Genomic DNA, 271,026 nt, shown 5'->3' with positions numbered 1-271,026 from the left:
ATGTTGTAATCACTCACACTTTTCATTACAGTCCATTCACATGCTTCCTTCACAAGCCGTTAGCCGCTTTGGGTGTGTGTTGCTACAAAACAAGCAAGTTTAACTGTCAGGAAGAAAAGAGCATACAGAGTTTATAGGCTGGCTTTGCATCCCCGGTGAAGAGAAAGTCTAATAACACAGAATTAGAAACCATGTTATGTAACAAAAATAATATAAACTGTTTGGCTGGTAATGTTTGTATACAATATATTCCAACAGTCAGTGCTTTGTAACAGTCAGTATGTTTTCCGCTCTGGGATAATTGTTAGGACAGAGGATGTTGCACTTTCCAGTAGCATAAGCTCTATTTTTTGTCTTATTAACTTTAAGAGGGAGAAAAAAGAGAGACTAGTGTGAGAGCAGTTCTTTATATTTGCTAGAACTTAAATCATAACAGAAACATTCATGTCTCGTAGATGTGCCATAACAGTAAATGTAACTAGACAGAGTTACTAAAAATGGACTCTCTCATTCAGAGATCATGATTCCCAGCCGCATGTGGCCGGGAGACCAAGAGTGTAAAACTGTCTGATTTCTGTGTGGGCGGGGCATACTCTCTCTCTCCCCTGTCAGTCAAAGTGTCTCTATCCATTTGTGGGTGTCAGTGAGCTCCAGGTGATTCTCTGAAAAGCAGATAGAAAAGATGTGATGGGTTGGCTTCACACGTCTCAGAGGACATACGTTAGCCTTCACCCTCCTTGGATGGTTGATGCTACATGATAGGAAGGATCTGGCAGGTGGGTGGGAATTGGCCTTGATCAAAATTACTCTTTAGTGAGTAAAGAAATAAATAGTAAAAAAATAATTATTGGTAAATGAATACCTCAATGAGGTATACGAATAATAAAACACTTATTCTGTATGTGCAATAGTCAAAATATATGTAAATAGTCACACCATTTATGCAAATAACAGACAAAGGTGATTCAGACTAATACGACCTGCAAACTATAATGGACATCATTAGGCTATACAGCTAACCATATTTTTGTTGCAATTCATTCAGAAAGTCGTGCATTGTCTCTAAGAAGTCTCTCAATAATAATTAAGCCCTTTCATAATATTCACATACTGTATATCATATCAATTTAGCAAGCAGCTATAACTTCATCTAAACTAGTAGCCAGAATTGACAGTCAGTAACAGTTAGATAGTTAAAAGTAGAGCTGCTATGCACACAAAAGAAACAAAGGTATCACTTTCACATCAATATAATATAAATCAATATAAAATGAATGTTTGAATTAATACAACTGAAAATGTGTTTCCTTTTAGACATGGTACATTAAAGTAGGTGCTCACTGATCCCAGTATTTGTTGTGGGTGTATGATGTGGCCAGAGTGGGTGTGTGAATCCTGGCCTGAATATTTGCCCCAGTCCAGCCGTGAATTGGTGTGAAATTACAAACACTGCAGTCAGTGACAGGAAATGCAAATAAACATTTGTATTGTCCGATCCTAGAGCCAGTCAGAGAGACAGCTGGACTAACAGATGTCTGTCCTCCTCCAGCCACTCCCTATCACTTTAGAACAGTTTGAGTTTTCATTTCTGCTTTTTGACTCTCAGCTGTTCTGCTTGATTGGGTTTAAATTTTGCAATAGTACTTTTTGCTTGTAACGCAGTAATCGATTACACTTTGGCATTTTTCTACTCTTCTGTGGTCCATATTTATCAAATTGTGATTTTTACAAATTGTGATCCTTTTACAGCCATCCACAAGTCATTCCATAGGTTTTCAATAGGATTTGAACCTTCTTCTTCTTCTTCTTCTTCTTCTTCTTCTTCTTCTTCTTCTTCTTCCTCTTCTTAGCTCCCATAACATTATGCTTACCACCACCACACGTTTGTTCTTTGTGTGATAAGCTCACTTATTTTTGCACCAAACATATCTTTTAGTGTTATACCCAAAAAAGGTCTACCTTGGCCTCCTCAGATCACACATTTTCTACATGATTTGAGGTTCTTGTATGTACAGTATGTTTAGCAAAACATTGGCAAGTCCAGTTGTTTTTTTCATGAGAAATTCTTTCTGTCTAGTTATGCTAGACACATAGATAATATTAGGATATTATTTTCACACACAGGCAGTGGTGGAGTGGCTAATCAGGAGAAGCGGGAGAATTCCTGGAGGGCTGAGGATTGGCCAGGTTTCAGGTTATAAATTAGAACTACTTGTTGCAGCTGTGCTCTGAACCACATACTCTTATAAACATTCACACACACACACACACACACACACACACACTGATCACCTAACAATCATGCCCCTGCTTCCCCATGGAGGCAATGAGACAACAAGAGCATCCCTATGAGATCCCTAATAAGTCGACTGATTCCAGGCTGGTCACATGACTAATGGGTTTACAGTAAGACCTGTGAGATCTCTTAGACAATAATCAATATGGAGAATAATTAAAGGGGAAGAGGAAAAGGCTGGATTAAAAAGGAAAGAAGAACTGCTTTAGAGAACCATGTCAGTAAATGTGTCAAACTGACTTATTTTGACTATTATTATTATTATTATTATTATTATTTTATGTAAGAAGAATTTAGACAAGAAAATACAACAAATACAAAAAGTATACATTTATTTCAACACTGTGTTATGAATAAATTCTATTATTATGAAAAAAAATCTATAATTTTGATAACAGCGAAACTCCATCCTTTTACTGAAGTGTTTTATCATTTTAGTTAAAAACTATTACAGAAATTTAATCAACTATTTGATCTTTTCTAGAAATCTGTCTCTCATAAACACAGCTTTTGAAAACATCTCTATGTAAATATAGATAAAATTCCAAACAGTAATAGCATTGATTTTACCTTATACATATACATCTCTGAATTATAAAAGCGCTTTAATATAAAAGCTTCATTACACTTCAAGGCTTCTACATAGAACCATTTCTTTGGAAAATGGTTTTCTGAGTACAGAACCTAGGCTGAGTACAGAACCTAGGCTGAGTACAGACCCTAGGCTGAGTACAGACCCTAGGCTGAGTACAGAACCTAGGCTGAGTAAAGAACCTAGGCTGAGTATAGAACCTAGGCTGAGTAAAGAACCTAGGCTGAGTAAAGAACCTAGGCTGAGTACAGAACCTAGGCTGAGTAAAGAACCTAGGCTGAGTATAGAACCTAGGCTGAGTACAGAACCTAGGCTGAGTATAGAACCTAGGCTGAGTAAAGAACCTAGGCTGAGTACAGAACCTAGGCTGAGTAAAGAACCTAGGCTGAGTATAGAACCTAGGCTGAGTAAAGAACCTAGGCTGAGTACAGAACCTAGGCTGAGTAAAGAACCTAGGCTGAGTACAGAACCTAGGCTGAGTATAGAACCTAGGCTGAGTAAAGAACCTAGGCTGAGTATAGAACCTAGGCTGAGTAAAGAACCTAGGCTGAGTAAAGAACCTAGGCTGAGTATAGAACCTAGGCTGAGTAAAGAACCTAGGCTGAGTATAGAACCTAGGCTGAGTATAGAACCTAGGCTGAGTAAAGAACCTAGGCTGAGTACAGAACCTAGGCTGAGTAAAGAACCTAGGCTGAGTATAGAACCTAGGCTGAGTAAAGAACCTAGGCTGAGTATAGAACCTAGGCTGAGTATAGAACCTAGGCTGAGTAAAGAACCTAGGCTGAGTACAGAACCTAGGCTGAGTAAAGAACCTAGGCTGAGTACAGAACCTAGGCTGAGTATAGAACCTAGGCTGAGTAAAGAACCTAGGCTGAGTATAGAACCTAGGCTGAGTAAAGAACCTAGGCTGAGTAAAGAACCTAGGCTGAGTATAGAACCTAGGCTGAGTAAAGAACCTAGGCTGAGTACAGAACCTAGGCTGAGTAAAGAACCTAGGCTGAGTATAGAACCTAGGCTGAGTACAGAACCTAGGCTGAGTATAGAACCTAGGCTGAGTAAAGAACCTAGGCTGAGTACAGAACCTAGGCTGAGTATAGAACCTAGGCTGAGTAAAGAACCTAGGCTGAGTACAGAACCTAGGCTGAGTATAGAACCTAGGCTGAGTACAGAACCTAGGCTGAGTATAGAACCTAGGCTGAGTATAGAACCTAGGCTAAGTACAGAACCTAGGCTGAGTATAGAACCTAGGCTGAGTAAAGAACCTAGGCTGAGTAAAGAACCTAGGCTGAGTATAGAACCTAGGCTGAGTATAGAACCTAGGCTGAGTACAGAACCTAGGCTGAGTACAGAACCTAGGAAGGAACCTCTTTTTTAAGAGAGTGTGATAATCATCAGTGCAAATCATAAACCTGCAGATTATCTCCAGAGAAAAGGTCACATTAGAATACTTTGCATACTTTAAATAATGAGAAGCTTACAACTTGACAAGCAACAATTTCCCAGTAGCCCTCATCTTCCAGCTACTTTCAGTTTTGTGTTAGGTCATTTTAGCGTCAAGACATTTTCAAAGCATTGCTGGGCTATTTATGAATGACCGGCTTGTTGGTTTCAATTTGGTATGTGGCTATCTCAGTGGAAAGGTATTTGATATGTTTCTCTGAGACCTTGAGAAGCTCTATTCATATCTGCCTTACCAGTGGTTTACTGTGGATGTTTATCAGCAGAATAGTAAATGTCAAATCTGTTCAGCTGAAAGGAAACAGCATAGAAATTAATTAAGACTTCCTGTTTGAGGCCTTTTATGTAATTACTAATATAAATGTGATAATATGTTCATGTGAAATTAGCTTTTATAGTTATTATAGGCGTGCTATTTTCTGTTTGCATGTTTGTATATATTTATGTTATAATGTGTTGAATTTGATGCCTGCTGCAATATATATAAAAATTAATAGTTAGAAGAGTTTAAACTGTGGATATTGTGTGTCATTGTGGACATCCCAAGTGAGAGTGTGGGCTGAACAGATGACATTCCCAGGATGAGAAATAGTCCTACTCCAGCCCTGCATGCAGAGAGTAATCACTGTTTCCCTGGTCAAGTTTTCCTCTTTTCCTGTTATAAATTTTAAAGGGACATCCTGTTCTTGGTGAATTCACTGAGGTGCCACATTTGCTTCATTTGTTGATGACCCTCACAGTGTTCCATGCTACGTCTAATGTTTTGGAAATTCTTTCGAACCCCTCTGCTGATCGATACTGTTTTACAATAAGATCCTGTTCATGCTTTGTGAGCTCTTCAGCTTCAGCAGCAAGAAGATATCAAGAAAATCCTACAGCAACTGCTGATCTTTAGTTACTCAGAATCACTTCACTGATGACGTGTATGATGATAAATACTTCTGAATGTGAGCATGGTCACGTGACCCATTATGAAATTCATTATGGTCTGAATGCTTATAGTATGCAGCCAAGAACCAGGCTCCAATACTATAAACATTCACACCACATCATCACACCTTATCATTCTTTTCTTTTCTTTTCTTTTCTTTTCTTTTCTTTTCTTTTCTTTTCTTTTCTTTTCTTTTCTTTTCTTTTCTTTTCTTTTCTTTGCATAAAATATTGAATGTTGTTTGCTGCTATGTCAATAAAGGTGGGAAAAAATCTGACATGCTTGATCTTGTTTTTTTTTTTATGTCTTGTTATTTCCACAAAATATTGAATGCTTGCCATTTTAACAGGGGTGTGTAGACTTTTTTTTATTTACACGATATATTATAATTATATGAGCCATTACACATAAACACAAAGTGACATAATATTTTAAAAGTAATGACTGAATATGAAAATTATAATTTACATAATGCACATATTGTCAAATGCATGGGAGAGAAAAGAGAGTTTGTGTTTTGATTGTTTTAAAGAGAATTTTTAACAGCATTGTTTCTACAAAATGCTCATTTTTGAAGTTCAGCAATGTAAAGTAAGGTTAACTGACTTAAAATGACTGACTAAAATCCACTTAAAAAAATACAATAAAATATCTAATTATTATTTTGTAAATTATTATAAAATATTTTAGATAATAAAATATATCATAATTTAATTTATTATAATTTATATATATTATACTTGTTGTAATTATACTAATTTATTCATCTCAGAAACTGTTTCATCCTGGTGAGAATCTGAGATGGAACCAGACTGCACACAAGGCACCCTGGACATAAGGCACAATTACAAATTAGGATGCACACACACACACACACACACACACACACACACACACACACACACACACACTCAGTCACACCTTGGAGTTATTTAGGACAGCCAATCAATGATGTGAGGAAACCAGAGAACTCAGAAAAAAACTCATGAAGACAACATGATCTAAATGTCTCCATGCAGACATTAACCTGAGCTAATAATATATCAGGTTACAACTAACAACCTGGACCCTGGACCTGGAGCTGAGAGTCAACAATCATTTTAACCGGCTCTTGGCGAAGACTGAATAAAGTCCGCTACCTGGCGTGTTTTACTCAGACTACAGGCTTTGTTTCGGTGTTAACACAAAGAACTTCTTGTTGGTCTTTGGCACTTAATGATCAAGAATGTGAGCCTTTGGTATATAAGCCACACCTATACATGACTGAGCAATGATGTACAGAGAGAGAACCTGAAGAACCAGACAGATGAGAGAGAGAGAGAGAGAGAGAGAGTCAAAGTCTTTACAGTTATTACAGAACAACAAGCCAGTACAAGAGCTGTTCAACTCCCTATTGACATTGGAGTTTTCTGAAATATGTTTCACAATAATCGAATGTAAAATCACTGAAAAAGGAGAATTGATTCAGTGTGTATGTGACTTGCTTTGAGAATGAGCTTGCTGTGCCACTGTATAAAATGTGTTATTTTTCTATCCATTTCCTTTTTTTTAAAATAATGGATAATGATGACATTATAATAATGGTTGATTTCACCTGGATGAGCTCCAACTAGCAGGATAACATGTGATGGATACAATCGATCCCTCTATCCATCCCTCCATCCATCTATTTTCTGTAGCACTTATCCTACCCAGGGTCGCAGGGAACATGGAGTCTATCCCACGAGACTCATGGCACAAGGACATCTTGGAAGGGGAATACACTCACACACACTCACACTCAATGGACAATTTAGAGATCCCAATCAGCCTACAACACGTTTTTCTATCTAGAGGAAAAACCCTGAAACCCTGGGAGAAAATGCAAACTCCACACACTCACAGGCGGAAGGTGCGAATCAAACCTGGAGAGATGAGGCAGACCTGCTACCGACAAAGCCCAGAATAGTTTCAATAATTTTTCTGTAAATTGGTTTGAAAAAAAACATGATGAAAACAATTTTCTTCTTCCTCTTTCTAATCTAGAGTCAACAGATCTCATGTCTGCTGTTGTGTGATTCCTGTGCATACACACACCCCATTTTTCACCTACATTCAGACCAAATAGGGATGTTAACTGTCTTCTGCTCATATACTTACCAAAAAAGAAACCAGGACAGAAACAGATACTTACAGGAAGACAAGGAAGAGAGTTTGCAGGAGGAGCAGAAACCATAAGCGTGTGAGCTGGAGGATCCAAGTGAAGCTCAAAACACTGCATCAGCTCAATCTGGGGAGGAGAACTGTCTATTCTTTCTTTTCTTTTACCACAAGCTGGGTGTCAGCGTTACCAAACCCAAAACCTCAGCATTATATTTAGGGATTTATTACACGCTCTTATTTAAAGCAACTTATCTACGTAAATACATCAATATATAGAATGATGTTCAAAAATAACAAAGAAAAAATAACAATTATTGGCAAGTACACAAACATGCAAGCAATAGATTTTCCCTGGATATTATCTTAAGATGATAGTCTGTAGTCCTGGTATCATATACAGCTTTGTGCTTTGTATTTTAATAGACAAGGGATGCTAAGATAAGAAATATGATGTCACTTCATGATGCAGAAAAACTAGTTCATGCTTTTGTTAGCTCTAGGTTGGATTACTGTAAAGCCTTACTGTCTGGATGTTCCAGTAGGAGCATGAACAAGCTCCAGTTAGTCCAGAATGCAGCAGCTAGAGTCCTAACTAGAACCAGAAGATATGAACACATCACTCCTATCTTATCCACACTGCATTGGCTCCCAGTCAAATTTCGCAGTACTTGAGCGATCTTTTAGTCTTTTATGATCCGCCACGCCTACTCCGATCAAAGGGTGCAGGTTATTTGGTAGTACCTCAAGTAGCACAGGCTACAGCAGGGGGCAGAGCTTTCTCTTTCAAAGCCCCACAGTTATGGAACAGCCTTCCAATTAGTGTTGGGGATTCAGACACAGTCTCAGTGTTTAAGTCTAGGCTGAAGACACATTTGTTTAGTCAAGCTTTTAATGTATAATTTTCTTAGGTAAAGGAGCAGATCTGGAAGGTTCATGGGCATAGAGTGTTTGGTGACTGGGATATTTGGATTCTGTCATCTTACCACCCTCGCAAGTCACTCAGTTTTGCTGACTGTGAAGTGATTGGATGCTTTATGTCCCGGGAAGCCTTCATGTCTGTCACCTTCTGGCTCTCCCTTTTAGTTATGTCATAGCTAGTCTTGCTGAAATCCCTGCCTGCACTTTACACATAATCTGCATTGTCTTAAACATCACATGATCTGAATCATACTTAATATCTTTCTCTTTCTCTCTCTGTCTTTCTCTGCCAAGCTAACACCCCACTCCTGAGCTCCCACTGTTTGCCAGTTTCCAGAGTGACCACTGCCTCTACCCCTGGTCAGAGTCTCGTCGCTTGGTGGTGCTGTGGATGGATCTGTGTGGACCAGGAGACAGCCATGGACAGAGCCACTTGGGGACTTTCACACCATCACAGATCTGCCATTACATCTGTCAGCTTGTGACAGCAAAGAATTAGTGTCTATAATGACCTTAGAATCTACACTGACCTAATAGTTCCCCAGTGGCCCTTGGTTGCTGTTGTAGAAAGGACATTATTTATTTACATTTACATTATTTACTGTCCACTGTCACCCAAATGAGGATGGGTTTCTTCCTCATATCATCTCAGGCAGTTTTTCCTTGCCACCGTTGCCACAGGCTTCTCATTAGTGGATAAAATAAAATAGGGATAAAATGTTTCAAGATTTTATTTTATTTTATTTTATTTTATTTTATTTTATTTTATTTTATTTATTTATTTATTTATTTATTTATTTATTTATTTATTTATTTATCTCTTCTTTCTCTGTTTCTCTTCTTTTGTAAAGCTGCTTTGAGACAATGTCCATTGTAAAAGGAGTTATACAAATAAATTGAATTGAATTGAATTTAACTGAACTGAATTGAACTGAAATTAACCCTTTCACCAGCTGGTCAGTAGGTGTCAATATGTTGCAGTAAACATTAAATCATTTCACACCAAATTCAAATACCAAAGCAAACACAATGGTCATTTTACACAATTCACATTCAGCCATGACATGCAGGTCAAAAAACACAAATGGTTTTGTGTGTCATATATGTACGTCATTTCACACTGACATTTGGTAAACATTCACATTAAATATGCTGTTGTGTCAAACTCTGTGTTCAGTATCTCTGGATGGTCTCCTGACATGCACCCGTTGACAGTGTGGAGTCCGGTTGCAGTGCTGGACCGACACCGGAGGTGTTCTGGGTATACACTCACTGATTTCAGTGTGTCACTTATTCAAAGTTCAGCTGAAAAGCAAATGAGCAACTCTGACAACAGGTATGTGACCTCACTACAACACTATATACTGCATAGTACTGATCTCAGACTGTACTGTAGAATCACTGCCATTAGTACTACATTACAGTAGTACAGTACATTATTTCAAATAGTGTATTTTCCTTATTAAACCACTGACTCCAGTAAGACTGGGCTGGTAATTATATTACAGTAATTGTATTTCATTATTAATGAAATTGAATGCTTGTACTCTTTCACTTCCACATTTCAATGCAGATATTGTTTACTCCTTGCATTTTTATTTAGAGACATTTGATGCCTCCCCTTCTTTACACTATACATCAGTAGACGGGGCCCAGTCTAGCATCCCATCAGGTTATTCTTTGATTTAGGATGCCTGCACAATAATTTTCATGTCCCTTACACACAATTCAGAGTTATTTAAGCAGAGCCAGAGCAGTAACATAACCAACCACTGTATAGATCAGTGGGGTCCTTAACAGATGTTCACCGACCCCTAGAGGGTATGAGGCAGTACTGAGGATGTTTATATGAGCCAAAATTTTATTAACCATTTCCATACTGGAAATAATTAGGTGTACATATACAGAATGAGGGTTATAGCAGATCAGTTTTATAAACTGTTACATGGGCCTTCCTGCTCTGGTCCTCGGATTGAAAAACACTTTTATTTCCAACTAGTTTGAAAAATATAAAGAGGTTTGGGGTGATTTCTTTCAGCCCATGAAGTATGTGATGTACATGCGTGTGAATGAGTGAATCCCTGTTTGAGAAATTTCATGGCAGCAGTAACAGTTAAAACAGATTTTAGACCCTCAAGAGAAGCCTAGTTAACATTCTCAGACATTCATCTGACCAGGCATGTGGACGCAAAAACCAGGTGTCTGTGTGTACTGTGTACTGGCTAGCAAATGCAACATTATACAGACTTGTGACTAATATATTCCAAATCCCACAGGCAACAGTTCACAGGATTCTGCACAGGACCGCATATAGAGAGTTACTTTTAGAATACAAGTGGGCGTAATTATCCACTTTACCTGCTCAGAAAGTGTACGCTGTCAACAGTTTCTCTTCAATTCATCTTAATTTGAATCTACTAGGCCATGTTAAGATTGCTGAATCTGGCTACTGAATAACGGCGCTTTAGAAGCATCCACGTATTCCTCATTCACACAGATACAACACAACGGTTAGAAATGTTTTTCCTCATTGTATAGTTTTGTATAAATTGTATACTTTTTTGTATTACACTTTTTATTATACTCATTTTATTTTACTGTACAGTGAATTATTCTCATTTTATTCTCCATACAGACTACTCTATTTTAATATATATTTATTGTTTTATTTTATGTCCATCATATGTTTTCAATACTTTATGTAATGAAAAATAGATTTAAAAAAACAGATAAATAGATTATTACATTATGAACGTATTTTCTCTATTTTTTCTATTGTTCTTTATTGCACTGTGGAATGAGTAACTAAAGTAATTTGACTACATTACAGCACATGTATGAAACAAATAAAGAACCTTGAAAAAAAGAACCTTGAGTAATTGCCGTTCCACAGCCAGAGGACATTTCCATCCTTGGCCACGGTTTTGCTGAACTTGCAACATTTTTCCAAATGTTGTTGGCAGCAGTGATAGGTGCCAGATGGAAGTCTTGCATGTTTTAGACAATTATCAACCTTCCAATCAATCAACAAATTAATGTATAGCAGAATGATAACCAGCGAAGTCAAATGTTCAGATTTACAGTACAACTCACTGCTCTATTATTACAACAAAACTAAAATTCTTTTACCACTACTCATCTTTGATTTGTTGTTCCTAGAAGCACAAATGATAAGATGTGTCATTCATCTCAGAAATGTTTCTAAGATAAGAAATATAATGTCACTACATGATGAAGAAAAACCAGTTCATGCTTTTGTTTCCTCTAGGTTGGATTATTGTAATGCCTTACTGTCTGGATGTTCCAGTAGGAGCATAAAGAAGCTCCAGTGAGTCCAGAAGTCCTAACAAGTAGCAGAGGATATGAACACATCATTCCTCTCTTATCCACACTGCATTGGCTTCCAGTCAAATTTCACAAACACTACTCCTGACTTATAAAGTACTGAATGGTCTTGTGCCACAGGACCACGCCTACTTCTATCAAAAGGTGCAGGCTATTTGTTGCCACCTCAGGTAATGAATCTACAGAATCATTTTCTTACAAAGCCCTGCAATTATGGAACGGCCTCCCAATTATTGTTTAGGACTCAGACACAGTCTCAGTGTTTAAGTCTAGGGAGACACATTTGTTTAGTCCAGAGGTGGACGAAGTACACAGCTTCCTTACTTGAGTGAAAGTACAAATACTACTGGTCAAACATTACTCCATTACAAGTAAAAGTTGTAAAGACAGATTTTTACTTAAGTAAAAGTACAGAAGTACTTGTTTTTAAAAGTACTTAAGTATCAAAAGTAAATGTCAACGCATTGTTTTGTTATTGTTGCATTGTTGTATGCAATACTTACAGTACCTTTTGTAGCAACCTAGTGAATATACTGACCAGTTTGTAGTATCTGTGGAATTAAGAGCTTTTAGAATGTTACAAAACCTATAGAAATTAAACAACTGAATTGACAAAAAAAACAGGTATAATCATTTTCACTTTTAATGTAACACTCCTACCAACCCCAACAAAAAAGTACAGGTACATCTCAAAAAATTAGAATATCATGAAAAAGGTCAATATTTTTTATCACTCAGTTCAGAAAGTGAAACCCATATATTATATAGATTCATCACACATAGAGTGAAATATTTCAAGCCTTTATTTCTTGAAATTGTGATGATTATGGCTTACAGATAAGGAAAACCCAAAATTCTGTGTCTCAGAGAATTAGAATATTGTGAAAAAGTTCAATACTGGAAAGTCATGGTGTCGCACCCTAATCAGCTAATTACCTCAAAACACCTGCAAAGGTTTCCTGAGCTTTTAAATGGTCTCTCAGTCTGGGTCAGTAGGCTACACAATCATGGGGAAGACTGCTGACTGCTGCTTTTTTTATTGAAAAAAAAAATCTAACCTGCTTTAAAACCCAGCTACACAACTGTAGCTATACAACCAGCCAACAGCAACACTGCTTTAACAAAGAGTTATATATATTTCCACAATTCATTTACATCGTTTTAATATGCATTTACACCATTGTCCAGGCTCCTCCCTCCTGTGTGCAATGCGTTGTGGGCAATATTACCCATTAGAGTGTGCATTGTTCTGCACTTTGAATTTCTAGCGGAAGTAGTAGACCATCCAGGAATTTTTGGAATACTCTTTTCAGTTTACTACGATTTGGGGCATACTAATTCTATTTTTGAATACTATTTAGGACACACAGTATGAGAATTTGGACACAGCGTACGTTTTTGTGTGTTAACTAACATCATTACCAATGCGTTGGTGGTGTATAATATACAAAGCATATCTTCGTCCATTTTGTCAGAAATTGATCAATTGAGCAACTGAGTTAAAAAACTTATGGAAAACCGCTGAACTTTACAACACGTGACGCTAAAGAGTGAAAAAAATCATCCTATGATTAATGTAACTACTTTCTACTCAATGACCCTGACAGAAATGTAGTGGAGTAAAAAGTAGAGTATTTGTCTTTCAAATGTAGTGAAGTTAAAGTAAAAAGTATCCAGAAAAAATAATACTCAAGTAAAGTACAGATACTCAAAAAGTGTACTTAAGTACAGTACTCAAGTAAATGTACTTCTTTACTGTCCACCTCTGGTTTAGTCAAGCTGTTCATGAATAGCTTTTCTCAGGTAAAGGAGCAGATCTGGAGGGTTCATGGGCATAGAGTGTTTTGGTAAACTGGGATGTTTGGATGTGGACAGGTGAAGTGATTGGAGATATATGGAACTGCTGCGGATAGAACCACTTGGAGACCATGGCAGTGGCTTTGAACTGTTTGAACTTGGTCTTGCACTCGAATTCTCCATCACTGAACATTTGATGTTGGAAGGAAGGAATTTATACAGCAGCTCATTTTTAGTTGCTTAAAAGTTGCTGTTTGCACATTTTCACTGACTACATACAGCTGTAGATAGGAAATGATTTAATGATTTAATGATTTAATTCCTTTTTGAGTCTGGTTCCTCTCAAGGTTTCTTCCTCACATCGTTTCAGGGAGTTTTTCTTGCCAGTGTTGCTCATTAGGGATAAATATTAATAACATTTAAAATTTGGTCAATTTTATTTTGAATTTTTCTGTAAAGCTGCTTTGAGACAATGTCCATTGTTAAAATCACTATACAAATAGAATTGAAATGACTTGAATTTATTTTAAACACTCATTAATAATATGTACTGTAATTTTATTACCCTTGTCAAAAAATAATAACGGACTTTCAGTTTGTCCTGTAGAATCTTATCTGATTTTTGTTCCAGGAATTAATGAACATTAATCATTTGATGGTTTCTTAAGGCTACAAATGATATTCATTGAGTGTCCTGGATGAGTTTCTTATTAGAATCCTGTAACAAACATTTTTTCAGTCTTATTCACCAGTAACTTCACCATCTTTTCTGCTCCTCTCACTGCTTCCTCCATGAGGAATTGTAGAATTGGGTCATCACTCACTGTGCCCCTGTCCTCACTAGATGGCCATGGCTGCACATTTCCTGTCACAGAAGTGTTCTCTGTTGTACAGGAGCCAATTAAGGTGGCTGGTGTTGTTAGAAGAAGAACCTGCCTTTATTTTTGTCACATATACATTACAGCACAGTGAAATTTTTTCTTTGCATGTCCCAGCTTGAATGTCCCCGGATGTTGGGGTCAGAGCCCCTGGAGCAGAGAGGGTTAAGGGCCTTGATCAGGGTCCAACAATGGCAGCTTGGCAATGCTGGGGCTTAAACCCTGTCCTTCTGATCAACCACCTAAAGCCTTAACCACATGAGTTACCACTGCATGGTTATGAGGGTAGGGAGAAGCACTTCCATGTGGCAGCAGAGTCTCTGCCTCCCTCTGTGGTCTCGCCAAACAGAAGCGCTTTCAACTCAGTTTTATATCTCATATAAATTTGTTAGTCACACATGTTTCTGTCATGACACTTCAAACAGGATTGTAAGGCTATCTAGCGGAGTCCTTAAATGGCCGTCTCCCTGATCAGTGCTCTGACTACTGAACTAGGGAGCTGATTGAGATGCAGCCACAGAATTCCAGATAGGAACGAATATGTTTTCAGTCAAAATTATCTCCAGTTTTAAAAATAAGTTACTTTTCATATCACAAAATGACGTCAACTTAATTTCACCTTTTACACTTTAATGCATCAGTCCATTTAAAAGAAGCATTTTTTTTTATACTTTCACTCCAGTACATTTTTTTTACCATTTGTATGATTTTGAAACTTTAGGCATTGGGCAGACCCCCTTATCTAGAGCAACATACGTTTATCCCATTTACACAGCTGAGCAGTTGAGGGTTAAGGGCGTTGCTCAGGGGCTCCGCAGTGGCAGCTCTCCAGTCTGAACTCGCAACCTTCCAAGCAGAGGGACAACAACTTAACATTAAGGATCGCTGAGAGTCAGACCGCTGCTGTCGGTGTAACCATCTTTCGCATCATAGCCTCTTTGAGTCTCTGCAACCTTAGCATTATTTAGTGGAACTTGGTGTTTGAATTAAAACTGTGATGCACACTGTCCATGTGCAGTTGAGAACGAAGGAGCTTTTATGCACAGGTTCATCCCATGAATTATCAATATTTGAGTAGATTTTCAAACCATGTATAAAAACCTAGCATTCTATGTAGATTCTTTTAGAAATGTTTCATAATTCCACAATCTGGAATTCTGGGTTGTTTTATGCACAAGGATCAGCCTTATTTATTTATTTACTTATTTTTGGTTATTTGCATACTTTTGAGTGATTTGTTGTGTAAATCACTCACTCACATATCTTAATATCAGTGGAAGTAATGCACATGCATATGCTTCAGGTATATAGGTAGAGTCTTCAGTATATGAAGAGTATGGTGTTTGTAATAATATTTTTCTAGTCCATTTTCTCAGACTTTTTTTTTCTTCTTATTTTATTGATTAAGACATTATCCCGTCCAGCTTCTCTGACTCCCACCTAGTCTTGGAAATGATAGCATCTGACGGAGAAAAGTATAACTTTAAGTAGGCTGATTTAGAAGTAAAGAAAAAAAAAGGCGTGTGCTGAGAAACCCCCAATAATTTGCATGCAGTGATATGTAGTGATTATCGCTACCGCTAGATGGCGTAACTGACACAAGTGTAAAAGACAACAGATAAGAAGAGGAGGAGATTTTTTTTTTTTTTTGTCCATGCGGCAATATAAACTGCTTAAGATTGAACGTGCAAAAGGGAAATGCCCAAAACTGTAGTACAGTGTGTTTTAGTGTTCACCCATAAAACCCACTCAGCTTACAGAGTTCATGTTACAGCTGCTTGCTCTATAGTGCGGTTCTTTCCTGTCCCATTTATGTCGATTTTATTTGCTACTTTTTATTGTCAGAGATAGCATCTTTACATATTTATAAAGGAAGTGCTATGTAGGCTGCAGAACAAGTGCAGCAGTTGTTTGATGGTAATGTTTGCTTCTCCACAGACTCGAGCCTGAGGACTGTTATGAAGAACTGAGACAGCCTCTGAGGTGCTTCTGGGCCTCAGCTTATGGTTTATCCATCATTTAGTAAAAGCTGTGTGTAAACATACAGTATTCCAAACCAAACCGAAAAAAAAAAAAATACCTGCAACATTTTCAGTAATGCTGAGCTTCTCAGGTGAATATGTTGATGAATACCAATCACACTGGACAGCTGATACGCATTTAGTGTTGCAGAGAGATAGACTTTATACAGAACTGAAAACGGCAGAAAAAGTGAAAGCTCGTCTAGCTGTGGCGTGTGATAAACCTACGAGTAATGCAGCTCAGCCTCTGCAGCACATCAGCTACCAGAGGCACATACTAACACTACATACCTTTATAATGTGTTTTTTGTCCTTATTGTATGGAGTTTGTTATTCCTCTTCATGTAGGGATTTGTTTTGGACCGCATTCATATGAAACAACTGAATCTCACATTTTCATTACATATTTTGGTTGAAATAAATAAGCTTTCTTCAAACTCAAGCACAATAAGCTGTATATAAAATTGCATTAACCTTCAAGTCCATTTGATCTGAAGCTGTTGAGGTTCACATTAGTGTGTGTCCTTACAGGTACATTTACACAAAGTCAGAAGCTCTTACAAAATAAAAGCTTTCCCCCCCAGACTAACTGCATTTTAATGAAAACTACTGAGAAAACTGTGAACAATTTACAAATAAATATCCAACTTGATAATTGAAGCTCTATGAGAAAACAGATCTGTGTACATTGCAAAAGACAAGAAATTACACATTTTCTCCAGGAACAGGGTGGAAAAGATTAGGCAGTGTATTTCTATATGAAATATTTCCAGTGCTGAAAAGTGCTGTTTTTATTTATAAGCTGAGGCAGAAGACAGAAATCTTTAGTTCTCTGAAAACGTACTGTATGTGACTCCACACTACCAAGAGAACTAGCACTTAGTATGTAATGATGTCTGTGCTCCTGGAAGACATTCGCTTGGCAGAGGATTGACAGGCTAGGAGTTCTGTGACACATGGGTTTCCACGCTTCCGTGAGGCTATTCGTAGCACGCAGACTGAGCTGTCAGAGTTGAAAGAGATTGTGCTTAAGCAGCAGGCTCAGCTAGACCTGATTAGAAATTCCCTCTAATGCATCCCTTTTCAGACTAACTGCATTTTCATGAATACCACATTTCTTGTAAATGGTCCTTTATTTTTTATTTACAAATGAATTAGTTCATAGCCAGCTTGTTAAACATGGATCTCTAACCATTTTATTGAATTCCTCACAGTTTAGAGCAACCTGTAGTAAATACCCACAACTAATTAGGGCCCAAATGATTTTGACGGCCTGTGATACATGCTTTATAAAGGGACTTCCCTTCCATGACATTTTAATGGTTTTTCTATGACATGTCATTTGAAAGCCCATTTCCTTTAATTAATTGACCAAGGGGGCCAGTGAGGATGGTGTAGTAGGCATGGGAACACAAAATGGATTGACTCTAATCATTAATATGTGAAGGTGAAGGTCTCATTCATGGCTCTCAAACTTGCAGTCTCTCACTGCAGCTGCAGATTTAACCTGAATCCAGGGTTCATTTTTCTATTTTTTGGATGATTTCTCTGAGTCTACACAAACAGCTACAGTCAACCACTGTAGGACTGTAGATATAAGCCCTCATGAATGATAACTGGCCCCGCTGTCTTTTATAGCTGGCTGAATACATTTCTTTCACTAATCTATAATTCATATTTCAGAGGTTGTTCTGCAAGGGCCAATGAATCAGGTCAAGGTTATCACCATGGAGACAAGGACTCCAGTAGCACCTCGTGTGCCAAGCTTGTGCTGAACAACTAAGCATCTGCTCATTGTACTGCAAGCCTGCTTGTTGCTTAGAGTTGCATTAGAGATGCATTCGGGATCCCCTGACCAACCTGCTGGCCTTATGCTAATGAACCTTTAATTAAAAATTAGCTTGTGAGCTACAGTATGTCACTGTGTAGTTGCCAATTTGTTCCCCCACTGCTTTGCACACAGTATCTCTGTGAATAAATAAGTAATTAAAGAAAGTTATAAATAATCAGCTATCTTAAAAAAATTTATTTTATTAATACTTCCATGGTAAATCCGGATCAAGTTAGCAAGAAGATTACTCCGTTATTTCAACCTTATAAAGTATACACTTATCAATCACAGAGAACATGGAAAGAATGTTTAATTTAGATTTTTATTTAGTTGTATTCTACATCTAAATCTGGCTCTTTATTTGGATATACCAGTCAACCTAAATCATTTATTTTTTTTCAAAATTTGTTGTGACTTGTGAATGATGAATTTGTAAAATTTCCCCAGTTTCACAATCTACAGTAGCTTTTAACTCATTATTAACATGTTTTTGAATATTAATAAAAAAAAAATTGCTAACAATAGCATTTCCAGCCTTACTCCAGTATAAAGTCCTACACAAATGGAACCCCACCCTCCACCCCTGCCAGTTTTTCATTTATTTCATTTCAATTTCATTTATTTAAGGACCCAATAAAAAGACTGGTTCACTTTTCCTATATGTAACCTTGTAGCTTTGGGTCCAAGTGTGTTATTGTCATTATTACCATGATTGGACAGCATCAGTTTATGTACTGAGGTCATAACAGATAGAATATAATGTTGATCTCTTCCAACAGTCGAGCCTTCTGTGAAGCAGCTCTCAGACAAGACATTAAAAAAAGTATAATTAATAGAACAGAAGTTTATTTTCTGCTGGTGCAACCCTTATTAATAAATAAATAAGTAAGTAAGTAAGTAAGTAAGTAAGTAAATAAATAAATAAATAAATAAATACTTATTTATAAGTCCAATAAGAAACTTGTACAGGACGTTAATGAGAATTTCTATCATATTCACCATTTTTATATGATTCCTATAGGAGTCTTATAGGATGAGAAATGAATATCCTGTAGCAGCACTTCTGTCTCTTTTAATAATGGGATTCATTCTGCTTCCTGTTCAGCTCTCTATGGGAATTCAATGTAATATTTTTTAAGAGTCTTGCAGTTTGATTGAACTCACCTCAACATAGACATTATACAGAGAATTCATGTAGCACACTGAAAATCCTGCAGTAACATCATACCCAACACAGGGGGCAGCAGAGAGAGTAGTGCTGTTGTTCTGGGTGTTGTTCAGAAAACAAAGAAAGAGCCAGCAAAACCTACCTATGTAATTATATATACTATATTCCAAATAGCACTAAACTATTCTTAACACTTTTGTCAAAATATAGTTTGTTATTTTGAATACAGCATTAGCATTAAAATACTCTGACCTTAAAACACTTAGAAAATACTCTAATTGTCTAAGATATAAATAAAGATAACTTTCCAACAAAAAAGACAGAAAAAAATATCTAAGAATCAGATATGATGCTACAGAACAAAGTGAACAGCCAATAGGATTTTTTGACAAGGGTACTTTGTAGAAGAAACCACAGACTTTATTAGAATAGATTTAAGGGTGTGCGTAAGAGTCTCTCCTTCACCAGTTGGTACTGTAATATTAAATAGTTTCATAATCATAAATACCACCAGCAGGTACTTTGTAATAAGAGACATTTGGGCAAAATTTTCGACTTTTTGTCAGGAGATTTAATGGCTGGTGACATAAAATCATTCACTGATCAGAGGGATCCCTATTGGTGTCAGCATTGTTTGAATACATCAATGTCAAGTCAAGCATTAAGAAGCAGAGGGAAGAAAGGCTGCTTCTCTTGGACATTTTAGGTGAAATCTAGACATCTATTGCCTGATGCAAGATAAATCATATATTAGGCTGGCAAAATAAAGATGCATATCATCCATCTTATAGGGAAACGGTAGTGACAAATCAATAAAAGCACCAGACACACCTCATATGCTTTGTGGGATCTGAATTATTCAGAAGGCAAAGTCCCCAGCCTCTACTTCAATACAATGCCTTATTACAATAATGAAATTATTTTTAATTGTTTGGATGCTGTACTTATGAGCTTTCAAGCAGCAGGCAGCAATAAGCAGCTTTGGTCTAATAACCACATTGCCATGCAACTCACAATCACAGATCCAGTGCATGTGTGCTGGTTAATGTCACTGCAGCTTGTCCTTGTGATTGAGGTCACAGGGCTGAAGTGAATCCACACAGACCAATTATAATGTGCAAAATCTGGATTTATGTCAGGTCGTGAGAATGCCTGGACATAGCTTTACATCACTGCAAACTAATGGAAGTTATTTCTTTCACTCCATTCCTGTATATAAATATAAAATAAGAGAATCATTTGTGTTATATTTAGTTGAAGAAGGTTTAATGATTAAGCCCCCAAGGATGTGTATTCATAAACATAAACAAAGATAAGTGTAAAAACATTCATTGATAAGGAAAAAGCTTTTGTAACATATTAAAAAAATGACTCAATGCTGTTGAGATCAGGGTTTTGTAGGGGACAAACCATCACTTCAAGGACTCCTTGCTCTTCAACAACGCCTCCCTGATGGTATTGCATGATGGATAAGTATCTGCCTGTTTTTCTCAGCACTGAGGACACCATTAATCCTGACCAATTCTCCAACTCCATTTGCAGAAATGCAGCCCCAAACTTGCAGGCAACCTCCACCATGCTTCACTCTTGTCTGCAGACACTGTATCACTGTCCAGCCCTTTGGTAAACAACCTGCCTCCTGCTACAGCCAAATATTTCAAATTTGGACTCATCAGTCTAGAGCACCTGCTGCCATTTTTCTGCACCTATGTTATCATGCACAGTTGAGTTGCTTAGCCTTGTTTCCACTTTGGAGGTCTTTTTGGCTGCAATTCTTCCAATGAAGACCGATTTTGACCAGACGTCTCCCGACAGTATACAGGTGTTTCTGGGTCCTACTGATTTCCTCCAGTTCTTTGCTCATGGCACTACTGGGCATCTTCTGATGTCGAAGGGAAGTATGCATGATGTGTCTTTAATCTGCTGCATTGAGTTTCCTTGGCTGACCACTGCATTTACGCTGCCTGGTTCTTTGTGCTTCTTCAAAATAGCTTGAACAGCACATCTTGAAACCCCAGTCTGCATTGTAATCTTTGCCTGGGAGAGACTTGCTGATGCAGGAGAACTACCTTGTGTCTTGCTGCTGTGCTCAGGCTCGCCATGGTATATGACCTGTGACATGAAACTTCCACAACCCCACCTTAGTAGCAGAGCTTGGCTGTTCCTCACCCAGGTATAAGCTCCTACACAGCTGTTTCTGTTTCGGTTAATGACTGTGTTTTAATCATACACCTGACTCTGATCCTACAGAATCCCTGACTTTGTGCAAGTGTAAGAATTGATGCTGGTGTGAAGCCAAAGGGTAGTTACACCAAATATTGATTTGATTTAGATTCTTCTTCTGTTTGCTCACTTTGCATTTTGTAAATTGATAAAAAATAAACAATTAATATATAACAATTAATGAACAATTGAATAAATGCTGTAAAGTAAGAATGCTTTTAAATGTTTACTAAATATATCTATAAATATGAATGTTCAGTGTAAATGCTGCATCCTGCAATTAAGAAGACTGTCACTGGTTGGTTGATTTCACACAAGAAATTGTAGACAGGGTGACAATGAAGGAGCTTAAGTTCTCTTTCACCTTAAACATCCCTGTCAGTACAGATGATTAGATAACATGCAGGTGGAAAGTTCATGGACCAACAACTAATCATCCATGGAAACGTACACACTCAGACTAATGGTAAAGAAGGTAAGAGGAGTCACTCAAAAAGAGTAGCAGGACCTGAAATGAACAAGAATGACAGTTACACAGAGAACAATAAGCAATGAGCTACAGCACAACTATCTTCGTTCCCACACCGCACACACCTCCCTTCTGCTGAAAAACAAGCACAGGGATGTGTGCTCACAAGCACAAGACAAATCAGAACTCTCTTGGAACATAAGATGAAACCAAAATAGACCTTTTTGGCAGTAATTCAGCTTGTCATGTTTGGAGAAAGCAGGATTGCACATATGATTCCAAGAATATCACACCCACAGTGAAGCACGGGGGTGGGAGCATCATGATATGGAGCTGCTTCTCTGCAAACACTACTTGGGGTATCAAAGGAAAGGAAACATGAATACAACAATGTACCAGGACATATTAGAGGAGAATTTACTCTCATCTGCCAAGAAACTGAATCTGAGGAGAACAAGGCAATGACCCCAAATATATAGCCAAAATAACTCAAGAATGGTTTCTAAAAAAAGAAGGTGTTATTGCATGGCCTTGTCAATCTCCTGACTTTTATTTATGGAGGCTTATAAAGTTTCAAGTCCATCAGAGGCTCCATTTCTGGATGGAATTGAAGATGTTTTGACAAGCGGATTGAACCACAATCATAATGGTTGGGCTTTAATTCAGTAAAAGGCTTCATATAGCCCTTTAGATCTAATTTTAAAAAAACATGGTAAAACTTATATGAAGGTCGAATAGGCAAGAAGTCTGTTATGAGAGTTCAATAACATATAATAGAAATTATGTTATGAGTTCTCCTGTAATTATATTATGAATTGATAAAATATCATTGGAAACTGGCATCCCGGTCGATTGAATATATTTCCAGGAAAATGGGTTTTCTCAAATGTTTGCCCAGACTAATTTCATGTACATCATTCTAGCTCTGCCAGTGCCCTTGTGCTGTCTTTCTGTCTAGTTTATACTTCTTCACTGAAGCGTATTTGAGTTGCAGTACAGAGTTGGGGCTTATGTGTAAGTGTGCAGAGCAGACGCTTATATACATTTCTCTCAGTAGCTAACAGCATCTTTAGTTTTGTGCATCAGCTAGACTTTAGGTGAATGCTAACTGGTTGAGGTGATGTGGAGGAGTGATGAATACCTGCAAACACTGTAGTGATATATGACCTTCCTGCTGCAGGTATAATCACATACTTCGGAGTAGTATTGCCCCAAATACAGCTCGAGTTCAAACAATCCGTCACTCTTCTCTCTCTTCATCTGTCAGAGATCAATTCCATTCAATAAGCTTCACTAGAATGACAGTTACAGCAGTAATATTACCAGAGCTCTATTAGACGTTTATCAGTGTTGGCGTGACTGAGAATGCATACCATGAACTTTATTAAAGTAGATTAATAAACAGTATATCAACAATGTATTGTATTCTGTGCTCTGTTCGGATGGGACCATGAGCTCTTTGCTGAGTGTGACTTTGCAGTTTTCAGTTTGTTTCATTTCTGAATTCTGAATCAAAATTCATCCACACCATTCACAGCAATGACTGTACTCAGGTATTATATGAATATTATGCATATTGTCCAGTAGGACAGAATGTGCTGGACATGGACCAGTTTCAATACCAGTGACCAATTTCCTTCAAAACTATTTTCTAATATAAAATCACAGTGAATCTTGCGTAGTGGAATATATTGCTGAGGCAGTGGTGTAATGAATCAGTTAAAGCATTTGTCAGTGTCTGAGGTTAAAGTATTTTCATTTATTTTGTTTGGAATATAATAGACTCAGAGTTAATAAAAATGGTTATATATAAAAAGACAAACAGTCATTATTATGAACATGAACACACACACACACACTCACACACAGGCAAAACATGAAAAGAACAAAAATGTTGAATACAGTATATCTTTGTAGTTTATCTTTTAGGTGAATACAGTAGATTTATAACGATCGTTTATGCATTCATCTTCTTTTCTCATCTGAACCTGAAAATGTGCAGGGATGAACTGTCTCACACACAGACATACACTCACACGTACACACCAGCACTCGGCCCAAGCATTTATGTATCCTTTAATGATGGTGCCTCAGTTTTTCACACTTTATTTTTGTCTATTACGTGCATTCTTCCAGCTCATTTAACACTTTCCCCTACTTGCTTCATCTGTCGATGTCCAATTCACTAAGCACTGCTATGACAACCGCACATTCTCCCTTGTTTACCCAGCAACAGCCCATTCCCCTGGTGAACATGACTCACTTCCATAGTCTATCAAGGACTAAAATGTCTCCTACATTATAGAAGAGTGGCCATGTTCACAGAGCTGTTGGTAATATATTTGTTACAGGTGGGGAAAGTGTGATCGGGATACCTCGGTTACTGTATCAGCAATATGAACGAACTGAAACTCACAGACAAACTCAGGGACATTTTCAATTACAGGGATATGCTGCAAGTTATTAGGAGTGATGTTGAATCAGATCGAGTAGTTTCCAACCTTGAGTTTAAATTGAGCAGGGCATTAGAGACTGGAGTATTGTTGATGATGAAGGACATGCTATGTGACTGCTTGACTCTTCTGCTACAGCCAGTGTCCTTCCTTCTAATTAAGCTTTCAGTAAGTGTCTGTGGACTGTGGACATAGAATTCCACTGTGTACAATTAGATTGTGTTATTAATATCTTTTCAGATTTTGCTTGAAATTGTTGGGATGACAATATATCAAATTTAATAATGAGTTGAAGCTTCATTATTTAATATTTAAAGCTCTGCAGCATGGAGAGACACTTTGTCCAATGAGCTTGTGTGATGAGTTTCTGGAGCGTTCTGTTCGGGAACTGAGATATCAATTCCTTCTTGTGTCTTCTGTCCTCTGGACAGGCTGGCATTGTGGATACACTGCTGATATCCTTCCCATCGGAGCTGTGTATGAGATTGTAAGGACCGATGTGCGCTAACACCTTCCACCCAGGCCACACATCACACAGCGCCTATTGTTCCTGGCCTGGCATGTGACCCTGACAGTGATGCAAATGAGACGCCTTAGTTTGACCTTTCAGAGAACTGGCTATATGAATCAATGTAAAATAAAAATAGTGAGGGCATTGTCCTCAGGATCTGGAAATGCCTGATTGAGGTAAACAGCTTTGATGATGTCCTTGCGATGTTATATGATGCATCAAATTTGTTTGCTCATAAAATCAAGAGCTTCCTTGTTATGTCTGTGCTACAAGATTTGTGACTTTTTGCTGGACAGAGAGCTTTTGAAAGAAACGGGAGGCGTGTGAGTGTGTGCGTGTGAGTGAGAGAGTGAGAGAGAGAGAGAGAGATGAGGTGAGGTGAGATCTTCATTCAGTTGGAGAAAGAAAGAAAGAGAGAAAGAAAGAAAGAAAGAAGATAGAGAACATTTTGTTCTGTAATGTAAAATAAACGATTCTGATACACAGATGGCCAGAACAATGACAAATGTGTCAAATGGACTTGGCTCATGCATTGTACTCTTTCTTCTCTCCCAATATCAATCCATCTTTTAAACATCCTCAACATGGCAGGATAGGTGACAGAAAATCAACAGTTCTATTCAATATAAGAAATATGTGTTTTAGACGAGACCTTCGAAAAGACTTTCATGAAAAATCAAAGATTTCATTTTTCTTGTTGTTGTTTTTGTCTCTAGAAAAATACAGATAACCAAATGCTTTTAATAAGATTTACAAACAAAAGAGATTCTGTTTGAAGAGAAAATGTTCCTGGTTAATCTAGTGGATTGTCAAAGGTTTATCTCTGTGTGGAAAGGATAAAATGATATGACAATCAGAAATGAAGGAAAATCATTAAAAAATCTGTCCAGCATTAAAACACTGACAACATCCTTGGAGGTTGGGGTCAGAGTGCAGGGTCAGCCATGATGTTGGGGGCCTTGCTCAAGGGCCCAACGGTGGCAGCGTGATGGTCATGTTGCATGCAGTGACTGATGGGAGACGCAATCCTGTGCCGATTCTGTATAAACATGACAATTTATTTGAAGGAGCTACTGAAACTCAGGGTGACATAATGTAAAGGTCAAACAGATGTTGACCTTGAATTTCAGAAAGCTCCCATCTAATTGCTTCACACTGCTTGAATACAGGCTGAATTTTATAAACACTTCTCTGAGTGATTTGTTTTTTCATATTGTCTGAAAATAACTGTGTTAATAGTGGAATACCCCTGTTGTTGCCCCTTTAAAAGAAAAGCAAATTAGGGTGCTTATAGAACTGCAGATCAGTGACACATTTATGTGTCTGCCAAATGCCATAAATATGAAAATAATTAATAAGTATTATATAAAAAAAAGTCTTTCTAGGCAGAAACAATATATGGATCAGACTCACTGTATGCCCGGATAGATACTATAGTCAATACAGTATATATGGATTGTATTTATAGATATACAGAAATTGTCTATTGATAAAGTTAATAATATACAGTCCATTCTTATATAATTTTATGAAACCACCCTCAAGGTAATGAAAGGCCTTTTGTCCTTTTGGAATCTATAGGAGAATTAGATAGAGATACCTACTCACTACACAGCTATACAATCCAGCAACAGAGGCTTTGTTGTGCAGACAGAGCTGCAGGAACAGTCAGTGGGAGGGATACAGGACGATGTTGCATGGCCTGCATATTCAGATGTCTTTCTATCAGGCAGGAAGAGGATGTTACTTGGAAATTTATATGATGAATACATCTTCAGCTCTGGTGAACTGGACTGTGTGTGAGAGATTTACTGCAGGACAGTGTCAGGGAAGGAAAACTTTCATTTCAAGAAGATTTTCTGTGGAAGACATGAAGCATAAGTTGTGTCTGAACTCAGAGTATTAGATGTGTAGATGAACAGAGCACAAAGATTGTAGTATGTGTGGCTATCTGGAAAATCTGATTTCTAATATATGCAGTTCTGAAAACTACAGATTTTCTGTAGATTCTTTTCTTTATGCAATGACTTCAACTGGGAGTAAAGTTCCATTTTAAAGTCTTATTATTATCCCCAAAAAAGTAAAATCACAAATCAGTCTCATTACTTGAGGTAAAAGTCAATCACAGTATTTATACCTGGGCTTCAGAAGCATCCATTCTAACACTGACGGTGAACTAATTGCTGATTAATTTAGTACATTTTCTTGGCTAAATGCCTTGTTATTAATTTCTATTAATTAATGTATTTAATTTGTCTGGACAGAGTGTTCAGACAGTTCTCTGTTTTGATGATGTCAGTGTGATGGCTCAGGTCCATTGCAGACATTTTGACAGCCAGAATCTGATAACAAAATGAAGTGACTTATAATCAGTTTGCTGTGGTATGCAGCGATCCAACAACTTGATCAAACTGAAGGGAAAATGTACTCAGCTAGCAAGGTTTTAGACATCTTTAGACTGACTGCATCTGTTAAACAGCCTTTTCACCCAATATCTTTGCAGGTAGACAGGACAGACGAGACATAAATATGATATATGTGTCTACTTAAATTAGAGATGTCACAAACATGAGCTGGTCCAGTCGAAGAGCAGGTGGACAACATGGTGAGTTACGCTGTTTGTGCTGAGCCTGTTTCATTAGCCAGTTTGGAGAGCTTGGTGTTCATTGCTGAGGATCAATAAGACAGACACTGAGCCTTGCTCCAAGAGCTATTGTTCTGCAGCCACTCAATCCAGACCAATTAAGCAGGACTCATAAAACTCATGAGGCATGAAAGGTGATGGTGCTTGAAAGACAGGCTCCATTTTGAGAAAGAAAACACATGTTTTTTATGTAGTAATAAGGTGTTCGGAGAGGTGAGAGGCAGACGCTTGCTGCCACAATGTACATCCAGGTAAGAATTCAGGGTAAAAGAGACATTAGAGACATTGCTAGAGGCATTATTAATAAATTAATATTATTAATACATTAAGCTATTATTAAACCATATACTTGTTGGTATAGCAACAAGGTAGGGTTTTATGTGCTCTTAGTGAAGAGACATGGATTTAACATTTCAGCCAGGAAAATTCTAATAGCCAAAATGGACTAATAGTTTTTAATGTAAATATTTGGCCAATATTATGCTAATAAAGGTAATTTTAAAGTCAATAGTCTGTCATTCTACATGCAGATTTCAAGCCGTTCCTATGTGATTAAACATCAATAGCCATTTTTTTTTCCAGCATGTGTATGGATCCACTATGTGCTTTGCTCCAAGCACAAAAATACTCCCAGTCTCAGATAGCTCATGTTCACTTACATTCTACATTCCCTGTAATGAAACGAGCAGAATAGAGAGTAGACAAGAAGGTGTCTGGATTTAGATGAGGCTGTACAGATAAAAAATAGAAAGGGGAAAAAAATTAAGCGTTGCTTTTAGATCACATCACAGAACCCATATATTACTACTGCCAAGACCAGGAGACAATGGCATTATCTACAGTTCAAAAGACCTCAAATGAAATTAAGTCATGAGAGCCGGAAAGAGTGTGGAGTTTTATGGAGACGCTCTTCAATGAAGACTAAATTTAGAACCTTTCCCAGTCCAAGATCTCATAAGCCATGATGGCTTGATGTTCACAACGTTGTCTTGGAAACTGCCGTTCTTCAAAAAGGTAGCTTCCTTTTTAGATGGAAATCTGAGTTTATTTTCCACAGTTTTTATGCTCTGAGGCCCATGAGCAAGTTGTCTAGCAGCAGGAAATGTCATGCATACTCCACCCTAATCCTGAAGCCAGAACAATTCAATGCAGTGACATTTGATGGGATATGAGACAGTCAATGGCATTTCTGGGTAAAATAACAAGTTAAGCCACTGCCAGGTTTGTTCTTCATCAGAAAATGTCTTCATGCTCTAGAAAGCAACGGTACATTAAAAGGTAAGATATGAATAAAAAAGCAAACACATATGCGTAAGCAACAATTTCCTTGATAGCCATTTAACTAATGGGTTCCACAGCATTTCTGCAAATTGTGCTTGGCTATTATGTTAAAATGAGATTTTTTCAACCGTGCACACAATTTAGCACCCACTATTTCGTCTAATAGATAAAAGTAATAACCAATAACCTTTTGGTCTGTCTCAGTTGTGGATAGAGATTAAAATGTGCTCTTTTTTTTCTCACACAATTTTTGCTCAAAATTCAGTATTTTGTATGCACAAAGTGTTTGTTTTTTTTGGCACCTCCAGGTCTCTATGCTTGGCTGATGAGCTGTAAAACACCTCTGAAGTATGCTTGAAGTTAGTGTTGATATTTTGACACAGGAACAAAGTGGACATGCATTGCTGAGTCGGTCTTCAGGGAGACAGCTTAAGAGTTATAAATAAACCCTCAAGTCTGAGCACCACTTTGAAACAAAACAGTACATCAGGATTCACCGCTGTTATTCATGTACAAGGAAGAAGCTGCATGACACTGGTTCACATGGTGCCAGTGTATGGAAATCAGCACTGTAGAAAAATTCCTTACAGTGTTTTATTTCTTACTCTCTGGAGAATAGGGTGATGTCACAGACGGCAATGCTCGTTTAGCACTCTGTGTCCCTGTATATCCACATCGTTCCCCAACGGCATTTGCTTTTCTATAGTTTTAACTGTCATAGTGGCTTCAGTAATGGTTCTACAGCTGTTCTGCCAAAAGGGAAGTGACATACAGACAGAGACCCTAAATTCTCAAGCGTGAGCCTTTCTCCAATGTCAAATCAAACCCCGTCGATATGCCAGTGTTTTGGAGAGACTTAACACGGCAAGTGATGCATGTGAGCACTGCAGGGAAGGCTGGCTTGTACAGTGGAGGTTATTATTGAATGGCTTGAGATCAATAAGGAGTGTGGTGCATGGACCAGCCTGCTCGGTAAACTCTGCACACAGACAATGTGTTTTTCTCTCTAATGAAAAGAAGAAGAAAGTCTGGCTGGTGCAGCTCTGGGTAGTCTGACTCTGAATAGTGCTGTGCCATTACCAAGGCAACAGTGTTTGGAGTTGTCACGGTGATGGGGGAAGGGCAAAAGACACAGCGACTGATGTGTAATTACTAAGAATGAGTGCTTCAGATAGCCTAATGTAATTAGATGCGCTAAAGAACATGGGAGGTGCTGTTTGGGCTGGAAGAGGGGTCGACTTCGTAATTGGTGCAGTTACATTACATTAAAAATGACAATATTTGCCTCATGAATAGAAATCGGAGTTCTATACCAGAAGAAAAGGGACATAATAAGAGCTAAATATAATTCCCCAGACTAGCACCTACCCATAAAATGTTGAAAATAGTCCACCAAGCGAAGTTTAACTGAAATGTACGCCTGATGATGTTGTTGCTAATCATCAAACAGTGTGATATGATTACTGTAAAAGGAGACAGGAAATAGGGGTTCAGCATCTTTTAAGATTTCTTTAACTGCAATTGTAGATATAAGTGCTAAAAAATAGTAATATATAGATAAGCAAATTAAGAAAAAGTCAAAATTATACTTTACAAATGGAGTCATTTCCGAGTTTTCATGCCAGAGATAGTGTTCCTCTTACACCATTAGCGATTTGCTGTGAACTATTACAGCTCCATTTTTAATTGAATGACACATCATGCTTTTTAACAATTCATAGTCACAGTTAATGTCACAGAACATCCGCGAGACTCGAGTCTTCAGAGGACTTCAGAGACTTAAGAATAGAGGAGTTTCTGGTTTCTGGGAAAAGCTGATGTGACAAGCTGTGTTTTTTTTTCTTTTTTTTGCCTCATTAACATCAAGAGAGAGCAAAAAAAGAAGACAGGCTAGTGAGGGAACGACTGTAGAACTATGTGATGGCTGAGAAAGACTATAATGTAGGTGATAACAGGATGTAATTTTGTGTTGGGAAACTTACCGTAACTGTTACAAAGTGCTGACACTCCATCAATAAATGTTAAAGAAACGTCTCCCAACAGAAAACTCCCACTTTTCTGTGTTATATAACAACACATTTTAGTACATTTATTATTAAGCTTAGATGAAGTAGAGTTTATGAGGTCTCTGTAAATGAGAAAAATAAGATATTAGGGCATTACTAGAAAATTAATGAACATCTTTGGATTTGAGAATTCAGCTGCACTTTGGTATTACACAATCAGCACATGATCTCTGTAATTCTAGTAATTTCTTCCTGATACTGTACATACAAAATATATTGGGTTTGATTTATAAACCAGGCTCAGGTACGTAAAAACTGCACACACCTGAGGACCTCAGATTGTGAACTTGTGAGCAGGAGCCAGAATAATTGGCTCCGACGCCACCCACTAGCCATAACAAATCCTGCTGCTCATTATCCATGTTTAATTAAAGCAAGAGAGTAGCAGGTGTTTCCTCAGCAGCCACTGTATATCCTAGTACTCCAGCCTGCATCCATAGAGAGGATGTGCAAGAGTGAAGATGGCTGCATTCGAATGTGACAGATGAAATGGATACGGTTGTATCCTTCAAAAAGGCATGGGAAGCTGGCAGATTAAACCGTTGAGCAGCTTCAAGACGGTAACATGACGAGCATATACAGTATGTATACATGTGATTTTATCTAATCATACAGTAGATAATGTACCGTAGTCTTCCAGAGCTATGGATTATGTGATTAAAAATAAGAAATGCCACATTTTGATTGAATTGATCACTGGAGCTGTGCACCTCTCCAATAAACACAATATCTGCCAAAAAAAATAGACACAATAGTACAATAGTACAGCTATGAACAGGCAGCAGTGCAAATTGTCACATTTGTGGTGAACATAAATTAAGTTAGAGCTCTGTTGAGCTATTTTGGTTATTTATAGATATTAGAACCGTCAGCAGGGCTGGACTGGGACAATAATTCAAGCCAGAAATCTAGGTCCAAATATAGAGGCCCAAGCCACATTATATACACTGAACAGAAATCTCAAGGTAACACCTTTGGTCCCATTTTGCCATTTTGTTAAAAAACATTTTCTGGCACAGATCACTGTGGACTCTCAGCACATTTATTGAGCTGAATGATCAGCACGATTCATGTAGACAGGTGTTCCTTATTTTTGGAAAAATAAAAGCCTGCTCTGAAAATGTGCAGTTTTTGTTGAGTAGCACAATGCCCCAGATGTCACATATGAAGCTCAGTGAATGAAATGTCCACCTCAAATGCTGTGATTCTGGCAACCAACCGGCTGAAAAATGGCAGCCCAGGACTCCCATATAAGCCAATTTACCTGCAGGATTGTCTCACACAGACAGCTGATGAAACCGAATAATATCTACACAACCTTAGGAAAGGTCATCTGATGTCTTTATTAGCTGCATTGATCTAAATGTAGTTTGGCATCTTAAAAGACGTCAGAGGGCAAAACATTTATCGCAGATTTAAACTCTGATTTCTGTACTGAGCAGACGGCAGGCAGTGTGTATGATGCTGTGTGGGTGAACGTTCTACTGAATGTCATTATTGGAAACAGTGTTAGCATGGTGGTTATTATATGTAGCGGTTGGCATACATCATCAACCGCACAATAAGATCCTGACCACTTCATCTATAACTAGTACACATTTCGGTACAGTACACATTTCAGTAGAACAGTGCATGGCCATGTTATAGGGGTCTATACAAACTCCCAGGCAGCTCAAACTCCCTGTTCATTCATGGCCTGCATCCAGCAGCTTTGTTCTGCATTGGCTTGTAGAACAGTGTGTTTCAACTGCTGCCAATATTTCACAGGAAATCAGCATCTTGGTTAACTCTATGTGAATATGTGTTGCGCTGCTATAGACAAATATGTTAATGCTGTTGTTAAAAAGTTAGCAAAAGTTAATGTTGAAATTCTTGATCCAGACTGACTTGTTTTGGGGTAGCTATGGCCAACAGAGCTATATTTGATTTTATGCTGCAAGAATGCTTAAATAAATAAAGCTAATAAATCTTAATTTACTTACACACACACACACACACATACATATTTAACCCCATGATATGAAGCACTATTACTTTATAAAGCAAGATAAATTGAGAGTTTTGGGTCTTGATCATGGCTCATGTATATGTTGTTGCCTTCTTCACACTTGTGGAAAGCATGTGTCAACATTATTGTATAATATAATGCTCAGTAATTCTGAGGATTCGGCAGGTTTGGTAAAAGGGCTTTTGTTTTCCCTCACCACTCCACTGTTGCAGTTCTTAGCCATGTGCATCTATCCATTACTCATGTTTTGGTAGAGAACGTCACGGTAGAGTAACCTCATGATTAGTTGTTGGAGCAGAAATGAGGGGAAGTGGGTTGAATGGATGTGGCTGAGCTGTACTCTAGCAATGGGACTTCCAGCTCTTTTTGTGACACTTTCAGAAAAAAGACAGTAGACCGAACTGTCAAACATTGTTGCGGTCTTGTTTTTCACTTCCTTTTTTTCCTGCATAAAGAAGTTAGACAATAAAAACAATAAAATAAAAACATAAAGCATCATCCTCTACACCAACTAAACTCCTCATGCCTCAAAGTAATAATTGTTCTACTAACAGCAATATGACTACTGCTGGCATTCTAGCTGCCATAAACAAACTCATAGACGATTGTGCTAAGCATCTAAAAAAGAACAATGTAACTGGGCAGAATGTTACACGACTTGTTGAAATCAACAGACAGATATTAAGTATTGAAAAGAAAAAGAAAGTTTTATTTATCCTAATCATTTATCCTTTATCCATGGCCTTCTCTAATTCATTTTACTAGATACTGTACATTATCAGGAAGCATCAGTGCATCAGGTCTCACCAGTCGTGCAAAGAACAGGTCTCAATGTTGACAGTAAATAACAGCATTGCCTCTTCCAAGAACGAAATAAACACCAGCATCTACAGATATTAGAGAATCAGTTCTTGACATTCACCAGACTCATTCACGAATGGAACATCACAACTGTGTTTTTGATTACTTGATATTACACTGCAGCCTCATCAAACAGATCAAATCTCCCACTGGTCAGCCTGTCAGCCATTATTCAGACATGATGATTGAGCAAACATAACAACCGGACCAGATGATTTGTTCTTAAGAAGAACAAAGAAGTGATGAAGGTAGTAACACTGGGAAATATTCTCCCTGCACTGCAGCTAAGCATTGAAGAAATCAGTAGGTAATGCTAACTGACTGTGCTAACAAGATCAGACTGAAGAGCACTCTCCACCTTCACTGGCAAAGTGAGTTTGAATGAATTAAGACAAGCACTGGCTGAGCTCTTCATTATCAAAGGGCAAGAAGAGGAGAAAAGCTCACATGTTCTGCATGTGAATTGGGTGCTTATTGTTCTTCAATCGCCATGGAAGATGTTAAAGGACGAATAATTTGTTTGCAATTTTCTTTTTTCACTGCTAATATATTCTACAAAGTTTCTAAATCCCTGCATCCGGCAGTATTTTAAAATGAATAGTCTAGAGGAATGATATAACTGGACAATTGGCATCATTAATATCTAAACTTTATGGTTAAAAATAAAAAAAATAATAAATAAATAAATCACCTGCTCTTTTCCCAGTCTTCCACTGCTCTGTTTGGATCTATGATGGCTTCAGATTTCTGTTCTTGGATGACAGGAGTGGATCCTGATGTGGTCTTCAGCTGTTGTAACTCATCCACCTCAACACTTGATGTATTGTGCATGCTGAGATGCTTTTCTGCTCACCATGGTTGTAAAGAATGATTAGATTAAGTTACTATACTCTTCCTGTCAGTCTGATCATTCTCTTCTTCTGATTTGATCCCTTTCATCAAATGCAGATCCTCTGCATACAATATTTTTTTTTCCACACGGTTCTGTATAAACTCTAGAGAATCCTGTGTGTGAAATTCTCTGGAGATTTCTGAAATACTCAAACTAGTGCATCTGGTACCAACAACTATGCCACAGTTAAAATGACAGATATCAGACTTTTTCTTCATTCTGATGCTTGATGTGAAAATTAAAAGCTGCACACATGAATGGCTCATTAGATCATCTTCAATGCTGTGTATTTAGCTCCTGTGCCATAAATTGTTTTAGAGACTCACTTTAGTTAGGTTAACAGACCATTGTTGCAGACTCTGGAGGCTTTATTTTCGTAAATAAATGATATTTATGTAAGACATTGTGGGTTGATGGTTGAATTGCTTGAATTTGGCACCGTAATTGGATTAAGGTCAAATGGAAAACCGGAGCCGTAATCACTAGCCAGAGCCGGAACAAGCACACATCACAGCTACAATAGCCCAATTGGGGGGAAAAGGCAAATCAAATTGACAATAAAGAGAGGGTAAAGAAAGAGAGAGAGAGAGAGAGAGAGAGAGAGAGAGTGAATCGTGGGTATTCATGTGACAGTAGGTGTTTTAGATTCCAATCAGGAATCCAACAAGTACAAGTCAAGCAATCGACATCCAACAAAAACAAAGATATTTCTCAAGGCCATTTTTAAGTGAAGATCATGCCATAACCGAGCCTCTGTCTCAAGCTTCAAAGGTCTTGTTCAGATGACGAGTAATACACAAGACGCATGGGGGAACAAAAAGAAGCAGCTTTTCTGAGTAGAGGAAGTAAGCTTGTCCATGCTCTGAGATAAAACAGACTCTCCCTGGATCTATTCAGTCTGACAGCTAATACTATTATACAGATAAACATATGTGCAGCAGTGACAGATCTGTAGGATCTGTGTTTTGTAAAGGCAAAAAAGCATCGTTATTATCTTTGTAAGTTTTTTTTTTTTATCTTTTGTCATTCAATAGCATGTTTTTTGGGGGTGGAGGATGTAGCATTTCAAGCAGCACTAGACAGACCACTTGTAATATATATTTTGCTGACAAGCTATGTACTGAATAAAAAATGAGGCCATATTTGCATTTTAATATACCATTTTCCTGCAAAGAATTCTGAACGATAAACAATTTCCCAGCAAACACTTGAGTTTATTAAAGAGAATTTTTGGTTATATAAAAATGGACTTAGAAACCATTAAGCACACTGAGCATAGTGTCGATATCTACTTTTCTTTTCTGCTATCACACACACACACACACAGGGATTTTCTTCAGGTGTTCAAGTGTACTGCTTCACGCAATTCAAGACAGAGTTACACAATCACCTTCATTAAAAGAAAGATCAAGGCATGGAACATATTGCCATATACAGATATCATAGGAATGTTACTAGCAATAAGATGCAGAGACATAGAAAGAAAGCTTAAGCGGTTGGCAGTGCAAAAAATAGGCAAAGAGTCGCTAGGTTTTAAAAACATATACTAATACAAATAATAATAATAATACAAAAAAGTAATTAAGTTTTGTACATTACTTCATAAGACAGTATTTACAGAAGTGAGAAAGTATGTGCTTCCACACTACACTGTGTAGTAGAATTGTTGGCACTGACACATACATGGCACCGGTGGCTCAGGAGTGGGACCCTGTCGCAGTGTAGTTGGACATCTCCCTACGGATGGTGCTAAATGGAGACAGCTCCAGCTCGGTGGTACATTCATGCTCGTTATCGTCACTGCCCACCGCTGAGGACGCCGCCGCACCACACATATTTGTGCAACAGCAACAGCACTCTAGGAAAGCATGACCAAACGGTGGGCACAGGCAAAGCAGCAAGACGGGTGTGATCGCAGTGCGCAAGAAGAGTAAGAGCTGACCGAGTGTGCGCAGTACACCCACAATTTCCAGGTGCCCTATGTAGGCCGCCACCATGTTTGCGACGTTGTCGGGCACTGCACAGGCAGCATACACCACCGCCAGTGCCACGACAACGCAGTTCATGCGGCTCTCCAGGCGCATCTGCTTTTTGTTGGCGCGTGGGCATCCACGCTCGGCCTGGCGCATGCGGCGTGCTGTGGCTAACGAGCTGCCGATGGTAAACAGAGCAGGCAGGCAGAAATAGCACCCGAAGCACCACCAGAGCCTAGCACTCTCATACGCCAGGCCCAGAGTGTAAAGAGTCTCAGGCATTGAAGTGGAGATGCGTTCCAGACACCGCTCCACGTCCTCTGTGTCGGATTCCTTCACCAGCTGCCGGATCAGAAGTTCGGGGAGTGCCAAGAGTAACGCGCCAACCCAGATCACAGCAAGCTTAGCAGCAGCAGATGCACATGTCTCAATTGTTTCATAGTACATCTGTACGTTGGTGGCGGCACGGAATCGATCAATGCACAGGGCACAAATGGTGAAGGTGGTCACGCCCAGTGAGGCAATCTGAAAAACACATACAACAACACACATTAAGTCTTTAAGACATTACCAATTAACTGATCAAGTCTATATTTATTTTCAGCATGAGTATATGCATGAATCTGAAAATTTTACACAACCCCATGGAAATTAAAGGTTTTTGTAAAGTAAAAATATAAAAGATGAAAAGTCAACAAAAATGTTTTAGAAAAAATAGCAATATCCTTGTTGCATATATGCACACAGCCTTTTAGAATGAGGCATGGTATGAGCGGGACTCATGTACAAAAGTATTTCACATAAACCTGTTATCAGTTAAGTGATTCTGATTAACCCCAGATTAATCTCAGATGTTTTTTTCCTTCTAACTGCTGAAGCCATCAATTGCAGAAGAGCTTACAAATCATGTACAGGACCTTGATCTCAATCAGCAGAAGGGTACAAAAAAATTCTAAAAAACAAGTAGCATCGAACACCTTGAATCAACTAATGAGGAAAAATGCACCACAGCAACAGGACGTCCCTCCAAAACTGACAAGAGGACAAGAAGAAAATGATCAGGGAGACCTACATCAACATTAAAGCAGTTGCAGAAAAATCTGCAGGAAAGTACTGATTATTCTTTGCATGTGACAACAATCTCTCAAGGCCACCTAAAATCAACCCCAAACAATGCATCAAAATGTGTTCTGGTCTTTTCGGACTTTAATCTAAAAGATATGTTTGGTGCAAAAACAAGAAAACTCATCACCCAAAGAACACCATAACCACAGTGAAGCATGGTGCTGGCAGCATCATGCTCTGAGGTTATGAGACTGGAGCTCTAGTAAAGATGCCGAGGCAGATAACCAAAGATGAAAAAAAAAATACGGAATGAGAATGATGAAAATCACCTTCTAGCATGATAATGGCACAAAGCATAAATCCAAGTCAAGAAAGGAACGGGTTCAGGAGATGATCAATAAGTAATATTCCAGTCAGAAATTCCTATAAAAAAGAACCTATGGAAAAGCTTCTCATTGGAGAGATCCCATTAACATTGACATCTGGAGCATTTTTGCAAGGAGTGGATTAAAATGACTACATCAGGATGTGATAATTTACCCCAAACACTGAGTGCTGTATTTCTACCAAAAGATGCATTAACAAAGTATTAGTTAAGGGGTATGTACATTTATGCAACACAGTAAGCGTTTACCTAAAAGATAACTATTTTTTTTTTTTTTTTTACTTTTTTTAGTCTTAATTTCTTTGCTTGTTACGCTATATAGCCAAAGATATGTGCACCCCTGACCATCACACTCATATGTGCTTCTTGCCCAAACTATAACTACAAAGTAGGAAGTACACAATTGTATAGGAAGCTCAAAGAGACCCAAACCCTGTTCCAGCATGACAATGTCCCTGTGCACAAATCAGACATGATGTGTTAAAGTTGGAGAGGAAGAACCGGAGTGTCCAGCACAGAGCCCTGACTCTGACTCAACCCCAGTGAACACTTTTAGGATGAACTGGAACACCGACTGAACCCCAGACCTCCTCACTTTTACAACATCAGTGTCTGACCTCATTAATACTCCAAAATCTAGCAGGAAGCCTTCCCAGAAGAGTGGAGGTTATTGTAACAGTGAAGTAGGGACTCAATCTGGAATGTGATGTTTAAACAGTACAAAAAGGTCAGGTGACCACATGCTTTTTGGCAATATAGCGTAGAAAGGATTAAAAAGGTTAAAAAACGTGTGACACGAGTTACCTTGGTTTCAATTTTTACATCACAAAAACATGCTATTTTAACAAGGGCATGTAGACATTTTTATATCCACTGTATATGTGCAATATGGCCAATTTCCTTTTACATGCTGCATGCAGTTCTGATACATACATGTTGTTACAGCATGACACATATGTTGCCTAAAATTCCTGTGTACATATGATGAATGAAAGGTTGAAACGCCGTCCTTCAACAAAGGCCAGGATTCAGCATTTGCATTTGAGCATGCTGGCATTTTCAAAAGAACGATTACAAAACCTTATGCAGCATTGTAAATGTTAAAAATGTGTTCTCTGCTGAGGCACCAGCCTTATCTTCAGGCTAAATTATGTTTGACAGACAGGTGAACCTAGTTCAACAGCTGGGAACAATTCCCATGTGGTATTCATGTGTTGACAGGTTTGTGAAACATCAAAAAAAACCGTGTTCTTGTCACACCCTGCTTTACACAAGTGTTAAAAGGAACACATGTACTGCGTAATTTCACCTATATATACCATATTTTACCAGAAGTAAACACTCAATTCCAGCTCATAAGATGGATCTATTCCAACTATGACGCATAAAAAGCCTTGCTACATACCACCCTAGCCGGTATTTCATGTGTGTGTGTGTGTGTGTGTGTTTTGGGGGGCGGGCAGGACTAACAGACACATTAACATTAACACTGAGAAAATCTTTTAGAAAATCTGCATGCTGTTTTTTTCTGCATCGTGACCAAAAGCATAAAATGTCCAGAAGCCATTATGAATCATAACATCCATTATGATCCAGTAATGGCAAGGTATTAATTAATCTTTTTTGACTGGTGATCCATTAGCACTCATTCAATAAGTGCAATCTTTATCAGTGAAAAGAGGCCAGCTGCTGTTTGACTGAGCAACACTACTACTGCATTTACAATATTAAGTATTTATGTATGGCGGTCTATTAACTGCATGAATCAGTCCCTGGGCCCCACTTTTCTGCCATATGATGTAGTTCATTTAACTGCAGCAAGTGAACCATATCTGCTTTGCATTATTTCTTTTTATATGTGAGCTGCTTAAAACTGCCCTGTGACCCTGTTCAAACGTGGTATTAACATCTGTCTCGAGTGATCCCATCACAAGAGGACAGGAGAATCACACAGCCGTTTGCACCTGCCATTTTCAATGCGTCTCCAGTGACCACACGTGACTGTGATTTTATACATTTGCACTGCAAGAAGGATATCAGACACGTTTATTGCCAGCCTTCCAGTGCATTTGTTTTTCGGAAAGAAATGCACCATGAATCATGCCTGTAAGGACTGCATCAAAAGTTTCAATCATTTGTCTGATAACAAACATAGAAATAAACTGGACATGACACGAAACGAGTAAAACGTTAGTCTCTGCTGTTATAGCATTGGTATTATTAATTAGCCTAGCCATGGAGAACTCCAGTGGTTAGAATGACTTCCAAACAGTTTTGTGATCATTACATATTTCTAGTTAGGACAATGATGCAGTCAATCCGGTGGTTTCTTGGGATGAACTGAGACCCCTGGACTTGTACACATGCAATGGGTTCACCCAGGACACGTTAATACCAAGTGTGAACAGTGCCTGTGCCGAGGTGATTTTTGTGATTTCTATGTGCATTTGGTGTTTTTATAATTTTCTCTTTTCTCTGACACCCCCCCCAGACAAAGTTATTTTTTCCTTTACTTTTGTGCAATATAAAACCAAATCTGAACTGTTAATATGCAAACCAAAACCATCAATCACTCATTCAGACACAAGTGGGAAAACAACCTTAGTTTGCTCCTTCTCAGTCGCAATCAATGACACTGTGCCAACTGTGCATGGTACACTGGGCCATTCAGGTTTCCCAGCAGCAGATGATATACCACTCAGTGCTACTGGCTTCCATTATGGTCCATTAAACTCCTGATTAAGAGCTTTTAGCCCAATGACAGCAGCAGTTATTAATCTGCCTTTAGTGGCTTTCATACGGGGTTCTTGTGGGAATGGAGGGGGCAGTTTGGTGTAGGTGTGTGGCAATAACTCTTCTCTACTGATGAATGGGATTACATTGCGGGAGTGCAGGACAGTATGGGGAGTGGGCTATAGACAAAAGCCTTAATGGGTACAGTGTTTTATGTGAAACAGTCAAACACATAAATTCTCCTGAATTAGTGGCTCCAATGTAGGAAGCCAATACTGAGTATGATGCATAGACCAATGGGAGTAAATCTTAAACTACAAACATTCTACAAATGTGACAAACTGCAATCATTAGATACCACTCTCAACATGTTTACATTTATATACAGTCAATTAAACTCTAATGTCACCTAAAGGAATTCAGACATTATGATGGCCAAAAGGATAAAGTTATGGATGGATTGAATCAGTGACTTGGGGACAAAATGGATATTTCTGCCTGTTCAACTATTCGAGTATAGATAACACTACTTAGAAAAAAATGGTGTGTGTGTGTTAGGATATATACATTTCTTGAGCTATAATAAAAATAGCAGGATTATGTGAAATCAACATTTCATTACCAACTGAATCTTGCAAGTACAGACATAAAAGTGCTTTGGTCAGCTAGTAGGAGTGAAGTGAACATCCTTGCTTCGTATCTGGAATGTCAACATGCCTGGGCTTGATGTGTGCAACCTCTAAAACAAGGGTGTCAACCTCAGAACCTGCCTGGCTCACATCAGCATTTCTGTCAGTTCCTCCAGGGCCACAAACTAAGGCTAATTTTTAAGCACATTATTGTTTACTTCATTGATGAACACTAATAATTGATAACAATTTGCTGAAAGTGAATGAAAATGACTTCTGTACTGTTGTAGAGAATAAGACTGTCTCTTGTATTAAATACTGGATTATGCTGAAACAAATGTACAATTTATACATACAGTACAAATATTCGCGACAAACTGTATGCAATTTTTTTTGTAAAAAATTGATAATTCAACCCAACCTCACGTATCTATTTTCCAAACAACAGAAATAAATAACAGGAAGAAAAGTGTAGGCAAATCTGTGAGACAGATCTTTTGTTTTTGGGTAAAATCAACTTTAAAAAAAAACAACAAAAACAAAAAAACATTTGTAGGTCTCTACACTGGGTGATAGATTACTAAATCACACTAAAGATCAGCCCATAACAGACGCATCTGTGTTTAACAGTGTTTCAGCACTGTGACATGTCTGCACGTGTGCAGTGGTACATACAACACGTGTATTCCACATACTGTCAGGTTCATAATTATATCGACATTGACAAAGTAATTATTTCCCCAGTGAAGAAAACCACCTTCACAGCAGTTGGCCAGACAAATACACCCTCCAGGAGATAGGTGTATCTGTGTCAAAGTCAACATTCAAGAGAAAGCTTCAACAGAATACATGCAGAGGGTTTACCGTATGATGTAAATCAGTACCAAGCCTCAAAATAGGAGGACCAGATCAGAGTTTACCAACAACCTCTAACAAAGCCTGACAGATGAGACAAAGAACAAATTGCAGAGTGATGGGAAGAGAAGAGCATGGAGAAGTGAAGGAACTGCTCACAATGACGCCTACTACCTCATCTTATAACGTGGGTGTGTATTACTGCCAATGAAGCTGGTTCCCTTGCATCTATTGATTATGTGACTGCAGACAAAAAAGGGCTGAATTTTATACAGCTATATTATGTGCTTAATTTCAGCCAGATGCTTCAAGATTCAAGAAGCTTTTATTGTCATTTCAACCACATATAGTGAAATGAAACAACGTTTCTCCAGGACCTGGTGCTACATAAACATACAACAACAAGTTCAACACAAAACAACAAACACCACCACAGAGCTAGGACAGGAGTTTGTCTTAGCCACGTAAAGTGCACAGTGTGCAGCTAGGTGCAAACAGAGCATAGACAAGACAGTGCAAAAAAGACAATAAATACAATAAAGACAACACAAAAGAACACAGGACACTTAGCGCAGAAAAGAAATAAAAGAACGTGTACTGGAATGTAAGTGAAATAAAATAGATAAAGTGAAATGATGTAAAAAATAAAAAAAAAGTATTGTGCAAAAATATTGTGCAAAAACTCATTAGATAGGGCTTAATGTGGCAGATGGACAATGACGTTTAGAATTGGATGGCACACTTTGAAAGCCAAGACTTTTTAAAGCAAAGAAGCAGAATGTTCTCAGTGTCACCATCACTTTTCAGAGAAATGTAACTCATACTCAAAAAGTCTCGGGAACTCACTAGATGATGTCAGTCTCATATTAAATTATTCATCGTGATCACTGGGATATCAAATTACAATTCAGGGCAGAAGGATGGTTAGATAGAATAGGTTCATCAGAATAGAAAATATTGTATAAATTATTATTATTAAAAGTATAATTTGTTCTTTAATAATTTAATTCTAATACAAAAAAGTCACCTTTGCAAATGGCACCACAAACTAAGCTTTTGCACATTTATAATACAAATACTTTCTATCAAAATCAGTGACAGTGAGTACACCTGAAAAGTGCATAGTCAGGAGGGAAACAGCTACTCAAATATATTGCTGAGAAACAGTGGTGATCAGTGATTGGTCATTTGAAACAGTCGTGATCAGTGATTGGTTGTTGAGCGCAATGGTTATCAATAATGTGATTATTAACGTTTGCTCTAAAAGTGGCTAGATTTGTCACTAGATTATTTTTTAAATTAAAGCCACTAAAGTCTATAAGTTGGCAACAATGTTCTCCAGTGGCCAATAATTAAAGGCGTTTTCAGTAATGGCCTTGCAGAGCATCACTGGGGAAGAAACCAAGAGTCTGGGGATGACTATGGGCTCCAGACTTCAGGCAGCATTTATTGCAAAGGATTTCCAATTTAATGATTACTCTAGTTTGTCCAATTATTTTTGGTCCCTAATAAGGAGATTGTACAGTGCTATAAGTCCTACATCATTCACCCAATTTGGATATGAAGACTTTAACGCAATGCTGAAAGTTAAAGGCTACAATTCAATTCAGTAGTTCATTTTAACTCCTATATTAGACAGCTAAAATATTAAAGGAATTGTGAATGTTCAAATATTTTAAGGATATTTATGTCCATTAGCAGTTTCAGCATCACTTCTGCAAGCTTTCACTGGCTGAATTAAACAAGGCACTAGGCTGAAGAGTTTACTGACAAAGCACCTTAACTCATGTGTCTTAGTGGGAAATTTCTCATAATGAATGCTTATGCACATAGTTCCACATAGTTCTTGTAGAATTCTCAGTTTAAACAAACTTAATTTTCACTGGCATAAAATGTATTTGTGCAGGAGAAAAATTGCTTACTACAGCTTAAGCTGTCTTCACGAGGGAAATTTTTTTTTGTGCTGACATGAGTGTAGAGCCAGGCAATATGATATACTGATATCTTGATCAATTACATCACAGCACATTTTTCAGAAATGTTGTCAGTAATGTGATAATGATTAATAACAGTGGAAGTAGCTGTTTTATGTTTATGTTTTGTACTGTTAACGTTTATACTGTACAATTTTAAAATTTTGTTCACACACACACACACACACTCTGGATATATTAACTTCCCGATGAATATTCCCTGTTTTGCTCTACTGCAACAAGTACATCAGAATCGGGTTTTATGTTCAGGTTGGGAATAAAGTATTTGGATGTCCTCAGAATTAATTGAAAGTAAAAAAAAAAAGTCTAAAAACTGTGTAAGTATTCACCATCTCAGTGGGAATTGTCCTTTTGCAGCAATTAAAGAGCTGTCTCGGATGGATCTCCATGATCTTTGCACATTCTGATTTTGGCATTTTCTTCCATTTTGCAATGTAGATTTTTTGAGGTTGGTGGTCAGCAATTTTCAGGTCATGCTACACAGATTTTCCATTGGATTAGCCCATTCCAAAACATAAATCTTTTTCCTCCCTAAGTCATTCATTTGTAGTTTTTGCCTTTATTCTTGGGCTCACTGTTCTGTTGGAATAGAGAATTCTCTCTAAATGCAGATGACTGGCAGTTTGGACTGGATTCTCTTTAGCAATCTGCTCAACTTTGGCTTCAACCATGTTGCTTGTAATGGCAAGCAGTTTTCCAGCTCTTCCTGCTGAAAGCAACGTGTGCTCGATCACAGGAATGGTGTTACCTGGATATTGGGCTGTATTTGGGTTGTGCCAAACATAATGCTTTGGCTTTCGATCAAATGGCTCAACGTCAGTCTGATTAGACTACAAGATATTTTTCAAAAAGCTGTAACATGGTCTTTCTCTGAGGAGGCTTTCACCTGGACTCTCCCCCATAAAGGCCAGATCTGTGAAGGAGCTGATGATATTATTGAAGTCTGCCCAGCTTCTCCAATTTCAGCTCTGTAACTACTTCAGTGTTGTAGCTGGATGCCTGAACACTTCTCTTGACAATTGCCCTTCCTGCCCGAGCATTCATTCTGACCTTGGTCTTGGAAGGGCCTGAGTTGCACCATATATCACAGTATTCCAATGAAAGCTCAAAGCCTTTTTTCGTCTTAAACGTCAGCTCAAATCTCCATGGGTCAATTTCTTACTGGTTATGATGGCAGGATCTGATCCGCCATTTTAGCTGAGGGAGCTCCTAAATACAGAGATATTTACTGTGCATGCAAATAATTGGGCAGGAAAATGAACACAGGTATACTCTGATGTTTAAACATGTTTAGTATTAGCTTTTGAAAAGTAAAGACTATGAAAAATATATATATTTATATAATTCCAAGGACGTCTAAATAATTTATTTAATATTGATTTAATATTACATAGAGAATTACTTCGAAATGAGCAAAAAATGCCATTCTGATGTACATAAATATGAGTTTGAAGAAAAACAGTAACTGTGGTGAATACTTGCTGGAGGCACTATATATTGTTCACACATGTAGATACAGTACATACACATCTTACAGTGACTGATTTTGAAGATATTAAAATGTTTCACAGATTTTTAAAATGCAACATAATTTTGCAGCCAATTTTGCCAGTGGTCTATGAAGATACACAGTACATTGTGAAATGTCTTCTAATATGATGGTAAGGAATTTACATTTATTCATGTGGCAGATGTTTTTTATCTAAAAAACAAAACTAAGTGTCAACTGTATGGATTGAATTTTTTTTTTTGCTTTAGTGCTTAGTCCAACATTTAGGCTACAGACAGGTCAGCCCTCTAAACACACTTCTGGTCTCAGATAAATGACCATGTGCTGGTTCTCATTATACTTTGTTAGATGGCATTGAATTAGGCATCCACTGACAGAACATACTATTTATTTCAACCATCAACTCAAAGCTGAAGGCAAACATATACACACATCTCAGACTCTCAGGTTCTAACACACACTATCAAATCCAAACAGACAGACATGCCTACACAAAGCAACACACTTACACACACTATCCAATGCAGATTGTATTAAGAGGGATATGAACAGATTTATTCATAAATTGTTCAAATGAGCATTTACACAAGAAATTTGGTATTTGTGAAAATTGTATTGTATGTTTTGTACACTTTTTTGGGTCAGAATTTTTGGAAATTTGGTGAAAATGTTTTGTTCAGTTTGGCTTACACAAAAAAATGTAGACAAAACATTACTAAAAACTGAAAAATGAGCCATGTCGTATTAAGCTTCATAATAATCTCTTAATTCTTCGTAGTCCTCAATTACATATAACATTTACAGAAACTTTTTATTTTTGCTCTGCCTTGCATAAATATTCACCTACACTGTCCTGTTACATTTTGTAATGTTACAAATTTGGAAATAAAACTGCAATCATATGTCATGTATCACACAAAATACTGCATGACCCCGAAGTGGTGGAGGAAAAAAATCAATTAGTTAATTACTAATAAAATTTTTAAGCTATGATAAAGCTCAGTGTTCAGCTCTATGATGCTACCACTTCTCTTCAACCAGAAAACACCATCCCTGGCCTGAAGCATGGTGGTGGTAGCACAGTAAACAGTGTTTCACATGATAACACAGTAAAAGATAAGGGCAAGATGGAAGGAGCAAAATGTTGTACAAATAGAAGATAAGCTGCTCCAGTCTGCAAGATACAACGGCCACAGATGTTTATGTTTTAAAATGAGGAAAGTTAATTAGGGTACACTGACCCTTTGCTGAAACTAGACTTTACTGGTTGTATGCCAAGGGCATAACAGATCCATGCAACCCAGATTTTGTAGTGTCTGTGTGTAGGTCTGCATGAGAAGATGTGCAGATTCTAGACCTGGATGCTCGTTTTCCTGTGAATCAGTCTGCAACTGTAGTGCTTTAACTGTTATACTATCTAATAAACACATTCACGCTTAGAAAAAACAATACTGTTAAAGAGAATATATTTACAGTGAACGAAGGGTTGACACAAAAATATTATATACACACATAATGAACCTTTTGTGTTTTTCCACCTCAGTCCTGGATGCACTCATTTTGCACTGCACATTTTAATGATTTTCTTGTTCTCATGTATGCATATTAACATGATACAGGCTAATTAACAAATTAATAAGGATCAGAATCATGATCAAGAAAATATGTAAATTGTGCAACAACGACATAAATATAAAAGATAATAGAACTATAGTTTGACCAGCTTAATTACCTCAATGTAGGGGATAACTTTACAGGTGAAGTGGCCCAGTAGATAGGTTTTAGTCAGCTCGTGGAACACCACAAGGGGCATGCAGAGCAACAACACGGCCAGATCCCAGACAGCCAGGTTAGCTAAAAGGGCGTTGGAGATGCTCCTCATGTAATAGTTATGGCACACAATGCACATGACTGCAACATTTCCAATGATCCCTATCACAAAAATGAGTACAGAGAAACATGTGATGGCGTAGGCTGTGTACGTTTCGCTCGTAACCGGATAGAATGGGTTAGGGAAATACTCATTTTCCTCGTCTTCAGGGTATGGTGGGGTCATAGGTGTTGCATCCCATGGGTTATCTGGGGCCATGCGCCTGGTGTAAAACTCCACATGTTTGGTTATGTCAAAAGGGAAATCTGTGGCGGCGAGGGCCAAGGGCTTGGGCATCGGTTCCCACCATGTTAAAGGTGAAGTGAGAGCATTCGCAGACATCTTCGTACTTCCAGTTCCTCTCTTCTTTACTTCCCATGTCAGTTTCTTGTGCCGTTCCTTTGCACCTCTTCTGTGCCTGTGGTTTCTCTCATGTTCATTGAACTTTTTCCATATCTTGTAGTGATTGTGGACCGCCTTTTCTCCATGGGTGGTCCTGTCCATCCTGTGTGACAGAAAGTAACATCCCGACTTTTTAAATTTGCATCTTCGACTGAAATGTGTATCATTACCGCTGTTCAGTAATAACGGCATCCTGGCATCCTGGGAGGGCGTCCACTGAGGTGGACCTGTGGCTTGTCTCCTCGCATACCGCATGGCGCTGGATGCCTTGGTGTGGACATCGTCCCCGTCCGCCAGAGCCACAAGGGTCGCAAGGAAAAAAATATTTTTTATAAAGCAAACCTGCATCGTCAGTGTCACTTTCTGGTGCTGATGATATTTAAATCAACACATCACATCGTGCAGCTGCACTGGAAAAGCGATCGGTCCGCTCAACATTGTTTATTATTATTATTATTACTATTATTATTATTATTATTATTAAATAAGCTGATTTTATTCACCAATCAACAACCTGTCAAAATTTCCACGCACGGGCTTCGCCTTCATCTAAACAGATGCACTATGCAGCATGGACGATAAAATAGATCAGTCCATGCACCTGAGCACCTTGTTCAGAATAAAATTCCTTCTCCATACACATATTTTTTCCTGTAATCGGAAGGTGCTCACACAATGAAGGTCCACGCCAGAGGAAAGCGACAAGTAGTCTATGTTTGCATCCCTCCTGTGTCTCGGGCGCGCCCACCTGAATCCTTGTAGAATGGGGAAAAATCAGTGAGTTCACAGCGACTCCGTTTCTTTCTGCACAAAAAAAAACAAAACAAAACAAAACAAAATGGACACTAGGACACCCGCGAGAGGGTGTAGTGCTCTCTGATCAGTCCGACTGTATAAACACAAAGATGAACCCCGCCGATAAAATCTGAGCTCCACACTTCCGCGGTTAACTAACCCCGAACCGCCATAGCACAGCCACCAGCAGCAGACCACGCCCCCGCGTCACCGCCGCTGCCAGGCAACCACGCCCACTCCGTGTCATTATGTTCTTCAGCGTTATAAAGTTAACAGTTATCATACGGTCCCATACTGATCCGTTATTACCGTCATTATATCGGATCTATCCAAAATCTCAAAACAACTGCAATGTTACTACTACCTGTAACTACACTACACCACATCTGGACTATAGAAAATAATACATACTGTAATATACCTGCACTATAATATAACTACACCACACCTCACCATCACATCCATGTGTGTTTGTTGAATATGGATGAGGTCAGGGCTCTGTGAAGTCCACTCGAGTTCTTCCACTCCAATCTGGTAAACTTTATGGACGGTATTCAAGAGGCTCGCTTTGTGTACATTGGCGTTGTCAAAAGTTTAACAAGATAATTTTCTACACATACCAGGATGAAGGTGAGAGATATGCAGAGATGTGTTAAAATTAAAAAAAAAAAAAGAGTAAATTTCTTTACATTGGTCACATCATATTTTAGAGAACATGATTGCAAAGGCAACTATTTTGTCCTTCACTCAACTTGCAAAGCACATTTTCTGTCTTTGGGTCTGTGTGTATGTGTGTGTGTGTGTGTGTGTCCAAATATTAATGTAACCCACAGGTCTGTATTAGTATTTTTAGTAATGTATCATGATCTTTTACTAAACTAAATTGTCTGTCTAAAATGCTCTACAATACTGTAAAAGCTCGAAAAAAGAAAGAAAGAAAAGAAAATAACAATCAATTACATTTAAATTACCAGTAAAACAGGCTAATGGCCCTCCTATAAATTTTGTAGTTGTGGGCCATAGGTGGGCCATAACAGCTGTAAGTATCAGTTAGTGTGTGATTCTTTTCTGAATATTCTATTAGGCTTATAAATGAGGTATTTCTTACAATACTCTAGGCCTACTAACACTGTCTGGAATAGAGATATAGATTAGCTCCTTCATAAGATTGCTTTTTTGAGCCTTTTGTTTTTGAGTGGACTGAGGCTGTTTATGAAGTGTGCCTCTAGCAATATTACAAGTGTGCATATGCTAGATTAGATAGACAAGACATAGTCTTGTCATCCTTTGGTTGGCAAGCTCAGTATAACTAAAAATGAACAAAAACTACTTAAAATCTTTAGGTGCCCATCCTTTTACTTCTTTTACAATCTTCTGGAAACAGGGAGCTGGCAAGAATCTGTCAGTGTGAAATGGTTGAAGTCTTATCACTAATTCAGCAGTCAGTGATCCTATAATGGGAAATCTGAATATCAGACATATAGCAGGGTCCCTGAAATCAACCCTGATGTATTTTTCCATAAGAATGAATGAATGAATAAATGAATGAATAAATGAATGAATGAATGAATGAATTATGGAATGGGGCATGTTGATGCACAAATCAAATTAAGCTTGTAAGGCCATAAAGATTGTAGTATAGTGTTTAGCTCTACTGTGCTGTATATATAATTTTGTATTTCAGTGATTTTCAGTGTTAAATACAGTTATTCAAATATTTCAGTGTATAACAAATATCTTCTATCAAAAGAACATGATTTTTATGCACTGAAGTCCATCTGTTGTCCATTTTGAAAGTGACAGGGATTGCTAGAGCTCCTGCTATTCACCAGCACCACCTGGCTGTGAAAAGTAGTGTCACAGTATTAGACCTGTATTCTAATTCATAAACGATGTGGGAAGATTCAGAGGACACATGGTGTGTAGACGGACAGACCAAAAGGTGGACATACATATAAATTAGATAAGTGAACATCCTAATAATAGAAAATGGGGCCTTTATAACTGCAACTCTCTCTCTCTCTCTCTCTCTCTCTCTCTCTCTCTCACACACACACACACAGTGCTCCTGTCAGTTAATTACAATATAAATACTCCAGTTAAAAAGGATGGTAAAGGCTTCGAATTTTTTTGTACTTACCTCGTGTCAACATTAACATTCAACTGTATATTTTGTAAATCATTTATTCATTACAGAATTGACTGGCTGAATGAATTATCTGATTCATTCGGGTTTAGTTCTCATCTGTTGTGTGTGAAAATCCCAACAGATCAGCAGATCAGCAATTTCTGAAATATTCAAGCCAACATCTATATCTGGCATCAAACACCATGCCACAGATAATATCACAAAGATTACATTCTGGTGTTTGATGAACATTAACTGAAGCTCTTGACCTGTATCTGCATGACTGTATGCACTGTGCTGTTGCCACATGATTGGCTGATCAGATACCTGCATGAATGTGCAGGTGTACAGGTGTTTCTAATAAAGTGGACAGTGCGTGTATACTATACATATGTAATGATATTACAACATATTACAACATTAAACAAATACTAAACTCAGAAACCATCAAAACTATATTTAGGTAGATAGGGTCCACTAATTTGACTGGACAAGCTGTGTTCCAAGAGTGCAGGTTTGTAGTATAACAGCACTGGTCCATTAATTATAATTTAATTAATTAAAAAAGGACAAACTAAATGTGACTTGTAGTGAATCTCCTAGGGGTTTCCTTGGATAATCTTCTCACATAAACTCCTCAGATGCCAGTACAATCAGGTGTGAATTCCACCAATGTCTTGAAATGGTACCTGTGCATTTTATTTCTCTCTTCCACTGACTGGGATAAGCTCGGATTTATGTGGTTTTTCATCTGCTGGTCCATATTCTCCCTCAGGTTTTTTATGGGATGGAAGTCTGGGAAATTTTATCAGAGGTTCAGAGGTTGTTATACCCTCAGTGTAGAATTGCATGCCACCTGATTCACTGTGCATGATGAACACACACTTCATACATCCTGGAGACTGTTTAATGTATTAAAACTAAATTAATGATGTGTTTTTAAATTTGTTTTCTATTCCTCACCATTGAACTCTATTGATCACAAATACAGAGATGTTCATTTCACAGTGAATCCAAAAGAAAAACATGTGCACAAACAATTTACCAATCACTTCACTGCTCTTATCCAATCACAGCTTTTTTTTGTTTAATTTATTGACACTACTGTCTCTTTGTGCTCTTATTCTACATTTATTTTAAGTGCAGACTTTAAGAACAAGCTGCGGTGAATTGAACAGGAATGACACAAGACCTATTTGTTGCAGTGATGATCATTTTAATGATTAATTTGCCTTAATGAGAGGTGACAAGAAAGTGTGGTGTTTATCAGAAAAAGAGAGAAGACAGAAGCAGCAGGTCATCACAAGGACATTAGGTATCCTTTTACAATTGTTACTTTCCTGTCCTTTGTGTCTTCACATGAATTTTAAAATAACATGAAAGAATTTCCCACTCATGCCTAGAAATGTACAAACTAACAATATTATTCTTTTATTTTATTCAACTTTTATCTAAAAAGGCCATTTCTAACCTCAGTAGAGAGCAGCTTCTTTCCTGTCTGTTCTATATTATTATTCAGACAAATTCAGGTCTCTCAGGTGTGAGGGGTTTGATCTCAGAGCTGAAATCTTCTGAGCCAGGTTTATGACCCTCTGGAGCACTTTCCTCTGAGCCACTGTGCAGCTGATGAACCATACGCCAATGCAGTAGGTTAGGATGCTCTCTATAGAGCACCGGTAGAAGGACACCAGTAGTCTCTGAGTGACGTTGGCAGCCATGACGGGTAGTTCTACTACAAATTTTTTTTAACAGGATCAGCAGAGAGCATGACCACAAAGTGCTGATTCTATATTTTCCCACTTGCTATGTTGCCAAAGTGTCTTGTTATATTTTTAAAATTCATGTCTACACCACCACTGTCAATCATGATGTAATTTGGATCCATTTTCAGTGCATCCTTAGGATCAGAACGTTTGGAGTGTTTGATGTGTGCATCTCTTTCTTTATGTTCACTTTACAGCAACAGACCGAGGTGCTGTGAGAGATGAAGAAGAGCCATGAGGCTGAACTCAGTGAAATCTGCCTCAAACACAGTAAGGAGCTTCAGGCAGAGAAAGAGACCTGCAGCAACCTTAACAATAAAAAGAAGCTCATGAAGGAGCAGGTGTGTGATGAAATGATCATGATGAAAGAAAAAAGTATTGTAATTATAACAGCTGGAAGTAAAGGAAATTGAGCTGTGTACTGAGAGGCAGATTGTATGTTTTACCCCAATATGCTTTGTTTATGATTGTTAATAATTACTTAGACAAGCGCACTTACTGCACATTTGGCCCATTGAGGTTTATTGCCTCAAAGAGACTGTTGAAAAGTAATACATGCAACTTAAGGACTTAGAAACTAGGAGCCGAGTCCTAAAGAGAAGAAAATATAAGAAAAATGTTTATTAATTCTAAATTACCTATATTTATTACCTAAATTACCTATATGAAAACATTTAAAATATTTTTATTATTCACATCAATAGTGAATTTATCCACTGTTGCTATTGTTCCTCAGCTCAGAAATACTGACTGTGATGGAAAGAATGCAGTCCAATATCCTGCAGCTGCAGAGGTTGGAGGTCCTTTAGATGAAAAGCCTGACTTTTGAGCCCAGACCTCCACAAACACCTGACCCCAAAATCCAGAAGGTATGGTGCAGCAACTTTTACTTTCATTTTTTTTCTTCATGAGCAACACCTCAAGCACCTGTCATGTCTGTCACTTACTCAGGTCCTCCATCAGGGGGTGTGTTTACTCCACTAGCTTCTGTGCTCATGATTGCTCAAAAGCAGAAAAATGGCATGAATGTACAGCAGCAGGATCTGAGGAACGTAATATTTTAAATATTAGCTGAATAACAACTTGAGATGGTCTGCGTAATGAATTTACAAAAAAAGAAAATGGACCTCTGATGATAATTTTTGTTGAAACCTGCTGGTTGCTGATGTATTTAAAATCGATTAATTCCTGACGTACAAAATGTGCAATATCATTGATGCTAATGTATTTGGGAATTTGCCATTTGTTAGTGTTCAAAACGGTACTAATTAGGAACCCATTTTTAGTGTCTTCAGTTAAATCAGAGGAAGAAGCAGCTCTGTTAAAAAAGGAGCCTGTTTTATAATTATTAAGTAATTCTTTCCAAACGATTCAAAAGACTTCTAATTTATGCTCACACAATGTTATTTGTTAGTCTTTCCCCTCAGTCACTTATTAGCACTCTTAGCTGTCATACATTCACCAATAGAATGATCCCCAGGCAGGTGAAGTGTTTCTGAGCTCAATAACTCAAAAGTAACCAAAACCTAATGCAATAAATTAATAGAATTTGAGACTGTATTCTCAAAGCTTGATCTGCTAACAGTGTGAATACACTTTGATATGGTTTAGCATTTGTGTGTAGAGTGCCGTGCCAGCAGCAGACCTCAGCCAGGAGATGGACAAGAACCACCAAGGTATGATACAGGAAAAATGGACTAAGATTGATGCGTGTGTCAAGAGTACGTAACAAAACAGTGATGAATCTTTTATCACACTTATTTGCATATTTTAGCATTGGTAGATTTGGGGGAAATGCCTCATGCACAATGCTTTTATTTGTTAATTATCTGAAGCAAGGCACAGCATTTTTTATTTCTGCAGCCGCAGGCTCGAAGGATTCACAGCAGAAATCTGGAGTATTCCTCATGATACTGCCCTATATGGTGTGCACAAGAAGACAGAGGCTAAAGTCACCTGTCAAACATATGACTTAAGGTCAATCTCAACGACAGAGTTTCTCAGGAAGTGTGAAACTTCCTCCTATAAAAACTCAGAACACCAGATGATGGCCAGGTGACATGAGAGCTGAGACATGAAAGCCTTGGAAGATTTTGTGCCTTTAGTAGAAGTCTCAGCATTAATGGTTATTCATGTGATGAAACTGTAAAAATAAAAATTGTAATTGTAAATTGTTAATGGTGTCAATGTTTCACTGAGTGCCTAAATGAAAAGACCCTTAACACACCTCCAAGATGACCACTGCCTTGCTAAAGAAGCTGAGGGTAAAGGTGATGGATTGGCCAAGCATGTCTCCAGACCTAAACCCTATTGAGCATCTGTGGGGCATCCTCAAATGGAAGGTGGGGGAGCGCAAGGTCTCTAACATCCACCAGCTCTGTGATGTCATCATGGAGGAGTGGAAGAGGACTCCAGTGGCAACCTGTGAAGCTCTGGTGAACTCCATGCCAAAGAGGGTTAAGGCAGAGCTGGAAAATAATGGTGGCCACACAAAATATTGACACTTTGGGCCCAATTTGGACATTTCCACTTGGGTGTGTACTCACTTTTGTTGCCAACAGTTTAGACATTAATGGCTGTCTGTTGAGTTATTTTGAGGGGACAGCAAATTTACACTGTTATACAGGCTGGACACTCACTACTGTACATTGTAGAGTGTCATTTCTTCAGTGTTGTCACGTGAAAAGATATAATAAAATATTTACAAAAATGTGAGGGGTGTACTCACTTTTGTGAGATACTGTATATTGTGGACTTTAGAGGGTGCAGGAGGATATCCACACACCCTTATACATCAAGAAGGCCATTGTAGAATGAGTCAGGAGCATCAAGTTCCTTGATGTACACCTCTCTGATACTTGTCCTTATCCGTGGACACCACATCAGTACTCAAAGTGGCTCATCAGTGACTCTACTTCCTGTGAAGGCTCTGCCACAAAAATCCTCACCAACTTCTACATGTGCAATATTGAGAGCATGCTAACCGGGTCCGTGACTGTCTGGTATGGCAGCTGTTCAGCACTAGATTTAAAGGCCCTCCAGAGTGTCATGAGAGCAGCTGAACTAATCATTAGAAATAAACTTCCAGCCTTAGAGGACATCTAACGTATACGATGTCTGAAGAAGGCTAGCAAAATCACAGTTGACCCCAGTCACCCAGCACACTGTCTGTTCAACCAACCAGTCAGTACCGGAATATCCAATCCAGACCCAGCACTCTGAAGAACAGTTTCTACCTGCAGGCTATCAGAATCCTCAGTGTACTGTAATACAGCCTTCATGCAGACCACAATTGCAATATGACTCTATACATAACATGTTGCTAACATACTGAGACGACACAGTAATCAGTGCTATTTTGCACCTTACTTGCTGGTACTGCACAATTAGCAGTACTATTTGCACCTACATGCACACAGTCTGCTAACTAGGACTGCAAGACTGATACGTGATAGTATAGCACCATACTTGTATGTATATTGTACACAATTTCCATTTAAAATGAGTATCTACCTAATTATGTTAATATATAAATTGATTTGCACACATATTCTATACTGTATACACATATTACTATTCTTAAGTCTTTTATTGTAGCTGTTTTAGGATATTTCAATTGTGCTGTAGTTTGCCTGAACCTCACCTAAGCATTTTATTGTACAAAGTGTCACTGACATCTCTATACATGACAAATAAAGTTGAAATTTGAAACCTGAACTCGAAGAACAAACTCCCAAATGGGGTTGTGTTTAATGATAGTTGCAGGTGAAAGAGGAGGAGGTGAGTGTGAGAGGAGGTGAGACTGTGTAGGGTCAGTGTGGGAGGGTGGCATTGGTCAAGAAGTGTTTGCAACCGTGATGTACATTGATTATAATCAAATTCTCTAAAAGAGGATCCCAACACCAGTCATAATGTGCTACCAAAGACATCTGTCATAAAATATATCTTAATACTGAATGTGTCACTTTCCATTCTTCATAAACTGCTCTTATTCCAGTTATATTATGGTAGAGATTTAATGTTTCTTAAAAATGAAAAGATTTGGATTGATCCTTTGTAAGAACATAGCATTTATTTTGTGTACCTATTAAAATGTCCCCATTCCAGTAAGCTTATCAAATAAGGTCACAGTAACAGTCACAGTTTACTTTAAAGAACCACAGATTAGAGATTTTACAAATATAAAAAATACCATGTTTATCTAGATCCTGTACATTATATTTTATAAAATATTTTGTATATTATAAATATTTTTAATGGATTTGTTACAGAAAACATTGCATTAACCTGCAATTACCCTGGTAAGATACAAGTACAAAGGGGTCTGCTCTTAGAATTACACAAAGGAAAAAGAACTGTGGCAGATCATGCTTTAGAGTAACTAGAGTTACGCTAAAGCAACTCAGAGTAACTCAGAGATCAGACTCATCAGATCAGCAATTTCTGAAATATTTGAAACGGCCCAGCTGGCACCAACAATCATGCCACAGTTACAGTCACAGAGATCACACTTTTTCTTCATTCTGATTTGATGAACATTAACTGAAGCTTTTGACCTGTATCTACATGACATTGTGCTGTTGCCACATGATTCACACAGGATCAGATAACTCCATGAATGTGCAGGTGTACAGGTGTTTCTAATAAAGTGGACAGTGAGTGTATACTATACATATGTAACAACATTAAAATATATTACGACATTCAACAAATACTAAACTCAGAAAAATGACATAAACCATCAAAACTATATTTAGGTAGACATGGTCCACTAATTTGACTGGACAAGCAGTGTTCTAAGAGTGCAGGTATGTAGTATAACAGCACTGGTCCATTAAATATAAAAGGACAAAGTGATTTGAAATGTGACTTGTAGTGAGTCTCTTAGGGGCTTCCTCAGATGAACTCCTCAGATAAACTCCTCAGATAAACTCCTCAGATAAACTCCTCAGATAAGCTCCTCAGATGAACTCCTCAGATAAGCTCCTCAGATAAACTCCTCAGATAAACTCCTCAGATAAACTCCTCAGATAAACTCCTCAGATGAACTCCTCAGATAAACTCCTCAGATAAGCTCCTCAGATGAACTCCTCAGATAAACTCCTCAGATAAACTCCTCAGATGAACTCCTCAGATAAACTCCTCAGATAAGCTCCTCAGATAAACTCCTCAGATAAACTCCTCAGATAAACTCCTCAGATAAGCTCCTCAACTCCTAAACTCCTCAGATAAACTCCTCAGATAAGCTCCTCAGATGAACTCCTCAGATAAGCTCCTCAGATAAACTCCTCAGATGCCAACACAAGAGAATTCCACCAATGTCTTGAAACTGTTCTGATTCATTTTATTTATTTCTTCCACTGACTAGGATAAGCTTGGGTTCATGTGGCTGTTCCAAATAATTCTGTTTTTATGGAATTAGAATATGGAATTCTGGGGAATTTTATCCAGGGATCAGAAGTCCTTATACAGTGAGTGTAGAATTGTGTGTGGTCTGATTCAGTGTGCACAATGAACACACTTCTCACACCTCTTATTCTATTTAATGCATTATAGCTTAATGAGTGATGTGTTTATAAACATGTTCTGTTCTCCATCATGGAAATGCAGGAACACTGGAGTCTTCATCACAAATATACAGATGTTCACATGTTCACTACACACATAAAAGAAAAATATGTGAATTAATAACCACAAACTGGACTGTGGTACTTCATAATGAATTACTACGGAATGTAATCATCTCTGATCCAAGAGAAACAGATCCTATTCGCTATTAATCATTCAACATTTCAGTCTTACAAAGATCCACAAGTTCTAACAGGAAAATGAGCAAATATTTACTCATCACACCTCTGCTCTCATCTAACCAGAGGCTTTGGAGCTTTTTTTTTTTTTTTTTTTAAAAAAAGAATACTTATTCTACATGTAAGTGCAGACTTACTTACCAAAGATCTGTTTATCTTTCATCAAAGCAGAGAGCAGTTTCTTTCCTGAGTCTCCTATTTTATTATTAGACAGATCCAGGTCTCTCAGGTGTGAGGGGTTTGATCTCAGAGTTGAAGTCAGAGCAACACAGCCTTCACCTGAGACACCACAATCACACAACCTGCAGAGAGACACAATGACAGTCTTCGCTCTCTTGGTCTTCGGCAGAGACCACATACTATGACTTGTTTTTTAGTAGCTTTTACCCTTCACACAGCTTCACACAGTGTTCACATGAACATATCTTTCTGGAAAAGATCAGACTGTCCATAATCAGACCTAAAACGCGGTAGAACTCTGGAGTTTTTTTCCAAACACAGGATGTACACTACCAATCAAAAGTTTGGACACACCTTTTAATCCAGTGTTTTTTGTTTAGGGATTTATTTTCTACATTCTAGAACAATACTGGAGATTTCAAAACTATGAAATAACACACATGGACTTAAGTAATCCTCCATATGTACAACAAAAAACAGTCGGTTGTTATTTTAAGACACGAAGGTCAGGTGTTCTGGAACAGTTCTTGCAAGAACAGTATCGTCAAGTGCATTTGCAAAACCCATCAAGCACCATGATGAAACTGGCTCACATGAAGACCATCCCAGTAAAGCAGGACCAAAACTTACCTCTGCTGCAGAGGGGAAGTTCATTTAGAGTCACCAGCCTCAGAAATCACCAATTAACAGCACCTCAGATTAGAGGCGTTATGAAGGCTTTACAGAGCATCAGTAGCAGACATATCTCAATATCAACTGTTCAAAGGACATTATTGTGGATTTTGGCCGCCTTCAGCATTGTTTTACAATGTAGAAAGAAATAAACATCAGGAAAGACCACGGGATTAGAAGATGTGTCCAAACTTTTGACTGGTAGTGTAGGTGTCAATGGTTTATTCAGGAATAACTGTGACTGTGTGTTTTGTTTATAAGGAATGTGTCTATTATCATGACTTGGACAAAGTTTAGAGCATGTTTTATTATTAATGTTGATTAATAATTCTTATACAATAATTCTTAATATAATAATTCATATAATAATAATTCTTGATATGATCTTACCACAGTTTCTCCAGTTTACAGTGAGGATTTTCCAGTACAGCAGAGAGACTCTTCACTCCTGAGTCTCCAAGTTTATTAAAGGACAGATTCAGGTCTCTCAGGTGTGAGGGGTTTGATTTCAGAGCTGAAGTCAGAGCAGCACAGCCTTCATCTGAGACACCACAATCCCACAACCTGCAAAGAGACACAGTGACACAGTCTTCATCAATGGATTTTTATTTATATCTTGGTTTAAGACTTACTTTAAAGCTGATGTGTTTGTAAGATGATTTTATTCATTAGAATTACATAAAGATTTCAGGATCAACTTCTACATAATACATAATGTGATTAAAGATGATGATGATACTGAATGTTATATTTATATATTCTTTCATCTGTTGTGTGTGATATTTATATTATTCTAGAATAAAGCAATGTAATGTAAAGTACAGAGTATTCATTCTGAAAAGAATTAACATTCACATTCTTCCATACCGAGATTACTCGCTAATAATTTTTGTTTAATTAAAAAAAAAAACTGAATTATAAAACTGATGAAAAGTTAAAATATCTACAAATTGAGTTCATCAGGTTATGGAGGTTTAGGATGTGAAATTCACAGCAGTTGTCATCTCCTATTTACAGCATTTGTCAGACACCCTTATCCAAAGCAACTTATATTTACCTCATTTACACAACTGAGCAATTGAGGGTTGCTTAACAGCCCAGTATTGACGGCTTGGTGGTCCTGCTATTCAAACTCACAACCTTCTGACCAGTAGCCCAACAACCACTGAACTGACAGATTACAGATTAAGGTGTCAGAAACAATATTCTTACTCAGGACATGATGAATCTAAAACTTCTGATTCAGTCTTATTATTAGAAAAAGAGTCTTATTGAAGAGCAGGTCATGTGACTCTCAGAGTGATGATCTTACCACAATGTCTCCAGTTTACAGTGAGGATTCTCCAGAACAGCAGACAGACACTTCACTCCCGAGTCTCCTATATTATTATGGGACAGATTCAGTTCTCTCAGGTGTTGGGGGTTCGATTTCAGAGCTGAAGTCAGAGCAGCACAGCCTTCATCTGAGACACCACACTTACACAACCTGTAGAGAGATACAAATTCACTCATCTTTTTTTTATTGGTTTACTTGTGAAGATGCTGAGTATGTCATGTCTGCCCTGTTTTGTCAATGGGCATCATGTGGAATGGTGGGTTTGGATTTAAGGGGCAAATAACATAGTTTTTTTGTGTTAATAGTGTTGTTATCAGTTATTTAAAAATGCCTTTATATCCAAGGCAGTATATCATCTCTTTTCAGGTTTTTGACATAGAGTTAGACAGAGAAAGAAAGAGAGAGTGCAAGGGCCCTGGCCATGTGATCTTTCATGGCACACATGTACCATTAACCAAACACGAATTATAGTCATTATAAAGAGGTTTTTAGAAAGAGGCAATGGGCCCATTTGATGATGAACCTAAAACATCTGCTGTAGTCTCACTATTATAGAATGTGTCTTACCGAGGAGCAGGTTATGTGACTCTCAGACATATGATCTTACCTCAGTGTCTCCAGTTTACAGTGAGGATTTTCCAGTACAACAGAGAGACACTTTGCTCCTGAGTCTCCTAGATTATTCCAGGACAGATTCAGGTCTCTCAGGTGTGAGGGGTTTGATCTCAGAGCTGAAGTCAGAGCAGCACAGCCTTCATCTGAGATACCACAATCACGCAAACTGCAGAGAGACACAATGACACACTCATCATCAACAGATTTTTTTTTTGCCTAGAATTTAAACTGTATTAAATCACATTTTGAGAATGAGTGGAGGAGGATGTGTTTGGAAAATTACTTTTTTATTCAGTGTGAATTTAAGATCACTTGTTCATTGTAATTAATAATGTAACTGAAGATGATCATTCTGAGCAAATATAACACTTTCTCATGCATTATATTAGACTAGTTACTGCTGAAGACTAACAGAGTACAGCAGGCTGACTGTACAATTACTAAATAAACAGTGTGTAATGGATGTAGGCAAAAGGCAAAGTCAAAAAACAGGCAGAAGAGATGTTGGGTCTAAGATGTCATTTGAGTTGACCCAAGATTGCTCTTCGGGTATCCCTCCCAATCTACGAGGTATTGCAGGGAGTTACTGAGCATACCAGGTAAGCTGGTGACTCAGACTTCTATGGGTGGTGGTGGCGTGGAATCTTTTTTTGAGGAGCCATTGGTGTGAGCCGGTTTGAGGAGGGAGGTGTGGAAGGACAAAGAGATGCAGTAGCTGGTGGGTAACTCCAAGCAGTATGTGACATGGTTAATTTGTTGGATGGTTTGAGAAGGGCCAATCTATCGGGGGCTCAGTTTGCAGCATGGGAGCTTAAGCCACAGATTCCTAGTGGACAGCCAGACCATGTCTTGAGTGATACAGAGGGTGTGGGCGTCTCCTATGTTTGGCTTGGAGATGCTGTTGACAAACCACCCTTTGGGGGCCACACATGAGGGCTTTTTCAAACCCCCTGTGAAACTAGTCAGGGTGGCGCTGGATGGGAAGGTTGTGAAGCTCAGCTTGAGTTCAGAGAAGGCCATTTATGCTGCCTCAGACCAATGTCATTTGTTGGGCTTCCCTTGTGGCCACTCTATCATGGCACATACTTTGTTGGGCTACATTTCCATGCCCTGGCCACTGATGATGTACCCCAGGAAGGTTATGGTGTGTCGATCAAATTTGCCCTTCTCCCCTTTCAGGTGAGGATCTCACCTGTTGGTCCCCATTCTGTCTCAACAAGTGCTTCCAAAGCCACATTATGCACTATTGTCTCACCACCACCATGGAAAGCCCAGAGCCACTTAAAAACGCCACCATTGTGTATTTTGGGCTGAACACTGCTACTTCCAGAGAAATGATCTTACCTCAGTTTCTCCAGATTACAGTGAAGAATCTCCAGTACAGCAGAGAGACTCTTTACCCCAGAGTCTCCTAAATTATTATAGGCCACTTTCAGTTCTCTAAGGTGTGAAGGGTTTGATCTCAGAGCATAAGTCAGAGCAGCACAGCCTTTATCTGATACACTGCAATGACACAACCTGCAGAGAGAGACAACGACTCATCAACAGATTTCATCAACAGATTTTTTGACATCAAGAGATTAATTTCTTCTTTTGACCAATCATAATATATAATAAACTCTGACCAAAACATCATGGATGTTCAGTGGTGAGGCCAGATTTGGCCAGTGTGTGGGTCTGGGCAAAAAAAACCCTCACAACATGAACAATTGGAGATAATTGTTTTGCTGTAATTTACTGGTGCTTTTGATATTAAAGCATGATAGAATTTAAATGAAATGAAATAAAATCACACCTAAAATCAACAATTTCATTTACACAAAAAATAATGCAAAAGCAGGTTTTAACTGAAAAAGGAACAAGACATCCATATGGGTGGGCCCAAGCTGTTTTTATTTAGAATTATTGATATTAAGTATACAAAAACATGAGTTGTGCAAAGGTATAGCTGGCTATACCATCACTTATTGACTAATGATGGCATGTTGAACAACACTGTATACAGCTGCTTCTCTAAGTGAGTTATCGTGGCTCTCAGAGAGATGATCTTACATCAGTTTCTCCAGTTTACAGTGAGGATTCTCCAGTACAGCAGAAAGACTCTTCACTCCTGAGTCTCCTAGTTTATTCCCAGTCAGATCCAGAGTTTTCACAGTCAGATGCATTTCTGTCAGATTGGAGGTTTCTGAGTTGAGCGCTGAGACCAGAGCTGACCAACTTTTCACTCCAAGCGAATCACACCTGATACTGAAGGATATAAAATAATACAAATTGAACACTAGTGTATATTATCAACAGTCCAAATATTTCACTGTGCCTTCTTGTTTTAATAAATGCTAAAAGTTTAAGCATCACTTAAACAAAATGCTTGGTGTAAAACTGAAATGCAGTCCTATCCATACCAATGAGTACAAGTAACTCAAACTGTACAGCGGCAGAGGAAGTAAGCAGCAGGTTATAATCATATCTGAGTGGCTAAATAATTTTCAGAGTCATTTAGTTCCTTTTACCTCAGACTTTACCTGAGGTGGATGTTGCATTGCTGCCATGTTATTGTAGTAATTTTTTTGTCATGCACTGTTCTTTTAGATACTTTACTGAATGAAAAATGCATAAATCCATAAAATAATTAGGCTCATAGGCTAACTATTTCATTATAATATACAGTGAGGTCCAAAAGTCTGAATGCACTAGTAAAAATGTTTTTATTTTCATTTTAATAATTTAATTTAATACAACAAATTTCATTAAAAATTTTTACTATGTGAAAGGTCATTCGGCTGATAATGAACAATCAAGATAATGAACATTCATGTTCTTTGTTTTAAATGTTTCAAAATTCTAAAGGCTTCTATTTTATTTACTTTAAATATACATTTTGCAAGACCAATTCTTTTGTTTTTGCTGTATAATGAAGACATTTTGGTATGAAATCAAAAGAGGAATATGAGATGTAGAAATTCAGCATTAATTTCCTATTTTTTCTATAGATAAATTCTATAATTATTTTTTCTGCTACTATCATCATCAGTTAATATTAGTGAGCCTGTTCCAGATTCAGGCATGCAAGCCCAAACCATGACACTACCTCCACTGTGCTTAATCACTGAGCTTGTATGTTTTGGCCATATAATCAGTTTTTAGGCCCTGGGAATTCCTGATGTTGATTCAGTGATCATCGGGGCAATGATCCAAGAGTGAGGGGCAGACTGTGGTGGGCAGTGCAGTGGTGTGGAGTATTTTACAACCCCTTTGTGTACGCATATTGGGGTTTTTCCCCAATATGCGTGGGGTGATTGAAGAACTCATCAACACTGTGTCATTTGTTTGCTGACTATAGTGAGTTGTAGCCTGAGGACTGCACTGTTCCAATATCACTCACTGACATAAAGGTATGTTTTACTTGGCTAATAGGTTAATGCTAATAGGAATGGTTTGCATTGCCTTTTCTGATCCAAATATTTTTCTTTGGCAACAGTTTCTACCATGACTTCTACCATGCCACATCATGTGGCTTCCTATTCCAGCATGGTTTGTAGCTTTTTTTGCTCTTTGAAGACCTTGTTGCCAACCTTGTAATACTGTGTACATGTACAAATCATCTCCACACCTTCATTTTAGGAAACATAACTTCAAGTTCTTCCTCTACAAATGAAATCCAATGGCTTTCATATGTTCAACACATCCCACTCTTTTATATTCTCTAATGTACCCTGTATCACCTTAAGGACAAAACATCCCAAAGAACATACATTTGAGTTTCTATCTTTCTAACACTGCATCAGTAGAACAGTTATATTCAGCTTTACTTACATTACTTTTCTGGAGGCTGCGATCACAGGCATCATCTTCAGAAAAACAGCTTCTGTTATCTTCTCTGTACTGGTATACTTGCTCAGGTCAAACTCTTCCAGCTCCTGTGCTGAGGTCAGTAACACAAACACCAGAGCAGACCAGAAGAAGAGAGTTCACTTTGTTTTCCAGATTTCAGGTAGTGCTGGATTTCCTCCACTAGAGAATTATCACCCAGTTCATTCAGACAGTGGAACAGATTGATGGATTTCTCTATAGGAAGATCTTTACTAATCTTCTTCTTAATGTACTGAACTGTTTCCTCTGTGCTTGTGGAGCTACTTCCTGTCTGTGTTACTAAAACATGTAAAATTTTCTGATTGGACTCCAGTGAGAAACCCAGAAGAAAGCATAGAAAAAGATCCAGTTGTCCAGTCTTACACTCTAAAGCCTGATCTACAGCACTCTTGTGCAGATCTGAGATTGTATTTTTTTTTATCTCTTGTTCAGAGACCTGATTCTGTTTAAGAATGTTTCTATTTTCCATCATGAAGGTCAGGTTCCTGAATGCTCAGATGAACAAAGCAGTACACTTTACTCTGTTGAAGCCCAAACTCCTCTCTGAAGATCTGTGTACACACACCTGAGTACACTGCTGCTTCTCTCACATCAATGCCACACTCTCTCAGGTCTTCCTCATAGAAGATCAGGTTCCCTTTCTTCAGCTGCTGAAAAGCCAGTTGTCCCAGTTTAAGAAGCATTTTCTTATTAACGTCCTTCTCCGTTGAGTATTTTTCTCTTATTACGTTTGTCTGAATGATGAGGAAGTGTGTGTACATTTGAGTCAGAGTCTTGGGGATCTCTCCACTCTCTGCTTCACCCAACATTCTCTCTAGAACAGTGGCTGAAATCCAGCAGAAGACTGGGATGTGGCACATGATGTAGAGGCTTCTTAATGACTTCAGGTGTGTGATGATGTTATTGGCCAGGCTCTGATCACTGATCCTCTTCCTGAAGTACTCCTCCTTCTGTGGGTCATTGAACCCTCGTACCTCTGTGACTCGATGCACACACTCAGAGGGGATTTGATCAGCTGCTGCTGGTCGGGAGGTGATCCAGATGAGAGCAGAGGGAAGCAGATTCCCTTTAATCAGGTTTATCAGCAGCACCGGCACTGATGCTGATTCAGTTACATCACACACTCTCACTGTGTTCTGGAAATCTAGAGGAAAACGACACTCATCCAATCCGTCAAAAATGAACAGAACCTTTACCAAACTGGACATTTCAGTTGCTGTTGTTTCCTTAAAAAAGAAATGAAGGAGCTTCATTAGACTCAGTTTTTGGTCCTTCATCAGATTCAGCTCTCTGAAAGGAAGTGGAAATATGAGGTGGATGTCCTGATTTTCTTTCCCTTCAGCCCAGTCCAGAATGAACTTCTGCACAGAGACTGTTTTTCCGATGCCAGCGACTCCCTTCGTCAGAACAGTTCTGATGGGTTCATCTTGTTCAGATAAAGGATTAAAGATGTCATTGCATTTGATTGGTGTTTCCTCTGTTGTTGTTCTCCTGGATGCTGCCTCGATCTGCCTCACCTCATGTTCATTATTGACATCTCCACTGTCTCCCTCTGTGATGTAGAGCTCTGTGTAGATCTCACTCAGGAGGGTTTGGTTCCCTGGGTTTATTATCACTCCATGCAAACACTGAAACTTCTTCATCAGATTTAATTTGAACTTTTTCTGGAATTCATTTACAGCCACAGATTCTGGGTCATTCCTGTGATATGGTGAAGGTAGGAAGAAGTGGTGAGATATTGGGGTCTCTATTATTATTGACTGGTTATACAGTTATTCTACTGTATGTTTTCTATGATCACTCTGTAGTTAATACAGCAGATAATACCAGCCTGTCAGTGTCACAGTCATGTTGTTGGTTTTCATCTTACCCTGTATCTGTGGTGACATTCTTTTCTAGTAGAACTTCTGCCTTCTGTATAACACTGTGAATAAAAGTAGCTATAAAGTAGTTAATATAGTTGAAAATGGTTGATAAAGATGTTAACTTTCATCACTTAAACACCATAGTCTACCATTTAGCTTTAATTTTGCTTTAGGGCACAGTGCTAAATACCACATGACCAATAAGGAACATTGTAGTACTGGAGAAAATATCTGGCCTTGTTTAATTATGTTTTATTTCTGTATGTCTATTTGGGATTTTTTTTTTAATTGCCAAAAGGCATAAAATCCCCATAGACAGGATAATACTACAACTGATGTTTGCTAATCCGCATGTTGGCATGTGTTTGGGAAGTGGGAGAAAACCGGAGATCCTGGAGATCCTGGAGGAAACCTGCATGAAACTGCATACCGGCAGCCACAGGGGACCCTGCTTTGAGGCAGGAACTTAGATTTGATCAAAATATTGATTACAGTATTCAGTACACATTACTGTCACATTTCACAGATTTGTCTGTCTTATGTTAAGGAGAATGAGGATCTTTACTATTACTAATGATTAAAGTATTAAGTGTACACTAAAAAGCCAGTTCCATTATTTGTGATAAACAGTCTTTGCCTGTGTCCATATGTTAACTTTATGTAAACTTTCTATGTTGAATTATCACTTCAAACTTTCTGTAAACACAGCCATCTTCTGTTGGTTAGCAAATGCGTCTGGTTTGATAATACAACATTTAAGACAGCAAGTTCTGTTTCTGCATTTAAAACTCACTAAAGTCCTACTTTATATATTTTTCCCATGATATCACAACAATATTACAATAGCACTGTGTCATTTTAGAGACTCAAAAAGGGGTTTGGATTAATGAATCACAATAGGGATTAAAGGCTGAATAACATAATAATGTTCCTTGGCATCCTTGGTATTGTCCGGTGTTCATGGCAGAACAGGAAACTGACATTAAAATAGTAATTACCTGAAAACAAAGACGGTAAGCAATACAGTTTTTTCAAACAGAATACTATTATAAGTAATACTCTACCACACCATACCATACTATACCATTATAAGTAATACATTAAATTCTTTTTTTTAAGTTTATGGTAGAATTTCCCTTTAACTGTGACTTTGTCGATGACATTAACAATGAGGAGATGTTACCTGTGCAGAGATGAAGTCTCTCCATCTTTAAAGAGAAAAGGAACATTCATAGACCTATCGCTCTTCATGGAGATACAGCCGGGTGCTGGTGATTCTGATCGCTTTCCCTCCAGTTTACTGCACAACATTATAGAGAATTGTTTAGTGATTTATATGCACTCTTGAGTTTTTAACCCTTATTTCATGAGAGCTAAATATTACGTACACCAAACACAATCGTGCATATTATATTATATTATATTATATTATATTATATTATATTATATTATATTATATTATATTATATTATATATTATATTATATATTACATTATATTATATTATATTATATTATATTTATTACTGCCTAAATATTTTAGATACAAACAAATAATGACTATTACCTATTTACCTATTTATTTATTTTCTTTTGAGTGCTAAATATAATGTGAACAATAAGGAATATTGCATTCTAGGTATAAATACAATAACATCAAATTTTAGCTATTTCAGTTACTTCCTGTATGGATGTTAGAGATGTGATTGAACACATGACCCTGAATGAACAGGTAATGTCTTCTAAACAGATACAAATATAGATACAGTTTTTAAGAATCTTGCCAGAAAGCTTCCCAGGTGTAAAATCCCTATCCCTATAACTATAGCCTAAAACCCCTAAAGTCCCTAAAACTATAGCCAGTATAATACAACAGCCTTGGATTTGACACCAGTCCATCACACATAGGGGCAATTTATATTCGCCAGTCCACCTACTCGTATGTTACTGGGTGTGGGAGGAAGACAGAGAAACCTTGAGGAAACCTACCTGAACAAGGGGAGAACATGTGAAACTCCGCACAGACAGCAACTGAGGAGTGCTGTGAGGCTGCAACTTTTATTCAATAATATAATATGCATACAGTACAGATATATTTTTTTTATCTTTCTGTATGGATTCCAGTGTTTTCAGTTATACTCCAGTTTTCTCTGCATGAATGAGATTGATCCTGATTTTCATTATTATTAATGATTATAGAATTAAATATATGCTACAATGCCAAATACATGATTCATGATAGTCTTTGCCTGTGTCCACAAGTTGTGCCTCCAATTCTATTTTATATTTTATAATAATGAACGTCATTCTACAGGGAAATACCAGCAAGCGTTGGCGATCTCTTCACAAGGAGTTTAAGACATAATAATTTGTCCTTGATATTTAATTGTAAAATCAATATTATTCAGAATTTATCAGATTATTATCACATTGGTTTTAAACATCTTTAAAAAGGTCTTACAGCAATAACACTGTAGCTCTTTAGAGAGATTTCCCTGTCTGAATACTGGGGAAACCCCCTCCTGATTATGTGTCTTAGAACTGGACACAAAATTTTGAAAGACAACACCATTTATAAGTTTATGGTAGAATTTCCCTTTAACTGTGACTTTGTCGATGACATTAACAATGAGGAGATGTTACCTGTGCAGAGATGAAGTCTCTCCATCTTTAAAGAGAAAAGGAACATTCATAGACCTATCGCTCTTCATGGAGATACAGCTGGGTGCTGGTGATTCTGATCGCTTTCCCTGGTCTTTACTGCACAACATTATAGACAGAACATTAGTGATTTACATAAACTGATTTTACTTGTTAAATTAATGAGGACTTCACAATAATCGGAATCTAACATTTTTAAGTGGTGATAGTTTTTCATTAATAGTAAAAACTTATTTGTAGGTTTTTTTTTAACTTACTCAAAAAATAATATAAAATATTAGATGACTGAAATACTAAGACATGGAAGGTTACCAGTTTTTTGAAGGCAGGGACACATTGTCTGTGTCTGGATCAGGAGTCTCCATCTTTCAATATTAGTAAAGTATGCACAAACACACAGTCTCGTCCCGTCTGCTGGAATGGATTACACTTCTAAAAAAAAACACAAAAACAAACATGCACTTAAACTTTCACATCTTTAGCCTAGAAGAAACTGTGGCAAAATGTGGCAAAAATCCTGTGTTTACATTATTGAGCATCAGCCTGTACACTACGACTGACCGCTGAATTTCTCATCACTAAATCATTCATTTGTTTATTTTGTTAGTTAATATGACAAAATGCAACTTCTTTGCAGTGATACAATTTACTCTACTTTGCAGTGATATAAAAAGAAGAAAGTAGCAGTTCTGCCATAAGACCAAGGATCCAGAATAACCGCATCATCAGGTAACTAGTTTGGTAAAAATATGGTATGTGAGGATGTAAAATCTCTTTTTGGACACCTTTTGAACGATAATGTGTGTTTACACTGTTAGAGTACATTTTATACAACTTCCCTGCATAAACATAATATTATGTGGCAATAGCTAGATCAGGTAGCTGTTAGCTGTCAGTTTTGTCTTTCATGAGTAGACTAGGAATGCTCACTCATATATTAGTTTCATGTTAATCTGTATGACAGATGATAAAGGCATAACTGTTTAAGTACTGAATTGGTATTGACTATTCCCTGATCAAATCTAAGTGTGTTTAAGTAAGGTTAGAGTAGCCATGTGGAAAATGTCAGTGTACAACTATTACTAGCATATTAGCAGAACAAATATGTTCATCCAGGCCAAGAGAAAGGAGCAGATCATTTAGAATGTTAGAGTAAACTGGAACAATTAGTGTATTCTAGATGCTATAAAATGGTCATTAAAAATGTATTTAAAATGTATCAGAGCTTGTATTTACAATTTATATTTATGTTTATATCATTTGCAAAAGCCTGTAGAAGTAAACAAAACCAAACTTATTAAAATGAAATGTTAAATACAGTCAACAAGCTTTTCGTATTTAAGCAATCTGCATATGCATCTTAAATATTTTGTACAGAATCTATGTGTTTTAAAGATACTCACTGCATTCTGTGCAGCTTACCAATATTCACTCTAATTTAGTTATAATTATATGAAATGTGTAGTCAGCAAAATCCAAAAGAAACTGATTATGTTAGAGCAATACAAGAAATTAAACTCAGATGAATAAAGGTAAATAAAGGACTGACACAATGCTTCACCAGGGGCGTCGCTAGGGCTATTCATTCGTGTTGTCTTTAATCTAGCCCCGAATTTTCCACAGAAGTGTAGAGGAATTAATAAAATGTTGATCGTTTTATTAGAGCACTGTTGCCGTTTACTGTACACGATTTTGACTGACATCTCCACACACACACACACACACACACACACACACACACACACACACACGCTCGCGCCAAAATACCGCGAGAGTGTGTGCTCGAATATGCTCTAGAACCACTCTCGCGATACTTTAATGTCCTACACCTGTCGGTCTGCACAGCGCCGCTTTCACACCACGTGACTTAAATACCATACAGCCCTTAAACGGGACAGCAATAAAAATGTCAGAAAACACAACAATCTTATTATTCAGATAAAAGTCTAACTTCTAATATTTAATTTATTCTTGCTTACCCCCTCTCCTCAATTAGCTGAGAATAAGTCATTGCCACAGAGAAGGACAATGAAGTACAATGACGATTTTATGGTTTGTTTTTGTGTAAATGAGCATTACATTGCTTTAAAATAGTTTCAAACAGCAAGATTTTATATTATTAAGTCTTTACAAGAAGACCTTTCTTTTGTGGGGTCAGGTAAACTCTAACAATATAACCGATTAAACTCAATATTTTATTTGAACTAATTCATGTTTTAGACTTGTATAACTTCTAGACTTTAACTTGTAGAAATGTGAGTGAATTTTTTCCTTTAGTCACCACTGTATACTCTGATGTATGAAAAGGCATTAATGTATTAAAGGTCGATTCCATTTAAAGCTTTTTAAGCTCCAGAGAAAAACTTTGATATTGCCCGCTTAGTTCTACACTTTCAGAAATGCATTTCCTTAATCATCAAAATTATTACATATCACATGGCCACAATAAAAACATTTGTCTCTGTAAACATTTGTCTATTTCTCATACATGAGGCTGATAAATACTACTGATAAATAATTGTAAAGTGTAAGTGACTCATGCTTTTGTAAATTGATCAGCTTTCTTTTTGTCAAATATGATTTTAAATATATGCAGGCCACGAGACACATTTTGTTTGTGTATTTTACTATTTTATTTTAAAATTTTGGTACGAAATCAACTCAATTCAATTACCTACAGTGCAACAGTAGCAGTAATTTATTCTCTCAGTAATGCACTAAATGTAGTAAATGTAATGAACAGTACACCAATTATTTAATTATATGTATTAAGTATATGTATTAGCTTTATGTTTGTTTAAAACCTGAGAGATAAAGTAATTGATTGAAAAAAGAACATAATTAAAGAAATGGTTCACCAGTTTTTAAAAGAAAAATATATAATTTGTAAATGGTCAAGACTATTCTTCCAAAGTAAGTTCTGTAGAATACACCAGTATTTATTTATTTATTTATTTATTTATTTATTTATTTATTTATTTATATTAAAGACTGTATTAGCAACTAATACTGAAATTTTATTATTTTATTTGGAAAATATTTAATAGCTTATTAATAGTTGAAAATATTGCTCCAAACCTCCTTCTCCAGAGTGTAATGCACCTCTGACGTTGGCAAGTTAGCAAATGTTACTTGAAATTTATTCATTTTATTTATTTTCAATTAAACCTTTTGAAGGTTTTAATGTATTGATCCAAAATAGTTTGTAATATTTGTTTGTATTTGTAATAATATGTTTTATTTGATATGTTTTATGAGTGTATATTAATATTATTATTTTTTATGTTTTTTTGTATTGTTTTTAAATGTATTTTCTAAGGTCTGTTGTACAAGTTTCCTTTTTTAAATTAAAAATAGTTTAATAGTTTAAAAGATACTCCAGATACGTGATGAAGGGTGGGCCAAGTGATATTCAGGAGGGGCTGGGGGGTGGGGTGGGGGGGTGGGGGCTATATATATATGAAAAACAGTACGAGGTTCTGATTTTAGAACCGGCTGGTGAGGATTTGCCTTGTTTACATCATTTGGGACAGAATTACTGCATTTTTGAGTGTGTGTAATTGTGTTTTTGACACCATCGGAAGCTGCCGATGCACTTGAATCATCTATTTCTCCGTCCTCATTGCCACAAATGGATGAAGTGGTAGCTGTGTTCTGGTTTTCTTTTGTCCTTTCAGAACAAGAATCTATACATTTTGTGTTTTGTTAGGCTACTAGTGCAGCAATAAAGGTCACATACAGTTCTAACAAAGTTCCTTGGCTGTTATTGTTGTTATTGCTTCGTACAAATATATGGAGCTCAACTGAATATTGCACCAATTTTGTGATTGGGTGTTATGTGGAGTGGGACCAGGGTGGGCCAAGCTTCTGATTGGGTGGGGCCAGGCCCCCCTGCCCCCCTGTGGAGCCAGGCCTGTGTATATGGTACATGCTGTAGGTCTTCTGTATACAATGAGTAGAGTAGTGGAGGTGAAGCAGACACATTTGCATCTTTCCTCTAAATACACATATGTATACATATACGTTATTAAACTGAAAAATATGTTAATTGGTTTGACAAGCAAAATTCCCTTGTTCCTTTGGTTATGTTAACTTGAGTTCTTTAGTGTAAATTATAATTTATTAATAAATATTAAAAATAATATACATTGCCAGCATAAAACTTTGGAGAGGTGTCTAGAGGTGCTAGTCTGGCCCAAGATGGACCAGCTGCAAATCACTTAATTTTATGGTGCTATAGGTTCCTGTGTGGTGAGACTCTGGACCAGTAAATTCTGGAACAAGTTTATTTGAAGGAAGAATACAACAATCTCATTCTGAAGGTAAGACTATTTGTTAGACTGTAAGACTATTATTATTAGTAGTAAATTACTACTATTATTTGTTTGTAAGCTTATTACTTAGATAACAGGTGTTGTTGTTGTAATTCAGTCATTATACACTATTTAAGGGTCCAAATATGTTGAATTAATGAGCTCACAAAACTGAAAATGAAAGAAAAAATAACAATTTTTTTTTATTTATTCATAATGGCTCTTTTCATTCTATACACAGAACGTATGACATGGTTAGGGTGTGCAAGGCATTTACCACATGAAAAAAGATTCCTGACATGCCTAAAAAAAGATTAGATAAGGAAGCATGTAAAAAGACAGGCATAACAGGTTTTAACACAAAGACTAATATTACGCAAAACCCATGTCTAACAACAAATAGTGAACTAAACCTACATGATGGTCGGCCAGTCGAATGACCTTCAGAAGGTTTTTTTTTCCCAGTTAAGTCTCCACAAAAAGGTGCACAAAATTGCTGAGTTAAACATAACACAATTTGGATCATTTCTGTAATCCAGTGCTGGGTACAATGTGAACTGATCCAGTCTGGGTTGTGGGAACTCTTTTAAATAACAAAAGCACCATTCCTTTCAAAATATACCAAGGGTAACAATATATTTTGGACATATGGTGTACAATATATTGTGTTTGGAATTATTTACTATATACTATATTCATTTTAAATAAAATATGTAATGCAACACTATTTATGTTTAATCACATTAACACTTAAACCATCAAAACTATATAACAGTTAGCTCTGGTTTAATAATTTGACAAGATGTGTAACTAAATAATTAAATAACCAAAGGACAAAGTGTTTAAAGTCAGTGTTTTGTCTGGGCTTCATCAGATAAACTCAGGTGTCCTGTCAGTTGGGATTTCCACAAATGTCTTCAAAGAGTTCCGGTCCATTTTACACAAACATGTTCACTATAACCTGAATATAAAAGAAAGAACGTGAATTAATAACCACACACTTGTGCCACTTTATTATCAACAGCATGTAATTGTCTCTGCTCCAAGAGAAACATTATCATCTCCTGTGATCAATGATTAATCATTCAACATTTTTTCATTCTTGGCAACATCTATGTAACAAAATACGAACCTCCATAAAGTCTAACAGGAAAATGAGCAGATATTTACACATCACTGCTCTTATCCAATCACAGGATAATATGGGGTTAGCTCTTGTACTACATTTATATTTGCTCTTGAGCTACATTTATAGAGTCCATACTAAGACTTCAGGAACAAGCTAAGTTAAATCTTACAGAATACACAATGTCCATTTATATTCATTCTCATGCACTCATTTGTGAAAGGTAACTGCTAGAAAAAATCTGATATAGATAAATAAAATACATGGATTTATGACAAGATTTTTTAAAGCTGGTTTTATTTCCTAACCTGGTAATCTGATATTTATTGGAACTACAGAAAAATATATAACCTAATGATGAGATTTAATGAGGTTAAATTATTAGTCTTTTATTTTTTTTTTCATAATTTAGCTAAAAGTTCATTACTCACTTTAGACTCTGTAGTTTGTTATGTTAAATCATCTTTAAGAGCAGAGAGCAGCTTCTTTACTGAGTCTCTTATTTTATTATCAGACAGATCCAGTTCTCTAAGATCTAAGATGTGAGGGGTTTGATCCCAAAGCTGAAGTCAGAGCAGCACAGCCTTCATCTGATACACCACACTTACACAACCTGCAGAAAGACACAATGACACACTCCTCAATGGTTGTAGACAGTTTGTTTTATTGGACTGGACTGAGTAACATACTGTAAACTAGGTCTTTAGAAACGTTTTAGTAACTTTTCCTTGCTTTCATCTCTAAAAAATCTCTTTTATAAGTATTTATGAATCTTTCTTGAGAAGATCAGACTGTCTGTAATCAGGCCTAAAACAGGTTCAGACTCAAGTTTTTGGAACGGTTGTTAACTCAATGGTTCATGTACCTTTTTAAAACACAGAGTGTTAACATGAAAATAGTTTATTCAGTATTTACAAGAACAATTGTGCCTGTGTTTTAGTTATACATAATATGTTTGTCTATTGTTATGACTTGGTTAAAGAATAGACCATGGTTTATTATTAATGTTTTAAAATACTATATTACCCCAGTTTCTCCAGATTACAGAGAGGATTCTCCAGTACAGCAGAGAGACTCTTCACTCCTGAGTCTCCTAGTTTATTCCAGGACAGATCCAGGTCTCTCAGGTGTGAGGGGTTTGATCTCAGACCTGAAGTCAGAGCAGCACAGCCTTCATCTGATACACCACAATCCCACAACCTGTAGACACAATGACAGTCTTCAACAACACATTTTTATTTTGGTCTAAGACTTGTTTAAAGATTATGTCTTTGTAAAATTATAAGCACAAACACACACACACACTCATTTATATATATATATATATATATATATATATATATATATATATATATATATATATATATATATAAAATATTTATTGCTGTGCAAAAGTAAGACTGCTTTCAATATGTATATATATATATATTTTAGTTGTTTATTTCAATACATGTTTCAAGATGAGCTGTTCAAACTATTTTGAAGAAGCACAAAGAGACAGGCAACGTTGAGTTGCAGATGAAAGACACATCATGCTTACTTCCCGTCTACATCAGAAGATGTCCAGCAGTGCCATTAGCAAAGAACCCATTTACAAACATCTACTGTCAGAAGAAGTCTAGCCAGAAGTGGTCTTCAGGGAAGAAGAGAGTCAACTATGAATGAAAACATAGGATCTGTGGTGCCAGAAAAATAGCAGCAGGTGCTCTGGACAGATGAGGCAAAATTTGAAATATGCGAAAAATGTTTGCCAAAGGGCTGGAGATTGATACAATAATGAGTGTCTGTAGGCATGATGAAGGTGGAGGTTGCTTGCAAGTTTGAGGCTGCATTTCTGCAAATGGAGTTGGAGATTTAGTCAGGATTAATGTTGTCCTCAGTGCTGAGAAATGTAGGCAGATACTTAACTATCATGGGATGGTCCCCCATCTGACTGGCCCCAAATTTATTCTGCAGTAGGACAATGACCCCAAACATAAAGACAATGACATTAAGAACTATTTTTAGTGTATAGAAGAACAAGGAGTCCTGGAAGTGATGGTTTGGCCCCCACAGAGCCCTGATTGCAACAACATCGAGTCTGTCTGGGATAACATGAAGATACAGAGCATTTTTTCATATTTGTGAAGATGATGTATTTGTCATGTCTGCTCACTCTTGATAAGGGACATTATGTGAAGTGGTGGGTTGGGGTTTAATTGGCAACACAATAATGATTTGTGAGCATTTTTGTGTTAATTTTATCATGATAAAATTTGATCTGTTATTGTTATTGATCTGTTAATTTGATCTGTTATTTAAAATGCATTACTTTGAAAGCAGTGCATCACCTTTGTTCAGGATTCAGTAGATGCAGACATGTGACTGAGAAAAGAGAGATGGTCTTACCACAGTGTCTCCAGGTTACAGTGAGGATTCTCCAGTACAGCAGAGAGACTCTTCACTCTTGAGTCTCCTAGTTTATTAAGAGACATATTCAGGTCTCTCAGATGTGATGGGTTTGAGCTCATTGCTGAAGTGAGAGCAGCACAGCCTTCATCTGAGATATTACAGTCACACATTCTGTAGAGAGACACAATGACATGCTCATCAGCACTTTAGTTTTTAAAATCTTGATTTACATAATGTGTTTATAAATGAATTTATTATTGATCAAATGGGGTGTTATATTTACCTTCTCTCAAATGGTGTGTGTGAACAGAGAACAACATACTGACCATGAACTTTAATCAGAGAGAAAGTAAGAGTCAAAGAGTGAGTCATAAATTTAACAAATAATTATGACAAAAATAGAATCAAGGACAAAAATAAATATACACACATCATTATAAGAGGTATACAAACTGTAAATTATTATTTATGACTTCACAAATAACCCTTTTAAAATGGCAAATAAATTTTAGTGTCTTATAGCATAGGTTCTCGAAGGAAGTCTTCGTCAGTGAGAGGTTACTAAGGGCAATATTGTAGAGGCGTGTAAATTAGTGAAAGCCATGTCCTATGCTGTAGTATGATCTGGCCCCAAATCCTGATGTGTTATGGCAAAGTAGCCTACAGCAGGTTATGGTCGCTGAACTGCTGGTTGTCCAGATGGTGTTCTGAAAACAAAGTGGGCTTCAGATATAACTGGAGCTCTTTTAAAGACAAAGCTGGCCAGTGAGGATGGGACGGTGTCCATTTTACTCGGGAAGGTGCTGCTCTCATTTCTTGCAGCATAGCAAGATAATAAGGCCGAGCATAGCAAGGCCGAGATAATCTGTGACATTCCAGAGCCAGGGCCAGGGAGCAGACAAGCAGGCTAAACTGGCTGTCTGTTTGCTGCAATAAGTCATCACCCAGGGTTCACAGCATAGAGACTGTTTCTGTTCCACCAAAAAAACCAAAAATGTATAAACGATCAGAAAATTTGTTTAAGTAACCTGATTAGTATAAAATTAGAACATAGTGAATGCACAGCCAGCACCTTTGACCTGAAGCTCAGACTATTAAATAAATCTGTTGCATCTAAAGCACTTATTGTTAATGAAATTATTACTGATCAGCAGTTTAGTGTTCTATGCTTAATAAAAACATGGATTAAACCAAATAAGTATGTAACATTAAATGAAGCTTGTCTGCCCAGTTATAGTCATATACATCGGCCATGTTTAACATGCAGGGACGGAGGTGTCAGAGTTATTTATGATGATAATTTAGTCATCACACAAAAACCTAGACACAAATTCAACACATTTAAAGTTCAGCTGCAAAGAAGTCTATCTAGTAGATTCCACTAATTGTTTTTTTTTTTGCAGATTTAATTTTAAACCTAGTTGTTTCTCTGGACAAAACATAAATTGTCTGAGATCATAATTTTAATTTTGAAGTCAGAAGACTCTCTGAGAACCACAATTTTGTCTATCCTAGATTCAGTAGGGGTTAATCAGGACGTACTAGGACCCACTCTGAATGGAGGTCACACTCCTGAACTCATTCTAACATTTGGATTGAATATGGAATTGTTCACTTTACCAAGTCATATTGTTAAACATACATTTGTGTCTGTTAGTGCAGTGATATTCATCAATGGACTCACAGAATTATCATCCATGACTGGATGACCCCACAGAACTTAAAGTTTTGCCACACTCTAGATATTGAGTCTTCAAAGCTTCCACATCGCCATCTCATTTTCATAAGTGCTAAAAGTACAATCACATTTACTGCCAATATCTAAAATGTAATCATCGATACATGTTTTGTAAACATCCCCAGGTCACTTCGGGCCCATGAGGGTCAACATGTGCATTAATAGATATAAAAAAGCACACTATATTATCATATGGTAAAATATTTTTGATATTAGAGTCACAAGGACTCCTGTGCAGCAACAGAAACCACAAATTATAAAACTAAATTAAATAACAAGTGTAAAGAATGCCAGAAGATCTCCATGAAGTGACCAGGAAGCTGGACTGTAGTAGAAGAGGCAAACATTTAGTAATTAGTTTTACTCCAATTTATCAAAATTTTTGCTGATGTAATTAAAATTGATAAAGTTAATGGTTAACTGCAGCTAACTAGTTAGTATCCAGTGCAAGGCTGTTGCCTGCACTATGGGATTTTCTTGTATTAAAAAATAATCATATTCATCCCTTCATCCAGTGTTGAGTTAATAAAGAAATGTGATTTGACCCATATTCTTGCATGGATTATTCCATATACACATTTGACAGTGGTAAGAAAAACATAACAGAGAATAAACCTAAACCAGTTTCACAAGAAATAGCAGGTACAGAATGTACACGTGCTGAGTGAGCTTGCACGTCAGTGTCATTGTTGTCATGGATATGAAGACTCAGTCATGAAGTTCTTAAAAAATGCAAATTTCTTGTGAAACACAAAAGGCTGTGGAGGTACAGGAGTGAGACTGGATACAGTCATGTCCCTGACAATGAATAGATATAAAGTAATTAGATACAAAAGTGCTTTGAAGTCTCTATCAATGAATACATTAACACTGGTTCTGTTGGTCACAGACTTCGGGTGTCATCATCCTAAAACTGCTTTAATCATAACTACCTAATTATTTTAAAGTTTTCTCTTCATATGAAATCAACTGGCTTCCACATGTTTAATTCCTTATTCATTTGTTCATGCATTCTTTATTCCCTATTTAATCCCTGTATCTGTTTGCTCAACTCTGTGTCACTTTAAGGTCAAAACATATTTGGACATATTATTAGCTGTTTTAGCGGTTAACAGTGTCACAGTAGAACAGTTAAATACAGCTTTACTTACATTGCTTTTCTGGAGGCTGCGATCACAGGCATCATCTTCAGAAGAACAGCTTCTGTTATCTTATCTGTACTGAAATATTTACTCAGGTCAAATTCTTCCAGCTCCTGTGCTGAGGTCAGTAACACAAACACCAGAGCAGACCACTGTGAAGAAGAGAGTTCACTTTGTTTTCCAGATTTCAGGTAGTGCTGGATTTCCTCCACTAGAGAATTATCACCCAGTTCATTCAGACAGTGGAACAGATCTTCTTTTTAATGTACCGAACTGTACGCTTTAAGCTCTGGAATCTGTGTCCTCTCTGTGTTATTAAGGCCTGTAAGAGCTTCTGATTGGACTCCAGTGAGAGACCCAAAAGAAAGCGAAGGAAAAGATCCAGTTGTCCAGTCTGATTTTCTAAAACCTGATCTACAGCACTCTTGTGTAGATTTGAGATTGTATTTTCTTTTATCTCTTGTTCAGAGACCTGATTCTGTTTAAGAACATTCCTCTTTTCCATCATGAAGGTCAGGTACACATACAGAGCTGCGAGGTGCTCCTGAATGCTCAGATGAACAAAGCAGTACACTTTACTCTGTTGAAGCCCAAACTCCTCTCTGAAGATCTGTGTACACACACCTGAGTACACTGCTGCTTCTCTCACATCAATGCCACACTCTCTCAGGTCTTCCTCATAGAAGATCAGTTTCCCTTTCTTCAGCTGCTGAGAAGCCAGTTGTCCCAGTTTAAGAAGCATTTCTTCATCACTCTCCTGCTTCTTTGAGTGTTTTTCTCTTATGATGTTTGTCTGAATGATGCGATGCAGATGAGAGCAGAGGGAAGCAGATTCCCTTTAATCAGGTTTATCAGCAGCACCGGCACTGATGCTGATTCAGTTACATCACACACTCTCACTGTGTTCTGGAAATCTAGAGGAAAACGACACTCGTCCAATCCGTCAAAAATGAACAGAACCTTTTCCAAACCGGACATTTCTGTTTCTTTTGTTTCTTTAAAACAGAACTGAAGGAGCTCCATCAGACTCAGTTTCTGGTCCTTCATCAGATTCAGCTCTCTGAAAGGAAGTGGAAATATGAGGTGGATGTCCTGATTTTCTTCCCCTTCAGCCCAGTCCAGAATGAACTTCTGCACAGAGACTGTTTTTCCGATGCCAGCGACTCCCTTTGTCAGAACAGTTCTGATGGGTTCATCTTGTTCAGATAAAGGCTTAAAGATGTCGTTGCATGTGATTGGTGTTTCCTCTGTTGTTGTTCTCCTGGATGCTGCCTCGATCTGCCTCACCTCATGTTCATTATTGACTTCTCCACTGTCTCCCTCTGTGATGTAGAGCTCTGTGTAGATCTCACTCAGGAGGGTTTGGTTCCCCGGGTTTGTTATCACTCCATGCAAACACTGAAACTTTGTTATGAGATTTAATTTAAACTTTTTCTGGAGTTCATTCTCAGAAGCAGACTCTGGGGTGTGCCTGTAATATGATAAACATAGGAAGATGTGGTCAGACATGGGGTCAATTTATTATATTTTATTTTATTTTTTCTGACTGGTTACCGCAGATAGTTCACTATATGTTTGCTTTGTTCTACTCTATGTTTTCTACAAACTAATCACTATGTAGTTAATAATAGCTGAGACTGGTTTATAACACTATTGTATCCATACCATCGTTTTGACTGTGCACTGTGTATTTCATCTTACCAACATGACTGTCTTACCCTGGATATGTGATTCCGTCTCCTGCCATTTGGCGAGCACTGTGAACAAAAATTGTATCTGATAAATACAATATATTTTTATCACTTAAACACTGCAGTCTACCTTTTAGCCTTAATTCTATATGAGTGCATTTACATTCAGAGATCACAGTGTTAAATATATTGTGACCAATAAGGCACATTTTGGAGCTAGAAAAGAATTCTAGGTATTCTTTCTTGTTCCTTATGTGGAAAGTTTCAAATACATCATCTTAATTTTTTCTGTTTTAGGTTGAGGAAAAATATTAAATGTATGCTATAATGCCAGGAAAAGGCATTGTTGTGGCCAAATGTTACATATATATATTTTTATTTTAGTAACACATTTACAAGCACATCATTCTTTATGGACACACAACAAACTAATAGTGATCTCTTTGTCTGTAGATACCCCATAATTTGTCCTTGAATATTTAGACTATTTTTATATTCAGAAAGTAATAGTAAAAGTGGAAGAAGTATCACTGCAACCAGTATAGTATAAATATAAATATCATACATATTTAATGTTAATGACTATGTAGCATATTCTTTAAACAGACAATTATTTTAAACATATCTGCTCATGATAATGATATGGCCTCTGTCAGTCAGTGGCTAAATGCAATTAAACTCTGCTCTAGCCAGCAATAAGCATACACACAGCAACCCAACCCAACCAATGTGGGCACTTAAATGACACTTACAAACATATGACTTTCACTGCACTCCAAAACTAACTTGACTAACAAAACTAACTAAGACTTTAAGCAAAAAAAAAAAGAACTTGGACACTTAATAGTGGATTCCGTAAAGATCTCCATGTGAAGGTAAGCACAGGTTTGTGAATGGAGACAAGGACTTTGCCAACGAGTGTTCTGTCTGTCAGTGAGTGGCGGCAGCCATGAGAGAGCTGAGCAGCACAGAGCCAAGTGTGTGTATGTGTAGTGAGAAAAAAATAACTGAAAAGCAAAAGTGGTAACTGTGAAAAGTGAATTTTCAGAAAAAGGATAGATTACAAGAGATTAGATGGCATACAAATACCGAAAGAGATGATTCAAAGAGTCGACTCATTCCCAAATGACACATCACCTGTAATGAATCCTCCTTCCTGTTTCAACTGCAGCCTCGGCTGCATTTAGTGGAGCGGAGGGAAAAGTTAAAACATGTTTTCAAGGTAGAAACAAGGACTGACAAAGACATAATAAGGAATTGACAAAGGTGAGTAATTTATTTATATAAATTATCTTTTATAAGACGAATGTGGATATATTCTAAAATAAACTTGAAAAAGTAAACTCAGCTGTAAGGAATCAGCGTCATATGAGGTACAGGTGCAACCTTACCTGTAATGTAGGCTTTGTCGGGTATTTACTATACAATGCCTTTCTCGAGTTCCTTGAGAGAATTGGAGAATTTAAAACATGAATTAAATATTCAAGATGTTTGATGAATATAGTTTTATCAGTATGGAACAAACACAGTGTTTTTTTTAAATATATTTCGTTATATTTCACTCAGTTGTCTGTGTGCCTATAGGCTGTAAGCAGCTGATGTAGAAATGCTAGTAGGGAAAAAACTAATGCTGTCAAAAATTCAGACTATAAATGAAACCAAGTAGTTTCCAAATCAAGGCGTGAAAAAATCAGAGAAAATTCCCAAACTGACATATCACCTGTAAAAAGTCCTCCTTCCTAAAAAGAAGGTGTTTCTCCCACAGCCCCAACTTTTTTTTAAAGAAAACAATAAATGGTGATGATCATGTCCCACAAAAGTAGTGCTGATTAAAGGTGAGTTATTTTCTTATTATAAATAACCTAAAGTTGTCTTGTTTAGACTCGTCTAAAACAGTTGTAGGAAATCTGCAGTGCGTGAAGAACAGATACAAGCTTACCTGAAAAACAAGTTTTAAATTCCTCTTAGATTGTTTAAGAAATCCTTAAACAGTCTAAGAGGAGTTTAAAACTTGTTTGTGGAAGCCCCTCTACCAGATAAATATTTACTGGTAAACAAAGTAAGGAAAATTGCAGTAAAATGTTTACTCTAATAGTTTGGAATTTTTTACCTTCAGAAAAGATATTTGAAGATATTTGAATTGTTCCCTTGTGGTACATCTTTTTTAGATGTTTCCTTTATTGCAGAATCTTTAGAAAGATTTGGTTAGATTTACAATTGAACACACTTTTTCTTTGTTTCAAAATGTTTCATTTGGTCTTATTAAGGCCTACATGAACAAATTAAACTAAAATTACGTTAACATTTAACACTTTTTTAGTACAACAAACATTTTTAGTATATTTTCTATTTTTCATCAAATGTGTTATATTGGAAGAAAATTATTATACTGTAAATATTGTTTGAATTTTACTCATCATGTGCTGCTATAACCTTGCTTTTAAAATAATACTAAAAATAATTATTGCATTGTAAGCTTGAGCTTTAATGTTTTAATAAAATTATTACATTGTGAACATGTTATTATGTTAGTAATATACATATTACACTATGTACAGTTCTTACATCAGAAAAGCTACTGTAGTACAAATTGCTGAAAACGTTAATGCTGACTGTGATGGAAAGATGTCATTCTTGAGAAGTGTGTCTGACAAGTGCTGCAAATGTTCAATGTAAATGCATACACTCTTAACTGATCTTTCTTCTTTTAATTACCTTCTTTAAATAGCTATTTTATCATGTCATCTTGAATACACTACAGGTGAATGCAGGTTCCTCTAATGTACAAAATATTTTGCTCCTTTCTTTTATCTTTAAACACTGTTATTTGTTAGTCTAACCTCGATTGACCAAAGTGGACAGTCATAAGGCAATAGTAAATACAATTCAGTAATATAATAGATAGGCCTTTAATATCTGCCAAACAGATTATTGTGCTACTAATGAATTGAATAAGCATCACTAGTCTACTCTACGCTACTTTCCATTACCAGTTTACAGATGATTAGTCAGCTACTTAATCTAGTCACACATACTAAAATGTTTATAGTAAAGGAGGCACTTTTAATCTGTCTACTAAAAATGTTATCCACGAATCACAATTACAATCTTTTTCATCTTTTATTTTATAAACTACACACAACATTATCATCCAAAAAGCATCCGAAAACAGACTTGACATTCTCCCGCCATCCTGGGGACAACATGATGCCATTGGTCTGGAAACTTTGTCTTATGGCAGTATATTGTCTTACTGTCAAGGTTTGGAAGTCGCAATGAATCATGTGCAGGATTAAAAACCTTCCTTGTTTGATTTAAGCAAAAATGACACAAAGTAACAAAGGAGATAAAAAATAAACAGTAAATGAACACCTGAAAACATGAATGAAAGCAAAACTCAAGGAACCAAACACAACAGAAAATAATAGCTCTACAAGGATAGACACAAAAGGACAGGTATAAATAAGGCAACACATTACAGATAATTAAGAACAGGTGACTTTGCACATGATATGATCACTTGATGCTCAACAAGGATCAGCAATCCACCCATCAGCACCCCCTCTGTTGGTCTGGCAGTGAATTGTCCCCGTAGTTCCTTACACTTATGTTATACTAATAAGTACACAGTAAACTGACCCTATATGAAATGTTAAATTGACCAGTAAAAAATTGTTTTGACATCGTGAGTTGATGAGTGTGTGTGTGTGTGTGTGCATAGTTTACTAATATTTAAAGATGAAGCCTCTGGATGTGAACACAGATAATGAGTCCCCACCTGCAAAAACATGGTAAAGTACAATGCAGTTGTATTCTAATCAGTGATTATTTATAACTGGTTTATTTATTGATATGGAAGAAATAATTTAACTAAAAATTTGTTTGTTTTTTTACTATCAGTTTCTATTCTGTTGTAAGTGTTTATTAAATTAAACAGTTCATTAAAAGCTGGAATAAGTGTTTATGAATCATTAAAGGACTGTTTATAATCTTTTGCAGTAAACTCCATGGAAAGAGATCAAAATCACCAGCACCTAGCTGTAGCTCCTTTAACTGTAATAGGTCTGTGGATGCTGTTTTGGATTTTAAAGCTGGAGTCTCCCCACTTAAACAAAGGTAATGTACCTTCACTGTTAATGCTTCTCCTAAAGTCACAGTTAAAGGGAAATTTAACAAGATAAACAGAAGAGCAAACTAAATCAAGACTAAATCACCATAAGTGATCTTTAATATCCAGTGTCCAAATACATTTATCTTATTTAATGTCTGTGGGATCTTTAAAATAAATGCCACTGGGTTTGACATGTTGTTAGGAAAAATATGAAATTTAAATTTCTTATTTATTTATAAGTGTGCCTTAAGTGTCCAAATACTTTCTGAGCTGCGGTACATATAGTTATTTGCAGGCCACCATTTAGCAACATTTTGTCACTGACAGGATACCAAACCATAAAAATTTTCTAGAGCTACATCAATATTCAGTTAGGAAATCTATTAATTAGGAACTTTCCCCCTAACACCCACCTCCAGACTTTTTAAAGCGTCTCCTCACTGTTCATGTCACCGCTAAAGTTACAATTAAAGGGAAATTTAACTAAATAAACAAAAAAGCAAACTAAATACTGAACCCCCTTATCTTTAATGACACTATTTTTGGGGGGAAATGGTGAAGATTGCTTGTGGGATCTTAAAAATAAATCCCTCTTCATTTAACAAGTTGTTTTGCAATGTAGTAAAAATAATGCATTTGTAAATGTGGTTTAAGTATCCAAAAAGTTAATGTGAGCCACTGGATGTATTATTTTTTGCAGAATAGACCACTACTTAGCATCAAATAGCCACTGACAGGATATGAAGCCATAAGAACCTTCTAGAGTTACACCAGTGTTCAATCAGGAAATCTCACTACAGAGCTTGCTGCATGATCACTTTAAGATGTGACCAGGGATGTAAATATTCAGCACTCATTTTAAAATCAGTAAGAAGGACAAATTAAGAGTATGCTCTTTAAGAATAAAAGTTATTGTTATCATTTATGGTTAAAGTGCAATTCCTATTCTGTTTCTATTCTGTTGTACTTGTTTATTAAATTAAGAAGTTCATTAAAAGCTGAAATGAATGTTTATGAATCATTATAGGACTGTTTATAATCTTTTGCAGCTGTAGCTCCACACAGTCTGAGGGTGTTCCATGTGATTTTGAAGATGAAGACTCCTCACTTCCACAGGGGTGATGTAATTTTAAAATCAATAAGAAGGACAAATTAAGGGCATGTTCTTTTTTTAATTAAACTATAGGAAAAATCTTACTTTTATTGTTTATGGTAATATTGCAACAAAAAAAAACTACTTAAAAATACTTAAACATTTTATCTCTATTTGTACATGTTTAGAACACATTACTTGTTCATTCAGAGTGATGTATTCAATCATATCCCTAACAGCCAGACAGGAGTGAAAGAGAAAGGATATATAAGAACATCATCACAGATACAGGATAAGATCAAAACCAACATGACACAGTGGTATTATAAATCCCTCTGCTGTTATTAACTAGAGCGTGTGGGAGATAATTTTTATTCATGAGGATATATGTATGAGGTGTGTGTTTGATGTTGTGTGAAATAATCAGGGGACAGCAGGAGTGAGTTCTCAGGTAAGGTTTATTCGTTAGGTCGTTTGAGCTTGAGAACAATATAGGGTTTAACATGGCATGTTGCTCTGTCACGGGCCTTGCACACAGGCTGCAAGGGCTTTGGAGAACAAATAGTTGTATCAATGATGTCAGTCTGGCAGGCTTTCTCTGCGGTACCAGGCTTTCCAAACTTGGACCAATCAATGGCAGAGACGCACCCTAGATTGTTATGGTCAATCTTCGCTCCACTGGTACCTGGAGCGGCAGTGATCTCATCATGAAGTAAACGCAGCGCGTGCTGGATGGCAATGGTGGTACCAGGCGAAATATCTAGAGTACATACGTAGAAGACAGCGGATAAATCAGAAAAGCCGTGAAGTGTAGAGTGTAATGTAGAAAAATAAAAGAAAGGGTGTTGGCCCCTGAAGGACTAAGAACTTACCCATGCTGTCTCCTGAAGAAGAATGAGGTGTTGGAGAGAGTGTGGCCGAAGACAATCCCACTGGTGGGGGCGGAAACGCCCAATTTTTTAATATAATGATTTAGGGAAGTTTAATTATAATGGTATTCGAAAAGTTGTAAATTCAGAGATAATGGTGTAAAAAAGGAATTTAAAAGGTCCAAAAAAAAAGAAAAATGGGTGGGATTGTCTCGGCAAAGAACCAGTGACGTGTTGCATTGGAAAGATAAGGGAAATGTATATAAAGGCTGTAGTTGGAGTTCCCCGAACAGAGGTTGTTGGGACGTTCATGCGTGAGCATCTCAATTCTTGTGTCAGCGCTGATTACAAAATAAAATCTCTTATCTGCATTCATCTACTCTGCTTGATTGGCTTATTTAGTTTTGAGGCCTTACTAACTATGAGTCTCACTCAGACTGAGCTGTCGGGTCGGTGTGGAGCTGGAGTCAGATTTTAGTAGTGAGTACAGTAGAATTTTGTTCCACAAGAGTCATTACACTGCAGAAAACATACAGCAGACTAAGGCAAACACATATAGTGAGAACATTATAAAGAACTCTCTGTGGTCATAAAAGTGATCTTTAATATTGTACATGGAGCTCATGTCTCACCACATGTTTCTGCTTCACCATATCACAGGCACGACCCAGAATCTACTGTTGTAAATGAATTCCAGAAAAAGTTCAAATTAAATCTATTGAAGAAGTTTCAGTGTTTGCATGGAGTGATAATAAACCCGGGGAACCAAACCCTCCTGAATGAGATCTACACAGAGCTCTACATCACAGAGGGAGACAGTGGAGAAGTCAATAATGAACATGAGGTGAGGCAGATCGAGGCAGCATCCAGGAGAACAACAACAGAGGAAACACCAATCAAATGCAATGACATCTTTAAACCTTTATCTGAACAAGATGAACCCATCAGAACTGTTCTGACAAAGGGAGTCGCTGGCATCGGAAAAACAGTCTCTGTGCAGAAGTTCATTCTGGACTGGGCTGAAGGGAAAGAAAATCAGGACATCTACCTCATATTTCCACTTCCTTTCAGAGAGCTGAATTTGATGAAGGACCAGAAACTGAGTCTGATGGAGCTCCTTCAGTTCTGTTTTAAAGAAACAAAAGAAACTGAAATGTCCAGTTTGGAAAAGGTTCTGTTCATTTTTGACGGATTGGATGAGTGTCGTTTTCCTCTAGATTTCCAGAACACAGTGAGAGTGTGTGATGTAACTGAATCAGCATCAGTGCCGGTGCTGCTGATAAACCTGATTAAAGGGAATCTGCTTCCCTCTGCTCTCATCTGGATCACCTCCCGACCAGCAGCAGCTGATCAAATCCCCTCTGAGTGTGTGCATCGAGTCACAGAGGTACGAGGGTTCAATGACCCACAGAAGGAGGAGTACTTCAGGAAGAGGATCAGTGATCAGAGCCTGGCCAATAACATCATCACACACCTGAAGTCATTAAGAAGCCTCTACATCATGTGCCACATCCCAGTCTTCTGCTGGATTTCAGCCACTGTTCTAGAGAGAATGTTGGGTGAAGCAGAGAGTGGAGAGATCCCCAAGACTCTGACTCAAATGTACACACACTTCCTCATCATTCAGACAAACATCATAAGAGAAAAATACTCAAAGAAGCTGGATAGTTATGAAGAAATGCTTCTTAAACTGGGACAACTGGCTTTTCAGCAGCTGAAGAAAGGGAACCTGATCTTCTATGAGGAAGACCTGAGAGAGTGTGGCATTGATGTGACAGAAGCAGCAGTGTACTCAGGTGTGTGTACACAGATCTTCAGAGAGGAGTCTGGGCTTCACCAGAGTAAAGTGTACTGCTTTGTTCATCTGAGCATTCAGGAGCACCTCGCAGCTCTGTATGTGAACCTGACCTTCATGATGGAAAAGAGGAATGTTCTGAAACAGAATCAGGTCTCTGAACAAGAGACAAAAGAAAATACAATCTCAGATCTACACAAGAGTGCTGTAGATCAGGTTTTAGAGTGTAAGACTGGACAACTGGATCTTTTCCTACGCTTTCTTCTCGGTCTCTCACTGGAGTCCAATCAGAAACTCTTACAGGATTTAGTAATACAGACAACAAGTGGTTCCCAGAGCATAGAAGAAACAGTTCAGTACATAAAGATGAAGATCAGTGAAGATCTTCCTACAGAGAAATCCATCAATCTGTTCTGCTGTCTGAATGAACTTGGTGATAATTCTGTGGAGGAAATCCAGCACTACCTGAAATCTGGAAAACAAGGTGAACTCTCCTATTCACAGTGGTCTGCTCTGGTGTTTGTGTTACTGACATCAGCACAGGAGCTGGAAGAGTTTGACCTGAGTAAATATTTCAGTACAGATAAGATAACAGAAGCTGTTCTTCTGAAGGTAATGCCTGTGATTGCAGCCTCCAGAAAAGCAATGTAAGTAAAGCTGAATATAACTGTTCTACTGATGCAGTGTTAGACAGAGAGAAACTGAAAATAATGAAACAGGGTGGAGATAAAGCAAACAGATAAAATTAAAAGAATAAAAATTGCATGAAAAAATGAATAAGACTGAAGGTCAAGTATTTTAACATAAGCAGGTGGAAGCCAGTGATTTGAGTAGAAATACCTTTAGAAGTTAGTATGATTTAGAGTCATAAACAAGAAGGTCCTTGAAGTTATTAGTTATGATATATATTAGTGCATGTTCACACTTCTGATTCTACCAGTGGTAAAATCATCATCATCCCATAGGAATGTTTTCATTATTATTATTATTATTATTATTATTATTATTATTATTATTATTATTATTTTATTAACTTTCCTGTTGTTATGGCTTGGTAAAGGTTTTATTTGTGAGTTGGAAATGGCCTTTCATAGGAAACTGACTTCAAACAGCGTCATACTTATGAGAGTCAACATTTTTAATTATATTATATAAGAAGAATACTATCTATACTATAGAATCTATTATTTGCTAATTATTTCTATAACTTTTTTGTTACACTGACATATGTTATATACACACGGGGAGATGAAACATATAGATTGTAAGGGGAAGAACATGCCCAGAATTCTACTAACTGGCCCAGAAAACAAATAAGGGGCTCTGGCACAACACACACAAAACACTCTGTCCTTTCTCCTTTTATATAAACATTTTAGATCAGATTCAGTAATTCACAGGCTTTTCAGATTTTTGGATTTTCAGATTTTTGGATCTGAAGCAACCTTTACAGCATTTAAAGGGAAATTCTGGCTTTAAATTAGAATTTAATATATTTATATTTTTCATGGTACGTAGTTGAAGAACCTCAGAAAGCAGGTAGATTTTCCACAGACTATGCTTTGGGGGAAGAAAAACTGAAAATGGGCCATCAGTAGCTCGTGGCTACTGGTGTGTGTGTGTGTGTATGTGTGTTTGTGTGTGTTGTAAGCTCTGCCTGCTAGCTATCTCTCTCTTGCTCTCTCTTGTAAAAGTAGTCACTGAAAGCACAAAAAAACACACATAAGTTGCCTATAGGTAACAAAGCACAGGTAGGAATGATCATGTACAACCTGCCTCCTCTCCGTCCACAGCAGACACTCAACCATGCCCCCACAGCCACAGTAGCATTTTTTTTACAGTGCTGTATCTCTTACTATGTTGGCAGAATTCATAATTTTGTAATTTTCCCTTTTTCACCCAATTGCTACAATACCCAGCATGTACCCATCATGCACCAATACACAATTCAACCTTTGGCAATTGCTTGCTAGCTTCTGGCTTGGCAGCGCATCAGCTTTTATTGTAGCAAATTCACTGTGGGTTTAAAACTAAAGAAAAGCTCAGATAAAAGTAGCTAGAACTAGTTACTATCCACTAATAAATGTCTGTCTTCACCTGTGTAACTTATAGCCAGATAGGGTGGTAAAGTCACAAACACAAAGGTAAATCATCATGTAACATTCCTAGCTAACATTGTGGCATCTATAAAAATTAACAGTGGAAACCTTGAAGACTTGATTTGATAGTTCACACTAGTGTTAGTTCATTATGTATTATTTTATTTCCTTCAGTATCAGGTGTGAGTTACTTGGAGTGAGAAGCTGGTCAGCTCTGGCCTCAGTGCTCAGCTCAGAAACCTCCAATCTTAGAGAACTGCATCTGACTGTGAAAACACTGGATCTGACTAGGACTGATATAGAAGAATCGGGAGTGAAGTGTCTCTCTGCTGTACTGCAGAATCCTCACTGTAAACTGGAGACATTGAGGTAAGACTGTAGCTTTTTCTGTTAATTTATTTAATAAATATTTGATGATTTGCCCACCCTGTTTTACCCAGGCCCACTCACTGTTCAATTTCTGGCATCAAATGTAATGTAATTTTTAATGTTTAAAAATACCTTGTGGTTGTTCAAGAGAGGGCAAACAATCCGACAGGACAGACACATCGTCTTCACAACTACTAAACTAAGATAAAATCTGTAATAAGGACTGTGTCATTGTGTCTCTCTACAGGTTGTGTAATTGTGGTGTCTCAGTTGAAGGCTGTGCTGCTCTGACTTCAGCTCTGAGATCAAACCCCTCACACCTCAGAGGACTGAATCTGTCCTATAATCTACTAGGAGACTCAGGAGTGAAGAGTCTCTCTGCTGTACTGGAGATTCCTCACTGTAAACTGGAGATTCTGAGGTAAGATCATTCTGAGAGTCACATGACCTACACAGTACGACACATTCTCTAATAACGAGACTGAAGTTTTATTTTCTCTAAAGAAGAGTCTTTGGGTTAGATGTATGTATGTAAGAAGCTGAAGCACAAAACCTGACTTGATCCGAATTTTTCTTAAACACTGTATCTAATCACACAAACTGCACCTGGGACACAAACTAAATGCAGGGTTTAATAAAAAAAACAAAAAATGAGTTTACAATTTTCAAGCCTCCAGTCCATGTCCAAATAAATCAGTCCACAACAGCGAGTCAAAATTAGCTCAATCCCTCATAAAACCTGGGGTCCTGCCAGTTGCTCCCAGCAACACCCATGTTAATTTACATCTGGCTGTGCTGATCATGTAAAACTTCAAATCTCAAAAACTTTATTAAATTAAGCAGAATATGTAACCAGAAATACTTTAAATATTGAGTAATGTGGTTTATTTGAGGTATGAATGTTAAGAATTCATAAAATGTAAATTCTACTTATTAGTAGTGCTTGAGTAAAATTGCTTCACTATTGTTATCTCATACAGTATATTATGTTTTTTGGGGGGGGTTTTTGGACTCATAAGACTTCCTATAGTTTTCCTGTAATGGACAAAATCTTCCCCGTATTTACATTGACAGATTACTGAAGAACTGTCAAAACTTAGACACATTTGTGTGTGCAAGGCCTGAAGCCTCTCTTTCACTCTCACTCTGTCAATATAACTGTAACAGCTATTACTTCATCTATCTCTCTATCAATCTACAAAAAGCACAAAAACTCTAAATCTATATTTCTTCCTATCAAGCTACCAGTATCACTTACTTCTTCTGTCTTTCTATTAATAGCACTCTCTTACTGTATGTCTGCTTGTGTCAAAAGTTTGTTCTGACAAACTTGACCTTTCTAGTTTTTAACTACGTTGTTAAATAGAATAATCATGCGATATCAAGAAGTGATGTCATTTATCTTAAACCAAGATAAAACTCTTTAGATAAGGAGTGTGTGATTGTGTTTCTCTACAGGTTGTGTAAGTCTGGTGTCTCAGATGAAGGCTGTGCTGCTCTGACTTCAGCTCTGAGATCAAACCCCTCACACCTGAGAGAACTGGATCTGTCTTTTAATAATGTAGGAGAATCAGGGGTGAAGAGTCTCTCTGCTGTTCTGGAGAATCCTCACTGTAAACTGGAAAAACTGTGGTAAGATCATCTCTCTAAGAGTCAGTTTACTTCTTCACATTCTCTAATTGAAGTATATTTGAGAGTCAGTCTTACTTATTTGATTCTGCAAAATATTTTGTATAATGCACTAGATAGATGCACTAGGCTATGGAGAAACACGTTTATTCCCCTTGTGTAGTGCACTATAAGTATATTAGAGAACTAGATTCAGTCTCTCCGTCTCTCTCTCTGGATGAGCTGAGATTATAGTGTGTTGAGTGTGAGGCTGATGTGTCTTGTACAAGTGGTTCATACTTTTCTATATTTCTATTTATTGTGTTTTATATGTTTATTTCTTTCTGTTTTAAATTATTATTATTTTGTTTTTATGAAAGTTAATTGTGAATGTCTGAAATGTACAATGAAGTACAATGAAGGGTGCCTGTTCCAAGTATTGTTTTGGGAGAAGGGCTGCCCCAGGTAGCAGAAGTTCCCTGTCGAGGGAACTTGACGCTGCGTCACGGCTGACATTATGGGAACGCTTCTATGTGAAAGTTGTGTCTGAAGCTCTGTGTGAAATCACAACAATTTATCAGTATATATAATGGGAATTTATTTAAATTATTTAGGAATTTTGGGAAATTTATATAAACTGTATATACAAACATAAATATAAACATTTTGTTTGGTCCTAAGCCGACATGCAAGCAAACTAATGCAGAAATGAGATTTTTGCCTTTGATTTAATTGTATGTAGAACTTTAATCAATTCTTTCATTGAACAACACAAAAACATAAATGTTGAATGTAAAAAAAAAAACATATTTCCCTATGTTTGCTGTTAAACGTAAGCACACCCCACCCTTTCCCTTCCCATTAAAAACTTTAATCTTCAGGTTCAAATGCAGAACTGTGGATTCGATTTTCTTGTGATAGTCAGAGCCCCCCTTAAGTGACTGAGGGGAATTGTGTGTGTGTGTGTGTGTGTAGGATGGTCTTTTTTGGACAGTTTTTTTAAATGATCTCAATTAAATGTTTGCTCAGTCTATTAAAAAATGATTGTTTTTTACAATAGTAAAATTTTGTTTTTAAATATATATATATATATATATATATATATATATATATATATATATATATATATATATATATATATATATATATATATATTTATGTAATTTACGTGACTACTCACCAAGATGGACATTTTTTGAAACTATTTGGTGTGCAGAATTCAAGAAATGATCAGTGCATGTTATGGAGGAATACACAGTGCATGTGGAGGTGTGGCCTCAATAGCCCTGCAGTGCTGTGCGCATGTGATGGAGGAATATAGGGCTAGGGTTCTCAGGGATGCCCCTTTAGGGCCATTTCCACTGCTGCATACCCCGCAACCTCTGGTGCTTCTGGATTCATCCATGACCACCCATGCTTCTGCTCCTTATACACTATATTGCCAAAAGTATTCGCTCACCTGCCTTGACTCGCATATGAACTTAAGTGACATCCCATTCCTAATCCATAGGGTTCAATATGACGTCGGTCCACCCTTTGCAGCTATAACAGCTTCAACTCTTCTGGGAAGGCTGTCCACAAGGTTTAGGAGTGTGTTTATGGGAATTTTTGACCATTCTTCCAGAAGCGCATTTGTGAGGTCACACACTGATGTTGGACGAGAAGGCCTGGCTCTCAGTCTCCGCTCTAATTCATCCCAAAGGTGTTCTATCGGGTTGAGGTCAGGACTCTGTGCAGGCCAGTCAAGTTCCTCCACACCAGACTCTGTCATCCATGTCTTTATGGACCTTGCTTTGGTCACTGGTGCACAGTCATGTTGGAAGAGGAAGGGGCCAGCTCCAAACTGTTCCCACAAAGTTGGGAGCATGGAATTGTCCAAAATGTCTTGGTATGCTGAAGCATTCAGAGTTCCTTTCACTGGAACTAAGGGGCCAAGCCCAGCTCCTGAAAAACAACCCCACACCATAATTCCCCCTCCACCAAACTTTACACTTGGCACAATGCAGTCAGACAAGTACCGTTCTCCTGGCAACCGCCAAACCCAGACTCGTCCATCAGATTGCCAGATGGAGAAGCGCGATTCGTCACTCCAGAGAACGCGTCTCCACTGCTCTAGAGTCCAGTGGCGGCGTGCTTTACACCACTGCATCCGACGCTTTGCATTGCACTTGGTGATGTATGGCTTGGATGCAGCTGCTCGGCCATGGAAACCCATTCCATGAAGCTCTCTGCGCACTGTTCTTGAGCTAATCTGAAGGCCACATGAAGTTTGGAGGTCTGTAGTGATTGACTCTGCAGAAAGTTGGCGACCTATTCGCACTATGCACCTCAGCATCCGCTGACCCCGCTCCATCAGTTTACGTGGCCTACCACTCCGTGGCTGAGTTGCTGTCATTCCCAAACACTTCCACATTCTTATAATACAGCTGACAGTTGACTGTGGAATATTTAGGAGCGAGGAAATTTCACGACTGGATTTGTTGCACAGGTGGCATCTTATCACAGTTCCACGCTGGAATTCACTGAGCTCCTGAGAGCGACCCATTCTTTCACAAATGTTTGTAAAAACAGTCTGCATGCCTAGGTGCTTAATTTGATACACCTGTGGCCATGGAAGTGATTGGAACACCTGATTCTGATTATTTCGATGGGTGAGCGAATACTTTTGGCAATATAGTGTATGTTGCCACCTCCTGGGTTAGCCCCTGCCAACTTGCTGTTTCAGGGCACTATTCGAGGAAAATGCTACAGAATCCAGTTTCCCTTCCGTTCTCCTTCTTTCATGGTGTGCTGCCCTCTGACACAGGCCGAAACTCGTTCGTCCATGAGGAACCCCGCTCGCATCTGAGAAAGGGGCTGTAGATTGCATTTCCCTCCCAGGTCAAGCTGGCATGCCTTGTTTCCCAAAAAGGACAGGCTACACCCAATTTTAGACCTGTGTGCTCTAATTTTATGCTGAGACTCAAGCATGTTATGTTAAGACTCAAGGTCATTGTGTTGCAGATCAGGTCTGAAGACTGATTTGCAATGATAATCCTGAATGGTGCATAACTTCACATATGCATCTCACCAAAGCACAGGAGACTCCCCTGCTTCGCTTTTGGGGTGAAGTGTACCAGTGCCAGTTTCTCCTTTTAGGTCTAGTCTGCTCTGGTATTATTGCACCCTGGGGCATCCATGTACTCAATTATCCAGATGACTGGCTCATGTTGGCTCAGTCGAGGGAAGTAGCAGCCAATCAATGAGATGCAATTCTTCCCCACATGAGGTCCCTAGGCCTCAACCCAGTGAAGTGCATGCTTTCTGTCTCTATGAGAACCACCTTCTGTGGGATAGTTTGGGATTTAGCCATGGTGCAGGCACATCTGTCTTTCACTTTGGGAAATTCCATCCTTTCTGCCATAAAGGTCTGACATTATAATCTGACTAGGTCAGTGCCTCTCTGCCTCTCAGGCTTAGAGGGTACTTGGCTCATGACTGTAGCAGCCAAAGCCCTGGCCATGGCATTTAGGAGGGCTCCTGTCTCTCATGGCACACACATTGCATGAAGATGGGGGCTATGTTTTTAGTGCTGAAACACTTTCTCCTGAAACTCAGGGGCTACCTTCGGAGGTCCCCTTCATTAAACACCTCTGGTGTAATTGGCCTTGTCAGGATTGAGTTCACTGCCCTGTTAGTACAGTGCTAGAGTTCCTGCAGACATGCCTGCACGTATCGCTATCCACACCTCAGGCATCCATTCGCACTTCCTTCAGACAAGGAGAAGCTGAAGTAAAAACCCGTTTTTTTTTTACATGAGCCGATAAATTGGTGTGATTTCACACAGAGCTTCAGACACAACCTCTACATAGAAGCGTTCCCATAGCCTCAGCCATGACGCAGCATCTTTTTTCCATCTCAGGGAACCAGGTTACATACATAATTTTATTTCTTGTCACAGGATCACAAACAGAATAGATTCAGCTGTTAGTGTGGAAGATTGAAGCTTCCCATTAGGAGAAGTGACCAGGCATAACAAATTTTTGTCTGCATCTCATATGAATTGTGTTTGTGAAGGCAGTTGGTTTAGCAAATCAGCTGGTGGTAGTAGTGATTTCCCTTAATCCTCTGTCTATGCTGTCAAAAGGAATTACCTTGACTAATATACTTTTCATTTTTCATTTTTCACTTTTCATACCATACTCGATATGGTAAGCTGTTCTCACTGATAAAGATTATTCCAACTGGGAGTAAGTCTCCTTGGGGTAGGGGGCTGCAGCAGAAGAGAGAGTAGTGTTTGTTTTTGGTGTTGATCAGAAAACAAATAAGAAATCCCTCTATACTGTATGTAGTTTCTCAATTAATAAAATTGTAGTTGCTTTATAATAGAGCCCAAAGCACCTACATTGTGCTCATGAGCATCAGAACTGGACCATGGAGCAATGGAAGAAGGTGGCCTGGTCTGATGACTCATTTCTTTTACATTTTGTGGAGGGCAGGTACATGGGGAAGTGATGGCAACAGGATGCACCTATGGCAACAGGGAAAAAGGCAAGCAAACAGAGTATCAGATACCACAGCACACCTTCAGATGTCTTGTGGAATCCATGCCTCCATTGGTCAGAGCTGTTTTGATATCACAAGGAGGACCCACACAATATTAGGTGATTTTAATGTTAATGCAGATCAGGGTAAGTGAGACAGGTGGCACACGTTAAAGGTGGCCAGTGCCATTTCCAAGTTTGACTGCTACAGCAATCCAGCCATGCTAGGTTCATGATAGACAAGATGATTAAATGCTTTTGAATTGTTTGCAGAAAAAAAAGAGTTTGGGTCCTGACTGACAATAAGACAATCAGACTCTACAAAAAAAGATGGAGAGGCATTGCAACAACCGGCATTACAATGGCATATATAGGTTGAAATGTCTGGTGATCAGAGTCACCAGACTTTGGCCTTGAAGGCCAAAGGTGGAGGAAATGAAAGCCTGAGAGCCTGAAACATAGCCAGTTAAAGTAGCCATTTCATACCACAATTTACAGGTATCTGAGAACCTCTGCACAGATTGACAAAAAGGAAATAAAAATGTGCTAAGCAAAAGAAAGCTTTCAAAGGTCAGCTGGGTGAAGCTACAGCTCTTGGCTATTTTGACAAAGAGGAAACAGCAAAACAATCGAGGAATGCCAAAATGCCCTTACTACAAAGGAATTGGACCAAATCTCAGCAATAGATGTAGAATTACAGAGACTTCAAACATTAAAGCAGGTGATTTCGAAAACTGCCATGGATATAAACACATTGCTGGATTAGAGAAGAGAAATACACAAGTACGTTATGGTTTGCAGATCCAACTATTTACAACAGGCAAAAGAAACTCAATTTTCAATAGAAGGTAAGGTAAAGAGGGAATTTACCAGATATCACCAGTTATTGGATCCCCTGCAGCTTGCTTGCCAAGCAGTGGATGTCAGTGGATGTTGCAGATAACATGGAGCTGCACTACATCCTTCAAAACCTTGACTACCTAGGGACATGGGTCGGATGCACGGATTTTGCTTGTTGACTTCGGTTTGGCTTTTAACACAATAATCCTGATAATCCTCCCCTCCAAACTCCTACAGCTAACAGTATCCCCTGCCACCCGTCAGTGGATCTGCAGTTTTCTGACAGGCAGGAAACAACAAGTGAGGCTGGACAGTGTTACCTCCACTATATGGACAGTCAGCACTGGCTCCCCATGGATGTGTCCTCTTCCAACTGCTATTCTTCTTTTATACTAATGACTACACCTCCAAGGACCAAGCTGTTAAACTTCTGAAGTTTGAAGTACAGTCAGTGGACCCAGGATGGTGATGAGTCTGCATATCGGCTGGAGGTGCTGGTACTATGGTGCTGTCAGAACAATCTGGAGCTGAACATGCTCGAAACTGTGGAAATGACAGTGGACTTTAGAAGACACCCCTCAACACTACTTCCACTCACAATATCCAACAGCTCACTGTCATATATCCTTCAAGTTTCTGGAAACAACAGTTTCCCAAGATCTGAAATGGGAGTCAAACAAGGCCCAGCAGAGGATGTACTTTCTGCACCAATTAAGGAAGCTTGGTCTGCCACAGGAGCTATTGGTACAGTTCTACACTGAATTTGTCCTGTGCACATCCACCACCATCTGGTTGTTATAGCAGGAAAAATCTTTGGTGCTCCCCTGCCCACTCTTCATGACTTACAGTGAGGGAAAAAATGATTTGATCCCCTGCTGATTTTGTACGTTTGGCCACTGACAAAGAAATGATTAGTCTGTAATTTTAATGGTAGGTTTATCTGAACAGTGAGAGACAGAGTAACAACAAAAAAATCCAGAAAAACACATTTCAAAAAAGTTCTACATTGATTTGCATTTTATTGAGTGAAATAAGTATTTGACCCCTTTACAAAACATGACTTAGTACTTGGTGGCAAACCCTTGTTGGCAATCACAGACGTCAGACATTTCTTGTAGTTGGCCACCAGGTTTGCACACATCTCACATCTCAAGGAATTTGGGCCCACTCCTCTTTGCAGATCCTCTCCAAGTCATTAAGGTTTTGTGGCTGACCCTTCAGCTCCCTCCACAGATTTTCTATGGGATTAAGGTCTGGAGACTGGCTAGGCCACTACAGGACCTTAATGTGCTTCTTTTTGAACCACTCCTTTGTTGCCTTGGCCATGTGTTTTGGGTCATTGTCAGGCTGGAATATCCATCCACAACACATTTTCAATGCCCTGGCTGAGGGAAGGAGGTTCTCATCCAAGATTTAACGGTACATGGCTACCTCCATCGTCCCTCTGATGCGGTGCAGTTTTCCTGTCACTTGGGGATGGTGTACTTGGGGTCATAGGCAGCATTCCTCCTCCTCCAAACACGACAAGTTGAGTTGATGCCAAAGAGCTGGATTTTGGTCTCATTTGACCACAACACTTTCACCCAGTTCTCCTCTGAATCATTCAGATGTTCACTGGCAAACTTCAGATGAGCCTGTACATGTGCTTTCTTTAGCAGGGGGACCTTGCGGGCGCTACTGGATTTCAGTCTTTCACGGCGTAGTGTGTCACCAATTGTTTTCTTGGTGACTATGGTCCCAGCTGCCTTGAGATCATTGACAAAATCCTTCAGTGTAATTCTGAGCTGATTCCTCACCATTCTCATGATCATTGAAACTCCACAAGGTGAGATCTTGCATGGAGCCCCAGACCGAGGAAGATTGACAGTCCTTTTGTGTTTCTTCCATTTGGGAATAATTGCACCAACTGTTGTCACCTTCTCACCAAGCTGCTTGGAGATGGTCTTGTAGCTCATTCCAGCCTTGTGTAGGTCTACAATCTTGTCCCTGACATCCATGGACAGCTCTTTGGTCTTGGCCATGATGGAGAGTTTGGAATCTGATTGATTGCTTCCTTCTGTGGACGGTGTCTTTCATACAGTTAACGAGCTGAGATTAAGAGCACTCCTTAAGAGAGAGTGTTCTTAGTACTGTAATCTCAGCTCCTTACCTGTATAAAAGACACCTGGGAGCCAGAAATCTTTCTGACTGATAGGGGATCAAATACTTATCTCACTCATTAAAATGCAAATCAATGTAGAACTTTTCTGAAAAGCGTTTTTCTGGATTTTTTTTGTTGTTATTCTGTCTCTCACTGTTCAAATACACCTACCATTAAAATTACAGACTGATCATTTCTTTGTCAGTGGGCAAACGTACAAAATCACCAGGGGATCAAATAATTTTTTTCCCTCACTGTATACTCCATAAGAACCAGGAAATGGTAAGAAAAAATCACTACAGTCCCCTCACACCCTAGACAACCTTTTTCAACTCCTCTTGTATGGCACCTGCCTAATATTTTGTTGATCCTCCTTTTGCTGCCAAAACAGCCCTGAACCACCGAGGCATGGACTCCACTGGATCCCTAAAGATGTGCTGTGGTATCTGGCACCATGATGTTAGCAGCAGATCCTTTAAGTCCTGTAAATTGCGAGGTGGAGCCTCCATGGATCAGACTTGTTTGTTCAGCACATCCCACAGATGCTCAATTGGATTAAGATCTGTGGAATTTGGAGGGCAAGTCAACACCTAGAACCCGCTGTTGTGCTCATTAAACCATTCCAGAACCATTTTTGCTTTGTGGCACAACACAATATCCTGCTGAAAGAGATCAGAGCCATCAGAAAATACCGTTTCACATGGTCTGCAACAATGATTAGGTAGGTGGTGCATGTCAAAGTAACATACACATTGATAGCAGGACCCAAGGTTTCCCAGCAGAACATTGCCCAAAGCATGACACTGCTTCTGCTGGCTTGCCTTCTTCCCATAGTGCATTCTGCTGCCATGTGTTCCCCAGATAAGCAACGCACACAGGCACACACCCGGCCATCCACGTGATTTAAAAAAAAAAACGTGATTCATCAGACCAGGCCACCATCTCCATTTCTCCATGGCCCATTTCTGATGCTCATGTGCCTATTGTTGGCATTTTCGATGGTGCACAGGAGTCAGCATGGTGCACCCTAGACTGGTCTGCAGCTATGCAGCCCCATACACAACAAACTGTGATGCACTGTGTATACTGTCACCTTTCTATCAGAACCAGCATTAACTTCTTCAGCAATTTAGGCAACAGTAGTTCGTCTGTTGGAATCGGACAACACAGGCCAGCCTCCGCTCCCCACGCACATGAATGAGCCTTGGCCGCCCATGACCTTGTCGCCGGTTCACCACTGTTCCTTCCTTGGACCACTTTTGATAGATACTAACCACTGCAGACTGGGAACACCCCACAAGAGTTGCAGTTTTAGATATGTGTGGCAGGGCGGGGGCGCCGCACCACTAAACGTAATACAGTGCAATTTCTTTCCTTAGCTAATTAGTATCTGACTATGCCACCTGAGACCCAGGACTCAATTTGTCTATCTAGTTACCAATTTCAGTTAGTACCACTCACATTCTCCACCGAGGGTGAGGCACGAATGGACACTCAAGTGATAAAATCACAAGCATAGCTAAAATAGCAAACATATAAAAAGAGATGGTTCATGAGGGAAAAAGATACAGTCCATAAGCAGTCTACAAGCAGTCCGTGTATGATATCTTGTTGGCCAGCAGCAATTGTCCTGGTTCAGTTCCACTGCGACAGGTGCTCCAATCACCTAACCACTAGGGAAGGATAAGACAAATCACTGCCAGTATCTCTAGCCCACTTCACATGTAAAAAGCTATTACTACTATTCCCTTGTGCATATAATATCCCGCAATCCACCCCAAGCCAGTGCCACAGCACACAAACAGAATAAATAAGGAAGTACAGGGTCTACAGGCTAGGATGTTGGTACTGAACTTCTGTCACAGTCTCTACTTATAAGCTTAAGCAATGTTAAACAAACACAGGTCTTCATCCATCATCTGCTTGAAATGGATCAAACACTAGAAACGGTACTCACAATATGACTGGGCAGCCCCATGGTACCCAGTTCTGCTGAAATCCTGTGTTGTACACGTGACAACCTACAGTCACCGTCGTGCTTGCTGCACCTCGACTCACTTGCACTTCCAGTCACTTGTCTGCTCAGCTCCGCTGTTTTTGTCCATTATTGCCACCACCGTGACACTCTCACTCAGCCGCCTGGAACTCTCATGCGGATATCCTCTCCTCCATACGCTCCTCAAGCCGTCCGTGTTCCCGGCACCAAGGGAGTTCCATTACCCATGGCAACACCGGTGCCTGCACACTACAGCGCAACCAGAAGATAAACTTCTGTTGGCGCCCATGTGCCTGAACATCGAACTGAAGAATGCTCGGTCCAACTCTTCATTGTGCGCTTCTTAAAAGGGCAGCAGTCTCCACCCCGTCCCCACCAGCACATCACCATCACAATTTGGCCCTTGTCAAATTCACTCAAATCCATTTGCTTGCTCATTTTTCCTGCTTCTAATGCATCAACTTTGAAAACAAAATGTTCCCTTGCTGCCTAATATATCCCACCCACTAACAGGTGCCATGAGGAGAAGATAATCAGTGTTTTTCTCTTCACCTGTCAGTGGTCAAAATTTTATGGCTGATCAGTGTATAAATACTGTACTGTAACAGTCACTCATCACTTCATCCCTATATGTTACACACACTACTGATGCTTGCACTACTCACACATTTTGTACTGTATATTGTGTATTGTACAAACAGTCATCATATATGATATACACTACTGTTATTTGTTACTTTGCTAACCTTTCTTATACTCTAAATATTGTTGTCTTTTTTCTAAATAGCATTGTCTGTAAATTCAATGTATAGTGTTATTTTATGTCTGTACTTCTGAGGGTCACCAACATCTGTTGATGTAGACTGTGTCATTGTTTATCTTTGCAGGTTGTGGGATTGTGGTGTATCAGATGAAGGCTGTGCTGCTCTGACTTCAGCTCTGAGATCAAACCCCTCACACCTGAGAGACCTGAATCTGTCTGGGAATAAACTAGGAGACTCAGGAGTGAAGAGTCTCTCTGCTGTACTGGAGAATCCTCACTGTAAACTGGAGACACTGGGGTAAGATCATCTCTCTGAGAGTCACATAACCTGCTCTTTAGTAAGACACATTCTCTAATAGTGAGACTGAAGCAGATGTTTTAGGTTCATCATTTCCTGAGGAGAAAGATTGTTTCTTTTCACTGCAAACTTATGATTTGTCACAGAGCATATGGGTAAGATGTACATAGGTGAGAAGCTGCAGTGCAAAATGTGACTTAATGCAACTGCCATGTGTCTGAAATGACTGTAAAATTTATTTATTTAATTTATTAGTTTAATTAATTTATTACATTGAAACTAATCAGACAAGTTAAATGCTCCGTATAAGGTGCAGTGAAATGGAAATAATCTAAAAATAAATACATGAAAGTTGGAAACTGAAATGGGAAGTTAATGCCATAGCATTGAAAAATAGAAAGGTTACATAAAGCAAATTAGACTTTGAAAATGAAAAAAGTGGCAAAATATATTAAGAGATTAAAAAAGAAAAAGGGAGTAAAAAGAGCTTTTTTGCTGATTTCTTTTTAGTGTACATAAAGCTGAAATTCTTTATTCTGTCAGAGCACATTTGTTTAGTACATATCCATCTAATGGCTATGAACAGGGTTGCCAGATCTGTGTTAAAGAAGCAGCTCAATGAACAATCAGTATTAAAACTATGCAGTTTTCCTTAAAATTTCTCTCAATTATATTAAAATATGGCCTCAGATTATTACATACATCCTCACTGAATCTTCACTGTAAACTGGAGAAACTGGAGTAAGATAATCTTTCCCAGAGTCACATGACCTGCTCCTTAGTAAGACACCTTCTCTAATAGTGAGACTGAAGCAGATGTTTTAGGTTCATCCTGTCCTGAGGAGAAAGATTGTTTCTTTTCACTGCAAACTGATAATTTGTCACAGAGCCTACGGGTAAGAGTCAGTATTAAAACTATGCAATTTTCCTCAGTAGTTCTCTCAATGATATAATAAGTTCTTTTAAGAGATTTGGTCATAAAGAGTGAATAAACACACTCACTCAAATACAATCATATAGGTAACCAAACACACTTCCAATTATTTTTCACTTTTTTGTGAGATCCTTCTCACACAACAAGCTGGGCATATCTGTCTTTGTCATTCTTCTAAATAAGTTTTAATTACTTTATAAACCCCTAGACCCTGATTAACCCAATTTTTTTATAGTTTTATAATTTGGATGTTATTTAATAATAAATTATTAGCAAGTAATTGGATTTAGAAGAGATTTAGGATTATTGCATTATAATTTACATCTTATATTTGATGATAGTGTTTGTTCTTCACCATGATTCAAACTTTTACTTCCTTTGTTCTGGAATATTATAAATATATGCACAACAGTTAAAAACTAAATATAACAGATTCAAACTAAATAACTAAAGCCATGTTGGTTGTGGAGAGTAGCATTTTTTTTTTTAATAATAACTGTTCAGAAGCAGATGAGATCTATTGTGATTCATGTAGTATTAAATCTGAGCGTAAGATGAACCTATTCAAATTTAGTTCAAATACTTGAACTCAACTCCTTGAACTTCAAATGAAAAAGGTAGCTTAACCTGTGAAGTTCACTTCTAAATGAAGTGATTCAATGCAAGTTGTTCACAATCATTCTTGGGGTGTAACATGGATATGCATTTCCTTCCATATTAATGGTATGAAATGAATATCATGGTAAATATTGATATCAAACAATATTAAAAAAAAAAAAAAAATCTGATAATATTTTTGGTCATATCTACCAGCACATAATATCATAATAATGACAAAAAAGTATGTGAACCAATTACTGTAGCTACCAGCTTCTATCTAATTTCTAACTAGTCCAAACTAGTTTCAGGTATGATTATGGTATGTCTGATGTCAATAAAAGTCTGTTTTAATCTGTTAAAGACAGAAAGAGAGAGAGAGAGAGAGAGAGAGAGAGAGAGAGATTTTGCAATGATGTATTGGGGAAAGGTTTAATAAAACATTTCTAAAGACCCAGCGTGTGTGAATAAGTCTAAATTATCATTTTAATTATATTAAACAGGTAAGTGGAATAAATAGGTGATATAAAATCCTAAAATAATTCTGAAAAATAAAATCACCAAATAAACACATAATCCTTAATGTAAGTCTCAAACCAAGATAAAAAAAAAAAAATGTTGCTGAAGAATGAATGGTTGTGTCTCTCTACAGGATGCGTAAGTGTGGTATCTCAGATGAAGGCTGTGTTGCTCTGACTTCAGCTCTGAGATCAAACCCCTCACACCTGAGAGAACTGGATCTGTCTAGTAATAATCTAGGAGACTCAGGAGTGAAGAGTCTCTCTGCTGTACTGGAGAATCCTCACTGTACACTGGAGAAACTTGTGTAAGATAATATCTTTAAACGTTAATAATAAATACATTCTTATCTGTATTTTTTTGAGCAATAAAATATTCACAATAAATAGTACACACTTTGCTCACACATTTTACATGATGCACAGCAATGCTTCATCCACAGTGGATGTAATGATGCTACAGCAATTACGTCATGTACGAACCCGTAAAGGAGACAAGCGTTCTAGAACCAGGAAAAGAAAGAAATTTCAGAAACTTACAAATGATTGCCCATGAGGAGAGTCAGATGCCCACTGAAGATAATGAATTTGTAGTGAAAAGAAGTCACAAAAATGTAGTAATATGAAAGTGGTTTGGATTTCAAAACTTTAAGCAGCACAGTGTTTATTGTACAATGTGTAGGCGACACACTGAAACGCAAATGAAGATGGGAGACAAAACAACATTTTTTTAACCACTTGATAATGTATCAAGTTGAGTATACAGAAGGTCTGTTGTCCAAGACTGCTAGCACTAGCATCCATACTTATAAACAATCCTCCTCTGGTAGTCTGACAGTGAATCCTCTGCAGTAGTCACTCATATCTGCCTTAGGTGAGAAGCAAAGACATAAAATTTTATACTGAAAGACATTCTTCCAATTAGAACAGTGAAATAACCAGGTATGAATTCCTTGGATGAAAACATTTTTCAAAAACAGCTTAAAAAGATCTTAGAAATTTTGCCATGACATGGTCTAAGCCTCACTTCTGAGCCTTACATGAGCCTCATTATCCACTACATTAATGAGGACTGGAATTTCATTTAAAAAATGCCTGCAAACAGAATATTTTCCAGAAGCCACACAGGTGAGACAATAGCACAAAAGCTTACAGAATCACTGGCGTCTGTTGGAACATCTATAGAGAAAACTTTTTGAGTTAGCCGTCTGGCAAAATGCTACATACCTGCTACAAAGCCTCCCTCTGAACGCATGTTTAGCACAGGTGGTAACATTGTAACCCATCATAGTTTAGCGTTAAAGCCTGAGACAGTGGACAGACTTGTCTTTCTGTCCCTTAACCTCTAATGCCATGGTCAAAAATGTGCAATGCAAAGTTCAAAAATAACAATTTTCTTTATTTTTAAGAAAGATATCAGAAAACTAGAAATACATTTTTTTAAATCAAAAGTAATACCAGTACTAATTAATCCATGTGTTTTGCACTAGCAAATTTAAATTTAGTAATCTGAATTAAACAAAGTAAGGTATTTGACAGAAGTTGCAAAGAAAAAACATTTTGTTATTTTATATATCTTATTTTCTGTCTTTTTGCATCTCTACTGGTGTCTGACAGAGACTGATAGGAAAAGACTACAAAATCTTTTCTTAACTTTAGAAATCATTTTTCTTATTTATAGTTAAACAGAATGATATTCAGTTTTATTTATCGCCACAAAAAAAATCTTATAATATTTTTTGGCCATATCTACCAGCCCTCAGTTACAATAATAGACAAAAACTGCATGAGCTAACAGCTTCTCTAAAAACTAACTTTTCTCTGATTAGAGCCCAAACTTTGTTTGAGGTATGAGGTATAGTAAGTCTGTTGTCAAGAAAAATCAGTTTTTGAACTATTTAATACAACATTTCAAAAGACCTAGTATGTAACAATAATATTTACAACCAGTGAAGAGTGTGTCACTGTGTCTCTCTGCAGGTTGTGTGATTGTGGAGTCACAGATGAAGGTTGTGCTGCTCTGACTTCAGCTCTGAGATCAAACCCCTTACATCTTAGAGAACTGAATCTGTTTAATAATAAAATAGGAGACTCTGGGAAGAATCTGCTCTCTGCTCTTACCGATGATGAACATTACAGACTACAGACTCTGAGGTGAGTAATATAAAAAAATAAAAGATTTAATATCATTATCATTAGTTTGTACTTCTCTCTTTAGTTCCAATAATTATCAGGTTAGGAAATAAAAGCAGTTTTAATTTAATTTAATTTATGTCACAGAGCCACAAATATTTTATTTAAGTAGCCACTTTACCCACTCTGACACTACTTCCAGCACCCTATCACCACACCATGTCTTTTGTCGTTCCTGTAAAATTCACCTCAGCTTGTTTATAAAGTCTGCACTTTAATATAAATGTAGAACATGAGCTAAATAACACTGAAGTGTTTATTATTTTAAAAAAAGCACCAAAGCCTGTGATTAGATGAGAGCAGAGATATGATGGATTCATAGCTTATATTTATATAATATAGTTGTAATACAGATGTTAGAAAGAATGAATAAATGTTAAATGATTAATTATAAATAATAATAATAATTATTATTATTATTGTTATAAATAATAATAATGTTTTATGACAACTGCATAAAGTATCACAGTCCAGTTTGTGGATATTAATTTACACTTTTCTTTTATATTCAGTATGTGGTGAACACGTGCATGTGATGAAGACTCTGGCGTTCCTGCATTTCCATGTTGGGGAATAGAGAACATATAAACATCACTCATTTAGTTATAACGCATTATCCAGACTCCGAGAAGTGAGAAGTATGGGTTTATTGTGCACTGTGAATCAGGACAGCTACGGTTTCAAGACACTGGTGGTACTCTCACCTGAAAGGATTGGCATCTGAGGAGTTCATCTGAGGAAGGCTATAGGAGATTCACCACAAGTCACATTAAACACTTTGTCTTTTGGTTAATTAATGCACCAGTGCTGTTATACTACAGATCTGTATCTGTTGAAACACCGTTGTCCAGACAAATGAATCGATTCGACCTAAATGTTGTATTCTGTTGTGCATCAATCTGTCATTTTATACGCTTCCTCCTCTTATCTTTTTTTGAACGTCAGTAGCAGAATCTTTTTTATGCTTTAGACAGGTTTTGACTGATTGAGAGTGTGCCTCAATAAAATGCCTTGCACACCCTAACAGTTTCTCCTTTTACATTTAGTCAATATAATTTCACTAACTATACACTCTGTGGTCACAAGAGGCATTTTCTTTCTCGTTTGTTTAAATGTAGAAGTATCATAAGATCCTGGAGCAACTTAAACACAGCAAAGCATTACTCCTAGTTTATAACTTAATTAACCAGTTCAGTTAATGTAACAATAAAAAATGAGTCTAATATTAATTTCAATGACATTTCAGACTGTGGTTGATAAGCTAACTAATGATACTGTTTGTAAATATTATGCAGACTGGCCGCTCCACTATTTAAACATCGAAAAAAGAACAGCTCCTACTGAAGAGACTTATGGAAAGAAATTGTGCTATTTTAGTGTCTTCTAAATGGGCAAACTTGACAAATCACAGAACTATCTATCCCATTGAGAAAAAAAATTACTAGAGCTACTAGCTTTATGCAGTGTGAATGAAAGAGCATTTCCACATGTAGAATACAAAGAGAACTTAACGGATTGGAACTAAACAGCTGTGTAGTCTCAAGAAATCCACTTTTCAGCATAAAGATTGGACTATGGAGCAATGGAAAAAGGTCCTGTGGTCTGATAAATCTGTAAAGAAGGATTGGCTGAATCCATTTGCGGTGTCGATAGCAACTTTAATAAATCCACCCAGATAATCCCACAAAACAGCAAGACAGCAAGCAAGTCAACCGAACAGGCATAAAGTCCAAAAAAACAAAAAACACGCTCAGCATGGCTAAGGAATCCAACAAGGGCTAAGACAAGAGCAATAAATCCAAAAACAGAGCAAAAGATCTGGCGAAACAATGGCAAAACAAACAGTTTCGTATGTAGTAGAACTAACAATACTTCACACTGATTCATGGCATGCGTGCTGTTTAAATGTCCGTACATGCAGAAGTGAAAACCGGAAATGAACCTTCGTAAAACGGAAGTTCAAAAAATCAGGTGAGCTGTGAGTAATGTAACAGAATCCACCCTGCTAGGACCACCACCTTCTATGGGAGCAGCCTCATGGTCAGGGTGCCGGGCATTCTGGGTGAAACTCAGCATGGTGAAACTCAGTGATGAGTGCTGGGTCCAGAATGTCACCCGAGTTGACCCTCTGGGCCGTAATCCTCCCAGTCCACTAGGTATCGGAGACGTCCTCTCCACCTCCGGGAATCGAGAGTCGAGTGTACCAATTAGGCTGGGGACCCATCTACTTTGATGGGTGGTGGTGGTGCCATTGTACTATCCTTAGCAGGGGCCCTGGCTTGGGCTGGTTTGAGGAGGGAGACATGGAATGTGGTTGAAATATGATAGCTGGCTGGCAGTTAGAGGCAGTAAGTCACAGGGTTAACTTGATGCAAGACCTGGAAGGGACCAGTATATCTTGGGCTTAGTTTTCGACAAGGTAGTCTCAGGGAGAGATTCTCTGTGGAGAGCTATACCCACTGTCTGGGTTGATACAGATACAGTGGGTGTGGACACCTCCTGTGGTCGGGCTGGATGTGCTGGCTGCGTACTACCCTCTGAAGGCGCACAGGCGCGCTCTCCCAGACTTTTTCACTATGCTGGAACCAGTCATCAACGGCAGAGACAAAGGTGGATGATATCCACACATGCACTGGAACGGAGTTAGGCCTGACTATTTGCGGGTGAGACAGTCTTGGGCATACTCGCCCCATGAAAGAAACTCACTCCAACATTGCGGCTCACGTTAATGCCCAGGCTCAAGCAGAATGCTCTCCAAATGCGCAATGTGAACTACACTTCCGGTCTGATACTATGTTCTCTGGAATTCTGTAGTTGTGAAACACAGTGGGGCAGCACGGTGGCTTAGTGGTTAGCACTGTTGCCTCACAGCAAGAAGGTCCTGGGTTTGAATCCTGGGGCCTTTCTGTGTGGAGTTTGTATGTTCTCCCTATGCCTGTGTGGGTTTACTCCGGGTACTCCGGTTTCCTCCCACAGTCCAAAGACATGTTGATTGGTAATTCTAAATGGTTGTTCATCTATGTGTGGTGACCTGTCCAGGGTGTACCCCTGCCTTTCACCCTATGTGCGCTGGGATAGGCTCCTGCAGACCCCCGTGACCCTAGGAATAAGCGGGCATAGACAATGAATGAATGTGTTCATTCACACAACACAGTGTTGTGGTGGTTTCCATGGCTGTAGAATTGTTGTAAACAACCTGGTTGATAATCAACCCACTAACCGTCTGAGGGAACATCTGAGGGTCTAAGCTCTCTCCTGCCACCATGACCCTGTACACAGGGTGGTGGATCGGGAATCCATCCTGCCTTCCTCCGTAATCATCACACCAATTCGCTGGGACCTCATGGATGAAATCATGAGGGCCAAACATGATGATGCGCTGCCCCTGAGTGTCCCCCCATGCTATATTGTATTGTAAACAACAATAATGGGTTAAAGGCGGGCATAGGAGGGCCTTTGTGGTCTGGGTTACACAAGTGTAACTGCTGGACTCAGCCCAGTTGTCAAGGTAAAAGGTTTGTTTAAATGTTGGCTAGGCTGTATATGCCAGCTGAACAGGCCAATGGCATTGACATCCTTACAAACTTTTCTGCTGTTTGCTGTGCCTTCTTTTGTTTTTGTTCTGTTTTTTTTGTGTGTGTGTTGCTGTGGCGATTGAGTTTTGTTTTTTATTCTGTTTACTTTATTTTCAATGTTGGGGCTTATCTCTTATTTGTGCCAGTCCTCATTTGTGTGTTTTGTTTAGTTCACTTGTGTCCATTTTCTGTTGTGTAAGAATAAAGTTGTTGATTTGTAACTATTTTTGGGGGTGATATACCTTAGGTGGCGCAGTCTCAAATAACTGAACAGAAGCATTTTTGTAACAATTATTGGGCAGAACTTTCTCTAGAATGACGGAAGGCTGTTAAACTCTTACAGAAAACTTGCTCATTTTTTGCTCACTTATTGTTTCTAAAGTTTTACATCAGGGGTGTACTTTTTGGCCACGCTGGGTTTTAAAATTTGACAGATGGGCCAGGCCAGTAGAATATGAAAGGATGAACTAATATAAATTATATGTGAAACCCATTACCTAAAAAGTAAAGAAAACTTTTATTTACTTTCAGTGGGAACAGTGTTGTTCATCACCCTTTTTGCCACTATATCGAAGTTTGTCGTCTTTTTTTTTTTTGGTCCATTCATTGTTAATGTAATGCTTAATGCAATAGCTGCATGTAAAGATGTTTGTAAAGATGACAAACAGCCTTAGCAAAGGTCAGTACAGAAAAAGGCAAAATGAATGGTCTTTATGACAATTTTGTAAATACTTGATGGGCCAGATTAAATAGCCTAACAGGCTGTATATAGCCCACAGACCCTAGTTTGCCCGCCACTGTTTTATGTTACTTGTTTATATCTTCCAAACAGGTGTTTGAATGTAAAATAAATGCATAGAAAAATCTGCATTTTGCATTTTTTATACCACCTTGTTCATAGAAATTAGTGAGGACCACACAATTATTATTTAGGCACTGATGAACAAAAAATTATAATTGAAATAAATAGTACTTTCTTTTCCCCAATGACTGTATATGTCTTTTATTTATTCAATCTATTTTATTGCTACAATTATTCAAAATTATACAATTATGTTTTTAAATATAAATATATAATAGAAATGTATTACATATTACTACAATAGTTGATGAAACAGATAATTACATGAATGCAAAAGTAAATAACTAAATGAATAAAAATCACAGACACCATCAAAAAGATCTATTTAATATAACAGCACTACTACATTACACTGTGTGCATCACTCTTCTGTGTTCACTACATAAAATTACAATTCTAGCAATGTTACTGTCACAGATATCTGGGACATTTCCCGGCCAGAGCACCAGAGGGCAATCCTGCACACTTTTGAGTACACTTTTCATTGGCTGTGTATTTCAAGATTCAAGATTCAAGAAGCTTTATTGTCATTTCAACCACATATATCTGATGCAGTACAGAGTGAAATGAAACAGCGTTTCTCCAGGACCTGGTGCTACAGAAACATACAACATCAAGATCAAACACAAGAACACCACAGAGCTAGGACCGAAAGTTCATCCAAGCCACATAAAGTGAAAAGTGTGCAGCTAGGTGCAAACAAAGCAACAATAATAAATACAAAAAAGACAACACAAAAATACAGGACACTAGGCACCGAAAAAAAAGAACATGCATGAAATGTAAATGAAGTGTAATAAAATGAGATGATGAACTGACAACATGTGCAAAAATACAATATAGCAATATTTCAATTTCCAGTTCAGTTGTGCACTTGTTCTGTGCTTATTAAGTCATTTCTGGGTCTTTTATTTACCTGTTTAAGCCCCTATTTATGTGTTTGTGTGTGTTTGTCAAGTCTAGCTCCAGTTTTGTGTGTATTCCTCCTGAAGATCCACTTTTTAAGTGTATATCTGTTCCTAGTGCCCTAGTGTTTATTTTGACTATCTTAGGCACATTTTTGGTTTGTTCACTGTAAATATAAACTAATTTTGCAGCTGCATCCACCTTTATCCCTTACACATTTATACAATTAAAGTACATTAAGAGCCTTACTACATGTACAATGGGCTGTCAGTCAGGATGTGTGTTACCATGACAACATGCAATGCTCTTTCCTGCTATGACTACTGTTGGAAATATTTATAATAAACTAAATATTTATTACTCAATAATGATAATTTCTTGATTATAGAACTATTGTACATATTAATATCACAATGGCAAATATCAAACATGACTGTGATTACATGCTGCATCAAGCTTACAGTAGAATCACAACAATGACAATAAGAACAGCACTCTTTCTCGCATGATATTGCCAAAAACACACAATTATTACACAACTTCTGAGTCTGTTTTATGTGCTATAACTAAATAGAGGTGTTTGTAAACTTTTTCTCCATCACGGAAATGCAGAAACAAATGCAGACGTCTTCAGAAATATAGAGTTTGTCACACACTGAGTGTAAAACAAATATGTGAATTAATAACCACAAACAGGACTGTTACTTCACTTTCAAGAGAATATAGGTAAACATTATCATCTCCTGTTTATAAGTTGTCAATCCATGTAGCTTCTTTAAAATAATCAACACTAATATATTGTTTAGCTCTTGTTCTACAATTATAGTTAAGTAAAAACTTGGGTAAAAAAGGTGGGGTGCTAGATAAAGTGTCAGAGTGAGTAAAGTGGCTAATTATAAAATAAAACATATATATATAAAGTAAAATATTTGTAACAATATGCCATAAAAGACCATTTTAAAAGGTCATTTTAATTTGCTCTTATGGGATTTGAAAAGAAAGTGTGCTGCTTATCAGAAACAAATAAAGCAGAGATCATCTTCAGACAAAACCAGCAGTGTGACGTAACACTTTGTAGACTCTGTCTAACTTTCTTCTGTTTTTAGATAAATTTTAAATCAACACAAAACAGCATTAATGCCAATTATTAGGGAAAAAACAGATTAAATAGAATAGTTATTGTTTATTATTATTTCTTCACCTGGTATTTTGATATTTACTAGAACTAAAGAGAAATGTACAAACTAAAGATAATGAGGTTAAATGATTATTTAACTTTTTAGTCTTTTCAACATTTATCTTAAAAGACTATTACTCACCTCAGAGTCTGTAGTTTGTAATGCTGATCATTCCTAAGAGCAGTGAGTAGCGTCTTTCCTGAGTGTCCTATTTTATTATTGAACAGATTCAGGTCTCTCAGGTGTGAGGGGTTTGATGTCAGAGCTGAAGTCAGAGCAACACAGCCTTCATCTGAGACACCACATTTATATAACCTGTAGAGAGACACAACGAGATATAATTCACTCTGTGTGTGTGTTGGAAAGACATGATATTTCGGGCGATACAATGATATATGATTATTATATGTTTTTTCACTGATTTTCAAATAATCTCAAGTAAGAGTAAAGTAATGGAAAGTTCATAAAATCTTTGCACAACAGTACCTTACACTCTTGCAAATAAAAAAATAAAAAGGAAGGGCCCCTCAGTGTCTCACAGTTAGACTTTTATACACATATACACACTAAAATGTAACAAAAAAAACAACATCAACCCACACACACCTCTATATAAGGTAACAAAAACATTAATTGGATACTTACTTCTATTTTCTCAGCTAAGCATATTTTTTCTTTCTTCATTTTTGCTGACCTTTAATTGACCTTGATTAACTGCACCTTCTGTTAATTGCAAAACAGTTCTATACTCTACTTACTCACTACATCAGTACATTTAAATTACTACGTTATACCAACAGCATGATAAACGTAAATGTAAATTACTAGAATAAAACTCCTATTTGTGAAAGACTCAAAATCAATGTAGATCTCTGTCAAATCATCAGTATGCTGAAAACAAACAGTCTTCCTCTCCAGGACATTAAAGATTAACCTAAAACTTATGCTTTAGTTTATGCTATTAGAGGATGTATCTTATTGAGGAGCAGGAAGTTCTTACCACAGTTTCTCCAGTTTACAGTGAGGATTCCCCAGTATAGCAGAGAGACACTTCACTCCTGAGTCTCCTAGTTCATTTTCAGACAGGTCCAGGTCTCTCAGGTGTGAGGGGTTTGATCTCAGAGCTGAAGTCAGAACAGCACAGCCTTCATCTGATACACCACACTTACACAAACTGCAGAGAGACAAAATGACACACTCATCATCAACAGATTTTGAAAAAAACTTAGTAAAACTTAGTAAAATTGTTTTTTATTCATATCACCTGTTTATTCTAATTAACAATGTAATTAAAATTGATCATACAGAGTATTTTATTTTGTTTGTCTTATCTGTTGTGTGTGATATTAAACTAACAGCAGTTTAATCAGATAGAGGGAGACTTTGACTTTTAAGGTGCCTTTAATGCATTAAATATATAACTTATATACATATTTAATAACAAATACCCCAAACACACATACACACACAAAGGACAGAAATCAAAACCACTTCCATCTTCAGTTTTGTTTTAGTCTGTATGAAAGTACAAAGGAAAATAATAAAAAAGATCCACAATTATTTAAAGTTTTAGAGTCTTTCCTACACTCCATTTTTTTAAAATATGTATCTTCTGCATGGTGAAAGCACCTTTAGATTCACTGAGATGATTTTACAAACTTGGCATTATCTGGAAAATAGCTTGCTAGTGAAACTTTCCCTTTACCTTAGGTTTTGTCTGTTTGCATGTTTTTTTTTGTTTCTTATGTTCTGTAAAGCTGCTTTGTGACAATGTTCATTGTTAAAAGAGCAATAATCAATAAAATTGAATTAATTCTAAGAAGCAGTCTATCTGTGCTGTGGTGTCCTTAATCTGTTTGTGCAGTACTTCTGAGCAGTCAGAACTTGTCTCATCATCCTGGCTGATCTCTCCCATTATTGGTGTGATCTGTTCCCCACCTGTATTTGGGCGAGTATTTGCTATAACATGATCCAAGTCCTTTCCCCAAAGGTTGTCTGGTGATCACAAGTGCTTAGATATGAGTCACTTTCATTCCATCTCTCTCCTGCTTCACATTTGCAGGTATCTGTGAAATATGATCTGGCTGTGCCCAACCAGCCCATGAAGCCTAATTTTTTTTTTTTTTATCTTGGTTGACTTTAGTGGATGAAGCCATACATAATGAATATCTTAACATTGTCTGCATTTGCAGAAATGGCTACCTTTGGTCCTTGTGAAACACACATCAAAGATATAAATGTGGTTCTCTTGCTAAGCAGCACTGCTAACCAGACAGCTTTGCCTGAAATTTCTTGAAATTGGCTCACCCCCAACAACATATACAACATATAGTTGTACCTAGTTTTAAAATGTCTCTTCAATGTCAAAATCTTTCACTACATCAAACAGGTACTTGTGTTTAACTCTGTCAAATGTTTTTCTTGATCAAAAGAGATTAAGACAGTAGTCTTATTGGATATTTTACAAACATCAACACCTAAACAAAGAAGCAAATTATCCATTATTAATCTGTATGGACTGCAGCATGTTTGGCCTTTGTTCACTACTAGATGGAGGTTGTGCTACAGCCTATGATCTAGGCATTCAGATAAGATTTTGTAGTCTATTGTCAACAGGTTTAAAAATTTTTTTTTTTTAGAAGAGACAGACCTCCCCTCCCTTTTTGAGGCAGAAAAACAGCACTTCATGCTACTGGAGACTGATAGAAATCCCTCTCTGCTGCATTCATACAACACCTCATAGAAATCACATCCAGTACAGTTCTGAAAAATGCAGCTCCAGAACCATAAAAGGTCTGATTGTTATCCAGCGACAGCTGGTGTCTGGCCTGTGCAGATCTGAGTCAATGTAGTAGTGAGTTTTTCTAGTGTAATGTCAAGACTATAATGCAGCTTGCAATTCAGCATCCATTTGAGTCTATATGGAAGTTCAGACGTACAGTGTACAATGCATCAGGGTACAGGGAAGAGTGAAAATCCACTGCATGCTTACGTGTTTCTGTGATGTCAGTAGTCACTGTCCAACAGAGAAGTGAAGGCAGGCCATTTGCTTGTGTTTTCCTGGTGAGTATTCTAGATTAAAGTAAAATAGCACTTGGAACATCCACATAAAGAACTGTTAAATAAGATCTCACCAATGTTTGCTATGCTTCACTTATTCTGCCATCAGAGACCTTGACCCACGTGTACTGCCTGACACAAGGATTTGTTCCCTAAATGAGTAAAGGCTACCCCTGATAGCCCATTGAACTTCATCATGAATATCACTATTTGTTTTTTGAAGAAAGTTTCTTTTGATAATCTCAGACACTGTTATATTCATGTCTATCCCTTCCACTGTTGATATCAATTGAGCCTACTCTCAGCACTTCCATATTAAAACAGAAGAGGGAAACCAAAGAAGACCATCACCCAATGCTTCATGGCAAATCTGCCCAAACTGTTAAAGTCCCCCCCACCCCCCATGAACACCTCCAGGTGTTCTAAGGCGAGAGCGTCCTGGGGGCTTGGAACAAAGTTGTGGCTGTTTCAATGGCTGTGGGAAGACATTTTAAAGAGACCAGTCTGCAGGCCTTGGAATCAGTCGATCGCCACTAAGATAGCATTGTAGCCTCCTGAATCCGGAAAGTCTGTGACCAAATCAACTGCCAACTGTGACCAGGGACACTGAGGAATGGAAAGGAGTTCCAGGAGCTCCATTGGAAGCTGGCAACTCGTCCTGGACTGGGCGCAGATGGCACAGACCTCAACATATTCCTCAACATATTCTAGTGCTTGGATGGAGGACAGGCTGGGGGTGGAGGTTTGGTCTGTTGGGTTTGTTTGATTTCCTCCATGAGGTTAAATTTGATGGGTGCAAGCACGATCAAGGGTGGTAAAATGAGTTCAGGGTGTGACAATGAACTCATGGGTTTGTGACGGTGAGACAGAGCATCTGCTTTGCCATTCTTTGTTCCTGGCTGATACGTCACAAAAAACTGAAACTGTATAAAAAATAATGCCCATCAGGCTTGTCTAGGATTCAGGCATATAGCGTTGTGTAGATAATCAAGGTTTTGATTGTACGTCAGTACTAGGAATGGGTGCTGTGCTCCCTCAAGCCAGTGTTGCCATTCCTCCAGTGCATCCTTGGACAAGAGTTTCTGACTGCCTACATCATAGTTGGCTTCTGCCAAAGTCAGCTTATGGAAGAAGTAGGAACATGGGTACAATTTTCCAGGGTCCCCATGGTGCTGTGACAAAACAGCTCCTATTTCATAACTATAAGAGTCAAACGTGGCGATAAATGGATTGGGTCAGAGAGTTTGAGAATGGGGGCCATGGTAAAGCTCTTTTTTAGATGTTCAAGGGCAGCTCTGGCTTGATCAATCCAGTGCAGTCACTTTTGCTTCCCCCACAGAAGAGAAGTTAGTGGGTTGGCTATGATGTTGTTGTTCCAGATAAACCACCAGTAGAAGTTCGTGAACCCCAGGAAATGCTGCAACTCCTTAATTGTAGTGGGTTTTAGCCACTCCGTCACGGCTTGAACCATACTAGTGTCTATCTCTACTTCCCTCTGTAAAATAACATATCCCAGGAATGTGATAGTGTCCTTATAAAATTTCTCAGCTTTTATGTAAAGTTGGTGGGGTAAAAGTCAAGTGAGCATGGTACGAACATGATGCATGTGGTCGTCTTCGGTGGTGATTATATATTTATAAATCAAGTCCTTGAATATTTCATTGATGAAAGCTTGGAAAACAGCAGGAGCATTGGTCAGTTCGTATGGCATAACCTGGTATTTGTAGTGCCCCCTCGTGGTGTGGAAGGCTGTCTTCCATTCATCCCCATCTTTGATTCGCACCAGGTTATAAGCACTGTGTAAATCCACTTTGGAGAAGACTCGTACATCCCTTAGTTGTTTCAAAGGCTGCCGGGACTAAAGGTAGAGGGTAGGGAAAATGCACCATGAATGCATTCAGACCCTGATAATCGATACAGGGCCAGAGACCACCATCCATCTTTTCAATGAAGAAAAGCGGCTGCAGGAGAGGTTGAGGGTCTAATGTATCCCATAGATAGGGGCTCCTCAATGTAGTCCTCCATGGTCTTACTCTCAGGAAGGGAGAGGGGGTAAACCCTGCTTTTAGGCTTATGTTGAGGTTCCTGAGCTTACGGGACTTTCAATGGAAGTGGCGAGGAAGGGGCGTGGATTCGTTCTCGCTCTCTCCAGGACATGTGTGAGTTGTGGAGCTGCAACCAGGGGAAGCCTAGGATGATGGGGTTGACATATAATGGGAGAAGAGTCAACATATAATGAGAGCTCCTTGGTGTGAAATAGTCCCACTTGGAGTGTGATGGGGATGGTCTGCCAGCCTCTTCTTCCTGGGGTTCAAGTACTCCTCTTGAAACCAGAGCTCAGTATGTGGAAGGACCCCTGGTCATTGTTGGCGGAGGAGATTATCCAGTCGGATAGCTGTGGTGATATACTGAGACAAGGTGTTGTTAGTGTCTCAGCACACCATCTCGGCCTGCTGTGCTGGATGAAGTCCCTCACAGAAGACCGCCAGGAGAGCTGCCTCATTCCATCCACTCTGTGCAGCCAGGGTGCAGAATTTCATGGCGTAATCCGCTGCTGATTGAGGGCCTTAGCATAGCTCAACGAGTAGTAGCGAAACATCTCAGCCCCTCACCAAATGTTCAAAGACCTCCTTGATGAGCCCAGAGAAATAAGCGAAGGTGGCTTTTCCTGCAGGTTGCAGACTACGGATACCCAGTCTAAGGCCCTCCCTGTCAGAAGGGCCACTTCATAGCTTCCTCGCGGTACATGTCCAGCTGATGTGTGAAGAAGTTGTCACATTGGCTTAGAAATCCTTGACAGCAATCTGCGGCGCCATCAAACTTTTCTGGGAGGGTCATTCACACTAACTCACTGTGTGGGGGTGACTGGGTTGGCTGTGCTTGCTGGAGTTGCTCGCTGACAGTCTGCAGGGCCACAAGTTGCTTCTGATACACCCTGATAATTGCTCCTTGGTGAGCCACAACAGCCTGAAGGTGAGAATTCTCTGCTGGATGCATTCCTGGCAAAGTATTCTGTAAGGAAACGCCAATAAGCAGGTTTATTACAAATCCAAATCTGCATGTGAAAGTCAGAAATGGGAATCCGCGGAAAACAGTCAAAACCAGAAATCAAAGAACATTAGCAAACAAATCCGAAATAGCAAAACCAAACTCGTAATTACCGGATAACAAAGCAGAAATACATAATAATCCAATAATCCACAGTCATACACAATAATCCTAACAATAGCAGGAAACTCACATGGCTTGGTAAGTCTCACGAGAAACAATACTTTGCATCATATATAGCCTGCACACTGCTTAAATCTTAAAAATCCGAAAGTGTTCCTTCCTTGGCAGTGCTAGAATTCGGGCAACGGCTCCCAGGGGCATTCTGATGGGAGTGTCGCCAAATGGGATGTTACAAATATATGGTAAAAATGACAATAAACTCTTCTTGGCTTGAAGAGTTCTTTTCTCTTAAAAGAAGACAATTGTTTTATTTGAGTTTTACAGATCAGCCAGATTATTTTAAGAGTGATTGCCTACTTAAGAAAGATTTCTTTCTCCTTTAAGTGAGATAGCACCTTTAAGAGGTTCAGCATATTTACATATTTTGAGAATAAAACCGCTTTGACCTCCCACCCACACAGCCGTCCAACTTAAAAAAAACAAACCCTTTAGTCTTATTCCACTTCCTAGAGCATAAGTCCACAATAATGTCAATAGGAGTGTCATTCATATGGACAGATTTAAACTTTATAATCTTTCCTGCAGCTGCTATCCATTTTCTGAGTCTAAATTTTCAACTTGGTGAGAGCACTTTCAGATTTAACTTTTAACTGATGATTTAAAAAGCTTTTCTTTGTTTGGAAAATAACTTGAAAGTGAGGCATTACTTTTACATTTAGTCAGTTCTAGAAAAGTCTAAAAAGCTTGGCTTGTATGAGCTGATCTCTCCATTCTCCATGGGTATGCAGTTTTCTTCAACTGTACTGCACTCTGAATCTTCAATGTGCCATCAAAATATTCTCTGCTTACCTGCTGTTTTTTGTTTTATCTTTATACTAATAGCCTCCACTCACATAGTGCTCTTGAATTTTGTGGAGTATCTTGGTCTCTGTGTGCTCATGGCTCAGCATTGAGAGTTCTACTGCTTATGCTGCTTTACTAAGTCACTGACAGTTTCATTGCAGTGATTGAGGCTGGGGTCACTGGTAGCACTAATGATAACACCTGTAGCAGCATCAGGCCAAGCATCAGCAATACTAACCCTGTTTCTGCTGTCAGCAATGTCAGTTCCTGTTTGGTCAATGTTGCCAGTGGTATTGACATAGGCATTAGTTTGGTTAACATTGTTGTTGTTTTCAACACTGACTTTTTTCAGGTCTGGCTCCACTGTGTCACTGCAAAACATTCACTTAGGGCTACAGCTCTCTGATCTGATCTCTCGCTCCCACTGATTGGTGACCGACAGCAGGGGACAGCAGCACTCCAGACTTCCAGTTCTCTTTAACAAGTTGTATCAGCTCTCACTGTATTTGCACTTGAAGCTCACCTCCAATGTCTCATCTCAATTGTTTAGAAACAGAAAAACCTGTCTATTAAATAATAAGACATGTTTCACCATCGGGAACACTGTGTTTAAATTTTTGGTGTTCGATTTGAATTTTCGAGTCAATTTGACTGCAGTGTACGAAAATATTTTCAGTGTACGACTCGACTGTCAGGAACGCCAGGTCTTGTTTCATACAGGATTGCAACGTATATCGAATAACGAATTTTCATTTAAGGGGGGCTCAGTGCCCAATGAGGGTATAATAGTAAAATAAATAAATAAATAAATAAATAATTAAACTGTATTAAACTGTATTGCATAGATGTGTATAACATTTGAGTACTGAACAAGCAAAATATGAGTCTTCCTGATCACACACACATACACACACTTGTCCTCTGATCCTCGCTCTGCGACGCCGCAGTCTGCAGTTTGAAGAGTGCGCTGAAAGACGGGGAAGAGCCGAAGTCTGCCACCGTTTTCATATAAAATTTTAAAGGGACTGAGTCGATCACGAATTTGTGTACAGTTTATGGAGAATCGCAGAATTTTTAGGGGGGCTGAGTAGAAATGTTAAAGCCCCCCTAAAAATGCCACACGCTTTCCATATGGCGTCCCCTGGCATAGACAAGAGATGAAGCAGTCTATGCGGGTCATCTGTTCTGAAATCATCATCAGTGAGTGCTTGTGTTATAACCCCACGTTATCTTTTGTGGTATAATTTCAGTAGTCATGTCTCCGAAAAAGGGGAAATCAGGCATCACTGTTTTCAAGAGGAAAGTTGTGAGATCAACCATTGAGTTGAAACTAATTAGAAAATTAATTCATTTTACATTATTTCCTATGGGGAAAAATAATTCTGTTTTCGACCAAATCGGTATATGACCAGACTTTTGGAACGAGTTAAGGTCAAACACCAAGGTACCACTGTATTTGCACCCCAGTGGGATCACTGACTTTTAAGTAACTGGTACAAGTTTGAAATGACAACTTATGCCACAGGGACAGATAGATGGGAAATTTATACCCCGACTCCTTTAGTCATATTCCACTTTCAGTTACACAATAAACTGAAAGTGGAATATGGCACAGTTAGCAATTTATTGTTTACGCTTTAGATAAACAACATTAATTCTGAGTATTGAATTAACTTCTTATTTTAGTTTTATCATTCTATTTTTACATTTTCTATTTTTTTCTGTACATGTATTGCTGTTGTCACATCAAATCACATTGAGCACTACAGCTCCTCACATACGTATATCTGACACAAAACTGTGTTATCATTTATCAGTGTCCAGTGAAAAGAAACTTCTTAGGACACTGATGATGAACCTAAAACCTTCTGCTTTAGTCTTGCTACTAGATAATGAGGAGTAGGTCATGTGGCTCTCACAGAGATGATCATACCCTGCTATCTCCAGTTTACAGCGAGGATTCTCCAGTATAGCAGAGAAACACTTCACTCCTGAGTCTCCTAATTTGTTCTCAGACAGTATCAGTTCTCTTAGATGTGAGGGGTTTGATTTCAAAGCTGAAGTCAGAGCAGCACAGCCTTCATCTGAGACGCCACAATCACGCAACCTATAGAGACGCAATGACAGTCTTTGTAGTGCATTATAAAACAATATACACTCACTATCAATTTTATAAGAACCTGTACATTCATTCAGTTTTCTAATCAGAAGCTGCTTATCTGCAATTTTTACACACAAGTACACAAATTTTACAATTTACACAGTATTGGCCTACCTAATTAAGTGGACAGTGAGTGTATATCTGAATAATGGTGAAAAACAAACATAACCTTTAAATTAACATTCATTTTAAGTAGAAACATTCATATCTTTCCTAAATCAAAATGGTCACTGATAATTTATAGTTAAATAAAATTATCTTGAATAGCATTTTTCTTTATTTATTTTTCTAATCTGTGTTTGAGCAAGTGAAAGTCACACTAATTTGGAAGTATGACTAGTTGTATATTCTGCTCAATATAATAAAGTTTGTTAGATTACATGTTATTTTGTCCTCCTCTCAAAAAGCCCAGTTGGGAGCAGTTGCAAGGCGTTTTGATTGTACAGAGGAATTGAGCTAATTTTGACACACCATTGTGGATTAATTTATTTTGATGTGGACTAGAGTTTCTGCATTTTTAATCAAATTATTTAATCAAATCACTAAAACATACAGGCATCCCCATGTACTGTCATCACTTCTCATACACACACCTACTGATCACCTATTGAATACTATATGAATGCATATGAGTCAGAGGGTTTACACATACACACTCTTTACTGAAGACCCATCAAGTCACATTTTGCACTGCAGCTTCTCAGATATGTACATCTGACCAAACAAATCTGTGATAAATCAGTGTTGTATGAAATTACAGAACTTTTTACAGACTTCTATTCATGTGTCCTGCTCACCCTGGTCCAAACTTAACAATCGTATCCCCCTAAGTAATTTAATTATCATAGTTAAAACCAAAATGGCGGCAAGGTGAAGCTCAGCATCCAGATTATGAGATTTACTAGTCATTTCTCTACTAGTTGCAAGTTGAATTGTCTCAGAATACATTTACATTTACATGTACATTTCCGGCATTTGGCAGACGCTCTTATCCAGAGCGACATCCAAAAGTGCTTTAAGTCACTATCATTGAAAACATTAACACTGGTTCAATAGGTTACAGACTTAGGATACCATTAGCCTAAATTTTTTTTAAACCATATAACAATACATAAACAGGGAAAGATAAGAGCTAATTTAAGTGCCTCAGGAAAAGGTAGGTCTTAAGATGTTGTTTGAAGACAGTCAGAGACTCTGCTGTACGGACATCTAGGGAAAGTTCATTCCACCACCTCGGTGCCAGAACAGAGAAGAGTCTAGATGAATACCTACCTTTTACCCTGAGAGATGGTGGGACCAGTCGGGCAGTGCTGGTGGATCAGAGAGAGCAAGGTGCAGTGTGAGGAGTAATAAGGTCTTTGAGGTAAGATGGTGCTGGTTCATTCTTGGCTTTGTAGGCAAGCATCAGTGTTTTGAATCTGATACGTACAGCTACCGGAAGCCAGTGGAGATAGCGCAGCAGTGGGGTGGTGTGGGAGAACTTAGGCAGGGTGAATACAAGCCATGCAGCTGCATTTTGGATCATTTGCAGTGGACGAATTGCATTCAGAGGAAGACCTGCCAATAAAGAGTTGCAGTAGTTCAGTCTTGAAATAACCAGAGACTGAACAAGCACTTCAGTAGCCTGTGTGGATAGAAATGATGATAGAAAGGTGATCCTTCTGATGTTGTACAGAAGAAAACGACATGAGCGTGCCACATTGGCAACATGGGAGGAAAAGGACAGTTGATTGTCCATGGTTACCCCAAGGTTGCGAGCTGTGGCTGAAGGGGAGATCATTGAGTTGTTCAGAGACAATGCAAGATCGTTGTCTGGGGATGAATCACCTGGGATGACCAGCAGTTCAGTTTTGCTGGGATTAAGTTTCAGCTGATGAGCTGTCATCCAAGATGAAATGTCTGCCAGACACGCTAAGATTCGGGCAGAAGCTGTGGTATCTGAGGGAGGGAAGGAGAAGATAAGTTGGGTGTCATCAGCATAGCAGTAGTATGAAAAGCTGTGTGAGGATATAACTTTGCCAAGAGTGTGAGTGTAGAGGGAGAAAAGGAGAGGACCAAGTACTGAGCCTTGTGGGACACCAGTAGAGAGTCTGCATGGGGCAGATGTCATTCCCTTCCATGTTACCTGATATGAGCGACCATCCAGGTAGGAAGCAAACCATTCCCATGCTGTTCCACAAATTCCAAGACTCCTGAGGGTGGACAAGAGAGTCTTGTGGTTAACCTTGTCAAATTCTGCAGTAAGGTCAAGGAGGATGACAGCTTGGCTGATCTAGCAGTATGTAGTTTCTCAGCGACTGCCAAAAGGGCAGTCTCTGTGGAATGTGCTGCTTTGAAGCCAGACTGGTTGGAATCATGGAGGTTATTCTGCAAGAGACAGTCAGACAGCTGATTATAAACAATTCGTTCGAGAATTTTTGAAAGAAAGGAGAGGAGTGATACCGGTCTGTAATTATTTATGTCAGAGGGATCCAAAGCAGGTTTCTTTAGTATGGGGATAACCCTTGCTTGCTTAAAGGCAGTTGGTACCTGTCCTGATGTAATGGATCCATTGATGACTGTGGTGATGAAGGGCAGGGGGTCAGGTGAGATGGTCTGCAGAATAGTGGAAGGGATTGGAGGAGTGGATGATTTGCAAAACCTCTTCTGCTGCTATGGTTGAGAGATGCTTCAGTGAATGAGTAACTGAGTCCTGGCTGTGTAATGTAGATGAAGTAGGGGCGGACGTGAAGGTCTGGCAAATGTTCTCAATCTTCTCTGTGTAAAAAGTGGCAAAATCTTCAGCCATCAGGGAGGATGGAGCAGGTGGAGTTGGAGGGTTGAGTAGTGCAGAGAAGATGTTGTGGAGCTTTCGGGGATCTTGTGCAGAAGCCTCAAGCTTTTCCTTGTAAAAAGAAGTCTTGGCAGAAGTCACATCCGAAGAGAATCTGGACAGAAGCATTCGATAAGAGGTGAGATCTGCGTCCAGTTGAGATTTCTTCCACTTCCTCTCTGCTGTTCGTGGTTCTCTCCAATTGTTGCGAAGCACATCTGACAGCCAAGGAGCAGGACAAGAAGTCTTCCTGCATTTAGTAGATAAAGGGCAGAGATGGTCCATGGTTGATGAAAGAGAGGAGATAATAGTGTCTGTAGCTGAGTCAGGAGGAAAAGGAGTTATAGTCAGGAAGAGATGAAAGATTGTAGGAAGCTACAGAGGGAGGAGAGATAGAGTGAAGGTTCCAGCAGATGAGAGAGGGATGTTGGGAGTTACATTTGGGTAGTACAGGGAGAATGATAGTGAAGGATACCAAGTGATGATCTGAGATATGAAGTGGGGTAGCAGTCATGTCTGTAGCTGGGGAAGGGCAGGTGAAGACCAAGTCCAAGACATTTCCTCCCTTGTGTGTTGGAGGGCAGCTGTCAAATGACAAGGAGAACAAATTCAGAAGAGTCAGAAGGCCAGAAGACTGAAGCTTGTCAGATGGGAGGTTGAAATCTGCAAGGACCGTCAGAGGGGTGCTGTCAGAAGGGAAGATGCTGAGGAGTATGTCCATTTCTTCCATGAAGTCTCCAAGAGGACCAGGAGGATGGTAGATGACAATGATGGAGAGGTTGATTAGAGATGTAACTGAAACTGCATGGAATCCAAAAGAAGAAATGGTGAGATGAGACAAGGGGAGAGGTGTGAAACACCATCTCCGGGACAACAGCAGACCTGTGCCACCACCCCTGCCTGATTCTCGTGTGAGTGAGAGAAAGCATAGGCAGAGGATAGAGCAGTCGGTGTAGCAGTGTTTTGTGGTGATATCCAGGTCTCGGTTAGTGCCAGAAAATCAAAGGAATAGTGGGAAGCTAAAGCTGAGATGAAATCAGCCTTCCTTACAGCAGACTGGCAGTTCCAGAGCCCACCTACCACCGCTGTTTGAGACTGAGACAACAGGGGAGGGTAGATGAGATTGCTGGAAACACGACCTTTGCTTCGTGGGTAATAATGCCTGTGTCTGTAAGAGGTAAGAACAGAGATGGGTTTGAGGCACATGTCTGGTTTGGTCAAAGTGAGGTTAAGTGTAAGTTAAAAATGTAACAGGACAAGAAAGTTGTTAGTAGACACTTACTATAAACAGGTCTTGACCGGGCTAGATGCAAACCACTACAGACACTCGTGTGTGTAGTGGAGAGCCTTCAATAGCCTTACATAGATCTCATACTGCTGACAAGCATTATTGTACATTGGTCACAGCTGCACAATAGTACTTTAACTAACTGTCAACACCCTCAGAAAATCACTGTGGACCACTGCTCTGGCTTACTGGCTTGTCATGATTTTTATGGAAACATGGCATAAAAAACAATATTACAAGCAATGCCATTGAACTAGAGAGCTGCAGTGTTTTCCAGACAGGTAGAATGGCAGTGCACAATGGTAAGCACAAGTGTGGAGGTCTGTTCATTTAGGTTAACAAATAATGGTGCACAGACTTGGCTACAACTGAAAGTCATTGCTTGACTCATCTAGAGTATTTGATGACTAAATGCAAGCCCTTTTATTCACCATCAGCATGCAACAGTCTGCATACCTCAGTGGAGCATTTTTTGTTGCTTGGGACTTGCTTCACCAGAGGGGACAACACACTGGGACATGTATATACACTGCTGAGGAGTACAAGGCCATTCCCCTCCCCCACTTGGGTCAGTCTGATCACCTCTCTTTGTTCTTGCTATAAAAAATACACACCACTCATGAAATGTGTGAAACCAACAATAAGGTATAAGACAGTAAAGGTATTGCCAAAGGGGCATTTCCTCACTACAGCAACAGTTTCAAGACACTGACTGGAGAATGTTTGCCTCAGAGGCCACCTCAGGCCCACACACAGACATCAACATTTACATATCCTCTGTTCTGGACCATATCAACACGTGTATTGACAACATAACTACTGTCAAACACTTTATCAGAAGCCATGGATGCCACCTCCCGCTGAAAGCAATAGATGCTGCTTTTAAATCCAGTGATACAAAAGGACAATAGCAGAGCCAAGGTTAACCAGAAAAGGGGCATTAAGAAAGCCAAGCATGCACATAAACTTCACATTGAGGAGTACTTCCACAGCAACACCAACATCAGGCTCACGTGGAAAGGCATCCAGACTATCACTGACCATGAACCTACAATTGTCTTTTCTAACTGGCCATGCCTTCCTCCCAGACGAGTTCAACCACTTTTTGTCTGCTTCGACAAAGGTGTCAAACATCACATCACAAATGTTGACTCCCTTACAGCTGATCATCCAATATCACTCTCCACAACAGAGGCACATGCAAGTCACCTGGTCCTGATGGCATACCCAGGTGTGTGCTCAGGGCATGTGCTGGCCAACTGGCTTAAGTGTTCACTGACATTTTCAACATGTCACTGGCCCAGGCCACTGTTCCCACATGACTGAAGACTATGTTATACCAATGGCCAAGCATTCATCTGCAGAGTGTCTGAACGATTTCCACCCTGTTGCACTCACCCCCATTGTTATAAAGTGCTTTGAAAAACTGGTTCTAAGTCACCTCATAGCAAACGTTCCACGTACACTGGACCCACACCAGTTTGCCTACCATCTGAACAGTTCAATGGAAGATTTCCACTGCTCTTCATCTAGTTCTCACCTACCTGGATAATAGCAATACATACATTAGGATGTTGTTCATTGACCTCAGCTCTGCATTTAACACAGTCATCTCCACTAAACTAATCACAACTCAGCAACCTCACATGTCCTATGTCATACAACAGTTTCAGAGCAACATTAAAAAACTGATCAAAGACCATATTTTCATGCCTAGTGGTTTATCACCTAGGAGCAACACTGAATGACTAGAATATGGCAACAGTGGGGGCAACAGATCCATCACAGACAAGAGTTTCAGATATTCATTAACATAGAGAGTGTAACCCTGTAACATTTAAAGCTTGAATTCATGGTTAAAGCAGTATTTAATGTTTGTTCTTTAAATGTTCAGAGTTCAATTTAATTGTAATCTACTGAACCTATGTGCTTTGAGACTGTGATACTGCATTAAAGACTTTTCCATCATCACACTGTTGATGAACCTAAAACTCCTTTAGACACAATATAAAAAATATGTCTTGCTGAGGAGTAGGTCATGGGATGATCTTACCTCAGTGTCTGCAGTTTACAGAGAGGATTCTCCAGTACAGCAGAAAGATATATCACCCCTGAGTCTCCTAGTTTATTCTCAGACAGAATCAGGTCTTTCAGATATCGGGGGTTTGACCTCAGAGCTGAAGTCAGGACAGCACAGCCTTCAGCTGAGACACCACACTTACATAACCTGTAGAGAGACACAGTGATACACTCCTCATCAACAGGTTTTTAAATCTTTTTTAAGATTGGTTTAATTATTCAGACAGACATGTAAACAACATATTACCTGTTTCTTCTACTTATCAGCATAATTAAAAAATGATTACACTAAGTGTTTCATTTATCTCTCATCTGTTGTGTGTGTTACGTAAATAGTTTAATACCAGCAGCAGATGCTGAACAGAGAACAACAGACTGACCCTGAACTTTAAAGACAGCCTTATGAACCTACCTCAAACTGTTTTGCACCGGTCCACTAATGTACAATGAATGTAGAGTTAATGTTTCTATTTCTGCATTGTATGTAGCATTGGCAATTTAATGTTTGCACTGGTTCACTTTTTATACAATATTTTACTGCACGATTACACAGTTAATACTTTCTCTGTATTTTCTACAGTTATTCTTGCTTAAAGGTCTTAAATGTTTCTTTAGATTTTTATGTTCATATTTTTATTGTTGTGCACCAATACACCAAGGCAAATTCCTTGTAAATGTAAAACCCACAGCACTTTGCAAAAAAGCTGATTCTGATTAGAGAGAAAGAGACTTTGACTTTCAGGATGTCTTTAATGCATCAGTTTTCTATATCAGGACCCCACAACCTACACTCAAAGCCCAAAACCCCTTTAGTCATGAACCTATTTCAATCCATAAATCCATATGACCGTCTATAGTCTGGTTTAAAGTAAAGTCTTGGATGTCCACTTTTTAAATAATCTGTGCAGTAAGATCACTTTCAAGTTTATTCTTTGCAGCACATTGTACTGAGTAAACAAATTTTATACTGTCCACGTAGTAGAGTGAGTGTGATCTTTTTACTTTTGTCAGTTCAAGGACATATTGGTTTACCAGGATACAGCATAAAAATCATTTTAAGCATTGTTTTCAAAGTGCAATTACATGCAAAACACCAGGTGTGTTCATGTGAGCTCATCATAAGTAGGAGAGACAACTCTGTGTTTGTTGATATAGAGGATGTTTTGTAAATAGTTACGTATTAAAAGTATTAGTTTCTCTATGCCTTGAGACTTTTTGGACACCCTGTAAAAAGGGGGCTAATCTGTTATGTGGTGTACAGGTTCTTAAACTATTAGCATGATGTTTCTGAACCATCAGAAAGTCTTGGCTCACCTGATCCGAGCTCTCCATACAGTACTCCATTGGTGTGAGTTGTTTTCCACATATTGCAACTGTAGTGCACAGTGGGATTCTCCAGCATTCATTCACTGATTTGTTGATGGGTTTGTATGACAGATCAACAATGTTACATTTTTGTCCCTGTCCTAAGCTCAACTATGTTGGCCTTCACCTCGTTAATGTTTATCAGTCATTAAGTGAACTCTGTGAGTGCTCCTTCAGTGTTTAAAGGGTCAGAGACCTACACAGTACAGACACTAAGGCTAGTGTCTCTGCTTGTACTAATGCCTGCAACAGCATCATGTTTAAGCACTTATACTATTGTCTGAGTCAATGATGTTAATTACAGTATCAACATTAGCATGGGTACAGTATTTGCATCAGTATTACTGAATTCAGTATTACTGAATTCATTCAGCAAGTGAACATTTTGTCCTAAAAGTTGATGTGTTAGAAAATAGTGCCAAATAGTGATGGCTAGATGATTGGATCATAGAACAACGTTTTCTTTTACATCACATGGATGGCCGGGTGCATGTGTGTCGCTTACCTGGGGAACACATGGCACCAGGATGCACTATGGGAAGAAGGAAAGCTGGCAGAGGTAGCGTCATGCTTTGGGCAATGTTCTGCTCCTAAACCTTGGGTCCTGCATCCATGTGGATGTTATTTTGACGCGTACCACCTACCTAAGCATTGTTGCAGACCATGTACACCCTTTCATAGAAATGATATTCCCTGATGGCTGTGGCCTCTTTTAGCAGGATAATGCACAATGCCACAAAGCAAAAATGGTTTGATGAGCACAACGACGAGTTTGAGGTGTTGACATGGCCTCCAAATTCCCCAGATCTCAATCCAACTGAGCATCTGTGGGATGTGTTAGACAAACAAGTCTGATCCATGGAATCATCATGGTACCAGATGATTCTGGGATCTAGTGGAGTCCATGCCTCATTGGGTCAGGGCTGTTTTGGCAGAAAAAGTGGGACCAACAAAATATTAGGCAGGTGATCATAATGTTATGCCTGATCAGTGTATTCTGTGTTCTGAGTTAGGATTACACAAATTTCATAATCTTAACCTGCAGTGTTTCTGTCAGGGTAATTCTGTTAATGAATTATTGGCACATGAATTGTGTAATAAATAACTGAAAGGAGCTTATTAGTTAGGGCTAGAGTTTTACAAAATATTTGCATTAACGATCTATTGATACCTAATAGCCCAATGCTAATGCTAAAATAGCTTAATGTTTCATATTTTCAGCTAGACCAAATGATCCTTAGCATTTTACTGTTGTTGATCTCTGTAGTGCCTTTTGCAGTGTCTCTGTCAGCAAGCAGATGCTGCCAAACTTTGCCTTGACAGTCAAACAATGTCAATCCTCCTGGACACACCTACCACAAGGGTTCATTGGTTTACTGGCTGTTCTTGTCTGTGGTGCATTCCTCTTTGTCATCACTCTTTGTGCCAGAAGGCTGTTCTCTACTGAAATATGCAGATGACATGGCTCTAGAAGAGGCTCCTTTGTCCTCATCACCTGGCCAAGCGTGGTTTTAAAGACCTTGCCCTCAAAACTCTAATTCTGTCAGCCTCTGGTGCAGCATCTGGGGTTTCTCATAACCCAAGGACAGCACAAACTCTCATTTGATGGTCTGAGAGTCATAAGAAATGTCCATCCACCAAAAACAGAGAAGGCATGCTTAGTTTTCTGGGACTGATTAATTACTGTCACCAAAATATACCTGACTGTTCACACAATAACAAAATATTGTCCCAGTGCTGTCTCAAAGACATGCTGGGTACTGTGGAGTGCACTAAGGAAATTATAAACTCTTTCTGTTATCTAAAACAATCCTTGAGCTCTGCTCCAGCTCTAGGTTTATGTGACTACAACGCACCATTTCATCTCTATATCAACAAGCTGCATGGCCGCGGGAGTCTTGGCCCAAGCGCATGGTTATGGTGATCATTTCTGTCAAATTTCTCAACCATGTGCTCCAAGATATGCCCGTTTGTTTGCATTAAGTTGCAGCCTCTGCTCTACTGCTCTTAGATGCTGAAAGAGTTGTCCTTTCACACTCCCTCACACAAGCACCACATACAGTAGCTTACAATGATGCACACCTCACCATTCTTATTAACATTCAGACACAACACAAAAGATGGCAGATTACTTTATTTACACTAATGCTATATTTAGTTGTGCAAATTCCTCCTACAGCTGCCAAGACCTTTTCATCTTAGGCCGTTTACAAGTGAATTTCTACACATGCACAACATACAGGAACAGCCAGAAGGCTGTTGTCTATGTGGATTGTTATCGGCTCCATCAGGCATCAGAAGTGGAGGAGACACAGGAAGCAAAAGTGAGGAGGCCGCTCTGGAATACTTGCTATGCTAAGGAAGCAACCACACAAACCATCACTTCCCAACATCCTCACAAACACTAGATCCATGAACAACAAAATGGATCTGAAATGAAACTACAAATAACTGTAACTAAACTTATTAAAGATTGTTGCATCCTGCTAATAACAAATACGTGACTACATTAACTCATTCCAAATGTAGCGATCTAGCTAGCATCTAGCCATAGCTGCTTATTTTAAATATTTGTATATTTGTACCTGTCATAACTAAAACAACTTCTGCTATTATTATTTACTGTCCCTAACCCTGTTTCCTCACTGTCTAACACTGTCAAACACTGTCCTTTTTGCACATAGTCATTGTTATGTGTCTTGTCATCTTGTGCACTTATGTTGTATGTTTAGTTTTTAAATAATTGCACCTTAAGTATAGTTTAGCTCTATGTTTGTCCGAGACACCTGTACTTTGTTTTTGTTCTGTGTAGCAGGAGGAGTGTTATTTCATTTCACCATGTACTGCATCAGCTATATATGATTGAAATGACAATAAAGCTTCTTTGACTTGACTCGACTTTTAACCATGTAGATCTAAAAGCAGTCCTTCCAAAGCTTGAACAGCACATGAAATGTGCCACAAGAGGAAAAAAATACCCCAGACAAAGCCTACTCAAACTTCAAGAATGGATTAAGAACAATACCATGATCACATCTAGGCTAGTCAGGCCACGTTTTCATACTCTTATTTCCAGCATATATCCCCCTACAGAGGAAAGTTCAACCCACCATAATGACTTAAGATATGGCTCGAATGAGCTTCATCACAGCTGCAGGACTGTTTTGAGAGAACTAACTGGGACATTATTGTAGATGAAGATCTGGAAGAGTACACATCAACAGTAAAAAACAAATAAAAAACTGTGTTGACACTGGCACTTTAGACAAACAAATCAGGGCATACCCCAACCCACAGTCATTCCTCTGCTAAAAAAAATGTCACTAGCGGCCTCAGTTTCTCTACCAAGCAAATAGTTGCCACTATAGATGCAACTGTCACTGCACTTCACACCACATGAACCCACTTTGAACACTCTTCATAGGATGCACTTTGTAGACTTCAACTCTGCCTTCGACACCATTATCCCAGGTAGGTTGGACACCAAACCTGCTAACCAAGGCCTTTCCCAACACAGCTGTAAATGGATCAATAATTTTCTAACAATTTGCCACTAGACTGTAAGACATGGTCACCATTTTTTCTCTATGCTTACACTCAGCACTGGCACCTTGCAGTGCAACATGTTGAGCCCCATTATTGAGAATGAAAGAATGAAACTCCTCAGATCCAACTTGGCGAAGATGGCTGGTGGGAACAAGAGTAGGGGATAAAGATATTTAATAGTAATGGAGTTCATCCCCAGGTAATCTATACATGGCTTCAGTCCTCCATCCTTTTTCCCCACAAAGAAGAATCTGGCTGCTGCTAGAGAGGTGGCGGGACAGATAAATCCTGCAGTCAGGGCCTCCTCTATGTAGTCTTCCATGGCCTGGGTCTCAGGGATGGAAAGGGGGTAGATCTGGTTCCAGAGAGGAGAGGTGTTGGGTAGAAGCTCTATGGCACAGTCCCATGGTTGATGAGGTGGTAACAGGGTAAACACCTCCTTGAGGTCCTGGTACTTGGCTAGAATCTGAATGGGTTTTAGGGTGGTCAGTGGTGGTGTGGCATGACAGGATTCCCCTAGCAGTGGTTTAGGCAGTGTGTGGACAAGTGGATCAATTCCTTGCATTGCCAGATTGATAGATCATTGGAGTTGAGCCATGGACACCCAAGTATGATGAGGTTGTATGGAGAGGAAATTATGAAGAACATTAACTCTAGATGAAACTTGTTCCATGCATGATGGAAAGGATTTGATGTGTGATAAGTCTGTCGCTGATGGGATGATTATTAATTATTAAAGGTGCGGCACAAGGTGTGGTGAGCAGACGCAGTTCTTGGTGCATCAGGTTCACCACAGATCCAGAAAATCAGTAAAGTAAATCAGATATCAATTTTGTCAAGAGGAAAGTTGTGAGATCAACCATTGAGTTGAAACAGATTAATTTGTTTTACATTATTTCCTATGGGGAAAAATAATTCGGTTTTTGACCAAATCGGTATTTGACCAGACTTTTGGAACGAAGGTCACACACCGAGGTACCACTGTACTCTGCATGCCTTAAATTAACCCTTGGGGATAAATAAAGTTTTTTAAATTGAATTGAATTAAATTGAATAGACTGTGAGGACATGAAGTGATGGTCCCTATAGCCATAAGTGAGATTTGCTTCTTGGGGAAAGAGGCAAAATTATTCCCAGTTGGGTTGGCAAGTGACTGTGAAAATTGGCAAGAGCGTGGAGGCCTCATCACGGCAGGCTAGTCCTGCCTGAAGTTTTGCACACAGTCTTTCACGAAATACCACTTTTAATGCTACCTCGTTCCATCTGTGAAGCCAGCAGCCTAATCAATACCATAGCTGTAGGAGCTGTACAGAAACATCTCAGCCTCCAAAAGGATATTCATATACCTCCCATAACAAGAGAAATGTGAGAAGGATTGTCATTCTTTTGTCATTGTCCCACATGGCTGCTGCCCAGTCCAAAGCCCTTCCAGTGAGTAAGGATATTGAAAAGGTGCATTTGGTGGCTTTGATGCAGTAAATCTCTGAAATCAGTTGTTCTTTGTAGGCTGCAAGAAGATACTCTTGTTGTGAAGCCAAGGACTGGAGTTTTGAAAATTCTGTGGGATTCATTCGTGGCAACGTATTCTGATGATTACAAAGCAAAAGCAGAATCCACATGCAGAAGTTAAATAAGAAAATCCATAGGCACACAAGAAACAGGGTTGGCAAACAGGCACAGGTCAATAATCCAAAGAGACGGTGCATGGCAAACAAATCCAAAAACACAATCCAAGAAACAGAGAGAATGAGATACAAGTTAGGTCATAAACAGTAACTAGGAAAACTGGGAGCACGGCTTGGTACATAGGATAAACACTGTAATACACAATGTGTATAGTGTTAGCATAGCTTTAATAGGCTTAACCAAGAAGTGCTAGTATTCTGGTGATGGCCTGGTGGTGGAACCTATAGGTGCCCTAGTTATCAACATTTGCATAGCAGTTCATTTGCTATATTACTCATGCTGTAGGGGAAGACAGAGCGAAGACTGGAACCATGACCCCTTTCACTCATATTCCACTCCTTCTTCCCCCTATTCCTTTCAAGAATACCAGCATTGCTTTAATTATAGAGAAGGCAGAGCAGATGTTCTCACACTGCTGTCACTCAACAACACATCCTTAATCCTCATCCCAACACAGAGTAAAAGGAATAGAGGCAGACCAAGGGTCAGTAACACCTGGTGTTGTAGCCTGTAGGCTTTTAAGAAAACAAAATAGTGAACAATATGCCAAAATAGAGACTACTGGCAATGATTATAACAGCAGTTCTTGTCAAGGTGGTGCATTCAGGGTGTGGTTCAAAAGATATATGATGCTGCATCATGGCTGACACTATAAGAACAGTGCTTTGTGGTGATGGCAGCATGGCAGTAGCATGCAGCAGTCACTCCAGATCCAAAATGGTGCTATTGTCCTCTTATAGCCCAATTTCTACGGCACAAGGACACGAGATACAGCTGTGTTCATGTATACAACCATCAGACGCTATTAAAGTATGAAAATCATGCACCAGCCAACATGCATGATAATCTACGGAAAAAGCTTTGTGATCTTGGCTTGCTGCGGGGACCAGGCCCCAAGTCCTCAAGTCGACAGAAGCAGTGTGCACAGCAAAAGGGCGGGTGTCTGTGCTAGCCTAAAAACAAACCCTAGCCAACCGGTGCTCCCCTCCATACTTCTATCCAATGTCTCCTTCCTGGACAATAAACTGGACTACATCTGACTTGAGCAAACTACCTAGCATGAGTACAGAGACTGCTACATTTTTGTTTTTAAGGAGACAAGGCTCAGTGATAGATTTCCAGATGCCACCATTCAGCTAGATGGGCTAACTGGGTTTTGTGCTGACAGAAATGCAGTTCTGTGCTGTAAGACTCGCAGGGGTGGCTTGTGTGTCTACATCAAAGCGGAATGGTGCAAGAACTACTGTTTATTGCTAGTGGAGTTTGTCATTGATAGATGCAGACCATTTTATTTACCATGGGAATTCACCACCATATTCACTGTTGTAGTGTACATTCCCCCGATCGCTAATGCTAAGGAGGCTCTGTGTGATCTCTAGGGAGCTATTAGTGAGCTGCAGAATGCTCACCCCAACAAACTTTTTATTATTAGATTTCAACCATGCAAATCTCAAGTCTGTTCTCCCTAAATTCCATCAGCATGTAGACTTTGCAACCAGAGCAGTGAACATTGCCTGTGCGTACCGGGCAGAGCCCTGCCCTCACCTTGGCTACTCAGACTACATCTCTGTTATGTTGAATCCAGCATACAGACCCACTCATCAGATGCTCTAAAAAGGTTCTGAAACAGGTGAAAACCTGGCCAGCAGGAGCCATCTATGCTCTTCAGGACTGTTTTGAATGCACTGACTGTGACATGTTCAGGGGGCTGCAACCGACGGTGAAACCCTTGTAGGAATACTCATCATCAGTAACCAGCTACATCGGCTTGTGCAATGATGATGTGACTGTCTCCAAGTCCATCACCACACGACCCAATCAGAAGCCATGGATGACCACAAAGCTGTGTGTGCAGCTGAAATCCAGGAAGTCTTCCTTCAGAGCTGGAGACAAGGATGCCCTAAGAACAGCACAGTCCAAACTGTCTCAAGCCATCAGGGAGAAAAAGCATGTACATGCCCAGAGAATCCACAGTCACTTCTACTTCCTGCCTGTGACAGTGATGCCTCCCTTCCAGATGTGCTGAACAGCTTTTACGCTCAGTTCGAGCCACAGAATGATGTGACAGCGAAGAAGACCATCCCTCCTCCAGAGGACCAGGTGCTCTGTCTCACCATGGCTGACGTGAGGAAAAGGTACTGAAGCATTTGGGCCCATACAACTAGACTGTTGAACAGCTTCTTCCCTCAGGCAATCAGCTCAACAGAGAACTGAACTGAGTTGGACACACACAACTGATATTGTTTACATGCACACATCACTTGGATCACTTGGACACATCACATGAATATTTTGAACTACACTTTGACTATTGTTTTTTTCTGCTATCACTCACTGTCCCTAACCCTAACCCATGTGTCTTGTTTGTCTGCACTGTCTTGTCATCCACTGCACTTAGGTTGTATGTTTAGTTTTAAAAATTCTTGAACCTTGAAAGTTATAGTTTAGTTCTATGTCTGTCTGCGTCACCCTCTGTTTTGTTTTGTTCAATGTAGCTGAAGGTCAGGAGGTCTGGTCCAGGAGGAACGTTGTTTCATTTCACTGTGTACTGCATTATGTATATATATTTGAAATGACAATAAAGCTTTTTTGACTTTGACTTTCATATATTTCATAGCCATAAATTTCATAGATCAGGTCAGACTACTGGTTTGCAACGTTAATGCTGAAGGATGCCAATCTTCACATATTCAAGGGTCTCCTTTTTGGGCCTAGTCTACAGAGTGCATGGAGGCTGCTATGTCATCATTGCACCCCTGGGCATTCATGTACTTAATTATCCAGACAACTAGCCCATCTTGGCTCAGTCGAGGGACATGGCAGATGGGCATTGAGATGCTGTTCTTAACCTACATGAGGTCCATAGCCCTCAGGCTCAACCCATAGAAGTGTATGCTTTCTTCCTCTCAGAGAACCTGACTACTGCTCAGGTGGATCCCAGCCTTTCCACTGTAAAGGACATCTGGCTAGGCCAATGTGTCTCTGCTACCCAGGTGCAGAGGGTGCTTGGCACATGGCTATAGCAACCTTTGTATCCTTCTTAAGCGTGGCATTTAGGAGGGCTCCTGTATAGGAAGGCTCCTGTATTCCAGTCAGGTGGAACCTCCTCTCTCAGGTGCAGGGGGTGATTCTCAACCCCCTTTGTAGCCTGAGTTTTGAAACCTCTGGGCCTGGCCCCTGAGGCGAACCAGCTCCTAGACTCCAGGCTCCCAATCGAGGTTGTGGAGACAACAACAGTGGTGGGTATACCACAACAAAAAATGTCAATGTCTCAATAGTTGACCTTGACCAACAATTACAGCTTGACAACAACGTTTCATGCTGTTCACGAGTCGACTTATTGTCTGCTGAGGCATGGCATTCCACTCATCCTGAAGGGCGGCCTTTAGGTTATTGAGGTTCTGGGGTGCAGGGTTACGAGCCTCTACATGGCAACTCAGCTGATCCCATAGGTTTTCTATGGGATTCAGGTCTGGAGAAAGTGCAGGCCACTCCATTTGAGGTATCCCAGCCTCCAGTAGCTGTTCCCTAATGATGCGACCTCGATGAGCTGGAGCATTGTCGTCCATGAAGATGAAATTAGGCCTGTGTTGTCCATGCAGGGGCACAATGACTGGATTAATGATGCAATGGTGAGGAAATCACCATTGCATGCTTCTACTTAAATGCCCCAATTTCATGATATAATATCACTGTAGCGTGAACTTTTTACATTTTCCATAAATTTCACACTACTCACAAAAAGTTAAGGATATTTGGTTTTTGGGTGAAATTTATGGAAAATGTAAAAAGTTCACCTGTAAAGGTTATAGTGCATTTTAGGTGCATCCTGAAATTTCACCCGAAAGGTAAAAGTCGAATATCCTTCATTTTTTGTGAGATACTTTATATATATATTAGGGCTGTCAACATAAACACATTAACGCATGCGATTAATACAAAATCCTTATCACGTTAAAATAATTTAATGCAAATAATTTACAGAAACAGACAAAGGTGGGTCATTAACGTAATTTGCATCATGCAGATGATATTGATGGTCGGGAGTTTATCATCGCTGAGTTCACACTGCATGACTTTTCAGTCGCCGAATAGTTTTGCCAAATCAAGGCACAGCAGAGTTTGTACGCGACAATCGTAGTGTGAATGACCAAACTCGATCTGAGCCGATGAGTCGTGCAGTGTGAAAGTAGTTCTGACTGAAAAATACATTAGCCGATGACCTACAGCCAATGAGAGAGCAAGATACAGGGCAGCGGTCAGTTCGGGGAGGAGTAATAGACCACAATATCAGCAAGCATGGCTTCAGTTGGAGCACAATATTATAGTTTAATAGAGTTTATAGGTTTTTATTAGAAAAAATGTCTTAAATATAGTTACATCAGAATAAATAAGCAGCAGCACAAAGCAAAATTATTAATTTGTTCAATTCTGCAGAACTCACAATCCTTTTTCTCTGCACAGACCACTTGGATCGTGAACTTTTTGTGGGGTTCCATTTCCAGTCTCGTGCGAGAACTCTGATCTCTGAACTCTGAAGTGTGATCTCGCATTATTTCCTTATTATTTCATTATTATAGCAGTGACTGAATGCTACCACAGAGAGTAAGCATCTGTGTGTGCATACACTGTAATGAGGATCATTTAAAAGCGAAGCACATCACAGGTTTTACTAGCAAACTGAGGAGTAGCAAACCAAACCGACATGTTAAACAAAATAAAAAGTGTATGTTTAATTTCACTATAAGTGTATGATTAATTGCAATTTAAAAATTTAATCAATTGATAGCCCTAATATACATACATATATATATATATATATATATATATATATATATATATATATATATATATATATACAGTATATATACATACAGCATACCTCTGTGCAACAAAGGTGACTATATATATATACATACATATTTATATATATATATATATACACACATATTATATATGTGGAATTTTAAAAATGTAGCACGATCAAGTATTTAGTCACAGAAAATACAGAATAAACACTTTCAATTTTAAGACTAAGAAAAATTTCACCAAAACAAATGTTGCCTGGGCTTGGAATTTTTATAAGCTCTTTATGGCTTTACCACAGTTTCTCCAGTTTACAATGAAGATTTCCCAGTAGAGCAGAGAGACACTTCACTCCTGAGTCTCCGAGTTTATTCTCAGACAGCGTCAGTTCTTTCAGGTGTGAGGGGTTTGATCTCAGAGCTGAAGTCAGAGCAGCACAGCCTTTATCTGAGATACCACAATCACGCAACCTGTAGAGAAACAATAACACACTCTTCATCAACAGATTTTTATCTTGGTTTACTTGTTGTGAAGTTAATGAATTTGTCTTGTGGACTGTCTGCACTTCCTTGACCAGTCACAAAGTATAATTAACACTGACCAAACATACACTCACGATCTTACCACAGTTTCTCTAGTTTACAGTGAGGATTCTCCAATCCAGCAGAGACACTCTTCACTCCTGAGTCTCCTAGATTAATCTCAGACAGATCCAGAGTTTTCACAGTCAGATGCATTTCTCTCAGACTGGAGGTTTCTGAGTTGAGCGCTGAGACCAGAGCTGACCAACATCTCACTCCAAGTGAATCACACCTGATACTAAAGGAATGAAAATAATACATAATGAACTAACACTAGTGCAAATGATCAAACAAGTCCTCAAAGCTTTTACTGTACCTACGCATTTTCATAAATGCTAAAAGTACAAACACCAATTGACAATATGCTTAAATAGACATGCAAACATACATGTCTGTGACAGAATATATAGAACACACACACATATTGAGCAATAGATTCCTGTGTAAGACAAAACAGATGTTTGGCTTCAACTTAATAGAACTTTATTCTTAAATTTACAACCCTAGCCTGCCGTGATCCCACCTCCCCATGATGACATCATTTTTGGCAACCAGATGTAACGAAGAAGAATATATAAAGACATATAAAGATATATGTATAGATATATATACAAGAAGACTTATAAAGACATAATTCCCTTGAATCTATGCACCTAACTGTAGACTGCATCGAATTAAACAAAATCAAAGAACCATGTAGCATATTATCCAGAAATTGAGAAAGTAAGTCATCTAAAATGTATACAAAAGGAGAAATGAGAAAAGTTATAAAAGTTTCGATTTTGAATCATCTAAACAGCCAAGACATTTGATTTGTTCTGTAATTGACTAACTAACTACTGAAAAGATAACCAGCTCAGTATTGTTGTTATTTAATTTAGCTAGCTAATGTTAGCTAGTTGGCTATCAATGTGCTTGATTTTGTGTGTGCAGCCAGGGCTCATTATTTGTTCCCTGTCCCAGTAATTTGCATAATGGGTGTGTCCTTAAGCTAATACTCTGTGAGTTAGGATTAGGGTCTGTATGTCCTCCAATCTGACCCTGTGTGTGTGTGTGTGTGTGTGTGTGTGTGTGCGCGTGCATGTGTGTGTGTGTGAGAAATATATCAAAGAGCAATCCCAAGAAAATGAAGAACACAATTTGGAAAAAAAAAATTAAAAGACTACTAAAAATATGCCAGGGCAGAAGAAAAACTAAAGAAAAATTTGCATAGAATAAAATTGCAAAAATTAAAAATGTAAATGTTGCCTCTAAAGAGTATTAGGCTTTTTAAAATCTTTATTTATTCTTAAATCTTCTTAAATCTTTGTAATATGTAAATTATCAATTTCACAGGATTTTCTTTTACATTCTGGCAGCATCAGAGATCTGCATATGTGCTAAAGTCTCCAGCATAAAACTATGTGAGTTACAAGTTAAATTATTAGTCAGAGTGTTTTAGTTTCTCTCTGTCTAACACTGTATCAGTAGAACAGTTATATTCAGCTTTACTTACATTGCTTTTCTGGAGGCTGCGATCACAGGCATCATCTTCAGAAAAACAGCTTCTGTTATCTTCTCTGTACTGAAATATTTACTCAGGTCAAACTCTTCCAGCTCCTGTGCTGAGGTCAGTAACACAAACACCAGAGCAGACCACTGTGAAGAAGAGAGTTCACTTTGTTTTCCAGATTTCAGGTAGTGCTGGATTTCCTCCACTAGAGAATTATCACCCACTTCATTCAGACAGTGGAACAGATTGATGGATTTCTCTGTAGGAAGATCTTCACTGATCTTCTTCTTAATGTACTGAACTGTTTCCTCTGTGCTTTGGGAGCTACTTCCTGTCTGTGTTACTAAGGCATGTAAGAGTTTCTGATTTGACTTAAGTGACAGACCAAGAAGAAAGCGAAGGAAAAGATCCAGATGTCCATACAGACTTTCTAAAGCAAGATCTACAGCACTCTTGTGTAAATTTGAGATCAACCGTTCAGGGACCTGATTTTGATTAAGAACATTTTTCTTCTTAATTCTGAATGTCAAGTGCCCATACAGAGCTGCAAGGAGCTCCTGAATGCTCAGATGAACAAAGCAGTACACTTTACTCTGGTGAAGCCCAGACTCCTCTCTGAAGATCTGTGTACACACACCTGAGTACACTGCTGCTTCTGTCACATCAATGCCACACTCTCTCAGGTCTTCCTCATAGAAGATCAGGTTCCCGTTCTTCAGCTGCTGAAAAGCCAGTTGTCCCAGTTTAAGAAGCATTTTATTAATACTCTTCTGCTTCTTTGAGTATTTTTGTCTTATGACGTTTGTCTGAATGATGAGGAAGTGTGTGTACATTTGAGTCAGAGTCTTGGGGATCTCTCCACTCTCTGCTTCACCCAACATTCTCTCTAGAACAGTGGCTGAAATCCAGCAGAAGACCGGGATGTGGCACATGATGTAGAGGCTTCTTAATGACTTCAGGTGTGTGATGATGTTATTGGCCAGGTTCTGATCACTGATCCTCTTCCTGAAGAACTCCTCCTTCTGTGGGTCATTGAACCCTCGTACCTCTGTGACTCGATGCACACACTCAGAGGGGATTTGATCAGCTGCTGCTGGTCGGGAGGTGATCCAGATGAGAGCAGAGGGAAGCAGATTCCCTTTAATCAGGTTTATCAGCAGCACCGGCACTGATGCTGATTCAGTTACATCACACACTCTCACTGTGTTCTGGAAATCTAGAGGAAAACGACACTCATCCAATCCGTCAAAAATGAACAGAACCTTTTTTGAACTCAACATTTCTGTTCCTATTGTGTCTTTAAAACAGAACTGAAGGAGCTCCATTAGACTCAGTTTCTGGTCCTTCATCAAATTCAGTTCTCTAAAAGGAAGTGGAAATATGAGGTGGATGTCCTGATTTTCTTTCCCTTCAGCCCAGTCCAGAATGAACTTCTGCACAGAGACTGTTTTTCCGATGCCAGCGACTCCCTTCGTCAGAACAGTTCTGATGGGTTCATCTTGTTCAGATAAAGGATTAAAGATGTCATTGCATTTGATTGGTGTTTCCTCTGTTGTTGTTCTCCTGGATGCTGCCTCGATCTGTCTCACCTCATGTTCATTATTGACATCTCCACTGTCTCCCTCTGTGATGTAGAGCTCTGTGTAGATCTCACTCAGGAATGTTGGGTTCCCCGGGTTTGTTATCACTCCATGCAAACACTGAAACTTCTTCATCAGATTTAATTTGAATGTTTTTTGGAATTCATTTACAGCCACAGATTCTGGGTCATTCCTGTGATGTGGTGAAGCAAGATAATGTGGTAAGACATGGGGTCCATTTATTACATTTAAGATAATTTTTTTGAATGGTTACAGCAGATATTACAGACTTTGTGATGTTCTCGCTACATGTTTGTCTTATTCAAATGTATGTTATATTGTAATCACTCTCTCTTTTTTTAAAAAACAATAACAGCAGGGTCTATAATAACAGAAAGGTTTATAATACCAGCATGTCAGTGTCACAGTCATGTTGGTTTTGATCTTACCCTGTATCTGTGTTCTTTTCTTTTATGTCTCCTGCTATACTATAGCCAGAATAATACTACAGCCTGAATTTGACACCAGTCCATTTCACATATGTGTAATTTATATTTGCCAAAATCGAACTAAATACTAAAACTGCTTGTAAATACTAAAACTGCTGCTAATTACTGTGTAGCATGCCCTTTAAAGGAACACTAAAATTTAAATATTGAGTGTTTTTATCATCTGTGCTCACATCTTAGTAATCACACAACAGGGTACTAACTGAACACTGGTGTAACTTTGCTTCAGAAGATTTGTATTGTTTGGTATTCTGTCAGAGGCTAAATGATGCAAAGCAGGGGTCTAGTCTGAAATAACTATACATACAGTGGCCCCAAAAGTATTTACACACTTAAGCCACACAAATGCATGAACTTATCTATATTATAAAACATGTCAAACCAACTGGCATGTATTTTAAAGATCCCACTAGTAACCTTTACCAAAAATTTCCCCAAAAATAGACATTAAATAAGACAAACATAACAGAGGCTTCATTAAAGATCACTTGTGGTGTTCTTGTATTTAGTTTGCCACCTTGTTTATCTTGTAAAAATTCCCTTTAAGTGTGACTTAAGCTTGGATATTAACAATGAAGAGACATTACCTGTGTAGAAGTGACGAGGCTTCATCTTTAAACGCCAGAGGATGCTCCATGGACTCATTACTCTTCATGGAGATACCGCTAGGTGCTGGTGATTCTGATCTCTTTCCCTGGAGTTTGCTGAAAAAACATTACAAACAGTCCTTTACTGACTGTTATAATAATTTAGGATTTGTGACATAATGTAAAAATCATTTATTAGTGCAATAATGACCACTGTATGAAAAATTGATTACATTATGAACACATTGTAGCAACTTAAAATGCAATCACAGTTCATAACATAATAACAGCACATGATGAATAAAAGTTAAATAATGTTTACAAAATAATAATTTTACTTCAATATAATACATACAATATAGAAAATTGCATTTGTTTGTATTTGAAAGTGCTAAATGTCACATGCCTAATGGGGTATTAATAAGACTAAAGAAAACATTTTCTAAACACACAGAAAAAGTGGGGTCAATATTATTATTAATTACAATTCTAGCCTAGTCTTTCTAAAGTGTCTATAATTAATTAAACATCTAAACAGATGTAACACAAAAAAACAATATCAATAAACATCAATTCAAATTAATGTTTTAATTTTGATGTAAAATTTGAATAGCAATTTCATTCACTTTACCATTAAATATTGTCCAGTGGCCTCCCAATCAACCTCCTTCATCAGTCTAATCCATTAAATATACAATTAAGATTGCAGACTATATCATTTTAAAATACAAATAGTTTTATTGCCATTAGTTATATCCAGGGGTACATTTGTATGCTGAAGTGTCAAGTAAAAAAAAGGTGTTCAGCATATTTTCCTTCAGCGCCCTAAAATGCGGTTGACTATGACATCACTTCCAAATACATTACCTGTGATGAAGTGATGAGTCTCCATCTTTAAACTCTAAAGGAGGCTCCATAGACTGATCACTCTTCATGGAGACACAGCTAGGTGCAGGTGATTCTGATCTCTTTCCCTGGAGTTCACTGCAATACATTATAAACAGTCCTTTAGTGATTCATATTCAAACTTCTTAATTGAACTAAGATTTCATTGAACAGAATGACAATGAACAGAAACAAATTGAAGAGTAAACCCTTTGGTTAAATTATTCCTTTCATATGTACTCAATAAATAATTTAGGTATGAATAATTATTGATTAGAATACAATGGCATGGAGATTACCACGATTTTGCAGGTGGGGACTCATTATCTGTGTCTGAATCCGCAGTCTCCATCTTTGAAAATTAATAAAGCATGAACAAACACAAAGCTTATTCCTGAAAACACACACACACACACACACAGACAGACAGCATGACAATGTAAAGTCTGGTTTTGGATGATAATGTGTGTTTAAATCTATGGTCTGTAAAATATATAAAGTAAAAGGTGAATAAAAGTTACATTGTGATACTTAGATTATGTCAAAGTCAAAGAAGCTTTATTGTCACTTCAGCCATATATAGCTGATGCAGTACATGGTGAAATGAAACAACGTTCCTCCTGGACCAAAGGTGCTACTCATAACAAAAACAAAGTACAGGTGACGCAGACAGACAGAACTAAAAATAGAGATAATGCGAAGCTATGCTTAAGGTGCAATCTTTAGAAACTAGACATCCAACTCTGTGCAAAAGGATAGTGTTGCCAGTGAATGCAAATATTAAAGTTTACATTTTGAATAGACTGATTTTTCTATTATAAAAGCCTGCCTTGTTTACTATAACCATTTTAGTATGTGTGAAGTGTCACAGTAGCTTGATAGCTGTAGCTGACTAACCATCTGTTAACTAGTAATGAAAAGCAGTGTTTCAGCTAAAAGCTAAAGCTAAATAAAAGGAGTAAACTATTTTGTACATTAGAGGAAACTGCATTCATCTGTTGTGTATTCAAGACAATAAAATAGCAATGTAATTAAAAAAAAAAAGATCAGTTAAGAGTGTGTTCATTTACATTTTATATTTCCACAGCATTTGGCAGACACACTTAATAATATTAAAATAATAATCATTTTCTCAAAAAAAAAAGAAAAAAAAAAGCTCAAGCTCATAATGAAATAGGATACTGTATGAAAAATTGATTACATTATGAACAAATTGTAGCAACTTAAAATGCAATCACAGTTCATTAGGTAATAGCAGTACATGATGCATAAAAATGCATAAAATATAACAATTTTCTATTGATAGAACAAATTTGATGAAAAAAAATATATATACTAAAAATGCACATTTGTATTTGAATGTGACATAAGTCACAGTTAATGGCCAAGAAAGAAAATGTACTGAGTAGATGATTGTGCCAATAAGCACATACTGTCTTAATAGCTTTCTTGTTATATGAATGAAGAATAGTTTCGATGTACATTTTAATCAAAGTCTATAATACTTTTAAGGTTTAAACGGATGCACCACAAAAAGAACAATGTATACAGTATATTAAAAAAATAGTAGTATTTGAGTGAAATTTTAATTGCAATCGCCTTCCCTTTTTTTTTTACCAATAAATGATTGTCTGGTTGAGTCCAGATGGCCTTCCAAACGAAATCCTTCAACAGCCTAATCCAGTAAACCATACAATTTGGATTGGAGACTATATCTGTATACTATACATTGTAATATTTCTATAGATGTCTATAGAGCAGAAGAGACTTCTATAGAGACTTCTATAGAGTATCTCACAAAAGTGAGTACACCCCTCACATTTTTGTAAATATTTTATTATATCTTTTCATGTGACAACACTGAAGAAATGACACTCTGCTCCAATGTAAAGTAGTGAGTGTACAGCCTGTAAAAGAGTGTCAATATTTTGTGTGGTCACCATTATTTACTAGCACTGCCTTAACCCACTTGGGCATGGAGTTCACCAGAGCTTTAAAGGTTGCCACTGGAGTCCTCTTCCACTCCTCCATGATGACATCACAGAGCTGGTGGATGTTAGAGACCTTGTGCTCCCACACCTTAGGGTTTAGGTCTGGAGACATGCTTGGCCAGTCCATCACCAAGGCAGTGGTCGTCTTGGAGGTGTGTTTGGGGTCATTATCATGTTGGAATACTGCCCTGCGGCCCAGTCTCTGAACGGAGGGGATCATGCTCTGCTTCAGTATGTCACAGTACATGTTGGCATTCATGGTTCCCTCAGTGAACTGTAGCTCCCCAGTGCCGGCAGCACTCATGCAGGCCGAGACCATGACACTCCCACCACCATGCTTGACTGTAGGTAAGACACACTTGTCTTTGTACTCCTCACCTGGTTGCCACCACACACGCTTGACACCATCTGAACCAAATAAGTTTATCTTGGTCTCATCGGACCACAGGACATGGATCCAGTAATCCATGTCCTTAGTCTGTTATCTTCAGCAAACTGTATGCGGGCATTCTTGTGCATCATCTTTAGTAGAGGCTTCCTTCTGGGACGACAGCCATGCAGACCAATTTGATGCAGCGTGTGGCGTATAGTCTGAGCACTGACCGGCTGACCCCCCACCCCTTCAACCTCTGCAGCAATGCTGGCAGCACTCATATGTCTATTTCCCAAAGACAACCTCCGGATATGACGCTGAGCACGTGCACTCAACTTCTTTGGTGGACCATGGCGAGGCCTGTTCTGAGTGGAACCTGTCCTGTAAAACCGCTGTATGGTCTTGCCCACCGTGCTGCAGCTCAGTTTCAGGGTCTTGGCAATCTTCTTATAGCCTAGGCCATCTTTATGTAGAGCAACAATTCTTTTTTTCAGATCCTCAGAGAGTTCTTTGCCATGAGGTGCCATGTTGAACTTCCACTGACCAGTATGAGAGAGTGTGAGAGCGATAACACCAAATTTAACACACATGCTCCTCATGCACACCTGACCCCTTGTAACACATGACACCGGGGAGGGTAAATGGCTAATTGGGCCCAATTTGGACATTTCCACTTAGGGGTGTAGTCACTTTTGTTGCCAACAGTTTAGACATTAATGGCTGTGTGTTGAGTTATTTTGAGGGGACAGCAAATTTACACTGTTATACAGGCTGGACACTCACTACTCACTACTGGCAACCTGTGAAGCTCTGGGGAACTCCATGCCCAAGAGGGTTAAGGCAGTGCTGGAAAATAATGGTGGCCACACAAAATATTTACACTGTTATACAGGCTGGACACTCACTACTGTACATTGGAGCAGAGTGTCATTTCTTCTGTGTTGTCACATGAAAAGGTATAATAAAATATTTACAAAAATGTGAGGGGTGTATTCACTTTTGTGAGATACTGTATATAGAAGAAAGAAATAAAGAAAAAATTATTCACATTAATTAAACCGTAAGGAAAACACAGTTGTCCAACTGAGGTATCAAGAAAATCAGAAATAAAATTTCAGCATATTGATCAGAGATGGAAAAAAGAGTGAAATAGCAAACGAGATAATTACTAATTACAAGCATCACAGGTTCAGTTTCTGCTGCCTCTGATTTCACTCTGAACATCAGCTGTTTACATCCTGCAGACACACATCGCATCGCAACTGAGCGAAATGTAACAATATATATTTTAAAAACACATTATGTTTGTTCCACACTGATAAAACTATATTTATCATACATCCTGAATGTTTAAATCATGTATTAAATTAGAAAGGAACGTGAGAAAGTCATGTATAGTAAATACCCGATAAAACCTGTATTGCAGGTAAGCTTGCATCTGTATTTCATATGACGCAGATTTCCTACATCTGATTTTTACACGAGTTTATTTAGAATATATCCGCATTCTTTCTTATAAAACGTCATTAGAAATCACTCACCTTTGTCAGCAGTCCTTGTTGTGTGATATTAATATTACCGTTTCTACCTAAAAAATATGCTTTAACCTTTGAAACACTTTCACTTTAGGAAGGAGGATTCATTACAGGTGATGTGTCATTCAGGCATGAGTCGACTCTTTGAATCGTCTCTTTTGTTATTCCCGCTAATCTCTTGTAATCTATTCTTTTGCTGAAAATTTGCCATGTACCCGCATGAATAACAATGTTTGTGTCTCGGTGGAATAACAACGCTCGTCAATGTCAAAATGGATGAGATGGTTGAGATGGCTAATCAAATCAAAGAAGGCGGGCTTTACTGTATACTGAAGCTGCACGAGGTGAAGTGGAAGACAAGCAGTAAGGGTTAACCTGCATTTCAAGCTCTCATTAAGTTCCAACCTGTCCATTAAAAAAAATAAAGGCCATATTTACTGCCCAACACTGCATGTGGAGTGTTTGTATTATAAACAGGAATCTGTACAGCACAGAGATCTCCTTCACAGTAGTCCTCACACCTTCAGTAGAGCTAAAGGTAAATATAGTGAGGCATCCTGTTTTTCTCTTCATAGTTCATAGTTTCTCTTCCAGTATGTACGATACACAGGGAAAAGGATATGGATTCTTGTCTGTTTGTTGGTAAACAGTGCCAAAGATGGCACTGATCAGAGGATTGATGTATTTGATAGAGCTGAATTCACTTGTAAATTCAGTGTAAAGCATTTCTTCAGTGTACTACGTTGTGTCTGGACAGATATGTTAGTTATGTTACTTTAATTTACTTTTAATTAATAAAAGAAAACATTTCATGATCTCACTGCCTTAAGAGAATAAATTTTTGTCTTAAAAATGTACACCAGGCAGTGTGTACACAGTGTGGATATGCAGGTTAGTAGCTATACTGCATAGTGCGCTTTGAGGATTGGGCAGAAGTAGTATTTGTTGCTGCTTTTTTGTTGCAGGATTAAGTTTGTTGTCTTTCCTTGACAAATAATTACAAGGAAACATGACAGAAGACTCCTGTCATAAGAATAATGAATGAAGAAAAATGAGCCTGTAAATAGTCCCAAACAGCAAGATATTATTATTTGTATTATATTATTAAGTCTTTACATGAAGACATTTCTCTTGTGTTGTCAGAACTCTGAAAAAATGGATGAATCAACTCAGGATTTTATTAAGACATTTTATTAATATTTACTCATTTAAATTGCAGACTTCTAAAAAACTGGTAGAAATGTGTTTGTTTTTTTTTAACTTTAGTTATCACTGTATATTCTGATGCATTTTCTTATCTTTCTAAGATTAAATGTTTAAACTGTTGCTAGGTGCTTTCACTGTGGCTTACTGGTGGTGCTGATATAAAGGACACCATCTGGTAACTTAAGGCAATAAAAATTATTTGGCAAGTAGGCAATTGTTGAGGGCTGAATCTTCAAGAACCTATAGCACATGAGTGTCAAAATTGGTGTAAGTTCAGTTGTATAAATATTGCATTTGTTTGGTTTCATGACACAGGTTCCTGTATTGTGTTAGTTAAAGTTGGAATTAAAATGAGATTTGGAATTTTAATGTAAAATATTAGACCCAAAAATGCATCATTACGCTTGGAAGTGATGCGTTAATGAGTGGCCTTTCAGACTGTTCACGATCAGACACCTCACGAGGCTCTGCCATGTTGCACTTAAGTTTGCAATTACTCTTGTTCTAAAGTTAAAGGACTTTAAAATGGACTTACTGGAGATCTTTAGAGATTCAAGGACCTCTGTGTAACAAGTGGCCAATGCGGTATTTGTTTGCAGTGTAAACAAAGTGTCCATAATAGTGCTAAACGCCTTTTGCATTTTATGTATTTTGTACTGTTTTTTTTTTTTTTAATTTATTTATTTATATGTATTTCTCACGGCATGAACCAAACGCCTGTGTTATAAAAGTTAAAAAAACCAAAAAAAAACAATTAATTTAATTTGGCATAAAATTACACACACACACACACACACACACACTTTCTATTAAAAAAAAAAAAACATCGCCCTCTCCTAGGCCAGCAGTAACATCATACCTTTTAAAATCACAAACCAGTAGGGCGACTTTAAACAACTTCCGACGATGTTATTATAGTTTGTGAAATTGTATTGACTAAATGTAAAAGGAGAAACTGTTAGGGTGTGCGAGGCATTTTATTGAGGCACACTCTCAATCAGTCAAAACCTGTCTACACCATGAAAAAGATTCTGCTACTGACGTTCAAAATCAGATGAAAGGGGCAAGCATGTAAAATGATTGATGCACAACAGAAAGATGGTGTTTTTTCTCATATACATTAGCATTTAGTTGTTTTAACTCTGGGCAGCACGGTGGCTTAGTGGTTAGCACTGTTTCCTTGGTCCTGGGTTCGAACAGGCAGGGGCCTTTCTGTGTGAAGTCTATGTTCTCCCCGTGCCTGCGTGGGTTTACTCCGGGTACTCCGGTTTCCTCCCACAGTCCAAAAACATGTACATTAGGTTGATTGGTAATTCTAAATTGCCCATAGAAGTGAGTCCGTGAGTGTGTGTGGTTGTCTGTCTATATTTGTGGCCCTGTGATGGACTGGCAACCAGTCCAGGGTGTACCCCTGCCTTTCACCCAGTGTGAGCTGGAATAGGCCCCAGCAGATCCCTGTTACCCTAATTAGGAATAAAGCGGGTATAAACGATGGATGGATGGATGTTTTAACTCTGTGAGGTTATGAGGTTTATTTTTGAATTACAAAAAGGGCTTTTCTCTTTAAAAATGTCTTCTATGACAATATATTATATTGTTAGACATAAACATATATTTGAAGAACTGTTAGACAATATTAATTTTAACAGAAATAATAGCATGGTATCTGATTTCTTCAAAATATATTTGATACCTGTAACTATGTATGTGTAAATATATTAAAACTAAACAAATATTAATTACATAAACACAATAAAATCACACCCACCGACAAAACTACATTACTACATAACATTTAGATCTAAATGATTAAACTGTTTGTGTTTCAAGAGATACAGATATTTAGTATAACAGCACTGGTGCATTAATTAACCAAAAGACAAAGTGTTTAATGTGACTTGTGGTGAATCTCCTATGGGCTTCCTCAGATAAATTCCTCAGATAAACTCCTCAGATGAGAGTACCACCAGTGTCTTGAAACCGTAGCTGTCCTGATTCACAGTGCACAATAAACCCATACTTCTCACTTCTCGGAGTCTGGATAATGCGTTATAACTAAATGAGTGATGTTTATATGTTCTCTATTCCCCAACATGGAAATGCAGGAACGCCAGAGTCTTCATCACATGCACGTGTTCACCACATACTGAATATAAAAGAAAAGTGTAAATTAATATCCACAAACTGGACTGTGATACTTTATGCAGTTGTCATAAAACATTATTATTATTTATAACAATAATAATAATTATTATTATTATTATTTATAATTAATCATTTAACATTTATTCATTCTTTCTAACATCTGTATTACAACTATATTATATAAATATAAGCTATGAATCCATCATATCTCTGCTCTCATCTAATCACAGGCTTTGGTGCTTTTTTTAAAATAATAAACACTTCAGTGTTATTCAGCTCATGTTCTACATTTATATTAAAGTGCAGACTTTATAAACAAGCTGAGGTGAATTTTACAGGAACGACAAAAGACATGGTGTGGTGATAGGGTGCTGGAAGTAGTGTCAGAGTGAGTAAAGTGGCTACTTAAATAAAATATTTGTGGCTCTGTGACATAAATGGAATAACTGGCTAATTACTGGAACTAAAGAGAGAAGTATAAGCTAATGATAATGATGTTAAATCTTTTTTTTATATTTTTGTATATTTTTTTTATATTTATCTAAAAAGGTCATTACTCACCTCAGAGTCTGTAGTCTGTAATGTTCATCATCGGTAAGAGCAGAGAGCAGATTCTTCCCAGAGTCTCCTATTTTATTATTAGACAGATCCAGGTCTCTCAGGTGTGAGGGGTTTGATCTCAGAGCTGAAGTCAGAGCAGCACAGCCTTCATCTGTGACTCCACAATCACACAACCTGCAGAGAGACACAATGACACACTCTTCATTACCAGATGTTGGTGACCCTCAGAAGTACAGACATAAAATAACACTATACATTGAATTAAGTGTGATAGTGCAAAGTATTACAAATAACAGTAGTGTACATCACATATGACTGTTTGTACAATACAAAATATACAGTATAAAATGTGAGTAGTGCAAGCATCAGTAGTGTGTAACATATGGGCATAAAGTGATAAGTGACTGTATTTGCAGTACAGTATTTAGTGATGTGAAGTGGAGTGTAACAAATTTGTAAAAAGCATGGTGATGCTTTTAAATGGCAAGTTGCATGCAATTAAGGTCAGATGTTTATGAGGCAAGAAACTGTTCCTATGCTTGGCAGTTTCGGTGTACAGTGTTCTGTTGTGCCTGCCGGATGAGAGGAGTTGAAAAAGGTTGTGTCCAGGGTGTGAGTGGTTTTTCTTCCTGTTTCCTGGTTCTTGTGGAGTATAAGTCATGGAGAGTGGGCAGGGAAGCTCCAAAGATTTTTTCTGCTGTAACTACCAGATGGTGATGGATGTGCACAGGACAAATTCAATGACTGCAGTGTAGAACTGTACCAGTAGCTCCTGTGGCAGACCAAACTTCCTTAATTGGTGCAGAAAGTACATCCTCTGCTGGGCCTTTTGAGGATGAAGGTTATGTTTGACTCCTATTTCAGGTCTTGGGAAATGGTTGTTCCCAGGAACTTGAAGGTCTCTGCATATGATACTGAACTGTTGGATTTTGTTAGGGGGAGTAGTGTTGAGGGGTGTCTTCTAGTCCACTGTCCTTTCCACAGTTTAGAGCATGTTCATCTCCAGATTGTTCTGACTGTGCCATAGTACATAATACATTGTGGTATGAAATGGCTACTATAGCTGGCTATGTTTCAGGCTCTCAGGCAAGGAATAAACATACAAAACACAATAAACAGAAGTATAAAAAAGTATGAAACACTTGTATAAGACACACAAGCCTCACACTAAACACACTATAATCTCTGGAGACACTGAATCCAGTTCTCTACTATACTTATAGTACACTACAAAGGGGGAATAAATGTGTTTCTCCATAGCCTTTCTATTGCATTATATAACAATATACTGTATTTTGCAGAATCAAATAAGTAACTAAGATTGACTCTTAAATATACCTCAATTAAAGAATGTGAACAGGTTAACCGACTCGTAGAGAGATGATCTTACCACAGTGTCTCCAGTTTACAGTGAGGATTCTCCAGTACAGCAGAGAGAGACTTCACTCCTGAGTCTCCTACATTATTAAAAGACAGATCCAGTTCTCTCAGGTGTGAGGGGTTTGATCTCAGAGCTGAAGTCAGAGCAGCACAGCCTTCATCTGAGACACCACAATCCCACAACCTGTAGAGAGACACAATCATTCATTCTTCTTTAACAGATTTTAACAGATTATCTTGGTTTAAGATGAATGACATCACGTTTTAATATCACATGTTTATTCTAATTAACAATATAGTTAAAAACTAGAAAGGTCAAGTTTGTTAAAACATAATTTTGATGTTGGCTTGAGAAATTCAGTCTGAAAATTTGCTTTATAAGCTTGAAGATAGCTTAAAGTTAAAAAACAGAAAGAAAGGGTGACAACTACAAGTTCAAAGATAGATGACCCAAAGACTCTTCTTTAGAGAAAAGAAAACTTATGCATCAGTCTTGCTATTAGAGAATGTGCCATACTGTGGAGCAGGTCATGTGTCTCTTAGAGAGATGAGCTTACCACAGTGTCTCCAGTTTACAGTGAGGAATCTCCAGTACAGCAGAGAGACTCTTCACTCCTGAGTCTCCTAGTATATAATAGGACAGATTCAGTCCTCTGAGGTGTGAGGGGTTTGATCTCAGAGCTGAAGTCAGAGCAGCACAGCCTTCAACTGAGACACCGCAATTACACAACCTGTAGAGAGACACAATGATACAGACCTTATTAACAGATATTATCTTAGTTTAGTAGTTGTGAAGACGATGTGTCTGTCAGGTTGGATTGTTTGCCCTCTCTTGAACAACCACAAGGTATTATTAACATGAACCAAACATTACTGTATTTCATTTGCGATGCCAGAAATTGAACAGTGGGTGGGCCTGGGTAAAACAGGGTGGGCAAATGTTCCAAAAGAAAACATTTTATTATTTGGTTTGGTGATTTTAAAATCATTTAATTCAAGTGAGGATTTAAACTGTAAAAATAGTAAAAATTATTTATTAAATAAATTAACACAAAAAACTACAGCGAAAGCTTTCAGATTTTGACTGAGAAAGGAAACTAGACTCTGATTCCTGTAAATAAAGATGTGTAAAGACACAGGCATCATTTGTTTTTATTACAGTTAAAAATATTCCCCCATGCACTCCTCAACCAACTCCAGTTTTGTTTTTCAATTTTCACATTAGTCCAAACTCCACTCTGACTGTAGCTTCTTAAAGTGGCAGTGACTGGAATTGTGAATAATGAAACATTACAGTATAACAGTGGGAAACAGGAGAACAGTGGGTGGGCCATAACAAATTCCAAATAGTTGGACCCAGGGCCCTCAGTAGCTTCACCACTGCTGTTATTTGGAATCATTCATATTACATGTAGTATAGCTACAAATGTTTTGCTGGCTTTAAAAGCAATGATGACAGGTTTTGTAGAACTTTTCTCTAGTTTGCTATTTTTTTTTTAAATGCATGAGCGATTCTGGAAAGGAATCATTAAAACTTGATGGATAATTTATTTGTTCTACATGCTTACTGTTACAGAAAATTTCGGGTAAATGAAAAACCGGTATACTGCTGCTTTTAGTGAATTATTGTGATTCTCAAAGAGATGATCTTACCTCAATGTCTCCAGTTTACAGTGAGGATTCTGCAGTACAGCAGAGAGACACTTCACTCCCGATTCTTCTATATCAGTCCTAGTCAGATCCAGTGTTTTCACAGTCAGATGCAGTTCTCTAAGATTGGAGGTTTCTGAGCTGAGCACTGAGGCCAGAGCTGACCAGCTACTCACTCCAAGTAACTCACACCTGATACTGAAGGAAATAAAATAATACATAATGAACTAACACTAGTGTGAACTATCAAATCAAGTCTTCAAGGTTTCCACTGTTAATTTTTATAGATGCCACAATGTTAGCTAGGAATGTTACATGATGATTTACCTTTGTGTTTGTGACTTTATCACCCTATCTGGCTATAAGTTACACAGGTGAAGACAGACATTTGTTAGTGTATAGTACAGTAACTAGTTCTCCTAGCACAAGTCACCTACTGTTTTCTACTAAATAAAGACAGAATCTTCTTCAGTGGAAGACTCAGCGACTCAGCTTTGAAGTCGGTTTTATATTACCCTGGTTTGATTTTCTGGCTTCACACTCAAATATCCATCATTTTTCAATATTGTGGTGACCGTTTTAGTGTTTAGAGTGTTAACATGGCTAACACATGCTAACATGGACAGTAAGAGATACAGCACTGTATACAGCAAGAGGGAGTTAGCTAGCAGGCAGGGCTTGCAACATACACACGTGCACACACACACACACACACACACACACACACACACACACCAGTAGCCACAAGCTACTGATGGCTCCTTTACAACAACCCTGAAAATGAAAAAGATTCAAATTCATAACTTATAAACTTTAAAGTTCAAATTAAATCACCATCACCCGGTTCCACCAGCTTCCACATGTTAAAATATAAAACCTATTAATTTTTCCACCGAATTTTCTCTCTTCCAGTTTCTCTCTTTCTAACACTGCATCAGTAGAACAGTTATATTCAGCTTTACTTACATTGCTTTTCTGGAGGCTGCGATCACAGGCATCATCTTCAGAAAAACAGCTTCTGTTATCTTCTCTGTACTGGTATACTTGCTCAGGTCAAACTCTTCCAGCTCCTGTGCTGAGGTCAGTAACACAAACACCAGAGCAGACCACTGTGAAGAAGAGAGTTCACTTTGTTTTCCAGATTTCAGGTAGTGCTGGATTTCCTCCACTAGAGAATTATCACCCAGTTCATTCAGACAGTGGAACAGATTGATGGATTTCTCTGTAGGAAGATCTTCACTGATCTTCATCTTTATGTACTGAACTGTTTCCTCTGTGCTTGTGGAGCTACATCCTGTCTGTGTTACTAAAACATGTAAAATTTTCTGATTGGACTCCAGTGAGAAACCCAGAAGAAAGCGTAGAAAAAGATCCAGTTGTCCAGTCTGATTTTCTAAAACCTGATCTACAGCACTCTTGTGTAGATCTGAGATTGTATTTTCTTTTATCTCTTGTTCAGAGACCTGATTCTGTTTAAGAACGTTTCTATTTTCCATCATGAAGGTCAGGTTCACATACAGAGCTGCAAGGAGCTCCTGAATGCTCAGATGAACAAAGCAGTACACTTTACTCTGGTGAAGCCCAAACTCCTCTCTGAAGATCTGTGTACACACACCTGAGTACACTGCTGCTTCTCTCACATCAATGCCACACTCTCTCAGGTCTTCCTCATAGAAGATCAGGTTCCCTTTCTTCAGCTGCTGAAAAGCCAGTTGTCCCAGTTTAAGAAGCATTTCTTCATAACTATCCAGCTTCTTTGAGTATTTTTCTCTTATGATGTTTGTCTGAATGATGAGGAAGTGTGTGTACATTTGAGTCAGAGTCTTGGGGATCTCTCCACTCTCTGCTTCACCCAACATTCTCTCTAGAACAGTGGCTGAAATCCAGCAGAAGACTGGGATGTGGCACATGATGTAGAGGCTTCTTAATGACTTCAGGTGTGTGATGATGTTATTGGCCAGGCTCTGATCACTGATCCTCTTCCTGAAGAACTCCTCCTTCTGTGGGTCATTGAACCCTCGTACCTCTGTGACTCGATGCACACACTCAGAGGGGATTTGATCAGCTGCTGCTGGTCGGGAGGTGATCCAGATGAGAGCAGAGGGAAGCAGATTCCCTTTAATCAGGTTTATCAGCAGCACCAGCACTGATGCTGATTCAGTTACATCACACACTCTCACTGTGTTCTGGAAATCTAGAGGAAAACGACACTCATCCAATCCGTCAAAAATGAACAGAACCTTTTCCAAACTGGACATTTCAGTTTCTTTTGTTTCTTTAAAACAGAAATGAAGGAGCTCCATTAGACTCAGTTTCTGGTCCTTCATCAAATTCAGCTCTCTGAAAGGAAGTGGAAATATGAGGTGGATCTCCTGATTTTCTTTCCCTTCAGCCCAGTCCAGAATGAACTTCTGCACAGAGACTGTTTTTCCGATGCCAGCGACTCCCTTTGTCAGAACAGTTCTGATGGGTTCATCTTGTTCAGATAAAGGATTAAAGATGTTGTTGCATTTGATTGGTGTTTCCTCTGTTGTTGTTCTCCTGGATGCTGCCTCGATCTGCCTCACCTCATGTTCATTATTGACTTCTCCACTGTCTCCCTCTGTGATGTAGAGCTCTGTGTAGATCTCACTCAGGAGGGTTTGGTTTCCAGTGTTTATCACTCCATGCAAACACTGAAACTTCTTCATCAGATTTAATTTGAACTTTTTCTGGAATTCATTTACAACAGTAGATTCTGGTTCGTGCCTGTGATATGGTGAAGTAAGACAATGTGGTAAGACATAGGTACATATATAATACTACCAGTCAAAAGTTTGGACACACCTTCTAATCCCGTGGTCTTTCCTGATGTTTATTTCTTTCTACGTTGTAAAACAATGCTGAAGGCGGCCGAAATCCACAATAATGTCCTTTGAACAGTTGATATTGAGATATGTCTGCTACTGATGCTCTGTAAAGCCTTCATAATGCCTCTAATCTGAGGTGCTGTTAATTGGTGATTTCTGAGGCTGGTAACTCTAAATGAACTTCTCCTCTGCAGCAGAGGTCAGTTTTGGTCTTGCTTTACTGGGATGGTCTTCATGTGAGCCAGTTTCATCATGGTGCTTGATGGGTTTTGCAAATGCACTTGACAATACTGTTCTTGCAAGAACTATTCCAGAACACCTGACCTTCGTGTCTTAAAATAACAACTGACTGTTTTTTGTTGTCGTTACATATCGATTACTTAAGTCCATGTGTGTTATTTCATAGTTTTGAAATCTCCAGGATTGTTCTAGAATGTAGAAAATAAATCCCTAAACAAAAAACATTGAATTAGAAGGTGTGTCCAAACTTTTGACTGGTAGTGTATTTAAGATGACTTTTTATTACTTTATGATTCTTACTATTTGTTTGCCTCAATCTATGTATGTTAATAACAGCAGAGGGGTTTATAATACCACTGTGTCAGTGTCACATCATGTTGGTTTTGATCTTACCCTGTATCTGTGATGATGTTCTTTTCTATTCTTTCTCCTTCCTTCTGTAGAACACTAATGAAACTGATGAAAATGATCAAATACAAGTTTTATTTAAACACTAAAGTGTAAAATTTTGGACTTAATTTTACACAGTACTCAATACATCATGACAAAAAAAAAAAAACATTAGGAAACTGGAGGAAAAAAACTCTTGTCCTAATGCAATTTTAGTTATTCTATGATTTTTCCTGTATAGCTGATATGATTGAATACATCACAGGCCTACATACAGATAACATTTTTATGTCATGTTTTTAAGTAGTGTTTTTTTTTTTTAGCAAAATAATTATAAACAATAAACTATTACAATACCTTTAAAAAAAGACCATACCCTTAATTTGTCCTTCTCATTGATTTTAAAATCAGTGCTGAATATTTACATATATTTCTGTATTAATTGAAATTATTGTATTATACCTAAAACTTTTAAAGCATAATATAAACATTGCAATTATTACTTTTACTAATTTGCTAAAGATAAGACATAAATGTATTGTATAAGGTATGGTGTCATTAAAGATCAAGTGTTTTAGTATTTAGTTTGCGCTCCTGTATATTTAGTTACTTCCCTTTGACTTTTCTTTAGTTTGCTCTCCTGTATATTTAATAATTTCCTGTTAACTGTGACTTTACTGGTGACATGAACAGTGAGGAGATGTTACCTGTGTGGAAGTGAGGAGTCATCAGCTTTAAAATCCAAAGGAATAATCAGAGACTGATCACTCTTCATGGAGATACATCTAGGTGCTGGTGATTCTGATCTCTTTACTTGGAGTTTACTGAAAAAACATTATAGACATTTAGTGATGTATATACATTCTTTTCAGTTCTTTGCAGATGTAACATCCACCTTTGGGATGAACTAGAACACTGACTGCACCCCAGACCTTCTCACCCAACATCAGTGCCTGATCTTACTAATGCTCCTGTAGGAGAATTATCAGAAATCCCCACAGCCATGCTCCAACATCTAGTGCAAAGCCTCCCCAGCACAGGGGAGCATATTATAACAGCAAAGTGGGAATAAATCTGGAAAGGGATTGTTTTTGGCTCACATACCTTGAGTTTGGCACATGTGGTCCAATTAATGTGTAGTGACGTGATAAAACAAAGTCTTTAAAAATGATTGAGGTGGGTGTTAGGGGACAATTTCCTAATTAATAGATTTCCTAACTGAATATTGGTGTAATGCTAGAATATTTTTATGGTTTAGCATCCTGTCAGTGGCAAAATGATGCTAAGTGGTGGTCTGCAATAATTATACATACCGCAGCTCAAAAAGTATTTGGACACTTAATAGTGGATTCATTAACGATGGTGATTTAGTTTTCAGTTTGGCATTCTGTTTATCTTGTAAAATTTCCCTTTAAATGTGACTTCAGCAGTGACATTAACAGTGAGGAGACGTTACATGTATTTAGGTTAAGAGTCTCCAGCTTTTAAATTAAAAAGTAGCATCCACAGACTTCCTGGAGCTACAGCTAGGTGCTGGTGATCTCTTTCCATGGAGTTTACTTCAAAAGATTATAAACAGTCCTTTATTGATTCATAAACACTCATTTCAGTTTTAAATTAATTTAATAAACTCACAACAGAATAGAAACAGAATAGAAATTAATAGAAAAGAAAAACCATTTGGTTAAATTATTCCTTTCATATGTAGTCCATAAATAATCCAGTTATGAATAATCATTGATTAGAATTCATTGGGCTTAATAGTACTTTACCGTGTTTTTCCAGGTGTGTCCAGATCCAGAGTCTCCATCTTTGAATATTAGTAAAGCATGAACAAACACACAGAGTCCTAAAGAGGCGTGCACACACACACACACACACACACACTAAATTTGACTCATCAACTTACTGGTCATCAACTTACTGGTCAAATAAACATTTCATACAGGGTTATTTATTTACTGTGGGACAAATTTGTTTTTGGATTATAATGTTACGTGTGTTATATAAAGTAAAAGGGAAATAAAGGTTAGAGTACGATACTCAGATTGCATTTTGAAAAGAGTGAATTTAATGTTACAAGAGCCTGCCTCCTTTACTATAACCATTTTAGTATGTGGAGTTAGTTTAGGAGTGACACAGTGGCTAGATTAAGTAGTTGACTAACCATCTGTTAACTGGTAATGGAAAGCAGTGTTTCAGCTTTTCTACCAGATTTGTTTTCATGAGTAGCCTAGTTATGCTTATTTAAATCATTCGTAGCACATTAATCTGTTAGACAGATATTAAAGGCATAACTGTTATATTAGTAAATTGTATCAACTATTGCCTTGTATGGTCAACTGAGGTTAAACTAAAAAAATAACAGTGTATTTAAAGCTAAAAGAAAGAAGCAAGATATCTTGTGCATCAGAGGAACCTGCGTTCACTCGTAGTGTATTCAAGACATAATAACAGTCATTTAAACAATGTCATTAAAATAAGTAGTATCAGTTAAGAGTGTGTGCATTTACATTTTATATTTGCAGCATTTAGCAGACACACTTCTCAAGAATGACTTTCATCTGTTCATCACAGTCAGCATTAACTGTACTACAAAAACTGCACATAATGTAACGACATTATTAACATAAAATGTTCACAGTGTAATAATTTTTTAAAACAAGTTTAAAATATAATCTGAATGAAAAAATAGTCGAGATATACATGCACTTTTGTTTTTTAATTAATAAATATTGTTTTTACTATTTTACATGTACATGTTAAATGTTAAATGAATAATAGAATTTAAGTTTAATAAGACCTAAGACAACATTTTCTAAAGACAAAGAAAAAGTGGGGTCAATTTTTTTTTATTATAACTCTAGCCAAATCTTTCTAAAGTATTTTCTATTAAAAACTAAACAGCTAAACAGATGTATACCTTTTTTCTTTTTCTTTTTTTTTTTAATTTACAAACACGATAATTGCTAATGCTCTTTCAATATGGCAGGGTCAAAACTTTTTAGACAATTTGGGCGGGCAATGTACATTCATGTTGACAAAAATGCAAACAGTAATGGAAAATTCGCATTTTCATTTGAATTATGACACAATTGTGTGTCTGAAAATAGAAAATGCAATTGTACACATAATATTCTGCCTCCAGGCTGCAGCTGAGAAAAATGTGACAAAATATCTTTTATATACACATTATATTTGTTGCATACTGATAAAACTATATTCATATATACTTGTAAAAATAACATTCTCATGTTTAATTTATGAGAAAATGAGAAGAGGAATCGAAGTCCTGTTTTACAGGTAAGGTTGTAACTGTTCTTCCTACAGCTGTTGAGTCTGTAGCTGCATGAGACTTGCATGAGTCTTATTTTCAATATATCCACATTTATCTTATATAAAGTAAAATCTAAAAGAATGAAATCACTCACCTTTACTCAACACTTAAAGGTTGTTTTCCTACTGCACCATAAAATGTAGTCAAGGCTGAGAGAGAAATGCTTTCTTTTTAGCCTTTGTGTTTGTGTGTGTGTGTGTGTGTGTGTGTTAAATTAAAACCAAGCAGAAATATTTTGGGGAAAACAACTGGTGTTATGGGTTTTTGTTCTGTGGGTTCTTTGACTTTATCTTAAAACATGCCCAGATTCGTTGATGGAAAAGGAGTCTTCTAAAAATTAAGCAGTTAAATAATGGCCCATCTTTAAACAAGTAACACTGTCATTTTATTTGTAACAAAGAAAAGCAGAACAAGCAACCTAAAACTGAAAACACTGGGTTGCTCCTATCATGCTTCTCCATAAAATATGACTAATAATTTCTTAGTAATATATGAAACCGGTTGCCATGAGCTCACGTGTGCTGCGATTGGCTAGACATGGGTATTATTAGTGCCTGGCTCCTTTGCTTTTTCTGAGTAACTCATTTTCTCTGAACTTTTCACACCCGGAGTTGGAAACTGCTTCATTTCTTTTTTTAACCTGATTTCTTGACAGGTTGAATTTACACTTTTTTCCGTACAAGCATTACAGATTCAGATTCAGTTTCTCCTGCCTCTGATTTCACTCCGTACAACAGCTGTTAGACACACCATGAGTTCTGCTTCCACATCGCAATGTAATGAAATATAATTTAAAAACACGTTGTTTGTTCCACACTGATAAAACTAGATTCATCAAACATCCTGAATGTTTAACTCATGTATTAAATACCAGATAAATCCAGTAAATACCAGATAAAGCCAGCATTACAGATAAGTTTGTACCTGTATTTCACATAACACAGATTTATTAAAGTTGATTTTACACAAGTTTATTTGGAATATATCCGCTTCTTACTCAATGTCTAAATGTTTGAAATGACCAATCAAATCAAAAGAGGCAGACTATATGGATCACAGAAGCTGCACAAAGCTACAGTCAAAATGTGTGAGGAGAGATGTAATTCATTTAGCTAAATATCTGACAATTGTTTTATGACAAACGTTAAACGACCAACAGTAATATACATGAATGCAAATATTTACGCTATTCATGTAATGTATTGCGTTATTATTTATGTTATGAGACAAATTCAAATCAAATCAAATCAAATTCAAATTTTATTCATCACATATGAAATCATACACAGTAGGACATGTAGTGAAATGCTTTTTATGACTGTCCTACATTTGAAGAAGAAAAGAGTAAAAATTAAAGTGTGTGGATATGAAAAATAAAGGGATATAGTTAAAAATATAAAGAGAAAAGTAGGGAAAATTAAATGTAGAAATTTAAGAAAAAATAATTGTCAAAAACCAATAGTTATCAGATATGCATATGCAAATATATGTGTGTGTATATATATATATATATATATATACACAGTGAGGGAAAAAATTATTTGATATTATTTTTATCTGCTGATTTTGTACGTTTGCCCACTGACAAAGAAATGATCAGTCTGTAATTTTAATGGTAGGTGTATTTGAACAGTGAGAGACAGAATAACAACAAAAAAATCCAGAAAAATTTCAGAAAAGTTCTACATTGATTTGCATTTTAATGAGTGAAATAAGTATTTGATCCCCTATCAATCAGAAAGATTTCTGGCTCCCAGGTGTCTTTTATACAGGTAAGGAGCTGAGATTACAGTAGGACTCTCGGGGAGTGCTCTTAATCTCAGCTCGTTAACTGTATGAAACCCACCTGTCCACAGAAGGAGTCAATCAATCAGATTCCAAACTCTCCATCATGGCCAAGACCAAAGAGCTGTCCATGGATGTCAGGGACAAGACTGTAGACCTACACAAGGCTGGAATGAGCTACAAGACCATCGCCAAGCAGCTTGGTGAGAAGGTGACAACAGTTGCGATTATTCCCAAATGGAAGAAACACAAAAGGACTGTCAATCTTCCTCGGTCTGGGGCTCCATGCAAGATCTCACCTCATGGAGTTTCAATGATCATGAGAACGGTGAGGAATCAGCCCAGAATTACACTGGAGGATTTTGTCAATGATCTCAAGACAGCTGGGACCACAGTCACCAAGAAAACAACTGGTAACACACTACGCTGTGAAAGACTGAAATCCGGTAGCGCCCGCAAGGTCCCCCTGCTAAAGAAAGCACATGTACAGGCTCATCTGAAGTTTGCCAGTGAACATCTGAATGATTCAGAGGAGCCATGTACCATTAAATCTTGGATGAGAACCTCCTTCCCTCAGCCAGGGCATTGAAAATGGGTCGTGGATGGATATTCCAGCCTGACAATGACCCAAAACACATGGCCAAGGCAACAAAGGAGTGGTTCAAAAAGAAGCACATTAAGGTCCTGTAGTGGCCTAGCCAGTCTCCAGACCTTAATCCCATAGAAAATCTGTGGAGGGAGCTGAAGGGTCAGCCACAAAACCTTAAAGACTTGGAGAGGATCTGCAAAGAGGAGTGGGCCCAAATTCCTTGAGATGTGAGATGTGTGCAAACCTGGTGGCCAACTACAAGAAATGTCTGACGTCTGTGATTGCCAACAAGGGTTTGGCACCAAGTACTAAGTCATGTTTTGCAAAGGGGTCAAATACTTATTTCACTCAGTAAAATAGTATAAATATAAATATAAACAGTAAATATAATATAAAATATAAAATATAAAATATAAAATATAAAATATAAAATTAAAAATAAAATAAAATAAAATAAAATAAAATAAAATAAAATATAATATAATATAATATAATATAATATAATATAATATAATATAATATATAATATAATATATAAATAAATAATATATAGAAAGATACAATATATACATATATGTAGATGTAGATGGACAAATTTAAATGGTATGACAATAAATAAATACAGTATGTACAGTACAGTGTGCATATGTAAGATACATATATAGGCAAATATAAATGTCCAGTTGAACAGGAATATCAGGGAGTAAAGTGACGGTGCAGAGCGCACACAAAGATGTACAGAAAGATGTACAGTGAGTGTGGTTGTCGTGTGTGCAGAGTAGTGCAGAGTATGCAAAGTAGTGCAATTATTGCATGTGCGACAATCAGCTGAGGTAGAATGTCATGTTGTGTGGGGGTAAGTCCAGAAAGTCCAGGTAACAAGAAACATTAATGGAACTGTTTTCAGCATATTAAACTTTATAGGATGTTTTAGAAACTCTTTGCAAATTGCATAATATTCATGCAAGAATACAGGAGATTGTGCTCACATGCAAGTAGTGCCCAGTATCTCACAGAAATTCTTGTTGATCTTTCAATGTTTCTGTTGGCCTCTTGATAAATTTTCTCCTCGACTTCTCATCAACTTTGGAGGGTCATCCAGAACTTTGCAGTGTCTCTCTGGTGCCACATTTTCTCTACTTATTGATGATGGTTTAGACATTGTTCCATGGTACATTCAATGTCTTTGATATTCTTTTGCATGCCTCTCTTGATTGGTACCTTTCAACAATTAAATCTCTCTTAAATCTCTGTCTCTTTGGCAACTCTGTGGCCCATGGCTCTCAGTAAAATGCAACCCCAGACATTCAAGCAAATACTACAATAACAGCCGACTTTTATCTGGTTTTAATCAAAATAATTTTAACTGATGTATGCCATTTACCTACAGACCTAATTTTGAATGTAACTCTGAAGACAGTTAAAGCCCCCATTATGAAAGGGTGTGCAGACATATGCAATCAGGGTGTTGTAGTTATTTTTTATTATTTTAAATGATCCCAATTATTAGATACTTTGTTTTTTTCTCTGGATTTTTGTTTGTTGGGGGATAACATTAAAGATGTAACAAGTCTGACATTTATGCTGTTGTTATTTCTTTCTCTCTATCTTAAAAACCTGCAATATCATAACGGTGTGTAGACTTTTTATGTATGTCTGCAGACCGTATGTCTGAAAAAGCATGAGCCCCACTGAAAAAAGGAATATGCGCTCACTCAGATATAATAATCAAAAATTTGAGAATATAAAGTTTCAAATCAAAACACTCACATTGCTTCTACTAAATTTAATTTCTACTAAATTTAACTAGTAAGTGATTTAGGCTGGGTTATTCTGAATCCAACCTGAAAAGACCATTTGGCTAAAGACTGGTGTGAATCTTGGAAAAAACTTCACTCCACCAGGCTGATTTCTAGACCGAATCTAGTTAGTTAATAGAAACAAAGAAGAAAAAGGGCATCTTATCCAACTTGTTTACTCCACATCTCAGAGAAAACCCCAAACATTTACTCAAGTGTGTGTTCTACACCTTCTATACCTTTTTTGAGTTTTATCAGGAATAAACAGTACATCTGCAGATAAATTAAGTAAGGTAAGTTTATTTCTTATTACATTTTTGCTCTGCATTCTTTATTTAAATAAAGGCATTAATTCTGTTATCACTCATACGTGTACTACATTATGCAGTCTGTGTCTGGACAGATGTTAATTATGTTGCTAACTTTAATTTACTTTTGACAAAACATTTAATGATCTCAATTCCTTGAAAAAAAAAATGTTTATTTTAGTGTCAAAAAGTACTACATAGTGATCTTTGAGGATTGGGCAGAAGTAGAATTTGTTGCTGCACTTTAGTTGCAGGATTGGGTTTGTTGTCATTCGTTAACAAATAATTACAAGGAAACATGACACCTGTCACAAGAATAATGAATAATAATAATGAATTGATTTTTTTGTGTGTAAATGAGCATGTAAATAGTCCCAAACAGCAAGATATATTCTTATTTGTATTATTAGTCTCTTCAAGTCATTTCTCTTGTGGGGTCAGATAAACTTGAATTTACTTTATCACTGTATATTCTGATGCATTTTCTACTCTTTCTAAGATTAAATGTTTAAACTGTTGCTAGGTGCTTTCACTGTGGCTTACTGGTGGTGCTGATATAAAGGACACCATCTGGTAACTTAAGGCAATAAAAATTATATGTCAAGTAGGCAATTGTTGAGGGCTGAATCTGAAAACAACTTTCAAGAACCTTTACCACAGGAGTGTCAAAATCGGTATTGTAATAGTTAAACAATTGAACAATTAATTTGGCAATTTTGTTTCTAAAAATGTTATAAAGGCACCTAAGCTAGCCTCTGTTTTACTGGATGACCCCACAGAACTTAAAGTTTTGCCACACTCTAGATATTGTTGCTCCACTTAGAAGAGAATTAATTAGAAATATAAAAAAAAAACTAGCACCCTGGTACCACCACACATGCACCTTAAAACAATCCACTAGGAAATAAGACTGTAAATGGCATCAAACTAAATTGGTATTGTTTCAAGTAGCATAGAAGGAAACCTCCTGAGCTACAGAAAGTCTCTAGATCTGCTAGTTCAGTGTATCTCTCCACCCAAAATGAAAATAACAAAAATATTTAAAACATTATTTTAAAAAATAATTAAAAAATTAATTTCAGAATTAGTTTGATAGCTAATCCTGTACATGATATTACTGATTCTGATCAGTGCTAAGAATGTTTCACTTATTTCACTAATTTCTTCTTCAAAATCATCAACCTGCACACTAGATATTTAGGTCCCTTACCTAAATATTTCTTTAAATAGATAATTCCAGAAGCTACCAAACCCCTTCTAAACCTTGACCTCTTCAGCTGTCCAACTATAGGCCTATAAAAGGTTGTAGCACAGCAATTATGCTCATACCTACATAAGAATAACATTCATAAAATGTATCAGTCAGAATTTAGGCAAATGACCTGTTGGCCTCTGATCAGGGTTGTGATATCAATCATGCTTTGCTACTTGATAGGCTAGAACATGTTGTTGGTGTTCTGGCTCAGGCCTTATTTGACTGATTGTAAACAGTTTGTAGATGTAATTTATGACTTCTCTATGCATACTAAGGTTATGTTTGGTGTTCCACAAGGTTCTGTTTTGGGCCCACTGCTTTTCTTCTTATACATGCTACCCCTTGGAGCAATTATTCATAAACATGATATTATCTTCCAGTATTGACTCGAGAAATTGAAAAGCTATTGTTATGTCTATTGTACTTCACCACACCCCCATACTCTGCAGAGCTTCTTCCAGTTCCTCCAAAGTTACAAACCACTGTTAACCATTATAGCTGCATGGTTAATAGTATTTTAGCAAAGAAAGCAGTGCACTCTCTTTGGAAGTTTGTTACTGGCTAATCATTATTTTGTTTTCAAGCACGCTGTGAAATACAGTGTTACAGAAGTTCACAGCTTCATTCACACAGCACATCAGCAGCAGATACACATATTATCATACAACATACAGTACAGCCATTCAGTCACTAAAGAAAACTTTTGGGGAAAAAACTGAACATACAAACCTTACAAATTCCATTTAACAATCAAGTGTGGGCCTACCGACAGTCATATAACGTGGATAGTGAGGTGGATCCACTAAAACCGTGGAAGGAACACCAAAACATCTACCCAAGGCTCTCAAAAGTCTCTTGCAACAGAGTCTTTGAAAATCATCAATGTGCATTGAACAGAAACAATATTCCTCTAGGAAACTGATGCTGAACCTAAAACATCTGCTTCATTCTCACTGTTAGAGAATGTGTCTTATGGAAGAGCAGGTCATGTGACTCTCAACAGATGATCTTACCCCAGTTTCTCCATTTTATAGTGAGGAATCTTCAGAACAGCATTCAGACACTTCACTCCCGAGTCTCCTAATTTGTTCTCTCAGATTTGAACTCAGAGCTGAAGTCAGAGCAGCACAGCCTTCATTTGAGATATCACACTCACGTAGTCTGTAGAGAGACACAATGACACACTTTTTTATCAACAGATATTTTTTCTTGACCAATCACAAGGTTTGAGTAAGTGTCTATAATGAACTCAGAATCTACACTGACCTAATAGTTCCTCATGGGCGATTGATTGCTGTTGTAGAAAGGACATTAATCAGTTACAGTTACATTATTTACTGTCCAGTGTCACCCAAATGAGGATGAGGTTCCCTTCTGAGCCTGGTTCCTCTCAAGGTTTCTTCCTCATATCATCCCAGGGAGTTTTTCCTTGCCACCGTCGCCACAGGCTTCTCATTAGGGATAAAACAAATTAAGGATAAAATAGTTTAATAATATAATTTAATAATTTATTTTTTATTTTCATTTTTTTCCCTCCCCTTTCTCTGTTTCTCTTCTTTTGTAAAGTTGCTTTGAGACAATGTTCATTGTAAAAGACACTATACAAATGAATTGAATTGAATTGAATTGAATTGAATTGAATTGAATTGAATTGAATTGAACTGACACTGACCAAAACATTACTGCCAGATTTCAAACAGTAGGTGGGCCTGGGTTAAACAGGTGGGCAGAGGTTTGAAAAGAAAGCCAGCAGTTGCTCAAGAACCTGCATGACTACAAAAATTTGCCTGTGAGCTGAAAGCCTATAACTAAAAAGGTATGTTCATTTTCCGGTTGTTTATGTAGTGCACACACAAATACGCATATGCACATTCACCAGATCCTAAAACTGAGATATTTGTTCTGCTGTGTTTTACTAAAGTCAACTAGAATTTAAAGTCTAAAGAAAACAAATTATAATTATAGAATAAAAATATAAAATATAAACCACTTGTACCAGAGACCTGAGTCAAACACTCACACTCAATGCTTCACTCATCCAGCTCATGCAGAGAGAGAGAGAGAGAGACCTAAAATAATATCAACATATATAACATTAAGTATTCCAGAATTATTAACGTGTGAAAAAGTTGGAAGCATGTCTGGTTATATTTCTTTGGAAATGGAATGAAGATTGGACAATTTTCACATACATATTGCTATCTGTCTAATAAAATATACAGTAGTGACCATGCACTGTGATGTCCTCTTATACACAGACCTATTGATGCTGTGCTAAGTGAAATGATCTCTGTGAAGGAATTACTGAGGAAAACTGCATAATACTTCTGATAGTTCACTGAGCTGCTTCCTGTAACACAGATCTGGCAACCGTATTCGTAGCAGCTAGACAGACATACTGAAAAAGCATTCACTGACAGAATAAACACTATTTCAGATTTGAAAACAATAAAAAATGTTTAAGCTCCCATTGGACCCTTTTTAGTTTCAATTGAAATATCTAATCTGATGTATTTAATTATTGCCCCTTGCAGTCCTCTGCTATTAACTACTTATTTAATTTTTCCAAATTCTAATTTTTTTTTCCAAATTCTCTCAGCTGTGAGGGGTTTGATCTCAGAGCAGCACAGCCTTCATCTGATACACCACAGTTATACAACCTGTAGAGAGACACAATGACACATTCTTCATTAACAGATTTTTATCTTGGTTTAGTAATTATCAAGACGATGTGTCTGTCAGGTTGGATTGTTTGCCATCTCTTGAACAATCACAAGGTATTATTAACATGAACCAAACATTAATGTTTTTTCATATGTGATGCCAGAAATTGAACAGTGGGTGGGCCTGGGTAAAACAGGCTGGGCAAAGGTTCCAAAAGAAAACTCTTCTTAGACTACAGTAGTGTATGTAGTAGTCTACTTAGTCTATAATATACTTAGACTACAACAGAAAGTATTATTGGATTATTATTTGGTTTGGTTATTTTTTAAATTAATTTTATTCAAGTTATGATTTTAACTGAAGAAATAGTCAGAATGGAGCACTGCCTCATCATATATTTATTAAATTAATTAATTAACACAAGAAACAACAGTGAATGCCTTTAGAATTCTACTGAATAAGGAAGTCAGGCCTACTCAGATTCCTGTGAATAAAGAAGTGGACAGACACAGGAATCATTTACTAAACGTTTTTATTACAGTTAAAATTGACTTTGTTTTAGCATTGCCCCGTTGCCCCAAAGCAGATTCTTAAAGCAGCAGCTCCTAGTGAGTGACACAGGAGCTCCTGAATGCTCAGATGTACAAAGCAGTACACTTTACTCTGGTGAAGCCCAAACTCCTCTCTGAAGATCTGTGTACACACACCTGAGTACACTGCTGCTTCTGTCACATCAATGCCACACTCTCTCAGGTCTTCCTCATAGAAGATCAGGTTCCCTTTCTTCAGCTGCTGAAAAGCCAGTTGTCCCAGTTTAAGAAGCATTTCTTCATCACTCTCCTGCTTCTTTGAGTATTTTTCTCTTATGATGTTTGTCTGAATGATGAGGAAGTGTGTGTACATTTGAGTCAGAGTCTTGGGGATCTCTCCACTCTCTGCTTCACCCAACATTCTCTCTAGAACAGTGGCTGAAATCCAGCAGAAGACCGGGATGTGGCACATGATGTAGAGGCTTCTTAATGACTTCAGGTGTGTGATGATGTTATTGGCCAGGCTCTGATCACTGATCCTCTTCCTGAAATACTCCTCCTTCTGAGGGTCATTGAACCCTCGTATCTCTGTGACTCGATGCACACACTCAGCTGCTGCTGGTCGGGAGGTGATCCAGATGAGAGCAGAGGGAAGCAGATTCCCTTTAATCAGGTTTATCAGCAGCACCGGCACTGATGCTGATTCAGTTACATCACACACTCTCACTGTGTTCTGGAAATCTAGAGGAAAACGACACTCGTCCAATCCGTCAAAAATGAACAGAACCTTTACCAAACTGGACATTTCAGTTTCTGTTGTTTCCATAAAACAGAACTGAAGGAGCTCCATCAGACTCAGTTTCTGGTCCTTTATCAAATTCAGCTCTCTGAAAGGAAGTGGAAATATGAGGTAGATGTCCTGATTTTCTTTCCCTTCAGCCCAGAGACTGTTTTTCCGATGCCAGCGACTCCCTTTGTCAGAACAGTTCTGATGGGTTCATCTTGTTCAGATAAAGGCTTAAAGATGTCGTTGCATTTGATTGGTGTTTCCTCTGTTGTTGTTCTCCTGGATGCTGCCTCGATCTGCCTCACCTCATGTTCATTATTGACTTCTCCACTGTCTCCCTCTGTGATGTAGAGCTCTGTGTAGATCTCAATCAGGAGGGTTTGGTTCCCCGGGTTTGTTATCACTCCATGAAAACACTGAAACTTCTTCATCAGATTTAATTTGAACATTTCCTGGAATTCATTTACAGCCACAGATTCTGGGCCATACCTGTAATATGGTGAAGCAAGATGATATGGTAAGACATGGGGTCCATTTGTTTAAAAAGATCTTTTTTTACCACTGACAGTTCTGTGTGATGTTCACTATGTGTTTCTCTTATTCTAGTGTATGTTCTAGTGTTATCACTCTCTATTTTTTTAATAACAGCAGGGTTAGTAATAACAGCAGCAGTTTATAATACCAGCATGTCTGTGTCACAATCATGCTGGTTTTGATCTTACCCTGTATCTGTGATGTTCTTTCTCCTGCCTTCTGTAGAACACTGTGAAGAAAAAATGTAGTTGGTTATTTTAATCAGTTAAACACTACATTAATTTTAGTTATTCAGGATTGTTTTCTTCTTGTTATCTTACAGTGATAACATTTCAACTCAGCCCTCCTAAAATTCTGCGATTCTCCATAAACTCTACACAAATTGGTGATCTCATCAGTCCCTTTAAATTTCATATGAAAACGGCAGCTCTTCGGCTCCACCCGTCTTTCAGCACGTTCTTCAATCCGCAGACCGCGGAATCGCAGAGCGAGGATCAGAGGACAAGTGTGTGTGTGTGTGTGTGTGTGTGTGTGTGTGTGAGATCAGGAAGATCTTTGGCTTATTCAGTTCTCAAAGGTTATACACATCTATGCAGTGGAATGCTGCAATAAGTTTACCATCATACCCTGTTAGTCAAACCTTTATTTTAATTAATTAATTTATTTATTTATTTTTATTTATTTATTTATTTTTACTATTATACCCTCACTGCGGGCTTAAATGAAAATCCTAGAATTGTCCCTGTCGAACAGGTTCCAAACTGAACTCTGTTACATTACTAAACATGTCAAACCAAGTAGCATTTATTTTAAACATCCCACAAGCAACCTTTATCATTTCACAAAAAAATAGACATTAAATAAGATTTGGTGATTCTAATCTCTTTCCCTGGAGTTTACTGCAAAACATTATAGACAGTCCTTTAGTGATAGTAATTATTATTTTTAGTGCAATAACAACCTTTTGCATAACACAGTAGGATACTGTATGAAAAACGTTTTTCATACAACGTTTTTATTCCTTTTACATGTACTCAATACATAATTTAGGTATGAATGATTATTGATTAGAATACAATGGCATGAAGATTACCGTGTTTTTGCAGGTGGGGACTCATTATCTGTGTCCAGATCCGGAGTCTCCATCTTTGAATATTAGTAAAGTATGAACAAACACAAAGCTAATTCCTGAAAACACACACACACATTAACTTATGGGTTATTTGAACATTTTTTTTTACTGTTCAATTAAATCACATTGCATATAGGGTCATCAGTTTTTCTATTTATAGTGTAACAGAAAACAATATAAAGAGCCAGTTCTGCCATAAGTCATAGGTTCCAGTATCAACAGCATCATGTTGTCCCCAAGACAGCAAACCCATTTAAAGTTTTGGATGCTTTATGGATGATACGGTTTTGTTTGTGTTTACATCTAATCGCTGTAAAATATATAAAGTTAAAGGTGAATAAAAGTTAGATTGTGATTCCATTCCATACATTTATAAGAGAATTAGAGACTGCCTCCTTTACTATAACCTGCATTCACCTAAAATGCATTAAAGACACAACAAAATGGCTATTTAAACAATGTAATTAAAAAAAAGAATCATCAGTTTAGGGTGTGTGCATTTACAGTTTATATTTTCAGCATTTGGCAGACACAATAGGAATAATTTTCTCAAAACATAATAGGCTCAAGCTCATAATGTAATTATTATTTTTAGTGTAAAAATGACCTTTTGCATAATACAATAGGATATTGTATTAACCCTCCTGTTATGCTAATTTTTCAGGAACAGCAATGATGTTCGTGAGTCAGTTTGACCTAGGGCATATTTAATTATCCAAAAGTGTAAGAAACAAGAAAATCCCAATAAGCATTGTTTATATCTCATTATTAACTCCATAACTAACCATTTCAATCAATATTTAGTGCAATGATGTTCTTTAGCTCTCACAGATAATGGCTCAATGAGAATAATTCACTCATGTTTTAAAAAAAATGCATGCTAAAATGTTTTTAATGTACATTGGAAAGACCTAAACATAAAATAGAATATTTTCACACAACACTGATATGTGTTTTTTTTTTTTACATTTTATTTTACATTTTGAATTTTTTTCTTTTTTTGGGGTGGCATTGATAAATGAACTTCTGTTCGGGGTCAAACTGACCCGCTGGCTTAAAATCAATGAGTCGTGACGATTTGTGTTGAAAGTAAACCATTTTTTGATGTGCATGTCTTGCTTGGAGGAACATAAATAGCAGTTTTCTCATTTGGCTCAGAATCAGAACCATCAGACTCGGAATTGACCTCAAAATGGTCTTTATCTTCAGACACATCCTCCTTTACTTCACTGTCATGATTGCCCATAGAAACAGAAAAGGTTGTACAGAAAAGTCATAACAACACCTGCATTCTCGCTCTATACAGGTGAGGTTAAGAGATTTGGGAGTGTCTGTGTGTGTGACAAATACACATACACAGAGTGTGACTGGGTTGAAATACAGTACGTCTCACAGCTGCAAAGAAAAAATAGTATTTGGCACTTCTGTTGCCTTTTAGCTTCCACTTTGAGTGCCGAGTCAAATTGACCCGTAGTAATATAAACATGGAGGGGGGTTACAAATATGCAAATTAACCATTTTCATTTTATGTTAATTACACTAATTAAGTCAAGCAGTCATACTGAAAAAATCATTTTAACTATATATTTTTTTTAATTTTTAACCTTTAAAACGGGTCAATTTGACCTGCAACATAACACAACTTAGAACTTTTATTACATTATGAACATATAATGAAATAATTCACATTTGAATGTAGCAACTTAAAATGTAATTAGAGTTCATAAGGTAACAGCAGCACATGATGATTAAGCAATTAATGTTTAAAATATAATAATGTTCTGTCATTATCATACATTTGATATAAAATTTAAAAAAAATACTCAAATAATTGCATGTGTTTGTATGTGAAAGTGATATCAGTCATAGTTAATGGGCAAGAAGGAAAATGTACATTTCAATATACATTTTAATCAGTTTCTTTGTTTTGTTTTTAATCAAAAATCAATTGCTTTGTTTTACTATTTTACATTTATGTATAAAGTATTTATTGAAATTTTAAATTATCATTTATTTTACATTGTTTGTGGGGACATTAATAAGTCCTGCCATCATTTCAGAGTCTTGCTACTAAAAAGGAGTTCATTAAATTCATTACATTTTCTCTCTCACAGGTATGCCATGCATTATTATCTCTTTTACAGCTTGTGTGTGTGGCAGTGCCGTGTAGATCCTTTATTATTATTTTTTACAATAATCTATATTATACTTACACCTCTTATTTCATTCCTCATTGATGCTGGCACTACTGTATGTATTGTTCTTTGTTTATTTTTTTTACAGCCTCTCTTCTCGTATTTTTCTCTCATCTCTCATTTTCTCACCTGTCTTGCTGCTTGTATCTTGTCTACTTCATGGTCTTGGTGATTTTCTATTCTAAGTTAGGCTATTATCTGTATAATAACATTTAATATTCAACTCGGAAATAATTGAGAATAGTACAACAAACGGTACTGGTTCCATATAAAAAATAAAAAATAATGAAAAATAATTTAAGAACATAGCAATTTGACATTGATATAATAGTTGTGTTAAATTGTTATGGTTTTCGTTTATTGCTGTCACACTCAAGGGCTGTAAAGTATTTCATGTGGTGTGTGTGTGTGTATATAGGTGTGTATTTTAGTCATGTGGTGTGTGTGTGTATATAGGTGTGTATTTTAGTCATGTGGTGTGTGTGTGTGTATATAGGTGTGTATTTTAGTCATGTGGTGTGTGTGTGTGTATATATGTGTGTATTTTAGTCATGTGGTGTGTGTGTGTGTGTGTATATAGGTGTGTATTTTAGTCATGTGGTGTGTGTGTGTGTGTATATAGGTGTGTATTTTAGTCATGTGGTGTGTGTGTGTGTGTATATAGGTGTGTATTTTAGTCATGTGGTGTGTGTGTGTGTGTGTATATAGGTGTGTATTTTAGTCATGTGGTGTGTGTGTGTGTGTGTATATAGGTGTGTATTTTAGTCATGTGGTGTGTGTGTGTGTGTATATAGGTGTGTATTTTAGTCATGTGGTGTGTGTGTGTGTATATAGGTGTGTATTTTAGTCATGTGGTGTGTGTGTGTGTATATAGGTGTGTATTTTAGTCATGTGGTGTGTGTGTGTGTATATAGGTGTGTATTTTAGTCATGTGGTGTGTGTGTGTGTGTATATAGGTGTGTATTTTAGTCATGTGGTGTGTGTGTGTGTATATAGGTGTGTATTTTAGTCATGTGGTGTGTGTGTGTGTATATAGGTGTGTATTTTAGTCATGTGGTGTGTGTGTGTATATATATGTGTGTATTTTAGTCATGTGGTGTGTGTGTGTGTATATAGGTGTGTATTTTAGTCATGTGGTGTGTGTGTGTGTGTGTGTGTGTGTGTATAGGTGTGTATTTTAGTCATGTGGTGTGTGTGTGTGTGTGTATATAGGTGTGTATTTTAGTCATGTGGTGTGTGTGTGTGTATATAGGTGTGTATTTTAGTCATGTGGTGTGTGTGTGTGTGTGTGTATATAGGTGTGTATTTTAGTCATGTGGTGTGTGTGTGTGTGTATATAGGTGTGTATTTTAGTCATGTGGTGTGTGTGTGTGTGTATATAGGTGTGTATTTTAGTCATGTGGTGTGTGTGTGTGTGTGTATATAGGTGTGTATTTTAGTCATGTGGTGTGTGTGTGTGTGTATATAGGTGTGTATTTTAGTCATGTGGTGTGTGTGTGTGTGTGTATATAGGTGTGTATTTTAGTCATGTGGTGTGTGTGTGTGTGTGTATATAGGTGTGTATTTTAGTCATGTGGTGTGTGTGTGTGTGTGTATATAGGTGTGTATTTTAGTCATGTGGTGTGTGTGTGTGTGTGTGTATATAGGTGTGTATTTTAGTCATGTGGTGTGTGTGTGTGTATATAGGTGTGTATTTTAGTCATGTGGTGTGTGTGTGTGTATATAGGTGTGTATTTTAGTCATGTGGTGTGTGTGTGTGTGTGTATATAGGTGTGTATTTTAGTCATGTGGTGTGTGTGTGTGTGTGTATATAGGTGTGTATTTTAGTCATGTGGTGTGTGTGTGTGTGTGTATATAGGTGTGTATTTTAGTCATGTGGTGTGTGTGTGTGTGTATATAGGTGTGTATTTTAGTCATGTGGTGTGTGTGTGTGTGTGTGTGTATATAGGTGTGTATTTTAGTCATGTGGTGTGTGTGTGTGTATATAGGTGTGTATTTTAGTCATGTGGTGTGTGTGTGTGTGTGTATATAGGTGTGTATTTTAGTCATGTGGTGTGTGTGTGTGTGTGTGTGTATATAGGTGTGTATTTTAGTCACGTGGTGTGTGTGTGTGTATATAGGTGTGTATTTTAGTCATGTGGTGTGTGTGTGTGTGTATATAGGTGTGTATTTTAGTCATGTGGTGTGTGTGTGTGTATATAGGTGTGTATTTTAGTCATGTGGTGTGTGTGTGTGTGTATATAGGTGTGTATTTTAGTCATGTGGTGTGTGTGTGTGTGTATATAGGTGTGTATTTTAGTCATGTGGTGTGTGTGTGTGTGTGTATATAGGTGTGTATTTTAGTCATGTGGTGTGTGTGTGTGTGTGTGTATAGGTGTGTATTTTAGTCATGTGGTGTGTGTGTGTGTGTGTATATAGGTGTGTATTTTAGTCATGTGGTGTGTGTGTGTGTATATAGGTGTGTATTTTAGTCATGTGGTGTGTGTGTGTATATAGGTGTGTATTTTAGTCATGTGGTGTGTGTGTGTGTATATAGGTGTGTATTTTAGTCATGTGGTGTGTGTGTGTGTGTATATAGGTGTGTATTTTAGTCATGTGGTGTGTGTGTGTGTGTATATAGGTGTGTATTTTAGTCATGTGGTGTGTGTGTGTGTGTATATAGGTGTGTATTTTAGTCATGTGGTGTGTGTGTGTGTGTGTATATAGGTGTGTATTTTAGTCATGTGGTGTGTGTGTGTGTATATAGGTGTGTATTTTAGTCATGTGGTGTGTGTGTGTGTGTGTATAGGTGTGTATTTTAGTCATGTGGTGTGTGTGTGTGTATATAGGTGTGTATTTTAGTCATGTGGTGTGTGTGTATAGGTGTGTATTTTAGTCATGTGGTGTGTGTGTGTATAGGTGTGTATTTTAGTCACGTGGTGTGTGTGTGTATAGGTGTGTATTTTAGTCAAGTGGTGTGTGTGTGTGTGTGTATATATAGGTGAGTATTTTAGTCATGTGGTGTGTGTTTGTATAGGTGTGTATTTTAGTCATGTGGTGTGTGTGTGTATAGGTGTGTATTTTAGTCATGTGGTGTGTGTGTGTGTATATAGGTGTGTATTTTAGTCATGTGGTGTGTGTGTGTGTGTGTGTATATAGGTGTGTATTTTAGTCATGTGGTGTGTGTGTGTGTGTATATAGGTGTGTATTTTAGTCATGTGGTGTGTGTGTGTGTATATAGGTGTGTATTTTAGTCATGTGGTGTGTGTGTGTGTGTATATAGGTGTGTATTTTAGTCATGTGGTGTGTGTGTGTGTATATAGGTGTGTATTTTAGTCATGTGGTGTGTGTGTGTGTGTGTATATAGGTGTGTATTTTAGTCATGTGGTGTGTGTGTGTATATAGGTGTGTATTTTAGTCATGTGGTGTGTGTGTGTGTGTATATAGGTGTGTATTTTAGTCATGTGGTGTGTGTGTGTGTGTATATAGGTGTGTATTTTAGTCATGTGGTGTGTGTGTGTATATAGGTGTGTATTTTAGTCATGTGGTGTGCTCGACTTAAAGCGGCCCTGGGCAGACCGATAAGTGTATGGCATCAAAGTATCGTGAGCGGTTCTAGAGCATATTTGAGCGCACACTCACGGTATTTTGGCGTCATACACCAATCGGTCTGCGCCGCTTCAAGTCGAACACACCTTGTGTGTGTGTGCGGAGATGTCAGTCAAAATCCCGTACTGTAAACGGCGACAGTGCTTAACCAAAAAGATCAACAAACTCCATGGACCTTCCCCAAAGCACATTACAAATGGAGTTTCTGTTACCCAAATGTTGATCTAAATAATTTATGGACCTTCCCTCACAAACTTTTTATTCTAAACAAAATTAAAGAGCTCTATTTCAAAATTAGTCAGATATTACCCCTGTAACCTTCTCCTGAGTAGATTCTGTCAAAATGTATCTTTGTCAATTTGTTTTGCAGTGCTGAAGAAGAGTCTATTCTACATTTGTTTTGCCATTGTCCATTCACTAAGTCTTTTTGGTCAGTAGTTACCGTGCTTCTAAATTTCATATTCACAAAGCCAGAGTCATTCATTGTAAACCCAACTTTAGATCATTTTGTTCTGATATTAAGTCCCTCTTCTCCTCCTTTAATTACATGTCAGAACCTTTAAACTCAAAGGCCTCCAAAACTTATACTATTCTTGAATCCATTATTCAAACCCTTTGATGTTGTATGGTGACAAAGGTGTGCTTCTCTATACTTTTGTAATGTCTGTATGCCCCCTATTTCTTCTGCTTCTGTGTTTATTTGTTGTGTGATTGTTTATTGTTGATTTCGCTGTTTGCTATGAAAAAAAAAGATATACTTAATATACTTAATTCCAATCACATTTCTTTTAAAATCCTTGGCAAAATTCGGGGCCCTAGCGTCCAAAAATACAAAACGTAATTGTAAATACCTCCATTTCAGGGGCGTCGCTATAGGGCTAATCATTCAAGCCCCGGATGTTTTATCCCGAATTTTGTAGAGGAATTAAGTAAATATTGATCGGTTTAGTTGAGCACTGTTGCCGTTTACTGCACGCGATTTTCACTGACATCTCTCTCCGCATGCGCGCACACACGCCAAAATACCGCGAGAGTGTGCGCTCTAATATGCTCTAGAACCGCTCTCGCGATACTTTAATGTCCAAAACCTATCGGTCTGCACAGCGCCGTTTTAAGTCGATCACGCCTATACACACTCACACACCACGTGACTAAAGCACCTTACAGCCTTTGCAAACACTGTAAGAAAACACAAGAATCTTATTCTGAGATAATAGCCTAACTTTTAATATTTAATGTTAACACAGTTGATAAAAGTCGGCTAACAAATGTATGTTGTGTCAGAAAGGAGGCCCACTGTCTCTGATTCTCTGATTCTGAAAACCCCGGACACATAGGACCCTTTTGAATATTATTCCATACCCAATATGTACAAAAGTCTTAAATGAAATAAGCCTAAAGATAGATCTGAATAAAATATAAACTGTTAAAGCACTAAGACATTACAGTCTGAACATCATGACTTTCTATTATTCACCTAATGCAGTACTTAAGTTAAAATACAGACATGACTTAGGTGAACAATGGACCAGAACAGACTCCATCATTCAGCTGTTCTGTCTGTTGATAAAAGGAATTCTCAGCACTAGAAATACCAGTATGGTAACTGACCGTTTTACTCAAGTCCAGTCTCGGGGATACTCTCTGATGATTCCACCCTCAAAGAAATAGGATAGAAAAGTCACCAAGAGCATGAAGTAGACAAGGTACAAGCAGCAAGACAGGTGAGAGAATGAGAGATGGGAGAACAATAAGAGAAGAGAAGAGAAGAGAAGAGAAGAGAAGATAAGAGAAGAGAAGAGAAGAGAAGAGAGGCTGTAAAAAATACACAAACAAACAAAGAATAGTACATACAGTAGTGCCAGCATAAATGAGGAATGAAATAAGAGGTGCATATAGATATCTATATATATATATATATATATATATATATATATATATATATATATATATATATATATATATAGAATTATAGTAATCTATAGATTATTGTAAAATGATGATAATAAAGAAGGATCTACGGCAGTGCCCCACACACAAGCCGTAAGAGATAATATTGCATGGTATACCTGTGAGAGAGAAAATTTAATGAACTCCTTTTTTAGTAGCAAGACTCTGAAATGATGGGAGGAGTCAGAAAAAAGATTGAATGAAATCTTTCATTGATTTCTAAAGTTGCATACTGTTTGTGTTAATTTGTGTTTATTATTAAACAATATTACATAAAAAAAGCTCTTACAAAACGTGTTATTCTTGCTTACGCCTCTCCCTAATTAGCCCCTGATGTTTCGGGCTCAGCCCCTGATGTTTTCAATCCTAGAAACGCCCCTGCTCCATATGCTGGAAATGTGACGAAATATGTTTTAAACACATATTATGTTTGTTGCATACTGATTAAACTATATTCACCAAACATTATGAATGTCTATTTCGTGACAAAATAAGGAATGTAATTTGAAACCTGTCTTACAGATAAGCTTGTACCTCTTCTTCATGCGCTGCAGATTTCCTACAATATATGCACATTCTTTTTATATAAAGTCATTTATAATAAGGAAAGCACTCACCTTTAGTCAACACTACTTTTTGTGCGACATGATCATCTCCATTTACGTCTTAAATGTTTTCTACCGCGGCACTAAATGGAGTCGAGGCTAAGGAAGGAAAACTTTCACATTAGGAAGAAGGACTCATTACAAGTGATGTGTCGTTTGGGAATGAGTCGACTCTTTGAACTGTCTCTTCTGGTAATCGTTAAAAGCGGATTTGCAACTAATCTCCTGAATGAAGGCATCTTTTCTTGATTTTTTAATGTCACCAGACTTAGGATTGCACTCACCAGGACCATATTACACACTCACTCCCTGTGCACCTTTATATTCCTTGTTTTGAAGTATACATTCAGTTTCATGTGTTATTATTACCAAGCCTTTATTTATTGTGGTCTTATATGATCTCTCATTATTTGAATCTAAGCCTGGTCACTTTTCTGTTCTGGGTGGTAAACAAAATTTTGGGAAGGTTTGTATAAAAAGCCTTGCATTAGTCCAGAGGTGGACAAAGAACACAGCTTCCTTACTTGAGTGAAAGTACAGATACTACTGGTCAAACATTACTCCATTACAAGTAAAAGTTGTAAAGACAGATTTTTACTTAAGTAAAAGTACAGAAGTACTTGTTTTTAAAAGTACTTAAGTATCAAAAGTAAAAAGTAAATGTAGCTACGCACACACATCATAAACAAAGCATTTCACATTTTATTCATTCTTATTTACCCAATATAATTCACTATTTGCATTTTATATAAATTATATATTTCCACATGTCATTCACATCATTTTAATATGCATTTACACCGTTCTCAAGGCTCCTCCCTCCTGTGTGCAATGCGTTGTGGGCAATATTACCCGTTAGAGTGTGCATTGTTCTGCAGTAGACCATCTGGGAATTTTTGGAATACTCTTTTTAGCATACTACGATTTGGAGCATACTAATTCTATTTTCGAATACTATTTACTTCATGGCGCAGGCAATATTCATTTCAAGCTTTTACCAGAAATTAAAAGTCTACATACCTCAGTATGGTTGGATGGAGAGTTTGGATGGAGAGTTTTTGTAGGCTGCGATGTGGTTTGTTTTCGGTAAACAAAGCAAACCTTAAAAATGAAAAGAATCTTTACTCTTTATTAAAAACTGGAACATACTGTCTAAGTATGGCCATGGATGCCCGCACTGAGCCAATGATCTGTCTTCGTCCATTTTGCCACCAACTGATCAGAGATCAAAAAATGATGGAAAACCACTGAACTTCACGACATGTGACACTACAAGAGTGAAAAAAAAAATCATTCTCTGATTAACATAACTACTTTTTACTCAATGACCCTGACAGAAATGTAGTGGAGTAAAAAGTACAATATTTGTCTTTCAAATGCAGTGAAGTTAAAGTAAGAAGTTTCCAGAAAAAATAATACTCAAGTAAAGTACAGATACTCAAAAAGTGTACTTAAGTACAGTACTCAAGTAAATGTACTTCCTAACTGTCCACCTCTGCATTAGTCTACAACTCATCTTTACAAAGTATCACAAGTACCTTGTTCAGTGATACAGTGAGGTAGAGCACTTTCACATATACATCACATTGGTTTCAACCAGTCTGATTAAATTGTGTAATCTGAACAACAGAATGTTTGTTTGTTTGTTATTTATAAATTAAAATAATCTTGAAGTTGAGTGACTGGGCTCGTATCTTAAAACATCACTGATGGAAAATAAGTCTTATAAGCTGAAAGCACTGGGCTGATTCTTTGACTGATCTCATGCTTGTCTAGAATTGAGTTTTACTAGAGACTGCCTCCTTTGTTTTTGTTTTGTTCTGATTTTCTTCGACGTTTTCTCTGTATTTTACACACCTTGAATTGGAAACTGCTTGATTTCATTTATCGTCTGAATTCCTGACAGCGTTAGTTTGGACCTTTCTCCCCAAAAGCAGATTCAGATTCAGGTTTAGTTTCACTCTGTACATCAGCTGTTTACAGCTTGTACACACGTTGAGTTCTGCTTCCGTTACGCAACTGGTATATATTTTAAAAACACATTATGTTTGTTCCACACTGATAAAATTATATTCATCATACATCCTGAATGTTTAATTCATGTATTAAATTGGAGAGGAACTTGAGAAAGTCATGTATAAAGCCTGTATTGCAGATAAGCTTGCACTTCCCCCTTGCATGACGCGGATTCCTTAGAGCTGATTTTACACAAATTTATTTAGAATATACCCGCATTCTTCTTATATAACATCATTTATAATAAAGAAAATACTCACCGTTGTCAACAGTCCTTGTTGTGTGATATTAATATTACCGTTTCTACCTAAAGAATTTGCTTTAACTAGGGGGGGGGGCACACCCCCCCTAATAATCATGACAAAAAATTAATGACGGAAAGTTTTGAGTGTTTTGTCTCGGTGGTATAACAAAGTTCGTCAATGTCAAAATGGTTGAGCTGGCCAATCAAATCAAAGAAGGCGGGCTTTACTGTTCACTGGATCTGCAGGATTCAGTTTTAATGGTGAATGTATGTGAGGTGAGGTGGAAGCCAAGCAGCTTAATATTTGCTACAAGTGTTTTATGATAAAAATGTTCAACGACCATCAACCAGGAATGTAAACATTTACATGATCCATGTAATGTATTGCATTATTGTCAATGGTATGAGACAAGAAGCATTAAGGGAACGGTTTTCAGCATATTACACTTTACAGGATGTTTTGGAAGCTCTTTGCTAAAGGGCATAAAAGATGCAACCCAGAGATGGTCTCTGTGTTTGAAAGAGTGTGTACCCCACTGAGAAAAGGAATATGTGTTTGGTCAGATTTAATAAAAAAATATTATGAGAGTATTAAGATACTAATCTAAACAATCACATTGCGTCTACTAAATTTAATTTGAATAAATATCTAATCTACACTATACAGCAAAAATGTCTGGGGCTAGACTGACCTACATTTGGGTTTTCTGGTTCAGTTCTAGCATTGGTAAGTGGGCTGGGTTTATTCTGTATTCAAATTGAAAAGACCATTGGCTGGTGTGAATCTTAGTTGACTTAAAGAAAGGGGCTTCACTCAACAAACTTCACTCCACCAGGCTGATTTCTGGACTAAATTTAGTTGAATGAAACAAAGTGGAAAGGCATCTCATCCAGCTTTTTCCCTTCAAGTCTCAGGAAACACCCAAACATTTACTCAAGTGTGTGTTCTATACCTTCTACACCTTCTTTGAGTTTTATAAGGAATAAACACCATATCTGCAGATAAATAAAGTAAGTATCACAGAAATATTTTGTTTATTCTGTTTTTTTTTTGCTCTGCATTCTTTATTTAAATACATTTATTACATACAGCTATTGTGCTTGCTGTAGCTATCACCCTATATACCGCCAAATGGCCACAGTGCTCTTTAGGATTTTTACTCTTTTCTGCCACACCTTGGTATGATGCCAGACAGCATCTGAAGCACAGTCTCTAAAGCTATAAAAAAGGTTAACCTGCATTTCAAGCTCTCATTATGTTCCAACCAGTCCATCAAATAATAAAGGCCATATTTAAGGCCTGACATTGCATATGGAACTTTCTATAAAGAAAAAAAATAACCACGAAAATAAACATCGCCCTCTGCTGAGCATGCTGTAGCATTACACCTTTTAAAAATCACAAACCAATAGGACTTGTCATATATTTTACTGGTTAAAACATATAAAATAACCAAAAAATTGGGAAATGGCTCGAAAACAATGAAATATCAAGTGAACAGATGAAAATTAACAATTTATGTGCTCTGCTTACAGAAAAACGAGGAGGCATAATGGTTTCTACTATACTCCATATCTACATTTAAGTAAAGAACAAAATGCTCAACTAAAGCTACGTTATGTTTGTCCAAGTGAATGACAAAAGAAGCCGTTGGTTATGACACCATGATATGAAGAAAAATCTATTCCTGATTGTAAAAGCAGATATACACTTAATGCTAATCATAAATTTATACCTAGGATTCTGAGCAGATTAAATACTACAACAGCAATTCGTTACCTCAAGATTTATAGTATAACCCTTTCACTCAAACACAAGCACAAATATTTTAATCATCATTGTAGTGATGGGGTAGATAGCTGATGTCTGCAGTTCTAGTTACCTACTGATTAGATAGATACCTATATAAAGAAGTATTGATTTTTTTGTGTGTGGAAAAACAATGCTGGATGTGTGTTGAGTTCAGGAAACCCTAAAACACTGTTTAAATGAAGTGCCTGTCATAACTCAAGAAACAACATTATGTAATACCAGGAATGGTCATTCAGAAGTCATGGAAAGTGTGAAACCACCAGCATATGGCAAAATATGAATCATTTTTTAGAGAAAACAAAGCGAACGTGATTGTGTGCATGCAGTGGAGGCAATGGCAGTTGTAACAAAACCCGATTAACAGCTTTGGTAAACTAGCAGTTAGTTAGTTACTTCAAAGTTCGGGGAACTCACAATGCATGATTAATATAACAGAAACTGCCTAAAGGCTTGAAAAACACACAGACAGATATGAGCAGATAAACATGCAAAATGTATTGATACCAAAATTCAAATCAGAAAAATTAACACAATCAGTCCATACATAGGATGTATTGTCCTTCCATGCAAGTCCTTACTCCTGGAGCCCCAAAAATGAAAACGGTCCCAAAAAAAGGAGAAATAATCCCCACTGCCAAACAAAAGTCCAACTATGAACACAGATCTCAAGTTTTCTACTGAAATTGGATGGGCAAGTAATTTAAAAGCAACCCCAAATGAAAATATAGCTGCAAGCAGAAATGACGGGCCATCACTACATGCATTAAAAGTGGAAATACCAAAAGGACAAGAGTGACAATTTGGGTGTACTGAAAGTGATCACAGCAAAGTCCAAAAAGAAAACTGCCTCTCTATCTAAACTATATAAGGACAAAAGTGACAGTTTGGGTGTAATGAAACAGATCATAGCAATGTCCAGTGATGTAGTGATGTCCAAAGGGACAATGACTCTATATAATGACTATATTACAATATCAGTTTATAGTTTATAGTTTATATATATATATATTTGTAATATAGTAAATGTAAAGTAAATGTAATAAAATTGACTATTCCTTGTGAGGTGTGAAATACTGTAGCCTAATTTCTTTTTTACTTTGTTATTTAACAGTTGATTAGTATCTACTGCTGTGGAGTCATAATGATGCTATAGAGGTGGATTAATTCAGGAAGGACACCAGTGAAGGCCTAGGTGTGAAATGCACAGCCTGCCACTGCTAAATACACAGTGGGCCAGTACAGAACTTGCATTGCCTTCGATGACCTAGAACATTGTTCAGCTTCAGCCCTTGGTATGACACATATCGCACATGCAACCTTAGTTTAGGCTGTTAGTGGGTTTTATAGAGCTATTATTTGCAGAGTTCAGAATTCAGTGCAGTTATTATATAGAGAGAGCACTCTACATACATTATATTGCCAAAAGTACTCGCTCACCCATCCAAATAATCAGAATCAGGTGATCCGATCACTTCCATGGCCACAGGTGTATAAAATCAAGCACCTAGGCATGCAGAGTGTTTTTACAAACATTTGTGAAAGAATGGGTCGCTCTCAGGAGCTCAGTGAATTCCAGCGTGGAACTGTGATAGGATGCCACCTGTGCAACAAATCCAGTCGTGAAATTTCCTCGCTCCTAAATATTCCACAGTCAACTGTCAGCTGTATTATAAGAACGTGGAAGTGTTTGGGAACGACAGCAACTCAGCCACGAAGTGGTAGGCCACGTAAACTGACGGAGCGGGGTCAGCGGATGCTGAGGCGCATAGTGCGAAGAGGTCGCCAACTTTCTGCAGAGTCAATCGCTACAGACCTCCAAACTTCATGTGGCCTTCAGATGAGCTCAAGAACAGTGCGCAGAGAGCTTCATGGAATGGGTTTCCATGGCCGAGCAGCTGCATCCAAGCCATACATCACCAAGTGCAATGCAAAGCGTCGGATGCAGTGGTGTAAAGCACGCCGCCACTGGACTCTAGAGCAGTGGAGACACGTTCTCTGGAGTGACGAATCGCGCTTCTCCATCTGGCAACCTGATGGACGAGTCTGGGTTTGGCGGTTGCCAGGAGAACGGTACTTGTCTGACTGCATTGTGCCAAGTGTAAAGTTTGGTGGAGGGGGGATTATGGTGTGGGGTTGTTTTTCAGGAGCTGGGCTTGGCCCCTTAGTTCCATTGAAAGGAACTCTGAATGCTTCAGCATACCAAGACATTTTGGACAATTCCATGCTCCCAACTTTGTGGGAACAGTTTGGAGCTGGCCCCTTCCTCTTCCAACATGACTGTGCACCAGTGATATATATATATATATGCAATATGAATACTGTCCAAAAACTGAATAAATGCCTTCCAAGGTTTTGGCAGAGACAGACCACATGCCATTGATATCAATCATTAAATAAAACCTCAGCAATTTGTCTCCACAAATTCAAAGAATTATGATAAAGCTATCCACTTTATGCACACCAGGCAAGCACATTGTGCTCGCTGACACTCTGTCCACAGAAATAAGCGAAGATGAGGGTGAAAGTTCTACAGAAACAGAGGTAAAGCTCCATGTGACCCAGTTCATTGAATCTCTACCCATGTTAGAGATGAAATCCAAGCAGATTGCAGCATTAACAAAAGAGCATGCTTACAGAGAGTAATTTGAAAGAAAGTTGGTCTTGAGGCAGTAACAGAAGTATTACATCAGAGAAAAGCTAAGTGTTGTCAATGGGCTTGTACTAATAAACATTAGAATAGTTATTCTTCTTTACTGAGACCAAGAGGTGATAAAGCTAACCCTAGGTGCATACAGGGCACCTAGGCATGAACAAATGCACAGCTGTTTATTTGTCCAGAAATCAATGCTGATATTGACAGGATGGTCTCAAGCTTGTGAGACCTGTCTAAGACATTGTGCAAACAGACAAGAGAGTTTTGCATGATGAGCTCAAATCATAGCCTTACTGCAGAGCCATTGCAGAATGTAGGGACAGACCTGTTCCATATGAATAGTAAGAATTACCTGCTAATAACTGACTACTTTTCAAACTATCCAGAGATGACGCTGCTAACGAGCATGTCCACAACCTATGTGTTACACGTCAGTGCCACTTGGTGTTTTCTCTCTCTCTTTCTCTTTCTGTGTACTCTGCTGTTTCTAGCTCCTTATGCTGTCCTGTTATAGGTGGAGCCGTCTGTCAGTCAATTAAATGGTGGTTGGAATTGGACCAATCAAGAACAAGAGCCCAACCTGAAGTGGTGGAACCTTTCGTTTATAAGTAACACCCAGATGCCTTGGAGGAGGCCCTTTTTTCTTGTTGCTGGTTAGCCTTGTTGGCCACATGCTAGCCAACAAGTGTTGTTTTTCCTGCAAACCCTTTTTTTGGGGAACATAACACTGTGTAATCAAATACATGAAGCCGATATTTTTGAACGATGAAATTCCTCAGATTGTCTATAGCGATGTCATACAGCAGCAAAGAGTTCCAAAATTTTGTGGAAAAGTACTTTTAACATGTTACTTCAAGACCTATGCCCAGTGAAGCGGTAAAGTGGTGAAAAGAATGAACATAATCAAACAGATGCTCAAGAAAGCAAAAGACAGTAGCAAATCCATACACTATCTAGCTATTGTGAGCTATGACTCTTGCTGCTTGAACATGGAATGTTTTTGGCTGAGCTTCTTGTGAGACATAGGCTAGGTACCACAATTCCTTTCACCATAGAATGTGAATGTGCCTTATTTATACCTGCCCTCTCATGTCTGTCTTTGTCAAGTCAATGTTTTCCTCCAGTATACAACTGGATTTTCCTATGCTTTATCTGCCCAGCTTGGATAACTCCAAGGCATGACAGCTGACCATATCCTTTGTCCGAACAACACAAAAGCACAAAAACAAGGATCCTAAAGAACTGTTTGGTTCCTTTCCAAAATTCCTCATCTACCCCACCCCACTTTGATCTCCCTTTGTGCCTTTGCCTCCCAACTGTTCCACCCTGACCACATCACCTTACCAACTTAGCTGCTGACCCTGCAGTCCACAGCATGACAAAGCTGCAGGTATCCCTACTACACAGCACCATACTGCACCCCACCTTGCAAGGTGGTGGACAAGAAACAGAGGTTTACCCTGTCAAAGGCTTTTACTTGATCAGACACAAGAAGAGCTAGAGGAAGCCTATGCTGATATGCCCACACAGGTGCACTGTGTTGCTAATCAATCATAATACACAGAGTCAGCATTTTAGGCAAGATTTTATAATTAGCACAGTGAAGTGTGATTGGTTTCCAATTCACAAGGTCTGCCTCTCTCCCTTCTTATGCAAGAGCATGATTTACCCTGTCCTGGCTGACTTGCAGTGTAATCCATCCCATATTGCTTCCTTGTATGCGATCATGATGTGCAGATACTGACCAAAGGCCAGACTACTTTATACCACTCTATGAGAAATATGCAAAACTATGACACCCTGCTCTTTGTGTCCTCCCATCTCAAATTTTGCATTTATAAAACTACTTAAAAAGGGAAGGTCCTGCAGGTAGGTTACATTGACCTCCAAAACCCCATACCTCATGCCCCCATTTCACCTCTACTTCAACCCTCACCAGGCAGTGATCAGTTGCCCAGATTGGCAGCACTTGGTAGCTGATCACCTTCACCCTTCTGGGTGCCAAGATATAGTCCAGCCAAGAGGCATTACCCCTCTAGGTGGCTCCCTCACCTCTTTGAGGAACCTTCGAGCTGTTCTGCTTTAGGTCTTCTGTGAAAAGGCTGGCCCTAAAGAGCACTGGGTCCACCTTTAGCCTCACCATGTATCAGCTTCCTACCATCCTTCAACCTTTTCCCTGCTTTCACACAAGAGCAGCATCACCCAAGAAAGACCCTGACATCTTCCTCAGCAATAAATGGATTATACATGTGCAAAACATGAGGTACCTTTTACAGGGGATGAAGACAGGGTTCAGCCAGAGGGCCTCATCTGTCTGAACCACTGGGACATCTGCACTATCTCTGTTTCTTGCCATGCCACCAGTTCCTCTCCTAAAGCCTGCCTTGTCTGCTTGGGCCTCCCTCTGGCAGACCTCCCGAACTCACATTATGTTGCCTGTTTCATTCTCCTATTTTCCCTTCTTTTTTCGCTTTCTCCTTTTCTCCAGCTTTCCACAGCCTCCGTTACATCTTCCTCACCTCCCTAATTCCCCCATGCAGTCTCCTCAAATTCCACTCCTAAGAATAATCAATTTTTGCTCATACTGTAAAAAATTATGAAAGTAATTTTCCAAACACATCCTCTTCCACTTCCACTTCCACACACTAATTATCCCCTTATCATGGCACCTGTTAGTGGGTGGGATATATTAGGCAGCAAGTGAACATTTTGTCCACAAAGTTCATGTGTTAGAAGCAGGAAAAATGGGCAAACGCAAGGATTTGAGCAAGTCTGCCAAGGGCCAAATTGTGATGGCTAGAAGACTGGATCAAAGCATCTCCAAAACAAAGTTTTTTGTGGGGTGTTCCCGGTCTGCAGTGGTCAGTATACATCAAAAGTGGTTCAAGGAAGGAACAGTGGTGAACTGGTGACAGGGTCATGGGTGGCCAAGGCTCATTGATGTACATGGGGAGTGAAGTCTGGCCCGTGTGATCCGATCCAACAGACAGACAAGCTACTGTTGCTCAAATTGTTATAAAAGTTAATGATGGTTCTGATAGAAAGGTGTCAGAATACACAGTGCATCACAGTCTGTTGTATACGGGGCTGCAGACCAGTCAGGGTGCCCATACCTGATGGCTGTGGCTTCTTTCAGCAGGATAATGTGCCATGCCACAAAGCAAATATGGTTCTGGAATGGTTTGATGAACACAACAATGAGCCTGAGGCGTTGACTTGGCTTTCAAATTCCCCAGCTCTCAATCCAACATCTTGCTAACATCTTGGTGCCAGATACCACAGCACACCTTCAGGGATCTAGTGGAGTCCATGCTTTGTTGAGTCAAAGCTGTTTTGGCAGCAATAGGGGGACACAGTATTAGGCAGGTGGTCATAATGTTATGGCTGATTGGTGTAGTTTTAACATAAATTCCTTTCTGCCAAAGTCATTAGTCATAAAATATTACTATATATAAAACACTTGTCTCATGCTGTAGTACCTGAGCAATGGTTTGATCTGACATGTCTACTTCAGTCTAAAGGTGTAGGCTATTTGTTGGTAGTAAAGTAGTAAATGCTAGGGGATACAAAAAAAAATCTAAAACAAAACTTTAACAATTGTTTCCAGTAACATCTTAGAATGTTCTGTAGATTTTACGCATTTCCTGTTTTTAATTAATGCTAATATTAATGTTGTATATTCAGGCTTCATGTCTGATTGCTTGTTTTCATTTAAAAAATCCCTGGCAGCTAGTGTGGAGAAAGGTGACAATAATTTAATATTCATACTGCTAAATTAAAAGCATTGTCCAGGAGTGAGGTGACAACATGAGCAAAAAGAGCATAACAGTAATCAGCAAGGTTTGGCATGTTTTCGTGCCTTAATAGAGATCATACGCAACTAGAATTGTAATGGAAATTGCCAGATTTAGGAAATGTTTCTTTTGGACAATTCTGGTCTAGGCCACAGTATTGACTTTAGCCCTTTTGTGTCTTCACTGAACCAGATTATATTATTCTTTACATAAGTTTTCAAAAAATATTATGTACATTAGCTAAATTGTTAGTTCTCCATGTATATCAGGACAGCCTACATTCATGGGCCTTTTGCCATTCATACGTATTAACATACACTACACCAACCACGGGTGCTAATGATTTTTTTCCCGTTTACTGTAATGACAATATAAATAAGTTGACAACATGGCAATATAAGAAAATGAACTCCTGCATGAAACCTGCAGTAAATATAGTGCTATTTTTTTCCTCTGCTTGTTCTTTTTTTCCAGAAAGGAAAACAATCTAGTTTGAACATTTGTTAAGGTCAGTCCATCAATAAATTATTATCATTATTATTATTATCGTTATTAAGTTTTGTGAATGAACAAAGAAAATCCAGACAAAATTTGTAACCTGTGCAAGAGAAGAAAATAAAATCTTTTTTATAGCGAACGTTCCTGTAAGATTCTGATATTTATGCACACTCTCAATCAGTGAAAAAACAGTCTACTATATACACATGAAGCTTTTATTATCACTACACATACATCACAGTGCAGTGGAATTATTTTCTTCATATATCCTAGCTGAGGAAGTTGGGGTCAGAGGGCAGGGGCAGTTATGATACAGCACCCCTGGAGCGGAGACAGTTAAGGTCCTTGCTCAATTGCCCAACAGGGGCAGCTCACTGGTGCTGGGGCTACTGAATAATGCCCTTAACCCTTAATCATAACTGCCCCTGCACTCTGACGCCAATATGTACACATTACTAGTTGTTACCCTGTATACAATATATTGTGGTGTTAGACATAAATATATTTTTGAAGAACTGTTAACAAACACATTTTTCTGCAACAAAAAAAATAATGGCAACATTTTATTATTATATAATAATATAAATTATTTTATGTGTTTTATTTTATATGTAATGTAAAGTAATTTTTAGTTATGTATCCAGTAAAACAGCTACACGATGCATATGAATAAAGAATTTAAAGAGTAATGTATTTCTGATTTCTAATTTATGATAATTATAAAATATATTACAATTCTAAACAAATATTAATCACATAAACACAATCAGATCATATAAAACATCAAAATTATATTGTTCACAGTTAGTTTTAGTCTGTTAATTTCACTGGACAAGCCAGGTTACAAGAGTGTTGCTATTTAAGAAAACAGCACTGGGACATTATTTAGCCAAAGCACAAAGTGGTAAATATGAGTTGTAGTGAGTCTACAAGGAGGTTCCTCTGATAAACTCAAGGTGAGAATTCCCACAAATGTTTTGAATCTTTTCGTCGCTATCGTAACTTTCTCTTCCACTGACTGGTTCAGGGTTTTCACCTGCTGGAATGCATAGAATTGAGGCGTGGGGAATTTTATCCAGGGATCAGAGGTCACTGTACACTTAATGTAGAATTGTATGCAGTCTGATTCAGTGTGCACATTGAACACACACTTCTCACATCACTGAATCTGTTTAATGCATTATACCTAAATAAGTGATGTTTATAAACATGTTCTCTATTCCCCAACGTGGAGATGCAGTAACACTGGAACCTTCATCACACACACAGCTGTTCATTATAGCCTGATTACAAAAGAAAAACAAAAGCAGATGAGCTAATATGTGCATTAATAACCACAAACCTGGCTGTGGTACATAAGAGAAACATTATCATCAATTTAATTTGCTTTTATGAGAGTCGAGAAGAGAGTGTACTGCTAAAGCAGAGATTATATTGCTCAGACAAAAATGGCAGTATGAAGTCAGAAATAGCAGATGATGTTTTAATTTACAGTCACTCTTATATCCTCATTTGTCTTCTGCATTCACATGAACACAAAACAGTCTTCTTCTTCTTCTTTCTGCTTTTCCCTTCAGGGGTCTCCACAGCGAATCATATCTCTCCACCTATCCCTATCTTCTGCATCCTCAACACTTACACCCACTAGCTTCATATCCTCATTTATTACATCCATATACCTCCTCTTTGGTCTTCCTCTTTGCCTCCTTCCTGGCAGCTCCATGTCCAACATTCTCCTACCAATATACTCACTCTCCCTCCTCTGGACATGTCCAAACCATCTTAATCTGTCCTCCCTAACTCTGTCCCCCAAACCTCCAACATGAGCTGTCCCTCTGATGTACTCGTTCCTGTCCAACCGTGTCACTCCTAAGTAGAACCTCAACATCTTCAGCTCTGCTACCTCCAGCTCTGACTCCTGTCTCTGTCTCAGTGACACTGTCTCTAAACCATACAGCATGGCCAGCCTCACCACTGTCTTGTACACCTTCCCCTTCATTCTTGCTGAAATTTTTCTATCACACAGAACTCCCGACACCTTTCTCCACCCATTCCAACCTGCCTGCACCCGCTTCTTTACCCCTTTCCCACACTCTCCATTACTCTGGACTGTTGACCCCAAGTCCTTAAACTCCTGTACCTTCTTCACCTCTTCACCCTGTAATCTTACTGTTCCACTTCCCTCCCTGTCATTCACACACATGTACTCAGTCTTACTACGACTGACTTTCATTCCTCTTCTCTCCAGCAAAAACCTCCACCTCTCCAGGTTTTCCTCCACCTGCTCCCTGCTCTCACTACAGATCACAATGTCATCTTCAAACATCATTGTCCAAGGAGACTCCTGTCTGACCTCGCCTGACAACTGGTCCATCACCATAGCAAACAGGAAAGGGCTCAGAGCCGATCCCTGATGCAGTCCCACCTCCACTCTGAACTCCTCTGTCTGACCTACAGCACACCTCCCCACTGTCCTGCTCCTCTCATACATGTCCTGCACCACTCTGACATACTTCTCTGCTACTCCAGACTTCCTCATACACTATTAAAGCTAAGTGATAGAAAAATTCTGACTATATAGAATATAGAATATTTATTTTCTAAAAAGAAATGTACAAATAATAGTATATATTTTTTTACATTTATCTAAAAAGGTCTTTACTCACCTAAGAGTCTGTAGTTTGTAATGTTTGTCATCCTTAAGAGCAGACAGCAGCTTCTTTCCTGAGTGCCCTTGATTATTAAAGGACAGACAAAGTTCTCTCAGGTGTGAGGGATTTGATCTCAAAGCTGAAGTCAGCGCAGCACAGCCTTCATCTGAGACACCACACTTATATAACCTGTACAAAGACACAAGACAATATTTACAACGATATCAACATTTATCACAATATTCATTTCATACCATCAGTGTGGAAGGAAAAGCACTGCACATGTTTGTAAGACTTGAGAAATTATTGTAAGTGTGAAGATCTTTGTATATAAGTATTCTCTACAGGACATACATTTTAGTTCTAGAAGTATACTCAGTTTAAGATTTAACACAATAGGTTTGATTCTGAAGACTTTCATTGAACATTTAGTTTATAATTAACAAGCTGGTACTCTGCACAGCATGGCTGTGACATTATGCCTTAAGGCAGATCTGGGCATGGCCTGTGGGCCACATCCGCGCGAGTTCATAATAACGGTGACGCCTATTAATTTGTGATAGGTTCACAAAATACAGTTACATGGCTTTTATTTGGAAGGCCACTGCTGTTTTTCTTTATTAACGTCATCAGTATGCTCATGCACATCAGCGAATGTGTTGGACAGCTTCCAAGAAATTAGCTCTTAGCCCTCAAATATGTCAACTGACGTTAAAAAAAGAAAAATTGACACAGTTTGAGAATGTAAAGGCATGGACTTCTAAATATTTATTTGCTGAAATCAAAGGCAAAGATGTGTGCTTAGTGTGTGGAGAACATGTAACGTTGTTTAAGGATTAAGGATTTTATAAAGTTATGATGCTATTTTTAAATTGCTATAAAAAAGCCAATTTTCTAAAAAAATTTTTATTTTTATAAATGTTCCTTAAATAGTGCAAAAATTCTAAGCACCACACATGTTTGATGAACTGTTTGATTGACTGTGTGACATAATTTGGTTCACTGTTCTTTATCAATGTTTATCAATTTCACGTTAAGTTATAATGCTAGTTTTTTAAACATTGCAAAAGTTATATATATATATATATAACTTTTGCAATGTTTAAAAAACTAGCATTATAACTTAACGTGAAATTGTATATATATTCTGGCCGTCTAAAACCATTCCAATTTCTCATGTGGCCCTTTTGGAAAAATTATTGCCCACCCCTGCCTTAAGGCAATGGCAAATGCTTTGGCAAAACCACAAAATTTCATCAGATACAATATGGCTATCGCACACTGATACTTCTATACTATTGTATTTAATTTAATATGTAGCTAAATAACTACATAATTCTTTATGTAAATAAATAAATTGTATAAAACAAAAATGAAATCACTCTAACTTTATAAATGAGAAAAAATGTGATTTCTAAAGTCTTTTTTTTTTTATCAAAGAGCAGACTTTTCAACATCTGTCAAACACAAGTGGAGGCAGGAAAAGACACAAAATAAGACAACAAAAAACAACAAACCCTCTAAAGTGCCTTTTACTTTGCATCTTCTTTCATATCCGTCCTCCTTCCTCAGCTAAATTCACACTCCTAAACCTATGTTAAATACTTACGTTAAGTACTAATGCAAAAGGTAGCATTTTGGAAGATGACTAACTCTGAAAAGATTTCCTTTATCGATTCTGCAACTGACATGAATGATTCTGCAAGTAATTGTAGCCTCATTATTATTATTAGTATTAATTAATTAATTAATTAATTAATTAATTAATTAATTAATTAATTAATTAATTAATTAATTAATTAATTAATGAATGTTTTGTTTTTTTCTGTCCATTAAATATCGGTATTAATTTATCTCCCAGCCCTACTTGGATGAAGATTTAAACATGTTTAAAAATGTGATCTTACCCCAGTGTCTCCAGTTTACAGTGAGGATTTTCCAGTACAGAGGAGAGACTCTTCACTCCTGAGTCTCCTACATTATTACAGGACAGATCAAGGACTCTCAGGTGTGAGGGGTTTGATCTCAGAGCTGAAGTCAGAGCAGCACAACCTTCATCTGAGATACCACAATCCCACAATCTGTAGAAAGATAATGACACACTCTTCATCAATGGATTTTCATCTTGGTTTATTAGAATACAACTTAAATATACAACTTTATGATTAAGGAAAATTAATGTAATAAGTATAAATTGATGATAAAACTCATTGAGTGTAAAAAAATATAGACAAATTTTATTCATCAGGTTCTATTGGTGTATTATGTGATATTCACAGTAACTAATTTCCACAGAAGAATGACACGAAGACACAGAGACAGATGTGCTGAGGGTTTTTGTTTATTTAAGGAAGGATCTCACAAAAAAAAAGTTCAAAAACTGAAAACGTGTCTTGTTACATATCCTGCAAGTTTGTGAGATTAACAGTCGTCAGTTTACATAATACTTTGTTCTTTCAAAACCAGGAGCAAATTAGAGCCATGTTTTAATCATAACTGTATAGCAGTTATATACAGTAGCGTCCATGAACTGTGATCTCCTCTCATACACACACCTGTTGATCCTATTTTCACCTTTAGCTGTGTTACTATGTGAATGTATTTGAGTCAGTTTACTCATCTTTATTCATGACAAAATGTGTATTAATACAAGACCATTTTAGGATCTCATTGAAAGAACTACAAAAGGAAACTGATGGTTTTAGTACTTCTTGTTCATTGAGCTGATTTTGTAACACAAGTATGGCAACCCTGTTCAGAGCAGCTAGATGGAGATGTACTGAATGAATGTTATTACAGTCGCATTTAGTCATGTTTTATACAGCTTCTCATATATGTATGTGTGACCCAAAGACTTTATGAGAAATCATCAGTGTAGTTTGCAGTAAAAAGAAACAATTTTCCACCTCAGGATATTGATGGTGAACCTAAAACCTCTGCTTCAGTCTCACTATTAGAGAAAGTGTCTTAGTGAAGATAAGGTCATGTGACTCACCGAGATATGGTCTTACCTCAGTGCCTCCAGTTTACAGTGAGGATTTTCCAGTACAGCAGAGAGACTCTTCACTCCTGAGTCTCCCATATTATTATAGGACAGATTGAGTTCTCTCAGGTGTGAGGGGTTTGATCTCAGAGCTGAGGTCAGAGCAGCACAGCCTTCATCTCTGACATCACACTTATACAACCTGAACAGACACAATGGCACACTCTCCATGAAAAGATTTTTTATCTTGGTTTACTTGTTGTGAAGATGATGTGTCTGTCATGTTGTACTGGCTGCCCTCTCCTAAGTAATCAAATTAGCACTGACCAAAACATTTCCACTCTTTAGTGGCTAGGTCAGTAATTGAACAGTGCGTGGGCCTGGGTAAAACAGGGTGGATAAGCTTGAGAAGAAAAATACAATCCATTAGTTGCTCCAAGAATCGTACATAACTGTGAAACCCAAAATGTTTTTTTGTTTTTTTTTAGCTAAAAGGCTATACTCAAGAGGTTTGCTCATTTTACAGTTGCTTATATAGTATACACACCCCTAAAATGAGTCGGTTGCATAAACTAGGCTTATAAACATAGAGATTATGTATTGCTGTGTTTTACAGATACTTTAACTTCAATGTCCACAAGAATTTAATTTAAATGAAATACTAGCTACAATGAACAATAATGCTTTCCCAAGCAGTAACAACACAATATAAACAAAATAGGGTTGTTCCACCTTTCAAAATTGAAACATTATTCCACATCAGGAAGTGAGGAACTCTACAGACTCATCCTATGAAATAGGATGCAGAACGAGGCCCTAAACTTTTACATTTATCATTTCAGACAGCATTTTTCTTATTCAAATGTAATTTTTCTTTTCTTTCTTCAATTTTCCACCTCAGGATATTGATGGTGAACCTAAAACCTCTGCTTCAGTCTCACTATTAGAGAAAGTGTCTTACTGAAGGTAAGGTCATGTGACTCACCGAGATATGGTCTTACCTCAGTGCCTCCAGTTTACAGTGAGGATTCTCCAGTACAGCAGAGAGACTCTTCACTCCTGAGTCTCCAAGTTTATTACAAGACAGATTCAGGTCTCTCAGGTGTGAGGGGTTTGATCTCAGAGCTGAAGTCAGAGCAACACAGCCTTCTTCTGAGATACCAGACTTACACAACCTGTAGAGAGACACAATGACACACTCTTTATCAACATATTTTTTTTTAAATCTCTTGACAAATCAAAATGTATAATTAACAAAATTGGAAATGACCCTGATGTTATTTTAGCATTTAATGTAAATGCAAAAATTGGGAAAACCAGGTGGGTTAGCTGCCATGTTGCTGAAAAATGGGTCATTGTTATCTGAATGATACCTCACAGGCAAGGTTGTAGATTTGCACACACTGTACTCTCACAAAATGGCTATTTTATTAAGAATATCACATGTAAATATGACACGAAATTACCAGAATAATTTTAAGATATTGATTTGTTCCTGTAAAAAAAACAACAATATCACTAGGGTAGCCTTCTTTCATCCCCAAATATTTCCAAGATAAGAAATATGATGTCGCTTCATGATGCAGAAAAACTAGTTCATGCTTTTGTTAGCTCTAGGTTGGATTATTGTAATGTCTTACTGTCTGGATGTTCCAGTAGGAGCATGAACAAGCTCCAGTTAGTCCAGAAAACAGCAGCTAGAGTCCTAACTAGAACCAGAAGATATGAACACATCACTCCTATCTTATCCACACTGCATTGGCTCCCAGTCAAATTTCGCATTGATTATAAAATTCTGTTAATGACCTATAAAGCGCTAAATGGTCAGGTTACTTGGTAGTACCTCAAGTAGCAAAGACTACAGCAGGGGGCGGAGCTTTCTCTTTCAAAGCCCCACAGTTATGGAACAGCCTTCCAATTAGTGTTGGGGATTCAGACACAGTCTCAGTGTTTAAGTCTAGGCTGAAGACACATTTGTTTAGTCAAGCTTTTAATGTATAATTTTCTTAGGTAAAGGAGCAGATCTGGAAGGTTCATGGGCATAGAGTGTTTGGTGACTGGGATGTTTGGATTCTGTCATCTTACCACCCTCGCAAGTCGCTCAGGTTTGCTGACTGTGAAGTGATTGGACACTTTATGTCCCGGGAAGCCTTCATATCTGTCACCTTCTGGCTCTCCCTTTTAGTTATGCTGTCATAGCTAGTCTTGCTGAAATCCCTGCCTGCACTTTACACATAATCTGCATTGTCTTAAACATCACATGATCTGAATCATACTTAATATCTTTCTCTTTCTCTCTCTGTCTTTCTCTGTCAAGATAACACCCCACTCCTGAGCTCCCACTGTTTGCCAGTTTCCAGAGTGACCACTGCCTCTACCCCTGGTCAGAGTCTCGTCGCTTGGTGGTGCTGTGGATGGATCTGTGTGGACCAGGAGACAGCCATGGACAGAGCCACTTGGGGACTTTCACACCGTCACAGATCTGCCATTTCATCTGTCAGCTTGTGACAGCAAGGAATTAGTGTCTATAATGACCTTAGAAACTACACTGACCTAATAGTTCCTCATGGGCCATTGATTGCTGTTGTAGAAAGGACATTAATCAGCTACAGTTACATTATTTTCTGTCCAGTGTCACCCAAATGAGGATGGGTTCCCTTCTGAGCCTGGTTCCTCTAAAGGTTTCTTCCTCATATCATCCCAGGGAGTTTTTCCTTGCCACCATCGCCACAGGTTTGTTCATTAGGGATAAAATAATATAGTTTAATGATTTAATTTAATAATTTATTCTTAGTTCTAGTTATTTAGTTATACATTTTTTCCACTCCCCTTTCTCCGTTTCTCTTCTCTTGTAAAGCTGCTTTGAGGCAATGTTCATTGTAAAAGGGGCTATACAAAATAAATTGAATTGAATTGAAATTGAATTGAATATGAAAATTTATAAATGTTGTAACATGGAGTCTGGGAATGACGATGTAGGATCGATATGCAGAGTTTATTGAAGAAAAATCACAGGCAAACAATCCAAATCAGCAGGCAGGGTCAAAAACAGCAAAACAGGCAGGTAGTCCAAAAAACCAAACAACAACAAAGCAATCCAACAAAGCAAAAGTACACGACCCAAAATCGTAATCCAAAAGCAGAGAAAAACGAGGTCAAAACACATGAAACTACAACAATGGCAAGGAACAAACAACAGGTTGGTACCAGAGCTAATACCTAGCAGAGTCTACTGTTGAGAGCATGGTTAAATACACAGAAAGCAGGAAGTAACCCAGAAGTGGGTGGAGTGACTCGGAAGTGCTCAGTACTCAGTACACGGCCTGGAGTGGGAATTGCAGGTAGCACTGTTACAAATGTATTTTGGAAATAACTGTAGAGATGTAATTGTGATAGATGTTTTTAAAATATATTGGGACTGGGAAAAAAATATACATGCAGATATATTTTGAGCTTGTTGGAAGTGAATAAACAAATGCAATCTGGAAAGTTGAAGGCTCCCTGTCTTAATTGCTGATCTGTATTTACAGGACTTTATCTCTGTTACTGCGGCACCATTCTTGTGACCCATAAAACTTCAGCAGTCACTCAAAAGAACTTGATGCCAATAAGTGGCAAATGCGCTGAAACACTCTAACTTAAAAGGTTTGTTTATTTGCTAGTCGTTTGTGTGGCATGCACGCACATTAACTAACAGAAAATTAGGCTTGTGCTGCCTTTCAATATTTTAACATTATGTTTAACATTACATTTAACGTTAGGACAAAACATTGTTACAAAAGATATTTCTTCTCCTTGTCATTTAACAGCTGTCCCTTCAATGCACAAGAGAAGAAATGCACCGTATCTGGCCTTTACTCATCCTTCTCCAGCTACAGTCATGACTGCTACCGCACTTCACGTCTCCTATTATCACCTAGTATTATTTACAATCATTCCTTTGCTGCATAAAAACTATTTCTAACATTTCTCTTTAACCCATCAAAAATGGAATCCCTGGAGTGATCCCCTTCCTCTGTAGCTTCATGCTCCCTTTCATCTCTTCCTGACCCAGAAGCCTTTTCCACCCTACCCTTGGACTTTTTAGAGAGAACCAAGATCTGCAAAGATTAAGTGGAAATCTCACTTCTTACTGAGCTCTCCTATCCAAATTCTACTCAGAAGTGACTTCTGGTAGGACTGCGTTCTACAAGGAAAAACTTGAAGCTTCTGCACAAGATCCTTGTAAGCTCCACAACATCTTCTCTTTACTACCCAACCCCCAGGCTCCCCATGCTTCGTCCTCCCTGACTGCTGAAGACTTGTCCTCCTTTTAATGAGAAGATTAAACAAATCTGCCAGACCTTAGATTTTACCCAGACTACCCCCACATTATTCAACCAGGACCAGGAGCCTTCTACATCACTGGCACATTTTTCAACCCTAGCCTGCTCATAAAGCTTCATAATCTTCAGAATGAAATAAAGCTTGAGAGTGAAATTAAGTAAAAAGTATAGACAATCAATTGGCTTTGCAAAGTGGGGAAATCTAATGCCAAAGTGAAGACAAGAAATATGACCCTTCTTAGAGATAGCCAAAAGCTTGCAAAGGCATGAATAGAAAACTTGCATGGTGAAGAATATGTGTGCAACGAGCACTACGTGCCCTGAAATGTGATTGGAGAAAGGCTAAATGGTGAGACAGTCTGGAAAAAATGATCTAACAAAGGTTGAAAAGTGGAACATGCATAAAATGTATATAAGGACACTGAAGTCTAATGGGGCTTTGGTGCTAGTTGAGTGATTACACCATTTGGACCCCTGGTGCCAGCTGGTTTGTTTGCTGTCTTGCTTGACTGCCAATAAACCAATCTCAGTTGAAACCAGTCTGTAAATTTGGCTCTTTATTCTTTTAAGAATTGATTGGGAATTTTATTTTCTAGTCAGATTTAGTGAGCTAGCCTGGGCCAATGTAGGGTGAAGAAAAAAGTTTCCCTCAGGAGGTATGCATAAAGGTATGCACTATTCTCTGTTTTGACACGTAGGTGGTGGAATGAACTTGCTCTAGATGTTAGAACACCCAAATCACTGACGGTTTTGAAATGAGAGATAAGCACCTCTTCCTGAAAACCTTAAACAAGCATTTGTTTGATTAAATAAAAGGAAACAAGGCCTACTCTAATTCCTGTGATTAAAGACGGTGTACAAACACAGCCATAATTTTGTTAAGCATTTTTATTACAGTTAAAAATAGCTTTGTTTTAGCATTTCCCAGTGCACTCCTCACCAAGTGCAGTTCTGTTATTCAGCTCTCACATGAGTCCAATCTCCACTCTGACAGCATGCAATGTTAACACAAACCAAAATACATGTAATCATATTATAGCCACAGTGTATGAGTGGCAGGGGGGAAAGACACAGTGTGGCGCCTATTTCAGAGAAGGTAAACTCTTTATAGAACTAGTCTACTGCACAGCTACACACCATGCTGAAATGTAGTTAAGCAATGTTACTCGATGCAGTTTCTTAAAGTGGCACCTCCTACTGAGCAAGAATTGAATAGACAATAATGATGACATTGTAATAGGTCTTATTTGGGTAGGAAATGTGCCCAAATGGGTGGGCCCAGGCCCCTCGTTCCTTTAACACTTCTGCTTTTATTTAGAATTATTGATATTTTGTGTACTATAGCTACAAAGGTTTTGCTGGCTTTAAACGTAATGAGTCAGGATTTGTAGACTTTTTCACTGTTTGTCTCTATTTTTGATACATACTGTATGTATATAAAATCTCTTAATTTCTTAAATGCATACATAATTCTGCAGAGAAATCACTGAGGTTATAAACAACAATGTATACCCCTGCTGCTTTTAGTAAGATATTGTGACTCTTTTAGAGATGATCTTACCTCAGTGTCTCCAGTTTACAGTGAGGATTCTGCAGTACAGCAGAGAGACACTTCACTCCTGAGTCTCCTAGTTTATTCCCAGTCAGATCCAGAGTTTTCACAGTCAGATGCAGTTCTCTCAGGTTGGAGGTTTCTGAGCTGAGCACTGAGGCCAGACCTGACCAACTTTTCACTCCAAGTGAATCACACCTGATACTAAAGTAATTAAAATACATAATGAACACTAACACAGAACATCAATCAAGTCTTTAAAGCTTTCACTGTACCAACTCATTTTTACTTTAACAAGTGTTAAAAGTATATGCACCAGATACAGCAAATATCTCGAGTCGAGTTGACACTATCCTGTATAATATGGGATTGTCTTGTTTTGAAAAATAAAATGCTGTGTCATTTGAGTTAATATGGGACGTGATTAGTCTGTTATCACACATCATTTCATACATATATTAAGTCTTCACAGTAGTGAGAAACACATAATGGTATGTAATGGTGAAAATGGTGAATCTTGAAAATTGTCTCTCATCCGTCGTCGGTGCCATGGTAGCCCCACCCCTCTTCTACTACAATAGCAAAGCTGTTACCATTGAGTGCATGTTCAACATTCCACACTTTTTTTCAGGGGAATAAATGAATCATTAAGGTACATAAAGTGTACTTCTTTTTTAAATTAAAAATGGCACAGAATATTGGATAAATATGCAATTTGGGGTGCAACTTATTTTTCCTTCTGGCATGTCTAAATTATGTTAGCTAATGTTTGCTTGCTTCGCCAAAATCAGAGGAGTACCAATTTTAGTGTCAAAGTGCATTTGTTGCAGACACAACTCAGCAGAGTACAATGCTGTAAAATAGAAAAGAAGATTTGAAAAATCTGTGTTTGTCCAAACTCCTTGGTTAGAATTTTTTACTCAACATATTCAATGTCTGTAAAGATCTAGAGAATGAAATTTCACCTACCTCACGGGTCCTCCTTCACACACTCACCGTGTTCTACAACTAAATACTATGACAGATACCATAGAATGTTAGATTCATCTGAAGAGCTAAGACATTTGATTAATTCTATAATTAGCTAGCTACTGATTTTAAGCTAGTTGGCTAACTCTGTGTGTGTCTTTTCATTTTTTCTAATATTTATTTTATATTCTCTGATGTATATATTTATCTATTTGCATTAACTCAGATCTGTATGACCTTCAGGTCAAATATCCCAAAGTACATATTGGTCAGAGTGTTTTTAGCTTCATACTTTCTAACACTGTATCAGTAGAACAGTTAAATACAGCTTTACTTACATTGCTTTTCTGGAGGCTGCGATCACAGGCATCATCTTCAGAAGAACATCTTCTGTTATCTTATCTGTACTGAAATATTTACTCAGGTCAAACTCTTCCAGCTCCTGTGCTGAGGTCAGTAACACAAACACCAGAGCAGACCACTGTGAAGAAGAGAGTTCACTTTGTTTTCCAGATTTCAGGTAGTGCTGGATTTCCTCCACTAGAGAATTATCACCCAGTTCATTCAGACAGTGGAACAGATTGATGGATTTCTCTGTAGGAAGATCTTCAATTATCTTCTTTTTGATGTACTGGACTGTTCTCATCTCTTCTATGTTCTGGGAGCTACTTCCTGTTTGTGTTACTAAAGCACAAAAGAGATTCTGATTGGATTCCAGTGAAAGACCCAAAAGAAACCGAAGGAAAAGATCTAGATGTCCAGTCTGACTTTCTAAAGCCTGATCTATAGCACTCTTGTGTAGATCTGAGATTGTATTTTCTTTTCTCCACAGTTTAGATAACTGATACAGATCAAGAACATTCCTCTTTTTAATCATGAAGGTCAGGTACACATACAGAGCTGCGAGGTGCTCCTGAACACTCAGATGTACAAAGCAGTACACTTTACTCTGTTGAAGCCCAGACTCCTCTCTGAAGATCTGTGTACACACACCTGAGTACACTGCTGCTTCTCTCACATCAATGCCACACTCTCTCAGGTCTTCCTCATAGAAGATCAGGTTCCCTTTCTTCAGCTGCTGAAAAGCCAGTTTTCCCAGTTTAAGAAGCATTTCTTCATCACTCTCCAGCTTCTTTGAGTATTTTTCTCTTATGATGTTTGTCTGAATGATGAGGAAGTGTGTGTACATTTGAGTCAGAGTCTTGGGGATCTCTCCACTCTCTGCTTCACCCAACATTCTCTCTAGAACAGTGGCTGAAATCCAGCAGAAGACTGGGATGTGGCACATGATGTAGAGGCTTCTTAATGACTTCAGGTGTGTGATGATGTTATTGGCCAGGCTCTGGTCACTGATCCTCTTCCTGAAGAACTCCTCCTTCTGTGGGTCATTGAACCCTTGTACCTCTGTGACTCGATGCACACACTCAGAGGGGATTTGATCAGCTGCTGCTGGTCGGGAGGTGATCCAGATGAGAGCAGAGGGAAGCAGATTCCCTTTAATCAGGTTTATCAGCAGCACCGGCACTGATGCTGATTCAGTTACATCACACACTCTCACTGTGTTCTGGAAATCTAGAGGAAAACGACACTCATCCAATCCGTCAAAAATGAACAGAACCTTTTTTGAACTCAACATTTCTGTTCCTATTGTGTCTTTAAAACAGAACTGAAGGAGCTCCATCAGACTCAGTTTCTGGTTCTTCATCAAATTCAGCTCTCTGAAAGGAAGTGGAAATATGAGGTGGATGTCCTGATTTTCTTTCCCTTCAGCCCAGTCCAGAATGAACTTCTGCACAGAGACTGTTTTTCCGATGCCAGCGACTCCCTTTGTCAGAACAGTTCTGATGGGTTCATCTTGTTCAGATAAAGGATTAAAGATGTCGTTGCATTTGATTGGTGTTTCCTCTGTTGTTGTTCTCCTGGATGCTGCCTCGATCTGCCTCACCTCATGTTCATTATTGACATCTCCACTGTCTCCCTCTGTGATGTAGAGCTCTGTGTAGATCTCATTCAAGAGGGTTTGGATTCCCGGGTTTATTATCACTCCATGCAAACACTGAAACTTCTTCAATAGATTTAATTTGAACTTTTTCTGGAATTCATTTACAGCCACAGATTCTGGGTCATTCCTGTGATATGGTGAAGGTAGGAAGATGTGGTGTGACATGGGGCTAATTTATTAGACTTTAAGATAACATTTTTTTCTGACTTGTTATCAAAGATTGTTCTTTAAGATATTCTGTTTCTACTTCATTCTTTCTATAATCTAATCTAATCATTCTGCAGTTAATGACAGCAGAGTTTTATAATAATAGCATTTCACTGCCATTGTCATTTTATTGCTCCTTACCCAGTATCTGTGATGATGTTCTTCTCTATTTTCTCTTCTGTCTTCTGTAGAATACTGTGAACAAAATTAGAAATTGATATAGACTATAATTTCATCATGTAAACACTATAACCTCAACTTCAACCATTTTGTGAATTTTGTGATTATCACTAAATCACAGGGACACTTTGTAATGGTGTAACTCGAGAAGATTCTTATAGCTTGCAATCTTTTCAGTATCTAAATGATGCTAAGTGGTGGTCTAGTCTAAGTGTGCTAAGTGACTGGGGTATACATTTCAGTCATGGCAACACTCAGAGTAAAGTTTAAGTGTTCACTGATGGAACTGGAATGTGGTAAGATTGACCATGGTGGATACATCTACACTGCTGCTGTGATGCTGGAGAGGAGGTCTCTTGCCACATGCCAGGGCTAAGCCGAGTTTTTTTGACAGGATAATAAGGGTTACATAGATGGAGCAGCATAAGAGACAGGCTGTGAGACCAGTGTTTGGGAAACCTGCATGGGAAGAAAAATTTCATGGCTCAACTATGCATTTCAGTCATAAAACTCTCTGAGTAAAGTTTAGGCATTTATTGATGGACACAGAATGTGGATAGGTTTGGTGTTGGTGGATGTCATAATACATGCTGCTACACTGCTGCTGGGTAAGTGTGGAGAGACAACGTACCTGCTGCAAGGTAAGCAGAATATTAGCCCCCACCCCCCAAGTGTATGTGCTGCCCATCATTCCAACATGACCGTACACCAGTGCAAAAACAATGTCCTTAAAGACATGGATGAGAGAGTTTGGTGTGGAACTTGACTGGCCTGCACAGAGTCCTGACCTCAGCATGATAGAACACCTTTGGATGGCTTTCTCGTCCAACATCAGTGCTTGACCTCACAGATGCATTTCTAGAGGAATAGTCAAAAATTCCCATTACCACACTCCTTGACCTTGTGGAAGGCCTTCCCAGAGTTGAAGCTTTTATAGCTGCAAAGGGCAGGTCAACTCCATAATAAACCCTGCAGACTAAGAATGTCATTAAAGTTCATGTGCATGTAAAGGCAGATGTCCCAAAACAATATATATATATATATATATATATATATATATAAATATATACAGTATCTCACAAAAGTGAGTACACCCCTCACATTTTTGTAAATATTTTATTATATCTTTTCACGTGACAACACTGAAGAAATGACACTCTACAATGTACAGTAGTGAGTGTCCAGCCTGTATAACAGTGTAAATTTGCTGTCCCCTCAAAATAACTCAACACACAGCCATTAATGTCTAAACTGTTGGCAACAAAAGTGACTACACCCCTAAGTGGAAATGTCCAAATTGGGCCCAAAGTGTCAATATTTTGTATGGCCACCATTATTTACTAGCACTGCCTTAACCCTCTTGGGCATGGAGTTCACCAGAGCTTTAAAGGTTGCCACTGGAGTCCTCTTCCACTCCTCCATGATGACATCACAGAGCTGGTGGATGTTAGAGACCTTGTGCTCCCACACCTTAGGGTTTAGGTCTGGAGACATGCTTGGCCAGTCCATCACCTTTATCCTCAGCTTCTTTAGCAAGGCAGTGGTCATCTTGGAGGTGTGTTTGGGGTCGTTATCATGTTGGAATACTGCCCTGCGGCCCAGTCTCTGAATGGAGGGGATCATGCTCTGCTTCAGTATGTCACAGTACATGTTGGCATTCATGGTTCCCTCAATGAACTGTAGCTCCCCAGTGCCGGCAGCACTCATGCAGGCCGAGACCATGACACTCCCACCACCATGCTTGACTGTAGGCAAGACACACTTGTCTTTGCACTCCTCACCTGGTTGCCACCACACACGCTTGACATTATCTGAACCAAATAAGTTTATCTTGGTCTTATCGGACCACAGGACATGGTTCTGGCCATGTCCTTAGTCTGCTTGTCTTCAGCAAACTGTATGCAGGCTTTCTTGTGTATCATCTTTAGTAGAGGCTTCCTCAACTTCTTTGGTGGACCATGGCGAGGCCTGTTCTGAGTGGAACCTGTCCTGTAAAACCGCTGTATGGTCTTGCCCACCGTGCTGCAGCTCAGTTTCAGGGTCTTGGCAATCTTCTTATAGCCTAGGCCATCTTTATGTAGAGCAACAATTCTTTTTTTCAGATCCTCAGAGAGTTCTTTGCCATGAGGTGCCATGTTGAACTTCCAGTGACCAGTATGAGAGAGTGTGAGAGCGATAACACCAAATTTAACACACATGCTCCTCATGCACACCTGACACCTTGTAACACATGACACCGGGGAGGGTAAATGGCTAATTGGGCCCAATTTGGACATTTCCACTTGGGTGTGTACTCACTTTTGTTGCCATTGGTTTAGACATTAATGGCTGTGTGTTGAGTTATTTTGAGGGGACAGCAAATTTACACTGTTATACAGGCTGGACACTCACTACTTTACATTGGAGCAGAGTGGCATTTCTTCAGTGTTGTCACATGAAAAGATATAATAATATATTTACAAAAACGTGAGGGGTGTACTCACTTATGTAAGATACTATATATATATATATATATATATATATATATATAGCACCTGTTAGTGGGTGGGACTAGTTCTAGGTGTTGACCTGGCCTCCAATTTCTCCAGATCTCAATCTAATCGAGCATCTGTGACATGTGCTGGACAAACAAGTCCAATCCATGGAGACCCCACATCGGAACTTACAGACTTAAAGGATCTGCTGCTAACCTTCAGGAATCTAGTGGAGTGCATGCCTGGATGGGTCAGGGCTGTTTTGGCAACAAAAGGGGGACCAACACAATATTAGGCAGTGGTCATAATGTTATGGCTGACCGGTCAGGAATGTTACTAGTATGTAAACACTGAGATAAGAAAGACTTAAATTCTTAGCACACTATTTTTAGTTACTAGTAGACTACTAAGATGAGATGAAAAACTAAGATTTTTGCATCCAGGTTTTCGTAGTGTTCAGGTAAAAAAAAAAAAAAAAAAAAGACGAAAATTATATGAAATCAACAATTTAGCTAATAATTCAATAATTCTATTTCTACAATAATTTTACATACTATAATGATTATATTAAACTTTAGTTTTATGTCAGAATTTCCCTTGAGCTGTGACTTTAGAAGAGACATTTACAATAAAGAGACATTACCTGTGTAGAAGGGAGGAGTCTCTTTCTTTAAATGTCCAAGGAACCTCCATAGAAAAATCACTCTTCCTGGAGGTACAGCTGGGTGCTGGTGATTCTAGTCGCTTTCCCTGGAGTTTGCTGTACATTATAAACAGTCATATAACAGACTTATAACTATTTACAGTTTTTAACGAACTTGTTCATTTAACACAGCCATAATTTTACTTAAAATCTATATGTACTGACAAATATATAATATAGACTACTCTAAAAATAATAAACACTAAACATAGTAGGTTACTGGTCTTGTTTTTTTGTTTTTTTTTTTCATTTATTTTAGTGCTAAAAATATGTAGCCAAATGGAACTAAATCTGGATTCAAAAATAATGGAAATTATGAACATTATGGATCCAAAAATCTGGCCCTGTTTTACTTCTAATTCATTGCAAAAACATTCTAAATCCAATTGTAAGAGTATCTGCTGCACTCTGCTTTAGGTCATCCCACAGAGTTTAAGTTAGCTTCCAGGCTAGGTTTTTCAAAATCTTGTCTTGTTCTTTTAGTTACTCCATTCCTTTGTTGACTTGGATGCTTGCTTTCAGTCCTTGTTAAGCTGAAAGGTACAGACACCTAGGACAGGTACAGACACTGCTAGCAGACACCTGAGGATTTTGAATTAAAATTGACTGGAATTTCAAGCGATTCATGATTCCATCCTGGATGAAGAAAAGCCATCCTTAAGCATGCATGCTTCACTGTGTGTATGGTGTTCTTTTGGTGTGTCGTTTTACACCAAACATACCTCTTGGAATTATGGAATTATTATACATTTGGGTGTGGTCTCATCAAATAACACATTTTGCCGCATGGTTTAGGATGATTTAGTTGAGCTGGGATGCTATTTAAATGAAAGGCCTGAAGACCTGAAGAGTGCAAGAGGTTGTTGTCACATGCAGAGAGTAATTTATATTTGTCAAATATTCCTGCAGCTACTTTAATGTTGCCATAGGCCTCTTTGTCAGGCTCTTTTATAAGTTCTCTTTCTTATCCTTCTGTAATTTTTAAGGGACATCCTGTTCTTGACTTGTCACTGTTGCATCATTTTTTCTAACTGGAGTAGGACAAATTTAATGGCATTTAATGACAAAAATACAAGAAAATGGAAGGTTACCAGTTTTTTGAGTGTGAGGGAACATTATTTGTGTCCAGATCAGGAGTCTCCATCTTTGAATATCATGTAGCTGGGTCCTGCAGAGTCAGATGTCTTCTTCTGGAAAGCATCACACTCCTAAAAAACACAAAAACAAATGTCCAGTTAAACTTCACAATCACTTTCAGATCTTTGCCCTAAAGGAGGGTTCAACCGTTGGTTAAAAAGAAAAATCCTGTGCTTGGAGTATTGATTGATGGGTCTATATGCTGGGACTGACTGTCTCACATTCTGACCGCCAAAACATTCATTCATTCATTTTCATAATGTCATTTCATTTAATGACATCTGTTTTGACCTGCGTGAAGAACGTGCTGAAGCTAAGAAAAGAGGGAAATCCATTGAAGGGAGTCATTGAATAAAAAATTTTTAAAAAATCAAAAGACATCAAAATTAATCAACAAAGCACATCAGTCGAGGGAAACAACAACAGCTGCTGACCGAAACACTGAGATGTGTGTAAAGAAAAACTCAAAAACAACAGTCAGTGACCACCAAAAACCTCCACAGGGCAGGGGTGAAGGCATTACAAATCACTGCTCGAAGAAGACCTAGAAAGCAGAAATATACCACAAGAAGAAAACCACTCATCAGCAGTAAGAATCAGAAAAACAGATTGGAATTTACAAAGAAATACAGAGATGAGCCACAAGAGACCTGGATAAAAGAATAAATTGCCTAGTGAAGGGAGAACAGCTAGGATTTCCTGTGGCTAATTTTACACGAGATTTATATACAATATAATTGCATTCTTTTTATATCTATCGTTTAAATAAAGAAATCACTGACCTTTAGTCAATAGTTCTTGCTGTGTGACATTAATATCTCCGCTTCTGCCTGATGTTAAAGATTTTTTTAACTCCATTAAAATGGAGTCGAGGCTGAGGGAAGGGCACTTTCACTTTCATTCACGCGTTTGAGATTGAGTCGACTCTTTGAGCCGGATCTTTTGGTAAAGTGGCATAAAAGTTAATACCATCTTAGGAAAGCGCGAAGTACAACTTAACACACTTTGTTTTCTTTAGTTTATGTGTTTAGGGTTCAAAGCGTTTTTTCTTCTTTCACATTATTTTCTACATATGTCTGGTACAGTTGGTCTTGTCTTGCGAACAAAACCTTTTTTTTTTCCATTATATACTCGGTACGTGGACCACACCTTAAAATCCCCTCTAACAATTTCATAAATAAATTATTTTAAAAAACAGCTTATCAGAAAGAACATGAACATGAAGCAAAGGTGGTTTATCTATCTGTCAATTTATTTATTTATTGGTTTGTTTATTATTTCTGTGCCTTGATGATGAGTACCCCCTGATCATCTCTGAGAATTTGTTCTTGACATGAGTAACCAACAGAGGGGTTCTCCATCAGTCCTGCATTCTCTTTCCGCATTTTTCTTTATATAATACATCTATGGAGTGTCACATGGCAGCTATCTATCTATCTATCTATCTATCTATCTATCTATCTATCTATCTATCTATCTATCTATCTAACTTAGAATTTTGCTAGGTGGATTCTTTAAACCTGCCTCATGTCTCTAAACTTGCTCTTCACTTTGGAAGAACCTTAGAATCTTGAGATCATTATACGTTCCAGAGAAGAGCAAATGAAGGTGTATATAGAGGATGTGTTCAAATCTGAACAGGAGACTTGCATTCTTCCTGCATCTACTAATATTAATTTAATGCTTTTAAAATGTATTTACCCCTTGCCACCAGGATCTGCAAACATGGAACAGTGTAAAGATACTGAAATGTAACTCGGAAAGGCCCTACTATTAAAATACAGGATGATGGTGAATGGAAAACCACTTTAGCATCACTAGCGGTAACTGTGAATATGTGACAATTCTGTATGGGCTTAAGATTCTCCATTATACTTGCAGTCTTTTCTAAATGAGGTGATCATTTATTTTGATGATATTTTTTATTGATTCCAGAACACACTGTGTGTCTAAGTGCAGTACTCAAAGGGCAATCGGAATGCAGTCTGTAAGAGAAAAATGTTCCTTTCACCAGATTTCTGTGTAATTTTAGGTTGTGTCCTGGGGCCTGATGAAAGCAGTTCCCTCCTGGCCAAACCCCTTAGCTCTAAGAGAAATGCAGAGATTCTTGGAGAATATGTATTATGTCACTAGGTTTTGTTCCTGCTTTTCTACCATACAGTTTTTGACCTTCACCTGGATATTCTACAGTGAATCTGCCTTGCCCGCTTACCAGTAAACTCAGCATTAGATTATTACTTAACTGGTACTTAGACTGTTATTTAAATCTGCCACTGGAGCCACCTCTGTCTCTGAAAATGTGTTACAAACCATGCACAAAGCATCAGAACACAACAAACAAGAGACGTATTGCAGTTAGGTCTGAATGGAAATATAGCGAGATCCTCATGGATGACCTAAAATGAGATTATATAGTCTGTTCACATTATCTGATATATCCTTACTTTTGCTGCACTCTCCATCATATGAATGAGTAAATAGTTTAATTTCCCTGTGAGCATATTTAACCTTTAAAGCCTCTTATACTGTATCTTTTAAAGCCTCTGGATAAATTCCTAGAAGGAAATCAATCTTTTAAACCTCTATATTTTTCTAAAAAAATGGCAAAACATTATTGGACATAATTATAATCTTATAATCTTGTCCACAAATTGGTTTTGCTTGTTTGCAAAATGCGTCAAACTATTGTCCCATTAGAGAAAAAACCCACATAGCTAAATCATGAGGTTAGGAAGTCTGTATAGGTTGGCACCGGTTCTGCTAAGCTTAATATGTTAATATGCTAATATGTTTTTTTTTTTTTTTTTTTTTTTTTTTTTTATGAAGCTTGAAACATTCCATATATTTTTTGTCTCACACACATTTGCTTCTGACACTTGTTAGAGTTAAGTGGTTTATTGTCTTTTTTTGTTGAAAAATAAGGGAAAAATATTTGGGTGGCAGAAGCACAGCACCTCCCTAGCAAAGCCAGTGGTTTTGCCCTCTGTGTGGGTTTTAGTCTGAAACCCTTTTTGAGAGAGAAATACTATTATATTGTTTGACATAAATCCTTTAAGGGTTCTACCACACATACTGTAGAACCCTTAACGATTTTATCTATTCTTCTTAGAGTCTATCATGTAGATTCAGGCTGTTAGATACAAATTAAAATAAAATATAGATACATATTTTTAATGCAATATCATTTGTCAATATCATGATCAGTTTAGGTTACAAAGTGCATCCATAACATATTTTTACCACTAGGTGGAGACCATATGCCAGGTTTAGATTTTAGTTGTCTTGGTGCATAGGAATGCCTTTCAAGGAAATTATCTTATCATCTCAGGTGGATTACCTGCATAGGTTCTTGTGCAAAAGAAGGAAAAGCTACAGGTCTTAATGCTGAATCCATCACAGAAATAAATATGAGGCTGTAAACCTTGTTTAGCTAGGAATGAAAGTGTGAGAACAACACACACACACACACAAAGAGAGAGAGAGAGAGAGAGAGAGAGAGATGGAGAGATGGATTCTGTACAGACTGTTCTTTTCATCATGATGCCAGATTTGACTCAGATAGTCATTTGAAGGATGGCGCCCACATCCATAGCCAGAGAAGACATACACTGAGCTGAAAGGGTAATTGGAATCTGATGAAAGGAAAAAAGCATCAAAGGGCCTGTGCAAATTCAAGTTACATTTTCAACAGGTGCATTTTGTCATTGTTTATCAATCGGTTGAGTTTAGCTGTCATTACAAAATACACAGAGTTTTTAATGCCACTGCTAATTATGCATATCATTTGCTCATCATATCTTGTGTCAGTAATTTTACACAATTCAGGGTTGGTAAAGTGTGAAACCCTTTTCTTCTCACACACTTCCTTCAATTTTACTTTTGTGCTGAACTACTAAAATGTATAAAATCATAAAAATCACTACTGAAATCATCCAATATATCATTCGAATAAAACAAATTATACTTTGGTTTTATATTCATTTTATTTAATTGTATTTCAAAACAAATTTTCTCTATTTTGGTGGATGGTTTGATGATGTTTGTCCTTGTTAGACTCGTATTTATGTAAAAAAAATTTCTTTGCTAGATGCCACATAATGTGAAAGCACGTCACACCATGTGGACCGAATGCAGGGTGCAGGGGTGTGGCAGGATACAGATCTAACATAGAGGCATTTTAGTGCATTTTGATATTGACATGAAAAATCAGAGACAACATTTCAACTATTGAAAATATAAATAAAAACAAAATATAAATAAAAAACCCAAATTAGGGTACACAAATATAAGAAAAAAATATATCAAATAACAAAATATTACACAATTTAACAAAATATAGCAGAAAAATACTAAATACAGAGATATTTATTCCTTAAATCTCTGTATTTATTATTTTTCTGCTATATTTTGTTAAATTGTGTAATATTTTGTTATTTGATATATTTTTGTTAAATTTTTGTACCCTAATTTGGGTTTTTTAGTATTTTTTATTATATTCCTTCCTATTTTATCTATTACCTGTGTTTGTGGATACTGTTGGAAACTGTGAATTTCCCTTTGGGATGAATAAAGTATCTATCTATCTATCTATCTATCTATCTATGTATCTATCTATCTATCTATCTATCTATCTATCTATCTATCTATCTATCTATCTATCTATCTATGTATCTATCTATCTATCTATCTATCTATCTATCTATCTATCTATCTATCTATTGAAACTGGTTTTATATTTTTCGACTGAAAAAAGCAGATTCAAATGTAATTTCAGTAGTTATTTGTAATGCATACAAGACAAGAATGATTGAAATGAATGCATGGGGTGTCGTATTGTCATTAGGAAATTAACATAATATACTTTGTATTCAATTAATGAATTTCTTGTTCAATTAAACTAGTATCTATTACTGTAAAAATGAATATGATTATATGATTCAGTGGTCATAATACAGAATTGCAAAACCAAATAATAGCAGTTAATTTAATGTATTTTATATATGTATACTTATATATGCCTGCACACTTGAAGTACATTCATTTCATTAAATCTCTGATGCGGAATAATTTATACTGAGAGCAATAATCTGGCTGGGGTTCTCTTGAGCATGAGTTAGTGTCAGTGTCACTGATGTCTTGCTGTGGCTGATTCAGAGAAGTATATCTTAGCAAAAGGGCAAGAACTTGCTGCAGTATTGCCCAAGTCCTGTGCGTTCCTTAGTATTTCTCCAAATATCAGTCATATTTCAGAAATAATTGACAGTAAAACAGCATGTACATCTTTATCAGTACTGTTTTCATGTTTCTCCTGATGAAGAGAAAGGATATTTATGATGTTCTGTTTAGGTAAATATTAGGTGTATAAGATATGTTTTCTGAGGTCACACACACACACACACACACACACACACACAGAATTATCAGTAGATGGTAAAGCTTTATGTAGATTATTCATGCAGGGACAAAGCACAGGTCTGTATTAGAAGCAGCACATTGTATTACTTTCTCATTTTGACAGACTGAGTGAAGGTCTGAGGAGTGTGTAGCTAGTAAGCTAACTAAAATTCATTGAAATGACTGTGCTATCACACACCTGAAAATGGTACAGTATTTGAAGCCACCTATTGTTAAACATTGGAGAACAGTGTCTCAGTCCCTATTTATATGTACATAAAGCCTCAATCCCTATACATGAAGAAGCCCCACCTATGTCATGTTTAAATCTCTGAATTCGTTTGTCAATAGAACTTTGTTCAATACAGGGCATTAAACAAAACTGACAGACACTCTCTCTCTCTCTCTCTCTCTCTCTCTCTCTCTGTGAAATCTTGGGAACCTTGTCAGTATGCTAATTCTAATGTTTACAGGTGTTTCCCAGGAATATCCATCCAGCTGGATCTTATGCAGATGCTATTCAGACAAGCACAATAGTTTCATTCCTGGTCTGGATTACGTATGTTATATAAACCCTATCTCACACTAACATTCTGTGAAGATTTTGTAAGCTCCAAAGTCAAAAACAGGAGAGGGATGATATGTGACTATACAAGAAACAGTCCAAGTTCCAAAATCCAAGAATAAAATGGAAAAAGGCAAAGAATTTACACAAGCTAGTTACAAAGACTGCAACAGGATGGATACAGAGCAGGTGGAAACAGCTCTTTAAGCTTGACATACACACCATAATGCAGGAGACAGAACCAACACTGCTTAAAGGGTAGCTCCTGAAGATGAGCTGCTCCTATGTTAGGGTCTCCCCAGGCTCAGGAAGCAGGATGGTCTACATGCCCACCGTGGAGTTTTCTTAGCTGGAGCAATGTTGTGAATGGTGTAAACACTGTATAGGAATGTGTAAGGAAATGTTTGGCATACTAAAGACCTTTTGATTATTGAATCAATCTGAATATAGGAACCTGTCCATTTCTTTGCTTAGCATTGTGATTAGCATTACCTTGTGTTGAGGTAAAAAGACAGGACGCAATCATGTGAGATTGGTGTGTTTATAAGGACAAATCCGAAAAATCATAGTCACAGTTCAAAGTATGGGACAATAAATTGGAAGACTAGTGTTAACACAAGCATTTTCATAGATCCGAGAAAGGCAGAGGTCAGAACCAGGAAGTTCGGAAACAGGAAAGCATGGAAACCAGAAAATGTTGAAAATAATGGGTAAAAAGGTTTGAACATAAAGACTACACAGATAGATGGATTTTAATAGGTACTGAAAAACAATGAAAACATGAACAAACAAAGCACATGGACAGTGATCAAAACGGTCAGTGACCATGCTGAATATGCTGAAAACCAAAGTACACTATGAATGGGGATTTACATGACAAATGGTTTGGGGATGATAAGTCACACTGTTTATGTGTATTGGGAGCAAGAAAAACACAACAACGTGCAGTACAGGGGTTTTTCCAGGACCAGAGTTAGGATGTTGTGCCTTAAAGTAAGACTTAAGATGAAATTGAGGTGTTTGTAGAATGCCCTCAAGGAATTGGAGTTGGACATCATAATCAGGCAGAATATCCTCTGCAAATCCATAATATTAGCAGACCTTGCTAAACAGTAATTCTTTGCCTTCATTGTCATGGGCAGTTTGGGTAGTGGAATCATTGAGTCAGCAGCCTTATAGGATCTATCAGTGATTATTAAGACAGTTGTTTTACCTTGTGATGTTGGGACATCAGTAATGGAACCAATGGTAATGTGCGACCAAGGATGAAATTGGATGTAAGCAAAGTTTTAAATGATCTAGTTTAAGAGAAGATTTTGTGCTATACTACTACTACTACTACTACTACTACTACTACTACTACTACTAATAATAATAATAATAAATAAATTTATTATAATAAATGTATATCAAAGAAAACACATGGGTGTAATTTTGCTGGGGTCACATGACTTTAAAGTAATAGTAGTAGTTAGGGGTCAGGGAGTTAGGAAAAAAAAGAGGTTGCTTGTGAAACTGGAACTTGGATTGGATAAATTGGATTTGTTCTACTTAAATTCTTGGGCTTTCCCTTCAATTAAGAGGTAAGAGGACCAGTGACAGTCATGAATTTGCAGCAGAAATTGGCACAGCACAGAAAATGCTGCAGTTCCTTGACTGTTGTTTAATATGGTTGCGGCCAAATTGTCACTGCCTTCAGATTACTGGTTACTGTTGCTGGTTTAGGGGAAGTGGTTTATACAGGAAGCACTGGGAATGCAGGTACATACCAGAAATGTAGGTGCTTCACTGTAAAAATAAACTATTAAAACACTTCATTTGAGTTCATTTGAGATTATAATTAATAACCTTCAGAAGACTTACTTCTGAATAGTCTGGCTTTTTGCAAAATCTTAATAATAACCACAACATGCCAATAAGAGTTTCATGTATAAGAGAATAATGTGTATGGGTATGTGTGCAGGCATGCAAGGGAAATAGAGAGCCTGTGTCCTAGAGTGCACTTTGCTTATGAAAATGAATAACCGTGAACTATCTGAGATATGTGGCCACACCTACTGGGAATAGAAATTTAAGTGCTATATATATGAAAATATTTTATTGTTTGTGCTGAGTAAGTATTACTGGATTTTTTCTAATGCACGGATTTATCCTGTATTTGGGAAATGGAAAATATTGTATTTCTGAAAGGACTTTTATTTTGATGGAAGGCACTGGTGGAGAGGGCAAACAGAGAAGAAAAACATAATACATAAAAAAAAAAAAGAAAAAAGATGGGCTTCATATCCATAGTGCCTTTGGAAATTATTTGAGGAATAAACCCCTTTACACCCACACAACAATCTCACTGCTGCCACCAGTGCAATGGATGTTTGTGGGTGTTATGGGGCTTATTTCCTAGGGTACAAGCTAAATATATGAAAAGTTTTATTTTTTGTGCTGAGTAAGTATTGCTAGATTTGTTAAATAAAGGATTTGTCCTGTATTTGACAAATGGGAAATATTAAAGGACTTATTATTTCTTTATTATTTCCAATAAGAAAACAAGTTGAGAATAACCAATGAGAATAATGTTGATCTGTCTGATCATCATTTGAAGGTCACTAGCTGCTAGTGAAGATGCTCCACATGGACAGCCTAGAGATACATGGAATGACTGAGGATAGCACCACTAACACTATGGTGGTGGCTTTGATCTGCATTTGGTGGCTTTGACAGGCAAAATTTATGTTAAATCAATAATGAATTTAATAATTATGCTAATGCTCATGTTTATGAGTTGCTCCAAAGCTCCTGGTTACACAATTACACTTGACTATATACAGAGTAGAAAGGAAATTATCTATAATCACACTCTCTGGTGTCACCCATGAGGATAGGGTCCCTTTTAAGTCTGGTTCCTCTCAAGGTTTCTTCTTCATATCATCTCAGGGGGTTTTACGTTGCTACTAGTTTGCCTGCCATTTTCCCCACAGAAAGAAGAATCCAGCTTTACTGGTATATGTGTATTGAACTAGTGCTTCCTGTATGTCGTTCTCTATGGTTGGATCTCATTTTCCCAGGAAATAGACATTTTGTGACTGACTGAAATAAATTTATATATCTCTCCTCACTTAAAACTGATAAATAGGAACTAGACAAGGGACTGGAGTGAAAGCTACCTGACATTTAAGATGGTTGGCTATTGTCATGGAGACGTACATTTCTTTGTGTGAGGTAGAATCAGTCATCTGAAAAATGTGCTCAGTGTGGATTGTGTTGTTTTATTCTATGTGGTAAGCTGTTTTAATAAAAGCATACTCAAAATGTGAATAAGATTGGTGACGGTTGTCTGCCGAATAAAGTCTCACAGTGAACAGTGAGCACACTAATTCACCATCAGGGAAATGATAGCTTAGTGGTTAAGGCATTGTAGTACTACTTAGACGTCTGTGAGTTCTAATGCCATTGCTGGGCCGCTGAACAAGGCCCTTAACCCCTAACATGTCAGTTGTATAACATGGAAATTGCTCTGGATGAGGGTATCTGCCAAATGCCATAAATGTAAGACCATCTGCATGAGCATATACAGATAAATGAGAAAATTATCATAAGTTAAAGTAACTTATCATTTTGAGAAGCAATTCTATTTTGAAATCAAATACTTTAAGACATAATAGCTTAATTTATGTACACTACAATACTATTTAGTGCCCATTTATTTACATCTATGGCCTTCTGTATGAAGTCCCCCAGAGCTAGCCGTTTCTAAATGAATAGCCTAAATGGTCTGGTGTGGCAACCCCTGCTGAGGACAAAATGTCAGCCTCTATCTGAAAACACAGCACACGTAATACACACATAGTAGCTGATCAGCAGCAACAGCTACAACAACAAAAAACAGTTCTTGTGCATTTCGTACTTTGCACACAATGGGATTAGAGAGATGGAGTGGAACCATCTGCATGTGCTAATCAAACAGTGATACAACCATAAAACGTGCAACCACTTGTTTTGTATTTAAAGCTAATTACTTTCATGGGTAATTTAGTGTATTATCATTCCAGCTCCATGGTTTAATAAAACAAACCCCTACATACACCACTGCTGAGAGAGCACTCTTGAGGCTTTGTTCTTCACTCTGTGCTTTGCATATGCATGATCAGTGCTGTGTGTAAAAATATGCATAGATCGAAGTTCACGTTTGTGTGAAAAATGCTACACTTTGAATTTAAAAGTTCATACATACAAGTTACACACTAGTTCATGCATATGCAACACTGACATATGGGCAGTAAAAGTCAAATCTGTAGTCAAAATCACAGCCAAATATTCAGTGGGGCAAAGGTGAGAATGAAATGGCTCTGTGGATTGATTTACTCGGCAAGCTCTACAAGCACAGTCAGAAAAAGTAGCAAGATATTTCCATCACTAGAGGCGTCAGTCAAAAATCTATAAAGCCCAGGTTGATCTAAGAGATATAATTTAAATCATATCCCAGCTCTCTAAATGGACTATATTAGAGTTCTCATCTCACATGACACAGTTATTGGATTAACCAACTATTATTGGCCAGTCTATGGTCAGATACTCTTGGTTCTGAAAACGTCACTGACAACACTATAGACCACCAATAAAGAAATTGGGTTTAGTTACATAACATAAATGGGATAATGTGTACTCCTTTTACATAACGTAGATTACAGCAGCTCAATCTTTAATAAAGTGGGAGAGGTGAACGTTCCTAGCACCCCCAAAATCAGATTTAATGTGGACGTAAACAGCAGAAATATATTACAAAGAATACTCTCCCTCTAATTTTATTTACAATTATATACAAGACATCTTAACTCTAATCCTAGGTTATTATGGAGTTGCAACCTGCTCCTGTATTTGGTTGTTGCTACACACATAACAGCATCACATGCCTAGAGCTGTTACAGTCCTTTTTTCAGGTGGTTGTGTTAGGACACCACTGTCTACTGGGTGCAGGGGCAGATTTAGTGATTCTGAGCCCTATACAAAAGTTAAGAATACCCCCCACCACATCCAAGTATTTACATTTTATTTTACCCTCAGACCTCCAGCCTGCTGTGAGGTTTTGACTGTATTCTAAAACAGAGTTGTACAAGGTTGTAGGCAGTCAGTGCTGTCCATACTAATGTTAGAGTCAGTAAAGTGTATAGTTTGCCGAGACCCTGCAGCAGCACTGAAAAAAAGCAAGTTTGTTTTGTGAGTGTAGCAATGAAGGTATCGCTTTTCTTCACTTTGCTTTGTTTGTTTCATTTTCATTTCTTTATCATTCAGAAGGTTACACACAATAACTAATAATTCTCTGTGTTGAAGCCTATTGCATCTCTGAACGGCTTTTACTGCTCAGTGGTTACATCATCAGGGGGCAGCAATGTTCAATTCAATTACATTTTATCTGTATAGTGATTTTTAACAATGGGCATCGTCTCTAAGCAGTTTTACAGAAATCTAAAAATGTAGAATAGAAATTAGAAAGTTCTAAATTAAATTTAGATTTATCCTTAATGAGCAAGCCTTAGGCAATGTGGCAAGGAAAAACTCCCTGAAACAACACCAGAGAGGGTGATAAATAATGTCCTTTTTACAACTGTATGTAATTAAATGGGGATGTGTAACCAGAAGTTCCATTTTTGGCCTCTTGTAAAAAGATATTACAAAGAAGTGTACTGATATCCACCAAAACCTCAAAATCTTTCAATATTGTGCTTCTAAGTAGAACGAGAAAAGATCTAAAATCCCGGGCCTCCGACTGTTACATTTGTGGCTCCCACATTCTCCATGACTGCAATCAAATCGAACAGTGCAAGAATCTGCCAATGCCAGCATGACAAGAGTCAGGCACGAATCAATGATTTGAATGTGTTTAGGTAAGATAATTGTGGGTGGTGGGTGGCATTCGATTGTGTACATCAGCTCTGATTGGCTGGCTGACTGATGCCCTGTGTCTCAGTTGTTCTGCTGGTAATTTATCAAGGAGTTTCCAGAGAATAGAAAAGGATGCAACAGAATGCTGTTCTTGACCACAGACACAGAAGACTTGAGTAATAGAAAGAGCTGTCTTTTCCTTACTCAGTTCTTCTCTGATGCTGTAATAGATAACACAGAGATACAACTTTGCTATCCAGATTACCAGTTGAGGACAATCTCATCTATAGAGAACGTGTATGAGGAGCTTCTTTTCCGAGATAAAAATGATTAGAAACAAAATAATAAACTGAAAAAAAATGTACATGTAATGACCAGGAGAGCTTTTTGTGTTATTGTATTATAGACATAAGTGGCTGTTCAATATTTCATAAGCAGCAACTAATTTGTGGAACAAATACCGACAGGATTTTGTTAAGTAATCTAAAATTCTGTGAAAACTGCAAATAAAGGCTAAAAGGCTGAAACTGAAGGCTAAAACTATTGCTGAAAGTCTAGAATGAATTTAAGATAGAAGTTTAACTTCCTCCTTCATTTTCATTTTCAAGGACCTTTCTTATTTTGTTTGCCATAGGCAAGTGTCAGGCCTCAGACCTTTTTGATTGCAGCCCTCCTTGTTCATGGCCATGCATTGAAAATGTATTCACTCAGCCTGTGGAGGTGACTGGTCCATATTCTTTTCAGGAAAAAAATAAAAACTGTTGAACGTTGCACTCTGGCCACCAAGGATGACTGGAATTTAGCCGCATTAATGGCTGGCAAGCCCTAAGTGAGGACCTCAAGGAATTATAGGCCTCTTGCGATGCCTCTTTGTTTCTTGAGGGCATAATTGAGTTGTCTCTCAATTTGGATAAACGGCTGAGGAAGTGCGGCAAGAGCCGGGAAGTTGAGCGCTGCCTCTGGCCTGCTTCTTCATACCAGATTACACTCAGTTACCACAAGTGTCTGCCTAACTTGCCAGGAGCAGGAGGGCAGTCTGCATGTTAAAAATGCTTTGTTTTTGCATTGTGGGTGGTCAGGACATTTGCAAGATCATAGTCAAGGATCATTACACTTTATCCCTCATGTCCTGCACATTTGAGGCACTGCAGCAGATTTTGTTCTTTTTTTTTTAATGATTTATGTCTATGTTTTATTATACATACAAGGCAGAAGATAATCAACAGAAAAGATTGAGACAAAAGGAAGATAATGAATAAATGAATAGGAAATATAACGAATCAGTAAAGCACTAAAATGTACAAATTAAATTCTACTCAGTACCTTGTGTAGATAGTGATGTAAAGGTAAACATTTCTGTGGCTGGGATGGAAAGTGTTAATCAGCCAAATCAGGTTGCAGTGTGTGTACATATACTGTACAAGAAAGGGCTACCAGATTTTAGAAAATGTACTGGGTCAATGGAAGAAATATCTTTTTTTCAAATCTACTGAATAAAAGTCATCCTTAATCTAATGAGAATGTGATGGCAGATGAGAATTGTACCATTTAAGGAAGATTTGTCACCTGGTCACCCATGTAAGAAAGCAATAAAGTCAATGGAATAGCATCGTAGTAAATGATCAAAGGGCAGGACACCAAAAAGTGTAGTGATACGTTAGAGTAGGATATTAAAATTGGAGAATATAAAAAAGAGGAGATAACAGAAAGGGAGAAATCCAAAATGAGGAGAGGGCAGGGTAGAACCCGAAGATATGCATTAAAGTAGCAGGGCCAGAGTAACACCAATCACAGTCAGGATTGATGGCTAGATTAATATGAACAAGTCTGCTCCAAGACCAATGTGCCCTATACTCAATCACCACATTATACAGTCACCCCATTACAGAAAGTAAAGAATAATAGGCAAAACTAAAGAATTATAGAGGAAGATCTTCTCATTACAGATATATTTGCACAAATACTCAGTGGCTAAATGTTAAGTGAAATTAAATGGAATTTAAGGACCAGACATTTTTTTTTTTTATCATATACACAATATGGCCAAAATTAAATGATCACCTGATTATCACACCCATATGTGCCTGCAGTATGCCCCATTTTAAATTTGGTAGTCCTTTATAATAACCTCCACTTCAGGGAAGACTTTTCCACTAGATTGAGAGTAGAGCTGAGGGGATTTTTCAATTCTACCACATGAGCATTGGGGAGGTCAGGCACTGATGTTGGGCAAGGAGGCCTGAGGTTCAGTTGGCATTTCTTATCAGCTCAAAGGTGTTCAGAGGGGTCAGTGCTCTTGTGCAGGCTTACTTGAGTTATTTCACATATGTGTGCAGTTTACGTCTCCACGTTTGATCATATAGACCATTATAACTGTAAGAATATGAGACTTGAGAATAAAGTGAGACTTGACTAGAACAGTGTGTGATGAATGACACAATGTTATTGTAGTCTTCCTCAGTAGTTAATGACGATCTAACACAATATTCAAAAAATTAAGGCAATCAAATGGAAACTCATTTCTAATGAATTAACCATAGTAAGGGAGTAAGTATGTCATAGGCTGGGACCCAGCACTTCTCCTCATGTCTGTAAATCTCATATTCAGTCAGATACTGCAGCATATGGGATTAGTTTTGTGAATCTAGTATCTCCTTTATGGTGTAAGATGGTTTGTGTTCAGTGGAGGGGTGGTGGGGGTTGCGGTATTCTTTCAGAAAGGTGACCTAGAGTGACACAGGAAACATGAAAGAAGGGAACTGCTTTCACTGACTGTATTGCTTCTCACTCTGGCTGAAAACTGTGTTCTACAGTGGTTATTGGCATTCCATGGGAACAGGGTCAGATGGTATTGGAAGGGTGTGGAAGTTGTTGTGGAATTATTAAGAACGTTCTTGGAATACTCTGCAGGTTCCTAAAAGTTGCCTTGTTGAAGTTATCAGCTATTTACTGATAGAGACTTGTGCAAAACTGACCATGGCAAATGCAATCCAAACCCATCTTATGACCTGTGGGGCCATCCTCAGCAGCAAACAGTGATCTAAATCCAACACAGAATATTAGGTATAATATTAATAAACACAGAACATTAGGTATGCTTGTAATCACGTGATGGATGAAGGCACTGTATAGTGTATAGTGTGCAGGCAGAACTAAGACAGGAGAGGGCAGTTCCCTTAAATCTTTAACACCAACAACATTTTCTAGCCTATCAATAGAATAGCTGCAAAAAGGTCAGACAACACCAGCAAGGAGACACCACCGTAATCAGAGGATGGTCCTTTACCACTTAACCCTCACTGTCTTTGAACTACGATGAAGCCTAAATTCTGATACATTTCATGAATGTTATGTAGGTATGAGCATAACTGCTGTGCTACAACCTTTCCTAAGATCATGGAGATAAAGTGCAGGTTGATTTTGGCCTATAGTTTGACAGCTGACAAGGATCGAGGTCAGATTTCTTTAATCAAGGATTTGATAACTTCTTGTTTAAAAGGTTTTGGTACATAGCCAGTGCATATAAATGGCACTTATATAAGGTGATCTGTTATGCTTGGTCAGTTTTCCCTTCCCTAATCAGTTAACTCAAACTGATATTTGTATGATCATGCATTAATATGGAATGGTGTAAATATATCACACACCAAGTGTTTTATTTATATATTTCTTGTTTGTGTCTTGTGTTTATTTTCCTTCTATACACAGCATGAAAAGAGATCAATGCATCATAAAAACTTTGAGAATACTAATCATAGAAACTTTTTTAATCTTTAAGAACCAACTTTTTGAAAATCTGTTGGCTCAGGATTTTCTTCCATAATAATATCCATCATGTTACAATGTTTTCTCAGATCAGAATTAAATGTGGGGTTTGATTACATTCTCACAAAATGTAAATTGAACAGTTTTAATCTAATTTGAATCCATGAAACTTTCCGGGGGAAAAAAAGCAATTATTAAGGATATTCATACCAGTTTGACAGTAAGGAGCTGATATGCAAACATATGGTACATTTTAAATCTGGTTGTCTTCTTTATTGCCAAAATATATAGCCTTTGAATCAGTATGCAAATTACAAATTGAGCATCTGCATTTGTTTTAGTCCTGTTAGTGATGGCACTGATTATAGCCATTTTGTCCCACCCAGTACAGAAAATTATATACTTTTTTTTTAGCATTTTAACTTAACTTTATCTGTTCATATACCTTTGGTGACTTATGTCAGTAGCTAACACTGCCAGACCAGTTTTAGAATTTAGTATATGTTTTTTTTATTACAGTTTAATTATTACTACTGCCAAGCAAAATTATACAGACCTGTAGGTAAAATAAGGTAGAAACGTACTAAATAGCTACTTTCAAATCCTAATTAAAAGACACTAAATAAGTCCTTTGAGTCAGACACAGTAGAATGTGTTACAGCTATAGATAAAAGACTCATAAATGGTAACAGGATTAATAGCATTTAGTAATTAATATTTCTCAATTAATTTCAAAGAAAGTCATTTATTTAAAAACAAAATGCTAAAACAGGTTGTTAAAAAGACACTGACTGGTAGTGTCAGTTTAAATAAACGTAATTATTTATAAAGAGATTCTTAAACCCTATTCAAAATTGTACTATGCAGATATTTACGTTCAATATCGGTATGGTCCGTTTAGATTATTGCAATTACCTGTGCACAGTTAATGACTTAAGAGGCATTAACACTTAGATCAGGGGTGTTAAATCTTATCCTCAAAGGGCCCATATGGGTGCAGGTTTCCATAGCAATCAAGCAGGAGCCACACCTAAGATTCGAGAAACCCTGACTAAGATTTGACACCTCTGACTTGACAATCCATGAAATACCACCCTGGGGCATTAGATATCCTTGTTGACAGATCCCAGTTTAGAGTATGTAAAGTCATTGCTACACACTCATAGTCTTACCAGTTTGTTTGGTACAGAAATTTGACAAACTACATAAGTAAAATAGTCAACAAAATTCACAGAAAAAAGCTAGCTGACCTTGGCTAATCACAGATAATTAAATTAATTCATTCATTCATTCATTCATTCTTTATTGTGTGAGACAATATTTTAAATAAAGACATTGGTTGTCTTTAGGATTATGCTTTAATGTATAAAATTAAGAATAGCACTTACATAAAGTGAGCTGTAATAAATAGTCAGTTTTCCATTCAAACTGTAGCACGTTTTCTTTAATACAGAGCACACCAATCAAATAGTGAATCAAATATGATAATATAATATAATTGCTTTCATGCCACATGCCTTCATGCCTTGTTGTGGATTCATTACAAAGTGCAAACAATGAACTGTCAGCTCACTATAAAAGAAAATGGCGAGTACAAATCATAGTACCTTTCTGGCGTCCAGAGCAACTTAAGTACTGTTCAAATCCCTCTCTGAACACAGTGTGTACAATGTCACTTGTATAAATGCTAATGTAACTTTTGAGTTTACGTTGCTATTACTAAATACAATCTCATGAGACTACGTTTTTCATATTTTTTACTTACTAAATATTTGACGTATGCAATGTACCTTTTTATGCTTTTACTTTTGTATATTGTATTCACACATGAATAAACTGTTCTGATGCTTTTGTTATTTTCTGCAAATTATGTCATTCTGTGTGTTATGCAAATGTGATGTGACAGAAAATTTAGTTCAACAGAAAATTAGTGGAGCAAATAATCCAGTTTAGTGTACAGTATGTTACTATGGCCCCTAGTGAACTCAATCATGTACATGCAAGCATGTTGCAGACGCCTGTGTACATGTCTCCACACACTTCAGAAATACAGTCGTATAAAACATCCCAAGGCCAGAGAATCCGCTTGGCATGTGGAAGCAGAGACCAGAGTTGTAGCATGTCTGGGATTCAGAGCCTAGATTAATTGGCATGCTGTTGTTACTTGGCATGTAGACATTGTCTGTGCTGGTGTGTGAAATGCTTTTTTGTATAAATTAGCCTAACAACTATAATATGTTTCAGGAGGCAACTTTACATGTTTTCTTCACAGTATTTTTTGCAAACAAGATGGATGCTGATATTTTTTGAATCGACTTCTCTTATAAAATAAAGTAGGAGCCTGTTCTTATTGCACATTGATCTTTCATATTTATTAAAAATAGACTGCTTGATTGTTTTGACCGGCAATTGTCAAATAGGTTGGAGAAATGCCATGAACAAAACTCCAGATATCTACTTTAAAAAACAGTCAGACTCACTGAATGTGGTTGTGATGGATAAAGGTAATGAAGCTAATGACATTTTTATTATACATTTCCATGCTGCAACAAGACTTTCAATGACTCGGTCAGTTATCAGGAAAAAGAGGCAATTTATTTTCTAGCTCTGACCCTCAAGTAAACATGTTGGTAGGAGAAAATTTTCATTATTGTTATTGACTGTTATTGAATTTGCATCTCAAAGCTCATCAGCCCTTGTAATTAAAGTACAATATTTGCAATGACAAAAACATATTGCTTATTGTCTGTTTTTCACTAAAAAGAACAATAATAAATATTTTACTTGCTCTTTATAAAAACAAATAAAGCCCATTTTCCTGCATGATAAATTTCTCATCTATTTTTGATTAATGGTGCTCTTTGTGTCATGGATGGTTTGGAGATGGATGTAAGTGCAGAGTGTTTTATTTAGAGTGAAACACACATGAACAGGAACTAGCACCATGAACATACCCTAAACATAAACAAGACAAGCATGGAATAAACATGAACATTTAGGTGTGGATAATTACATTGACTTACAACAAACACTAGACATTGAATGTTATATTCTGATGGGCTCACCCCTGCCAGAGGGAAACAAACCTGGTTACCCCCCATGCAACACTTTCTTGAGGCATGGAGAGGGGACACTGATGCCCAGTGATGCAATCCTCTGGCTTGAGTATCTTTTGGGAGACCACCTGGTTAGCCTCTGGCATGAAAGCCCACTGAGAAGCCATCCTGTTGACTTCTTGTGATGCCTGAGCCCGTGAGGCTGCTCCGTTGGTGCCTGTTGATATCTGTGCTTAGGATGCTACCTCATCAGCATTTGCCTTTATAGCTGGCTCATCTAGGTTGCCCCTTCAGCCTCTATCATAAACTGCACTGGGGATGCCACTTCCTCAGCCTGATTCCTGTTGTTTCCCTGCCCCTGTGTTTAGATTAGACTAGCACTTTCAGCATTCCGTGCTGAAATCTTTTCGAGGAAGCCCAGCCTGGAGCTAGTTCAATATAATCTTGATCCAGCTGAGCTGCTATTGGTTCTCTTGGACCTGTTTAGCTTATTTGACAGAATCTGGAACTTCTCTGCATGCATGGTTCAGTTAAGTGTTCTGCAAGAGAGGTGCAAGAGCAGGATTGTATTTCAATCAACAGGTGAAACACAAACAACCAAAATAAAGCTATAAGCATGGGCATAATATAGCCATATGTCCAATCTACTTCGTGTGATCCATGTAACTAGCATGACAGTGATCCATGTAACTGGCATGACAGTGCACTTAATTTTTCTCCAGGAAACCAAAGGTGATACAATAGGAAAGTCAAAGTCGAATCAGCTTTAACTGCAATGCAGTTCTCTTAAAACATGCCATGCGAATATACAGAGTACACTGTTACTGAGAATACACGCAGTGTTCTTTTTTTTCTGCCTTACCGAGTCCCTGAGTAAGCTGATTCATAACAGTTTTGTAACAATGAAGTGTTTACACACTGTTCACATGTCAGCTGTGAACAGCAAAGCAGCTCAACTTTAATTAACTTTAAACTAGAATATCATAAGCTAATACAATACCACAAAACATCCGTATAAATTCTTTAAGTCTTGTTCTAGTTCACGTTGAAATTCACAGTGAGAACAATACATTACTGCCATGAGCATAGCGACAGCCGTTGCACTCTATAACTGATTACTTAATTAGGAGCCAAACCACACAGCAGATGTATACAGTACAGTATGAATGTACAGTACAGTATATGTGTAGAGTACAGTATATGTGTAGAGTACAGTATATGTGTAGAGTACAGTATATGTGTAGAGTAAATAAAGATGTACTTACTTAAAATGCACACACAGTATACAATTAAGTAATAAAAAAATAAATATACTGCACAATCTGCCCTTAAGACATGCTTTTCTCTAATTGCATCTTATTAGTGTTGGACAAATTAATCAACAAACTAACTAGACTACACACTAAGTGGCCCTGTAGATATGGAAAAAAAAAAACCCATCTCCTGGTGGTATTAACAAGGCAGCAGCCTAATATCATCTCCTGTTCTTCAGCAGTGAATTCTAGGGATTGTAGTGATGGCTCTGTGATCGATCAGTCCAATGAACGCATGTAAAAAGATCAGAGTATTGTTTATGAATATTTTTAGAACAAGTCTGATCATACATAAGTAGCAATAGAACAGATTTCTGTCTCTGTTAATGATTCCCTACAACCAAGAAAATATTTTAATGTGAGCACAAGGATATGTTATAAATTAACGGATGTGGTCCTTGTGGTCCAGAAAAGTATATATACACTTCTAATAAATATGGATACAGATTACAGATTTTTGTAGACATTTGTAAATAGTTGAACAGATATTTGTGATATTTGTTTTTAAAATAATATAAAGGTTTATTAGTAGCCGATACTCAACCATTAATGGCACTTTATTAAAAGTATAACAAAAAATACTTAACAGTAATGGTGGTGGAAGAAGAACATAGCAAGTTATTGGTCAAGATAAGTTTATATAGTTGGTACTCTTAATAAAACCAATAAATTAATAGTACACATGAAACAGAATTTATTGAACAGCAGTTAGTTCCTCTGCTGCCTGATTCTCTAGATACTTTCATGTCACTGAACACATGTTACAGTTGAATGCCCTCAGTGAATAATAGAACACAGACCATTTCATCTTAGTCATATAAACACAGAATGGAAAGTACCCCCTTCGTTAAAAAACTGTGAGAAAACCAAATGTGGCAGAATATATGAATAATAAAATAAAACAGCTGCTCATTTGGGCAGAGATCCAGAAAGGTAAAGAAAGCAGGTCCTCAAAGACTCAGGTTATTATTTCAGCACACAACTTTCTAATTAAATCTTCTTATCCACTTCATCCATGCTCTATGTAGAACAGGCCACAATGAATGATTTTTTTATTAAGATTGATGTTCTACACTGGCACAGTCAGTTCCTTTATTTCACCTAAGCCAAAACTGACAGCATTTTCATCTAAAACTGCAATTTAAGAAACAAACAGCAAGCAAAATGCAGAGGGAGATTTGTATATAATATGCTAAAAAAAAAAAAAAAAAAAGCCTAGCCTTCATTCCACACTTTTATATTTTTTAGAACCATACCCTAATTGACCCTGTTCCAGAATTTTCTACTGTATATGTTTAAAGCATGTTTCTCTGTGTTTTTGGAGCATAGGTGTATTAATATACAGATCACTTGTCACATCACATTGCACATAAGTGGACTCAATTCAACTATGAGACTTCTGTTGACAACTGGTTGTACCAGAAGTAATTTAGGAATTTCACAGCAATGCAGGTGAGTTTAGCAAAAGATATTGATTTCCCCTTCACTTCAATATTGGGCCAGCTGAAGAGTTGTCGGCCAGGAATCATTCCTCATCAATGTTTTGCTCCCTTAAACCTGGAATTGCTATTTCCATGCTACAGATCACAGCACAGTGCATGGCACAGAAGAGGTTAATTTGATAAATTAATAATACTAACTTTAATGACAATCAGTAATTTTTATCATTTCATTTGGAGCCCAACCTCAAAAAGTCCACACTCATGTTCCAGCTATTCCCAGGTGTCAGGCCTCCTGTCTTCTGGACTCCAGTATCTCTGCCAGTTTTGCAGGACTCTGCAGGTCATGTTGTCATCTGTAGCTATTGTAAGCCAGTATGATCTTATATGATCATCATTACAGATTTGGCCCTTTTTATCTACTACAGGCACTGATGGTGGTAGCTTGGCAGGTGCCATGCACCAGAAGCGGTATCTTCCACACATCAATTCAGCTTATCTTTCTTTTACCAGCTTCCTCTCATGTTGCCCAGATTCCTTGCTGCTGCTGCAAGAGTGCTTTGATTTTGTACTGCTTCTTCAGCATGACTATTTCAGAGGTCACCTGTTCCACATACTAGGCCAGACTGGATCCTGCCAACATGCCCCTAGTGCTACTTGTGACCTGTTCAGATGTAAGCCTTGGTGTTGTAAATACAACTGAAGGGTATTCCTTCAAACAGACTGGAAATGCTGGATAAAGGCCCAGGCCTTTATAAGGGTCTGGATATGGGATCTGATATAGAAAAAATTAGTTTAAAAGTTAGGAGCTGAATGATGATGCAACCAAAGATTTTCAGTGGCTATAGTCAGACTATACGGAGGTCTGATTTGATTCATTTGTCTGGATCTGCTCCCAGATCATTGCTGAATGTTCATTGTATGTGAAATAGCTTGGGAAGCCTGTCTTCTAACAGCTGGTGTCTACACAAGGTAGCTGTTCTCCTGGAAATTCATAATTGTTCACTTTACAAGGTAAGAGTTTCCCTTCTGCATTCACAAAAGCAATGTTTTTTATGAATTGGCTTATGTAACAAGACTCTTCAGCATGAACATAGTTATATTTGTATGCCTTTCTGGAATGTCTTGGCTGTCTCTTATGAGAACACATAGTTCTCATCAGATTCCAAAACAGCTTCATCACTCTGAGGCAGTTCTTGTATACCTTATGTCAAACAACCACACATCATTTGGTTTTAAGTTGCTATCAATATTGACCTGTGTCAGTGTACCTCTTCATGAATTTTACAGTGCACCTGTGACCGATTTTGCACTTTCACCTATAGAGGGCGCACACTCAATCAACTAAATACATGTTAAATAAAGAATATAATAAAGAATAACAAAAAACACATTTAAATAAAATTGAAAAGATATTTAAAAAATGAATATATGGCTTCTACAGTTGCTATTAGTATTGACCTGCGTATTGATGGTCTAGTGATGTGTGTAATGATTTGTCTAGCCAGTATTTACACTTTTTTTCTAGTTAGACTGAACATTATCAAAAGGTGGAAAAGGGTAGTCTTCCCTTGCTAGTACATAGCCTCTCCACTGCCAAGATTCCTGCAGTGCCTTCTTGTGATGAAACTGGGCTTCATATGACTCTGGGTCAAACTGTACGGATTCTTGTACCAGCAGTGGACCTTAGAGATGTGGCATACAGTCCCACCAGCATGTGGTTATGCCCTGGCATGTCATCAACCACTTACACCAGCTATAGGTTAAATAGCAGCCTGGTGTCACTGTTCACACTGACAAAGCCATTAACTGGCTGTCAAACAGTGCAATTTTTTCATCTAAAAATGGTTATAAGAAAGTTGGACAGTGAAAGCTGGGTTTTTAAGAGAGTTTTAAGAGAGACTTGAAAACTTATTTACTTTCAAATGAGGTAAATCTCTGTGTCTCATAATGAAAAAATTACAACATTTGTCCACACTGTGAAACAAAACACAAGGATGAATATGGACAGTTGGATACCTTGCTAAGGCTACAAAATGTGGCAGAGCTGAAGAAAACATTTGCTAAAATGAATCTTAACAATAGCTATGGCTGATGGGGCAGATGATTTAGCTACAGAAGTGCAGCTAACTGAAAAAAAAAACAAACAAACATTGTAGTCTCATTCACTTTGCTGTTAATGAGAGCACTGAGGAACCAGACACTGCTTTAGTTTAAGGTTAATGGTCAATAGCAAACACTTTAAGTCACGTACAATGTGTAGTGGGGGGAGTGGACTGGTGAAAAGAACATAAACCTAATATCCTATTGCTGTATTATACAATAATATTTAATTGTTGGCACTGTATCAATGATTAATTTAAACTAATACCATGTCATGTTAAGAAAGTGATCAGGGAACCAACTCAAAGTGATATTCACCTCTGAATGCCTCAGTTACTCAATCAAAATCGAATATTAATAGAACCATGTTACATACCCATTATTATACCTTTGTTATACTCTAGGCCAAAATATTGCTTTAATTAATTGCGTCAATAAGCTTTTATTATTTGCATAAATTTTAAAATTACAGAGTTAAATGATTGTTTAATCTGCCTAGTGAACAAACCATATACAGTTCTCTCTGAAAGTACTGGAATGACACCACCAATTCTTTTGTTTATGCTAAGTGGTGTAGGCACACTGGAAGGTTTTAGTCTGGCCAAGTCAATCACCAGACCTTAACCGAGCTGAGTATGTGTTTAACTTCCTGAAGAGGAGACTAAACAGTGAATGGCTTTGTATGCTACAGTAGAAATACAATTTCCCTTCAGTGGAACCAAGAGGCCCAAAACTGTTTCAGCGTGACAAAATAGACTAAATGAGCAAATCCCAAAACCACATTCCAAAATTTACTGGAAAGCCTTCACAGATAATGAGGTTATTATAAGAGCGTATGTGGACTAAATCTGGGGTGTCCAATAAGCACATGTGAATGTGATGGTCAGATGTCCACAAATCTTTGGCCCTACAGTGTGTAAACAAATAGGTCTGTGCTTGTAACAAAATCATATTTTTTTTTACCAGTGTGGAAAATAACTATGGTAAAGGAGTAAAATTTGGGAAAAGGTTTGGCCGTGGACTCTGAAGTAGACTTCAATGGATGGGGAATGTGCTTGGAGGGCACTATTTGAGACAGCGGTAGACAAACATCATCTCTAGCCAATGAAAAAAATCCTAATTAAAATAAATAAATAAATAAATAGAAACAAATTGGTTACAAATACAAATATGGTTTTAAACTTAGACATGGCCCAATGTATATGCACAGAAATATTTATATAATATATTTTTAACAGAGCTTTAAGGGTATATATTCAATGCTACATATTCAACATACTGTATTTAACAGAGCTTTAAGGGTACATATTAAACATATTCATCATCACGAGTAAGGAGAAAACTTTATTTTCACATATTCAATTTTGATTTTTAAACTCAACAAACAAGAATGCTAAAAAACGTTAGGAAGTTTCTCTACAAAAACAGTGTCATCTATGCATGGTACAATATATGTGATATTAATGTGTGAATAATACACCTCACTCAAGTTTAAAAGTATGCTATATATGGGATTATATATGGGAATACTGATGTTAATAGCAGTAAATAAATCAATAAATGATTTTTATTTTTTAATGACACACTAGAACACTAATGAAAGGTGGTATTAGCAGTCTAGCTAACTGTCAAATGTTACTGGGTTTTACAAACTTCCAAACTTGCTAGATTTGTTAGTTAGCATGTTTCTAGCTACATCTGCATCTTAGCTATCCAGCAAAGATTATCTTGAGCATTACCTGCAGACTGTAGCAGAACTATAATCAACACAACAGGAAGTCCCTACTGAAGATCGGAATTATATCTTACATATAATACAGAGCTTTAATACTGTAAAACATCAAAAGATGGCTAATCTAGCTAATTCAGCTAACTAACAGCTAACATGTACATGTTTCCAAAAGATTGATGTTGAACTGTGAGAAGCAGATACCTCCAGAGATTTTAGCCACACAGTTTGCAAAGAATTATTATACTGTTTACTTTGCAGCATTTAAAACTGAAGATAAATGTGACCAGGAATGTGTATTTCTCTGTGTATTTTCATCACCATCTCAGACATTGCTGCCACTGACTAAGGATTTGGGACTGGAGGCTTTGCAGGAAACTGCTTTATTTTGACTGGTTTTCAAAATTGAAATATTTAAAATGTGCAAATAATATATATATATATATATATATATATATTATTTGCACATTTTAAATATATATATATAAAATATATATAAAATCTAAATTTTTGGTCCATGTTAAATGTCACAGTTAATTTCTTTCAGTTTTTCTGTGTTTAGTTTTTTTAGTGTAATTACTTTTTTCTTCACAGTTTGTAGTGTAGCTAGCTATTGTATCAAAATCCTAGTTTGGCTGTAGCTATTTTAATCTTGAGTAGCTAAATTGCAAGTGTAAATTGCAAATAGCTTCCCTAAAGTGACTGAAAGAGAGACCATTACATCCAGAGACGTTCTCTCTTTCCATCTTGTTTCTGTTTGTGTTTGTTCCTCTCCTCATAACCTCAGTCCTCCCTCTACTGCCTCTGGCCCTGCCATCCATCACCCCCAAAGAGAAATAAGCTCTTCACCCCTCTCCTCTCTCAATCTTGAGTGAGGTTCCCTAGACACAAGGTTCATCTATCAACCTCATCATGCCTTGAGCCAAAGACAGATTTTTTTTTTCTTTCACAGAGATAATTCCTTTGCAAGTGATACAGGACATCACCATGCTACACTAGCATTCCTGACAGCACCGAACAGGCAGCATGTCATAAAATTCAGTAGTCGATAGAATCTGATCACATTTTTCTTGCATGTGAGAATTTATGTATGCCTTAAGGCTATAGTGTCGTTTTGCAAGCCACAACATAGGGACACATGCATCAACTCTTCTGACTTAATGCCATTTAATCGTGGAATGGTGAGTGGTAAAAATGCAGCTAAAACAAACAAAAACATGGAGTATGCTGGCGGTGGTTTTATTTGAGCACTTTGTCTTATTCTCTGCCCGCAGGACTGAGATATAGAGGATCCTTATACTATCTTGTGTTGTGAGAGAAAATGGAAAAGCAAAACTAAGGAGCACAGACACATATAGACCATAAAAAAGTCTAGCCAGGTACACTGTGGGAAATTACAGGTCATTTACAGGCCAAGTTATCTTTTTAAATCATTCATCATTAATTCAGTAATGTACATTTTACGGTTTACATTTAAGAGAGCGCTCTGGCAGATGAATAACATTAAACGGGATTACCTTATAACACCTGCTCAAATAACTGACAACAGACTGGAATGAAATCCTTCCCTGATTTGCAGATAAGATTAAAGACTCCTTGTCCAGACCCTTGCAATTGAAGGACCAACTGCACTGGTGTGGAAAGAGACTGACATAATTTGTGAGATGTATGGATAAAGTCGATCTGACTTTTTGATCAGGGTGTGTCTTCCCTCTGGAGATGTGCAACAGGCAGGTGTTGGAATACTCACCAGTACCTTAAGCCAAAATGTGACAGTGGTCAATTTTGTGATTATATTATCATACTTGAGGCCATATATTTTGGATACATAGGTAAAGAAAGGGACAGAACTATCAGCCAGTCACTGATTGGTCAACATTCCACAAATGGTGCTGGTCAGATTTACCTGGAGAACTAAGATCTGACAGAAGCTTTGGTGAGAGATGAATTTTGAGAGATAAATGCCCCTATGCATAGTGGCAGCTGCAAGATACAGTCACAGCAGTACCCATAGGGCCGGCTGGTGGACACCAGTGGTGAGGGAAGTCATCAGTTTGAAGAATGAGGCTTTCTGAGGAATGCTCATTGAAGGCTTATATATGAGGTACAGGAAAAGCCAGAAAAACTGCTGTAAAAACAGTAGAAATGCAAAAGGTCTAACATGGAATAAATTTGTAGATACATAGGAAAAAAACTTATTCAGAGGGGTAGAAATGTAATGCCTATCTCACAGATGCTTATGAGTTTCTGGAAGATGTGCAGATTAAAAATGCTTTTTGAAATGACTCACATACATGGAGCTACAATACTAAATCAAGCCATAACGTTTTAGTGCATGATCACTATGGTAATACTGAAATATTGTGATTGCCCTTATAGCTTATAGACAAACAGATTAAATCTGTCTACCCTTCACCCGTAATTTCACTCCATGTTCTTGGTTGACCATGAAGTGTAGACATACCTTCTGTCATAGCTAAATGCTGACTATCAATACTGGCTGCTACATTTAGTTTATATTAAGTTATAGCCTCAACCTAGATAGCTGCAGGCTGTATGGGGCCATGACAGCACTTACTGCTTTTGAAAGGACATATTTTATAGGCATTTTTTTTTCTCTCAGAGGCACTTTCAGACTGAATTGTAACAAAAATACTGTACTATGCAAAAATACATGCCTCAGCCAGTTGCAGTTTTATTTGCTAAATTTTAAAATTGGGATGAATACAGTCTAATTAGATGTTTGCACACAAGACTGATGTGCAGGTGAGAATACTTAAAAAATTCTGTTATTTCCTACATTGTTCAGCATCTTCTTGCGGGTTTTTCCATTTCCGTCTCATTTCCAGCAAATACAGCATTTTCTGCTCTTTACTGCATGTTTGTTGCTGTCTGTTTTAGGTTGCTTACAGAAGACAGAAGAAGATGATGAGCAATAGCATAGTGACATTCATGATTTGACTGCAAAAATTTCCTCAAAATGCAGTATTTTGCAAGCAGTTGGTAGGATTACAGGGGGGAAATCAAGTAGGCTAAGCAAAATTAGGTTGGAGGGGTTTTTTTTATTTATCTTACGTAACAAGAAATAGTGTTACAACTCAGTAAAATACATTATAATCAAGAGCAGTTTCAGAGTTTTAAATATACCGTTTTTATTACAACCAAATTTAATTTTGTGAACACAGCGCAAGCCAGGGATGTATCAAATTTGTTAGCTTAGCTGAGCTAGATAAGCTGTGTTTATGTCTTTTGTTAATCACTGGACAGTAACTTGCATTTTGTCCAATTAGCCTGCACCCCCTGGGTCCAAATATCAATCTACAACAGACAGATCTATCAGCAAGTCTCATCATTACTGGAGATTTTATAGTTAGTAATGATGGGTCACTGAAGATGCTCTTATATAATTTTATTCATAATGATTTGAGTTAGAAGGTGCTGATTGCATTATTGTCCAGAAGTCCTGTGCAAATTGCTCTAACCTTGAAGTCAGTAATTACTAATGAGTACCAACATTCTGGTAGTAAAACAAGAATCTGTCTCATCTAATGACACAGGGAAGTTTTACAATAGAAAATTTGCACCTGAAGGTTAATCAGATGGTAATTAAGAAATGTCTGCAGTGACTTTTAGACTTCGTAATGTTGTTTAAGTGCATTCCAGTGCTGATTGTGTGAAGTGTAGACAAGGAAAAGGGCTTAAATTGCCATGTCTACCCTTCTAGAGTCTATGAAGATATTGAATGATTGATGTAGGCTCTCCTACCCTGACTCCTAGTAATATCAGAATGTGCATGGGCTTAAATCCTTACTCTTGCATCTCTTTTACTTCATGCAGTTATTTATGCAGTTATTAATATCCAATGCAGAATGCTGAGGTGAAGTCCTTTGGAATTTTGCTGTTTGTGCTTTGATATACAGGGAAGGTAAATAGGTATTCAGACAAAATAATTATGTATTCATAAGTATAAACAAATATTTAAATACTGTATAATAAGTCCTTTAAAGTCCTTCATCAGCTGTGCAGCTCAGAGAGCCTCTGAGGCTATAGTGAAGCCAGTAAATATTTGAAATACTTGATGATGTAATTCAATGCTGTATTCAAAACATGATATTCATTCCACAGGGATTTATAGTTCCGACTACGTAGATAAGCTCATCCATATGCTTCCTCGCTTCGTTGCCCCCATGACAACACCTGCCAATGCACACAGAGATGTGATTAATTTAATGGCAATTGCTGTTGAAGTGTCTAGCGATTGGAAAGAAGAAATCCTTCAATCTGATGGTGTGAAAGTGCTTATAACGCATAAAAATATACCAAGTTCTATATATAGTAGATGCTGCAAAAAAAAAAAAAGTCTCCTGCAAATTGCACGAATTGCCATTAGTTGCTGTAAGGGAAAACCTGTAGGTTCAGCTCAAAGGGGTATAGTGAGTGAATTTTAGGGAATTCATTCAAGTAATGCTTTCACGACTGAGCAATTTAATCAATGGTGATTAGCCGGACTTTGCAATTAATCCTAGAAGGGATATTAATTCTGTTGTAATTCTGTTATTCCCCTGAGAATAACGTCCTAAATATTGTGAAGTATTTATGAGCACATTAATGAGCTCAGCAGTTTAAGACATTACATTTATTAACAAAGACTTTTCTTAAAGACAGACAAAACTTTATTGAACTATTCAGACACACAGCAACTAGTATACATGCAACACACGAATACAGGCACACAAAGTTGGCAAACGAAGAATGGTTTTAAAGTCGAGAGTGAATGAAATCTCACATTCCTATCAATGTATGCAGTTTCTTGGACCATGACCTGAATGAAGCATCAATCATTAAGTTACCCCATATCATTTCTTAAATGGAGTTAGAAAACTTTATCCTAATGCATCAATTCAGTGAGAACTGGAGCAATGTCTTGGGAAGTCAATCAAGGATGATGAATTGGATGACGTGTCTCGCTTACAGATTTCAGAAGAGCGTTTAATTCCAAAAGAATGGTTAAAGTTGGGGTAAAGACTTGCAGAACTATAGTTAGAAAATAAAGCCTCTCAAAGAAGGATAAGAAAAGAAAAGACAGGTGAGGTTTGGGCAAGAGTAGACTAAACTAGAAAAAAGAAAAGAAAAGAAACGAATTTTGGAGCTATGTTTCCAGGTAACATGACACCTCGGCCAGTAATAGTGATGGATTCCAGTCAATCATCTTCCGGTCAAGAAACATGATCAATTTTTTTAACTTCAGATCAAACACAGAGAACAAAAAGTATTTTTAGTATCTTTTGAGAATGTTGTGTTATTTTCTTTGTTTTCTTTCTAATTTTCAATTTTGTCTTTATAGCACTTTCATACTGTTCTGTTCATACAGAAAAAATCTACTAAATACAGGGTTAAATAATTAATACATTTGCCTAATAGATTACCTTTCTAGCTAACAGTACAGGTAGCTGTAAATTTGCTAGTGCTCTCTAGCATTTTTAAATTCAGATCTATATCATTCCTTCAGCAGCTTGCATTTGTAATTAGCCATGATTAGCCGTCATATGTGTACGTTGTGCCCTGTAATGTACTGACACCCCATCTAGGGTCTTCCACCTTGTGCCTCAGGTCTACTTGGATAGGCTCCAGGTCCCTGCAACCCTGTGTGGAAGAAACTGTTTAGGAAATGGATAAATGGATCAAAATTTTTGGCAAAAACAATATTTTTGTCATGCTGAAAACACTGAAACATTCTGATTTAAGTTCAAAAGATGAATCAGACAAAATTTCTCATATTCACATCTGGATCTTTTGGACTCACACATTTTCAAATGATCAAACTATTGGAATGTGACTAATAATTTAATCTTGTTCCATGAGTGTGTCCTGTTAAACTGATTAAACTGTTTAAACAATTAATAGCTCAGAATGTCTCCTGGGTTTAGTCTGTGGAGACTGTATTTGTTGTTAAAAAGGATAAAGCAACATGAAAGAGCAGGCTCTCTGTGGGAGAAAACTAAGCCATTTTGGAGCTGAAAAAAAGAAAATTCATCAGAGCCACTGCACAAGCATTGGCCAAAGCCAGTACAACAATTTGGAATGCCCTGAAAAAGAAAGAAAGCACTGGTGTACTAACAATCAGACACCAGACACATCCACCAAGGAAAACAATAGCAGCTGATGACAGAAATGTTGTGTGAGCTGTGAAGATAAACTCAGAAACAACAGTCAGTGATATCACCATCAACATCCACAGGGCAGGGGTGAGGGTCTCACAATTCTCTAATTAACCTCTACCGAAGTGATGGAGAAGCTGGAGAAAGGATCTGCTCATGATCCAAAACATACAAGCTCAAGCACAGGAGGTAGTGCCGTGGCTTGGGTTTGTATGCTGCTTCTGGAAAAGACTCACTTCTTCACTGATGATTGAAAGTTTTAGAGTTTAGGTTTTAATGTTGAAGTTTTTAGGCTGTCCAAATCAATCACCAGAACTCCTGAAGCCTGGAAAAGTATCATAAAAGAAAAATGCAACAGATTGGTGATTTAAGTGGGTTGCCAGCTTGATGCAGTTCTATATATGTTAATTACTTTCATTTACTATCTGTTCCAAAACCTAAAAATTCTAACTTGGTTGTCTGCCATCAAAGTTGCCATGTTCTAAGTTAACACATCTAGATGGAATTATAACTAAATGGAATCTGAAAATCCGATCTGTCGCCTCATATTCATCTCCTGATATCAGCCCCAAATGTCAGCAAACATGCAAAAACACAGTGCATTTACTGTATTGAAACAATATGGGCATCAGTCTGCATTTTAAAGTAACATTTTTGTGGAAGATAAGATAAGCAGTTCAAGAATCTTGTAGTTATATCATGCATTAATAAACTCCACCTTTATTTATTGACCTTTTTTATTTTCCCCAGCCAAGAAGTCAGCAAGCAGCAGTAATGAGGAGACTGTGGAGGCAGTGGAGGTCTTATGCAAGCAGCTTATCAGACTCATTTTAAGAGAATTATTTTTATTTCAATATAGATTAAGTAAAATATAAATATAGATATTACAACGCTGAATAAAACCATGGCATATATTCAAATAAAGCTTTCCTTAAACCATATTTGTGTTTTATGTTCATACTTTTTGTTATTTATTTTAGCCAGCTCAGCAGTAAAATTCAGGCAGAATGACAGATTTCTACCAGTAGTCTAGGTTATGAGTAGTGTTTCTACTGTATATCTGTAGAGTGGTGTTCAGTATTGAAACAGGAAAAAATCTAATTCATGTACTTATTTAATGTAAGTATAAAAAACAACGTTTCCCACACGAGGTTACACTTGGACGGTCTGTCACTAGTATACTGACATCCACAGAGGTATATTTTGTTCCCTAGAAAAGATTTGTAAAAAAAAAAAAAAACTTGACTGTTAAAAGAACATAAAGTTTGGAGTCCATTAACTGTAGTTCATAAATTCAGTCTCTACACAGATAAGCATTATGTAAATTTGTTTTCTCACTTACATACTCCCACTTGTCACAGGTGTTGTAGACCATGATATACAGAACTAATCCCGTCTGTAGCTTCAGAAGCATTATATAAAGGTTTTCTCTGCTACTACTACTCTCTAAGTGTGACTGAAGCTCATGTGGCTTACAGACAGAATTTAGTATAATAAAAATACATGGCACCCTGATGACCTACACATGGCTGGATATGAGTGATCAGGAAGAAGAGTGGGTGTATTAGGCACACAGATGATATCCTTGGCACAGTTGATCTTCCAACTGTTCCTCTCTTTGCCCCGAGAGGATTTATAACAGAAACTCAGTGGCTTTTGCTCTGTGGCATTGGATGAGGTACAGCTTCACCTGGACATCTGTGCTTTTTTTTAGTTCTGCACACACTCAATGTTTAATGACCGTGAAGACATAAGTATAGTATATTTATAACTTTGTTTTTTTTTTTCTAATCGGTTAGTTTAACAAGCAGTATTAATTAAAATGATTAACTCCTTTTTATCATTATGTTAACATTTACTTCCAGGAACAAGGTTTTCCTTAGCAACAGACAACAGTGCATTTACTACAAGAAATATCTACAATTGGCAATTGGGTTTTTTTTTCCCCTTACAGTGAGATGAAATGATCCTGCCTTTGTGTTTGAAAGCAAGGTTTTCACAAAATCCTGATTGCAACTTAGCTTACTGAAATCTAATACAAAATGAATTTAAAAAATTTTATTCGCAGATTTATGCAGGTCTGTGTGAATAATAGTCTTGTTTAACAAACTATAGTGAAAAGATCTTGAAAGCAGACAATAAATGTATAATAATCTTATCCCAGCACTGTACAAGTAATAGCGCTCAGCCGGTTTCTTACCATTCTGATGCTCTTCTCGCGGTTTCGCTTTGTTATGGGAATATTCAATTATTTTTATGGACAACAATTTGAAAAGATTTGTCTGCTACTACACAATAATCATATTTCATTATAAATTATGCTTGCACTAGCACAAAACAAAGGTGGGTTGAAAGATTGTGACTATGTGATATGTAATAATACTGAATGATTTGAAAGACTTCAATATGGGAACAATTGAATTGTGCTGTGAGAATTTCCTTGTTTCACTTTATTGGAAAAGTATAGCAATGCCCTGAGTTTAGTTTTTAAATGTTTTTTTTATTTTATTTTTATAAGCAGGATGGGATATTGTTTTTATGGTTTAATGTCATTAAAATATTTTCACCGGCTCAATTCAGCCAGTCACACTTCGATGCATATTAATTTTTTATTTATTAACTACGGTATATCTAAACCAGTCTTTTGAATCTGTACTTATTAGAACTTTATGTTGTTTAAACAATATTTTGTGCATGTTTCCGAGCATCAAAACAGTTGTTCAGTTAGTGTAGAGCACTGTGTTGTGATCCTGCTCATGCATGCACATTCACTGTATGTTAAAACAATAAAGTCTGAATGGAAATAAAAAAAGTAATAAAAAAAAGAGGACACATGGAACATTTCAGCTGACATTTTGTGTTCCACCACTGGCCTGTAGCTGGCTTGTAGTCCAAGCACTGGAGCATCACTATTTCTACCAACACCAGGTCAACCCTGTTGCCAAGGCAACCAGAGCCCATTAAAATGGTGTGTGCACACAACGGGACTATAGGGAATAGGGATTCTGATGTTTTTCACTCTTTATTCATTTACTCTTAGTTTTGTAGATTCTACTAAAGGAATAAAGGAAATGTGTTTGCTGTATTCATGAAAGGGACCATCCACAAGATGGAAAAATGTGAATGCCTTGTCTTTATCTGAGAAGATCATTATGGCAGGGAGTTTATCGAAAAATATTAGTCTCTAAGGCACTGGCATAACAAAAGTAGTGTAGGAAGCTGGAAATGTGACAGAATGCTTGTTAACACAGGTATTCAAGCAAATATCAGCATCCCCACTGCTCATGCTTTCTCCTTTGTCGACAAAAATCTGTATGCTTTTGCACACTTCCCCTTTGGGAAGCTACACACTCCTGCAATGCATTACACATGGGATTTGTCCTCCTACCACTTTACATATTCAAATCATGTTTTGGATTTGATGTTGTCACTCAATATTCCAAAAACACAAGATCTTGCACAACAGATTTTGAAATAGTATTAGTTATTCAATACCAGAAAGTGATCCTGGCCTACCTGTTTATACGGCATATATTTAGGAGTTACATAGTCAGTGTTACCAACACTACAGTATGGAAACAGAATATATTCCTTTAATCACTTTTTTTAAAGGTGAAACTTTTTGCGGATTCCCAAGTTGCAGATTGCTTAAGTGGGAGTTTAATGAACAGACTCTGTTGAACAGCAAAAATGCTGATCAGGTAAACTATAAAATCACATGAAACACAGGAATTTTGAAGAAGCAAAAAATCTTTATTGTTGCTTGCTTTATATTATTAAATGATCCTTCAAAACACACTTAAACACTCACAGAGTACCTGACACAATAAAAGGGACTGTAGGAAAGCAGAAAATGTGCAACGCCTGGGCGTTTGATCAGAATGAATGCACACTGCTGTATTTAAAGCATTCAATGCTGTATTGTATGTTAGAGTAAAAACTGCTAACATTTATCACATTAACACAAACATTCATTAAAGAATGTTGCAGCAAATAAAAATAAAATTAAAAAAAAGACACCGCTATAGTAAATGCTAGTACATGCTTTACAATTCTTCAGTGACTACAAATGTTATTAGTGGGAAAACTGCTCGGTAATTACACAGCAGCACAGTATAAAAGAGTGGACATTTTCCTAATGGTTTGCTTGTGTTCTGAAACACTTGAAATGCATGCTTTTCAAAGAAAGGTTCATGCTCAGAACCTGAGAAAGATGTGTATAATTTTTACAGGACATTTACTGGACACAATCTGTGCAAACTGTGAGACCCACACAATATTCAACCTCACAGCATTAACCCCAAGACGCAAGGCAAACCTTACTGAAGACCTCAATCTTGATGCCGTCAGGTATAACTTCAGAGCATTTCATTCAAGTGTGTTGTTTTAAGTAGTGTGCGCTGACTTCTGAATTCCTTTGGGAATTTCCAATGGGAAGTGACTGCTATCTGCTGCTTTTGGCCAAGGATTTTGAGAAAAGTCTTAACGTTCATTTTGAAAGGTTTGGGTTGTGCTTTAAATGTAATGGACCAGAAATGGATTACAGATACGTTGAGGGTGATACATCATGAAATGGAATCAGGTTAATGGAGAGGATACAAACCTTTGAACAGTCTGTGATGTCTGTGACGAACGAGATGCTTGAAGAAAGCAATCATTCCCTCAGTGATATTAGGTGAAAACACCATGATGATATTCAAAAACAATGCCGATGTCTGTCTCCCTCACTAAGTAGAAGAAAAATATTTGAAATTAAAATGTGTCTGAAACTGAGTCTGAACTATAGTAAGCCCGGTATTTATGATTTCCTTTTCCTTCCTTCCTATCTAAATAAACCATAGTCGAATACAAAATTCTTCCTTGTATTATCCAGGATAGAATTTTATGCATGTAAAAATCTTATGCAACCCTAAATAATCACCACAAACCTGCACACCTGTCACATAAATAATCATATTAAAAAAGGCACTTCAGGCCCCTTGGGTTTCTAATATTTTGACATTTGTGATGAATAATTCTAACACAGTGTCGGTGACATATCATTTTCAATCCTGAGAATGAAACAATAAAACAATTTAATATTCTTTTATAGATTTACAGTTTGCGGGAAAGATAAAGATAAAGGCAACCAAGCTTAGGAATCTCTTGCTTTGAGCCCAAAGGGTTGCTGGCTTCCAATTCATCATAGTAGACTTGCACTTGCCAAGCACCTCTTTTCTTTCAAAACAAATAATGTTCTTTAAAGCTCCCTCCATCCCAAACATCTTTAGAAACATCACCCCGGTTGCAAGACAGCACATACCGACAAATATCTTACTTTATTAATCATGAAGTGCAGAGGTTTCTAGCAAAGAGACATTCATCATTCACAGGCACTTGTTGATATGTTCTAGATGCCTTGTGTTTCTGAGTACCACATTTTACCTCAACAGATTAGACAATGTCTAAGAAAATTGCTCCAAAGAGGTTTAGTTAGTTAGATGAAGCATTAAGCTGAATGCATTTCATTTGTGTTTTGTTGCTACAACACTTCCATCTAATTTAGCAAAGCAGACACACACACATCTCTTCTGCTTGCTCATCTGACACAAAAGGCAATTCAGTCTCTAGCAATAATGATAACTTTTCCTGTGACAGTATTCAACAAAAGGACTAAGGATTGCTAACCACTCTGCTACTCTGTTTATCAAGAAATCTATTCAACCTGAAATGCCAAATTCATTAACTGCACCATCATCAGGTAAAAGAGTAGATTCAGCAGACCTAAGCAGCTTCTTTTGTAGAATCTTCACTTCCTTGGTGATTTGCCCTTTAATACATGGAGTCTCCAGGAGTATTGCAGCTGTGTCAGCACCAAACAAAATGGAAAGGTCTTGCAGTATCTAAACAGGGACAAAACAGCACCAAGACATACAGGTGTCATTTTTAATCATTTGATGCAAATACTATACACTGAAGTATTTTTTTTATTTGTCAGAAATACCTACCAGTCCTCTGGTGTCAAGAAATCTGGCAAAGATGTCATGCACAATGGATGACTTTTCTGGGTCATAATCAAGGTGTTGCCTGTACTCAAAGATTTCTTGACGTGTGTCCAGGACCAAATCCTGGATGATGTGTTTCTTTTACATTTACATTTGCAGCATTTAACAGACACCCTTATCCAGAGCGAGTTATCCCATTATTCACCTGAGTAGGATTGTTTTTCAGCCAATATACAAGAAAACATATGCCACTTTCACAGTCCTAAAATGTTTAATTGATAGTAAAAATGACTCATTAATCCCAGAATAGCACCATGCATCTACACACAATTAAGCAAGCGTTATACTTGAGACTGTAATCGGCAGTAAAATTCAGGCTCTTATTTAAGTCAGTGGTAATATTCTTTGTACAACATGCAAGTAATTTCAAAGGATCAATATGCTGTATATACTATACGAGATTTTTATGCTTTCTTTGAGAAGGGATCATTAAATGATCTTGTAAATATGTTGTTGAAGAATTCTACTATAAAAATGTTAATAGAAAGGACATGTGAATCTAATTCACTTTATTGCATTAAGGCATTTACAGCAGTGTAACTTGCTGTAACATACCCTTTGGCTTCAGTCATATGGGGGAACAGAGATATTCACCATCTGCCTCCTTGAGCTATCTGGGAGTAATCCATTCTTTTAATACTCTTTCACAACCAACATATCACCTGGCATACTTGTGGGGATATTAATAAAATGAAGCACAAAGCAATTAGCCAGTGATAAAGACCTCTGCACCAGCATACCTCATGGTGATGGATACTGGTTCAAGTCCCTCCTAAGTATGTATCTGCTTTCCTGCAACACGGTCAAGTGCGTTATCTTTTTTCTCTCTTCTGTTATTTTTTTGGGGGACTGTGGAAGCCTACTGCCTCAGCTGCTGGAGCATGTCTCAGACCTTGAATATTTATAGATGTTTACTGGCTTTCTTTTTATATTCAATATTTCTTTAGTTAATGCCTTTTCAAAATATTCATCAAAAATATGTTTGCAATTAAAGTACCTTAGTTATGTAAATCTGACTTGCTGCAGCCTGGGTTTACTCATTGCAATGTATATGATTTGATGTCAGTCTTCTGATGAGTAAATCAAGATTTATATTCATATGTGCAATTTATGAATAAATCAATTTGTGTCTAGTTTGCTAAATGGCTTTCCTGTCGAATGCCCTAAAACCCTGAACCAACCCAGTGATGCTACTAGTGAGAATTTTTATAGTCAGATCTGTGTATAAATTGCTAAGAGGTTTGGCTGTGTTATTGAGATACAAGATGATACCTACAGTGATGTGACCAGAGGAACGTCAGAGAAATTTGAAGATGTTCATCCTCTCCACCCTCTCACATAGATGCACTAATGTGTGCTAATCTCTTCTCTTCTGTGGGTTGGCAGTCAACTCCTTGGTATTGGTGGCGTTTAGGGAGAGATTTTTGTATTGACACCATGCCACCAGATCAGCCATTATCTGCAAATTTAATAATGCCTCTAAGGCACCACAGTTTTATGTAAAGTGAGTGTAGCACATAGGGCATAACACACAGCCCTGGGAGGTTCCTAATTCTTATAGTCCATATGCTGGGTATGCAGTTGCTGATTCCAATCGAATAAGGTCTGCCTGTCTGTCAAGGACATATTTGTAGACAGTGGGGGTCAGGCTGAGAGTTTTTATTCAGTTACGATGGATTGAGTGTATTGAATGCTGAGCTGTAGTCAGTAAATAGCATTCTCACATAGCTGTCCTTGTTCTGTCAATGTGAGAGGGTTGTGTGAATGGCAGTGCTGATTACATCATCTGTGGACCTGTTTTGATATCAAGCAAACAGGAAATGGTCTTGAGCATCCAGTGTCCTTCTGAATATGGACAATGACTAGGTTTTCAAAACTTTTTTGGACAGTTGATAGTCATTAAGACAGGTCACTAAACTCTGGGAAGTGCACTTTGCTGCTTGTCTTGGAGAAGATGGGTAGGAAGCTAAGCTGTTTTCATGTGGGTTTATTCTTCTCGGAGTCTTACCCACATCTGCAAATGAGACTGCAACTTATTTAATTTGGAATAAGAATTTTGGAAAAATAACTTACACAATACCACCAATGAAAGAAAAATTTGATGGACAAAATATCAGTTTTCAAGTGTTGGGGTGTAGGGGCCCTCCCACATACCATAATTAATTCCTCTTTATTCTGGATAACCTTTAAAATTCAGACTCCCACACCACTCACCAGCTAGGAATAATAGACATGATTTATTTGATATGTGAACACAATAGCCTAACTCAGTGTCAGTATGTGCAAATGGACATTCTCTGCTCAAAATGCATTGCACACATATTAGAAAATGTCACTGGTAATGGGCTTATTCAATTTTTAAAGAACTCTGTCTGCTGTGACATTTAGAGGGATGGAAATTCACACTGGATAGCCTATGGGCCACTTCAGGGATATAAATTCTCCATGCAGCTCTATGATGTCTTAACTACCATTCGGATGATGAGAGAACAAGCTGCAGTTTTAAATCCAGGAAAGAGCAAATAAATTTTCACAGCCCCCATAAATAACATAAATACCATATTGAGACTAAGATTCACCTACAGTGTTAAAAGCTTCTTATTGAGGATGCCTCTTAATGTTGTTCCCCAAAGCACATGAACAACTGATGATCAATTCCACTCTTCTACAAGGGGCCTGAAAGCCCTCAGTGGACACTGGACTGGGCACATTCTCACTTGCAAACAAGTTTGTTGTTTCCATACAATGCGCACTGAATTATAATCCAAGGAATTTGCCAAGTCAAGTTATGGCCAGTCAAGCTTTATGTCTTTATCTCTGAATCTTCCACTGATTCATGTAGCAAGTTACTCAAGTTGTAGTTTACACTGTGAGATCACTGTGTAGGTGTGATGTGAACACCAGACACTTTCAAGTTTCAATGTTGGAGCTCTGAGCATAAAACTTAAAACTGTCCAGTGAGCACACCCAATACCACATAGACTTTTAGTCTTTCCTTGGATTACTTTTGGAAAGTACTAACAGCTACATTCCAGGAACACCCCCACAAGACCTGCTGTTTTGGATATACTCTGACTCTAATCTAGCCAACACAATTTGGCCCTTATCAAAGTCTATCAGATGCTTACACTTGTGCATTTTTCTGCTTCCAACACATCAACTTTGAGAACTAAGCATTTACATGCTGCCTAATATATTTACAGGTACCACTATAACAAGATTATCATGTCATTCACCTCAGTTCTCAGTGGTTAATATTGTGGATGCACTTGATCCTTTTTCTTTCAGGTTTTCCAGCAAGGTTTATATATATACATATATATATATATATAGCTCTGGAAAAAAATAAGAGCCCACTGCAAAATAATGAGTTTCTTATGTTTTTTTTCCTCCAGGTTCACGTATTGATGAGATGAAGAGTTTTGTTTCATTTTTTGTGAACTGTTGACAATATTTCTCCTAAATTCAATATATAACTATTGTTATTTAGAGTGTATATTTAAAGGAAATGACAACACGTCAAAATAACCCAAGATCATGCAGAGCTTTAATAACTCAAATAAAACAAAATGCAAATCATTTGTAAACAGATTGTGTTAATGCTTTGGATCAATAACATTAAGAAATCAGTATTTGGAGGAATAACCCCGATCTGCATGAGTTTTGGCTCCGTGCTCTCCACCAGTTTCTCACGTTGCTGTTGGGGAACTTTATACCACTCCTTTTGCAAAAAAGCAAACATCTCAGCTTTACTTAATGGTTTGTGACCATCCATCTTCCTCTTCATGACATTCCAGAGGTTTTCAATAGGGTTCAAATCTGGAGATTGGGCAGTGGTCTCTTATTTTTTTTTACAGAGCTGTATATTTATATATATTTCTCCAGACATTCTCAAGGCACATGCAGTAATTAAAATGTAAAGATGTGCATATGAGTCATGGTAGAAAGTCTGACAGCTATGAAGGGAAAAGACTTTCTTGCCCGAGGTACTATTTGATAGTTCAAAAAGTGTTGTATTTCCAGGAACCTTGTTATATTTAGTCAGATTAAACATCAGGGCCTGTCTGTTGGGAACTCAGCTAACTGCCAGCTGTGGGGGTTTTTTTTGGATCACCCTGACATCTATGTTTTGAGGAAAAAAACCTCATGCAGTCTTAACATGAAAATCATCGTCACTATTCTAAGACAAACTAATAGATACAGGCTTTAAAGTTCTCTTGTAGATATGAATTTGTTTTAAAACATTTCCTTTGGGAATCATGTTCAATAAAATTCAACAGGCAAACATACCAGACAGTGCTTGAATAACTGAATATCCATTTGCCAGATGGCGGTCTGGAGATTAAAGTTGTTTTCTTTCACCTCTTCCTTTGGGGATCAGGTCCATAAACAACAAAGTAGCATGTAATTCTGGAACTAATTATTTTCCACATTGTGCACTTCTGCTATACCACAGTTTTGTAGGGAAAGCTAGCAAACGTGAATGTAAACTTGAAAGGCATGTAAGTGTGGTAAATGCATGTACGGTCGAATTATCACACTACACCGTGTCAGAAAAGTCAAGAACCAGTGGGAATACGCTGAGCAAAATTTGCAAAGACATGATACAGAGGCCGAGCAAATGTATAGCGTGGAAGGGGGAACATGATGAGTTGTAAATAATGAATGCAAATTTAAGTGTATATAGTTTTACTCTCAGTGGTTCCTGACTTTTTGTTTAACTTGTACATGCCTTTATGAATATTTTCTCTTAAACGGTACAAAGTTGACGTGGTCAAATACTAAAGATCATACTGAAGACTACAGATCATAGCATTTTGGTAAATCTAACATTCACTGTGAGAGCCAAATTGTTAACTAAGCGCTGAAGTATATCCATAAACAAGTGACATTTAATCAGTTTACTAAATCAATCAACTAAGCTGAACTGAGCAAATTAAATTGAACTGATTCCCCACATCTAAACATCACTTCAGTTCCTGTAGTAGGAAACAGTGTCAGTTGGTTTAATCTGATTATATAAAATGTAAAGGTATTGCACTGTAAATATTTGATGAATATAAATAAGTAATCAAAGCCATGTGAAGATTCGAAGTGTGAACAAGAACTATTCAATTTCTATCAGTTGATTCAAATGCAAAGAAAATCAAAGAGATTGCACAGAGATGCAAGAGATTTTCTCCTCCTCAGCTTCTATCGTTCTGAACCCATGTATAAGAAGCTGTAGCTCACTGAATGACACTGTATTTTTAACTGGATAATTAGGTCACATGTTGAAGTAACATAGGGCTACTGGATTGAGATTTCTGCTATAAATTATTAAGAATTTAATTCCACTGCCTATATGTGAGTGACACATCCTCAGGCTTTTAAATGTACATCTAACAACGCTACACATTTGCAAAACATTCCTTTATTATAAATAAATCATTTTTGTATAAAAAAAAATGGCATGCGTCATTCATGGCACTTACAGTGTCAGCTATAGTCCATTTAGCCAATACAAGACACAGCTCATCTTGTTATGCAGGTTTCGGACAACGTAGAACAAGATTAAAAATAAAATAAAATAGCACATCCACAAAAATACATACAATAGGAATTACAGCAAACATGGTCAACTCTGGTAGATTTCATATGTCTCATCTTTTTTATGTTCACATTTCAAAAGGTTCAATGGAAATACCAGTTTCACATTTCTTTTTGCACTGTTTTCATTGGGATGCTTTTTATGTTTCATTTTTTTTTCCTTTATTTTTTATTTGCCACAGCTGCAGAACTGCATCTCTGTTTGCACCTTTTTCTATGATTGTGATTGTGCTTTAGTGTGTGTGTGTGTGTGTGTGTGACAGTGGTGGTAACTCTGGATTGCACTGGTGTGATACAGTGGTCCCTTTCTCTCACAGGTTTAAGTTTAATGCAGAATGACAGGAAGTCTCATGCTCAGTTGCCTGTCAGGATCACATGACATGTCTTGATTTGGAGAGGCTTCACCCCTCCATGGAGGCAGTCCCATCTCAGATGGCGTGATTGGTATAGCTGACATATGTCGTCTTGGTGGAGGGTGCTGCTGAACAGTGGAGAAACATTTGAACAAATGCATTTTCAGTCTCATTTGCATCACTATGTTCGTCTTTGCTCTCATGGATGAATTATAGACAGCTTCAACAAAGACCTTTAAAAATTTCAGTTATAAAACTGACAAGCAGGTGAAGGTATACCAGCTCATTACAGACCTTTAATGAGCTGTAGTAATTAAATTCAAGCTTTATTTTTTTTTTTATTATCAGTGTTGCATTAATACTTTATAGCAGCTGCTGTTACCCAGTATATCTAACAGGAACACTCACTGTTGGTCTCCATGCTTTCGCAGAGCTCTGTCTTGACCTCTCCGTTGGGGCGATCACCTCCTTTCTGCGTCAGCTTACCCGACATGGTGGCTGCAGTGACAATGGCCTTGAAGCTGCGCTTGCGCTTTGGCACATTCTGCTCTGGGTGGAAGATGATGATGTAGACCTTCGGCATGTAAAGCATCCCCAGTGATACAGAGGCGCTTAGACTCAGAGAGATGGTGAGGGTGGTGGTCTGGATGTACATCTGAGAGGGACAGCAGTGAAAAAAGAGAAAGGAATTTTATGAAAATTATCTTTAAACAGCATATCAAATCTTATTCAAGTCTATTTCTCTAAACAGTTAATGAAAAACTTAACTTAATTAAAGGGAAGGTTGTTTCCCTCTCCATCCATTTAATTTTTAAAATTATTATTTTTATTGCTCTAAAAGGTGTCAGAACATCATTTTATTGGCCTGCTTTTACAAATACCATGAAAATATATGGAGACCATGATCAAAGCAACTAAAATAAAAGCATTGGATTAAATTGCCCCAGTGGGGGTAAAATGAGGTTTATTTCCTTATGCATGTTGCTGGGTTTGGGGTAAAATAAGCTTTACACTAGTAAAATTTTTAATTAAAAAACCTCTGGACTGAACAGCTGATATGTGATGAAGGCTGATGTATAAGCAGATAATACACCCCTTTTCTGGCACAAAAATGCAATTACAATGTATTATTTTGTAATGTAGTTTACTGTCACAGTTTATTTCATTATAAAGTTGTGAAGTTGAGTAGCTCGTAAGTGACTACTGCGAGGTTGTTTTGTGTTTCTTTTATGTCAAGCGTCAGGGATATGTGCTTGTCTTGCTGTGCAGATGTATTGTTCAGTGCTTTAGCTACAATACTAATACTATCTGACATGTTATTTAACAAAGTACACAGATTCCATCCACACAGTGCCAGCGCTAGTCAGGTGAAGGGCTGATGGGGTAAAACGGCACACCAGGCCTTTTGAGGATACAACTGCTCTGCTTTAAAGCTTTGCCAGCAATCCATTTTCATTTCAAGGGGAACAAAATCAACTGCTTTTCAACCATTAATCCTCATTTTCAACCAATCACTTTGTTTTAATTTGATTAAATTTGCAAAAGTTGATAAATTGGTTTGTATTTATTTATATTTCCACTCAAACAAACAAATTATTTCGTGTAACTGTTGGCAGTGGCCGTTGGATGCAGAAGGCTGCAGTTTACTTTAGTTTTAGAGTTTACACAGTCTTAGTCAGTGAAATTACTTACTTATAAGAAATAAGTAATTAACATTATTTATTGATTGTCATGCAAGGTATATACCTGAATTGTGAGCAGTGTTCCAAGGATAGGCATTGGATCCAGGCTGATAAATGAGTTGTTGAGCCCACAATATCACTGTATTTAATGTAGCCTAAGTTTCTCAACTCCCTAACACCCTAATTAATTGAACTGGGTCCTGCAATTTCTGTGAGATTGTTTTCAACTTTTTTGCACATCAAAACAAATGAAATGTCAAAATACACACCTACACTTGGGTAGATAGTCCACTACTCTAAAAGATGAAATTCAAAGTTTTGATTGACTGCTAAAATACAAACGAAGATAGAAAATATATATATATATAATCAAGGCAATAAACTGGAATAAATTCAGAAAAAAATGGGTTTCCATCAATTTCATGATGGATAGGGATTGATAGTTTATTTTCTTGTATGTGTCTATAATTTAAGACATGAATTCATAAGCAGAACATATATTTACACTTGTATTTTCATAGACATACAATGGATGCCAAAATTAAAATGCAAATGCAGTCTGCTTGCCTTTCAGATTTCACTATTTAAAAGGTATGGTTCTGTCATATCAAAAAAAAGCAATGCAAATCCCTCCATTTGCTAATGCACTCTCTTATTGTCAAAAATTGCAATGAAATGAAATACACTTGCAAGCCTGTTTGCATCTCTCAATGAAACACTATGGGAGGGACTTTGCACTGCAGACTGCAGGTTTCCGAGGAAGTGATAACTGACAAAAATGTCATGCAATGATCATGAAATGCTTGTAATCGAATATAGATAATGTTGAGAAGCTATATGATAATAGATAAATTATGTTTTAATGTTTAGCGTCTCAGACGGTTTGATCAGAATTGTATTGTTCTAATAGCTGACATATAGACTCTATCAGAAGGTTTATCACTGTTTATACTGGACTGTCCAGTGCCTGACAATTAATTGATGCAAAATCATATAAAGAGATTTATTAATATTGTTCCTCTTTATGACAGACACAACCTCTCCCAGCTGGTCAAGGATCACGTAAGCCCAAAAAAAGGACAAAGATCTTTTAAATGTTCAGTGAGTTTTACATGAGTTAGTATTTCCCAGACAATGTTACTATAATCTTCTCATTTCCTCCATAATTTCCTTATTTCCTTCAAATAGCAAAATGTCTCTCCCACAATGTTTCAATGACAGACATACACTATAAGCCCAAAACGTGGACACCTGAACATTGCACCCATATGAGGGCTTTCTTCAAACTCTTGCCAGAAACTTGGAAGTACACACTTTATCATTGCTGTAGTGTTACAATTTCTTTCACTGGAACTAACAGAATGCCTATGACAATGCTCCTGTGCACAAAGCCCCAGAGCTCCATGAAGACATGGTGTAGAGGTTAAGGTTGAAGAGGAAGAACTGGAGTGTCCTGCACAGAGCCCTGACTCTGACTCAACCCCACTGAACACCTTTGGGATGACCTGGAACACAGACTGAACCCCAGACCTCCTCACACTTACAGCATCAGTGTCTGATCTCACTAATGCTCTTGTAACTGAATGGTCACTAATCCCCACAGACACGCTCCAGCATCTAGTGGAAAGACTTCACAGAGGACTGGAGTGCATTATAACAGCACAGGAGAAATAAATCTGAAATGAGATGTACTACAAGCATGGTCAGTTGTCCACAAACTATTTTCCATATAGTATAAAACTGACAATGAAAATATAAATGTTAACATGGAAATGTGTTTCATTATTAGACCATCAGGCAGAAAGAGAGTGCATTAGCAAATGGAGGACTTGCTCTTGCTTTTTTAATATGGCAGAACCATACCTTGTTAACACTGAGAATGGAATGGCAACAGACTGCATTTGCATTTTAATTTTACCAGCCTTTGTATGTTGTAGTTCATGAAAAACTGTTTTGCATATGAATCGCAAATAAAGTCCAGAATATGCTGCCAGAGGAAAGCTTTCAGTATCAAACACTAGAACCATCAAACATTAAACAAGAACCCATGAGGAAACATTCTATATAAGACCAGTTCCTCTTAGCTATTCTTATTCACATATTTTCCCACTACATGACGTATTTCCCTGTGAAACACAATATATTTGGAATATTAAGGATGTTTGACAGGCGTTAAGTGTCTGTTTTCTTAGTCTTTGGCAATGGTGAACTTTGAAGCATTATTCGTTCCTTATACTTTAAAAACACTGTTGTTTTTTACATTGTTCTACCAATTTTCTGCAATATACTTTTACTGTCCAGTGTCCCCTCTGAGCCTGGTTCCTCTCAAGGTTTCTTTCTCATGTCATCTCAGGGACTTTTTCCTCCCCACTGTCTCCTCAGGCTTGCTCATTAGGAATACATGTTAGGAAAAAATAGTAACTTAACTTTAATCTTTATCATTTTTTCTATCTTTCTCCACTTCTGTAAAGCTGCTTTGAGACAAAGTCCATTGTATACAAATAAATTGATTTGAAAATACTGTTATATTTTATTGGCTAGTTTTATTTTACCATGACATAAGGCATGCTATAACTTGGGGAGTGTAATATCACCAGTCGTCCTTTAAGAACATGCAATCACTAAACCCGAAATGTTTGAAATGTTTGCATGGAAAAGATGGCAGACATTGCAAAACATACGTTTAATATAATCAAATTTATCTAGCATTTTCTATTATAAGAAATCCATCAGTAAGTTTCACATTGTTTATTTTACTGATAGATAAGTTTGTTTCTTTCTAGAAATATATGCTTAAAGCTTTTTATGCCAACAGAACAAAATGATTTCAAGCCTAAAATGTCTGGATTTAGTAATATCTATTATTAACGCTATTTTAATCTTAAAATAGGAAATACTAGATCAGTTTGACTATATTTAAAAATATTTTCACTTCCTAAGACCATAGCAGGTCAGCCTGACTGATGATTAGTGAGTGAGCTCTCCACGCATTGCTGCCTACACATACAGTAAGTAGATTCCATTTAATGTAATGTCTGAATTTGTACACCATTTCCTAATGAAAGCAATGCACCTGCTGTTTTTTTTTAGACACATACATTCTCTAAGGGTGTGAATTGGTTTTGTATCCATGTTTCCGGCAGGGAATAACATCGCAGGTTTGCTTGGAACTGATCGTCAGTCATGCATTAAGCAAAACACAGAGAGGGAATGAGACAGTGAGGTAAAGAAAAGATAGAGAAACATTTTTTTATAGTTTGTATATCTGCTGCTTAAGAGATTTATATTGCTATGGACAGGATAACAAGGTGTGACAATGAAAAGCATGAATATTTTGGCACACTTTTGTGGGATCTTAGTGTTGGTCTGGTGCCAGTGTGTGTGATTCACAGCACTGAGGCTCACTGGCATTCACAGCTGCTTGGATAATGGCAGAGTAAAAGAGAACTGCCAAGAGAGCTCGTTTTATCGTGATCCCTTTATCTTACTAAAAGAATCACAAATAAACTGTTGACCTCAGAGAAAAGTGTTTTGGAGCAGTTAGTTTGTCTGTCTGTGTGTGTGTGTGTGTGTGTGTGTGTGAACAGGTTACCCTGTCACCTCATATCATCACTTATCATCTTACATGCACACACACATACACACACAGCCAAAATGATCTCCTCCATGTGCAACAGCCACTGTGACATAGTGGAAAATTAAGAATTATAGATTTCATTGAGCGTCTCTGACTATACAGGGTCTTACAAGAAGAGAGGAAATGACACATAACAAACAACTGAATTTACTCTGAGCTTTGGCTTAAAATATATTTCCGTGCAAAATTTCTAATTCTGTGACTGAATAATCAGTTAGAAACATCACCTGAAATGCCTGATGTACTTATGTATGGAAAATTTATAATGAAATAAACTGGTAGCGTCCTCATGGTACTTTAAATCTTTGCAAAAGGACAACTGCATAGAAAACATCATTCTCTGAATGATCACCAGCTAAATGGAAAAATTCAGAAGGCTTGTAAAATTAGCCTAATAGAAAATAGGCCAAAAATGTATTAATGTTCATGCATTTTCAGTAAATGATGTGTTTTAACAAACAAATTGCATGTTAAACAAAAATAAATACTTAAATATTCATTTAAAGAGGAATTCATGAGTAAGTACAAGAAGAGGCAAGACATGTTTCCGATAGAAGGCATTACTACTGGAATTAATATAGTGCTCAATAGTAGTTAAACAGGATTAACTCCAGTGAAAGACCTTAGATTGGGGGAAAATGGACTTAACCTCCAAAGCATCTAGGGAACATGCAAACTCCATGCAGAGATGGGAATTAAACCCCCAACCCCAGAGGTGTGAAGCCAATAGGCTAACCACTAAGCCACTATATCCCTTCACCATGGTTAATCAATGTTCCTGGAAAGTCATGCTGATGAAATACAGCATGTAGGACTCCAGAGGCACCCCAATTGTGCCCAACTTTATAGAATATAACTTTACTGATCTTTCTGGCAAATAACAACCGAAGAGTTAATCTGATAAAATGTGATGTTGGGTGAGGAGGTCTGGGGTGCAGACTTCTAGATTTTTGGGCACCTAATGTTGCTGAACCCAGAACTGACCAACTGAATCAACCCCAGATCATAACACTGCCCCCACAAGCTTGTATGATAGGCACTAGGGATGATGGATAAATCACTCCATCTGCCTCTCTTCTTATTTAGATGCTACCATCACTCTGGAAGAGGGTAAATCTGGACTCATCAGGACACATGACCTTTTTCCATTGCTCCAGAGTTCAATCTTTATGCTCCATAGCAAATTGAAGCCTTATAGCAAATTGAAGCTTTACTGATGGTTTTTCTAAGGTTACACAGCAGTTTAGTCCCATTGAGATCTCTTCGCATTGTGCATGTGGAAATGTTCTTACTTTCACTATTAAACATAGCTGTGAGTTTTTTTAATTATCATGATCATTCAAGATTTTATTCCAAGCAAGGTGATTTCATCCTCTAAGGTGATGGTTCACCATTATCCTTCCATGTTTTAATAATGCATTGGACAGTTCTTAATCTAATTTTAATGGCTTCAGCAATCTCCTTAGTTGTTTTCTTTGCGTGATGCGAGCCAGTAATTTGACCCTTCTGAAACAGAGTAACATCTAACAACACAACCACATAATATGCCTTCCTACATGGTAGTTTAAGAAATGAGAAGCTACCCACTGCATCAGTTAGGGTTAAATAACTTGTTGCCAGCTGAAAACATATTAATCAGTGCAGTAATTGTCCAATGGAGGGCTCTTACCTATTTACTTAGTTGATTCCAGGTGGTGACTTTTTTTGGCCAGGCAATCTGTGTGTGTGTGTGTGTGTTTCTGTGACTGCTTTGGTCTACTTGTCTTTTGTGTATTCTGCCAGATGGCTGCTGGGTTGAATGTGTTTACTTCTCAAAGTTTATAGAAATGTAAATCTGTGGTTTCATCTAAAGCCAAAATGCCGAGTGCAATACCAGATGGGAAAAGGTACAAAACCACACCATTGTGAGGTTGCAGGCTACTGCACTAAGTCAGCTGCTATAAATAAGTCAGTGTACAGTACTTTTGGTTTTAGTATTTATGGGATTTTTTCATTCGCCTTTCAAGACGTTTCCTTATCTGAGCAAGATCATTAAGGGAATGCACATATATAAATATACACAAATCATTCATACGATATATATTTAACTATTTACATGAGACATTGAATTAAACTGTTCTGAACCTGAAGTCTACAACAGAGCCACAGCAGCAAGCTCACCTTTCTGTTGTAGTAAAGAATGAGGAACAGTCAGGAGTAACTATGAGGATTTTAAGGGCATAGTATCTGTGATGATTTTAAAGGTCTAGAAGCAGAATTTATACCAAGTATATAGCAGTGAAACAACATGCATGCCCAATCCTAAAATAAACTGGAAGGCAATGAATGGAAACTAAAATCAGGTTAATAATGACTAAGCTTTTTTGCACCCAAAAGTAGCTGAGCTTCAGAATATTGAATTAGTTGCAAAGTATGACTGACTGATCTCAAAATACAAAGCATTCCAGTAATACAAATGGGATGAAACAGGTTATTAGAGGAAGGATATAGTTTAATTTTGGGGATTGTTCTTAGCTGAAAGAAACTGCCTTTAACAGTTGCATTAAAATAGTGTTCAAATAGCTTTCAGTAAAAGAGTACCCCCATTTCTTTCAACATCTATTAATTTATTTGAATACACTGGATTTAGTTGAAGGACTAAATCCACATCCACTTTAAGCATCCAGTTTAAATTCATCGAGCATCTGTATTGAGCACTGGTCAGCTGTTTGCAGAAGCTGTCCTCAGATGGAACCCTGGGGAACCTCAAAAGTAACTGTGATGACTGAAGAAAGTGGATGCCTGTTTTGAGTACCATTACAATGTTCCATCATAGCCACAAATCTCATGAAGAAATACCCCCGTTTCCCTCTTTCCACCTCTATTTACCAATGTAAAACAAAATAACTGTGTAAAAGCAGTTGCTCTAATAATATAACATTTAAAACGATCCCTTAATATGCCTCACAAAATTGTCAGGAGACACACAATGATAAGTTAAACTGTGAACAACGTTAACTGGTAATGAGATTAGATAGTTGTTTGAAAGCCCAGTGGTGTCCAGTGTCCCTTAACAGCAGATCTTTTACCTGAATAAAAGATTTCCTATTTATATTTCTACTTGAGTTAAAGTGCAAACATATTTGAAAATGTACTTGGGTGTCAAAAGTACTCTGAGCTATTGCAGTTTATGAACAATTTCAATAAAGGGAACCTGAGTGACTACAGACCGAAGGTAGCTGTTCATATCTTTCCCCACACAGGTCTCCTTAATAGAAAAAATGAATAATGATAATAATAACACGCTCATTATAACAAATAGCAGCAATAACTCTCAGAACTTTTATTACTTTTGTACATTTACAAGCAATGCATACGGACCAGAAACCTCATGCAAAAAGAGAAAATACGAGCTATTACTTACTTCAACTTTTAAAATAAGGTGGTATCTTGAGGAGATGTGCTTAAGTAAATGTCATGTCCCCACTGTATTTATTGTGCCCCTTTAGCTGAAGTTAGACTTTCACTCGTGGTCACCAGTGCCAACAGCAAGTAACAGGTCAATGGTCACTTAAAAAAAGAGCAGTTTCAGTACCCACAAAAAATCCCACTGGAATTTCAGTTTGTCCCAGAGGATCTTATTAGATTTTGACTAGTGTTTTATTTGAAAGAATTATTGTAATGTTATAGGAAAGTTATTGAAAATTACAGAGGGTGCTTTGGGAGTTTTCTAAATAATTCTTTTGGGAGAATCCTAAATGATTTTCATTAAAGTCCTTTGTCAAAAAAGATTCCAATAAGAAACTTGTGCAGAATTCTAATTAGATTTTTTTTTTTTATCAAATTTTGAAACTGTCCCTATAAGATTCCTTTAGAGGAACTGTCTTATAGAACAGGACATAAAAATTTTGTAGAGCCACTTCTACACGCTTTATTAATGGGATCCATTTTGGTTCCTATTCAGATCTACAGTCATGTGAAAAAATTAGGACACCCCATGAAAGCCTTTGTTTGTTTTTTTTAACATAGCCAAACATATGGGCATTGGATCTTCATTTTAACAATAATATAATATAACAAGTAATATAACTAATCAAATAAAACCAAAGAAAAGTCTTTTTTAAATGATCTGTAAAATGTCATTTTAAAAAATCCTATTTCTTGTGAGTAAAAAGTAAGGACTGGTGTGTTTTATTACATTTATTTGTACTTAAAATGGATAAAATGACCTCCCGGTGTATCACATCAGGTGCAAATTATTAGAACATTGTTCCATAGCATTTTGAAGGAGGCTTGTCTTATTTAAACCTCAGACATTTAGCTTGGTTTGCTCTTAATTGTTGAAGTGAGAGGTATCACCATGCTGAGATCTAAAGAGCTCTCTGAGGTCTTCAGAAAGTAGATTGTTGATAGTTCATGAGTCTGGTAAGGGATATAAAAAGGTTTCAAAAGAATTTGTAATCAGCCATTCCACTGTCCAGAAAATCATTTACAAGTGGAGAACATTTAAAACAACTGCCCACATGGCCAGGTCAGGCCATCCAAGCAAATTCATCCCAAGAGCAGACCGCAAGATGCTTAAGGACGTCTCCAAAAATCACAAGACCTACAGCAAGCTTTTGCTAGAGTTTATGTAAAAGTGCATGAATCTACAATCAGAAGGAGACTTCACAACTTTAATTATTATTAATAATTATTAATAAGGAAACCGTCTAAAAATCCATGAGTGCAAGACTGAAGTTTCCCAAAGAACACAGAACCAAGACTTCTGGAATAGATTAGTCTAAAATTGATTAGATGAGTCTAAAATTGAATTATTTGGATATCATAACAGGGCATGTTTGGTGTAAACCAAATATAGCATTTCAGCAAATGAACCTCATGCCAACTATGTAACATGGAGGTGGAAGTGGACTGGTTTGGGGATGCTTTGCTGGAGCAGGACCTGGCCAGATCACCATCATATAATCCATTATGAATGCTACATTGTATCAGAAGGTGCTTGAGGAACATGTAAGACCATCTGTCAAAAAAATTGAAGCTAAAGCGGAACTGAACCTTGCAACATGACAATGACCCAAAACATACCAGTAAATCCACCAAGGACTGGCTGAAAAGTAAAAAATGGAGAATTCTGGACTGGCCAAGTCAAAGCCCAGATCTAAATCCTATTGAGATGCTGTGGGGTGATTTGAAATGGACTGTGCATGCAATAAACCCCCCAAACATCACACAGCTGAAAGAATTCTGCATTGAGGAGTGGGGGAAACTTTCTTCCAGTCAATGTTAGAAACTGGTAGACTACAAGAAATGTCTCACTGAGGTTATTTCAGCCAGTGGGGGAAACACTAGCTATTAGTACGTAGGGTGTCATAACCTTTTCCATTTTTGTTGATTTCTTTTGTTTAATAAGTGAAAACAAAGTGATAATTTGTTGTTCACATGCAGTTACATCCCATTCATCTACAAGTACAAATTAAAACAAGATCAGAAATTGACATGTTGACATTTCTTAATAAAGAACTGAATATTCAATGGGGTGTCCTAATTTTTTCACATGACTGCATATGGGAGTTCCCTACAGTATCATCATGAACAACAGCAGGGGGAATAATGCTCTATAGTACTGGCTTTAAGATCCTCAAAAATATCACACTGATCTCCCACATAGACCTGAATAGGAACCCGAAACATCTCAATAAAAAAAAATATCATGTAGATGTCCTACAGGATATTTATGTTTTAATAAAGAATGGCTCCAATATTTGATAGAAATTCAAATTAGAATTCTGTACAAGGTTCTTGTTTGAATCCTTTAAGATTTTTTTGGACAAGGATACCCTGAAATGACCTGAAATCAGATGGGAAAACTTTATAAATTCTGAAAGTTTTGAGATACAGTGGATGGAAGTAGATGGATCTCTGCATGTTTAAACATTCTGGAACTGTGCCAGAACATGCTGGGGTTAGTCACTGCAAAATGTCATGCCTCAATAAATCTGAACAGTCAGATGGCAGCTGAACAGACAGGACAAAATCTCCAGTCAGTAGATTCCTACTTTTGTCAAGTCGGAGGATTTAAATGCCTGACTAAAATTGACAAAAATAAATAAAAATAATAACATTTTACAAAAAGTTGTGTAGTTGAACCAGCTACTGAGGGTTCCAATCCCACTGCTGTGCATTTTGTATTTTCTTCTGTAATTGCAGCCTATATAACTTCCAGTGTTTCAGCTCTTGACTCCAAAAGAATTTCTTGTTGTGCCACGCTTGCATGGAGTCTTGACTGGGTGTGAATGACCTTTCTTAATTTATACTAGAAAGGGAGGATAATAATAGTGAGCTTGTTTATAGATTGGTGAGACTCAGTGAAATATTATCCCTCTTACTCTGTGTAATAAATGCATTTCTTAAAGTATGTGGACACCTGACCAATCACAACCATGTGTGTCTGTTAAAAATTTCATTCAGCTACAAGAGCATTAGTTAGATAAGGCACTGATGTTGTAAGAGTGAGGAGGTCTGGGGTTCAGTTGGTGTTCCAGTTTATCCCAAAGGTGTTCAGTGGGGTTGAGTCAGGGCTCTGTGCAGAACACTCACGATCTGTGACTACAACAAACCATGTCTTCATGGAGCTCAGAGGGCTTTGTGCACAGGGGCATTGAAGGGGCCAGTGAAGGGAAATTGTAATGCTACAGCATACAAAGGCATTCTAGTTTTGTGTTTCCAACTTTGTGCAAACGTTTGGGGAAGA

At 37.7% G+C, this 271,026-nt stretch overlaps 8 protein-coding genes and 1 pseudogene across 14 annotated transcripts in view; 1 reads left to right on the top strand and 8 right to left on the bottom strand.

Annotated features, from left to right (window-relative positions):
- Positions 1–35,978: 35,978 nt before the first annotated feature.
- Positions 35,979–49,194, bottom strand: gpr37b (G protein-coupled receptor 37b). The gene is made up of 2 exons (XM_058417041.1): positions 47,662–49,194; positions 35,979–37,283 (listed from the first exon to the last, which is right to left on the bottom strand). The coding sequence occupies exons 1-2, from the start codon at positions 48,547–48,549 to the stop codon at positions 36,483–36,485; spliced, it is 1,689 nt and encodes a 562-aa protein (XP_058273024.1). The 5' UTR covers positions 48,550–49,194; the 3' UTR covers positions 35,979–36,482.
- Positions 49,195–58,532: 9,338 nt separating this feature from the next.
- Positions 58,533–148,104, bottom strand: LOC131370456 (NACHT, LRR and PYD domains-containing protein 3-like). Its single transcript, XM_058417808.1, has 18 exons — positions 147,993–148,104; positions 147,126–147,242; positions 144,453–146,222; positions 142,673–142,846; positions 130,948–131,121; positions 124,567–124,740; positions 116,560–116,733; positions 115,701–115,874; positions 77,719–77,892; positions 76,357–76,530; positions 75,864–75,943; positions 63,550–63,643; positions 62,842–63,015; positions 61,490–61,663; positions 60,859–61,032; positions 59,937–60,110; positions 58,836–58,996; positions 58,533–58,543 (listed from the first exon to the last, which is right to left on the bottom strand). The coding sequence occupies exons 1-18, from the start codon at positions 148,058–148,060 to the stop codon at positions 58,533–58,535; spliced, it is 4,215 nt and encodes a 1,404-aa protein (XP_058273791.1). The 5' UTR covers positions 148,061–148,104.
- LOC131370081 (NLR family CARD domain-containing protein 3-like) lies at positions 66,135–70,256 on the bottom strand (annotated as a pseudogene).
- Positions 76,808–82,444, bottom strand: LOC131370032 (protein NLRC3-like). Of its 2 annotated transcripts, XR_009207366.1 has the most exons (3): positions 82,320–82,444; positions 80,611–82,072; positions 76,808–78,053 (listed from the first exon to the last, which is right to left on the bottom strand). XR_009207366.1 is itself a non-coding variant. In XM_058417061.1 (2 exons), exons 1-2 carry the CDS (start codon positions 82,346–82,348, stop codon positions 81,382–81,384), a joined length of 720 nt encoding a protein of 239 aa, XP_058273044.1. In that variant the 5' UTR covers positions 82,349–82,444; the 3' UTR covers positions 80,490–81,381. The 2 variants fall into 2 exon arrangements, 1 of the variants encoding a protein (XP_058273044.1); XM_058417061.1 differs by lacking the exon at positions 76,808–78,053 and having other exon boundaries at positions 80,490–82,072.
- Positions 83,364–113,525, top strand: LOC131370005 (NACHT, LRR and PYD domains-containing protein 12-like). Of its 3 annotated transcripts, XM_058416994.1 has the most exons (13): positions 83,365–83,558; positions 84,058–84,127; positions 86,014–86,083; positions 86,292–86,408; positions 87,453–87,521; positions 89,026–90,807; positions 92,434–92,628; positions 92,876–93,049; positions 94,087–94,260; positions 104,623–104,796; positions 106,980–107,153; positions 108,826–108,999; positions 109,551–113,524. In XM_058416994.1, the coding sequence occupies exons 3-13, from the start codon at positions 86,031–86,033 to the stop codon at positions 109,558–109,560; spliced, it is 3,096 nt and encodes a 1,031-aa protein (XP_058272977.1). In that variant the 5' UTR covers positions 83,365–83,558; positions 84,058–84,127; positions 86,014–86,030; the 3' UTR covers positions 109,561–113,524. The 3 variants fall into 3 exon arrangements, with proteins under 3 accessions (XP_058272978.1, XP_058272977.1, XP_058272976.1); XM_058416993.1 differs by lacking the exon at positions 84,058–84,127; XM_058416995.1 differs by lacking the exons at positions 84,058–84,127; positions 106,980–107,153 and having other exon boundaries at positions 83,364–83,558; positions 109,551–113,525.
- Positions 148,105–154,108: 6,004 nt separating the features above from the next.
- On the bottom strand, positions 154,109–165,875 carry LOC131370009 (NLR family CARD domain-containing protein 3-like). Its single transcript, XM_058417013.1, has 10 exons — positions 165,762–165,875; positions 164,103–164,179; positions 163,038–163,154; positions 162,334–162,396; positions 159,818–161,599; positions 158,855–159,049; positions 157,759–157,932; positions 157,212–157,385; positions 155,822–155,995; positions 154,109–155,261 (listed from the first exon to the last, which is right to left on the bottom strand). The coding sequence occupies exons 2-10, from the start codon at positions 164,138–164,140 to the stop codon at positions 155,252–155,254; spliced, it is 2,727 nt and encodes a 908-aa protein (XP_058272996.1). The 5' UTR covers positions 164,141–164,179; positions 165,762–165,875; the 3' UTR covers positions 154,109–155,251.
- An 8,719-nt stretch (positions 165,876–174,594) lies between these two features.
- Positions 174,595–185,510, bottom strand: LOC131370029 (NLR family CARD domain-containing protein 3-like). 3 transcript variants are annotated; one of them, XM_058417057.1, is made up of 4 exons: positions 185,401–185,510; positions 177,012–177,106; positions 176,107–176,147; positions 174,595–175,873 (listed from the first exon to the last, which is right to left on the bottom strand). In XM_058417057.1, exon 4 carries the CDS (start codon positions 175,445–175,447, stop codon positions 174,626–174,628), a length of 822 nt encoding a protein of 273 aa, XP_058273040.1. In that variant the 5' UTR covers positions 175,448–175,873; positions 176,107–176,147; positions 177,012–177,106; positions 185,401–185,510; the 3' UTR covers positions 174,595–174,625. The 3 variants fall into 3 exon arrangements, with proteins under 3 accessions (XP_058273040.1, XP_058273039.1, XP_058273041.1); XM_058417056.1 differs by lacking the exon at positions 185,401–185,510 and adding an exon at positions 183,685–183,828; XM_058417058.1 differs by lacking the exons at positions 177,012–177,106; positions 185,401–185,510 and adding an exon at positions 183,685–183,828.
- A 13,558-nt stretch (positions 185,511–199,068) lies between these two features.
- Positions 199,069–216,490, bottom strand: LOC131370048 (NLR family CARD domain-containing protein 3-like). Its single transcript, XM_058417079.1, has 10 exons — positions 216,372–216,490; positions 215,544–215,660; positions 214,393–214,509; positions 211,237–211,290; positions 209,225–211,015; positions 207,927–208,121; positions 203,042–203,215; positions 202,069–202,242; positions 200,965–201,138; positions 199,069–199,246 (listed from the first exon to the last, which is right to left on the bottom strand). Exons 2-10 carry the CDS (start codon positions 215,594–215,596, stop codon positions 199,069–199,071), a joined length of 2,910 nt encoding a protein of 969 aa, XP_058273062.1. The 5' UTR covers positions 215,597–215,660; positions 216,372–216,490.
- A 41,485-nt stretch (positions 216,491–257,975) lies between these two features.
- grm8a (glutamate receptor, metabotropic 8a) overlaps positions 257,976–271,026 on the bottom strand; it is a 211,252-nt gene continuing 198,201 nt past the window's right edge. Inside the window, exons 10-11 of one of the 2 annotated variants that reach the window (XM_058417469.1) lie at positions 259,383–259,629; positions 257,976–259,102 (exon numbers count right to left, since the gene is read on the bottom strand). In XM_058417469.1, coding sequence (XP_058273452.1) covers positions 259,050–259,102; positions 259,383–259,629 — 300 coding nt within the window. In that variant the 3' untranslated portion in view covers positions 257,976–259,049. The remainder of the gene's footprint in view (positions 259,103–259,382; positions 259,630–271,026) is intronic. The other variant, XM_058417470.1, reaches the window with a different exon arrangement.

Source organism: Hemibagrus wyckioides, linkage group LG19 (assembly GCF_019097595.1).
Source record: "Hemibagrus wyckioides isolate EC202008001 linkage group LG19, SWU_Hwy_1.0, whole genome shotgun sequence".
In the NCBI taxonomy this organism is placed as follows: Eukaryota; Metazoa; Chordata; class Actinopteri; order Siluriformes; family Bagridae; genus Hemibagrus; species Hemibagrus wyckioides.
This window is presented reverse-complemented; position numbering and strand designations above follow the sequence as displayed.

Excerpts from the sequence above, each read along its gene's own strand:
- gpr37b (XM_058417041.1), bottom strand. The coding sequence starts at position 48,549 with ATGCAGGTTTGCTTTATAAAAAATATTTTTTTCCTTGCGACCCTTGTG. Across the intron at positions 37,284-47,661 it reads AAGTTATCCCCTACATTGAG|ATTGCCTCACTGGGCGTGAC; the intron begins GTAATTAAGCTG and ends TGTGTTTTTCAG.
- LOC131370048 (XM_058417079.1), bottom strand. The coding sequence starts at position 215,596 with ATGGAGACTCCTGATCTGGACACAAATAATGTTCCCTCACACTCAAAA. Across the intron at positions 211,016-211,236 it reads AACATCATCACAGATACTGG|GAATGACCCAGAATCTGTGG; the intron begins GTAAGGAGCAAT and ends ACCATATCACAG. Across the intron at positions 201,139-202,068 it reads TGTAAACTGGAGGCACTGAG|ATTGTGGGATTGTGGTATCT; the intron begins GTAAGACCATAT and ends ATCTTTCTACAG.
- LOC131370032 (XM_058417061.1), bottom strand. The coding sequence starts at position 82,348 with ATGGCAGGAGACGGAATCACATATCCAGG. Across the intron at positions 82,073-82,319 it reads GACGGAATCACATATCCAGG|GCACACCCCAGAGTCTGCTT; the intron begins GTAAGACAGTCA and ends ATCATATTACAG.
- LOC131370005 (XM_058416993.1), top strand. The coding sequence starts at position 86,031 with ATGAAGCCTCTGGATGTGAACACAGATAATGAGTCCCCACCTGCAAAA. Across the intron at positions 86,409-87,452 it reads GTCTCCCCACTTAAACAAAG|CTGTAGCTCCACACAGTCTG; the intron begins GTAATGTACCTT and ends AATCTTTTGCAG. Across the intron at positions 104,797-106,979 it reads TGTAAACTGGAGACACTGGG|GATGCGTAAGTGTGGTATCT; the intron begins GTAAGATCATCT and ends GTCTCTCTACAG.
- LOC131370009 (XM_058417013.1), bottom strand. The coding sequence starts at position 164,140 with ATGGAGACTCTGGATCTGGACACACCTGGAAAAACACG. Across the intron at positions 162,397-163,037 it reads GACTCCTCACTTCCACACAG|TTTCATTAGTGTTCTACAGA; the intron begins GTAACATCTCCT and ends CATTTTCATCAG. Across the intron at positions 155,996-157,211 it reads TGTAAACTGGAGACACTGTG|GTTGTGTGATTGTGGAGTCA; the intron begins GTAAGATCATCT and ends GTCTCTCTGCAG.
- LOC131370456 (XM_058417808.1), bottom strand. The coding sequence starts at position 148,060 with ATGAAGAGTGATCAGTCTATGGAGCCTCCTTTAGAGTTTAAAGATGGA. Across the intron at positions 131,122-142,672 it reads TGTAAACTGGAGAAACTGTG|GTTATGTAAGTGTGGTGTCT; the intron begins GTAAAGCCATAA and ends GTCTCTCTACAG. Across the intron at positions 124,741-130,947 it reads TGTAAACTGCAGACACTGAG|GTTGCGTGATTGTGGCGTCT; the intron begins GTAAGATCATCC and ends GCGTCTCTATAG.
- LOC131370029 (XM_058417057.1), bottom strand. The coding sequence starts at position 175,447 with ATGGAGCTCCTTCAGTTCTGTTTTATGGAAACAACAGAAACTGAAATG.